This window comes from Gopherus evgoodei, chromosome 4 (assembly GCF_007399415.2).
Source record: "Gopherus evgoodei ecotype Sinaloan lineage chromosome 4, rGopEvg1_v1.p, whole genome shotgun sequence".
Lineage (NCBI taxonomy): Eukaryota > Metazoa > Chordata > Testudines > Testudinidae > Gopherus > Gopherus evgoodei.
This window is the reverse complement of record NC_044325.1, coordinates 12,122,615-12,410,972: the sequence shown is the minus strand read 5'-3', so window position 1 is coordinate 12,410,972 and position 288,358 is coordinate 12,122,615. Positions and strand designations below refer to the sequence as shown.

Below are 288,358 nucleotides of genomic sequence, written 5' to 3'. Positions count from 1 at the left end.
CTGATGCTACTCAGTGTTGCTAGTCCACTTTGGATCCTTTTTTCTATTCTTGCCAGATGTTTTGTCAACTTGCTCTTCCTGCCAGGTCTGTGGATGAGTCAGAATCCACCTGCTGGCCTTCCCAGCGTGTGAGGAGGGAGAAGACTTGCTCACCTTAGCCTCTAAGGGTATGTCTACACTACAGGTGTCAAGGTATGTTTCCCACTTTGAACTTTAGCGTCCAAAAAGTGGGGACCTGCATGTACCCTTCTAAGCTTAATTTCTAGCTTAGATCTGATAGCGCTGCCACCAACCAGAAATTCCAGTGTCTGGTACACTCCCTGTCCCCCCAAAACCTTCCCTGAGGGACCCAAGACCCAAACCCTTTGGGTCCTAAAACAAGGAGAAATAAACCATTTCCCCTCTTTTCCCCCTCCCAGACTTTCCCCTCCCTGGGTTACCCTGAGAGACTACTGTGACCCAAACTCCTTGGATCCTAAAACAGAGAGAAATTAACCTTCCCCCCACCTCCTTTCCCCCCACCAATCCCTAGTGAGTTCAGACCCAATCCCCTTGGGTCTTAAACAAGGGGGGAAAAAATCTATCAGGTTCTTAAAAAGAAAGCTTTTAATTAAAGAAAGGGAAAAAAAGTAAAAATTATCTCTGTAAAATCAAGATGGAAAATGTTTACAGGGTCTTCAGCTTATATAGGCTAGAGGGACTCCCTCCCCCCTAGCCTAAGATACAAGTTACAGCAAACAGAGGCAAAAATTCTTCCAGCAAAATACACATTTGCAAGGTAAGAAAACAAACATAAAACTAATCCGCCTTTTCTAGCTAGTACTTACTATTTTGAACATGAAAGACTGTTTCAGAAAGATTGGAGAAACCTGGTTGCACGTCTGGCCCCTCTTAGTCCCAAGAGCAAACAACGAACAAAAAAAAACAGCACAAAGACTTCCCTCCACCAAGATTTGAAAGTATCTTGTCCCCCCATTGGTCCTCTGGTCAGGTGTCAACCAGGTTCACTGAGCTTCTTAACCCTTTACAGGTAAAAGAGACATTAACCCTTAACTATCTGTTTATGACAATAGGATTATTCCAGTTTTACATAAACCGGTTTTGCAAAACAGATTGTATGAAGTCGAGTGCACGCAGCCACACAAAGCACAATAATTCGGCAGTGTGCATCCATGTACCGAGGCTAGCGTCAATTTCTGGAGCATTGCACTGTGGGTAGCTATCCCGTAGCTATCCCATAGTGCCCGCAGTCTCCCCCGCAAGTTGGAATTCTAGGATGAGATCCCAATGCATGATGGTGCAAAAACAGTGTTGCGGGTGATTCTGGGTAAATGTCATCACTCATTCCTTCCTCCGTGAAAGCAATGGCAGACAATCATTTCGCACCCTTTTTCCCTGGATTGCCCTGGCAGATGCCATAGCATGGCAACCGTGGAGCCCATTTAGCCTTTTGTCACTGTCACCGTACGTGTACTGGATGCTGCTGACAGACACAGTACTGCAGTGCTACACAGCAGCATTCATTTGCCTTTGCAAGGCAGCAGAGATGATTACCATCCCTCTGGCACCGTCTGCCATGCCATTGTAAATTGGCGATGAGATGACGGTTATCAGTCATTCTGTACCATCTGCTGCTGTCATGGGTGCTCCTGGCTGGCCTTCGCTGAGGTCAGCTGGGGGCGCAAAGACAAAAATGGGAATGACTCCCCGGATCATTACCTCCTTTATGTTTTATCTAAAAATAGAGTCAGTCCTGCCTAGAATATAGGGCAAGTGTACTAGAGAACCAGTGCGTCAGAGAACCAGAGAGCACAGCCACTCCATGTCAGATCCCGCAGAAATGATGAGCTGCATGCCATTCACAGGGGGGGTGCCCCTGCAACAACCCCACCCGTTGCTTCCTTCCTCCCCCAACCTTCCTGGGCTACCGTGGCAGTGTCCCCCATTTGTGGGATGAAGTAATAAAGAATGCAGGAATAAGAAACACTGAGTTTTTAGTGAGATAAAATGAGGGGGAGGCAGCCTCCAGCTGCTATGATAGCCAGGCAGGACATTAAACAGTGGGGGGAAGAGGAGCCCAGCCTCCCGCTGCTATGATAGTCCAGGCAGTACAGAATCTTTTCTTTAGACATGAAAGGGGGTGGGGGCTGATAGAACTCAGCCCCTAGTTGCTATGATGAGGATGGTTACCAGCGGTTCTGTACCATCTGCTGGGAATGACCGAGAGTCATTCCTATTTTTACCCAGGCATCCCGGGCCAACCTCACCTGAGGACAGCCAGGAGCACTCATGGGTTGATGACAAGGACGGTTATCAGTCCTTTTGTACTGCACCGTCTGCCACCCGGGAGGGGATAGGAGGGGAGGGGAGAGGATGCTGCAGTTCAGTGCCGCAGCACCGCGTCTACCAGCAGCATGCAGTAGACATAGGGTGACATTGAAAAAGGTCAAGAAACTATTTTTTTCCCTTTTCTTTCATGGGGGGGAGGAGGGGTAAATTGAGATATACCCTGAACCCCCCAGACAATGTGTTTGACCCTACAGGCATTGGGAGCTCAGCCAAGAATGCAAATACTTTTCGGGAACTGTGGGATAGCTGGAGTCCTCAGTCCCCCCTCCCTCCCTCCCTCCATGAGCGTCCATTTGATTCTTTGACTTTCTGTTATGCTTGTCACACAGCACTGTGCTGTGGACTCTGTATCATAGCCTGGAGATTTTTTTTAAATGCTTTGGCATTTCGTCTTCTGTAACAGAGCTCAGATAGAACAGATTTGTCTCCCCATACAGCGATCAGATCCAGTATCTCCCATATGGTCCATGCTGGAGCTCTTTTTGGATTTGGGATGCATCGCCATCTGTGCTGATCAGAGCTGCATGCTGGGCAAACAGGAAATGCAATTCAAAAGTTCGCAGGGCTTTTCCTGTCTACCTGGCCAGTGCATCCGAGTTCAGATTGCTTTCCAGAGTGGTCACAGTGTTGCTGTGTGGGATACCGCCCGGAGGCCAATACCGTCGATTTGCGGCCACACTAACCCTAATCCAACATGGCAATACTGATTTCAGCGCTACTCCTCTCGTCGGGGAGGAGTACAGAAACTGGTTTAAAGAGCCCTTTATATTGATATTAAGGGCCTCGTTGTGTGGATGGGTGCAGGGTTAAATTGGTTTAACGCTGCTAAATTCGGTTTAAACGCGTAGTGTAGACCAGGCCTAAGGATAGAACAAGAAGCAGAGGGCTTAAACTGTAGCAAGAGAAGTTTAGGTTGGACATTAGGAAAAAGTTCCTAACTGTCAGGGTGGTTAAACACTGGAATAAATTGCCTAGGGAGGTTGTGGAATCTCCATCTCTGGAGATATTTAAGAGTAGGTTAGATAATTGTCTATCAGGGATGGTCTAGACAGTATTTGGTCCTGCCGTGAGGGCAGGGGACTGGACTCGATGACCTCTCGAGGTCTCTTCCAGTCCTAGAATCTATGAATCTGTGGGCTTTTCCCATTTGTTTCTGATCTCTCTGGAAAACACAGCTGTGTGGCTTTGGTTTTGCAGAATCATCTTGAAAATGACATGTTAGGTCCAGGGTCTTTTTGGTGTCATACTGAAACATCAAAGTATGCTCTCTTTTTAGTGAGAAGGCAGAAGATAGAGAGGGTTCTGAAAACAGGAAGAGATAATTAGTTGTGTTAACGAAGGCAACTGAATTGAAAACACCCACTAAATTGATCACAAAGAGGAAGATGCCAAAGGGATTTCAACAGATGGCTCTGGAATTGACTAGATCTGTGGTTCTCAACCATTCCCAAACCGGGAACCCATTTTTCAATACTAGGGGTCCCCTCCTTCCTCAAGCCACCCTTGAATCTAAGCAAGACAACCCTCCTATTCAGCCCCAGGTGGATGTAGCCACCCTATTCAATGGGTGCGTTGTCCTAAACTGAGGGGCACCGACCAGCTGCAGCAGCACCCTCCACCCTGGCATTATAACTCTATGTCTGTCCTGGTGAGGAGGGGAGGCTTGGAGGAGATGGGGCTGGAGAGGAGGTCCTGGGGTCAGGGTGGCTGAAGGATGAGCCCATCCTGCACTCACGCTGCAGTGGCGACTCCTGTCCCACGGGGCTTGGCCTGATTCCAGGCTCTGTGCATTGTGACCTGTTGCATAGGGTCACACTACCACTCAGGTTTGGCCCAGCTACTCCTCAGGTTTGGCCTGGCTGCCCCTCCATCATGATGCACGTGTGGCCAGGCCAAACCTGAATGGTGCCGTGACCCTGTGTACCAGGTTACAACGCTTGGAGCAGCCTGGATGCAACTGAACCATGAGCAGGGATGAAAGTAACTTAAAGGCCTTACCGGTATGCCAGAGTCCTGAGCAGGGGGTAGGGTCTCATGTGGAAGAGGCATGGCCTCAACAGGAAGAGGCAGGGCCTTTAAATCCGCAGGACCTTTAAATCAAGATTTAAAGGGCTTGAGACTCTGGCTGTGGTAGCGGTGGCTGGAAGCCCGGGTCCTTTAAATCACCACTGGAACTACCAGCTGCAGAGGTGGCTAGGAGCCCCGGGACTTGGGAACGATTTAAAGGACCAAGGGCTCCAGCCACCACTACTGCTTGGGCCCTTTAAATCGCCACCTCCTGGCAGTGGGGCTCCAGCGATGATTTAAAGGGCCCCGGGCCCTTTAAATCGCCATCCGAGCCCCACTGCCAGAGCCCCCAAGGTAGCGGCAGCATCCAGGGCCCTGGCGGTGATTTAACCTGCTTTTAACATCTAGTGATCGTTTATTAACCTTTACAAACAATCTATAATTAGCTCCTTCATACAGAGAGTGACCAGTTTCCCAATGAAGTCAATTAGATTACTCACGTGCTGAAAGTTAGGCACATGTCTGGCTGATTCTGGGCCTAAGCATTACATTCTCTAGGGATTAAAACAATGAAAAACCAAGACTTTGTTTTCCCTCTGATGACAATAGATGATTGCTCTTCTTTGTGTGAGGCTTTACTGTATAAAGCCAAACTTCTTTCAGTGATCACCTCTTCAGCGCATCTTCTGACCCTCTCTGTGTTGTGCATAGTGTTTGCTGTTGTACTCTCCCTTCTGTGTGCACAGTTGTTGCTTATCAGTCATGAGAATTTACACACATTAAATTAGCTACAGGAGGGCTCTGATATTGTTCCCTGAATGCAAGAGAAGCCTATTGAATACTAAGGGGAAAGTTATTAATAAAAAATGAATGAGAAGAAGGTTAGAAAGTTCAAACAAAGTATGTTCTTTAGCTCATAAGATCTGCTTGCATGCAAAATTTCATGAAAATTACCCGTAATACGGTATATTATGTTTTCCTTCTTGAGCCAAAAGCTTCTCTGAAATATTTCCATGCAATGAGGGATATTTTTGGATGATAACGATAATTAATGTTACCCAGTTAACCTGGAAATGATAAAGGATAGGAAGAGTTTATTCTATAAATGTGACCTTCACCACAAGATTTGAATTTGCTACTTTCTACAATATGATGCAAAGACTTTACCCTTTAGGCTGCAGAATCTGTTCCTGAGCTGACATCGAGATCTGCTTGCTTGCAAAAAACTCATGAAAATTAGCCTTGCTGCTGTGTGTTTTGCTCCTGTGAATAAAGGGGAGAGAAGTAAGGAAAGTGTTTTCCTGAATTTAAGATATGAGGCCCAGATCCTTTAGGCTCCTAACTTGCATTGGGACAGAGTGGCTCTAGCATTAGGGCAAATATTCAACAATTTGTGATTTTCACGTGATTAGGTCGGTGCGGGAGAGGGGATAGAAAAATAAAGCTTCAGGACTCACTTTTCCATCCTGACAATGCCAGTACCTTGCAAAGGGGCTGTCGCGTCACAGAACTGCGCTATCTAAGTCTGATTCGCTAGTACTCCAGTTGTAGGTTTCTAGCTCAGACTTGTAAAAAAAAATAGGGCCTTCATTTTCAATACGTTAAAAATCTGGGGCTGCCGTTACTACGGTCACAGTGCTAGAGGGTGTGATTAACTTAATTCACAGCTTCCCAAGCAGGGCTCTGTTGACCCCAGCTGAATCATATGGAGGCGGGGGAGGGGGAGACTTTGGCATTTTAGGCTAGGAAATTAAATAAGGAAACCCAGAAAATATTAAAACTCTAAAAAGAGGTTGGCAGTCCAACCTTACATTAGGCTTTTAACATGCAGGACGGAGGAATAATATATATTTAAAAATAAAACCCTCTCTACTCTGCAGCCCATGTTTCGCTAGATTATACATTTGCTGCGTAACAAGTGAAAATAGTTATTATCCAGGGACCTCCATCTTATCTAGACTATTGAGCTGAGCACACACAATATGGAATCCTGTCCAGAACACTGGGTGAAATCCAAACAAAACTTTTGCAAATTAAAAACCGGTGCACAGGAGAAAGAGATTCAGACACCACAAAGAACCAGAAAGCCTGGTGCTCAATACAACCTGCTGTCTAACACTTCCTGTTTCGGGTTCCTAGAGAGACATTTTAATTGAAAACGAGGGCCTCTGTTGCAAAAGGTTAGCAAACTCTGCTCTAATTGACTCTTTCTGGGGATAACCATGCCAAAGAATGAGTGAGAACCTCGCACCAAGATTCAGCCCGCCCCCATCATTAATTGGGTATGTTCCTTAATCAGTGGCGCTTGGATCTATCAGCTACATCTTTGGCGTGTCGCCAGAACTGCCACTCTGACTAGATAAAATACAAGACGTGTAAGGGGAGGCCAAGCGTCCCTTGTTATTTCTTCACTCTCTGATGAGGAATTGGTTGTTTTTTTCTGCCTGGATGTTGTTCTTTAATAACCCTGCTTCTTTTTCATAGCAGCTCGCTGGTATTTTGGCTAATTTTAATCCAAAGGCAGCAACTCCTCGCCTCTATTTATTCATGAATGGATCTCTTTGGAAACTCATGTCCAGAAAGTCAGTTAACAACAAACCTTTAAGTAGTATCAGTAATCACAGGCAAATGTAGGAGAGAAGGTGGATAAGGTAACATCTTTTACTGGAGCAATTTCTGTTGGTGGAGGAGACAAGCTTTCAAGCTACACAGAGATCTTCTTCAGGGACAGATTCACCCCAAATGTAACTCTATTGGCTTCGGTGAATTAAACCTGGGACGAATCTGGGGTTAGTGCAGCATATGAAGTTTGGCCATGATTCTGGGATCAGTTCCATGGGAGCAGATCCCTGTGGTCATGGGAAGTTGATTGGGCTTAGCCAGGCACAGGGGTCAGCCCGTGGGCATTTAATTCTGTACAAATTATAAATCTGGAAACTGAGATGATCATTGGCACTGAAAGGGAAGGGCCGGTAGATTCTGGTGGCCCAGCCTGACATAGCAAATATCCTGCAGTTTGCAGGGGAATGAGGACAGACCACAGTGCCATATGAAATACTATTGCATGGAAGGGAGCTTGGTCGGTCAAATTTAGAGCAGAGTAGGAAACTGTTATCCCATCCTGTCAGAATTTTTGAGCTTTTGAAAATTTGTCATCCCGAATCAGGAAAGAAAGGGAGATAAAATATCTAATCTCCAAAATGTTCAAAAAAAGCTAATCCAATTAAAAAACTCCTTCTGATTGGATCAGCTGAAATGTTTTGTTTTCATAACTTCAAAACGTTTCATCTTGATTTCAACCTTTTAACATTTCTAAAAACATTTTTCTGTATAAATTAACTAAAATATCGAAAGGTGGTTTTGAAACCAAACTGACGATTTTCGGGTCCAACATCTCGAAATGGCCCATTTCTACATCTTCAAAACTTTTTTTTCCAAAATGGTTTCGAATTGCGGGATTCAGACTGTTTCAGTTGTGATGAATTGGTACACACTCACACACACACACACATTGGTGGAAAATTCCCGACTAGGTCTAGTTAAAGTAAGGCCTGCATCATTGTAAGCCATTTCCTGCTTACAATGTGGGCATTGTCCCTGGTTGTCCTCTTCCACAGAAACATCTTCAACAAGGGGTGCTGGTGAATACACTGGCTGCTAGGATCCCCTCAAAGGGATCCTCCCATGTTGTTCTGTCATCAGGTTTTCAATTCCATGGAAGAGGCCATGGGGCATGCCCTCAAATCATATGGGGCCTTAGGGATCTGCGCAGAGGTCCTACACCTCTGCACTGACTCTGGTCCCCAAGAGAATACAGCTGCCCACAGAACACAAGAGTTCTGTATGAAAGATAATATATCTCCATGCTGGAGACATCTCTTGGGTGGAAGAGGGAGTGATGCATGTCAACTTCAGCCCTTCCAGTGTGTGAGTCCAACCTGCCCCTCTCTTCGGTATTTCTGGGGATGGGATTCCTGCAAGGAGGATCCCCTCTGCGCACGGATGTGGGTGTGGTGATTGTCTGGACTGTGCACCCTCTTACTATAGCTCACTTGCCTCCTGAATCAGAGAAGCGGGCAGATTCAGACTCTGGAAGGAACGACACTGCTGCTGGCTCATGTAGAAAAGTTCAAGGACTCACTTTTAAGGGACAGAGGACGGAAAACAAGCCCCAGCGGTTCCAGCTTTTTTGATCGATTTGATTGTTTTGTCTCCGGGTGAGACCAGTCAGGGAGAGAGGCAGAGCAAAGCCAGAACAGTCATCACTCGTTTAGTGGAAGGAATTAATGTTTTTTCTTGGAAATTTCACCACGGACTTTAATAAAGTTCTTCCAAGACCAGTGAACTTACAGGGCATAGAGAGAGCATGAGTGTGCTGGGTGAGATTTTCTGAGCTCTCTCACATCTTATTAAAAGGAGATTGGCCCCCGGTAGTTACACAGATAGATCCTCCCACACTTTGGCTCTCTTGTTTATTTATTTTGTAAGCTCTTTGGGGCAAGAACTGTCTCTTGATACTTGTTTGTACAGAGCCTTCCACAATAGGGCCCCGATCACAGCTGGGGCCCTAGGTGCTACTGTAATAAATAATAATAATAGAAAACTACCTCAGATGTGTTGTTCCAGCAAAAAGTTATTTTTGGAATGAATCACTCACTACCTCTGTGAAGCGAAACGTTTTTTCTTTGTCGGCGCTGGGTTATGTTTTTTAATTAATCTATCCTGTTGCGAGTGCTCAATGAAACAGTCTTTAGACTTGGGGACCCAGAAAATGGACACAGTGTACTCTACAAATGTTCTTAGTAGCACATGTGAGTTTCTTTGCACTCAAATTAAGCAGGATTAAAGGAGCTAAACTGTTGTTGCTCCGTTCTCTTGGATCATGTGACAAAGGCTTGAATAGATTTTAGTTGCTGGCATAGGTCTAAGTCAGTCCCTTGATCTCCAAATTAATTTTTGAATTGAATGATTGTTGTGTAGGGTTTTTTTTTTTGTCCTAATTGAGTCTTCAAATGAAAAATGCTTCACAAACGGAGGGAAAACCGAGGACAAAAGACTATTATGAAATTTTAAAATATGGAGTTCAGTGAAACAGTTTGAAATCAGTACTTGGAGGTTCTCTTTATTTAGAATAAACTTCCAAATAGTAAACGATACATATAATTTATTTTATGTGGCTCAGTGACAGAGCTTGATATATGTGCATGGATCAATAGTTCTTTTCTTTCACAGGATTGTAACAGAGTCTCTGGGTAATTTTCTGCTTGCTCCTCTTTTGTTTCCTTGTGTTTGTGATATAGCAGAATTCACAGTTTTCAGTGGGGGGGTGGGTGGGGGGGCAGAGGGTGGAGTATCTAGTGATCACCGTATACAGCTCAGGTATATATATATTTTTTAGTGAGTATGACTCTGAAGGCACTGTAATTAGCAATGAGAAATTTACAGGCTGGTGTAAAGTTCCCTGCGAGCCCTTAGGATTTTTAAGTGTTTCTCTCTGTCTTGCTTTGCACATTTAGAGGGTTGAGCAATTTACTAGTCTGGTCTTCATTATTTGTTATGTATGACAGTAGCATCTAGAGGCTTCCTCTGAGGCCAGGACCCCATTGTGCAAGGCACTGTATTCACACATAGTAAGAGAGAGTTCTAACTACAAAGAGTGCAGATCCAGCTCTTCCAAGTCATTTAGGCTCCAACCTCCTACTGAAATCAGTGCAAATTAGGAGTCTAAATACTTTTAAGTATCTGGCCCTGACAGTCTAAATAAACAAACAATGGGTGGGAGAACAGGACTATTAGCCCCATTCTACAGATGGGAAACTGAGGTGTGGGGAGATTAAGAGACTTGCCCAGGGTGTCACAGGAAGGCTGTGTTAGAGTTGGGAACTAATCTATGGCATTTCAAAATCTTAGCTAGAGTGACAAGAAGAACTCTGCCAGACACCAAAAATCATGGACTTGATAGAGACTCTAGTTTTGTGTCTCATGACAACAATCTGTAACTCACTAACTCTCCTTTGGCCTATGACTCCTCTCTTCATTTTGAATGGTTTCTTGGTGCTTGAAGACTTGACTCTTTCCTCAACACAAGTAGGTACAATAAAATTTATTACCTGACCCAGCTGGTCTCTGTCATAACCTGGGACTAGCACAGCTACAAGAAAACTGCAAATAACCTTAACTGCAAGACCATTCTTCCTCTCAGCATGGAGGGATGGAAAATGAACTGTGTAGCATTTTCCTTCCATCATTCATATGAATTCTCCCCAGCAGAAGGTTGTTGATTGTTTTTTTTTAAAGACACCACAAGCAAAACTTTTACATAACACATTTTATATTTCTACAATGGTGTGTCATTTTTCATCTTTCAGCTAGGCTCCTTTGCAGGTGGCAGTATTGCTAACCCCAGGCACCTAAAAATTATATAGCCAGTTCCCAAAACATTATGAAATTGGCTAAAAAACTATTGTATTTTTTAAAAACGGGGTTCTTTTCATTTGCCTTCTGGTGTTTTTTGAGCCTTTTGTGGCCTCGTTCTCAAGTTTCTCTCTGCAACAATGAGGACTAGAATTTCTTTTCCCTTAAACGAAAGCCAAGATTCTCGCATAATCACATGACTCCAGGAGCTGGGGCTTGAAGGAAACCACAAAATACCATGAGACTCATGATAAGGCGCTTGGTAACTCAGACCATCCTCAACTAATTACTCTTTTCAGTGGGGAGGAGTGGTTGTTGTTAGAAAACTCTGATGGAGAGATGTCTGACATTTTGTCCTGAATGGAGTAAAATTCATGGTCAACCTAGTCTTTTGTGGATCCTTTGCCATCCCCTGAGGCTGTGAAGTTCCATAGCCCAGCCACCAAGAAAATTCTGTCCTCCTCTCCTATGAGTTTCACCAGTGTTACTGATAGTTTCTACTCTACGAAGAGTCTGGGGAGACAGAAGTGTTGCTCTCTGAAACAGCCCTGGCCTAACCCATTGAGTGCTTTGAAGCTCAAGAACGCCACCTTGTATTGGATCATGTATTCGTCGGAAAGCAGCGTGAGGAGGACGTGCTCATATCAGTTCTGCATTGCTTAGCAGGTGGGCTGCAGCATGTGAGAACAGCTGGAGCTTCTGCAAGGCATTCTCTTTCATTCCCAGGTACAGTCCTAATTAATATCCCTCTGTCATAACTTTAGTCCCAGATTTGGACCTTAGCGTCCAAAATATGGGGGTTAGCATGAAACCCTCCAAGCTTAGTTACCAGCTTGGACCTGGTACTTGCTGCCACCACCCAAAAAATTAGAGTGTTTTGGGGCACTCTGGTCTCCCTGAAAAACCTTCCCTGGGGACCCCAAGACCCAAATTCCTTGAGTCTCACAACAAAGGGAAATAATCCTTTTTCCCTTCCCCCCTCCAGGTGCTCCTGGAGAGATACACAGACACAAGCTCTGTGAATCCAAACAGAGTGACTCCCCCTCTCCGTTCCCAGTCCTGGAAACAAAAGCACTTTCCTCTTCACCCAGAGGGAATGCAAAATTAGGCTAGCAAATCCAACACACACAGATCTCCCCCTGATTTCTTCCTCCCACCAATTCCCTGGTGAGTACAGACTCAATTTCCTTGAAGTAAAGAAAACTCCAACAGGTCTTAAAAGAAAGCTTTATATAAAAAAGAAAGAAAAATACATACAAATGGTCTCTCTGTATTAAGGTGACAAAATACAGGGTTAATTGCTTAAAAGAAATATGAATAAACAGCCTTATTCAAAAAGAATACAAATCAAAGCACTCCAGCACTTATATTCATGCAAATACCAAAGAAAAGAAACCATATAACTTACTATCTGATCTCTTTGTCCTTACACTTAGAAACAGAAGATTAGAAAGCAGAAACTACTTCTCCAAAGCTCAGAGAAAGCAGGCAGACAAAAAACAAAGACTCAGACACAAAATTCCCTCCACCCAAAGTTGAAAAAATCCGGTTTCCTGATTGGTCCTCTGGTCAGGTGCTTCAGGTGAAAGAGACATTAACCCTTAGCTATCTGTTCATGACACTCTCATTGCTAATTAACATGAGTAAATGAGATTTGTCACTTAGAGTGACCAGACAGCAAATGTGAAAAATCCGGACAGGGGGTGGGGGGCAATAGGAGCCTATATAAGAAAAAGACCCCAAAATTGGAACTGTCCCTATAAAATCGGGACATCTGGTCCTCCTATTGTCACTAACTAGTATTGTCCAATTAAAAATGACGTTTAAAATGGGCTGGTGCTTAGCCATTTGCTTCCTACCTGCAAAAACTCTGTATGTAACTTCTTTATTTCCCTGTGACACATGCGCCTTCCTTAAAGTAGTGAGCAATTGTAGTATGGCGGGAGAACTATTGCAGCGACAGTGTTTGTACAGATTATTTTTAACAGTTTGGGTATTTTTGTTGGCTAGAGCGCTACCTCCCGTAGTCCTAGCAACTGAATATTTTAACTGCTATCCTGAGTTACAATCATTGCTTAATATTAAAAACAGTAATTAATTTTGTTCCATCATTATGAGAAGGCCATCTGCTCTGCTGCTCTGCAAAAGCAACCAACAAAAAGAAGCTAACAGTTGCTTTTTCTGAATCCTGGTTTCCACTGCTTGTGCGCCACTGCCAGTTTTTAGGTGAGTTTCTCGTTGTCTAGTCTGATGGCGTTAAGAAATTAATGGAAGATGAACATGGCGCTAGTCACTCTTAGATTCTTTAAGGGCCCTGTATGTGTTAGGCTGTGAAAGGCAACCACAGCATCCTTGGTTTTCACTGATCACAAACACGCGACAGAGAAGTTATTTCTCAAAAAGCTCCAGCTAATTGCCATAGTTTGTGGAAGAACAGGGCGGCAGAAAATAACGGCCTCGCCTTCTGCCAGAACCCACAGGGTGAAATTCACCCCTGTGCAGATAGGAGGCAGCACTCGGGGTCACAGAGCTTAGGCTGGGACTTTTGGTGTTAAGCTTTCATGCTGGCCATCAAGACAGTGGCAAAGGTCACCCAAACTCCATACCTGGCACCCAGTCCTACTCCTGTGGAAGCCTGTGGCTATTTTGGCATTGGCTCCAATGGAAGCAGGTTATGACTCTCAGTATTTATTCAGACAAAACTTGCACTGAGGACCCTGGGAGTTTTGACCAAACTAGGACTTTCGATGGGTTCCATTCTCTTTTCAAGATCTGGATCCTTCCACAGGATTTTACAGTGATCTAGGGCCTAATAGGTACTTATATGGCCCCATCACCATAACTATGCGGTGCACAGATAATATTAATGAACTGATCCTCACACCACTCCTGTGAGATAGGGAACTTTTTCTACCCAGAGATTGCAGATAGGGAATTGAGGGACTAAGAATACGTCTACACTGCATCCACCCCCCCGGCACTGAGTCTCAGCACTTGGGTCAGTTGACTCAGGCTTGCAGGGTAAATGTAGTAGTCTAGATGTTCCCATTTGAGCCGGAGCCTGGCTCCATGACACTCCCCCATTGCTGGGTTTCAAACCTGGGCTCCAGCCCGAATGGGAATCTCTAACGTGCTATTTTTAGCCCATGCCTCGTAAGCTCGGTTTAGTTGACCTGGGCTCTGAGACTTGGTGCTGAAAGTTTGTCTTTCCAGTGTAGACACACCCTCAGGGCTTTGCCTAAGGCAGTAGTTCTCACAAGCTTTCCCATACTGGAGCTCCGTCCCAGGGCCATCCTTAGGCAGACCCAGCATACGTGGTTGCGTAGGGCACCCAAAAATTCGGGGCACCACCAGGATCACAGATGCCGATTTCTCATCTTGCCAGAGGGTGCTTGATCCCCCCACTCTGCTCTAGGCCCCATACCCACTCCACCCCTTCCCCCAAACCCTCACCCCCACCTCTTTCCTGCCTCCTCCTCCGAGCGCACCTCATTCCCACGCCTGCCCCTCCCTCCTGGAGACTGAATGCCACGAATCAGCTGAAGCACTGGGAGGGAGTGGGAGAAGTTGGTAAGCACAGGCGGAGGGAAGTTGAGGAAGGGAGCTTGCCACCTGTGGGTGCTCCGCCTGTACCCACTATTTTTTCTCCCGGCATAGGGACCCCAGTTTAATAATACTGCATAGGGCCCCATAAATCCTAAGGACGGGCCTGCTCCCTCCCACCTAGCATCATGGGGAGGGGAGGGTAGTCATGACCCCCATGGTGAGCATTCATGGCAACACAGTTTAGAACCAAGATTTGAAGCCTGGCCTACAGACCCCAGAGCTTTAAGCACAAGCCTATCCTTCCTCTCAGCCTGGGGCTGTGCCTGTGCACCCTACAGGTCTGTAACTAAGAAAAGTCAGTTTACTGACAGGACAGTGTTTGTTTAATGAGTCTCATGAATGAAAAGCTTGTGAAGGTTTATTCTGCATTTTGCCTGAACTAACTGCATACAAATCACAGAGAAACAGGTCTAATCTTTCATTGGAATTCAGGCGCCACAAGTTGGGGGATTGTTTCTTGTCATCATAAAGTAAAACTCTTTCTTTTTTACTGAACATGATTTCTTTCTGCAGAACGCTTTCAATGCAGATAATGCACAAGAAGGTACAATATAGCTGGTTGTCTAAGAAAAGAAGCTGGTTTTCGTCTAGTGGGTGGTAGGTAAGAATTACTAATCCAATCTGTTTGAGTTAACTCAAAACAAGGATTAGGGTAAAGTTCCAGAATATGTTAATCTTCCTTTATAGAAGTAAACTTTAGCACTGCTATCAATCCCTTGGTTTATAGTTCATGGGAACAATGGACCAATTAAACTTGAAGGGGGAGGGGGAATCTTGCACAAGTTTGCAGGTTGTTACCTAATACTTTGAATTCTTTTGACTCTTAATTATTTGCCTCTGTGTTGTAGACACAGGAAATAAAACATTGTTCGTTAGAATGTTTCTAAATGGATCCATAATTAAACACCTCTTATTGTAGTTGGCCTTTTCATCTCCCACTTTATTAATGCATGCATTAAATGGCATGTCTGGGACTGGATCACAGCTGTAATTGTTTGCAACACTAACTGACAGTTTAATGGACTGACTGTGACTCTCTCTAATGAAACGGTTGTGACAGTACTACAGCTTGTATGAATAAACAGAACAGTTCGAAGTTTTCCATCGCTCCAAACCACTGCAAGTAGATGTTAGGAAAGAAAATTAATGTGGGTTTTTTAGTGGAACTCTGCTTATTAAATCTATGTTGTATTAATTAAAAAGAAACTTTCTCAGCTAGTTTATCTCGCTCAGAACTAATTGTCTATTATTAGTTAAACCAAACAAAAAATAGAAGCCTTGGCAATGTGAGTTTTTTTGCAAGCTGATCCTACTTCCACTGAACTCTTCCATGGCAAAACTCCCATTGACTTCAATAGAGCAGGATCAGGCACTTAAAGCCTATTCAGGAAATCACTTAAGCACATACTTAATTCCTGTTGATTTCAAAGCTATGCTAAGTTTCTATGGGCCAGATTCCGCCACTTATTCCTAGTGATTCACACCTTATTCCACAAGCCCTGGCTATTTAGAAGCAGAATTTTACTCTAAATATTTTTCTTTTTCCTTTTTATCACCCATAAGATTTATGAATTGAAGAATATACCATAAGGAAAACACTTGGAATTACAGTAGGAGATAGACAGGCTAAGGATTTGTGTTTAAAAGCTAAAGGGGTCTAGCCTCATGTCGATACCTGTGTGTGAATCTTAGACCTATCAATGAGTCAAAAACAGTCCTAAAGAAAAGACTATGCTATTGTATTGTAGCAACTTAAATCTCCGTGGGTCAGAAAAGCTAATGTAGTTTTAGAATAATAATGCAGATGGCAAGGAGCTTGCTTTGTGCCCCAAATAAGTGAAAAATGTTGCAGCCGTTCTGGATTGTATTTGCAGTATCAATATGCAAATATGGTTATTATAGACTGAATCTCATTGAAGTTAAAATGAAAAGGAAACACTTTCTTCAATATGGTTCGCTAACCCTGTTCACTTGGAGTTACTGATGCTCAGTAGCCGTTTGCCAATGCCAATTCTAGTCAACCCTTCATTATAGAGGATTTAATTCTAATTGAAAAGGGTGGGGAACCGCCACAAAATCTAATCCAAAAATAAATTTTGCGTAAAATTTCATAACAAGTTCAAATTCAGCATCAGCCAAAGAGAAATGATAGTAGTGGGAAGAAAAGTCCGGCGTGAGGCGCCATGAAGAGTTCATTCAAATTGCTTGTAGTCCAGTTTACTAAATTAAATTTTTAAAACAATGATATGGACCTTTATAGAATCGCAGGTTATAGACTGTAATAGAGTCTAGCCAGTTACTAGTTGCTTATAACTTGTAACCTCTGCTCCTGGTACATTCATAATCATCTGTAACATATGTACTCCCACCGGTAACATACTTATAACATCCACAAATCATTCACTGACCCTTCATAAGCTATTTATAAAAGTACCCTTAATATAAAGGGTGACCAAGTATATTGCATTGTTCCAGGTTCTATTACTGTGGAGATAATGACCGACATTATCTAAAGCACCAATCCAACATTGCTGTAAACACATTAGTGTTTCTTCTTTTGCCTTTTGTTTCATGCCATTTATTTCTGTTTTTCATCTCAGTCCCTTTCAGACCCATTCTCTCCTGCCTGTGATGATGAGCAATTGCCCCAGGTGATAACCCTGCTTGGGAATAGGTAAGTCTCCCTCTTCTTTATATGCCAACAAGAAAACCACAGGAAAAAGTAAATTAGGTTTCTTTTTATTTCCAAGACTAATGACAATACAGCAGCGTAATTTGACTGCCATAAGTGTCTATTCCTTGTATGTGCTACCAATGATTCTCAACCTTTCCTCCACGGCATTACCCCGCGTTACAACAGAAAAAAACAGCTTGGGAGCCCACTTCCCACCTGGCCTTAAAGAAAGAAAGGGGAGGGACTCACAAAACCTGTTCAAGACCCTTCCCCAGCTTAAGAACCCGTTTGTTGTACTATGTGAGCCTCTGAGCATGTCAGGGCACTGGACTGGAACATGCCATTTTAAGGTGAGTGCGCCCATGTCTGAGGTGGGCCAGATCGTCAGCTGGGGTAAAACAGCATTGACGTCAATGGAGCGAAGCTGAGTTACATCAGATGTGCAGCTGGCCCTAGAATCTCCATTTCTCTTCTTTGTGAGAAATATTCCGTGACTCCAAAAGGGCCCAGTTCTGTGAGGTGCTGAGCAGCCCCGAGTCCCACTGAAACCAATGGCAACACAGGGCTCTCAGCACCTTATAGGTTTGGGCCCAAAGCGAGGGCTTCCTTCCTGCCAAAACATCCAACATCTCGTTCTGGCTGCGGAACGCTGCGCTGGGGGTGAAAAGGGGGGAGAATGAACTGCAACAAGGAAGCCCGAGCGCACTGATTAAAAAGCGGGTGGCTCTCAGTCTTCTTGGCTCACTGTCCAAAGCAAATATTCCAAGTTTGAGCCCACGGACTTTTCAAGCTTGTCTCCCTGCTGGGCTATCAAACAGACGGACAACACATGCCTTTCTGGACCCTCCACTGGCTGCAACATTTGTTGGTGTCTGTGAATCTCATTCACGCTCCTTTGTGCAACACTAGTAAGAATGTAACTGTATTGTGGGGCTCGCTCACTTGAAAACATGACCTTTTAATTTAAACAAAAGCCTTGAAAAAATGAAAGTGGATCTTAAATGCAGTTTAATCAGTCAGGCGAAAGATGTCTAATGAAGCTGCCAGCCAGTTTTGTACTCAGACTGTCACTTTACCCATCATGTTTACAGCCTCCAGTGGTGAGCTTTGGGGCTGTGTGAAGGCACAAAGTCTGACAAAATTTCCCTGTGTCTGCTCCATCGCGACGGCTGTAAGTTTTGACAAATTAGTTTGTTATGTTGTCTCTAGATTCAGAAACCTAGTGTGGGGGTGTTCCCACCGTTGATGGGAGTTTGGAGCACATGGTATCAAGGCACAAAAGCTAGAATATTCCCAAATTGGGTACGTTCTTTTCAATTTTTTTGCTTTCATAGAATCATAAAATATCAGGGTTGGAAGGGACCTCAGGAGGTCATCTAGTCCAACCCACTGCTCAAAGCAGGACCAATTCCCAACTAAATCATCCCAGCTTTGTTTTAATAGGTCTTTTGATGGTTTGTGTTAAGAAAATAAGATTTTGAAATAAAAGCAGTTAGGAAGTTTAAAGGGCACGTTTATAGCTCCCAGATCCCCTGAGTAATGTGTGGTTAAACCAGTATGTTGTATCTATGGTCCACTTGAATTTCAGTTTGTTTTCTTGTGTTAAGCAGCTGGGACAATATAGGGTGACCAGACAGCAAATGTGAAAAATCCGACAGGGGGTTGAGGGTAATAGGATCCTATAAAGAAAAAGACCCAAAAATCAGGACTGTCCCTATAAAATCGGGGCATCTGGTCACCTTAGTTAAGTATAAGGCAATTGTAAAAGCTGCTATTCAGTTGCTCCTCTTTTGGGAGATAATTATACAGAGAAATGGCCAGTTTTAATGTGTAGAAATTAGAAATCTTCACCGCCCACCATGGTAAAAATTCCCTCTCATGTAAAGACACAAAAATCATCAATGCTAACATGGTTATCAGGCAAGTTTGGAAATGGCACACTCTGGGTGTATGCTATGCATTTATTTTGAGGGAATATGTACTGCTTAAGAAGTTTTACAGGGTTGCCTGTTGGGGAAACTAACCTTTCTGTTTATTCACAGGCTAAGTCTGGCTCAGACATTCATAATATGGGCTTCCCACACTGCCACGTCAGTGAACTCAGTCTTGGGAGGGAATTGCCTCTTTGAAAAATGACAGGGGATTCATTTTCTATGCTAGCTCATTCTGGGTTTTGGGGAGGGGAGGTTAGCAAGAAGAGAAAAGCACTTCCAGTTTTCTGTCTTTTCACTCCTTTTATTTTTTAAAGACCATTCAAGTTGCCACTTTCACACCACAATCCCACAAATCCTAATGTATTTCCCAGTCCTTTCACGATAAAAGCAGGAGTGTGCATGTCAGACAATTTTCACATTATGTAGGGTGCGTCACTGGAAGAGTGAAATAAAAAAATCTAAATTTGTAGCTTCTTAGGCCAGAACTGACCATTGTGATCACCTTCAACTGGTCTGTTGGATAGCACAGACCAGAGAACTCCCTCCAAGTAATGCCTCGAGCAGATCTTTTAGAGAAACATCCAATCTTGTTTAAACTCAAACTTTTCCCCCCTCTTGCAGATACTTTGAAGTCAATTATTCTTTAAAAAGTCAGTTGTGTGAAGCAACATCTAATTCTGCTTCAGTATAAAAAGTCAACTGGGTAAAAATGACTGTTCGAGGATTCCCCCACCCCCAAATATTTTCTCCAAGTTCCATGCTTAAGAGAACTCTCCTCTGTAATTGTCTTGTCATGATTATAGGGTTGTTTTTTTCCCCCATTCACTACCGTTTTACATGGAAGCCCCAGGAAAAGAATTCTTAAAAATTAAATTTCATGCTTGCATGTGTTTCTGTGATCTGCAGTGTGTATGATCTCTGAGTGGAAAACTTCTCTAAAAATAAATGGATTACCCTTTTTACTACACTGTCTGATGTCTCTTCAGTAGATATCACTGCTTCCCTGTGATCTCTAACCCACTGCAATTGAATTGACAGGCATTGAAATTAAAGCCTCTTGGTGGCGCCCTCTGCCTTTGTGCCCCTTTTTGCTGTGTGCTGGGTTAACACACCAGACCTACTTTTAGTCTGCATGCAAATACATCACTTGTTGGCAAAGGACAAATGTTTGACCTTTTATAAAACAGCATTGTAAATATCATCGTTGCTTGGTTCACTGGAAAGACCCACCTCATTCCACCAACAAAAATTGTCTTTCTAGGGTTGCTGCTGCCTGGAGCAATATTTTTATTGTGGCCTTTAGATATATTTTTAAATAAAGTTCAATATGTTTGATAAGTCCCGTTTACAACATTTTCATAGTGGTGAACCCATGAAATGGGGGAAATTTCAGTTCCTTTTTCATGAAGGGCCGATCATGCCATGTGCTTAGGGCTCCAAACCTTTTGGAGCCAAAGGAAAGACTCCCCTAAACTTCAATGGGTTTAGGATCAGACCCCTAGAGTATGTTTGCAGAGCAACCTCTCTCCCATCCCCAAACACCTGATTTAGTGAGTCTCAAAGCCCGGATCAGCTGACTCAGGCTCACACTGGAGGGCTGTGTAGATGTTCAGACTGGGACAGGAGCCAGGGCTTCCATCCTCTCTCCAGGTTTCACAGCCTGAGCTCCAGTCAGGGGTGAAAGTAAGCCGGTCCGGTCCTGTCTGGCAGACCGGCAAGAGCTGGTACGCTGTGCTGAACTGGACCAGCTTCTCCAGCGGTGATTGAAAGGGCCAAAGGCTCCAACCCCTGCGGGGACCCCCCAGCCCTTTAAAGCGCTGCCTGAGCCAGGGCCGGCTCCAGGGTTTTTGCCACCCCAGGCCCTTTAAATCACCTCCGGAGCCCTGTTGCCGCTACCCCAGCCATAGCCTGAGCCCTGCTGCCCTGGTGTAGCGGCGGCAGGGCGCCCACAGTGATTTAAAGAGCCCAGAGCTCCACGGGGCAAGCGCCCCGGGGCCTTTAGTTCACCCGAGTCCCGGGGCTCCGAGCAGCCTCTGTAGCTGGGAGCTCTGGGGTGATTTAAAGGCCCTGGGGCTCCCCACCACAGCCAGAGCCCCATGGCCTTTAAATTTTGAAAGGCCCTTCCTCTTCCAGTTGAGGCCACGCCTCTTCTGGTTGAGGCCACGCCCACCCACAACTCCGGTATACCGATAAGTCCTTTAAGTTACTTTCACCCCTGGTTCCAGCCCAAGTCTAAATGTCTACTCTACTATTTTTAGCCCCATGGCAGGAGCTACGTGAGCCCAAGTCACCTGCCCTGGCCTCTGAGACTCACTGATGCAGGTTATTTGTTGTTTTTTTTTGCTGTGCAGACGTACTCTCAGACTGTGTGCTCTTTGGAGCATGGATCTTTTTATTGTATGTGTGTACTGTGCCTAGCACAACAGGCCCCTGGTCCAAGTCTGGGGCCTCTAGGTGCTACTGCAGGATGAATAAGTAACTCAGACTTAATCTGTCACTTTTAAGATTTTTCTCAGGCCTCTGTCATGCGAACACTCCGACTGACCTCCTTAGGGTAAGGGCTGCAGAAGCAGGTTTGTGACTATGAACCACTTCCAGTTACGTTATGATGCTGATATTTTATTAAAGATTTTGAGATGGAGGAATAGAAAGGACTCTTCCAATGTTACCTAATTGGAATACCATCTACCGCTAGGGCATCAAACAAAGCCATCAGTATTCTCAGAAAACCGGTATATTTGCCCCTTTTTGGCAGGGCTGTACTAAGTCTCAACTCAACTAGTAACCATCCCAACAGAGCCACCTTGCAGGTTATTAGGTAGAAGTGGGTAAGAAAAACATTGAACAGATGATAGCAACAGCACATATCAGAGACAGGAAAGTGTGTCTCGAGAGTGTAGCACTGGACTGGCACTCAGGAGATATGGCTTCAATTCCCCATTATTCCACAGGCACTGGGCAAGTAATTTAATCTCCTTGTGTCTCAGTTCCCCAAATGAAGATAATGACAGTTCCTTTGTCTGTCTTGGCTATTTAGATTGTAAGTTTTTGGGGGCTGGAGCTGTCTCTTACTATATATAGGGGGTGCCATTGTGCTAGGTATTGTAATTTCTGTTGGCGCTTACTCAAATACAAATAGTAATTAACAATAACATCTGCCCCTTAATCATCAATGAAACAGAGCTAAAAGCTACAAAATGGGGGGGAAAATAAGTAATCAGGCTTTTAATTGAAATTATTGAACAAAGGCCACATGTACTATAATGGACATTGCTGGAAAACTTCCCTTAAGGAGATACTTAATATTAAAATGATGCTACCAATTTCTTATAAGGTGATTTTTATCAGTAGATCTCAAAGTGCTTCACAATCTTTAATGTATTTATCCTCACAACACCCCTGTGAGGAGAGCAGAGCTGTTACCCCCATTATATCTCATTGGTCACACCCTAGCCATCCTTCCATCATGGCTCTCTAGAAAACAAACACAACGTCTTCCAGCGACTATATTGGTAACTTCTGTAGTGGTAAGATCCATATTTGCGAATAGCTTGCCAAAACAGATAGAAGAGTGGAGAGGCCATACCTGGCCAAATTATGCATGTAGAGAGGTGTACCATGGGTCTGTAATGCTCCTCATATGCCTATTGTGCATTTCTGATGGATTCATGCAAGGCTAGAAAATCTTACCTTCAGAAAATGCAGCTCCTGTTCTCCTGAAGAGAACAAACCAGGAGTATCTTGGCTCTGTTGTCTAAATGGCACAGATTGAATTACCTTATGACACCAATCCCATCTGCCTACCCACATCCCCAATCACATTGTTGTGCCTAGGATACGTCTAGCAAGGAAATTGCCGAAAGAAACCACCTCTAGAACTGTAGCTGCTGTTGTCATTCTCTTAGCTGTCAGAATGCTATTTTGAAGACCGCTTAGTTCTCTCTTGTTTCCAGAGGGACGGAATTGGTGTCTATCCTGATTATACATCATGTCTCCTGGACTCTTCACAGAGGTTAAAAGGAAACTTCAGCAGGTAGGATTATCTCTGACAGTATTGTACCTGCCAAATTGTGTTTGGATTTTCCTAGACTTATTTACTTGTTCATGACACCCAGGGTAGCAGATTTTAAAAAATAATAATAATTTGGCTGCGTCTGAAGATCTGGAATGGTGTTTTCCAGATGAATCAGACAAGATTGATTCTGAGATTTGACATGAGATTGATTTAGTGACTAACCTCACTGGTCCGATTCCAATACCTGGCCACGCTGTGGCTATTGTGAAAAATACTGAGCTGTTAGAGGGCAGCTGTGATGCATTCTTATGGCATCTTTGGTTTATAACTTTTCTGTTGAACCTTTTTTGATTAAACAGTGTCACTGGGTGGCTGGGATAAAAGTAGGCCCTGCTCCCCTGTGCCAGAGCAGGTGCTCTGAGTCAGGCACTGATACTGTGGGTGTTCCGGGGCTCAAGCACCCACAGAAAAAAAGGGGGTGTTCAGCACTCAGACTGTGGCCCCGCACCTGTTTGGCCCTCTTCCCCCATGGCCCCACCCATGCTGCACTTCTTCCTGTCCCTGCTCTGCCCCTTCACTCGAGGCTTGCTCCTCTCTGCCCCCTTCCCCATCACTCCCCCTTAAGGCATGATGGGAAAGAAAGAAGCACGTGGTGGTCAGGAGGTGGTCAGGGGAGGAGCCAGAGAGGATCAAGTGGGGGGCAAGTGGGGGGCCTCATGGAAGGGGCAGAGCCGGGGGGGGGGGGAGAGGCGGATTTGGGGCATGGGCCTCGGGGGAAGAGGCCGACTGGGGGCAGGGTCTTGGGGTGGAGTGGGGGTGGAGCATCCATTTGCAAAAACAAAAGTCAGTGCCTGTGGGGTGAGGGCTGCACCTAGGCTATAAAGGGCCAGAGGGGGTTTCACTGAGGGTGAAGCTCGAAGCAGAAATGCAGAGTGAAGTTTCGAGGAGAGAGGGTCTCCTGCAGTGGTCCCCAAGGAGGGGAGCTGGGGCTGGGTAAGAAGACCAAGCTGAATTTTTTTTTTGTTTTTTTCATTGGGAGAAGGCAAAGAAAGCAGGCCAAGCCCTGCATCTTCTCCAGCTGCTCTGACAGCAGGAAGCGACAGTACCTCAGGAAGGAGGCTTGTGCCCAGGGTAAGGGTGAGTGGAAGATTTTTTTGTGTTTTTGTTTTTAGAATTTTGTGTTAATAAATTGTCACGCTCTCTGGAGTGGCCCACGAACATGCGTGCCATCCTCAGGGCAGCCTGTCAAGAAGCAGGGCACAAACCCCAAATGAGTTGCGTGTCATATAATTAGATTTCACCAACCGAGTATCAAGTTGGACCTCCTCGAGCACTGTGACAGCCTTGACACGGAGTCACAGACGGGCACTCCAGTCCATCTTGCCACCTAGGCAAGCCTGCCTTTGTGATAGATGGTCCCTTAAACCAAAAATCACTATAATATTCAGATAACTCCCAGCCCCAAAGGACCAGTCCCTTATCCCAGATCAATTGTACCTCAGATCCCACACCAAAGGCAAGGCTTGTAACCAACTGTATATTAAACTGACTACAGAAACAAATGAGTTACTGTCTTAGATTTCAAAAAGTAATAGAAACTGCTGTAGTGTGCAAGCTCTATCTGTTCTTTAGGGCTAACCCAAGCTAAGCAACTTGGGGATTCCTTGCTTATGCTTAGAAATATTTCTCTTTCTGAATTCCAAGCAGCACAGTGCTGATAATTTCTCCGTAACAGGGGTTTTTATTCCTTTCCCCCAGCATTCATGGAAGAGGGCTTGCACACCGTACCATTTTCAGGGGTGTGGGGGAAACAATCAACAAAAAAGTCTTTTGTCTACTGATGTGCCATGATGGTTTTTTCTGGTGTCTATAGGCTTCCTTTGTGGGGGAAGAGATGACCCCTCTTGTGGTAAATTAGTATTTCACACTTGGTAATGCTTCTCTCCTGATTGCGGGGGGCGGGGGTTACAATCTTAGCAAACATTTTTATAGTCACAGAGCAAACATTTAAATATTACCTTATGACATGGGATACAGATATTATAAATAAGATTAATACATGCAGCATCCTACAAGCATTTCATAAACTCTAAACCCACTGTTATGACGCCAACATCTATTTTAACAATGCTAACACACAGGTGAGCCAGACTGGTTTCCAGCAATGCTTTTATCAGTGTTCAGTGAGGCTGAGGGGCCTTGGCATGAGCTGGCACCTGGTCTGCCAGCCTCACATAAATAACAACGCCCCAAGAATGGCTGTGATTGGATGAGAGATTGTATGGCATTTAATGAGCCCGGAAGGAGGGGAAATCAGAGGCAGGGCACTGCACAGGCACCCTGAGTCATGAGGGGGTGCTAGGGTGGCAGCCACCGTGTTACAACTGGTGTAGTCGGCAGAATCTGCAACCCCATCCCACCAAGGAGGGATGATGGAGCAGAAGAATAGAAGCCTTTTGGGCAGGGAGGTCTTCACCGTTCCCAGTTGGGATCTGGAGGGGTGGCGGCAGCAGCCACAGGAGTCCCCAGTCCTGTTTCCGGAGGCAGCCACATATAGTGAACATCTGGCAGTGCAGCTAGATCTATGGTAGTGATTGGCCAGGCTTGAGGAGCAGCAGCAGTACCATGTGGGGCTTCTGCAGAAGGAGAGGGTCCGAAGTCCCAGATACAATGGAAGGTGGAGTTTGGAGGCCCAGTGAAGAGAGTGTTTTACCTGTGGGCAAGTGGGGGCAATTAAGGAGTGTTTATCCCCATCTGAACTGTGACATTAGGAGGCACTGTGCCTTTACTGGGCACAGAATAAACAAGATTCTGGGGAAAGGGAATGGGGCTACTCAAAGGTTGTGTGTTTTTGCTGTGAAGGAATAGAGCACATCACAAGGTATTGCCCTGTGAAGAGACTGTGGGAAACCAAGGGTTGGGGTGCCCCAGGTGGCAAGGTGATTTTTGGGAGGGACAGATGAAGAGATAAGAGATGGCCTGAGTGTTTCAGGTGTGGGAATGTTCTCAGTGTCTTTATTTTCTCTCATGGCTTCAACTTTTTCTCTTTGCTGAGGTACTTTGCTCCTGCTGAGCTTTCTCCTTTCTGTCCAGTCCTGCATCTCCCGCTGCCTCAGTGATATCTCTTGTCACATGATCAGCTGCTATCCAAAGCTGAGCTTTGCACTTTCCCTTCTAAACCCTCCGCTTCCATCTTTGACCTCCACTGAAAACTCCATTGCCCTTCCTGTCTCGCAGGCTTAGATCTCAGCAAAATCCTTAATTTTTTTCTCTTGAAAGGCCACTTTTTCCTCTTTAATACCTCCAAAATCCTCTTTCCTTTCTCTTCCCCACTACTAAAGTCCTTGACCACACTCATTGTTGTCCGTCACCTTTATTGTTGTAACCTTCTCCAGCCTGGCTTCACAACCTCTCTGTTCTTCTCCATCTGCTCAAAATGGCACTGCCAAAGTCATCTTCCTCCCCCAAAATGTGTTATCCCATCTACACATCCCTCCATTGCCTTCTTGTCTCTTACCATGTCAGAAAAGCTCCTTGTTTCCTCCATAATTATTCTCCTCCTTTCTGTACTCTTATTTTCTTCTATGTATCCTCCTGTTCTCTGATCTCATCTTTCATTAGCCTCCTTTTCCTATTCTCAACATCAGGCCTTCTACCATGCTATCCCATTGCCCAGTACAAGCTTTCTGCATTCTTCCACCAACTGCCTTCTCTTTCTTCCTTAAAACCCATCCCATCAGGCAATCCTCCCTTAGTAATAATACTCTTCATACTCACACCACTGAACTGTAGTCCTGTCTTATGTTTGTACCATTTACTGTAGAAATTGTCTTTAACAATAATAGTAATTTTTTGTAGTTGATATGGATGGCTGCTTTGTATATTTGTCTTTAAGATGTGATCTGCCTTGGGATCTTGCTGTTAGTGTGTCACAGCTTCATTGTTTGACTGCAATTGCCCCTTATGTATCAGGTGAGAGATTCTAGTTAAGACTAGACCCCCATGATCCACCAACTCCCTGACTAAGAGGGGAGACAGTGGTACACCATGGGAGATGTAGTCTGAGGAAGAAGGAAGGCTGAAAGTGGAGAATGGGAGTGTGTTACTCGAACTATCACTCCTATCAGGCACCATGCTGGGATCTCCAAATCAAATTATTAGCTTTCACCAAAAACAAAAAGGCTTTTGAACTTTTCAGGTATTTTTTTTAATGAAGAATTAAATTTCCACAAAAAAATTCAGAGTCTTGCTGAAACAGAGTCCAAATGAGGTGGCATCTGGGAGAGAGGTGTTTGTGAAGTATATTGGATACGTGGATAAGATTTCTATGTAAATAGTAAGATTCTGAAGGGGTACACAGATGTGAATTGCAGCAAAAGCTGCTTTCACTCCAGCTTCCTGAATACACAGTAGGGCTTTTGTTTTGTTTGTTTGGTTTTTTTGTTGGACTTGTTCCATTTCTCAATACTTATCTAAGACTTATTCCACTGAGGTGGAATATATTGAATGAGCATCACAAGAACCACTTTCCAAAACAAGACCCTGTTTTCATACGAAAAACAGAAACCTAGGAATTAGCAAGCCTGGTTGAGATTTTCTTTTTTTAATTTTGGTGAAAAAAAATGTAGACAAAATTTTGACCAAAAAAAAAAAAGACATTTGTTTTGCAACCTTTCCGATACTCTTCAACTCACTATACAGCCAGCCAAAGTTTTTCAAATTTCAATGAAATATCAAAATTTTGGAACGTCAATATTTTGACTTGAAAAGAAAAATGTTCCCAATCTCCCCTGATGATTTTCAACAAGTAGAAAGGGCCTATTATGTCATCTTGCCCATAGCTCCTGTTGCCAATGCAGGGATTTTCCCTGAGGTATATTTTGCTGTGTCTTGTCCAGTCTAGTTATAAATGATCCATCTCAAAGATGATGACTCTAATTATCAATGGATCTGCATACTTCAGGAATGTTTTCATTATTATTTCTTAGGGCTAGTCCATACTGCAAAGGCTTTGCCAATAAAGCTATACCAGTTTAGCTATACTGGAAGAACTCCATAATGGAGATGCAGCTTATACTGGCTAAAGTAATCCTTCTGCCTCTCTTGATCTCCACCTTCTGCCTCTCTTGATCTCTTACCTGACTCTTCCTCTGGGCCTCCCCCACAGGAGCCTAAACTGTTCTCTGCAGATCCTTGGCTTTTGTCTGCATAAGCCCTGTATCCAGGCTGATCCTCCTACCATGGGCCAGGCCAAGTCTTGCCTGGCCTTCGCAGGTTTCTCTCCACAAGAAATTCATGTCTCCTCTATAGTCAGTCCCCCTCAGAGTCAAGTTCCAAGGCCCAGGTGACTAATGATCCTTACTTAACTCTAGCCAGGAGGCAATCGATCCATCAATTACAGGTGCACTAACTGGCTCTTAACTCCTTGTCTAACAGGTGATGGAAGTAAGCCCCATCACAGTCATGGACTGGACCACATCAAATCTGTGGGGAATTTTTGCCATATTCCCCATCAGATTTTCCGGAACTTCCCCTCTGTCCCAGAGGGGTGAAGAGAAATCCTTCCTATCGCCTTAAAATCTTTCATTCCTGGCAGTAGCGGACATTATTACTATCATGAGGCCACCAAGTGATCTGATTGCTTTGGGACACCCTCTTAAGCCAAGCTCATTCGGGCTCTGATCCAGAGAGACTTAAGAATATTCTTAATGTTGTGTTTCTTGTGGAGTCCTGCAGGGATTGTTTCCTGGCCCTATGCTAGTTAACATTTTTATCAATGATCTGCAAGAAAACCTAAAATCATCCTTGATAAAGTTTGCAGATTAGACTAAAATTGGGGGTCTGGTAAATAATGAAGAGGACATATCACTGGTACACAGTGATCAGGATTACTTGGTAAACTGAGTGCGAGCAAACACAATGCCTTTTAATATGGACATATATAAATGTGTACATCTAGGAACAAAGAACATAGTACACCCTTAAAGGGTGGGGGACTCTAAACTGGGAAGCAGTGACTCTGAAAAGGACTTGGGGGTCATGGTGGATAGTCCACTGAACATGAGCTCCCAGTGTGACACCCCAAAAGGGCTAATGCAAACCTTGGATACATAAACAGGGGAATCTTGAGTAGGAGCAGAGAGGTTATTTCACCCCTGTATTTGGAACTGGTGTGACTGCTTCTGGAATACTGTGTCCAGTTCTCATGCCCACAGTTCAAAAAGGATGTTGAGAAATTGTAGACGGTTCAGAGAGGAGCCAGGAAAATGATTAAAGGCTTAGAAAACCTGTCTTCTAGTGATAGACTCAAATAGCTCAAGCTGTTTATCTTAACAAAGAAAAGATTAAGGGGTGACTTGATTACAATCTATACATATCTACATGGGGAACAAATGTTTAATAATGGACCCTACAAGCTAGCAGAGAAACACAGTCCATTAACTGCAAGTTGAAGTTAGATAAATTGAGACTGGAAATAAGATGTTAATTTTTAACAGGGTGACCAACCACTGGAATAATTTACCAAGGGCCATGGTGATTCTCCATCACTGGCAATTTTTAAATCAAGATGGGCTGTTTGTCTAAAAGACCTGCTCTAGGGATTATTTTGGGGAAGTTCTAAGGCCTGTGTTATGCAGGAGGTCAGATGCGGTGATCACAGTGGTCCCTTCTGGCATGGGAATCTATGAATTTATAGCATGTAAGTAATCCCATTGACTTCAGTAGAAGTACTCACATGTTTACAGTTAAGACTCCGCTTAAGTGCTTCAAAGTTGGGAATTTAGTCAAAGTTGGCACAGGGTAGGACTTTTGGCCTTGAGACAATAAGCTAAGGAGCAAAATTTCAAACCATTTCAAGTTATAAAATCATTTCTGTAAAATAATATTAAGATACAGGCAAATTCAGTAGATATGACCATATTTGAGAAATATTTAGGGAGGGGATTCTAAAAGGGAATCTGTGACAGTTCTACCCCAGACTCATCACAACTGATTTCTCCAATATATGTGTATCTTAATTTCTCAGGATGATTGTGGTCAAAGTTGAATGACAATGGGTGAAGGGGACAGGGAGCTGTTTGTTAGACAGTACATATGGAATTAAGACCCACTGGATGCAATGTCTAAGAGACAGGATGCCAGAAAATTCTTGTGTTATTAATCACACCACCGACTTGATATGCTAGTGCTTTTCACTGTGAAATCAAAAAGAGGACACATCTGAAAAACTAGATAGTCTAATGAGTAAGACATTTGGTAAATAAGACCAATTAAAAATCAAAAACAGTACACATCTGAAAAAGCAGATAATATAATGAGTAAGACATTTGGTAAATAAGGCCAAATAATGATGTTCTAAACCTCAACCTAATACATTCAGCCACGTTAACACTAATGCTATTACCAACTGCAATTCTATATCAACTGTTTATTAAAAATGTGGTTAGGATTTTTAATGGAAAAAGTATTTGAGTGTTTTCCACCCTTCACCCCATCCATCGTCATTGAAAATCACCTTTTGGATACAGACCCACTCATGAAGAACAGGAGCACTTGTGGTACCTTAGAGACTAACAAATTTATTTTAAGGTGCCACAAGTACTCCTGTTCTTTTTGCGGATACAGACTAACATGGCTGCTACTCCTGAGACCACTCATGGAAAATCCAAGCTTCCCCCCCCCCCCCGCCCCCATGAATGTTTTAGAAAGTTACAGACATGTGAAAACAAAGGGCTATAATGAAAATTCTTTTTCAGCCTTAATTGTGAGGAAGTTATCAGAGAGACAAGATGGGTGAGATAATGTCTGTTGGTGAACGAGACAAGCTTTCAAGCTCCAGAGAGCCTTCTTCAGCTATTTGTGGAGCTCAAAAGCTTGTCCCTTACACCAGTAAAATCTGGTCCAGTAATAGATATTACCTCATCTTCCTTGTCTCTTTCCTCTTGTGGGACCAACATGGCTACAACAACACTATGAATGTGGTGACATAGCTGGACCCAGAGCTTATTTCAGCACTAGAGTCAGACAGGACTTTTTTTAATGAAATGTTTTCTTGTCGGAAAATGCCAAGTTGTCAAAACTGAAACTTTTTGTGGGAAACGGTCAGTTTTGATAAAACTTTCATCAGGAAGGTTCCTCAGGTGCAGAGTAGAATTTCTGGAGGTGGATGAATGTCACCCTGGAATTGCCAATAGTCCGGTGATTAGGGCAATCTTATGGGATGTGAGAGATGCAGGTTCTGCTAGGTGGAGAGATGTTTTATCTGCTAGGTGGAGCAGGGAGTTGGACATGTGTCTTAACCCGGGGTCTCTCACATGCGAGATGAATGCCACAACCACCAGGCCTTGGGCACGGGGTGGGTCTCTCATTCTCTCCTGGTGGAGCTGTTCCATTTTGTATAAATAATTAAAATTCTTTAGCCCAGAGAGTTTGACTCTATAGCTATTAAGATGTCCCTAACTGAGCACCCAAACGTAGAGGAACCTATGATTACAAGCCATAGAATTATAGAAGTGTAGGACTGGATGGAGCTGTCATCTAATCCAGTTTCCTGTACTCAAAGCAGGACTAAGTAATAACCAGATCATCCCTGACAGGTGTTTGTGTAACCTGTTCTTAAAAATCTCCAATGATGCAGATTCCACAACTTCCCTAGGCAATTTGTTCCAGTGCTTAACCAACCTGACAGGAAGTTTTTTCCTAATGCCCAACCTAAACTTCCCTTGCTGCAAATTAAGCTCATTGCTTCTTGTCCGACCTTCAGAAATTAAGGAGGACAATTTTTCACCCTCCTTTTTGTAACAACCTTTTATGTATTTGAAAACTGTTATCATGTCCCCTCTTGGTCTTCTCTTCTCCAGACTAAACAAATGCATGTTTTTTCAAATTTTCATCATAAGTCGTTTTCTAGACCTTTAATCATTTTTGTTGTTTGCTTCTGGACTTCCTGCAATTTATTCACTTCTTTCCTGAAATGTGGTGCCCAGAACTGGACACAATACTCCAGTTGAGGTCTGATTAGCATAGAGTAGAGGGGAAGAATTACTTCTCGTGTCTTACAACACTTGTCCTAATACATCCAAGAATGATGTTCGCTTGTTTTTTTCAACAGTACTATGCTGTTGGCTCATATTTAGGTTGTGATCCACTATGACCCCAGAGCCCTTTCTGCACTACTCCTTCCTAGGCAGTCATCTCCCATTTTGTATGCGTGCAACTGATTGTTCCTTCCCAAGTGGAGTACTTTGCACTTGTCCTTATTGAATTTCATCCTATTTACTTCAGACCATTTCTCCAGTTTGTCAAGATCATTTTGAATTTTAATCTGATCCTCCAAAGCACCTGCAACCCCTCTCAGCTTGGCATCATCTGCAAACTTCATCCATGTACTCTCTATACCATTATCTAAATCATTGATAAAAATATTGAACAGAACCAGACCCAGAACTGATCCCTGCAGGACCCCACTTGATATACCCTTCCAGGTTGACTGTGAACCACTGAAAGGTACTCTCTGAGAATGGTTTTCCAACCAATTATGTACCCACCTTATAGTATCTCCATCTAGGTTGTATTTTCCTAGTTTGTTTATGAGAAGGTCATGCGAGACAGTATCAAAAGCCTTACTAAAGTCAAGATATATCACATCTACCACTTCCCCCCTATCCACAGGCTTGTTACCCTGTCAAAGAAAGCTATCAGGTTGGTTTGACACAATTTGTTCTTGGCAAATCCACATTGACAGTTATTTATCACCTTATTATCTTCTAATGTTTGCAAGTTGATTGCTTCATTACTTGCGCCGTTATTGTTCTGGGTACAGAAGTTAAGCTAACTGGTCTGTAATTCCCCAGGTTGTCCTTATTTCACTTTTTATAGATGGGCACTATAATTGCCCTCTTCCAGCCTTCTGGCATCTCTCCCACCTTTCATGAGTTTTTGAAGATAATCACTAATGGCTCATATCTCTGCAGTCATCAGCTCCTTGAGTATTCTAGGATGTATTTCATCAGGCCCTGCTGCTCTGAAGATATCTAACTTATCTAAGTAATTTTTAACTTCTCCTTTCACTATTTTTACCTGAGATCCTACCTCATTTTCACTGGCGTTCACTATGTTAGCCGTCAAATTGCTACTAAACTTGTTGGTGGAAACTGAAACAAAAATATAATTTAGTACCTCTGCCATTTCCACATTTTCTGTTTGCATCTGGGTCCCTGGGGTGAACCTGGGACTGTGAGACCACTGAGATCTCTAAATATACCAACATGGGCTGCCACTCACACAGTGACGCTCCTGTCAAGCTACAAGCCTCTGACAGGCACTGCATTTACACAGCCATCCGCAGGTACACACCCAACTAAATTACATCTCCCAGACACTCATAAACTATCAATAGAGATGTTCCAGACAATTGACCCCATCTCCTCCAGCCATGCACCCCAGAAATATACCATCTTGTACGGCTCAAGGTTCCTTTGGACTGTGCAAACTGATTAATAAATTCACCATGTCTTCATATGAAAGTGGACATGCACCAGCCTTTGTAACCTGAGCTGAGATTCTCCTAACACTTCAACCAAAAACAGCAGTTTTATATAAAATATATAAAGATTTATTAACTACAGAAAGATCGATTTTAAGTGATTGTAAGTAGCAGGCATCGAGATCAGAGTTTGTTACTTAAGAAACAAAAATAAATTTGCAATCTCAATTCTAACTGAAACAGACCAAGCAAGATTTGAATCAAGCGGTGCCTCACCCTAACAGATGGTACAAGCAGGTTACAGTTCCTCAATACACAGACTGAACCAGAGGCACCGACTTCCCCAGTTCCTGGGGAGTTCTGGACCCCGGCTCTGCCCCATGCCCTGCCCCCACTCCACCCTTTCCCCCAAGCCCTCTTCCTGCCCCATTCTGCTCCCTCCCTTGCCTCTTCCTGCCTCGGCTCCTGCCCGTGACTCCTGTGCATTGCTGCACAGCTGATTACTGCAGGTGGGAGGCACTGGGTGGGAGGGAGAAAAGCTGATTGGGGGGGCTGACAGTGGGTGCTGAGCACCCACTATTTTTTTTCTGTGGGTTCTCCAGCCCTGGAGCACCCATGGAGTTGGAGCCTATGGACTGGACCACCTTACAAACTTCCCCAGTTCAAAGTCTTTGTCTTCCAGATCTTCTTCCGGGTGTTGAGATGTAGGGAAGAGGGGAGAAGAAGGGAGAAAGAAGCCAAGTGATGACGTCACTGTCTTTCTTTTATTTCTTCTTCCAGCTGCTAGAAAGATCCTTGCTGTGATGTGGAGGTCAGTGAGGCTCCATTGGTCAAGCAGTCTCCATTGCATATGTGCCTTCTCTAGGGAGCCTCTGGGACAATGGATTGTTTTCTTGATAGGCCATCAATGCCCATCTGGCCAGTGACAGGTACTCCTTTGTCCTTCCTGAAAGTCCGGCTGTCTCCCAACCTCACAACATATTTCAGTAGCACATATATCAATACTTCCCAACTTCACATACAATTCAACATGATATTAATGTTCAACAAATCAAGACTTGTAAAATGATACCTACAAGCCATGAATTGTACCAACATATCATAATCATATCACAGTGGTGAATATGGGGGTTACAGGGTGCTACTTTGAGGGACAGTATCACACTGTTATTGTCTTTCCCCGCTCATTGAGTAGTGGGCCTATCCTGTCCTTGGTCTTCCTCTAGCTTCTAATGTATTTGTAGAATGTTTTCTTGTTACCCTTTATGTCTCTAGGTAGTCTAATCTCATTTTGTGACTTGGCCTTTCTAATTTTTTGTCCCTACATGCTTGTGGTGGTGTTGTTTTTTTCATCATCCTCTGTAATTTGACCTAGGTTCCACTTTTTGTAGAAATCTTTTTTTGAGTTACAGATAATTTAAGATCTCCTGGGTAAACCAGTGTGGTATCTTACTATACTTCCTGTCTTTCCTGTGCAGTGGGGATCTTACCTACCAACTCCCTGAGTTTGCTAAAGTCTGCCTTCTTGAAATCCATTATCTTTATTCTGCTCTTTTCTCTCCTACCGTTCCTTAGACTCATGAACTCGATCATTTCATGATCACTTTCGCCCAAACTGCCTTCCACTTTCAAACTCTCAACCAGTTCTTTCCTATTTGTCAAAATCAAATCTAGAACAACCTCTTCGCTAGCTGCTTTCTCCACCTTCTGAAATAGAAAAATTGTCTCCAATACATTCCAAGAACTTGTTAGATAATCTGTGACCTGCTGTATTATTTTCCCAACAGATGTCAAGAGTAGTTGAAGTCCACATCACCACTAAGTCCTGTGCTTTGGATGATTTTGTTAGTTGTTTTAAAAAAGCCTCATCCACCTTTGCTTCTGGGTTTAGTGGTCTATAGCAGACCAGTACCATGACATCACTCTTGTCACTTGTTATCATCTTAGCCTGACTTTCTTAGTACCAAGAGTCCTATAAGAAATGCTAGTAAACTTTCCAAATGTTGTAAAGTAGCTTTTCTATATATTAAAAAGTCCATTATAAAGTCGGATATTTTGGGGCCTTCCAAGATTAGAAGCAATTTTGTGTGCGCATACTATTGGAAGATAGGGAAATTTCCTTTTTGAAGCTCCCATTTCTGTTCCTTCAGGGTTATGAGATATTGCACCTTATATTGTCTCTGGTATAGGCTCAATATTTTGCAACCTGGGCATCAGAACAATTAAACTGGAAGTTCTACGTTTTGGGGAAAATAGGAAACATGGTGATCATAGGCTGTTCTTTTTAAAATGGCAGCTCTTTGACCTGTTTGGATAAGTCCCAAAGGAGATGGATCAGTTGGTAAAGGGCTAGTGAGCCAGTCAAGGGTGCATGATAAATCACTTTATCAGATAGATCATATAGTTACCAACTCTGCATGGCCTTGATCTGGCATTAAGGTGCTGGTCCCCTCTGGCCCCGATCTAGCCAAGCACTGGGTGGTCTTTGGGATGCCTCACATGCTGAAGTGCTTGCTGGATTGAGGCCAGACTGTTCAGCACTTTCCACACTCAGGCCCCACATGAGGCCTATATAAAAGTTTAGGGACTGATCCATCTCACACAGATTTTAATCGGCTTGGATCAGGCCCTTGAGAAGTAAAATAATCCACAGAGAATATTTTATTCAGCACATGTAGCCTCGTTTTCTGCTCATTCAATATCAGTAGCAGATAATGATTTCCTTAAATTAATTCAATCTTCAAAAGTATTAAGTCAATTTTTTAAATCGGGATTGATTCTGACCAGTTCTCCGTGACTATTCAACATTCTAGCTACTCTATGTTGGCTAGTTGTGAATGGTTCGATTAGTCGCATGGTGGTGTTTGTGTTCCCTGATGAGATAAATGCACATGCAATGCTGACATGAACACTTAGACGTATGATCTGAACGCTTCGTCTCCATGAATCATGCAGCTTTGAAATTTGCTTTCTAACATTCTGAAAATGCACAAATGAACTTCAAAGGAATGTGTATATAACCAAAGTAAAACTGAATTAAAAACTCAAGTGAATACTAATAGGGAAAATATAGGTGTGTGTGTATCTGTGTATAGTATATCTGAATGAATGAACATAGGAGTTGACATACTGCATCAGACTACTATATATAAGCTATAGATGCGTGTATACACATTATATATATGTGTGTGTGTGTGTGTATGTATATATATATATATATATATATATATATATATATATATATATATATATATATATATATAAACATGACAAATATGATGAAAGAAAAATAAAGCCTTGTGCAATAAAATAAGGAAGGAAGCAAGTCTGTGTGATAATGAAAGATGTGACCTGATCTAGCTGTCTTTGCTCCTTCAATAAGCGACACCAAAAATGAATTTAAATCTCATCAGTGGCAATACTGATGCACACCTGGGGCCTAAACATCTGGGAAGTGCTGTATTAGTATTGCCATCCCTTAGCTTACAGAGGAGGTCATGTGGATGAAAACCAAAAAGACACGCCACCTGGAATTTTAAATAGCTAATTTGGAAAGATGTGTTTGTGTCATCCAGTTTCAAAAGCAAAGTACAAGCTGTGTAGTCGTCATTACTGCTGTGAATCTAACATAGTCTCATCTCAATGTACAGGGATTTATGCACGTTCACTGACTCTCTGTCTTAAGATGAGGCACTACACCCCTCTGAATGCTTTTAATTCCTAGCCACTTGGGGTTATATTCCCCTCTTGATGTGCAAGGATTTATGGCTATAACTCCCTGAAATGCTCACGGGAACACATGCATGAATCACCACTCACTGAGGTGAGTCCTTATAATGCTTAGATTCTTGAGTTTTATGTTTCTTTTTCTGCTTCTGTTATTTATGAACAAACCCACAAACTGTTCAAGTTGTCTACCTTGTTCTTGTTGCTATTAATGCTGTTCTGAGGTCAACTAAATACCTACAGATTCCTCAAGAAAAAACTGGGTTCATGTGAGTTCAGGTTGTAGGCACATGTCTGTGTTTTCAGCCAATATTACCTTTCATGTTTGTTAAAGGGTAAATAAAAAAGTGGTCGCTGTGACCATCTTGTCTGTCTTCCTATATAACACAGGCTATAGAACTTCCCTGAATTAATTCTTCCCAAGAAATTCAGTGTTAAAGTGACACTTCCACAATAATCCATAGAGTCGTATTCAAATCACCACCACAACCTTAACTCTGCCCTAGATCAGAAAACAGAGCCAAAACGCACGCTTGGGAAGTGGGTTGCGGGAGGGAAAACTTCATTACATTGTAATAAAACATTGTCAGGAAGGGCAAGTTAAATGGCTGTAAGGGGGCAATCGGGACTGGACTGCTTGCAGAGTAGTTGGAATAGACTTAGTTCAAATGGCACTTCAGCACAGAGCCACTTTCCAGACACTTATACAAATCTTTACATTTGCACGTAGGGGCTTTCCCTGTGTGTGTAACCCACCGAGGAGTGTGGGTGACAGGTTCTCCTCTGTGCCTGATCCACAGAGGATACGAGTCCGTGAGAGCCCCTATCTATAGTGCTCAAGCAGCTCATGCTTTTAGCTCCGGAGGTCCCTAGTTTAGTCTGCCAGTTTGGTGGCCAAGATGGCACCATCACACACTCACTGAAGTCAATAACAGTACACTAGTGCCTGCAGGATTGAGCCATGGGGGTAAAGGTACTGAATCTTTAACCCAGACAGCCTTTCTCCCAAATGTTCATTAGACACCAGAGAAAAATAGGCATTTAAAGAAACAAACAAAAAAGTGCTTTTAACAATCTCTCTCAACATCCCTTTCACTTGCTTTGCTTTCAGAAACCAATTCTCAGTAGCACAAAGGTCCCTTTATGTTGGTCTGAGACTATGGAACTCACTGTCAGATGAAATAAGAATGACCATTATCTGCACTATATTCTGAGCTGGATGCACAACCAGCTTCTTTGCACAACAGTTCTGCAGCAAAATGACTGTCCTCTTAAGGGTAGTAAGGACAAGTGGCCAGTCAACATATTTTCCATGGTGTGTCCCTTTAAGATTCCTGGGACTTTTAGCTTGGATGAAGTTCTAAGGAAGGCCAGAAGCAGGTGTTGGGAGAGAGGAGAATTTTCCCGGGGAATAGTTAAGGCCTGGGGGAAACCCAGGCTACAGTTTATTTAAGGGCCATGGGAACAGGAGCCTTGTAGAGTGGGTGGGGCAAGTCTCACCTCTCTTTCAGCCAATCAGGACGTGATTTGGGAAGAAGGCTGTATATATTCTGTCTCTTCGCTCAGAACAGAGGAGACAGGAGCAGAGGAAAGACTGCTACCTGTGCACCTCCTTGAGCTAAGGGAAAGAATGACAGCGAGACCTGCTGAAGGGTTCCTGAAGGAAGGTGCTAAAAGTGATGCTGAGAGCCCAGAAACATGGATCCAAAGAAAAGAGGGTTGTGCATCCCTGAAACTGAAAGGAGAGACTACAGGCCAGGGAGATTTTATGTTGAGTTTATTTGGACTTAATAAAGTGAACCCCAGAAGGGGAATTCATTCTGATACCTTTTAATCTGTGTGGAGTTCTTAAGGAGCTCTGAGAAAGGGGGGAAACTGAGGCAGCTTGCCACAGAGCCATCCCAGGCCATGAAGCAGTGCTCAGGAGTGGTCAACCTTTTTACAAGTACCTTTCATTTTCATACTTATATGTACTGCCAATCAAAACCCAAGCCTGCTTCTTGTTATGGGGGAAGAGAGAAATACTGTAGTCACAATTTTACTGGTAGGAAGCACTCAGATACTAAGAACAAGAACATAAGAATGGCCACAGCGAGTCAGACCAATGGTCCATCTAGCCTAGTATCCTGTCTTCCAACAGTGGCCAATGCCAGGTGCTTCAGAGGGAATGAACAGAACAGAGTAATCATCAAGTGATCCATCCCCTAATGTCCATTCCCAGCTTCTGGCAAACAGAGGCTAGGGACACTTCAGAGCATAGTTTAGCATCCCTGCCCATCCTGGCTAATAGCCATCGATGGCCTTATCCTCCATGAACTTATAGACTCATAGACTTTAAGGTCAGAAGGGACCATTATGATCATCTAGTCTGACCTTCTGCACAATGCAGGCCACAGAATCTTACCCATCCACTTCTATAACAAAACCCTAACCTATGTCTGAGTTATTGAAGTCATCAGATTGTGGTTTGAAGACCTCAAGCTGCAGAGAATCCTCCAGCAAGTGACCCATGCCCCACGCTGGAGAGGAAGGCGAAAAACCTCCCGGGCCTCTGCCAATCTGCCCAGGAGGAAAATTCCTTCCCAACCCCAAATATGGCGATCAGTTAAACCTTGAGCATGTGGGCAAGACTCACCTGCCAGCACCTAGGAAAGAATTCTCTGCAGTAACTCAGATCCCACCCCATCAAACATCCCATCACAGACCACTGGGCATACTTACCTACTGATAATAAAAGATCAAATGCCAAAATTAATTGCCAAAATTAGGCTATCCCCTCATACCATCCCTTCCATAAACTTATCAAGCTTAGTCTTAAAGCCAGATATGTCTTTTGCCCCCACTACTCCCCCTGGAAGGCTGTTCCAGAACTTCACTCCTCTAATGGTTAGAAACCTTCATCTAATTTCATGTCTAAACTTCCTAGTGTCTAGTTTATACCCATTTGTTCTTGTGTCCACATTGGCACTAAGCTTGAATAATTCCTCTCCCTCCCTAATATTAATCCCTCTGATATATTTATAAAGAGCAATCATATCCCCTCTCAACCTTCTTTTGGTTAGGCTAAACAAGCCAAGCTCTTTGAGTCTCCTTTCATAAGACAGGTTTTCCACTCCTCGGATCATCCTAGTAGCCCGTCTCTGAACCTGTTCCAGTTTGAATTCATCCTTCTTAAACGTGGGAGACCAGAACTGCACACAGTATTCTAGATGAGGTCTCACCAGTGCCTTATATAATGGTATTAACACCTCCTTATCTTTGCTGGAAATACCTCGCCTGATGCATCCTAAAACTGCATTAGCTTTTTTAACGGCCATATCACATTGGTGGCTCATAATCATCCTGTGATCAACCAATACTCCAAGGTCTTTCTGCTCCTCTGTTACTTCCAACTGATGTGTCCCCAATTTATAACTAAAATTCTTATTATTAATCCCTAAATGCATGACCTTGCACTTTTCACTATTAAATTTCATCCTATTACTATTACTCCAGTTTATAAAGTCATCCAGATCTTTCTGTATGATATCCCAGTCCTTCTCTGTGTTAGCAATACCTCCCAACTTTGTGTCATCTGCAAACTTTATTAGCACATTCCCGCTTTTGGTGCCAAGGTCAGTAATAAAAAGGTTAAATAAGATTGGTCCCAAAACTGATCCCTGAGGAACTCCACTAGTAACCTCCTTCCAGCCTGACAGTTCACCCTTCAGTATGACCCGTTGTAGTCTCCCCTTTAACCAGTTCCTTATCCACCTTTCAGTTTTCATATTGATCTCCATCTTTTCCAATTTAACTAATAATTCCTCATGTGGAACCGTGTCAAATGCCTTACTGAAATTGAGGTAAATTAGATCTACTGCATTTCCTTTGTCTAAATAATCTGTCACCTTCTCAAAGAAGGAGATCAGGTTAGTTTGGCATGATCTACCTTTTGTAAAACCATGTTGTAATTTGTCCCAATTACCATTGACCTCAATGTCTTTAACTACTTTCTTCTTCAAAATTGTTTCCAAGACCTTACATACTACAGATGTCAAACTAACAGGCCTATAGTAACTCCGATCACCTTTTTCCCTTTCTTAAAAATAGGAATTATGTTAGCAATTCTCAAGTTGTACAGTACAACCCCTGAGTTTACTGATTCATTAAAAATTCTTGCTAATAGGCTTGCAATTTCATGCGCCAGTTCCTTTAATATTCTTGGATGAAGATTATCTGGGCCCTCCAATTTTGTCCCATTAAGCTGTTCAAGTTTGGCTTCTACCTCGGATGTGGTGATATCTACCTCCATATTCTCATTCTCATTTGTCATCCTTCCATTATCCCTAAGCTCCTCATTAGCCTTATTGATAATGGAAGGATGAGAAATGGGAATGAGGACATGGATGTAGAACCCTGTTATAATATTGTCTTTCAAAACCTCCTATGGCAAAGAGTTCCACAGGTAGATTGTGCATTGTGTGAAGAAATATTTTCTAGATAGTTAAGTCACACTGCAGTGCTCTTATATCCTGATGAAACGAGTGCTCGAGCACTTTCAGAGCTAGTAACTGTGTGCGCAAATCTAAAATTTGGTTTTTGCAAGTACATCTTTTTAGGTCCTTATATTGGCATGCATATCTAACTTTGAAATTTGCTCTGCCCCACTTCTTCGTCAGTGGGGTGAGGCTGCATGAATATGCCCAGAAATAGAATACAAAAGACTGCAACAAATTTGTTTAACAATTTGAGTGAACATTTAAATTTTGTCTTTGCGATATTAGAAGTTGCCTTTCTACAACTGCGCACTCTGATGCTGAGAGCATGTAAGTCACAAACCTGCAGGATTAACTGATCAGGTACCATTCCTTAAAAATTCAAATGATGCGCGTCCAAGTAGGGAACCAGTCATAGGTAAAAATTCTGGGAACTAACCAAACCATGTCCATTTACTTTGGCAGGGGATTCACTTACCTTTTTTTCTTGTTTCCCCCCTGATATTCAAAACAAACCCATCAGGGACGAGGCCAGGGAATTTGGAAATGACTGATCTTCAAAGGCCTTGTTTGAAATGGACCTATGCTAATGAGCAGTGTCTGTGTAAATTGGGACAGCATCCTGCATATTCCTAAGGAAACAGCTTTATCAGGAAAGGCTGCATCTCCCTGAAATGCCGATATAAATATTTCATTGGGCTTTACCTTTTTTGAGTATTGTCAAAATCTTCAAAGCGAATTTGGCTATAACTAAGCCAGTCTTTGGCCAGAGGAACACATTCTTCACAAGAGACTTATCCTCTGCGTGTGTGTGGTCTCTCAGTCATGATCTGAGAGGTTATGTTCATTACAAGGTAATTGCTACCTCCCTGACTCTCTCAAGTTTAATTGCTACCACCCTGACTCTCTTCACACAGGGATGTTATGTTTTTAAAAACTAAGGGCCTGATTTGCCACAATTACTACTCTAGATTTATGCTGGTGTAACTGCATTGTATTCAACAGAATTGTACTGGTGTAAAACTGGAGTCATGCTGTGATGAATTCGACACCTAACCTAGTTTTTACCTCTTGTCTGTTTTCTCCATGTATCCTAATGGGATACTGTAAACAAATGTGATACTGAAAACAACTTTCATTAAGAAATGACATGTGACTGTTACTACAGATGTGCAAAATAGTTGCGACGATATGTAAAATTAAAGGATTCTGTGACCCATTTGAAAATTCAGTTTTGCAGAAAATTGTCCTGAGGTACATTCATTGTTGAGACAAACCAGGCATTCTTTCCACTTTTTCAGAAGGGGGAATTGAAAACGACCTGTTTCTAACTGAAAGGAGGTAAAACAGGGCCTATTTTTTAAGGAAGGATGACTTTCTATGGAAGCAAAAATAGCCATTACTTTTAAAGCACCAATAATGTAAAATTTGTGGGATTGTAAAGTGGCAGGAAATGGAAAGTCACATATAAGTCCATCGCTCAAGCCTGGGGAATGCCACAGAGCTCTGAGGGCCCAATCCAAAACCCAGTGGAGGACTCCCTTTGATTTCAATAAGCTTTGAATCAGGACTTATACACTCTAGTTCTTTTATTTTGAGAAAAGGTCCCATCATTGTAGAGGCAATGTCAGCTGTATCATCTTCCTGGAGAGTGATGGTGCGTAGATACTATGGTGAAGGGTGCATGAAGGCCAAGCACTTATAGTTAGGCTTGACAGAATTCAATCACTGATTTAATGACAGTAGATGTTGAGTTAAAGCCCTATAAACATTAAAACACAAACTGTCCACATCACATGTCAAAATATACAAAGTAAATATCCTTAAATCAACAAATTGTAGTTGTTTTTACTATTCATTCACTAGTCTATTTGTAACAAGCCTAATTCAAAAATCTAAATCACTGGATTTGGACTCTAAGACGTTCTCAAGCAGCATTTTTCTTATTTGCCCATGTGTGATTATGATCGATGAAAATATTTTCTGTCGGTTTGTGTGTATGGGGATGTAGTGAGGGGGCCTGGCCCCCAGCTGCCCCAGAGAAGGAAGAGCCCAGCTGGAGGCCGGACTGGGAGGAGCTAAAGAGCTCTGAGCCCGCCCCACAAACAGTCAGGCTCCGACCTGGAACTATAAAGGTGGGCCCTCAGAGCTCAGTCAGAGGCCAGCAGCCGGAGCGAGCAGACGTCCCTCAGGGAGCTCGGGACTGGGACACTCCCGGGGCCCAGGGTGGCCGCCCAGAGTGGCCCGAGCTCTCCCGCGCCCACTACCTGGAGGAGCTGCCGGAGCTCCCCCATGCCTTCTATCTGGAGGAGCCGCCGGAGCTACTCTGGGCTGACTTCCTGGAGGAGTTGCCAGACTTACCATCCAGCCCCTGCCGTAATGAACCCATGCACCTGGACCCTGCAGAGGACGACCCCAGGATCCAGGTAGGCCCCGAGGGGTAGTGTGGAAGTAGCCCTGGGGCAGCCGATCCTAGTCTGGCTGCAGCACACCCAAAGCCAATGTCAGTGTGTTGCGGCCAGGATCCCCACTGACATAGCAGCAGCTTGCCTGCTGCTGTTAGGGCCCCGGGCTGGGACGCAGAGGAGTGGGCGGGCCTGCGTCCCCCGTGCCACTCCACTTACGGGTGGCAGTCTCCCCCTCGCCCGACGCTCAGGCCTAGGGCCTGGGCTTATATACTGAACTATTGGCTCAGCCCCGGCCTGAGGGTCTGAGCCCTGACTTGTTGTTTGCTGTCGCGCCCTGAGCTAGGGCCTGGGTTTATATACTGAGCAACGTGGCTCAGCCCCTGCCTGAGGGTCTGAACTCTGAACTGTTTGCTGCCCCGCCCTGACCTAGGGCCTGGGCTTACTAAACCGAACTGCTGGCTCAGCCCTGCCTGAGGGTCTGAGCCCCTGACCTGTCGTTTGTTGCCCCAAGTAGTGAGGCGGCCTGGCCCCCAGCTGCCCCAGAGAGGGGCGAACCCCAACAGAGCACGCTTACAGGGGAAATCTACATTTACTGGCATTTACCAATAAAAATCTAATCCTTATGAGCCTTCTTATGGACAGATAGATGTAAAATTGACATGAGTGACAGCTTTGTTGCTGGTCATGAGCCGTGGACTCAATTCAGATTAATTTCTACAAGGAGACATACTATTATGGCGGGGGCCACAGGTGGTGGAATAACATGCTAACTTCACAGTATACAGAAAGTGAATATAGCTCTGTGGCCAAGGTGTGTGCTTAACAGGGGAGCCCTTTGGCTTTGCACAAAACAAAACATACTCAAATAGGGAGTTGCTTTTCAGATTCATACCACTTAAAGTCTCTTTTGGTTCAGGGATGAGACATAACTTGCAGACCAGTCGGTAGAGCAGTCTGATGAAAAAGCAGAAACCAAAAATCTTTACCAAAAATGTTTTTTTAATATTTTCAGCTTTTGTTTTATTTTTATTTTTATTTTTTTTCAAAATTACTGATGAAAACTAACTGACATTGTTTGACCAGTTCCGATAACCAGGCCCATCCACTTTCTTTGGGCCACTCTTTCCTCATAAAGTCATTGGATTCACATTGGTCTCAGACTTAACAAAGAGGCAGTTCCTGGAGGAATCTGTTCAAAATGGCTGGTGGTAGCTCTTGACACCTCCCTCTTCTCAACCCTTCCCCCCGCTAGGTGGAACGAGAGAAAGCCAGGGTCCCTCTTAAAGGACCAGTAAGAACTTTCCAAGTGAAATGGAATGATCGTGTTGTGGGCCCTCGCTCTCCTGCTCGGATGGAGGCCACTCCTTTCGGTTGCCTTCAGGCTTGTCTGGCCAAGGCACAAAGCTGCAGAACAGTCTAGGGCTCTTGTCTCCACCCGAGGTGGAGCAAGGCCCCTCAGGTCCTCTAGTTCCCAGCCCCGCATAGGGCTGGGCACCAGACAGTCATGGGCAGGCTTTAGCCTGGGCTTTGGGGAGGCTCAAGCTGCCAGCAATTAAACACTGGCTACAGGGGGCTGGTTTCGGCCAGGGTGGGGCTCCAGCCACCAGCAAGGCAATCACAGTCTATGGAGCTGGTTCGGGCCTGGGCTTGAGAAGGCTCAGGCTGCCAGGAAGTAAACAGTCTCAAGGCTGGCGTTAGCTTGGGCAGGGCTCAGGCAGCCAGCAAAGCAACAGTCTATAAGGGAGCTGGTAAGGGAGGGTCCTTCTTCAGAGCAGGAGCTTCCCTGCACAGTGTAGGGAGTCAGCCACCCCAGGGTGGGATGGCAGGGGGACACAGGCCCACCCTACTCCACTGCATCCCAGCCCAGGGGCCTGGCAGGGGCAGGATTGGCTACCCCTGCGTCAGCAGGGATCCAGCCACAACATGCTGACTGAGCCACACCTGGCCCTGCAGCTGGCTGTTCCATGGCTACCCCTGGGCCACTTCCTGCCTCCCCGGGGTTTGGTACATCTCACTTCTGAGGCTCGTCGGGCTCCTCAGGTACATCGCAGCCGGTAGTCCGGGCCACTCCTTGTCGGGGTCTCCCACTACCATAGCTGTTGGACAGCCGGGAGTAGGTTATCCTCCTGGGCACAGCAGTATGGCTGGAGCATCCTTCTCCAGGGATTCCACCACAACTGGGCTGCAGGGCCTTCCTCTTATACTTCTGGCCCTGCCCTGACACTTCTGGTGAGGGGGCGGGGCAGGCTAAGCTCTGCCCACCAAGGGGAGTGTAGTGGACTCTCTCTCTCCCGCTCGGAGGGAGGCCACTCAGCCTCACGACAGATAGCAGGAAGAAAATAGGTAAGTCCTGCAAAAAGCCCATCGAGCATCTTTAGTGCATGCTCTGTTTTCACTGTGCAATGAGAAGCTTCTCTATAAGATGTGGTTTGTCTGATTAATGTGTGCCCAGCATAGACTCGCACCTAAATGCTACAAATGAACTTCAAAGAAAATGATTTTCTTTTTGATGAAGAGCAGTGCTGTTCTTTTAGCATTTGCACTATAACGAGCACCACAACCCTGGCTTGCTAAGCTAATTGGTCTTTGTTTCAGAACAGATCAAAACAAGACAAAACCAAAATTTCTGATACAGGTTAGAAAATATTTTGTGTCTTTTCTGTTGTTTGTCTTGTTTTCTTCAGTTTCTCACAAGCAAAAGCAATATCCTAACATGTGTAAAGTGGAATTTGCTCTACCAAAAACTTTCTGCTGTGGCAAATAAATGACCTTTTTAATGCTTATCAATTAACATCCTCAAATTACAATGTTTGCAATTACCTGGGGCCCAAATCAGCAACCCTTGTTCATGCCAAGAGACATTTTGAATCCACTGGTGAATAAGGGCATCACAGTATGGCCTGAGACAGATGATATTATTATTGATATTGTGGTATTTCCTAGGAGTCCGAGCCATAACTCAGGACCACATTGTGTTCGATGCTGTGTAAACACAGAACAAAAAGCCCCTGCCCCAAAGAACTTATAAACGAAGTATAAAATAAGACACTACAGGTGGATACTGTGAGGAGAAGGGATCACAAGGAAACAATGAGACGACATTGTCAGTATAATTGGCAGTGGTCTCAGTGCACCAGCAGCCTCACCCTTGTCAAGTGTTTGCATAGGATATGCACAGTCGCTGTTACCGTTCTAGAATCTGACAGTTCTGTAATTTCTAGGGGTGGAGGGAACAAGAAGCGTTTGAGAGCCTTTGTGACGTTTAACTCGAGGTCAAGGATTGAACAAGGTTGAAGACTGAACTATCCTCTTGAGCGTGGGGGATGCACCCCACCCTTCCCTGTGAGTTGGATCGTAGGAGACTCCTATGGAACACAGAATTAGGAGTGTGAAATCTTTGGGACAAGGACTGTCTGTTATGTTTGTACAGTGCCAGGTATAATGGGATCGGGGCCTCTGGACAGTATCTCCATGCAAATGAATGGCCACTGCTCGCCGAGGGCTCTGCCAGCCCCAGAGCCGGGTCCGCCAACCTACGTGGCTGTTACTGGCTGTGAACAGTTGAAGGGCGGTGGGGAGCAGAGGAGCAGCCACAGCCCAGGGCCCCAGGCACCAAGAGCAGCAGCAGGAAGAGGAGAGGAGAGAATGCAGCAGCCTCCTCCTACTGCCTGGCTCCAGCTTCTGGCCTCCGACCTGGACAGGGGGCGGAGCCTCATGGGGGAGAGGAGGAGGTGTGGCCAACACTTACCTGAGGAGGAGCAAGGACAGGGCTACAGAGAGGAGGATGCAGTCCCCCCCCCGTTTCTGTCTAGCCAACTTCAGTGCCTCCTCCCCCGCCGCTGGGAAGAGCCTGGCGCTGCCACTGTTGGTGAACGTGGATGGTGCTTGTGGTCTTGCAGGAGCAAGCCCTTAGCTGCAGAGAAGGCCTGTACTGCAAGTGTTAGAAGGAGCTAACTTCAGTTCTTCCTAATCTCTTGGAATCCACACAGTTATCTCCCTGCTTACTGGAATGAATGGGAAATTAGATAAAACTTTGCAGAGCAAATCTTTTAGCAAATGTGATACCCAAGTAAAAAATGGGCTGCAGACTCTACATTGTCGCAGCTGTGCCTTTGTTTTGCAGAAGTGTATTTTGAAGGTAAGTCCTGCTTACACTCCATCCCTAGTAATTCTACTGTACATATTAAATGTCCTCTTTTCAATGTGTAAAACCAGAAGGGAGACTAAAAACAAATAGCATGTGTTTAAAATGTTTTATAGGAGATGGCACCAATATTTTCGGAACAGCTGCCTGGTTTCAGGGTGCAGCTTTATAACGAAGGTGTTATTGTTCAGGGCCAAACCTGGAACCTAAAATCAGGCAGGAAATGATGGAAGAGAAGAAAAAGAAATATGCTATTTGGCCCTGCAAGAGTCAAGAGAAGAAAAATACAGACAAAATAAGGAAAATGGATTTCTGACTTATCTATAGGACCAGTTCCATCTGTGGCCACTGAAGGTCCCCAAATATCAACAACTGATGCATGGAACTCTTTTTTTTTTTTTTTTTTTAACCTTTATCATAATAGATGGGAGTTGTGCCACTGACTTCAGTGAAGCCAGAATTTCACCCAATAGATCTAAAACTGGCTAAATTTGCACTGTGGTCTATGGACCAAATATTTTCCAAGAGAGGTGGGTGCAACATCTGCCCACCTCTGTGCGCTACTATCTGCAGTAATGTTGGGTTTTGTGGGCCTAATGGGCCTGATCAGAGTTTACACGGATGCCCTTGGCACCCACATTTGAAAATTTGACCACATAAGTGTGGGACCCATAATGACAGAAAGCAACACTCAGGCTTCATCTACGAAGAGTCCTTCTCTAACAGTCTGCAAATGTGTCAATGTGCAATAGTGGTTCAACAGAGCAACGCTGAGGGCTCACTTTCTCCTCTTTCTCCTCCATGGAAGGGACTGATAAAAGGCAAAGGAAGTAGCTGTGAAAGGTCTAAACACTCATCCACTTCTTTTAGGATTCTTCCTAACAAGTCTAGGGTCTTTGGCCTACATTCTCCTTGCATTACAGCCACTCTGTGCTAAGCTACTGGAGCGAAGCAGTGCTAAAGCTGGCATATATGGCAATGGGAGACTTGTCCTGATGTAGAGGAACCTTCTGGTATCACAATGCCAGTGTAATGGCTCCAGTGCTGCCCTCTCCCTGCAGCCTGCAGAAGAGCTATGGCCAATGGAAAGGGGACACAGTCAGGGTGTCCACACACCCCACTGATCCCTGGCTGCTATAACTTCCCTTTGGGGCCATTAGTGCAATTTAAATCAGCTTTCAGGCTATTATATTCTACACTGGGAGAACCAACAGGTGCACACAAGGTCAGAGGAGTCCACCGAAAGCAGCACCATGAGTTTCCAGAATGCAGCTGAGGATCTGAGCCTTTTCATTATTCTTTATATCCCAAATATTGCTTATCATTAGCTGGAGGATACTGAATCTAGATAACAAGACTGTTATGGAAGGGAGGGAACCACTTAGTGGGAGGGAGTTTGAGGTAGCCAGCCAGTGAGTGACTGACTCAGCACAGGGATCAGGGGCCTCATAGGGTAATGAATGTGGGACTTCACATAGACTCAGGATGGCAAGAGAGAGCAGGCACTTACTCAAAATGGCTGCCACCGTAATCAAATTGCATTGGAGAAAGGGATTCACGCAAACACCAGCCTGCCGAATTCATGTACAGATCAGTTCCAAACTGGAGATGGGGCACCTCCCTCCTCCCTTTCTAATTACACCGCTGCCCTGTTCTGAGAACAGGTACCAACACTGGTAATCTGTAAAGAAAGTAATTGTCTGGGTTAACCACAGAACCTGTACTGCGAGAAGAGAGGACCCCTTGCTGCTCTGTGAAACACCAGTGCTGTAATTCAAGCTGGTTGAGAAATGACAATTGTTTTTCATAGAAGATTTTAGAAAATGTTTTTTTAAAAATTTCCCACAACTTATATTTTTTTTAAAAACTGAAACTGAAAAATGCTTTTCAAAAACTGATCTTGTTTCACTTTTAGTACTCATCTTCAGTTTTAGGAAGCCCCCAGCACAAATTTTTACCACAAAATTACTGATTTTCAAAAATCTGAAATATTTTAAGTTTTTGGTTTAGTGCTAGAAAATTTAAAAGGAAACATTTCCCCTCCCCCCCCAACAAAAAGACAATTTTTAATACAGTGTCAATGAAACATTTTCAGCCAGCTCTAGTTGTGATTGATTCCCAGCATTCTTCCCACGCATACCCAAAAAACCTGACAGCTTCCCAAATCTGGAGTGAAACACCATCATGTGTGTATAATGACTCCCTGCATGTGCTGCCAGTGAGGTTTTAACCTCTCCCTGTCTCTTATAAAAGCATGGGCATCTTCTAGAGCTAAAAAAGTAACTCCATGAACTGGTAGCTGTAGAAAGCTCTTAACATCTTGCATAGACCAGCCCGTAGAGGGAGACATTCAGCCAGTGGGAATTACATGTTGCACGTGTATCACTGCTGTTGCATTTGCATTAAGTACCAACTGTTTTTAGTGTGACTTAGTTCGGACTGGGCTGAGAAGAGGGATCCATTGGGGAGAAGCTAAGCCACCAGGCCATCCAGGAACTTTTTTTCACAGTGACTCACCTGTCTGTTTACAGCCCAAGCAACCCCCCTTCGCCATGGTGCCACCCACTCATTGCACGTTATATAGAATCCAATTGTGACATGGAGACAGGAGAAGTAACAGTAAGGTCTTAAGCACTGAACCTTTGAAGGGGGTTTTCACAGAGTCTAACAGCAGAGAGCCATCAGCAAAAGTGCTGACTAATCAAGGTGATCACTGCCGGGAGTAAGATTCAGTGTAATTGTTGCTATAAAGTGATTCTAAGCTTGTCTCAAGAATCACTTTTGTTTATCTGCTTTCAGATGTCACCAGCCTTGATCAGAAGAAGGAGGTGAAAGAAGAAGAAGAGAAGGAACTAGTGAGTAACGTCATCATCTGTGTTACCACACCCATCAGTCAATGACATGTCTGTTACCCCACGATGGCCAAGCTTCCATTCTGACCCATTTGTATGGCTCAGCTCCAGCAAATCTGCCAGAAGGAAACATTGCCTGATTCGTTTCTCAAAGGCAGAACTGAAGCTGTGTTTTCTCCTGTTGCAGATAGGGAGGCCATGCTCATAAACAAAGTGTTCCCAGCAATGTGATTTTCTTTCATATTCTCCTTCTCTCCAGCTCCCATGAGTAGGCCAAGAAAAAATTAAAGTGGCAACAAAAAGATATGGCAAGTCCTTTTGTTGAATTTGGGATGGAGGGCTTGGATATTAGAACAGCAGTTCCTGGCCAGTGGGAGCTGCGGAGCTGGCACTTGGGGTGGGGGCTCTGTGTGGAGCTAGGAGCTGAGGGAGGGACATGTTGCCACTTCTGGGGAGCTGTGAGGAGCTGAGTAGGGAGCCTGCCAGCCCCACCTGCCTCCCCTCCTGCACCAGTGGGGTTCCCGGGCTGCTCCCCACGAGCACCCATGGCACCCCCAGACTTCTCCCCAAGCACCAGCAGCACCCCCTGGGCCACTCTTCCCCCCCACTGAGCACCAGCAGCACCCTGCCCTCCCACAAGATTTAGTCTGGGGTGTATAGTACAAGTCATGGACAGGTCATAGGCCATGAATTTTTGTTTACTGCCCGTGATCCGTCCATGACTTATACTAAAAATACCAATGACTAAAAAGTATCAGAGGGGTAGCCGTGTTAGTCTGGATCTGTAAAAGCAGCAAAGAGTCCTGTGGCACCTTATAAACTAACAGATGTTTTGGAGCATGAGCTTTCATGGGTGAATACCCACTTCATCAGATGCATGTAGTGGAAATTTCCAGGGGCAGGTATATATATGCAGGCAAGCTAGAGATAATGAGGTAATTCAATCAGGGAGGATGAGGTCCTGTTCTAGCAGTTGAGGTATGAAAACCAAGGGAGGAGAAACTGGTTCTGTAATTGGCAAGCCATTCACAGTCTTTGTTTAATCCTGAGCTGATGGTGTCAAATTTGCAGATGAACTGAAGCTCAGGAGTTTCTCTTTGAAGTCTGGTCCTGAAGGTTTTTTGCTGCAGGATGGCCACCTTAAGGTCTGCTATAGTATGGCCAGGGAGGTTGAAGTGTTCTCCTACAGGTTTTTGTATATTGCTATTCCTAATATCTGATTTGTGTCTGTTTATCCTTTTCCGTAGCGACTGTCCAGTTTGGCTGATGTCCATAGCAGAGGGGCATTTTGCTGGCATATGATGGCGTATATTACATTGGTGGACGTGCAGGTGAATGAACCGGTGATGGTGTGGCTGATCTGGTTAGGTCCTGTGATGGTGTCGCTGGTGTAGATATGTGGGCAGAGTTGGCATCGAGGTTAGTTGCATGGATTGGTTCCTGAGCTAGAGTTACTATGATGCGGTGTGCAGTTACTGGTGAGAATGTGTTTCAGGTTGGCAGGTTGCTTGTGGGCGAGGACTGCCCTGCCACCCAAGGCCTGTGAAAGTGTGGGATCATTGTCCAGGATGGGTTGTAGGTCCCTGATGATGCGTTGGAGAGGTTTTAGCTGGGGACTGTATGTGATGGCCAGTGGAGTCCTGTTGGTTTCTTTCTTGGGTTTATCTTGCAGTAGGAGGCTTCTGGATACACGTCTGGCTCTGTTGATCTGTTTCCTTATTTCCTCATGCGGGTATTGTAGTTTTGAGAATGCTTGGTGGAGATTTTGTAGGTGTCGGTCTCTGTCTGAGGGGTTAGAGCAGATGCGGTTGTACCTCAGTGCTTGGCTGTAGACAATGGATCGTGTGATGTGCCCGGGATGGAAGCTGGAGGCATGAAGGTAGGCATAGTGGTCGGTAGGTTTTCAGTATAGGGTGGTGGTAATGTGACCATCACTTATTTGCACCGTGGTGTCTAGGAAGTGGACCTCCTGTGTAGATTGGTCCAGGCTGAGGTTGATGGTGGGGTGGAAGCTGTTGAAATCGTGGTGGAATTTTTCCAGAGACTCCTTCTCATGGGTCCAGATGATGAAGATGTCATCAATGTAGCGTAGGTAGAGAAGGGGCATGAGTGGACGAGAGCTGAGGAAGAGTTGTTCCAGGTTGGCCATACAAATATTGGCATATTGTAGGGCCATGCGGGTGCCCATAGCAGTGCCACTGATCTGGAGATATATATTGTCATCAAATTTGAAATAGTTGTGTGTAAGTATAAAGGCACAGAGCTCAGCAGCCAGTTGTGCTGTAGCATCATCAGGGATACTATTCCTGACAGCTTGTATTCCATCTGTGTGTGGGATGTTCGTGTAGAGAGCCTCTACATCCATGGTGGCTAGGATGGTGTTTTCTGGAAGGTCACCAATGAATTGTAGTTTCCTCAGGAAATCAGTGGTGTCACGGAGATAGCTGGGAGTGCTGGTGGCATAGGGTCTGAGTAGAGAGTCCACATTTCCAGACAGTCCTTCAGTGAGAGTGCCAATCCCCGAGATGATAGGATGTCCAGGATTTCTGGGTTTATGGATCTTGGGTAGTAGATAGAATAACCCTGATCGGGGCTCTAAGGGTATGTTGATTTGTTCCGGTGTTAGTGTAGGGAGTGTCCTGAGTAGATGTTGCAGTTTCTTAGTGTATTCCTCAGTGGGATCTGAGGGAAGTGGCCTGTAGAATTTGGTGTTGGAGAGTTGTCTGGTAGCCTCCTTTTGGTAGTCAGACCTGTTCATGATGACAACAGCACCTCCTTTATCAACCTCTTTGATGATAATGTCTGGCTGGTTTCTGAGGCTGTGGATGGCATTGCGTTCTGCACGACTTAGGTTATGAGGCAAGCAATGTTGTTTTCCCACAATTTCTGCCTGTGCACGTTGGCGGAAGCATTCAATGTAGAGGTCCAGACTGTCATTTCGACCCTCAGGAGGAGTCCATGTGGAATTCTTCTTCTTGTGCTGTTGGTGGGAGGGTACCTGTGTATCAGTGCGCTGTTCAGTGTTGTCCTGAAAGTATTCTTTGAGTCAGAGATGGCGGAAGTAGGCTTTCAGATCGCCCAGAACTGTATCATGTTGGTGGGGGTGGCAGGGCAGAAAGAGAGTCCTTGAGATAGGACAGACTTTTCTTCTGGGCTGAGTGTGTAGTTGGATAGATTGACGATATTGCTGGGTGGGTTGGGGGTACCACGGTTGTGGCCCAATGAGGCAGGTAGGAGTTTAGACAGCTTACAGTCCTTTTTCCTTTGTAGAGAGGTGAAGTGAGTAATGTAGATCTCCTGTCTTATTTTAGTGAAGTCTGTTTGTATGGAAGTTTGGTTATTAATGAGAGTCTCCAGGTTGGAGAGCTCTTTTTTGATGTTTTCCTGTTTGCTGTATAGGATGCTGATCAGGTGGTTCCTCAGCTTCTTTGATAGAGTATGGCATAATCTCTCACTTCCTAGACACCACGGTGCAAATAAGTGATGGTCACATTACCACCACCCTATACCGAAAACCTACCGACCACTGTGCCTACCTTCATGCCTCCAGCTTCCATCCCGGGCACATCACACGATCCATTGTCTACAGCCAAGCACTGAGGTACAACTGCATCTGCTCTAACCCCTCAGACAGAGACCAACACCTACAAAATCTCCACCAAGCATTCTCAAAACTACAGTACCCGCATGAGGAAATAAGGAAACAGATCAACAGAGCCAGACGTGTATCCAGAAGCCTCCTACTGCAAGATAAACCCAAGAAAGAAACCAACAGGACTCCACTGGCCATCACATACAGTCCCCAGCTAAAACCTCTCCAACGCATCATCAGGGACCTACAACCCATCCTGGACAATGATCCCACACTTTCACAGGCCTTGGGTGGCAGGGCAGTCCTCGCCCACAAGCAACCTGCCAACCTGAAACACATTCTCACCAGTAACTGCACACTGCACCATAGTAACTCTAGCTCAGGAACCAATCCATTCAACAAACCTCGATGCCAACTACACCAACTACACCATCACAGGACCTAACCAGATCTGCCACACCATCACCGGCTCATTCACCTGCACGTCCACCAATGTAATATACGCCATCATATGCCAGCAAAATGCCCCTCTGCTATGTACATTGGCCAAACTGGACAGTCGCTACGGAAAAGGATAAACAGACACAAATCAGGTATTAGGAATGGCAATATACAAAAACCTGTAGGAGAACACTTCAACCTCCCTGGCCACACTATAGCAGATCTTAAGGTGGCCATCCTGCAGCAAAAAACCTTCAGGACCAGACTTCAAAGAGAAACTCCTGAGCTTCAGTTCATCTGCAAATTTGACACCATCAGCTCAGGATTAAACAAAGACTGTGAATGGCTTGCCAATTACAGAACCAGTTTCTCCTCCCTTGGTTTTCACACCTCAACTGCTAGAACAGGGCCTCATCCTCCCTGATTGAACTACCTCATTATCTCTAGCTTGCCTGCATATATATACCTGCTCCTGGAAATTTCCACTACATGCATCTGACGAAGTGGGTATTCACCCACGAAAGCTCATGCTCCAAAACATCTGTTAGTCTATAAGGTGCCACAGGACTCTTTGCTGCTTTTAATGACTAAAAAGTAGCCTTAATTATGGGGCACAGAGAGATGTGTTAATTGATTGTTGGTGGGGAAGCAGCACCAGTGTTAACTGTTGGGGAGATAGTCTGGGGGCTAGTCTAGTGCTATGAATTGTGTGCGACACAGGCAGTTTGTGGGGAGTGGGGTGGAGAGCATGAATTGTATGTTTGGCTTCACCAATTGCAGGGAGGCCAGCATAGACTGAATGTGGGGACTGTCTGGGCAGAGAGCACCCTACCCTTAAACCTGCCTCCCTTGGGCACCTCATGAGAAGACAGAGTGGAGCTCTGCGTCAGGCCCCCAAGTTGGCACTCCTATGTTCAGTTGTATGTCACACTGTACTGTGGGCAATAGACTGTAATGTTACTTTCAGTATGAAGCCTGTTCTTCAGACTGTTTTCTTGGTATGTGTGTGAATCACATGAACCAGTTTTACAGTATGTAACAGCATAGCCACCCCAATGAATGTGTCTCACATTGCCAAGGCCGTTCATTTGAGTCACATAATGCGAAAACATCCTTAAAAACAGATTTGATGCTTCAAAAAAATCCCCCCACCTTTACTATCCATTCCTTATGGCACGATGCACAACAAAATGGAAGTAGCCCACATTCTGGCCATTTTCAAACAGTTCAGTGGCCTGTGTTGCCAGTTTTGAAGGTTGAGAGTTATGTCAGGGCATCGATGAGGCATTTCTCTCTCACTCTCCTCATCCCTCCTGCTGAATACCCCAGATTCCTTTTCTGAACATGTGCTGCCCACAACAGGACTGGCAGCCTATTCGCAGCTTGGCGCTTTCTCCCGTGCCTGACAAAGGTCTCTTTCAGGGCTGTAGATGCCATTGGTGGCCATCGATTAAAATGAGCGACCCCATCTCCATCTGCATTATCCCAGACTTCACGCCTTACCTTGGAGACAGGTAAAGGAGGAGCCGCGCAAATCCTCCAGTGACCTGCAAACCCCCAGGGGAGTTGGAAAATTTCTTTTCCAGAAGAAATCCTAGCGTCGCTGGGATACAATGTGTGCGGTGAGCAACCAGGCATTAAGAGTGACATGAGAGCCTAATAAGTGCGAAGAGACTTGGAGAGAACCAACTGCAACACTGCAACGGAAAAGGAGGAAGGTGGTGAGAACTAGTGGAGAGGGGCCTGGTAGAAGCTACTTATTCCGGTCTCATTAGCCGGCCCCCTAATAAGAGACCAAAGGGAATACTTGAATGGCAGTACATTTAGAACCAATAAAAGAAAATACTGCTTTAAGCAGCGCAGGGAATCGCTGCGTTAATTGCTGCTGTCGGGCTATCAAAAAGACCCGGTCTGTTTCATTAACACTAAGGCTACGATTATGTCATGGAGGTCATGGAAGTCATGGAATCCGTAACTTCCATTGACCTTCATGGCATTTTCTGTCCCAGGGCTTGAGCTCCCAGCCAGCCCTGCCCCTGTAGCTCCCAGCCCCTGCCCTAGTCGGGGGACCCCACATCTGCCAGCCACGGCAGGTGGCAGGGGGCTGGCCGACCCCACAGCTGCCAAGCCATAGTGGGGGGAAACCCTGCAGCTGCCCAGATGTGGCAAGCAGTGAGGACTCCTGGCAGCTGGCCAGCCACTGTGGGGAAACCCTGCAGCTGCAGTTGCCCCATGGGCAGGAGGACCTCAGAGCTCCCATGCATCGCAGTGATGGGGGACCTGGGCACCTCAGCAACAGTGGGTTCTGAATCCACCTTTCCCTTTTGTCAGGGGTATTTTGAGTGAAAGTCAGGGACAGGTCATGGGGCTTCTGTGAATTTTTGCTTATTGTCTGTGATCTGTCCATGACTTTCACTAACAATATCTGTGACCAAAACTTATCCTTAATTAACACTAATAAAGTTTGTGGCTATGTGGGGTGAAGGTACCACAACGATAACCAGAGGGTAAGTTTCAGGGCATAAAGAGTTTTCTGCAAAGATCAGGAAGGAATCCTGAGGGCCTGATTCACAGTCCCTTGAAGTCAATGGGAACCTTCCTACTGGTTTCCGTGGACTTTGGCTTGATCCCTTAATTAACTGCAATGCCACTTAAAATGATCACATGGCCCCATTTGACTGGATAGTCCATATGATATCCCAGGGCCGGGCCCTAAGAATGGCTTTCCAGACACCTTAAAATGTTCCAGTTTTTTATGTCCTCAGTCAAAACTTTCTGATATGTGAACAAACGGCTTGCCAACTACAGAACCAGTTTCTCCTCCCTTGGTTTTCACAACTCAACTGCTAGAACAGGGCCTCATCCTCCCTGATTGAACTAATCTCATATATATGCATACCTCCTCCTGGAAATTTCCACTACATGCATCTGACGAAGTGGGTATTCACCCACGAAAGCTCATGCTCCAAAATGTCTGTTAGTCTATAAAGTGGCAGAGGATTCTTTGCTGCTTTTACAAACATTTTGTACTTACTGGTGCACAAAGTAGAGTTTGCTCAGTGTATGGCGGTGGAACGAGCGTTCAGTGTAATGAACAGTGCTTGGAGTGACGAGGGAAGCTGAACGAGCATAGACCCACTCAAAGCCGCTCGCTTGCTCAGAGTGCATGTTAATGACACTCACTCTGTGTTTCACAATAAATACGTTCAGAATATTCATATGCTGGGACGAAGCCTCCCGTTTGACTTGAGAAAGGTGCATTCATTGCTACTGAGTCAGAAGCCAGCAAGAGTGATGCCAGCTTGCCTCGTTAAAAGTACATACATTTTTCTTTTGATCCAGTATTTCACAACCTTGAAAATAAAGCATTCCAAAAGTTTATGTTGTTGAAAATAGAGTGAGCTTCATTGGGGAGGCAGTGTGTCCAAGTGGTTAGAGCACTGTGCTAGGATGCAGGAAACCTGCATTCCATTCCTGATTTGGCCTAAGTAAGTCAGTTCACTACCTGTGCCTCAGTTTATCCCTCTGTAAAATGGGAATAATGACAGTTATATTGTAAAGCACTTTGAGATCTAGTAAGGAAAACCACAATAGAGGAACTAGGTAGTATTATTTATTCCTGTGTGTTTTCACCGTCCTCATCTGAACATCTGCTCCTATTTGTGCTTCCAGGATTATGGCTTTTCTGTGGGGTTGGAGTGAAATCCTTCATATCCCTTGGGGAACTCTGAGGATCTTCCCCATTTCCATCCACTCCCACCCTCCTGCCTATTATTATGGCCTTTGGCCCCATGTGACAGCCACCGGCTTGACAAATGGAGACTGGACAGCACTGACTGGCACTGGGCCACAGTTGAACATGCCTTCTACCTCAGCACTTGAGCCCCCGGTGTTCAGTGCTCCTACTTACTGACAGTTCAGGAAGGAAGAAGTCAGACTGGAATTTGAGTCCAGCTGTCCCTGAGCCAGCCTGTGTGCCTTGTACATTGAGAGAGAGAAGATAACCTGCTGGTGGCATTTTGGCAGACCAAAATGCCTTTTTTTTTTTTTTAAAGTAAGTACTTTGCTTCCTTGGAAATAATTCTGGGAACCTCCCACAAATTCTGCTTCTGCCCCTTTAGAAGCACTGCAGCGTGGGGGCAGGAGGCAAAGGGAATTGCTGCATTTTGCCGACCATGAATACCTCTGCCCAGTTCTGCGAAGCGATTCTGGGTGATCTCCCCCCCAAAAAAATCATTCTGTCAGATGGCTAATTAGTTAATTTGAACAGAAACCTGAGTGCCAGTGATGCACAGCTGTGTGTGTGCATGCCACGCCTAATCCATCTGCAGAAAACACCACATGCTAGGTGGTTTGACTTTAGGGTAAGTTGGAATGGGAGGAGGCCCCATTAAGAAGAGAGAGTCCATCCTTACCTAGAAAGTCTGGCTTTTTCTTCTTTCTCTCCTCATCTCTTCTTATCATTCACACAGCTTCACTTATTTTCATAGAATCATAGAATATCAGGGTTGGAAGGGACCTCAGGAGATCATCTAGTCCAACCCCCTGCTCAAAGCAGGACCCATCCCCAATTTTCTCCTCCTTTATGGCATGGTGATGGTGCTTAATGATGATGCGACATTGGTTTGGTCCAGTTGTTTGTTTTCCCTGCTATGATCAGGGCATCATTTTGAAGGGTGACGATGATGCAAGATGGGTGTTTTGGTGGCACATGTGGCCAAGTATGTATCATCGTCACAGTTTGTCTCTGCTTTTGTCCGCATTGGGCAAGTCACTTAATTTCACCTCCGTTTCTCCCCTCTGTAAAATAGAGACAATAATACACACACCCCTGAGGCCTGGGAAGGATTAGTGGGTGCATGTTGATAAGATGGCAAAACACTTTATAAAAGTGTTCAGTGCTATTATTTCATGTCTTGTTCCTTTCATTGCCACAAAGGACCGATTTCTGCATTGTATTGGGCTGGTTCTAATCTTTGTCTTGTGATTTTTGGCATCTGAATTCACAATAACACTTTGATATTATTCTCTACCATTTGTTGAGTTAAGGGCTAGGTCATTCCTCCCTGGTTGCTGTAAGGCAGCCTGATCACAAATGAGATAGGAGTAAGGAGCCAATCAAAAAACTAGCTGGTGAAAAAAGGAGTGGGAGGGTGAATAAGGTAGTAACATATACAGCTATATTTACTGAATGAATGGGACATTCCGATGTGAATACTTCCCTCTTATGGCAAAGCACTGGGAATGTTCAAATGTAACCTTTCTTCATTACAGCCTAAGAAGGTAATCTTATGTCTCTCCTCAGATGGCGCACCAGGGTTCATTAATGCAAGTGGTGCCTGGGAAATCTCGTGATCACCCTCAACCTTTGGACAAAACTTTTGGTGTTATATCACAGGACCCGGTAATCTCTTGCATCCTGTGACTCTAAGACAGAGAAAGAACCTCCTCATAATATTTTACATATTCCTAACCTCATTAAAACACACACACAGAGCAGTGAGTTTAACAGAGTGGGAACTGCTGACTGACAAAGTGTGCAGTGCAGTACAGAATTCTTTCTGGCATTCTAATTATCCTTTCCTTCTCTACTCCAGTATCACATGTAGCCATGTGTAGAATCATAAAATAATTATGCAGTGTACAAGCTTTCTGGGAGCATGTACCACTGTTTTCCTAATTCTTTATCGCTCCCATTGATCGTGGCGTGTGTGCATTGATCCAAGTCGGCCATCTGGTTGGGCAAGATAAGCATGCGAGTGTCTTTGCATTGCACTGTCACTCAGGGAGGTGGTACATTTTGGCTGTAGGGAATTACAGGGGTAGGATTAGCCCTCTTCCTATGAGTAAACTGAATTTTAAATGCAATGTTGCAGCTGCAAGGACCATGTTGCTAACTTCTGGTTTTGCCCATGGACTGGGTAGATTCCCCCCCCCCTTCCTGTTCAGATTCTATTCAAAGATAGAGAGGTGGCTTGCATTAAATGGAGCAGGGGGGCCCGAAATGTCCTTTTTAGCACATACTAGATTTGTGTATTATGGGATTTCTAAATGGCAAAACCAGTTTAAACGCACACAAGATCCTGCTGGACTGAATGCATTTTGAAATAAGAATCATTGATCCAAAAAAATGAAGTTATCAGCCTATGACAGGAAATAAATATTGGCTATTAAGTGAAACTTTTAATTTTGTTTAAGCAAAAAAACACACATTTATCATTGTGAGGGTGTGCGTACTGCCTTATCACAGCAATATAATTTTTTTTTTTTTGCTTGCCAGATTTAAATTTGCAGTGTTGTGTAGCTGTGTTGGTCCCAGGATATTAGAGAGAGCAGGCGGGTGAGGGAATATCTTTTATTGGACTAACTTCTGTTGGTGAAAGGGACCAGCTCTGGAGCTACACAAAGCTCTTCTTCAGCTTTTAATGTCGCCATTTCCAGCGTTAGCAATCATTTGAACTTAAGCGTCATATTTTCTCTTTTTTTTGTGGGGCGAGGGGCCCCACTGGTCATCTCCTTGTAAAATTTGATCACATCCATTGTTGGCTCATATTCTGCAAATGTATGGAGGGGTGACTCTAAAGCCTTTCCTCCAAAATTGAACAATTCTGTCAAAAAAGATTAGTTCTATTTTGTCTGCCGCTTGCTGACTATTCATGAATGTAAAAAGAGAGGGCTGGGGTAAGTTGCTAAGGTGGCTGCATTTCAGCTATTGACTTGAGGATACCAAACGAGAGCCTACAAAAGAGCAGCCAGAAGGAGAGGAGAGAAATGGTCTGCCATGTGTTTCAGCTCTACCTTCTTGAGCGGCCTATTTATTTCTTTTGTCGCCACAACTTTTATTGTCATACAGTTGAAAAAAATGTTAGACACAGGCTTCAGGCAGCACCAAGCAGAAAAAAGGATTAGCGTATCACTGGGATCATCTTACACTGAACCAAATTCTTTTCAGGATCTATAATTAGTGAATACAGTTCTTTTTGGAGCCTATAGACAGAGAAAATTAGCTTAGATCTCGGGGTAGGATATTCAAAGAAAGGACAGAGAAAGCTGACCAGTTTGGAGGTGTTATTTTTAGCTATTTGCATTGCATAATATTATATTTATGTCTATAATTTAGTGCATTGCAAGCTGATGCCACATTCGTGAAATGGCAGGATCTGTCTGCTAGCGAAAACCATTCTAACATGTTTATAACATTTATATACACAATCAGCCTTCAACTTTGGCTCCAGAAAAAAACTCACCCTGACTGAATAGAAGCTAGACGGAGGTGAATTTTTTTTTTTTTTATTTTATTTTATTTTTTTAGAGCTGGACTCGTGACCTGAGCAGCTACGGATACGAACTGTTCCTTTGTCCGTCACCTCTGATAAGTGTAATATGTGGCACTGAGCAGTGTAGGGCATTTGTTTGTCTTCATTTGCTAGGAATAATGTGCAGTGCACAAGTGCAACTTCCCTCTGCCAGTCATGAGTTGAATGGTCACACTTGATTTTATTAAAATAAAAATGGATTTTGTTGTCCATTGTCGTGTATTCTGTCTCCAGCTATATAATGTAGCTATAAAAATGTGGATACTATTACACTGCTACTGGTAACTACCTAATTATTTAAAAAAACAGGAAGATAACATTTTGATTTTGAAATGAAGGGACGTTTTGAAAGGATTTAGCCTGGTTTTCAATCATTACCAAATCGAGACTAAAAAGAGTATAGCTATACACTGTGTATTTTTGTACATTATATGCATCTGTATATAAGTGGTGGAGAGCACAGATGTCTAGGTTGTAGATTTAGCCTTTAAAATTTCCCTGTGCTGTTCCAACTACTGAATATTTGACTAAAATCCGTTATTTAAACCAAATATGTGCCACAATATGCTTGCAATATCTGCAGATGAATTATTTTGAGTAGAAAGTGCAGTTTTGTATGAACATTAGAATAAAGAGGAGCTGTTTGGCCTGCATGTTGGTTTGAAATGCACGGACATCAAGATATCCATAAATCCAAGTCCAAAAGTCTGTAGCGTCATTGAACTGATATATCTGAGCCCACAGTAAGAGGATATTTGAACTTAGTATTCTCTGCTCAGTTCTGAGCAAATCTGAAAACAAAAATATATAGGGGGGAAACGCTGCTGCTTTTGCTAATCACAGATTATGATTTCATTGAATTTATTGTCTAGGCACATTTTACATTGTTCTCTTTTCAAATTGTTTGCGTTGATTATTCAGTTGAACTATCAGCTGAATGTACATGTTCAGAACCCTTGTTGCTTAGCTGAAATTGATCAGATAAATCACATGGTATTGTTCCCATTCTCTGATTGGAAGAGAAATATTCTAGCATGGATCCTTAAATGCCCAAATGTAAAATCTGATTTTACTGAAAATATTTTCATCAGTGAAATTCAGTCACTTGAATGTTTATGGTAGGAAAACACAAGAGAAGCATAAGAGAAGTAAAGTCAATTAAAAACGTGAAGACATTTCACAGAAAAATGTTGCTTTATTAACCCAGCTCAATTCTTGCTGTCTGATCAAGGTGGCTTGATTATGCTGGCATAAAAAGAGGCCACTGGCCACCTTTCTTTTGGTTCTCTGTAACACGATGCAATAGTCGTCAGCTGAAAGAGAAAAGTTATGGGCTCAGATCCCAACGCTGCAACTGGATTTGCATAGGTTTCGGATCTCCATTGACCTTATAGGGGCCCTGCACCAGCAGAGGGGTCTAGTTGCAGGATCGGGCTTAAGAGGGAAGGAATAATGAGTGAATCAAACAAATGATCTCTCTTTTAGGTATTTATTACTCAATTGGTGCCTTATATAGCACTGGTTAAAAACAAAATGCTTGAAATCTAAGAAGTGTTGAGGGCGGGTGTGTGTGGGGGGAATGTTGAAATTATTCTTGGATCATCTGCATTTGATAACATTATCCAAATAATTTTATGACCAGTATGTAGCAAATGTAAGTCCCTGTTTTGCACCTTTTCTATATGCAAATCTGCTCTTTGACAGCAAGGAGAGTTTTGCCAGGGAATGTCTGCAGAATGGGGTCCTTAATTTAAAGCAGGTGTGCTGGGCTCCCTAGCATCATTTCCTTTTTTTCTAATGTTCTTACGCTTGGTACAGCTTGTGAAATTAGTAACGTGTGTACTATTTAGAACAGGTAGAAAATGTACTGCTTATTTAGAGTACAAAATAAAGAGCTTAATTTTATGCTCCTAACTCAGGAAAAATTCCCATTGAAATAAATTTTTAGTAGGAACTGAAAGATAACCTGGAAAGTGCTGGGGAATCTACATATGTTGTCTTGAGGACAGATACCGGATGTTGGCAAGCTTGGATAGTTCACTGTCACAAAATAAGAAGTACTGTAATGAATTAACTGCATTGGGTCTTGCTGCTGTTTTGCATATGTGCCAAAATATATGAAGTAAAAACATCTGGATGATTGTAGTCTCTCTTCTATTAACTAGGCACTCAGATTTTTTAAAAATACATAATTACTTGTAAACTACATATTTTAGTAATATACAGCATAGGATCCTTTGTATGCGATAATACAAGCAAGGTTATATTGATCACTTTGAAGTTTAGTTGTAACTTGTAACAGTGTGTGTACAAACGTGTCTCAGTGCTGGATCAGCTTGTATATATGCCCCTCAGATGCTCTGAGGATATATTTTCTGTAAATAAATGCTGTTTAATAAGTATTCTGAGTGCATTTTGCCATGCAGCCCAAACCTGGTTTATAAATCTCTTAAAATGTTTGACCTTGTTTAAATAAAAACCTCAAGGTTAATTACAACAAGCATCCTATATACGCCCTCTCTATTTTAATCCTTATAATGATTTGTGTAAGGGAAAGTATAACAAATTATCATCTTTTTAAAATGACTTTGGTGTGAAAGAGTAAGAGTTTGGGGATTTTCTCTTTTTCTTAATTTCCTCTACTTGGTCTATGTGATGTGTCGGGCAATGACCTCTCTTTTGGTAGATATAGTTGAAAATTCTATATTTTTGCTTTAACTACAGTAAGAAGTATTTGAGAATTGGAAAGTAGGCTGTTGGGAATGAAGAGTTCTATCTTTGCGCCCGGATAGGATGTCTCCATAATGAAATAAACAATGGGTTTTTTTTTATTATTATTATATTCAAAACAAATTTCACAAAAATAAAAACCTATTTAAGTTTCTTATAAAAGAACTGGGAAATATTAAGGAAAATTAATTGAAGCACATTTAAATTACAATAAACACACAAGGGCACCATTATCTTCTTTTGACTAGTGTGTGGCTTAGGGATGTTTTTATCTTTTGTTTATTGCACTATTAAAAATAAGGAGCTGCACCCAGAAAGGGTAGATAGCCACCATATGGAATTACATATTTTGCCTATTTGTATTTAAATAACTATCCATGCAAAAATATGCACACATCATGTTATAATTCCCAACTGAAATTACTGTTTAGAAAATAAAAATTCTGAGACCCAATATTCTTTTCATATTAAATTGCCCATTTTCCGTACATCATATACCTTTGCACAATACAAAAGAAAAATGTTGCATTACAGCCCAGTACAATTTGTTCACAATGCTAATGAAGATGGATAGAGGACATTGCTTAAACGTTATTATCATGTATTAAATTGTGGGAAAACAAGACAAACGGGCTCAGAAATCTGGAGCATATTTTTTGTTTTCATTTTCAGAATGAATAATGATAATTTTAATAACCTGCTGGTTTGACAGATTTAATGATGATGATTAACTTGTACTCCTCAATTCACGCCACTTACACATTTGGAGTGAATATTTGTGCTTGCAAAGTTTGAGTGGCTGGTGTTAAGCGAAAGGAGGATACTCCTATATCCCACCAAGAACTAGGCAAACCTGAAAATCTTTCATTTGTGATTTCATCCCTGCCTAGGAAGAAGTATATTTAGGGCCCTCTTCTATCCTCACAACTGAGCCTTTAGGGATGGCTGAATATAGCATCTGCCCACATGTAAACTCCTGGCCCTTTCAGAAGCACAAACGGCAGATCAGTTTGCAGGCAGAATTAATACTTGATTTCTTTTATTTGAATTTCCGACTAATCTTGACTAAGCTCTGCACACCAAGATCATGTTCACTTATGACAAAATAGACCAGACAAAGCTTCCCTGAGACCAAAAGATGGAGTATTTTTTCCACAAAACTTCCAGTCTCCAATTCATGCCACTGTTGAAAGTGAGAGCTGTGAAACCTTTCAGATTTCGAAAATGGGAGTGAAAAATATCTCCTAAGTAAGCTAAATTGATGGAGTTACCTTTTAGAGCCCGTTTCAGATGCTTGAGACGGGTAAAGCTTTTTGCCTATGTAGCTGACGTACGATTTGAAGTTTTATAATTCATTAAACACTTATCCAAATCCTTACATTAACAGGTTTTAACTGGGTTCCTTTGAGGTTTGGAAATCAAGGGGTTAGGAAGGTGAAGATAGAGAGAGAAAGAAAGCCACACACCATAATGAGCAATTCCTACCATTAATGTGCAAAATGGCTAGCCTTTGGTTTAAAGAAAAGGAAACCGTTCCAAAGGAAGTCGCTGTAGGCCTGGAGATGTTAATGCATGAAGCTCTGTGGGCCTAGGAAACACTAATGCATGAAGATCTGTGGTATATGCTTTTCTCATGGTATTCAAGACAAATATTGCACGTACCTAATTAAAGCCACTGATCTGGCCAATACAAGTATGGTGCTGATCCAAAGCCCATTGAAGTCAATAGAAAGATTCCTGTTGACCTCAGTGGGCTCTGGATTGGGGCTCACATGCATGACTTTACTCATGTGAGTAGTCTCACAGGCTTCCATGAAACTGTGCATAGGGTTACACTTTTATGCATATGTTTACAGGGTTGGGCCCTTAGATCCTGATTCTACAAGGGGCCCTCAACTCCTGCTGTAGTCAATGAGAATGAAAGATGCTAAGCATCTTGTTGGACTTGGCCCTTACCAGGCTTATTTGTTTTGTACATATTTCAGTTCAATGGTTTCATGAAACAGGGAAGCACGGACCCAGAACGCTTAGCACTTTGATTGCGGTTAAAGACAACATCCACACAAACACCACCAGCAACTTATCCCTGCCAGCAAGGTTCAAGTTTTCCAACCGGCAAACTAAAAAATACCCCACCCTCTGCACTAACAACAACCCTCCTTGTGCTCTGGCTTTTTCTCCCAAGAGCACACGAAGACAGATTGGCTTTGCAACATGCCTTTTAGTCATCAACAGCCCAAGGGTTGATTTCCATTGCCATTCCATTCTAAATGGAAGAGGCTCTAGCCTGAATGCCTTCCAAGCCTGATGCAAAACCTGCTGAAGTCAATGGGATTCTTTCTGTTTCCACTGATGGCATTATTGCCTAGGGAGAGACGTGCTCGCTCACATTGGTAGGTCATGGGCCATTTAGAGCTTGATAGTAGGTCCTGATTCTACAAGGGGCCCTATTAAAAAGGAATGTCACTCTGGGATATACAATATCAGTAATCTTGTACACATTTCTCAATTAGATTTCATCCCCCCACCCCCTGGGGCTTGGGGTATATTTTTCTTTTAAAGGAAACTCTTTTAATAAATATTCAGATCTGTTGTAAATAGGTAAACTTCAATGGCCCAGAGTTGTCTTGGGTTTTATAGCTCACTTGAAGTCTTTCTTGTATATTTATTTAACTCTGTCCCTCAGTAAGTTTTTTTGTAAAAGATGAAATAGTACATGGTGGAAAATTTCATTTAGCTGATTACTGTGTCTTTTTCAACCCAGTATTCTTGGTACACTCTACAGTCCTCAGTGCAGTAGCACAGAAGTCTTGGTACAGTCATTTACAGAGCACTAATCCAGCGGCTTTTTTACCATTCTTCTCAGTATTCTAATTGGTACAATTTAAGGTGTTTGGTTCAGCAGCACTGATGTTGTTGCACAATCATTTTGTTGCACTGTAGTTTTCTATTCAGTAGCACCAGTGGTCTTGACACAGTAGATATTTTTCTGTGCTATCTGTTTGCTGCTATCTGGAGAATAAAACAAAACTGGTTCTGGTACTTGTTCACATAATATAATTCCAGCTGTAACTAATGTAATTAAAAGTCAGATTCTCCATTCACATACACTGGTGTAAATCTTCAGTGAAGAAAAATGATGATCATTGTTAGGAGCTGTTGTATACAGCTGCACTCAAGAAGGGATTTGCTGTGCATAGCTAGTTATATCCTACAAAACCCAGAAACTATGCTATATATTCTGGAGTGCCATCTACTGGCACCTTAATCTAATAATAATCTATTGACATATATGCAGATTCAACGCACTCTTATAACAACAATACTGAGATCCTTGAATGGATGGTGCCATAGAAGTGCAAAATGTTTTGCCAGCTTTAATTAGGAAAATATTCTTATCCTGCACCAGTATCATTCCACTGGCCGCCTTCAAGTTGCTCCTGATTAACATCCTTGTATGTCTCTCAATCCCCCTTTCCTTCTGCACATACATCAGTATGGTTTTGCAGATGAGGTAACTGAGGCAGTACGGATAAGGTCACCCAGGGAAAACCTGAGATACAGCCCTGATCTTCTGGGTCCCAATCCTGTTCTTTAAATCTAATGCAAGAGTATTTTGCATTTGATTTGTGTGTGTGTTAGGATAAAAGTACTGATGACAAATATATAGACCTCCCCCCCAAAAAAGGCTGGAGTATTTTAAAAGGGCTGTTGTGCTGCTGGCTGGGTCTTTGTGTGTGTGGAACATCCACAGACAGCCACTAGAGGGCATGGCTCTTTCCAGAAGGGAAGGGCCCAGGAAGTAACCCTGAGAGGAAGGGCAGGGACATGGCTCCTTCCTATCTGGGGAAAGTAAAAGTGTTTTGGAGTCAGAAGCAGGAGAGGAGCTGCCTCTGTCCTCTTTTCCAGTAACAAATACATGTTCTGTTGTTCCTGCATCATCATTCCAGGGACCCTGCTTGCTTGTGCTAACCCAGGAGTCCGCGTGGTCCCATGTGTGTACTCGTGTGTGATGTAGTTCATCAATTAGCAACTGATACGAGATTGAGTAATACAACCCAAAAGACTGATCTTTACAAAACAAAACAGCAACCCGTTTCATTTAAAATGTGGCTGATTTCATGGAGATGAGAGAATGAGAGTCCATCAGGAGCTATTGTGTAGCCTTTTCGGCTGAGTGGTGCTGCACCAGAACGAACATATTTGAAATAGCTACTCAGGCAACCAGCTTCTCTTGACATTTGGATTCCTATTGATTTTAACTAGAGCAGAAGTGCAGAGAGGGCCCAAGTTGCTGCCCAGCCCCACTCCAGTCAACAAACTTTGGTGTTTTTTCTGGTGGGACGTCCATTTCTACTGGCCCAGCACAGGTTTCATTAAAAATTAAAGTTATCAAAGGAAAAGCTGAAGAACTCAAAATTCAACCCAGTCAGGAAAAAATTTAAAAAGTTTGACTGAAAACATTTTGGTTGATGGTATTTCAAGGTCAAACTGAAATTTTCCATGGGAAGCAGCCACTTTCCGTGAGAATTTTCAATTTATTGCAACCACAATTTTCCATCAAGGAAACCTTTTATATGGAATTTTTTGACCAGCTCTACTCCAAAGTTAGGGGCAAAATTCTCCAGGCCACCATTCCCTGATGGATCGTTTATCCACCAAACAGATGTAGGTCACGGTCCAAAATCTTTCCATGTATGCATCTGGTGGTGACACCGATTGAAGTTCTGTGTGCAGTAGGAGTGCAGAATGCACAAGAAAGATCTGTGTCATGGATAAAAGATCTACCATGGAGACAAGTTGAAATTTGTGCCCAATTTTGCACTCCTGGCAGAGGCAACAATCTTTTCCCCCCATTGATGTTAATGGGGATGTTGCCTTTGCTCATATTGAAGGATTCAGCTCCATTTGGAAGCAAACGTGAATGAGTCAAAGTATAGAACATCTTCGTATAAAATAGGACATTTGATCACTCCCTCTGCTTGTTGCTTTTCTCTTTTCTTCATCTCTCAGTTTCTGTAATGTTTTCTGAAGGAGAAAGAAGTGAAAGAGTGGTTAGAGGTGGTACACAGGCATCTGTTACCCTTTCCCAGACACAGGGACACTTCATGAAAAAACCTCCTTGCCTTTTAAGGGCTGGATCCTCAGAATGTATAAATTGGTACAGCTCCTTTGACTTCAATAGACCTTGGATCAGGCCTAAAAGAGCTTGTTTTAAGGATCATTTCCTGCTTGCCTCAGCTTTCCCCTTCACAGCCTTTCGGATTCACACCAGTCCACCCTTCTGTAGCTGGAAAACACAACTCTACCATGCGTTCACACTGAGATTATGGGCTGGTCTACACTGCCACAGCAAGTTGACCCAAGTTATGCTACGTCAGTTACGTGAATAACGTAACTGAAAGTGATGTAGCTTAGGTCAACTTACCATGGTGTCTACGCTGCGCGCAATGTGAGACACTCTCCCACCAACTTCCCTTACTCTTCTTGGGAGGTGAAGTACCTGAGTTCACTGGAAAGTGCTCTGTGATCGATTTAGCAGGTTTTCAACAGACCCACTAAATCCACACCGCTGCACCTATCTCAGCAGTGCCTATCTATCAGTAAGTGTAGACATGGCCTCAGATGCAATGTTTTATCTCTTATTCCTCTTGATGAAAAGGAGAAGGGAGGGGTGGGGTGTGACAGCTGGTTGCCCATGTATTGCAAGCTACATGGGCATGTCGAACCTCAAATTAAGAAATGAGCCTATCAGGCAAATGCAGTGAGCCCATGAAATTTGAACAACTTATTCTCCAAAGGTCACAAATCCGGGTAAACAGCTGGCTGCAGTCTCCTTTTGATTGGGGTCAACCTCACTCACAGTAGGGTTACCAGATAGCAACTTTGAAAAAATGAGACAAGGGGTGGGAGGTTCTAGGTGCCTATATAAGAAAAAGTCCCCAAAAATGGGACTGTCTCTTTAAAAATGGGACGGATGGTCACCCTAACTCATAGAATCATAGAGTTATAGAGTTTAAGGCCAGAAGGGCCCAACAGATCAGCCACTCTGACCTCCTGCATGTCACAGGCCACCAACACTGCCCACACTAAACCCAACAACCCAAATTAGACCATTACAACTCTTTACTATTCATTCTCCACAGCAGTGCACTTCACTATTTTTGAAGTGGGGGCCACCTTGGCAAAAAACCTTCAGTGTGAGAGCCACATCAAACCGACACACGATTGAACACTCTGAGTTCTTTGTTGGCTGATAGGGTAATATTACCATTATTGGTAATATTGCTTGGGGTGCAGGAGGGGGTTATGCGGGGCTGGCTCTGAGAGGGGTCTCAGGGCTGGGGCAGGGGCTTGAATTGCAGAAGGGGTGAGGGGTGCAAGCTCTGGGAGTTTGGGGGCAGGAGGGCACTCCAGGCTTGGGTAGTGTGTTCGGGTGCAGGAGGAGGTATGGGGCGCAGGAGGGGGTATGGGGTTGTGGGCTCTGGAAGGGGGCTCAGGGCTGGGGCAGGGGCTTGGGGTGCAGGAGAGGGTATTGGGGGTTGACCTCGGAAGGCTGAAGGTTGGATGGTGGAAGAGCTATTCAGAACCTGCCCATTAAAGGGGGCGGCACTTACTTTGGGCCCCAGCCCCACACCACTCTTGGAAGAGGCCAAGGTGTCCCTGAGGCCCCCCAGGGGGCACGTCGCTCTACGCGCTTCCCATCTCTGCAGGCACTGCCCCCACAACTCCCATTGGCCACAGTTCCCCATTCCTGGCCAATGGGAGCTGTGTGGGCGGTGCTTGCAGACAGGAGCAGTGTTCAGAGACCTCTGCCCCCCCACCCCGGTTACCCATCTGGGTCGCGGGGGCGTGCTGGCTGCCTCTGGGAACAGCATGGGGCCAGGGCAGGCACGGAGCCTGCCTTAGCTGCAGCCCCACTGTGCCGCCAGAGAGTGCGGTCAACAGGAAGCTGCACTCAGGGTCCATGGGAGCCGCCACTGGCTCGCAGGCCTTGAGGTGAAGAACAGTGCTCCACTGGATGACAAAAATTCTGGCTGTAAACTCCCACAAGCAACAGGAGCAGACTATGCTAAAGGAAAATGCTTGCTTTATTAGCACCTGACAAAAGCAAGGCACTGAAAAGCACCCACTGCATGGTTTTCACTTGATAATTGCCATTTATTTCTATACAAAAAAATAGTTTCTTGGGTCTGCTACATTTGTCTGTTGCATTATTTGATGCAGGAATCACTGGGTGAGATGTTCTGGCCTGTGTAATATAGGTCAGGTTAGATGATCATAATGGTCCCATCTGGCCTTAAATGTAGAATCTGCAGGGACTGTCTTTTGTTTGTTTGTTAGTCCAGTGCCAAGCAGGGTGGAACCTTGGCCTCTAGGTGCTACGGCAGTGTAAATAATATTAGTCATTTGCTGGATCCACACCTGCATAACTAAGCAGACTGCTGTAGAGTTGGAAAGACAAATAAACCACCTGTAATGCAACCCTTTGAGGGTGGAGGGGGAGAGAGCCCTGTGCTTTGAATTGCAGTAAGCAGAGGAAGAAAATCATTGGCCTATACACATTTCCCCACATCTAATGACAAAATGGTTTGTGGCTTAGCCATTGTTTAAAGGCCATTCCTCAAATTCCTTGTTTACTGTCAGCAGTGTGAGTTGTGGACTCTGTGACTTTAGCTGTTAATGGGCCTAAACACTTATGCCAACAGATTAAGCTTTGCTGAAACATTAAGAAAATTGGTCCAAACAGAGATAGGGAGGATCCTTGTTTAGCTGTCGTTGCCTTTGCATGGGGATCATTGTCTCAAGACAATGGCTTTGAGATATCTCCAAAACTGAGGCAATTGGGCGAAACTCATTCTGTTTCTGTTAAATGATAGAAATTGTTGTTTTGTGTTTTTTTTTTAAAAAGAGACAGAAAATGCTCATTTGAACAGGCAGGGCAGCATCCGAATTGACATTAAAACCAATAAATACTCCAGTGCAGGTATTAGACCAATCCTTAATGAGTCACCCTGATGCTGAAAGAAAATACTAATATTAAAAATCATGACCAGTCTTACAAATAATGGGTTTCAGGTTAGGAAATAGTACACAGCTTGGAATGATCTAGGAATGCAGAAAGCAAGTTTCTTTAAAAAGAAACAACTTTTAGCTATAATTTTAGATCTTAGCGTTTCGGAAACTTGTCCGTTTGTTGTTTCAGTGTAAAATTATGCAATAACAGCTGTTTCAGTAGACTGAATATTGCATAGGTTCAGTATTCAGTAGACTATTAGTCTGATGCTAAGCCCACACATTCGCTTTCCATTTCTTTATCAGTTATTGAAGATAATGGCCCTGATCGCACAATAATTATTTGAATTACAGTAGCACCTAGAATCTCCAGCCCCAAATAGCCAAAGGGTTTGAGGGGAACTGAGTCACAGAAAGGTGAAATGACTTGATCAAGGCCATGCAACAGTGGCAGAGCCAGAAAAAGCTGGCTGGTTTCTTAAATCCAGGTCCATGCTGCAAACATCTCTGCATCGGGGGACCCCAGGTGAAATCAGTATGGCTCTGTAGCGTAGTCCACAAGGGGTCACCTGGGTGGGTCTGACTGCAAAATCAAGGCCAATGTTTATAGTTGTATTGCACTGGTGGCAAGGAGATAATGTGCTTATTGAATATAATAAAAAGAAATGACACTATCTCTTGTCCCTGGTCCTCATTACTGATTTACATGACCAGATTTACTTACAGCACTGTTCACCATCACAGTATTACTAAGTTACCGCCTTTGTTTATTTTGTTGTAGTGCGTCTAATAATTCTGGGCACCTCTGCTGCTGCTGGCGGCTACCTGTGGCTGTGCTAAATGCTAAGATGTTTACATCGCTACAATTACATTGTCTTTGAACGTTCTAAACTTGACTTTGATTAACCACACTAATAACAAGAGAGGTTCCTTTTTTTTATTATTAATGTCACTTGCTCAAGTTGAAAAGACATGCTCTTAATACTTGCTTTTCATCTGAATCAAGAAAGCAACACTAAGGAAAAAAGTATTTAACTGTAGCATATAGGATTGTAAAGATGGTAATCAGGGACACTGGTAATTGAAGCTTTTGGGGGAGAACCTTTCTTCTGAATCCTTCAGTCTGTTTAATAGGATAAAATTAGCTTGAGTGGCTTGGTGTTTGAAGAGGTTATGATATAATTGGAACTGCCTCCTGGGTTTGCTGCTGGACAAGGCAATCAGGTGGAGACATGGGAGGGCATGGGAACCTCTGAAGTACAAGGCTCAGCTTCCGCCATACTAATTAGGCTAAATTAGCTATGCCAGTTTTATGCTTGCTTTTGAATTTCCCTGATAATGCTTTTATCGGGCGTGTAAGAAAAGAAATACGAAATGCGCGCAAAGTTCACCGTATAATGGCAAGAATGGTGGGGACCGTAAATTTTAAGTACCAGGGCTTATTGCTACAAGCTTCAGAAATGATTGAATAGCATTAGGAAATAACAAATGGTATCAAGTGCAACCCCATGGGATTTCAAAGTACTGTAGCTTGTTCTCTCTAACAAGAAAGTTTACAAAGCTTCTGGAAGAAATTGATTATCTTGAGGATTATATACATAGCACTTTGAGACCAAACCCACAGCACTGCTATTGACTGTTTAACCCAAGGTAAACTAGACAGGTCCTCCTCCAGACAGGGCAAAGCTTGTCCTCCTTAGATTGCACAGTGTCGTCCTAAAGGCCCAGGAGAGGCTATTTTTTGTAAGCTACTGTCATTTTTTAATTTTCACTTCCGACCCCAAATAATCAACTTTAATCGTGCAAAGAGATTTGCAGTGCATTCAACATAGCTTGCACAGATCTATTTTAATTGAAAATGTGTCTGGGCAAACAAAAATAAAAGAGATTTCAACCTGGAAGCATCAGGCTTTTTGGTTGCCAGGAAATGAGAGAAAACAGCATGGAAAATATTTAGGAAATGGTTTTGTTACAAGCCCTTGCTCAGTCTGTAGCCAGGGTGGCAGTGCCCTTTGTAGAGATTTCTTGCAATCTGCTCTTGCTTCCTTCTTCCTCACTGCTCTGTGACGGACTTTGAGTCTGTGGGCATAATACTGACTTCCCACCAGGAGTATCGCTGGTGAAACCAGTAGCTCCTCCATTAGAGTGACATCCATTAAGCAGAATGAGCCCTTCTCCCTCCCCCGTTTCTATTTTTTTGTATATATTGCAGCTCAGTCTGCTAACACTAAACCACAACAAACAACACACATGTAGAGAAGTGAGAACCTTTGTATTTCCCAGTAAGGGAAACTGTCTCTGCTACCTGGCTTCAGCAATCTACTGGTATGGATATTCATAGTCAATGTGTTTCCCATTCCTTTCCAGCAACAGGATGGTCCATTGGCCTGTAGTATAATGCACAGAGCGATATTGGATATTGATTTAGTTGGAGATTGGTCCTGCTTTGAGCAGGGGGTTGGACTAGATGACCTCCTTAGGTTCCTTCCAACCCTAATATTCTATGATTCTATGGTTCAAGATCTCCAAGGCTGAATTTTTTATGCTTCCTGCAAGAAACTATTACACCCACCTTTCTTCACATCTCAATACGTGATTCGTACTGAGTGTATTTACAAAAAGGAAAGCTAGTTTCGCAGATGATGCTGACACAATCCTAAGAGTAAGCGTGCAAGGGAAATTTCAAATATTTGCACAAGGGGACAAGGCCAGCTTTGAATTTGAGTCTTCCACACAAGAACCAAGTCTAATGCAAAAGAGCTGCAGGTGTTCAACGTAGACCAATTCCTGCTGGCCTCATTCACATGAGAACAGCCACTGATGTGGTTTCTGGCATCAGTAAGGCCAGCAGAACTTGGTTTCCTAAGAGTTAACAGTGAGAAAGTTGCAGTAGAGGTGATAGTGCAGCATGCCGCACTTCTACCTCTTCCACGAACACAGACAACTCTGAGAACGTCTTGCTTGTAAAGACCACCGTGTAGTTTATGTACAGTGTTTTAATCCCTCTGCCAATACATATCCATGTCTCCATACCTTTACACAGCATTTGAACTTTCTAATCCCTTCTCCAAAAAGTGGGGGAGGGAAGGTAAGTGTGTCTACTCAGCGAACTGCCTTTGTCAGGCTCTCTAGCTTTCTGCTTCACTCCTTCTCTTTCCCCACTTCTTCTCAAGCACTTTCTTCTGGGCTCCTTTTAAACTACTGGCCTGTTAATAAGCTAATTAATTCATTAATTTCCTAGCCCCCATTTGGCCTAGTAATCAGGTCTGCCCCTACCAACTGGGCCTTCTCCAGAGGAACCTGCTAATAGTGGCCAGATTCCATCTCTCAGCACTTCGTCACATACCTCCCCCCTTTTCTAACAGATGGGTGGTTCTTCCCCCTTGCTCTCTCTCCTTTTTGGGAGGTTTTATTAGGGAAATGTCTTGCCTTGCTCTCAGGCTGGTCATCTTGGATCCCCCCAGAAGCTCCATCCATTCCTCGCCTGCACAAATCACATTTTGTGGATGTCCCCATAGTTCTGTCTCCGCCCACAGGTCCTCACACCAAGGGCAGCTTATTGAGTTGTTCTCCCTGCTTCTGTTCTCTTTATTTGGTGTCATGGTTTGCTCTTGTCCTTTGGGCTCCCGGGTACCCTGGATCTCTGTTTTGCTCAACCATCCAAAGTGCTCCAGGGGTGCATCCTTCCACCATTCTAGAGGTCAGGGCTCCATTAACTGCTTGACCTCATTAACACCTGTACACTATAAACATTTAAATACTGGCACATGGGCTTTGTATAAGTCTAGTGCCTACATACATGCAAGTGTTAGACTTTACAGCTGCAAAACCCATTACCCTCACCCTGCACCCCATGCATGTTTGTCAGAGGTTTACCTACTTGTTTACTGAATATATAGAATTATTTGATCTGACAAACACACCCGTGAGTAACTTTACTCACATGAGTCACCCCAGGGGCACCTGTTCGAGTGGGCCCCTTGGTTGATATTGATCACTTCTGTATGTTTACATTTAGATGCTTTTCTTTTATATGGATTATTGATTGTGTTAATTATAAAATCAATAACCTTAATTAAAATCCAAACCAAGTTAACCCATGAAATGCAGGCTCTAGGCAGAATTATTTATGCTAACAAAATGCTCCCGCATAGTTTTAAGCACCCTGTCTTCTTATCCGCCTTGCGGAGTTTGGGTCTTTGGCCCAAATTTGGACTTTGCATTTAAAACAATTCCCCTCCCAAAAACTGAAGTCAGGAACTTTTGTTTTTCATCAGGTTTCTCCTTCTTTGGAGCTGTACATTGGCTGTGTCTCTGGGGAGTCCTGGCTAGCAATCATCATCAGGTTAGCTCCAGCTACTTAAGAATGGCAACAGAAGAAAGGATCTAACACAGCTCCCCTTGAAATCAACTTTCACGGGTGCAAGACTGGGCCCCAAATACTTATAGTCCACAATGGGTCTAGTTTACTGTAAGAAAATGAAATTCTGACTCTGATAAGAAGCAGCAGCAGGGAACACAAAGTTTTATACGTTACGAGCTGGATCTAACAATTGCAGTCAAGAAGAAATGTTTTGTTGCCTTCAGTGGCACGTGCATCGGCCACTAAATCCCCACTGTATTCCTTACAATATCCTACCACTTTTGCTCCCTCTGAAGCAGAGATGAACCCAAGCTTCAAAATTCAGATCTGGATTTTGAACACCCCAAAGTTTGGGGTAGGCAGATCCAGAGTTTTAGTTTAAGCCTCACTAACGGCAGCTACCATTTTGAGAATCTAGGTGAAGGTCTGGGTTTGGAATTCCACCGCCACTCCTCCAACATTAGGAACAAGATATTTTAGCTCAGACTCTGACATGTATAGTTCAGTGCTGCCTTACTCTCTGCTCGGGCAAAGCTGCCAGGGAAGTCACAAGCAGCAGGATTTGAACCAGATTTACCAAAGTGCTCGGCCCCTGTTTAGGCATCTGTGGGACTGGGAAGGCACTTCTGTTGTGATTAAAAGCTGCACTTCTTGATTTCTCTTGTGAAGAGGCCACACCTTTTGTAAATCAAAGTACTGCCTCTGTTCAGAAAACAAGAAATATTACATGGGCTGTAAAAGCAGCAAAGAGTCCTGTGGCACGTTATAGACTAACAGACATATTGGAGCATGAGCTTTCGTGGGTGAATACCCACTTTGAAAGCTCGTACTCCAAAACATCAGTTAGTCTATAAGGTCCCACAGGACTCTTTGCTGCTTTGACAGATCCAGACTAACACGGCTACCCCTCTGATACTTGGCTACATGGGCTGTGATGACATTAATCCAGTACAGCTATCTCCCATTAAATAACTTGTTGAAGAGAGAACTTTTCTTGCCTTTTAGTCAGTAGTTTGGTTTTTACAGTACACTCACTGGAAGGGAAAACATGCACCTAAAGCATATTCTGTTTTAAAGTCTTAGAGTTTATGGCTAAAAGGGACCACCAGGTCCTTTAGTCTGACCTCCTGCATATCCAAGGCCTCCAACACTGCCCAGTGCCTGCTCATTAAACTTAAGGCCCAACTCTCCATACTATGGAGCTACAATGAACAGCAAAGTAGCTTTGTAGTAATAGATCCACCTGCCCTGCCATGAACATCTTTGGGGAAAGGCCCTACACAATCTGGCTTCCACTACGTGCAAGGGTTGCATACATCCCATGCTGTCTCTCCCACCCAGACCCATGCAGAAGAACTGGACCTAATTCATTGCCGAAAGGGCTTTTCCTGGAGTGGAGGAGGAGGCAAGTATTTTTTTAATATATATTACTTATTGCTTGGCATTTTAGGACAAAAAGATTGCAGCCTCTTGATGAAAAACCCACTGAAGTAAATGGAAAGCCTGGTCTCGGCTTTTCTGGGTTTGGGATCAGCATCTATGTGCATATAAGGAGAAGTAGCTGGAATGGTACCTAGATAACTTGCTGTTTTCTGGAGACTTTCAGCTCAGCTGTAGCAACAGGAAGGGCAATTTCAAAAAGCACCAATGCTGAGGAGCTTCTCTGTGGATTCATCAGACAATATCAGAAACATGTCTGTTGGGAGAGGAAAAAAATCTATTTTAAAACTCTCCATCTTTTCTTGGTGGGTGCTTATCTTTGGTCACTGCTGTTAAATATGTAGGGACGTCTCAGTGGCATGCATTTTTGAGAGGGAAGGCTATCTAAAATTAGATGCCAGTTTAAAATAAGAGATTATATGATTCTGCACAGAAGAGCATTCATTCTCAGAAGGAAACTGTTAAGGATTGTTCCGGATTATTCTCCAGCTGTTCAGAACTGATGCATCTTTTTAAAATTATAACTTCGGTATGTCTCAGTTAATATTTAATGACAATGTCTTATTTCTTTCCTATGAAAAAACAGAAAAAAGAAAAAACAAAATCACCAACAAAACAATATCCACAAACAGATACATGCCGGATTTCAGAAACCAGATAACCGTAGTAAGTTACTGTGGTATAGTAATTGCTGGCTTTCGTTTTCCAGCAGGCCTCTGAAATCAAGAAGCAGCATGTTATCTTTTCCAGGTTGTTGCTCAAAAGAATGTGTCACAGTATGTCCAATGACAAAGGATATGATGGATTCTTCAGCACTTGGAGTGTTTACATGAAGACAGAGTCTCTTTCTAAATGGTATGTCTAGCTCCTTAATGGTATATCTAGCTCCTATTTGATGCAGGAATTACTGAGTGAAATTCTATGGCCTTTGTTGTGCAGGTCTGACTATATGATCATAATAGCCATTTCTGACCTTAAAAGCTAAAATTATACTAATAGCATCAAGTAAGCCCACAGAATGCAGAGTTTACAGAGGGGGCTTTTCCACTTCCCAAATAGTATGTGATTCAAATACACCTATAGGAGTTTAAATGTACCTATTTTTGTAGCCAGGCAATGGAGTGGAAGATGGCAGCCTTCACAGGGCCCACTCTGTTAAGTGAGACTTCACAAAGAATGCCATCAACTCAGTGACCGAACGACGCTCAGCAATCTTCCAGTCATCAGAGCAGCAACTCAACAAATCCTAAAATTCCTCCTCAGGGCCATACAATGTGCCAAATAGACCCTGGAATAAGAATCCTGCAACTGAATGTTGAAAGACTCTCATGGGCAAAATGCAAGTACCTTGGAAACTTGCTGAAGGCTTAACATCATCAATATCCTCATGTTGAAAGAGACACTGTTGGCAATGACCAACAGATTAGGCACTACCGTATCTATAGATACAACCTAACAACTAACCATTATCATCCTAAATATGGCTTGGCAATATATATCAAGGACACAATCTCAGGTTTTAATGTTATTCCATCAGCCAAAGAGGAGACCACAACTATCAGTGAAGGGGAGCTTCACATTACCAACGTCTCAGGCACACACAACTTGTGGATACCCAGCTGAATACTGTGATGTGTTGCATCATCGGAACCCTTAAGTCAACTCCAGCACTATGGCTACCTGTCCTGTGTAACATCACTCCCCCCTGATATGCCGAACTGCTGCAACATTCCGTGAAGCTCAGCAAATCCAGGAAAACAGATGCCTTCCTATTCACCAGGACCTTGTCAATGCCTCTCCCCAGCCCCCCTAAAGTCTTAAGTCCCACAAGTCTTTCTGGGAACATTCGTTTAGCCTCATGCAATCAGGCTATCATCAAGAGGAGGCTTGGAAAGCAGACTGGACTAAAGACTTAAAAAATATGCACCTTGTGCGAGATCCCATGCAGAAGGTTCCTGGGTTTGACCTACCATGGTTATCTTGGTTAACTCTGAACCAAATTCAAACCAACCATGGTAGATGTGGATATCTAATGCATAAATGGAAAATCAAGGATTCCCCAGTGTGCGAGTGTGGTTCCCCATGGCAGACCATTGAACATATCACTCTACTGCCCAATTTATAAATATGAAGGAGGCAATATGTTTTGCTACTCCTGATGTTGCCATTTGGTGCGATCAACTTCCGGTGAAATTGTAATTGCTGCTCTACACCAGCCATATGATAGAGGAAGAAGAGCCAGGCGGTATTGCAGGCTATTAATATGACTGAACTTAAAAGTTAAGCACAACATAAATAAGCAAATGTGTCTCACACTTTAATGCTCAGATTTCATTTGGTGCAGTTCATTTTGCAGTCTGAGTATTAAAAACCTCACCTAGTATGTTTTACATTCCCTTGCAATAGGAAATTATTTTGATAACACCTTACAAATGATCCATGTTGATATTAACTTTTTTTTTTCTGGTAAACTTAATTTGAATTTAGAAAGTCTCTAAATGATAATTGAATCACAAGTCTGGATTAGAATTCTAGCAGCAATACTTGACTTGGTCAAAATCACTGTTATGTAGAGATACAATTTTTACACAGTACTTCACATTGATTAAGTAATGTGCGAAAATGGAAAAAAAAGTATTTGAATCTTAATCATAGTAATTTGCATGAAATAAAAGTCTCTGTCAGGGGAATGCACATTATAATAACTCCTGGGTGTTTTGGTTGCATCAGTGAGCAAAGAAGTTGTACGCACTTTTTGTCCTGATAGATGAGGCTTTCTCTATTTTTAGCATATCTGTGATCGTACAAGAATTTAGCAATGTCGAGTTTTAGTTAGGGAGAGATTGCAACTGATTAGCGATTTCAACAAAGGCTGAAGTTGAGACAGGTGACTGATAAAGTATTTGAACAAAACTTGAAAACATTAAAGAAAAAATATTTAAAAAATGGGAATTTAGTATGAACCAAATACCGACTCATCCAGTTCTGACTTGCATCAAAAGATACCATTAAACGAGATCTCTGGATAAATTTACCAAACTAAGAGCCTGATCTGAACCCCACTGAAGTCAATGGGAAGACTCAATGGGCTGTGCAATGGGCCCTAAAAACTTTTCCCTTTAATTATACAACCATGTGTTTGTCAGGTGTCCTTCCAGATCCATTGCATTTGCCAACACCAGCACAATTCAGTCTCGCTAAACACTGTGACAGTGTCAATGTTATCAGCTACTAAACCTGACATGAGAGTTCAGGCATGTCTCCTTGGGCCACAGTGCATCCTACTCTTATTTTTAAAGAGCTAGTGTTTCAAAAATCAATGTCATCAACTGTTAATTACAGAAAATCTATGACTTGTCCCTTTAGCAGGTTTTCCATTTTTCCCCCTTGTATTTATTATTGTGGAGCCATGCTGCTGAATCCATAGGTAATGTTGTAATTCACGTCCATTACAAGCACTTTCTGAGCTCCCTCTTCTTCAAAATCAACCATTCCATCTGGAGTTCCTCCTAGGTGGTCTCAAGGAGATTTCTCCCCCTCAAGTTTGAGGTGGACTGGACACAGGATTTCTCTGAAGCATGAGCATTTGAAAAATGAGCCATTTCTTTCATGTTTTGAAAACTCTTCTAACATATAGAAGCTCCTGGTTTGTCTTATTCATTTGGCCTCAGTGGGTATGTCAACGCAGCAAAAATTCTACAGGACTAAAGGAAGCTACTGGAACCAAGAAGAATTATTTTGGGGAAGTTCTATGGCCTGTGTTATGCCAGTGGTCAGACAAGATTGGTCCCTTCTCTCCTTAAAAGCTCTGGATCTTTGACTGTTTGATGCTGCAGAGCTTTGTAGCTCCACAGACTTCCTGGCTCTGAGGCTCCCTCTGGTCCTGCCAAATATTTCAGATTTGCAGTTCCCAACTGAGCTGCTGGAGCTGGGGAACATGTGAAGCTTCAGCTCTGCAGGATCCAAGACTATCACTAGTCCTGGAGTCTGTGGAGTTATAAGCTCCACAGGATCAGAGAGAAACATCAGGGCCAGGACTCGGAGGCCTTTTGAATTTATATGCTTCACAAAGTACTAGAGAGAATGACCGGGACAGATTCTCCTACAAGGTTTATAAGCTCCCCAGGAGAAGGTTGCATTTGGAGCTTTTGATGATGGCTTCTTATGATCTGTGGCTAGGAGCTGGGCTTTCTGAGCAGGGTTTTTTGTTACTCTCTGGCTCTTTCATCACTCCAGTATAAGCTTGTAACAGAGTAGCAGGCTCCAGGATCTTGCAGTGGGATGAAGGAAAGCCTTAGGAACAGCCAGGCTTGAAAGAAAACCTAGGCAGCAATTTATCTTGTGGTGTTGAAGTTGCTAGCAAAGCCAGGCCACAGAAAGGGATACAGACAGTTAGACTAATACAGCCGCAGAGTATACTGTCTTCAGTGTGAGACAGGAACAATACTTGTTTACTATCCTTGCTTTATATGCAGGGCAGGGCATTGTTACATCAAAATAAAGGTGTGGACAAGGCTCCACTTATGAGGGAGTCAGCATAGCCACAGGCATAGAGGGTAATAAGGCTTCTATTCTTTTAGAAAATGACCTATGCAGTGAAATGCAAACTCAAGGACAGTATCGGTTACCGAAACGACCTTTATTTTGGAAGGGCTGGGTTAGAATGATGGTAGGATGAAGAGATTCCAAGGCTTGAGTGAGAGTTTAGGGTACTGAGCACCTCTGAGTTTTGGGCCATAACTGTTTGTCGCACTTGACGTTTCCCCACACAAAGTCCTGGGTTTGATGAAGCCATATTTGTCAGCGGGGAAAACCTTCCCACACACATAGTTCTTCCTTCCAGTGCTAATACATGTACCCTTTCCACACTTTCCCTAGGGGTGCTCAACCCCCGCTTAGCCCCAAACCCCACCCTCACTCCACCTCTTCCCCCAAGCCCCTACCCCTTCCCTGTCTCTTCCCGCCCTGTCCCGCTCCCTCCCCTGAGCACACCCCATCCCCACTCCTCCTCTCCCTCCCAGCACCTCCTGCATGCCAAGGAACAGCTGATCATGGTGGGCGGGAGGCGCTGGGAGGGAGAGAAGGAATTGATCGATGGGGCCACCAGTGGGCAGGAGGTGCTATGGGGCACGGAGGAACTGGTGCTGGTGGGTGCTAAGGACCTGTTAATTTTTTTACCTGGGTGCTCCAGCCCTGGTGCCTATATGTGGATGGCTAGCTATATGTAAACCACATGGCATCTCGTGGAAGGGAAGTAAAGCACACAACCTTTATACGATATATCATCATTGGCCTGCTAAACCCAGGGTTGTGAGTTCAATCCTTGAGGGGGCCAACTAGGGATCTGGGGCAAAATCAGTACTTGGTCCTGCTAGTGAAGGCAGGGGGCTGGACTTGATGGCCTTACAAGGTCCCTTCCAGGTCTAGGAGATTGGTATATCTCCAATTATTACCTAAAATAGAACAAGGAATTTAGAGGAAATAATCCTATTAATTACTGTCCAAATCCTGGTCCCTGTGCAGAGTCTGAGTAAACTGGCTGTGCATGGGGACTTTGACATAGACCAGGCAGGGGAGGGGTAGGTTCTGGCAGCTATTGATGTCTCGTAGTACAGTCGCATCCATAGTTACTGCACTGCCCTCCCAGAACTGGCCACAGTCCTGTCTTCCCCCACAATCCTACTGTGTATCAACAAAGATGGAGTGCCACAGCCCCCAGACTCCTTGTAGCCTGTATCCCATTCTGCACAGTAGAACCTCCCCAGTTCCACTAGCAAGTGGGCCCTTCTGCCTTTTGTCTAAGCAACTTAGCAATGAAGGCGGTGGAAGTTTAGGAAGAGTGCCACCCTCATGTGCTATTCGCAAAGCTGCTTGAAATATCTAGGACAAAACTTGAGAGCAATGAAAAACTGATATGGGTTTGGTACAAACGGAAAGCGGGTCCATCAGAACGTCTGTTGCGTTTCGAGAAAGGCAGACATCTTATCTATTAAGTACAGTCTCTGGTAATCTAATGGCAAAGCACCGGGGGATAGGAGAGAGATTCTGGAGCAAACTCTGCACTCCTGAGATTGTTAAGCACGTTGTAAAGGAGAAATACTGTGTTTGTTTCCTAGGGAATAGCTGAGTTACGGAGCAGCTTTGGGCCACACCCATAGGGTTGCTCAGTGTCCGTTTTTGACTGGAAAGTCCAGTCGAAAAGGGGACCTGGCAGATATACTGACTGGACACCAAATGTCCGGTTACCGTGGGTGGGTGGGGAAGTGCCGGATCATCAATCTGCTGTTGAAAACATTAAAGAAAAAATATTTAAAAAATGGGAATTTAGTATGAACCAAATACCGACTCATCCAACTGGCAACCCTGCTCAGTTGGGGCTGCCTCCTACCTGCATCACGTGGACAGACAGGCAGCAAGCTCTGTGTCAGGCTGCAGCCCCAGAGCAGAGGGAGTCTTTCTGGGCAGGGAAGGAGGGGAGGGGATGGAGCGACAAGGAAGGAGGAGCAGGGAGAGAGGCAAGCAGGGTCAGGGCCTCGGGGGAAAAGGTGAAGTCGGGGGTATCCAGTTTTCAGAAAGTTGGCAACCCTACCTCCTGGTCAAAGATTACATGATCTCATGGGTGGCCCATATTTACATGATCCAGAGGTCACTGCTAGAAAGACAAGTTACTGGACTTGCAACATTTGTTCTGCAGCAGCCAGTCACATGTCGTGACTTCCAAACTTTAGGAACATATATACTCAGCCCTAAGAACAGAGATAACCAAGCAAGAGGTAAGTTCTTGGTCAATAACATAATTGCATAATGTGCATGCTCCATTTTCCTTTCTAAACCCTTTTACCACTTAGAAAAGATTCTGACTGCTGGATGCAAAAGTGAACTTCTCCCCTTCACTGATGCCTGCTCTAGTAGAGAGGTAGTGATGGATAAGCAAGATGTGTGTCACAGGATGGCATGGTGAAGAAATTCTACCCAATGTGCATGGTTCACCGTGTGTCTATTTTTCATGTAAACAGGCTGGCTGAAAATTTTTCAGCAGCATTTTTGTTTTGGATGAAAAAATGGCTTTGAGGAACGTTTACATGGAAAAAAATTTGTCGCTAGAACTTTGATGAAACGATTTGAAAAAAAGTTTCACTTGATATCAATTTGGAATGGAAAAATTGTGCTTTAATTCTAACAGTCTAAAATGAAAGATGTGAGGTCTTCACTTTTCGGGGAGCTTTTCCCACATTCTCCCCCTTTTTGGGGGTGTAAAAAGTACTGGATCCATGATGCATTGTCTCTTTCCATCTACCTCTGGGGAGGGGAGACAAGTGACTAAATATGAGGAAAGGATTTTGAATTCCTTATTCCACCCCTAAAACTTGACAGCAACTAGCTGCAACCCAGTCCCATCCCAATCCACTACCATTGGGCAGCACATTCACTGTGGAGAGTCCTTGGCTCTGGAACTCAAGTCCTCCTCTGGCCCATCAGAGCCCATGTCTGGCCACAATTTATGCGATGATACAAGATGCATCTTTTTTGGTTTGCCTTCTCCTTAATGTGGGGTTTTCCCCCTATAGGTCCTGTTGGTTGGCAGGTTGGCTGATATAAAGCAGAATCACTTCATTGCCTGTTTATAGTTAATGGGAAGTGTGTGGGGTTTTTTTTTAATTACTTAGTTTTGTAATGCTGCCCAGGCACCACAGTGAGGGGCAGTTAAGCTAGCTACATAATGAACATCTAAATCAATTCACCAGGAACTTAAAGAACCTGGCAGTTTGTGATGGAGTGAGGAGACCCCATCCAGTGCAGGGTGAGTACACCCCATCCTTTGAAATGCCCTCCATCTCTAGGACGCAAGACTTAAGGGCTTAATGTAAATGAGGGGGTTAGGTTCCAGGGAAATTTTTTTCACCAGACAAAAGACCATATTATATATGTAAATGTACACACACAGTATAAGTTTTAAACAAACAATTTAAAACTGGTACACAGTGATGATGATTGTGAAGCTTGGTTGAGGTGGAGGAGTCAGAGGGTGGGATATTTCCCTTACTGCTAAATGATGAGCTAGCAATTGGCTGAGCCCTCAAGGGTTAACTCTCTCACTGAGCAAGGCAGCAGGAATGGAGGGAGATATGCACATTTCCCTTAAGTACACTGCCTTGTTAATTAGATCAGCTTGCTGAAACCTCAGATGCTGCAACAACCCTTTGTCCTGAGCCCTGGCGTGTCCCCCTTGCTCTATGGAAGATGGGATAAGTGGGGTGTGGGAGCAGGGGGGATGGGGACACCCTGACATTGTTTTTACCATCATGTCATGCAAACCTATTTGAGTTGCTTCTGTTTTAGATAATGCACCTCCCAGTCTTTAGATATTCCGAAGCATCGTTAGCTCCATGTATGGAGTCTTTAGATGTACTGAAGCAGGCCAAACATCTGGAATGAACAGGTGGAATTCAGCTACAATTACGGTACATTTCTATTTTTAATGGTGTTTGGTTTCTCTTTAATTGCACACTGATTTTTCCTGGAGACCCAAATGTCACTCCGTGCATGTAGGAATTTAATTTCATTGGTAATCAGTTAAAACTGATTGTTTCAGAAGATTTTTTGATGTTAACTAATGAGGCATTGCATTCCCTATATATTCTTTTCCTTCTTCCTTTTTTTTCTTTTCTGCATCTTTTAAAGTGGTGAAAGCCTCATGCCCTCCTAAAGCACTTGGGCTTTGTCTGAATTGTAAACCCGGGTCTATGGGACCTGGGATTGTGGAGCTGCTGTTTCTAAGCCCACTCTTGAACGTCCACAGGGCATTGTAAACCTGGGCTTAAAATTGCTGGACCCGGGTCTCACACTGTGCCACCAGGTCCATGTTGTACTATGCTGACTTTCTGACGGAACTGTAGCTTGAGCGGCGTCCACGCTGCAAAGTGACAGGGCTTGGACATGAGTCACAGCATTCCCTTTGCATCATCCTGACACACAGGTCCTGAGTGCTTGCTGGCCCTTGGCAGACTGATTTGTGTGCAAATGGAAGGAGGGCTTGGGCTCATGCTCGAGTCAGAGCCCAGGATCAGGGTGCGGCATACACAGCCCGCAGCAGCAAGCTTCTGAGCCCAGGCTGACAGACCCCTACTAAAAACAGCTGTGAAGACAGAGCTCTTAAGTTGTGGCTCGGGCTGGATCTCAGGCTCTGAAGCCTCACGAGGGGAATGGGCTTCAGAGCCCAGGTTCCAGCCCAAGTTGCTACCCGGCTATTTGTAGGGCCAGCTGAGATCAGGAACTCATTGTGCTAGGTGCTGTACAAACACATACTAAGAGACAGTTCCTGCCACAAAAAAAAACCCTTGTGAATCAGCTGGCCACCCCTTTGAGTGCCTTCATGACCGGGATTCCTCCGCATTGCCCTGCTCTTTATTTTCCCTCCTCCAGGCCCTTTTACGCAGAACCCACATGTTTGCTTATCTAATCACCACCCTTACTGGGGCTGGGTTTATTCAGATGCAATCAACTCAGAAGTGAAACACCAATGTTCCAGGGCATGGCTCTTACCTCAGCACCTGGGTGGGCGAAAGGTTCCTTCCCAGGGTCCTTTTCTCAGTCCTTAGGGAGTGATCCCTTCCGGGGATCAGCTTGCAGCTGCCCTGCTCCTCATGATGCCCTTACAGCCTTCCCAGAGTCAGCCTCCCTTCAGCTATAAGCAACCAGCTGCTTGAGGGGCCCTTCTCCGCCAGGTGTCTCTGGCTGGCTCATTTAGCGAGCCTAGGCCTCTGGCAGGCAGTTCCCTCTGCTCTCTCACAACCCTACAATCCAAAGAGACAAAGGGTAGGAGAAAGGGAATCGAATTATCCCCCTCTTACAGCCGGGAGGCCAAGGCACAGGGAGAGTCAATGACTTGCTCAGTGTCACACAGGAAGACTGTGGTAGAGCCAAGAACTGAGGCCTGTCCTCCGACAGGACGGCATTGCAGATTTTTCAAATGCTCCTGCTACAGTCACTTGCACTGCCTCTGGTCCCCTTCTGAGGCAGAGGCAGAGCTACCTTATGGGCTGTGTCAACGCCAGACAGCTCATCTGAGAGGGCAAAGGCTGCATCCGGATTCCAATGTGAGAGGAACATGGCAGCTGCTCTCCCTGACGGACGTATGACGGGGTGCTCTGAGAGCCATAGCCGGATCTATGCATTATCTACTAGTTATATTGGTTGTCTAAGAATTTCCAGTTATCACTGTGAGGGTTGACAGTTTCTTGTCACAATATCAGGCCCAGTATTATTAAATTACTACATAGTTGGGAACCCCGATGTGCACAGTTGCAACACTCACACGGTAGGAACTCTTCTATGTTTACAATAATTTATTAATACATTTATCAAAGTCATAAACACTCCAGCTCTGTAAGATAGGTAGAGAGACTACAGAGAGTACATCTGCACATCCATGCTCTCACCATCCCTTGCAGAACAACCTGAAATGTTCCTCATCACCATCACCTGCCTCCTCATCACTAAAGGCCATCACCAATAGCTTTCAACTACCTGAAAGGGGATTCCAAAGAGGATGGACCTAGGCTGTTCTCAATGGCAGCAGATGACAGAACAAGGAGTAATGGTCTCTAGTTGCAGTAGGGGAGGTTTAGGTTGGATATTAGGAAAAACTTTTTCACTAGGATGATGGTGAAGCACTGGAATGGGTTACCTAGGTAGGTGATGGAATCTCCTTCCTTAGAGGTTTTTAAGGTCAGGCTTGAGAAAGCCCTGGCTGGGATGATTTAGTTGGGGATTGGTCCTGCTTTGAGCAGGGGGTTGGACTAGATGACCTCCTGAGGTCCCTTCCAACCCTGATATTCTATGATTCTGTGATCATTCTGGCATCTCTCTCTCCTACTGGCTGGGATACAGCTTTTTATCACGTTACGCCGATACCACCATGTCTAATGCATATTCAGTAGGGGTTTCTCTCCTCTTCTTTATTTGAATTTCCTCACCCTACCAATGTTGAGGTGCTCTTTACCTATAGGTGAATATATTAATGATACCGACTTGTTATCATATACCTCGATTCATTGCCATGGTACTCTTGTGGTGAGATGTTCTTTCCAAAAGTTCCCAAAAGCTCGTGTTAGCTCATGTTTCTGAGGTTGGCTGGTGTCAATATGGACAAAATTTCCCCTTCCTCTCTATTTCCAGTTCTCCAAAACTTAGGGGTGACTGCTGGGCTAAAGTTTACAGGCCTCAAGCCTTATGCTAACTGCTGAAGCCAATGTCTTACAGGATACAGGCCTGGAGGTACCTTGCATTACTGCTGTATATAATAAAGGCAGAATATAAAGTAGGCAAGGCCATGAGTACAATAAATGCAAGCTAGCCCTATGGGCTACAGGGCCTCTGCGTGTGGCTGAGAGTTGGTGCAGCCCCACGCTGTCCCCAGGCTGGTGCCTTAAAGGCACTCGGAAGCCCTGTGTAAGTATCAGACACAATCAGACTGACTGATTGATACCAAACCTGTGTTAAATTAGTGCTGACATCCTATCAGGCAATAGAAGTTTTATACATGAGAGTACGTGACTCTCTGGCCTCTTCCGCTCCAGAGCAGCACCTTTCTCTGTAACAAACCTGGAGGATAGGTCCATCAATGGCTGTTAGCCAAGATGGTCAGGGTCACCTACGCTCCGGATGTTCCTAGCCTCTGTTTGCCAGAAGCTGGGAATGGGTGACAGGAAATGGAGCACTCAATGATTGTCCTGTTCTGTTCATTACCTCTGAAGCACCTGCTATTAGCCACTGTCAGAAGAGAGGGTACTGGGCTAGATGGACCATTGACCCGACCCAGTATGGTCGTTCTTACGTTCTTAAACTCTGTGCCATATGCTCCCTAGATCAGCATGTGATACTCCCATTCATGTCAATGAAGACTTTGCACATAGGTCAAGGTCCTGTGTCATCCGTGTGAGAGTCAGCAGGAAAACATTTACAGTTATGATCTATTAGCACAGTGACAGGGATTCCTTGGTGAAAGTTCTTAAACAATTATTTATTATTAATCACATGCAAAATAATATTAATATCTAGTTCTTATCATGCAGAGATCTCAAAGTGCTTTATAAAGGAAGTAAGTCATTAACCTCATTTCACCAATGGGGAAACTGAGGCACAGCGCACTGCAGGGACTTGCCCAAGATCACCCAGCAGACCAGTGGCAGAGCCTGGAATAGCAGTCGGGGCTCCTGAATCCCAGTCCAGTACTCTAGCCACTAAATCACACTGCTAAGGTGCTTTGAAAAACATAGAGTAAGCAACATTCCCCACTCGGAATAACTTACAGCCTACATGTGTGTACACATACACAAATGCTCTCTCTCTCTTACTCTTCTGACTGTCGCCCAGTGGGAGTCACTGAAGATGTATTTGCCCCAGGGGGAATTTACAATGGGACTGAGCAACAATGGGACTTGCATTATCTTTCTGCACATTTTTGGTTGACTTGGTGAGCTGTAAAAACGGGTGATCCTGCACCGAGGTGTGTACTGGACCTAGCACAGTCAGGGCCCAATCTTTGAGCGAGGCCTGTAGATGCTACCGCAGGACAAATTATGAGTGATAATGGAAGTGCTGCCATTGACTGTAGTGGGTACAGATTTGGCCTCCCCCAGTTTTCTTTCAATATATCAGTTTACACTCTAGTTCACTCAGGGATATAGCGCATCAGTTCTTCATCTAAGGCTCCTCCCATGCTCCTGAGGCAGCTTTTTCAGTAAGCACTTTGGTCAATATGACATGCAGGAAAGTAATTTTTACAGGTAAGAGTAGGAATACTCCTCCCCACCACTTACTCCTTTTGTCATTGCTGTGGTTACGGAAATAGCCATTCAGAAGAGAGAAGCAGAGAGAATTCTTCAAACCCATTGATGCAGGTCATTTGTTTGCATTTGCACTTTGGGCACTGAGGCACCTACTCTTTGCCCTAAAGCTGACAGAAACCTAGAAGGAAGAAGTGTGTGTGTGTGTGTGTGTGTGTGTGTGTGTGTGCGTGTGTGTGTGTGTGTACACACATATATGCCCATCTTCAGAATAATAATACTTAGCTCTTATATAGTGCTTTTCATCAGTAGATTTCAAAGTGCTGCACAATTTTTAATGTATCGCTTTACATTCTGCATATTCATTTGCTTTATATTAATCCAAATTGTTTTGATGGTGTGTTTTGTTTCTCATTTTAACTATTAAAATTGTTGCAAAAAAGGAGAGCTGGAGGCAAGCAGCTGCAGATTCAGGAGGAGGCAGGAGGGTGAGGGAGTGCATATGTGAATGTTTTGTTACTTTTCTCTTGCAGAGAGCAAAATTGCTGTTACTGACATTCATAGGTATGATCTAGCAGTTACGGCAGGTGACTGGGAAGCCAGTATTCTATTCCTATCCCTGCCACCATGTTGCTGTCTGACCTTAGGAAAGTCACTTAATGGCTCTGTACCTGGCTTTTCCTTTCTGCAAAATATGCATGCTAATATCTACCTCACCAAGGGTGTTGTAATGCTTAATTAATTCACATTTGTCAATTACCTTAAGATCTCCAGATGAATGTTGCATGAAACATAAAGTATTAATTGCTGATGTGATCATAGAACAAGTTCAGGTATAGGGTAAAAGAGTGTTTCTCTGCACCTGTTAGTTTAGTTGGATTTCGCACCAAAATGGGCTGGAGAGAGTACAACGGTTTCTCTTTGCAAATAATCAATTTTAGTTGTGCACAACATTCAGAAAGAATAGATACTTTGCATGAACGAGGTGGCTGTTTGTTATTATTATTTATTAAATTTGTCCCATTTAAAGTGTATCGATAAAATAAAAAAGTGGGTATATTCATTTTCTGATCCCACATCCGTAAAACAGTTGGGAAACATATTTCCTTCCACCACAATTGTTCCCCAACACTCCACCCCCAGTTCTCTATTAGCATTTGCATTGAGGTAGCACCAAGGATCCTGAGGCATGGACCCGGACCTCATTGTGCAAGGTGCTGTACAAACAGGGAACAAAGAGATAGTCCCTGCCCCAAAGAGCTTAGAATCTAAGTTCTCTAAGTGACTATGCTTAGCGGACTAGCATTATAAACCCAATATCACCTATAGACATCCTTGGGGATATGCATTTTAATATTCTATCTTCATTGTGTTCTCCCTTCAGGACACTTTTACTAGCATTCTCACCTGCTATGATTCAGCAACGTGGGCATGGAAGTATTTTTGTGTTTGCCCAAGAAGATGAACAATCACCAGTACGCACCCCTACCTAGAAGTGCTCATGCCTCTAAGGTGGCAAAAGCTCCCAAGTGCCAGATTCCCAAGATCACTGTTGCACAGAAGAATGACCTGAAGTTTCACCATACTGCCACCCTTCACTTTCATTTACCTGTCAGTGGAGCTAGCCTGTTCTATACGTAATGAAGGATCTGCCCTATTATTCACACAATTGTTATCTTGTTTCTGAAGAACATCTCTATTTAGAAAGCTACCAAGTACTGGGGCTTTTTGTGTCGTTTCATTGTGCTGGGTTCCTTCTGGTTTTGTATCCATCTTGGGCTAAAGCAAACGGGACAACTTTGCTAGCAATAGGGAGTGGAATCTGGTTTTCCATCTCTCTGAACCCAGTAGTGCTGCTGCTTGAAGACTCAGCTGGTTGGAAACACGTCTAGTCGAAACATTTACATTCAGCATGTCTAGAACAGCAGCCACATCTGGGACTTAAACCCACAGCATCGGTGATGCACAGAGCTAGATATTTAGTCACATCAAAGCTATTTGCTAATTGCAGATACTTCATTCTTGTCTAATGTTTCATGCATAAGATTAGTTGGTTGATTTAATTGGTTCAGAAAAACTTATGTGTAAAGGCAAAGCATTAGTTAACTCAGGAATTATTCCCTTATGGAAAAATCCTATAAAATTGAATACATATAAACCCAATTGTGTACTACTGAAATTACTCTAAAAGCATTTCGAATTTAAAAGAAAATGATATTTGTTCTACAAGAATTTTTTTAACTGCCTTTGGAATTTTATAGCTAGTATATTAAAGGTATTAAATCCTATAGGATTTCTATAGGGTCAATAAACCAGTAAATAAACCAGTACAAAAGATATTATTTTCTCTTATATTCTATCAGAGTCTTCCATTAGGGTTTGCAAGTGAAATTAGTGCAGAACATAAAACAACAATAAGCGATGAATGTAATACTGAATTATGAGGTGAAATGGATATATTTTGTGTCTGTCTAGTGTGTACATGTCTGTGTGTGATAGGGTGACCAAATATCCTGATTTTATAGGGACAGTCACGATTTTGGGGTCTTTTTCTTATATAGGCTCCTATTACCCCCCATCCCCGGCTTGATTTTTCACATTTGCTGTCTGGTCACCCTAGTGTATGATATGTGATAAATATATATATAGACACACACACATAGTGTATCTGTTGTATATATATATAGTACTGTGTATATATATGTGTATGTGTAACATTGCAATAATTTGTAGTGTGTGGGTGTGTGTGTGTGTGAGAGAGGGAGAGAGAGAATGTCTGTAGACCATTTAAACTGCTGTAACTATCTGGAACCCAGAGAAGTTAAAATACTCAGCTTTTTTGGGTGTGTATGTATATTTACTGAAGTCTAGAGTTCATGGACCACGAAAAAATTGTTTAGCTTGACGTTGGGATTTATTTTGCTTACAGTATATTCTCTTGATATTTGGCTCATCTCTTTGTACTGTTTTTATCTTAATTGCTTTTCAAACTATAATTATAACGCCACTATTCACACCACTATAACACTACTATAGTTAAAGCCGACAGTGTTTCTATTATAACTTCTATTTTTAGTTGTTGTTTTTAAATTCATCAGATGTACATACTGCAGGCCTGTAATTTAGCAAACAAAATCTAAGCCTGGAAGAAAAATCCTTTTTTTTTTTTACAATATCTGAGAAAATCAAATGATGGGCTGCATATTAAATTACAGGTGAAAAATAATTTAATTAGTCATCTCAAATTCTGCAATTGCTAAAGAAGAAAAATGCTCAATTTAAATATTCATCTGAAATTTTGCATGCCAATAACCCATAAATACAGACTAGTGCATTTGGGTATTTTAATGTGCATATGCTAAAGACATATTGACACAGCAGACTATAATTACTCCTTAGGGAAATGCTATAGGTTTTAGTCTCTTATGTAAGTGAGCTATGAATTTTGAATGTTTTCACTGAATTGGCTTTAATAATGTATTGGTCAGCTATTCTTATTTTACCACTTTGCTAAATATCTATTTGGAGAATAAACTATGCCAATCCACTAAGCCAGTAACACAGTCAAATTTTTAAAAAGTCTATATAGAGCTGTTAACACTGTGTCCTATCATCTCTAATCCATCTCTCTGAGGGAATATTTGTTCTTTTTCTTTTTATCTGAAACTAACATACGAGGAAAAAGAGGATACAAGCAACTGTTTCATAGCACCCCCTTGCCCTGTGCAAACATATGTAACATAAGAATTGGGACTCAAAGTGATGAAAGAAGGAAATTCCAAATTTCACCTAGCACTCCATTCTGCAGAATTCATCCAGTGGCTATGCCCCTCAGGAGATAACATGCAATTTCCACTGATGTCTTGAGGTAACCTGTGGATCCACCTTGAGGCACATCTCTAGCCCTGGGTTATCTCATGTCACTGCTGTATGGTTGGGACATCAGTGCATAATGTGACCCACAAAGCAGTATATGTTGTAGTACCGAGCTTCAAGAGGACGACTTAAAGACAGTTAGTCTTAATGTTGAATTTCCTTGGGTGAGTGTGCTTGTGTCACAACCTTAAAGAACAAGAAAGGATTGTGGTGCTAATGCTGTCAGGATACTTTGATAAGGGTCAGTCTTGGAACAGTCAAAAGCCATTTTTATGCCTTTCACATCACTATTTGTAAGCAGCCTCTTTCAGGTTCAGAAGGTAAAACTGAAGACCTATTTCTTGGTAGGCCATATTTCATCAAAAAGCAAATAATAAGGGTGCTAATGCTGCCGACCATAAAAGAGAATGACAAAACCACGAATACACAGATTGCAATAGGAACAAAACCACTGTGTCTTTTCTCCATCAGAAATGACTCTGAGCTTCCACTCACCCTCCTAGCGACACTTACTGTGGCCTGTGTGTTTTTGTGTCTCTAATGTGACTTTCTGAAGGGGAGGCCTGGAGCACACAACCTTGCTGAACACCCAGCAGCTGCTCTTACACCACCTCACCGAAGACACTTCTTCCAGTTGTGCTCATGGCCGGAATGGCAGATTATGAAGATCTGACACGTCGACGATAAAATATTTTTTGAAAGGACTGTAGCTTCACCACTCTCCCAGCCATTTCCAGCTCCACGATATTCCCCCCTCCCACTTCCTTTGTGTTCCATTCAAGGTTTTCTGAAGTGAGGCAATCTTTTACATTTTTTTCTTCTTGTCTGCATCAAAGTTAGGACTTTGTTAGGGATGCTTGCTATTGGCATCTGTTACCTCTTTTTCTCAGGGGCTAAGGAGGAGGCTGCTGTATGGCTGAAAAAGACTCTCATTCAGTTTGGAATTGCTTCTCTTTGCTTTCCTGTCACACTGTCAAGCTCAATCAGAACGCAATGAAAGTGATACAGAAGCAAAGCTTTGCTGGCTAGTCTTAGAACAAAGAGCGCTCCATAGTCTAGTACAGATTTCACATCCAATTTAACTCTTTGGAAAAGGATTTCAGGAAATACATAGTCAAGAGTTGAAAAAATGGAGTTGGGTCTACTATAAAGGCTAAAAGTATTATCCTGGCTTAGATAAGCTACAAAGATAGGTTGATACTATTTTCTAGCATAAACCACATTAGCTGGCATTACACATTGAGCTTTCTTTACTCGTTAAGTTGCAAGGAGATTTGAGAGGAATTTAGCAGCTACATAAAATGACTCTTTCATGATTCTAGCTTTAACAGTCATTTTAGTTGTACAAGGTGCATGAATAGCGAGGACCTAAATCATGTTGTTTAACAAATCTGGTATTAGAGGGTTAGTCTCAGTTTACTTATTAAGAATTTAGTTGAGTAAAGGATTTTAGGACTCAGTTCTTTGTGTAGATAACAATGAAACAGGCCAATACTGGTATTTTGGGGAACATAAATCAGCTACACATGTTTGAACTATGCTCTTGGGCCCATAACTAATGTTTTGCATTGAGTGTATTTTTCTGTTTGGGCTCACAGTAAAATAAGGAACATTGGGAAAGACAGCGACCGATGGTTATTTCACTGAGGTGCTCCTCAGCAATATTTCTCAGATTTACTATAAGCTTAACGTGCTTCTGCTTCACTTTGCATAAGTCTTAGTGTTACAACCATAAACTTTTTTGATACTGATCCCATTGGGAAAAGGGATGAAAAAAATTAGATCAACGCATCTTTTTTTCCCCATCATTAAAATCACTCTTTCTTTATACATATAAGGTCCATTCTAAATACTGAATTGCACCAATTTAATCAATGGCAATTCTTTATCATACAACTCAGATCGATAGATTAGATCATAAACATTGATAGTGACACAGCCCCGTAGAACTTTAAATTAACGTATAGTTTTAAAACTTCCCCAACTAACGACATATTTTCTTTGCAAAAAGGAGGAAAAAATCCAGTGTTTATATTTCAGTATTAAAATGGGGTTTGGGTTTTGCAGATTTGCAAAAAGTCAAATATTTTTAAGGCTGTTGGCATTTTATAGACGCTCTCTGTATGATTGAGATGGGTTTCATATTGAGAGAAACACCTCTTAAATAGCTTATAAAAGTCATCTTGCTCATAGAGAACATCTCTCTTTAGAAATTCCCCACGAACAAGAGATGATTACAAGGAAGCAATATGACAGACACCAACATTTCATCTCTGCATACAATTATGGTTCAAATTAGAAATGCTATTATATTAGTGCTCCATAATTAAGTAAGTAATTAAAAACAAAAACAGTTCATTAACAAATTGTCATAGCTATGCAGACAAGTGACCAGCAAGGTCATGGGAGGAAATTGCATGAGACAACTGAATATTTGGAGTAGCAGAAAACCAAACAGAATAATACGCTTGTGGTTTATAATTTGTATATTTTGCCAACAATTATTTTGAAGGAAAGACATAGATGGATGGATAGATAGATAGATCCAAGTGGGATTTGATTTTTAAAAATAATCTTTCAGAAAATTAGTAGAGTAGCTGGCAACCAAACAAGGATTTGGGTCATCCATGGAGAGGGGAAAAAATCTTTCATAAATATAAGTCAGTTCCTTGTGTATCTTCTTTTAGTTATTTTGATGACTGAATAAGTTTGTCTGTTTCACTTTATTAAAACACACACTAAATGAAACATTAAATTCAGACTCTGACTGAGCGTTGTTGATGGGCTGCAGGCTCTAAATGTTTATTGACTGTCTCTTCAATGATGTCAGTGTGACATTTCCTCTCCTCGGCATCAGATTTGTTCCCAAATATTTTTCAAAATATTTTTAGCCATATCAGCAAAGAGACTAAAAGAGCCCTATCTCTGTTAAACAGATTTGATAAATAAGGACAACGAAACAGTGAAACAGTTAATCGCCATGCTAATGATTTGTCCTATTTTTGTTAATACAAATTAAATGTTTCACTTGGTTAATGACAAGTTTGATCAAACAGTTTCATAAACTGATGGATTGACTTTGAAATGAATTCACGGGGAAAAAAATGACATGATGCAGATTTGGCAGAGGGCTGTCTCTAGTGGGAACAGATGCCCAACAAATTTGGCGTCTAGTTTTGTTCTCTTCTATCTGTTGCAGTTCACAGTCCTAATGAATGTTATGTTTAAATAACATGAATAAAGATAAAGTGAAAATGAATTCAACTCCAGTTTGAGCAGCAGAATAGAAATGAGCAAACTGTATTATCTTCTGCCACCTAATCTGGGTTGAATTTCCTCTGTATCTTTTTTTGTTTGTTGAAGAATCCTTTTCTTGAGTCTCCTTGGCCATTGACAAGGTCTTTTGAGATGAATATGAAAAGATAGATTTAAAGGTTAAGGCCAGGGTCAGATGGTTGCAGATGTTTTGTGAGAGATTGTTTGGTTCAGTTGTGGTACTTCTTCTGACTAAGGTATTTCAAACAGGCAGAGTCATGGCCAGCAACTATCAATGAATTGTGTTTGTCGCACAACTGATCTATGCAAACACAAACACAGATGAGATGAAGTGTTTGTCTAGGTTTTGTTTCTGGGAAGAAGGGGAGGGGCAAGTCCTGGTCCATACATGCACATCTGTGAAGATGTGTTTAAAATATGATGCTGGCTGCATGAGTAAAAGTTTGCAGGGTTAGGTGGCCCAATATGTCTGATTTGATATGAACCCTGTTCTGGGAACCATATGCTGGGATGTTGGAACCAATTCACCACTGTGGAGAATCAGGCCCATTGGGTCAGGATCTTCCCCTCATAGACATTAGAAAGAGAGAGGATCCAAGGAGAAACATGGATTTCTACTGTTAACCCTGCACAAAGAAAAACGCCTGTAAATGACTTCATTCTATAAACTTTGGCAGATAGTTTCATAGTAGGCCAGACCCTGCAGTCCTGACTAGAACCCCAAAACAACCTATAAAATGAAGAACTCACCCAACAGTGGCAGCTCCTGAGGCTCCTGTCCTACAGGGTTGTGTCTGGCTTATGTTGCAGGTGTTGCGGCCTGCTGCATGGGCCTCTCAGGTTTGGGCCAGGCACCCCTTTGTTATAACCATATCCCCCTCCTCCAGGACCTCCCATCCCCCGCAGGGGGCAGGACCTGACACTCCTTCCAGGGCTTCCCACGAGAAAATGAAATAAAACAAAATCCACCCCCCCAAATAAAATGAAACATTATTTAAAAAAAAAAAAAAAGCTTTTCACAGGGCGCTAGTCCTTGCTCTGTCAAATCTCCCATTGACATTAAGGGAGCTGTGCTGGGGAGGTCCAGATCCAGTCTCAGAATGTTCAAATATCACAGAAATAGGTGCATTTTCCCAACTTGCTACCTCACAGTCTGCCCGAGATCTATGCAAGGGCTTTGGTTTTTAAAGTATGAGTTGGAAAAATCATATGTAGGATCTTGCATAATACTTAAAAATCTAGCAATCCCCCAGGCAAAATCTAGATAGTAAACCTCTAGCGTTCAAACTTCACTCCTCAAAGTTTAGCAACAGTCACTCTTTACTTCACATTCTTCTGAATTTTACCCTGCCTAACGTTATCAGCATGACTTGGTTAATCTGACATGATTCTTTGTAAAATGGGGGCATTATGAAAAAAAAAATCTAAAATGCTTGCCCACTCAAAGTTCTTCTAGAGGGACAAAGCTAGTGGTCCATTTTCCTACCAAAGGCAAAATTATGGTTTTTTGTTTTAATCAGTTCTCTGACACACAGAAGAAAACCAAGTGATATTGCCAATGAATAGCAACTTTCATTCTTGATTCTTATTGTATCTCTGATTGCTTTTAAGCACAAAATGCTGAATGTTTTGCTTGCACTCATCAGAGAAGCTAGGATACCCCTTGAAAACATGTGTCAATATATCAGACAGCTATTATGGTTTTTGATGTAATGCTATGAAAGCTTGAATGGGTAGAAAAATATTTAAGTTGTTCTCAATACGTTTTGTGTTGGACGCCCATACCATCTACCCGCTCTATGTATATACATAGTCAGGAAAATGTATTTCTAACATAATTCCTGCTAATGGGATCCAGGAAATATTTCTAGTTTTGCAGATTGTCCATTGGGATGATGTCTGTTCTACATAACATTTCCCTTTTCATTCAGACATAGCCCCACCTGGGATATTGGAACCTCAGGATTTCAGCTTGGGATTTTGGTTGATTAAATACTATTACCATAGCTTCTGTGTGCCCGAGGAATGTCATTTGAAGTAGTGATGATCACTTGTTTTTTTTTCTTTGCTATCCTACATATATAAAATGTACTTTTTTTTTTAAATCTATAGCTCAAGCAGTCAACTGCTTGAAAAAATGTAACTGACAGTTGTGGGTTTTATGCAAGTGCTGGCATTAAACAGCATTATTTAAATTTGCTTCTAAATACTTGTTTGATAAGTAGGGATATGTATGATTTATTCATATCACAATTTACTAAAGGATGTTAGCTAGTTCTTTTCTAATTCATACCCTACTGTCACTCTGTTTTTATATATGTTCGTTTTAAAAGATTTGCGCAACGTAAATAAGAATAATTACAGAATTACAGAGCAGGATTACTTCTGAGAGAGAAAAAAACCCCTGAGTTGTATTCTCAGTGGCTATTCTATTTGACTTCATCATTAAAGAAAGTATTCAGAATGTCTAAAGGGTGAAGAGTGGAGGAGTGTGTTTTCTTTTCGATATGATAGCTGCATTCAATTTATTCTTTCCTATACAATAGATTTTACCTAGCTTTATCTTCATAGGAAGCTGCTTTCAGTTGAAAGGCAGGAGTGAATAGGAGTGTCATGACATCGGATTAACAGTACAACTGGATAGTAAATCAAATGTTTGAGATGAAAAAATGTAGAATGTGACATGCATCAGTAGAATGAACTGGCAGCATTTCCTGGAGACAAGTGAAAAGATAATATAGAATTATCTGTTCAGGTTCTTGAGACCTGTACTTTAATTCAACTTTCAGAAACACATGGTCTATGTTAACCAGTCAATCTCTGTAATTAATCTAATCACAATGTAAAACATTCCTCAGGACTGTGGGCCTTATTGCGTGCTAATTATATATGAAACTGGCCCAAGCCTTCATAAAAAAAAGAAATCCAGTGTTTCAGATGGACCCTGAAATTCCATTTCAGGGCAAATAATGCAAATGAAGGGAATGGCCAACAAGTGCCAAAAACAAAGAGTGAACAAAATGCAGATATAAAGTCTTAGATATTTTGTTACCATGCAAGAAAATGCTTTAGTCTTACAACAAATTGCATGTATGGGACAGAAATGACAGCCTTGTTATTATTCATATTAGGAAATACTCTGTTCTCATCAGATTTTTTTTAATGCTTGGCACTATTATCACATTAAAATGAAACACTGAAGATAATTTCATTCTGGATTTTGAATTTTGCTGTATGATTTTAATGCATTTACTGTTCTATAGTTATGATTTAAAATATATTGCAGAGAGCAACTTGCAATACTTTTAACTAGGTATAATCTGTCTGATTTTAGTCTGAGACGGCGAGACATTTCATATGATCAGCAATGGATTTATGTGGCCTGTTTGGAAAATAGAAATGGATTTCCATTAGCTTTAAATTTATCACTGTCTTGTCTTTATAAGGAACATTAGTTTGCACAGGAAAGGGGGTTAAAAGAAGGTTTGAATTCTGTCTCTAATATTTCCTAAAAACTTTGTACAAAAATATTCTATGCCACAAAAGCCCATTAAATATTCAAACTTTAATATATGTTCCTCAGTAACAAATGTACAGTTAGATAACACATAAAGAATTATGAATGACTAATTATATTTTGCATATTTACAGCAAAGACAATTAGCAAATAGCTTTTATATGCAAAATAAATGAAAAAGTAATTAAGATGCACTAACTAGAGCAGCAATATCAAGTCTGTTGTCTTGCGATTCATTCCTAACAAACATAATAATTATGCATTCATTGTCATATAATTAAAACAGCTCTGTCCTTTAGAAAACTGGTTATTTACTGTATAATAACCTGAAGAGTGGCAGAAGTTCCTCATAATGGTGAGAAGGATGATTAAATATTTCTTCTTGGAGTCTGCTCACCCAGTTCAGTTTATTATCTGAAACTTGTACAAGAAAACATTTTGTCTGGATTTCCAAAACATCTTCCTAGTCCTTCTGTTCAATAGTGTGAAAGTTCTGCCTTTCTGTCTTTATATTGCATGAAATAACGATGCCTTTGGCCACTGCTCACCTCTTCCAGACCATCCAGCTGACCAAACCATTCACCAAGAAGCTATTCAAATCCAAATAGCAATGAAAAATTGCCCTGTACTTAACATTCTAGAGTCTAGAAGCAGGATGGCCTTGTGGTTAAGGCACAGAACAGAGGAGATCTAGGTTCAACTCCTACCTTGCCATGGGCTCCCTGTGTGACCTTCGGTAAATCACTTAGGCCCCAATCTTCTGAAGACATGCTGGATCCATGAAAGAGAGCACTTGCTCTGGTTCCAGCTGCCTCCATTGCTCACCTACATGCTGGCAAATGCCAACCCTTTTGGGGTAAGAAAAAGTAGCGCCCTGGTGCTCACTGGGTTCCCCAAATAACTGCTCTGCCTGTACTCCTTTCCCTCCAATATGCACCTGAAAGTGGTTTCCAGGCAGCTAGATGTGGTACTACATCTTCTATCCAGCTTCTCATTGGAGCCAGATGTACAACAGATAAAGCAGTTCCAAATATGCATTTCATGGGTCAGGGAAAGGCAGGATTTGCTGTGACATGGAGGGACCTACACAAGGAGGACCCAGCTTATCCCCAAGGTAGGATTACCTGGGGGAGAGATGCAGGGGAATCCACTGCACAGGTCCATCTCTGTGTCACAGATGGGATTTCTGCAAAGGCCAGTGTGTGTAGATGGACATAGGGTATCACTATCGGGGTTTACTGGACTTGTGCAAGTAGCACAAAGGGCTGCAGCTTCTATTGCAGATCATAGGCTAGAGAAACAGCCTCAGAGGCCATCTCCATTCTTTGAGGCCAGGGTGTAGGGTAGATTTCATTGTCTTCAGACCCAATTCTCTGCATCTGCAAAGAACCCTATTACTAGGGCTGTAGGTTGGGGATCTGAACTTCACCCAGAAAGAATGAATAAACCAGACCTTTCTAACAACTCTGGTAAGTGATCAGTTCTTGTAAATAAAATTGGCTAATTCTGCAAGTATGCGAGGGAAAGCCAACTCAGACCCTATCACAGATTTCATAGATTCCAAGGCCAGAAGAGACCACTGTGATCATCTAGTCTGGCCTCTTGCATAACATGGGCCAGGGAACTTCACCAGAATAATTCCTAAAGCAGATCTTTTACAAAAACAGCCCATCTTGATTTGAAAAATATCAGTGATGGAAAATCCACCACAACCCTGGGTAAGTTGTTCCAATGACTTATCTCACTCCCTGTTAAACATGTGCACCTTATTTCCAGTCTGAATTAGTCTACCTTCGACTTCCAGCTAGTCGATCTTGCTATATCTGTGTCTGCTAGATTAATAAATGTCCGCTATGCATGTAGGTATTTTTAGACTGTAATCAAGTCACCCCTTAACCTTCTCTTTGTTAAGCTGAGCAGATTGAGAAAGATTCATGTGCAACATCTCAGTGGATAAGGAAATTCTGCGGTGAAAAGGGGGGAGTAACTTTACGGTCTGGACTAAATAATTTATTCAGGCTAACATTGCAAGTACGATCTAAGGGCCAGATTCACCACTGCATTATTCCAGCCACGGAACATTTCGACTCTCTATCCATCGTCTATATAGCAAGATCCTTATATTGACAAGCACCACCGTAGTACATAGGCATTTAATGGGCCTGATCCTGTGCATACTGAAGTCAGTGGGACAATCCTTTATAAAAGACGGTTACTCACCTTTGTAACTGTTGTTCTTCGAGATGTGTTGCTCATATCCATTCCAGTTAGGTGTACGCGCCGCGCGTGCACATTCGTCGGAAAACTTTTACCCTAGCAACTCAGTGGGCCGGCAGGTCGCCCCCTAGAGTGGCGCCACCATGGCGCTCCATATATACTCCTGCCGGCCCACCCGCTCCTCAGTTCCTTCTTGCCGGCTACTCCGACAGTGGGGAAGGAGGGCGGGTGCGGAATGGATATGAGCAACACATCTCGAAGAACAACAGTTACAAAGGTGAGTAACCGTCTTTTCTTCTTCGAGTGATTGCTCATATCCATTCCAGTTAGGTGAATCCCAAGCCTTACAAAGGCGGTGGGGTCGGAGTGAAATGTGGCAGAATAAAACTGCCGAGCCAGAGGCTACAGCCTCTCTTGACTGCTGAACCAGGGCATACTGCGAAGCAAAGGTAAGGACCGAGGACCAATGGAGCTTCGCGACAGGTCTCGTGGGTAGAAACACGAGCCAGCAAGGCGGCAGATGAAGCCTGAGCCCTGGTAGAATGCACGGTGATGTGGCTTGGGGAACTATGAGCCAAATCATAACAAGTGGGGATGTCCGCCATCACCCAAGATGAGATCCTCTGAGAGGAAAACAAGCAAGCCCTCCCTTTGGCCCGCTACCGGGGCAGAGCTGGGGCGCCTTAGGCAATGATTCTGTCAGCACAATATAATGCGAGCACTCCACAGATGTCCAAGGAGTGCAACGGTTATGCCCATTGCGTTGAGCTGTGGGTAACATGAAAGGCCAAAACACTTTAGGGAGGAAAGCCGGGTGCGGTCATAACTGCACCTTGTCTTTGTGGAACCTTCGTAAGAGCTCTGATCTCAGAGACCCGTCTGGCCAAGACTAGGTTGAGGTCCCAGGGCGGGGCTGGGCGGCGCACCCGAGGGTGCAAGCGCTCCAAGCCCTTGAGGGACCTCGAACCCATAGAGCGTGGGACACTGAACGTCCATCTTAGCCTGCTGGAAGGTAGGGATGGCTGCTGAGAGTATCCTCAGCGATGATACCGCCAGATCCTGCCGCTGAAGGCCAGAGGCAGGCCAAATAGAGGGGATCGAGACCTCAGCAGGAGCAAGATCGAGCGTACTGCAGCTGTAAAGGAAACGCTTCCACCTGGCTCGGTACGTTGACCAGGTGGAAGGCTGCCTGTCACCCCGACTCAGGTACGCAGGAGCCACCGTGAGGCGAAGAGGCTGCAGGTCCGAGTGACGAAGCCTGTCATTGCCCTGAGTGATGAGGTCTGGGCTGACAGGCCGAGCAACGTGGTATGTCAGTGCTGCCTGGACCACTCTGGAGTGATCATGATGATGCACGCTCTGCCCCTGCGGAGTTTGAGCAGGACGTAACGAACCAGTGGGAACAGTGGGAAGGCATAATGCAGTTGGCCGTTCCACGGCATCAGGAATGCGTCCAAGATCGATTCCGAGGAGAGACCTTGGAAGGAGCAGAACACCTGGCATTTCCTGCTCTCGCGGTGAGCGAACAGGTCTGTGTGAGGAACCATCTCCACTTCCGGAAAGCGGGACGCCTCACATGGGGCAGAGTGATCACTCGTAAGACAGGAAAAACCTGCTGAGTCAAAGAGTTAAGACGTTCCGAACGCCTGGGAGAAAGGACGTCGCCAGCTCCATCGAGTGGGCCATGCAAAAGACCCGGAAATGGATGGCCTCCTGACAAAAAAGGGGGGAGGACTATGTCCCCCCTGAATACTTATGAAGCACCTGGCCATTGTGTTGGCTGTAAACACCGAGATACAACGGCCTCGCAGCTGCCGCTGGAACCCCTGGCATGCCAGGCGGACTACTCTCATTTTTGGGGCATTAATGAGGAATGCCAGCTCCCTAGAAGACCGAAGGCCTTAAGCTCGGAGGTGACCATGAGCACTCGAGCAGAGAGATGATGCGTCCGCCGTCAGGGGCAGTGAGGGCTGGGGCGGATGAAACCGCATCCCTGTCCACACCAAGGAGGGAGTTAGCCACCACTCTAGGGAGCCTAAGGCGTTCGAGGGAACGGTGACTACCATGACCACTGGCTCCCTGTCCAAGCGGTACGCCGAGGTGGGCCGGACTTGGAGAGGACGGAGGCGGAGCTTGGCGTGTTTGGTTACAAACTTGCAGGCAACCATGGACCCAGGAGACTGAGACAAGAACGAGCTGAGGTTGTTGGGAAAGCCTTCAGACCTCAGATGATTGTTGCCATCGCCTAAAACCGCAGTTGTGATAAGCAGGCTCCGGCTAGGTAGGAGACCAAGATCACCCCTAGGAAGCCCAACCTCTGCGTGGGAACCAGAGTGGATTGCTCTATAGTAATCATCAGGCCTTGAGCTGTGAATAAGACCGTGACGATGCCCACGGGCTGAGTGGTTTGTGTCTCAGAGTCTCCTCGGATAAGCGAATCATCCCAATACGGAAAAACGCATATCCGACATAGCTACGGTAGGCGGCGACTATGGCCGTAAACCGGGAGTATTCACCGCTGGCTATAAAGCGGAGGCATCTCCCGTGCAGAGGGAAGATGGCATTGCGAAAGTACGCGTCCTTCCTATCCAGGGCGGCATAGTAGCCCCCAGGAGGCAAGGATGGAATAATGGTTCCCAGGGATACCATGCAGAACTTCAACCTTATCCCAAACCGGTTGAGTCCATGCAGGACCAGGGAGATCTGAGACCTGTGTTCGAGTGGGGGACTAGGGCATAACGGGAGGAAAACCCCTAGCCCCTTTCGTCCGCTGAAGGGGGACAGGGCTGGAGCAATTTAAAGGTGGTACCTATGCTCCATCGTGCGCAGGACCCAGCGATCTGAAAGTAACTGGGGCCATGCCAGGAGAAAGCGGGATCAGGATCCCGTCCTGCGACTGGTACACCGCCCTCCGGCGAACCTTGGAAGGTCCGTCTTTTGTCCCAGTGGTAATTGCGAGGGACCTTGACTTTGGCTTTTTAGGGGGCCTGACTTTTGTCTGCGACCACCTTGGCCTTGCCGTTCTCCAGAGTTCTGCCTCTGGCTAGGCACAGAGTATGGCGGCTGGGGCCATAAAGGCCTGCGTTTGGTCGCTGGCGTATACATGCTGAGACGCATTAGGACCCTATTGTCCAGCAGGCTTCGCAGTCTGGGGCTGTCTCTGCCGCGAAGATGCCTTTACCAACAAAGGGTAAATTCTTTCCCCCGTCCTCCAAGACGGCAGCGAACTCCAGGTGGGAGGTTCGAGGGAGAAACTCCTCCACCCAGGTGCTATAATTATCGCAGCTAAGCAAGGCTTGTTGCTTTGCTACCCAGAGGTGCAGGGCCCCTGCAGAGTACACCTTGCATTCGCCAAGGCTCTTTCTGCTTCGGGGCTGGCGCCCGCTGGCCATCATATCAGGATCGTGGTCCTGAGCATAAAATCTGCGCATATGAGATGACACGGATGCGTGTCCGGACGGCCATGGAGGTACGAAAGAAGGCACGGGCCGAGTCTCTGACTCACTCGGACCTTGCCCAACTCGGCACCGGGGACCGGCATCGGGAGGCGTATCGGTACCTGGAACGAGATCCAGACCCGCAACCAGAACGGTGTCGGGATGTCGACCGAGATCTCGAGGCTCGGAGAAGAGCTACAGGAGTCAAGGTACCTGCCCCGGTGCCAGATGTCGGAACGGTGCCGATAGCGGGTCGGCGAACGGGATACCGACCGGTGCAGCGAGTGTGACCAGTACCGAGGAAAACAGCACCGGGACTGCCAGTGGTGTCCGGCGTGCCGACAGGACTTGGAGTGTCTGCGGGACCGTGATCATGAACGGTGCCGCTCTGCTGTACTGACAGGGGACAGTCCCTTGAAGAGACTGTATTACCCGTACCGGCGGTGCCCGGGTCAGGCAGCACTGACTCTGTCATGGCACTGAGAGCCCTCGCCGTTGGTAACATCTCCGGCGTGCAGGGAACAGCAGGCTCAACCACAGAGCGTACTGGGGAGCTGTCAGGCACCGGATTCGACGGCCCTCGTGGGGCCGGGATCCACGGTACCGAGGTCATCAGAGCTTCGGTAGGTGCCGGTGCCGGGCGAACCGAGCTAGATAAGCTGTCTGGCTGCGGTGCCGTCAGCACTGAAGCAGCGGGAGTAATACGCTCAACCACGGCGCGTGCCGGGGAGCCGTCGGGCACCGGATTCGATAGCCCTTGTGGGACTGGAATCGACGGTGCCGATGTTGTCGGTGCCTCAGAGGCTTCGGTTGGCATGGAAGCAGCCGGAGCAGGAGCTCAACCACGGCGCGTGCCGGGGAGCCGTCAGGCACCGGATTCTACGGCCCTTGCGGGACCGGGATCGACGGTGCCGACGTCATCGGTGCCGCAGCAGGTGTCGGTGCCGGGCGATCCGACTTAGACCAGCCCTCTGGCCGCGGTGCCGTTGGCACGGAAGCAGCCGGAGCATTAGCTCGACCACGGCGCGTGCCGGGGAGCCGTCAGGCACCGGATACTACGGCCCTTGTGGGACCGGGATCGACGGTGCCGACGTCATCGGTGCCGCAGCAGGTGTCGGTGCCGGGCGATCCGACGTAGACGAGCTCTCTGGCTGCGGTGCCGTTGGCACGGAAGCAGCAGGAGCAATACGCTCAACCACGGCGCGTGCCGGGGAGCCGTCAGGCACCGGATTCTACGGCCCTTGTGGGACCGGGATCGACGGTGCCGACGCCATCGGTGCCGCAGCAGGTGTCGGTGCCGGGTGATCCGACGTAGACGAGGCCTCTGGCTGCGGTGCCGCTGGCACGGAGCAGCAGGAGCAATACGCTCAACCACGGCGCGTGCCGGGGAGCCGTCAGGCACCGGATTCTACGGCCCTTGTGGGACCGGGATCGACGGTGCCGACGACATCGGTGCCGCAGCAGGTGTCGGTGCCGGGCGATCCGACGTAGACGAGCCCTCTGGCTGCGGTGCCGCTGGCACGGAAGCAGCAGGAGCAATACGCTCAACCACGGCGCGTGCCGGGGAGCCGTCAGGCACCGGATTCTACGGCCCTTGTGGGACCGGGATCAACGGTGACGACGTCATCGGTGCCGTAGCAGGTGTCGGCGCCGGGCGATCCGACTTAGACGAGCTCTCTGGCTGCGGTGCCGCTGGCACGGAAGCAGCAGGAGCAATACGCTCAACCACGGCGCGTGCCGGGGAGCCGTCAGGCACCGGATTCTACGGCCCTCGTGGGACCGGGATCGACGGTGCCGACGTCGTCGGTGCCGGGCGAGCCATCTTAGACGAGCTGTCTAGCTGTGGTGCAGCTGGCACAGAAGCAGCAGGAGCAGTAAGCTCTACCACGGCGCGAGCCGGGGAGCTGCCAGGCACCGGATTCCATGGTCCTGGGGGACTGGAATCGACGGAGCCGAAGTCATCGGTGCCTCTGCAGGTGACGGTGCCGGATAATGCAACTTAGGCGAGCTCTCTGGCTGCGATGCAGGTGGCACGGAAGCAGCGGGAGCAGGGGGCTCAACCACGGCGCGTGCCGGGGAGCCGCCAGGCACCAGCAGGAATCGTAGACTCTCTCGACCTCGGAAGAAGGGAGCGGTGCCGAGTCGACATCGGTGCCGGCGACGGTCGGTGCCGAAAGGCCTTGGTGGTACCGGCGGGGTCCGGTGCCGAGGAGGCGCTTCTGCCCGCCGCTTGAACATCGCTCGGCGCCCAAGGTGGAGGGGTAAGTGAAAGTCCCGCACCTTTTGTTCTCGGCTTAAAAGCCTTGCAAATGGGGCACTTATCTGTCAAGTGTGATTCCCTGAGGCACTTCAAACAGGAGTCATGTAGATCTCTCTTCGGCCGCGGCTTCTGGCAAGCCGGGCCCCTTTTAAAACCCGGTGAGCCATGCATGGCTCCGGCACTGGGCTCATGGAAGGGGCTACTTCCTGAACCCCGCTAACTAAACTAACCATGTTAGCAAAGAAAACACATATAACCATACAAATATATATATAAAAGTGTTATAACTGCATAATTATATACGAGAAAACGAGTAGCTAGGGAAGTGGAGGTCAGCTAAGCCGCGCTCCACTGTTCCAACGACCGACACGGGCGGTAAGAAGGAACTGAGGAGCGGGTGGGCCGGCAGGAGTATATATGGAGCGCCATGGTGGCGCCACTCTAGGGGGCGACCTGCCGGCCCACTGAGTTGCTAGGGTAAAAGTTTTCCGACGAATGTGCACGCGCGGCGCGTACACCTAACTGGAATGGATATGAGCAATCACTCGAAGAAGAAACAATGTTTCACTAACACCTCAGGACCAAATTCTGCCATTGGATGGGGGAAGGCAACCCCCTTTGAGGCAAATGGGCCCAAGCATGCAGAGGTGTGAGCTGCTGCAACTGCAGTGAGTCCGCCTGCTAGCCCTGTAGTGAGATTGACCCACTGGGAGTCAAGTGGTGCAATCTGAGAGCAGACGTTGGTCCTGTGTGGACAGCATTATTACCGTCTCAGAAAACGTCATGCAGACTGTTACTTTCTCCTTCTGAAGTAACAGACAATGTGGAGCCTTTTTCTGGTCAGTAAGATTTGTTGGTTTTACCCAGATTCTGTGTTGTCTGCATCAAAGAGTTGATGGCTACAGTTTGTTTTGGCATGGCTGTTTCAGTGTCAAATCGTACAGATTAGATGGGTAAGAAATGTAGAGTTCATCCCCGCAATGCTCCCACTCAGGGGGCGTGGTGCCATTGAAATCACAGGGCCTGCTTGCGTGAGCAAGGGTTTGCAGGGCTGCAGACGTGGTTTGCGGCCTGCTCAAAGCATGGGCTCGGTCCTGCTCCCGTTGAAGCAATGGCCAATCTCATTGATTTCAGCGGAAGTGGATTATCTCTGTCTGTCTCGGTAGGTCCTGAGCTCTTTGTTTTCTAAATAGCTTTGAATAAAAAACGAGAGAGAATCGATTCTTTATTCCCCTCTTGCTATCCCGTCACAGAACTCGGAGGGCCCAGTCGGCCTTCTGCAATGCTCCGCACTCCACTGGGATCCAGGCCTGGGTATAACTGGGCTCAGGCTTTGACTCACTCTGTGGGGAGACCTGCTCGCCAACCATTTTTGCTTAATGCGTTTCAATGGCTCAGGCCAGAGAGTGGCGTGTTCCTGTTTAGGCGAGGAAGCAGGGAGACTACCAGAAGCCTCTTCCCCGTTCCCTGCAGTCACTCTGTTCTGCTGCTGAGGGCGAGGCTGTGTCCGGCTGGCTCCACTCGCAGTCCTAGCCGCTCCACAGAGGACACTGTCCATGCTGACACGCTAGAGAGCAGTTCTATGCTCTAACTCCGAGTGCTCCCTCCCAGCCTGCCGCAGTGGCCACACTCTCTCAGAGAGCAGAGGGTGGGTACACCGCAGTGGGTCGGTTCTCTCTGCCAAACAAACTCTAGGGGTTGGATGCTTATCAAAGTATTCTGAACTTATCCAGGCTGATGTCATTCCCATTCCCTCCACTCCTCTCCCCCTTCACTGTCTCCCATCTTTTCCTCTTCCAGTAGAGTTACCAGACAGCAACTGTGAAAAAACGGGACGGGGGGGGGGAGTAATAAGCACCTATATAAGAAAAAGTTACCACAAGCGGGACTGTCCCTTTAAAAACGGGACATCTGGTCACCCTATCTTCCACCATCCAACCTAGTTCAACCAGATACTTCCCCCTCTCTGCCCCCAATCTAATTTCCTGCCTTCTTCCCAGCACAATCCGCTCTCTGGGTGGTACACCCAGGTTAGACCCAGTGACTCCCTTCTTTATTCTCTCCCTCAGGGTTCTTTTTCCTTCCTCACTTGCTGCCTCACCTCCTAATTTTGCTGCTGTTTCCAAGAAGAGATATGAGCCTGCTTGGTAGCCTCTGCTAAACCCCCACTGGGCGCTTTCTTAAGACCTTATGATCTCTTACCCCCGCCAGGCCAAATGTTAATGAAGGTGGGGTGCAGTTCAAGCTTTGGGTTAGTCCTCCAAACTGTTGTTTTCTTTATCCAGGGCCCAAAGCTCCCTTCCCATGTAAAACAGACCAAATGGGAAATGATGCATTTCAGAGAGACCCTCTGTGAGCTGCAGTTCCAACATCTTATCCCCTCCATTCGGGCAAGTCAACAGCAGCATGTAAGTAACATGATCTGCAAGTACAGCACAGACCCAGGATCTGCAGGAATGGCCTGGGAATACCCTTGGGCAGGGTCCCCCATTGGAGCCATGCTGTGCCTTCCTCCCTGTTTCCCACAGCACTGGCATGTCTTATAACAGTGGCATGCTGCATTGACTGGCCTACCACCAGCCCATGCTCAGACTACTTCCATGGTCTGCCAGAGCACTGGGAGGGATGAGTGAGATGCCGGGCAGCAGTAATATACTATGCATATTCCAGCCATCATTATTTATCCTGCTCTGATGGGATATGCTCCACAGAGTGGCTCTTTTCCCCACACCTCCCACTTCTGGTGGCCATATTGAGGCAATACCATGGCACACCCTCTTCCTCCTCTCCTGCCCCTCCAAAGCATTGAGGACCCTCCTGCTCCTCTTCATGCTGTGAAAGCAATGGGGGAGCAGTGAGCCCTTATAGTGCAGTCTAGTGGTTAGAGCATGAAATTTGGAAGCAGGATCCCTGGGTTCCAGTTCCAGTTCTGCAGGTCACTGTCTGTCCTTAGGTAAGCGTCCTGACTTCTCTCTGCCCCAGGTTACCCAAACAGGGATAGTGAGAAGTGGAATTAGTATTTGTAAAGTGCTTTGAGATCCTGATATAATAGGCACTATGTGAGGTACTAAAATTATTATGACACCCATCATAGGAGAATTTTATTATCTAATTAGACTATATTCATTTCAACGCAGCAGACAGAAGTGCCCAATTTCCATTTTAACTTCTTACTTTACTTGCATACAGAAAATAAAAGTTTCTTAAAATAAAACCAGGTCAGAAAGAACAACACCCCCAACCTCTGTTGAATATTGAATCGTTAACTGTTACTTTATACATAGTCTTGCAGGGATTCGATTTTTATCAGTAAATGTTGATTTCACCATACGCCCACAACCTGACAAAAGATACTTCCATCAATAATAATCGAAATTTATACGGAAGCAAAGAAAGAAAAATGCGGCTTGAGAACTTATTAGAGTTTGACTTAAGGCTATTTACTGTGTAGATTTTGACATGTGATGTTGACAATTTGCGCATTCGCAGTTCCAAAGTTTTAACTTTCTGAATCGCAACATCGACGGTCATTAAGTCATTATTGTTTGACCCCACCCCATTCTCTGACCTTGCCCCAAATTTAAATAGATAAAAGTAGAGGGGGAATGCGTAAAAATAAACATTGATATTATCTGCTGAAATTGTTAAAAAAAAAAATTTCTGCCAACCCGATTTACACAAAATTAGTCGTCAGTAGGAACTTTGAATGCATGCAATGAAAAACAAGCAATAAGTATATGATAAGACACACTAAACACAGCATGCAATTGCAGCAACAAATAATGCATACATTCCTTTCTGGCTAGTTATCCTGGTCTTTTTGAAAAGCTGATTTTGATTTCCAACATATCTGTTTTCTGTGTCCTTATGAAATACCCAGGATCTCAGTTCGGCATACAATTAGAGGAGTAAAGACTTGTGTAGGAAGTTTGATATTTGACCATACAAGTGCTGACTGTTTAAGTGAAAATAGGAGTTTCTCTTTGATCTCAGATGAAATCAGTGGGAAAATGTGTCTCCCTAGAAGTTGCAACACATTTTAAAAATGGGGAAAGCAGAATACTGGGTAAAATATACACAGAACAGGCTATGTCAGGGTTGTTATTTAAGAAGAATAGCTCAGACTAGACCTGGGAGTGAGTTACCATTAATTTAACACTGCAGTAAAATCTAGAGGCAGCAGTAAGTATTAAGAAGGGTAGCCTCCCTTTTACGCTTGCAAAATGAATTGTGGATGCCGAACTGAGGGCTTCTGCCTCTGTCACCTGATTCTGGCCCTGATTCAGGAAGGCAATTAACCGTATATAACTTTAAGCATGTGGGTAGTCTCACTGAAGTCTCTGTACATAAGAACGGCCATACTGGGTCAGGACGATGGTCCATCTAAGCCAATATCCTGACTTTTGATACTGGCCAATGCCAGATGCTTCAGAGGGAATGAGCAGAACAGGGCAATTGTGAATGATCAATCCCCTGTCATCCAGTCCCAGCTTCTGGCATTTGGAGGTTTAGGGATACCTGGAGCATGAGGTTGTGTCCCTGAGCATCTTGGCTAATAGCAGTGCAGTTCATAGTTAGAGGCATATATACTCAGATTTTCCTTCCCGAGCTGAGCCTCAACCCTCCTGAAAATGTCCATTAAAATTAAGATGATGATTTTGTTTTGGCTGCCATTCTCTTTGGAACCATAGAGTTTGTAAAGAGTGTGCAGCAAGGCCAGCTCCATAAACTGGTCTTTTCTTTACTTTGGAGTTTAAAGGCAAAAGACCAATGATTTCCTTTCCCTTTCCAGGGCGCAGTTCCCATGCAGTTTCTCTTTCTGTCGCGGAAATGGTCTACTGTTGCATTTCCCCTAAGCACAGTGGTCAGAACACTGCACTAGGCCAGCAACTGGGGTTCCATAAAGCAACGTTCAAAGAGTCGCGGAAAGGTGCAGTTATGTTATGGGAAAGAATGTGCTTGGTCAGGGATAAGAGGCCTTTAAAAAAATCTCTCTATCTATAAAAAAGAGCCCTGAAAGTAGAGAAAATAAAATTCTACTCTCTACAAGCCAGCCACATTCTCCTGTAATAATCCAGAAATGAACGTTGATTCTGAAGAAGTCGTTTCTTCAAACTTTAATGCAACAATTAAGTATTCCATTGTCATTGCTCAATTAAATGGTATGGCCTGAGAAAATTGGGGATTGTAAAGTGAGGATGGAATGTGCTTTGATCCTCTTTCCAGGGTTATTGTTTCATTAATAAATGAACATGTCATTTGTCTCACCAGAGGGAGCTCATGCCCTCCAGGCTTTTTCCCCTTTTTGTTCAGGTTTTATAAAGATGAATTTCCAGTGCTCTGAAATACCATGGATTAGTAGTTAAGCCTGACAGCACTTCGGGGAGTAGTGGGCTTAAAGTGCCTCACACAGGTCTCCAAAGCACTTGTTTACTAATAGACGAAATCAGCGACCGTCTGCAGCTGCTGATATCGCATTACCATTTGGAAAGACAGTAGCTGAGATAACAAATCACACAGTTTTAATAATTACTCCTGCATTCCAGTTTTTTGTTTCCTGCATAACTGCAAAGGCTGGATTTCTTCCAAATAAACAGATAAAAACAGTATGGAACTTTTATCTTTTAATGATAATGACAACACATCATGTTTCACTAAAAGTTTCCTGCTGAATTTTTTTCTGATTTCCAGAGTTTCAATAAAATGTAATTATACTTTATAATTCAACTCTTTTAATCTTCACTTCAAAAACTATTCACAGTTAGCAAGTTTGCTAGGCATGGAGGGTGGGTGACAACGGCAATGGACTTCCCCCATATTGGGCTCTTCATAAATTCTGTCTTGGGGTAAACCTGTCATTGAAACTATATACACAAACTGAGCTACTTTGCATTCAAATTAATACCTCGTTTAATTTGAATGTAAAATAGCTCCATTGATGCGGTTATTAAAAAAAAACAACTAAGGCATCTGGCAATCAATGGATGTTTAAGATATGATACATTTTACAACGTATTTCTTATTTTTAATCCCAGATTGAACCTACATGAAAAGAACCTTATAAAATCTGGGTGGTTCATATGTGTTCTGGGAATCAAAATACGCCCATTATACAAATACTGGATTTGACTTCATGTGGTTTGTTCAAACAACTCTACACGTTGTTTTAGTATAGAAGAAGAAGGGCAACTTTATTTGCTGAATTATTACAGAGACTTGTTTTAGGAGGATGGATGGAGACAAGAGAAGATACCTAAATGGTATCTTTCTCTCTCACCCTGAAATGTACAAACTCGAAGGTAACCAAAACTTTTCTCATAGCTTTTAGTTTGCTTACGATCAACCCATGTTCCACTGGGTGATTAAAGAAAGCTTTTTTTAAAGCGTTACTTCAGAATGATCTTAATTGGTGCAAGGTTGAGCCCTTTCTAGGAGGGGAGGGAAAAGGTTGAATAGCCTTTTCAAGTCACATGAAAGTTTCTAGGATGAATGTACAATAATTAGATTAATAAGTAGCTTAATTTATCACAGCTGAGGATTTCAACAGCCACACATTAGAGCAAGAAAAAAAAAGATTAGTGTGATTCCAGTTTGTAAAAAATTGTACTGAAACTTGATTAACCTTAAACACAAAGTGCCTTTCTTTTTGTGTGTAAATTTGGTGGTTAGAGAAAAAAGCACTAAAATAATCAGGAAAGTCCTGTTCTGTTTCTTTGTGTTTGCCACTAATGAGAGGTATCAGGATTGTTCACAACAACTTTTCCCTATGACATTATTCTTCCTAACGTGTTGGATTTTAATTGAAATCTGCAGTATTGGATTTTTCAGTTCTCAAGGATGTTCTTCTGATGTGGTGTCTGTTCTAGTTATAAACAGCTCTGGTCTTAGCCATTTGAATAAGAATTTAATGAAAGTATCAGGAGGAAAAAAGGCCCTATAGATATATAATATTGTAATGCTAAATGTAAACACCTTTATGCCACTGACAAAACAGTGGGGGTAAAATGAGTACTGCATGCTATTCAGATATGGAAAACGACTTGAACTGAAGACAATGCAGGTTGTTCAATTATTGACACTGATCAGCTATGAGATATCATTTAGTGCAATGTACAATTTGTAAAACAAGGATTCTTTTTATAGCAGAGGAATTACTCTGTTGACCTGAAATCTCTTTGAAACCAAATGTAGCAAGTCTAAAAGCAGGCCAACAATTCCACTTAAACAATAGAATTGAGTAAAATCATTCTAGAACTTCTAACCATTCCTGAGTCTCCTTCTCTTTTTTCCTTACAGAACAATCCCTTCACAGAAAGACTGTGCTTTTTGATGGTCCCATCCACGCTGAGGTAGCTGTGTGTGTTATCATTATTTACCAGCGCTCATGTCAGATTGCATTAATCTAACTCCCTAAACTCTTGCAGTGTTATAAACAAAATTTCCCAGTGCTTTGATTAAGCCTGTTGGGACCAGAGTTAGCAACACCCACTGAAGACTCTGGAGTACAGTGATAAGGTACCTGTCAACACTCAACAGCCATCATCATGTTGAGAAGACCTAGTGCAAACCCTGCAGTGCACAGATGTGTTTCTCCTGGGTGTGTGATTCCCTGAACAAACCACCTCTTTGAAACAGGATAATAGGGGAAGGTTTGTTAATACTCTTCGACTACTGCAACCAGGTACTCGCAGCCTAAAAATATAATACTTTAATGAAATAAAAATAAAAGGCTGTTTCTTTTAATTTTATCTGGCACTTAAGAGATGACTAGGAGGGCTAATGAAAGGGAAAGAGTTGAGAGTGTAATTATAGCCTAGAGGGCATACTGCAAATTCTGTAATGTCTGAAAGGTTAACACAGGCAAAGAGAGATCATACAAATGAAAGTGGTTAAGGGCACTCATGCATTGGCCCATTTGATAAGATTGATAACTGTAACCGCTAGCTTAGGAGAATCGATTTCCACTGTAGGAGCGCTCTCTGGATGCTCACATCTTTTCTTCTGTTTATATGAAAGTGAAGCTTTAAAGATGTTTTATCATCTAATGGCAAATATGACACACAGTTACAAACAGAATCTTTTTTTAATCTTGGAAAGAAAAATTTAAGCAGGCCAGTGGTTTGCTTTAATTATGTATATTGAACAAATTTAAAGAGATGAGAAGAAAGTTGTTTTTCAGCCCACTGAACCCAAGTGCTTGCCGGTAATCTAAAATGGGTATCTAATTATTGTTTAACATTATTTATTTAGGAGGAGTTACGACCTCTAATTTGCCTTTAAATGATTAATTTAGTGTTTAAATAAAGCTCCTTTTATTTAATAATGTTTTCTTTAACCAATCTTCACTAATGTCAATAAACTCTTTGTTTAACCTTCTTAAAGGAAACATTTTCTCAGCTCTGAGACAATTATGAATTACCAAACCCATATAGAAAAATGAGCTAAGTAATTATCTAATTTTATTGCAATGTGGTTAAGAATAGAATATTTCAAATCAGTAACATAAAGTAGGAAACAGGAAACGATTTCCTTAATACAGTGCATTTTAAACCACATGCAATCTCTTTTGAGATGGTAATGCAATGCAGGAGTACTGCAAAATAATTAATAATAATAATGAACAGACCTACTTTTATTATAATTCTGAAGTGGTGCTCAGATTAGAATTTTCAGACACAAATTGAGCAGCAGTAATTTACGTCTACAGATGTGGATGGATGGTTAGATTCGGAACAGTGGCCTAGCTCTCAGGTCCAGTCAAACTGTGATAAACACAAGACCCAAAGTGAAGGCAAAGGTGGCTTTATGCCCCTTCTTTGGTTCCTCAGGGTACGTCTACACTACCTGCCAGATCGGTAGATAGTGATCAATCCCCGATCACTCTGCTGTCGACTCCAGAACTTCACCATGGTGAGAGGCAGAAGTGGACTCGACAGGGGAGCGGCAGTGGTCAACTTGTCACTGTCCTCAGGGCCAGGTAAATCAACCTAAGATACGCCAGCTTCAGCTACGCTATATGCTGTTCACTATTTGCATAGCTGAAGTTGCATATCATAGGTCGACCCCCGTAGTGTAGACCTAGCCTCAGTCTGGAGCCAGAATGGTGCTGTTTCAGATACTGGTGCTAGTTAAAGCAGTCCAGTATCTCTAGCCTGAACTGGGTAGCTTTCAGATTATACCTGATAAAGTATTTGTGTGTACGCATGCACACTCCTATATATATATATATATTGGCCAACATATTCAAAAGTGGGTGCTTAAAGTTTGCCACTCTACACTCACTTAGGGTGACCAGATAGCAAGTGTGAAAAATCAGGAGGGGGCTGGGAGGTGGGGGTTATAGGGGCCTATATAAGACAAAACCCCTAATATTGGATGGTCCCAATAATATCTGGATGTCTGCTCACTCTAATACACTTATTTAGGCTCTAAATATGGATTTATGTGCCTATCATTAGGAACTTACTTTTGAATATGGTTGGCATAATGGATATAGTATTATATATGCTTCATTTATCTTATGTATATGCTCTACATTGTGCCACGTTCCCTGGCCTGAGAAGCCTACAAGATGCAATTAGATGAAACAAAGGAAGACAAGATCCATTGCCGGGCAGGAAACTTCAGGAAAGAGAAGTTGTGGTAAGTTACCCAGTGGCGCCGAGAAACCAAGTCAGGCTTCTTTTAATAAGGGGAGGTGGAGGAGGAGAGAAAGAGGTTGCTTCGCTCCAGGGGAGGCCTAGAAGAACAGCAGCAGGACTCAACCCGCAAAGTCAAGCGTGGGAGAAAGTGATGAAGAGAACAGCAAGGAGAGAGGATTGGAAAGCCTGTGAAGAAAGAGAGGAGGAAATGAGAGCAGAGTCTCAAATGTGAGGATGAGGAGCTTGAGGGTAAAGTGCACTGAGAGGCTGGAAGCCAATGAAAGGGTGCTGTGGCTGGAGCAGCAGGAGCTGTCTTAGCAGCTGCCCTTTGAATAGCCTGGAGGAAGGAGAGAAAGTAATCAGTATGCATCACACCCTTGGATTGCCAGGTTCAATCCAGTTGGCTCAGACATGATCATGTGACTTAACATGAACATGAACTATTTCCCTTTTGGGTGGCTGGTGAGTAGACTTCTGAACGACTGATGGGCTCCCCTTGGTTGAGACAGGTCAGATGACCATGGGAGGGAAAACAGAGAAACCTCTGCCCCAGGTGACTGCTGCTGCTGCAGAGGAGAGGGCAAAACCACCCTGAGCTGCTTGAGACATTAAAACGTAGCCCATGCTAAGTGCAGCAGCTGAGGCTAAAGTACATTTCTTTGTCCTCTCTTATCCTTAGGCTTGTCACCTGCATTGTAGTGGACAGGGTCTAGTTACATGCTGTTTGTGAGAGCCTAGGCGAGGCCAGTGCAACCCAGTGTGCTGGAGGAGGTGCTGTTATAGCAGCACGAAATCCTGAATCCTTTAGGGATGGGTGGGAGAAGGTCAGCTGCTTACCCGTTGCCCCAGGGAGTTCCCTCTAAAGGGGGTTAATCACCCTAGAGGGCACTTTTTGATCTCCCCTGGCTGCAGCAGAGAGTGTGGGAGAGAGGAGAGAAACAGGGCCTGTGAGGGAGGAGAGGTGGGCCATGAGTTCTGGTGGAGGGCACCTCCTATTGCCCCACCCTGCACCCAAAGGTCAGGGAGCATCTTGAAAATCAAGAACCAGGGCAGTCTCAGCCTCTGGATTCATGTAGCCCAGGAGTAGGGACAGAGACAGAGGGAGGAATGCAGAGGAATCTCATTGAGTTTCCTTACCTCAAATAATTAATCCTGTAGCTCAAGTGGCAGAGGTCTGGGCTGGGGACCTGAAGGTGCATAGTTCAGAAAACGTGCTGACTGATAACATGTGGTGTCTTTATTACAGGCAGGACTGGCAGCTCCCCCTGTCATTAAGTATTTAGGCACCCGAATCCCTGGGCGTTAAGTATCTAACTATCTTTGTGAAGCATCTTGGTGATGAGGGCCATATGAGTAACTAGATAGATGTAGATATTTCACAACCAGACTACTTGGGTAAAATTCCCATAGAAATCAATGGGCTACACCTGAGGAGCTGCCTTGGATTTGGTGGGCATTGCAGATACCCAGGTACCTCTCAGCATTTAGCCCAAAAGAGTTTTGCTTGAGTGAATGCTTTAGGATTTGGCTCAGTTTCCAGTAATTCAGTTATTAATTGTCCTTCCTCTGAGGATCCAACAAGGGTCCAATCCATGCAGGTGCTGAGCACATCCAGTCAGGTGCTGAGCTCCATCCACACCCATTGAAGTGGTAGAATACCCTGAGACTTTAAAAAATAGTAATCAGTGGGCTCTTTTTATTTACCCTCTGGTTTCTGAGCCTTTAAGGTGCACTCAGGTCATGGTTTTAAGCTTTTCCTCACAACCTCAATGAAAGCTGAGATTCTCACATATTCACATGACTTCAGGAGCCAGGATTTGAAGAAATACATCAAATATCATGAAAAAAGTTGAGCAAAGAGCTGAGCCTCTAGTCCAAAGCCAGCAACAAAGTTGGGGATGGAAGCTAGAGATTGGGCCCAGCAGAGGAGACTGGAACCAGGTACCTTCCCATTAGGCGATACCACATGACATTTTTCACCATTGGTGGGGACCATTTGTGTGGCAGGAGCCTGCCAAGACAGAGCTGCCTGAAAGCACTTGTGTACACAATATGGAAGTTCCATCTTCTCCATAGGAAGCACTTCCTTGCCCTGCAGTTTGGATTTTAATCGCATCCATAGTTGGGTGAGATACAGGAAAATGTGTGTTCTGTGGAGAGCAGTTTGTTTAATGGTACCTGTGCTGCTGTTGCATTGGGTGTCAATGCAAGGTAAGTGGGAAATCATCATCAAGCAGGGATCAGTTCCTGGCCCTACACTTTTTAGCTTTTTTATCAATGACCCGGAAGAAAACATAAAATCATCACTGGTAAAGTTCCATGGCCTGTGTTCTACAGGAAGTCAGACTAGATGATCGCAATGGACCTTTCTGGCCTTTGAATCTATGCCTGAGCACTCTGTATCGCTGAGGGCCACCTGTCCCCTTTTGCAGCTGGCCCAAATAAGCCACAGCACCAATGCACATAATTAAAGACCTTTGGCCACCACTTTATCAGCAGATTGAATTTAACTGGAAAGTAGGATGTTGCTCAGCAGCATCCCAGGTCATAGAATCAAAGAATATCAGGGTTGGAAGGGACCTCAGGAGGTCATCTAGTCCCACCCCCAGCTCAAAGCAGGACCAATCCCCAACTAAATCATACCAGACAGGGCTTTGTCAAGCCTAACCTTAAAAACCTCTAAGGAAGGAGATTCGACCACCTCCCTAGGTAACCCATTCCAGTGTTTCACCACCCTCCAGGTAAAATAGTTTTTCCTAATATCCAACCTAGACTTCCCCATTGCAGCTTGAGACCATTACTTCCTGTTCTGTCCAAGTGGTCCTATGAACCCCACATAGACTCCAACTGCCATGGGGCACAACTATACCCTACTTTTCAGAAGTGGACAATGGCAAGACAACCCCACTCTTCATCCCTTCCCTGTGGAAGGAAGTAGGCCCTTTGCCATGCCTGTACTGGGTATTAAGCCATGTCCCCATCACCAGAGTCACCGACAGCAGCTCTAGCCAGTCCGAACCTGCATTTGGTGTACTAGAGAGGCCAATTAGCCAGGGATTCTACAACAAGAACATCAGTGTTGAACATGTTCATTCCCCATTACCTAATACTAATATTTGTAATATTCCATCCTCACCTAGCTCTTTATGGGAGTATTTGAAACCACACAAAACAGGGTCTGGATAATGCCGTCTTGACAACCAGATGTCCCTTTTAACCCTAACCCGCAAACTAACCTCTTTGTAAGTAATGCAATCGTTGTCCACAAAGTGAATGATAAGATCCTGTGGTGCCCAGAAGTCCCTTCCAAGGCTAGTGATGATGGGATGAGCAGCTTCCATAGCAACCCTTGATGCTTTACCAGTACATCAGGAACTTAGAGGCTCTGAATCCAGCTGTGTGCCTTGCCCCAGGCTCCCTGTGTGCTTCTGTTCCCAATGAAATGCAGCTGTGCCCACTGATCCAGATGTTCACAGAGGAATCCAACTTTCACAGTCCCTAGGTAAAAGGAGAATAAAAAGCTATAAGCAATCACCTGACACAAAACCCCTAGGCTGTCACCTCTACTCAACCCTTTGGCTCCTGGCATATGATGAGAAGCGATCCAAGCACCATCTCAGCTGTGTCTGGAGGCCTGATGCATATAGCCAATGGTGGCAATAGCCCTGGCTGCCACTGGGCAGCTTGAGTGTGCACCATACTGCTCTCGACATAACCATCGCAGGCTATCCCTTTGTTAAAATGCCTATAAACCAGCAGGCAACCATCCCTGGGCATGACCAATTGCCCTTTGCCCACTATGTGTAGAGAGAGGTGCCAGGATAAATTGCCCTGCCCCATCTGTCATGCAGCAAGAGCTATTCCTCTGAACTCACTTGATAGGTCTATGGGAAACAGGGCTGACCCGTATTTTTCCCATTCCCCCACTGGGGGTTGCTTAATTGCAATCTATCCTTGGAGATGCATGGGAAGAGCTTCCCCAAGCAAAACACCCCCAAAATCATCACCCGGAAGACTGTCCTAAATAGGACGTAATGCTGTTTGTTCTCCTATATGGTCCCAGGTACCTTGCAGCACTTGGGTAACAAGGATCCTCTGATCAGCACTCTTCCTTATTCTCATCACATGGATTCCCCAATTCCCCTGCAAAGACCAAGAATTCCAGCTAGCCAAGAACAGAATGTTATGTCTCAAAGGCATATTGCAAGGGTGGATGGGGATATAGCTGTTGCCTGACCAGCAAGACCACAAACTGAGCAATCTAGACTTCTGACAAGATCATCAATAGCCCTTGTTCCTATGAGAAAGAAAAGGAACTGAAGAAACTGCCCCAATAACTTCTCCCGACTCTCTGGGGCCACTGATTTTTCTAGCGAGCCACGCAAGAGCTGAGTTGTCAAGAGTCCAAGGGACTTTAAGAATTTGGAGACAGCCCTTGTGACTTGTTTATATAGAAACAAGATAAAGGCATTCTCTATGCTGGCTTCTCATTCCTATGGAGTACATTGTGATAAAATAGGAAGAGAACCAGGGTCACCACAGGGCAGAAAGTAATATTATGGGAGCTGGCAGGAAAATGCCGTTTGACCTCACGTAGGCCACCTGCAGACCTGTCACTAGGTCAAAATAATATTGAATACTAATGAACTAGGCAACAGGGTATAGCTATTTTAGGTCACACGATGCTCAGATACCATAGTGATGGGTGCATAGAAAAACTAGACAGAACAGTTAGAGATAGATGATCCTATCACAGCCCTTCTGATTGTGCATTGCCCTCACAGAAAATAAAGGGAAAGCAAGCTGGAAACTTTGTTCTTGTTTGTTTACTAGAACAACTTGGAAATGATGTGTTGTAAATTCTCCCCTTCCCTGCCCTCCCATGCTGAAATGATCGTTTCAGCCGTAAAATGCAGTGAAATTTCATTTGCAGCATACAGCATTGGGGAAGTATATTTTCTTATGCAAGGGAAGAGAATTAAAGTTGGCTAGTCTCTAATACAGTCTAGTTGCAATTACATAGAACACAGAAGTTAGTTACCATCAAAGATTTTAATGCCAGAAGGGACCATTATGATAATCTATTCTCACCTACACCATAGACTCTTGCCCAGCGATTCCTGCATCAAGCCTATCGCTTGTGGTTAAACTATAGCGTGTCTTTTAGAAAGACATCCCATCCTGATTTAACTACTCCAAGTGATGGAGAATCCCCCTGCCCCTTGGGGGGTACGTTTGTTAAAGTAGATTTGGGTTCTCCCAATGTGTCATATATTTTAATTTCATCAGTAAGCTGTAGTTAGTATCTGAATGAGTGTGATCTTATCCCTTTGCAAGAAATTAATCATATGGTTTGGAAGGAACTCTGAGTGAGTTTAGCACATTCAGACGTATAAAGTGGAGGGAGAGTGCCAAATGTGAGACCCTTTTCATAAACATTGACCTTTGAGGGGGTGTTGGCTAGTATATGCTGGCAAGCATCTATCTAGCCATCTCATATCAATAATATAGATGATCATCTATCTATCTATCTATCCTAATAATCTGTGTGCATTAAGCACCAATAATATTAAGCACAAATATTGTAACACTGATATAGGCTAAAATGGCCTAAACCATAATCCTGTTCACTTATGTTAAGCATCCCATAACTCCTTGCTTTTGCTGAAGTAAGTATTTGATATAAGCAGATAGGAAAATTGTCAAAATCAAGAAGCATTCGTTCTGTCTTAGTACAAGCTAGGGAGGTACCTTCATGGACCAGTACCTGGAATGCTAGTATCCAAAACAAAGATATGGAAGGAACAGAACAAGAAGTTATAGAAATGGGACAAACCAATGGGTTGGATTTTAGTGACATGTACCGAGATGTATAACTTGTAAAATCATCATATAAATAACATCAGGTGAAATGTGTATCTTGGGGAGCACACCTTCTGCATAACAGGAATGTTGCATCTGAGGAAGTGGGTATTCACCCACGAAAGCTCATGCTCCAAAACATCTGTTAGTCTATAAGGTGCCACAGGATTCTTTGCTGCTTTTACAGGAATGTAACATCGCTTCCCAGAGACTGGATTTGTATTGAACATTTTTCCTGTACTGTATCATTATTGGCTCATAGCAGTAAACCTGACTGACATTGGTTATTTGATCTCATGGGCATACTTCATAACAAACCAAAGTGTGATCAAGCATTTGACCATACCATTTTATCTACGGCAGCCTCATTATTCCAACATATTCTGGGCTGTTCCAGAGTTTGGCCATTAAGTTCCCTGCATCAGACTGAGATAAGAATAAAGCAAAATACATGGATGCCTTGTAGTGCAAGGCATCTATTTATACAAGACCCACATAACTCCTTTAACTGGATCATATTTTACAAATCTTATACTTCATGCTGGTTTAAAAGGTGTTATACTTTAAAAATTCAGGTAGGAATGATAATAATAATAACAAAGCACTTTACAAGGGGGGGTGCAGTTTCATTAAACCCATTTTACAGATGGGAAAACAGAGCCACACAACAGTGAAGTAGCTCCCCTAAAGTCATCCTGCCTGCTACTGGTAGAGGTAAGAATAGAACCCCAGTCTTTTGAGTCCCCATCTAATGCTTTATCTACTAGGCCACACAGCCTCTGCATAGCCCTTCTTTAATGTCTTACATCATCCTACATTGCTTTTTCATTTCTGTGTTTTAACTTAGGATATGTCTACATAAAACTGTAAATCAACCTATATTCCCAGCCACTCCTGCCACAAAATTGACAAGACAGCCAGCAGCTGATGTTAGAGACACAGTGTCTATACAGACTCTGCATCGCCCTAACCACAGAGACAGAAGCCCTATGCCTCTCCTGGAGGTGGAGTTATGATGTTGCTGTAGCAGGGCACTTACGTCGATGGGAGGAAGACTGTAGTGTAGACACTTTAGGTTGGCATAAGTTGCCTTACATTGACCTAACTGTGTAGTGTAGACCAGCCCTTAGCCTTGCAAAATCCTACTGCCTTGCTTGAATGGGGGCAAGCAATATTGATTGATGAATGAATAAAATATCATTTTTCCTATGACCATTTTTCTATTAGTAAAGGGTTGGTGTGTGGATTTTGTGGCTGGGCTGTTACATTTTCATTTTAATAATAATTATTATATATATCACACTAGTGCCTAAGAGCCCAGTCATGGACCAGGACCTGACTGTGCTGTGTGAACACAGGAAAAAAAGGCAATCTTTGCCCCAAGACCTTATGGTATTGCAAGGCTGTTTTAAGTAAGTTTTTTCCCCCCCTATCTTCAGATAGTTAATTAATGTTTTGAAAGTAGAAACTGCATGACAGGAATTAGTTTGGTTTTCCATTTTTCTTATACATTTATTAAAAATAATATTTTTTTCAGTGTTTGCTTTAAGACTAGGATTTCATTTAAGAACATGGTACAGTTCCCAGCATTTATTTTATCTCAAAATATATGGATGGCTGTTCTAAGAGAGAAAACCAGGAACAATCCCCTTTCTGTGCAGAGGGACTGTCTCCCCAGCTGGTAGAATCTTTCCAAACTGCAGACCCTCTAAAAGTGCAACCACTGTACCTCTTGGTAAGTAAGACTCATTTGTTCCATACCCCATTCATGTTCTCATTTTACAATGGATGTAGATTATTTCAGATTATTACTCTTCTCATGGCTGACGTGGACAAAAAGCTTGAAGGTGGTGCATACCCTACATGATCCTGTTTTGGTTTTGCTCTAATGTTTATTTTCATCCTGAAATTAATTGCCCCATAATGTCTGATTGGCTTTCTCAATTAGCATTTGCTGTAGGGAAATACGCTAGTGCCTAATAAAGCATAATGATTTTTTTTCTTATTTGCCAAGGGGGTTATTAATAAACATCCCCACTGGGGTTAGAATGTGCTCTGGTGTTTGCTTTAGGGGAAACAAGGGATAGTAGGAAAATCCTAACCAAACTGAGCTATAATTAGAAAGAAAGTGTTAGCAATTAGAACTATATGTTAGGCTTCACCCACTGTAGTCAACGGCTTCCCTTTGACTTCAGTGGTAACATGACCAGACTTTGTTTTCCACCCCAGAAGGTCCTAGAGTGCTGGGTTTTCTTTGATTTTTAGCTATAATGAGAAATATTGCTTTGTTTGGCCTTGCCCATATCAGAGCATGAAAGCATTTGCACACCGAGTAAAATCCTGAGTGGGGAGTCCGAATCACGGGGTCAAGGAGCCAGGGCCCTCCCACTTTTGAAAGTGGATGGGCTTGGCCCACCCACTTTTCACCATGAGCCCCTCCCCCTGCTCTTCCTTTTCCCCCTGAGTCCCCACCCCCAGCCAGGCTGGAAGCTGGAGCCCAGCCCAGACAGCTGTGGGGAGCCACCACGGACCCTCCACCTACCCTGGGCAGGAGGTCTGCGGGGGTGAGGACACAGGCCAGGGGCTGCTCTCGGACCCCCCTACCCCAGGCAGGTGGAGAGGCCCAGGCTCCCTAGGCCAGGTCTGGCTTCCAGCTTGGCCGGGGGCTGGGCCACAGGGAAGAGGCAGGGCAGGGGCAGGGCCACAGCAGGGGGTGGGGCCTCGTGTCTCCCCACTTTTAGGAAGAATCCATCATCCCGATCCTGACACCATTGATGTCAATGGCAAAATTCCTGTTGACTTCAGTGGATCCAGAACTTGACCCTGTTCTCTCTTTTCACACCATTGCTTCATGTCAAACCCTTTTCATTATCACTCGTGGGCCCGCTCATCATCCGCTGATGGAAGAGCCCTTAGAAATGGTGCACACTCAGGGTGGTAGACTTCTGAGGATGTCCCTGATTTCCTATCAAAACTCTTCTCTTATGCTGCAAATGTTCTAAGTCCGACCCTGAAATATGAGGTGCTTCCGTTGTGGAGCCTTCCAAAGTCTTCCATGCATGCCCAGCCCTGCCCCCAATCCAGGTGTGGGTAAAACAGTCTCAGCCTGGCAGGATCCAAGGGTGGAGGGGCTTAGTATGGGGGGATCCACGTGTGGGGTGAGAAGGTTCTATGTGGGGCAAGCTGGGTGGCTTGGTGGGGGGGTCCGAGTGTGTGTGGGATCTGGATGCACAGGGGCTCATTGAGGGGTTCTGGGTGCAGGAGCAATGGGAGTCTGCAGGGGGATTCAGGTGAAGGTGGTTGGGACACAGCAGGGGAGGGCTGAGTGTGAGGGGTGGGGCTCACCAGGGTGATCTGGATGTAGAAGATTCAGCGGGGGAGTCTGGGCACTGGGGGAATGTGGCTTGGGGGGTGGAGGTTCGAGTTGGGGGGGGTTCAGTGGGGGAAGTCTGGGTACAGGAGGCCCAGATGCAGGCAGTAGGGCTCAGTGAAGGGGATGTGGGTGTTGGGGAGTCCAGTCCCCTACACATGTGGCAGAACTGATTATCTAGACAGGTGTTTGTCTAACCTGCTCTTAAAAATCTCCAATGATGGAGATTCCACAACCTCCCTAGGCAATTTGTGCCAGTGCTTAACCACCCTGACAGTAAGGAATTTTTCCTAAAGTCCAAACTAAACTTTCCTTCATACAATTTAAGCCCATTGCTTCTTGTCCTGTCCTCAGAGGTTAAGAATTTTTTTTTCCTTTCTCCTCCTTGTAACAACCTTTTAAATACTTGAAAACTGTTATCATGTCCCCTCCCAGTCTTCTCTTCTCCAGACTAAAGAAACCCAATTTTGTCAATTTTCCCTCAGAGGCCATATTTTCTAGACCTTTAATCATTTTTGTTGCTCTTCGCTGGACTTTCTGCCATTTGTCCACATCTTTTCTGAAATGTGGCACCCAGAACTGGACCCAATACTCCAGCTGAGGCTATATTAGTGCGGAATAGAGCGGAAGAATTACTTCTCATGTCTTGCTTACAATACTCTTGCTCATACGGCCCTGAATGAGATTTGCTTTTTTTACAACAGTGTTACATCGTTGACTCATATTTAGCTTGTGATCCACTATGAACCTCCCCAAACTGGAGCCAGTTGTTATGGCTCATGCTACAATTTGTGGCAGCCTTGGGGTTGGCCTTTTCTCTCCTGTCTTTGTTTCAATTTTTGGTGGTTTAGGCTCCCTTGTGGCAAGATCCTTTCTCCTTCACATCTATGTCCCCTCCTCCGTAAGGCTCCGATGTAGATTTCTTGCCCTATGGAGAATGAGAAGCAGTAGAAACTAATGTTGACTTCTCAGACTGGGAGAATCCCAGGCTACTATCAGAGACTGGTTTACTTGCAGTAGACGGGTTTAATATCTGACCAGCTATCTTTGTGGAGGTGGGGTGTCTTGGGTCATATTCACTGGATTTGATTGTAGAAAAAAAAAAAGAGCAGCCGTCACATTGGCTTTTCTATTTAGCCTTTGGATTCAAATGCCCCAAAGCGGGGAAATGAAGCAGTTAATAGAGTCTCATAGCAATGCTAACTCCTCCCCATAGCTTGTGCTTGGGTTGATTGTGCCTGATGTGAAGTTCTGTGGCCTGTGTTATGCAGGAGGTCAGACGAAACGACGAGTCCTATTTATCAGGTGGGCAATACACTTGCCCATAAAGACATTAATATCTTAAGGGCACATTTGGAATAGAAAAGACACCGTATGTGCAATGCAGCTAAATCGATATTATTGCAAAAATCTCAAACGTCTCATTTCCTAGCTTCTGAGCGCTAAAATTGTGACCTTTCATCTAACCCTTTGTCTCTCCATGTTTTTTTCATAGAAAAAACAAACAAACAATGATGCTGGGCTATTCGGCTTAAGGAGATTACAAGTGCTTGAACTTGCAGGGTTTACAAGCGCAGTTGATTGCACCTGTGCAGTTTGTAAGCAGCAGAATTTATTCTTGAGGGGCTTGGCCATGCCTAGTAGGCAGAGGCCTGTACTGGGGGCAGTGAAGAGCTAGGAGGTTGCTTTGCCCCAGCTCTTAGGCATGCCAGGGCAGCAAGCTGACTACACAATGCTTTATGGCAGGGGTGGCCAACCTATGGCTGCGGAACCACACGCAGCTCTTCAAAAGTTACTATGAGGCTCTTGTACAGGCACCAACTCTGGGGCTGGAGCTACAGGCGTCAACTTTCCAATGTACCGAGGGGGGGTGCTCACTGCTCAGCCCCTGGCTCTGCCACAGGCCCTGCCCCCACTGCACCCCTTCCCACCCTCTCCCCTGAGCCTGTAGTGCCCTCGCTCCTCCCCACCTCCCTGCACGTCATGGAACAGCTGATCGGGAGGTGCTGATTGGTGGGGCTGCCATGGCGGGAGGTGCTGGGAGCGGGGGGTGGGGAGCTGATGGGGGGACTGGGGATGTATTGCTGTGGCTCTTTGGCAATGTACGTTGGTAAATTCTGGCTCCTTCTCAGCCTCAGGTTGGCCACCCCGGCTTTACGGGTTCAGCTTCCTGCCCTACATGGAGCTGGCCAACTCTGCAAGGGGCAGCAGAGCCCTTGGCCTTGGCTGCTCCCAGATATCTCCATGACCCTAAGGGCATCATGTACCCATGCCAGTGACAAATTACTGCACAGACCGACAGGGTTCACACCCAGGGTCCCCAGCCAATTTGGGGCCCACAGAAAAATCTCCCCTCACATGGCCCCAAGGCTGGAGAAGCAGGGGCACAGAAATTCTCCAGTCTGGGTGCTGCAGGGGATGAGGGGGTGGAGCAAAAAGGAGCAGGCAGGACCCCAGGGGAAGGGGCAGAATGGGAAGGAGCTGTGGGTGGAATTGAGAGCAGGGCTATGGGGGAAGGGACGGAATGGGGCAGGGCTGTGGGAAGAACGAGGGTGGAGCCACAGGGAAGGGGCAGAATGGGTGGACCATAGTCAGGGTCAAAAGGGGAAGGGGCATAATGGGGACAGGGGCACAGGTGAAAGAGGTGGGACAGGTGGCCCCAGGAGACCTTGACCTGCCTTTGACCCACACAGAAATAGAGCACAGCATTGTGTGCTCCCCAGAATGCAAAGACTGCAGTTCTGCTTGGCCATTGCAGGAAGGGGACTATTGGCACACTCCGCCTCCACAGGTCTCCCATAAGGATGAGGCAGAATTTAGCTCACAGTGGTCTTGGATCCACAAGAAAGTAGGGCCCAGCCAAACACAGGAGCTCCAAAGGGGGGTAAGCTCTCTCCTGTGGAGCAGATGGGCTCCACAACCACAGGGGCCTGTTCCGCAGCCCAAAGCAGTTGCTGGAAAGACTCCCATTGACTTGAATGGGCTTTGGATCCAGCCCCAAATGCATACAAATGTCAGTGCATAACTGTTCAAATCAGCCTTTGCGGGAAGTTACGTGCTTAGCAATGATACAACATTAGTGCTGCAGGGATAGGACCTGATTCATCTCGGCAGTACTCCAGCGCTGCTGGCTCAGGTACTCATCCACAGAGCTACTCCGAGATGGGGCAGGAAGAAGCCATGATCCCCCAAACTGCCAATGCCTGGAGATAACAGCCTGCAAGCAGCAGAAGAAACAGCGGCCAGAATGTAGCTCCAAGTCTTGCAACAAAAAGCTTCCTTTGTCTGCAGAGGTCGAGTGGTCCATCTGAGGAGGAAATGGCTCCTTAACAGCATTCCCCATGATCTCCCCATACTTCAGCTTCCTCTCCCTGTGGAAATTCCAGTTGAAATTTTTCAGCTGGTTCCCTGTGGCACTATGTTTTGTACAGAGCAGCAAGTCTGGTTCTTGGGGTTATTGGTTTTCCAACGGAAATAAAGGGTACCAATAGAAACCAGATGAAGGGCATGATTATTATTGTATTTCAGGAACACATGAGGGCCCCAACATGCTGGTCAGTGCACGTACTCCTAGTGGGAGACGGCTCCTGCTTGCACTCTTAACAGACTGGAAGTAGAATCTTCTAGTTCTGAACTCCAAACCATACACCTCATTTGGCACCGGAAGTATGCAATCAGATGTACACAGCAAAGACCAAAAAAACCCCAAAGCAAATACAATACAGTGCTGTATTAAACACAAACTACTATTAAAAACAAGGAAAGCAGTATTTTAGTTATGCATAGTCAAGTTTCAAAGCTGTATTAAGTCAATGTTCAGTGGCAGACTTTCGAAAGAGCATCGCAACGTTTTGTTCAGAGTTACAAACATTTCAGAGTTACAAACAACCTCCAGAGCTGAGGTGGTCATAACTCTGAGGTTCTACTGTATTACTATTGCCATTTTAGGGGTGGGGGTGGGGAATGGAAGTGCGAAGAGATCATCTGATTGATTTAATCTAAAACTTTTTGTGATCTGGCATTATTTGACTAAGCAGGGCCGGCTCCAGGCACCAACAAAGGAAGCAGGTGCTTGGGGCGGCCAATAGAAAGGGGTGGCACATCCGGGTCTTCAGAGGCAATTCAGCAGCAGGTCCCCTAGTCCCTCTCTGAGCGAAGGACCTGTAGCCGAATTGCCACCAAAGAATGAAGTGGTGCGGTAGAGCGGCTGATGAAGTGCCGCTGATCGCGGCTTTATCCTTTTTTTGTTTGTTTTCTCGCTTCGCCATTGGGGCGGCAAAAAAGCTGGAGCCAGCCCTGTGCCTAAGGTCACAAAAGAAGTCTGTAGCAAAGCCAAGAATTGAACCCATATTGCCTAAATCTCACAAGACCATCCTTCTTTGGGAAATGAAATCCTGACTCCATAGAAGTTAATGGCAAAACTCCCACTGACTTCAGTGGAGCCAAGATTTCACTCTTGATGTCCACTAGAACTTCTTCCAGGGGTCTTGGGCCAAAACTAGACATTGCAGTTGCATTTTAGAGTCTTAACCTCTGAAAAGCTTTGATTATAGAGACAGGTGAAGGTTTGGCTTGATCTGATTTCTTCATCCCTAGTTTGGTATGCACATGGATTTGTCACCTCTAGACAGATACCTCTTCAGTGGCGCACTCTAGGTATTTTTAATTTGTTTAACTGTCACAAATAGTTATACATTAAAACAATCGGATGATTTAAATTTACAAGCATTTTTGAAACCTAGAAACATGTGGTTGAAAAAAGAGCTCATGGCTGAATTTCCCTCACTCCAGCTAATGTATAAAAATAACACCAAGCTTTTCAGCTACCAACGTTTTCTTAACAACAACAAAAAATAGTACAACTCGTTTTAGATGCTTCGACATAGACGTTAATTTTCACTCACCACTGTGGCAATTAGAAAGTGTACTTAATGGAGTGTCATGTTAATTGTGGCAGGATTAACCAATTTCTCCATTTAATTGTCAATTGATTAACCTATTGAAATGTTAAGTGACTCAGTTTCCTTCCAGAGCAAACAGTAGCAACATATTGTAGCTTCATCAGCTGGAGGGAATACTCATTTGCCCAGACTCAATGTGCTGGTATTTTTCTACACCTCCCCGAGCTTTTAATTAGATGAGCCAATTTTACATGTATTTGTCTGCTGGAAAGGTTATCAGTGCTTTAGCTGACCTGCAGAGACAAGGTTGAGCCTAGCAGCCTTAATAGAAAAGGTTTTCAGCTATGACTGTTGTACTTGATGCATTGTAATGGTAATTAACTGGAGACTTTGCCTTCCTCGCTGTTTTTTTGTAGTTCTAACTATGCAATGAGATGTTTCCTCTGTCATATATATGCACTTATTAAGCACTCACTGGATTCTAATATGCATGCAAATAGTCAAGAGTTTCTTAAGGCTAATACTATACTATGTAGATTGTGGTGCCATTAAGTCACTGCAAATATAGTAGCCTGCAGCACATTTGTAAGGTGGCTGGGTTTTTTTCTTTCAAGTGGGGTGAGAACTTCTTTATTTTCATGATGTCTTATTGCCCAGAGGACCCACAAACTATAAAATTCATATTGACAGATTTACATTAAAGTAAGAGCCTGAAGGTGGTTTAGTTTTTTGGTTTGGTTTTTTTTTTTTTTTTTTAGGTAAAGATTCAGATTTTTGGTGCAGTTTTCTACATTCCTGTGGAATTTATTTTCGTTTCCCCACATTTCTATTGCTTTAAAGCCCTCGGCATCGCCTGTGTTTCTGCATGTTCTTTTTACAGTACAGCACTGTCATTTAATTACAAGACAATCTGCCACAACTGAGCAAGCATGATCATCCTTGATAATGTTGATAGCAAGCAACTGAGACAAAATGATTACAAACCTATGTTGTGCTCAATAGTCCTTTAGATGATTTCTCTCTTAATAGTTCTGGCTATTCATGTTTGGTTCAGTACGTTTGTTCTTTAAAAAAAGGCGTAGATTAGAAGAGTTTCAGGGTAGGTTAATAACTCAACTGAAAATGGCTGCTTGCATTGTCAAAGCATGTTCCTGGGTGCTTTCTTCAGTTCTGCCTCTCTGCAGCTTTGGCCCAGTTGGTAAACAGCTTAAGTCCAGACATCTTTTCATTCTCTGCGCAGCGAATTGAAATAAAAATGCATATAAGTGGCGACTGACTGGCGCTAGGCTAACAATAGCCTGTAACATTATGCATGGGTATTTACATAGGAATAAGGCCTCAGTAAAGAAGATAGGGGCAATTAATGACTAGGGCCACACATATAAGGAAAGTTTGTCCAATCCTTTCTTCAATAAAGATCTTTTGTAAAGTGCTATGGAAACTCATGGAGGCCCCCAAACAGATTAAGAGTGGGACTTTTGTGGTGGTGGTTGTTTTTTTAACTTTAAGTTAAAGGGGCCAAATTTTTGAAGCTAAAATTTAGCTCTTCTAGGGTTAGGGTGTGTGATTGTTTTTTAATCTGTTTTGTGCATCTTTTTTAGGTAACAGAGAGTGTTTAATGAAGGACTAAATCTAGCAGCGTGTCTGGCTTAGCAGGGCAGTGGAATTGAAAGAAGCTAGGCAAAGCAGTTGCAAGACCCTGGCTAGTCTCATTACTATATGTTTGAAATTTACGCTGATTTGGAAGTATTTAGGACCTGATTCTGATTTTGCTTATACCAGGGAAACTACCCCCTCTTTACACCAATGTTATAAGATAAAGAGACAATTCTTTAGGATTTTTATCTCTCTTTTTTTCCTTTTAAATGTACTTGGCAATTAAATAACACTTTTAAAAAGAGACAGACAGAGAAAAAAATCCTAATGACTTGGATCTTGATCTTGGTTATACCACTGTGAGTGTGGGATGACTTCAAGAGGAACTGCTGCATGTACATAGCTGAGGGCAGAATTTAGCCCCCAAATCCAATCCAGTTCCCACGGGGCTAGTGAGGGCAGATTCGGCCCAAAGGGATTTAATATCAGGTGTCACAGCTATGAATAAGAGATGGGCCCTGGCTTTACATGGGGGGATTTTTGCACCAGTGCAAACCCCCAACACAGATATGCTGCACTCCTGGAAAAGAGTGAGCTTCCACGAGTGACTTATCCTGCTTTGCACCTGTGCAGTGTGTCTATAGTAGGGTTTGTGTAAAGCTGGTGCAAATTTCCCTGGTCTACACAGGTCCATAGTCACGGAGGCACATCAGCACCCAAAGATTCACAAGTGATTCTACTACTATTATTAGTGGTATTTATTATGGTAGTGTCTAAGGACCACCCCAGAACCAGGCCCCATTATGCAGACACAGACAAGTAGACTGTCCCTGCCCCAAAGAGCTTACAATGTAGGCAGACAAGGCAGAAACAGAGCAGGGTGAGGGGCTGTAACACAAGCAGAGTGGCAATGTAATGGCAGCAATCGTCACGTTATTTCCACTGTTATAAATAAACGAAGAAAAGTAGCAATAGGAGAATTAGGGATAGGATTGTCCCACTTGCCTACGTGGTTTAGGAACACAAAACTGACTGCCTTTCAAGGGAACGTGCGCACTTTGGAAAATCCATCCTTGGGATTTGGGTAGATTTCATGTGGCTTATCTAAGGGTCAAGCTGTGAGCTCTTTACTCACTTCCATGAGTCCTTATTCCCATTGCCTGCCATGGGGCTGCTTGTGTGAGAAACTGATCATCAAGATGAGTAAATCCTAATCTGACCCTAACCTTATGGCTACGCTAGAGAGAGAAGCTATGACATGGAGTTGCTTTGGCAATGGAAGGAGAACTCGTGGAGAAGCTCACAGGAACCATTTAATTAGCCCCATAGCAACCTTCTCTGAGTCTGTATCCAGATGGCAAATCTGTAGATGGTTTAACTCTTATTATGGTACTGTTACAACTACTGTAGTTTGAATATACCATGCCAATTGTTCTTGTATTCTCATAATTACCTGCTTCTTTCCACAGTCTCTGTGCTGCTCTGACAGGCTATGGCTTTGGCTGATACAGCAACTTTTTCAACCATTTATCAAAAGAGCTATAGCTCTGAGTGAATAAATATCTTATTGGTATGGCAGTGGGGCACCTATGATCTATTCAGAGGACCACATCTTCCGCTGTGTAAATTGGTGCTGTTTTATTAACTTCCTTTACACCAGGTTCTGGTCCCAGGATCTCTTTCCTAACTTACGTTCAGAAAGATTTTTTATGGCAGAATATAACTCTGAAAGCTAGCCCCTGTCATGTTCCTTGTTGTCTAGAAATAATTTTAAAGCTACTCCCTGGTGGAAATTAATTCCTAAAATGCCAAGTGGACATTGATGGGGGGAAAATATATGTTAATAACTCAAATGTGTGGTTCTCATGAAAGACACGTGCGTGTAGCAGAGAATGCCACTCTGCTTCAGCCCTGAAAAGCTACAGAAATCAATGCCTCATTCAGGGCTATTGATCAGCACTAAATTAATTAGACTTCAAGGCTTATGGCAGTTGATAAGACAACTTGTTAATTTAGTCAATGATAGTGTTTTCCCTAAAGCAGCAAATACCCTCTTGCTCAGCAAAGACATCACAAACACTAGCAAGAAGAGTGTGTTTGGTTGGTTCTGCTTCTGTTAAAAACTCATGTGTCCATCTAAACGAAGACAAGAAGGGTAGGAGAAGATATTTTTATTTACTCCTGTTTGCGTTCTCTAGCTCGGATATGGTGTCGCTAACATCCAATGTGATTTAATCGGGCTACAGCATACATTTAGCATCTGCGACCCCAATCCTGTTATTCCATTGACTGTGCTGTTCATTTGGAAGGGGGAACACTCTCTAAATGTGCAGGGTGGTGGTTTTTTTTTTTTTTTAAATGGCAAGTATGCTTCTCATTTAAACCTGTAACAGTGATGTTCATAGTCACTGACAAAGACATTGGCCCCGTTGGCTATGCAAACTGTGAATGGAATGAAGGTATCCCAGAATGCTCTAAACATGGGGCAGTACTTCCTGCTGGCTGGGAAGAACAAAAGGACAAAGCACGAGGAGTGTAGGGGTCCCACCAACAGCTCTTGGAGGCAACAGTCTGTTATCAGCAGCACTCCAACCCTGTGAGAATGCTAATAAGCCAGTGAAGAGCCCAGCTTTCCTGCCATAATTCTATAGTGCAGTTGAGGACCCCATAGTGTTCACTAAATAAAGACAACTAATTGAGAATTTTTTGCACATTTTGCTCAGTGGACTTGTTGTTCACTAGATTCATTGGGGAGAATGTCCCCCTCCTGACAACAGGGGTTGATTGTTTTGGCAGCCTCCATGTTACTGCTATTTCCTGGGTCCAGGGCTGACTTTCAAAGTATGACAAAAATGTTTAATTTTGATTTTTTTTAATTATGTCGCTGGGAATTATTTTGGCGTCTCAGCGAATAGGCCATCCAGTGTTCGTGCAAAAAAAATTGCTGGCAGAGTTTCTTGGAATTAAACCCTCGGTCTTTCTCTCTCTCTCTCTCTTTTACTGTATTTTCTGTGGCGAGGCCTACATTTTTGTGTCTGCAGGTGACACTTTGATTGAAACTAAAATTAATAAATCAGCTGAAAAGCTCACACCTACAGCTCACAGCAGGGCCTTGAAAACACGGTTATAAAGGGAGCTTTATGCCCTTGTATAAAGAAGGAATAAATTACAGAAGCACTTGTTGCCCTTGGACTCAATTTTGCTTTGCAGTCTGGTATCTTATTTTTGGAGGCTTATTGTTAATCAACAGGTTCCTGGTAGCTTTAGCAGGTGACTTTGCTATTAATCTCCTATTTGACCACTATAGCATATTAATGAGGTAGGCTCCTAGACGTGCCTCTATCTCCAGAACAAGGTATTAGTTTAAAAGGTGCACTTTTGACTCAATTGCGTGCAGTTAGCAATGCTGCAGGCCAAATGCAAAGTCGCATTTTCTCCAGCTTGTGTAGCATTAAGAGTGTTTTACTAACATTATGTTTCTTACTGTGCTTTTCTTCGGCCGTGTACTTATTTCTTCTCCATGGAGGGCCATTATCAGGCTTACTGGTCCTTCTTTCTCTTTCTCTTATTTTATATTTTTTAACCAAATAAATAAATTATATACAAATAACAAAATGATATCCTTTCTTATTAGCATGCACCTTGGTTTTAATTAAACAATTTCAGGGCTGTCGGGTTTAAATGGAATGCCAGAGATTGTTCTCCCCAGAACTGGCTTTAATAATTGTCATTATAAAGTGCAGGAATTCAACCAGCCCCGTTTCACCTTCTATTTTGGGTATGATTTAAGCTGGAAGTGAAGATACCTATGGGGTAGTTTAAGAACATAAAGAAAAGCTGAGGATTTACGACTTAAATTTGTAATTACAAGGATCTGCTGAAATACATAATATTATGAACCAGGCTACAAAACACCCCCGTGGAAAGAACAGCTTTGGTGTAATATAGTAATTTACACATGCCAAAGAATGTCACTGCCATGGATTGTCACTAGTGGTGTCTCTTTTCATAACTTGGAGGCAGACGTGTTGTCTCCATTGCAAACGGATATATTTCCCTATTTAAATTAGTAATAAATGTCAAGCTTATGTATGCATATTTTCAACATTTTTTAATAAGGTCTCTCATAAGCAAAGGCATATTTTTGTCAGGGTAACTGTCAGCCTGCAGTTTTAGCCTGAACTGCAAAGTATCTGTCTTTTGTGGATTAAGGTCAGAGCTATCATGTTACTTTAGCCCTGTATTTTGTGAGACGCTTTCTTTTCTGTATGATATTTTAAAAAGAGAGGAGGAGAGAAATCTGCCAGTGAGCTGTTTGAGAGTGGACACAATAGATATTAATAACTCCTTCATAGCTGATGTGCTTCATTAGGGCGTCATCCTGGCCCCTTTCAAGTCAGTAACAAAACTCCCATTGACTTCAATGGAAGCAGGCCCAAAATGCGTATTTAAGGTTACTGAAAAATATAAGCCTAAATGTGCAAAAGTGACTGGTGATTTTGAATGCTTCATCAATGATTTAGATAATGGCATAGAGAAGACACTTATAAAGTTTGCAGACGATACCACGCTGGGAGGGGTTGCAAGTGCTTTGGAGGATAGGATTAAAATTCAAAATGATCTGGACAAACTGGAGAAATGGTCTGAAGTAAAGAGGATGAAATTCAATAAGGACACATGCAAAGTACTGCACTTAGGAAGGCACAATCAGTTGCACATGTAGAAAATGGGGACTGACTGCCTAGGAAGGTGTTCTGCAGAAAGGGATCTGGGATTCATAGTGGATCACAAGCTAAACATGAGTCAACAGCGTAACACTGTTGCAAAGAAAGCGAACATCGTTCTGGAATGTATTAGTAGGAGTGTTGTAAGCAAGACACGAGAAGTAATTCTTCTGCTCTATTCCGCACTAATATAGCCTCAGCTGGAGTATTGGTTCCAGTACTGGGAACCACATTTCAGGAAAGATGTGGACAAATTGCAGAAAGTCCAGAGAAGAGCAACAAAAATGATTAAAGGTCTAGAAAACTTGACCTATGAGGGAAGACTGAAAAAATTGGGTTTGTTTAATCTGGAAAAGAGAAGACTGGGAGGGGACATGATAACAGTTTTCAAGTATTTAAAAGGTTATTACAAAGAAGAGGAAGGAAAATAAAATTCTTAACCTCTGAGGACAGGACAAGAAGCAATGGGCTTAAATTGCATGAAGGGAAGTTTAGTTTGGACATTAGGAAAAACTTCCTCACTGTCAGGGTGGTTAAGCGCTGGAATAAATCACCTAGCGAGGTTGTGGAATCTCCATCATTGGAGATTTTTAAGAGCAGGTTAGACAAACATCTGTCAGATAATTAGTTCTGCCACATGTGTAAGGGACTGGACTAGATGACCTCTCGAGGTCCCTTCCTGTTCATGATTCTATGATTCAGTTTCTGGGTGCCCTAGAGATGGATAAAGGTCTTTATTTTCAGAAGTGTCAGACAACCCACCCGCTGAATATCAGGCCATATATAAGGTGTCACAAGATGGACAACCCAGATCACCAGTCACTCTTCTGAAATGTAGGCCGTGCGTTATTAGTTTAGCAAGCAAAAGACTTCCATGAACCCTTATGCTCTAGACAGTAATACCAGTCTGCACTGTGGCGCTGTCGCAGAAGAATACACGCATGCACACATGCACAGACACAAAGAAAGTTTCAATCCAATCCCAGTGAATGATTCTAACCCATCCCTAGTTAAGGTGAATTTAGCTCCTGATGGCAAATTAAACTGGCTGATTTTCAAATGTGAACAACTCTGCCAGCTAACGTTTAAACCCCAGAAGAGATAACTGGCTAATAATTGCCAAACTTAGTTAGAAAACAAACATTTTTGGGCTGCCATCCTGCACGTAATTAGCATCAACTTTATTTTTCTTCATTCTTAGACTTTTTTTTTAAATGCAGCCACCAGCTAAGATGATTTTTTTTTTCCAGTGAAGGTTTGAGTTGAGGTCGTGTATGTCAAGGATCAATGGAGAATGAAATTTTATAGCTGAGGCACAAACCCCTGTACAACAGAGTTCATCATTAAAACACTGACAGACTCTTCACTGAAGTGGTGCTAGCCAAGGCTGCTCTAATGCGTATTTATAAGTAGGAATAGTTAGTACAACACTGTCGGAGAGACCTTCCCTGCCTCCCGCCCAATCTCCCCCGAAATCCTTACAGCCAAGGAAGGTTTCAGCTCATTTTGTCTTTTCACAACTTAGCAAGATCAGACACATTTCTGCAATGCATATGCAGATTTTACCTCTTGTTACTTTCTCTAATGAGCTTTCACTTAATCAATTTGACAGTAGCCTTTATTCCTTTTTGCCTCCCATCCACTAGGAAAGTATTCAGGGGAAAGTGTTAACAGTTTCAAGGGGTATTAGCAAAATGAAATGGTGGCATAGCCAAATTTCAGGAGATTGCAAAGTGCTTTAGGGAAGGGGACTGGGGGGAGTTAGAATCGTGAGTGTAGATTTAACAAGAAAGTATGTCTAGTAAATGAAAAAAAGTACACATGGATTTACACCTTATATAATCAAAAACAAGCTGTTGTTAACAAGTAAAGAAATCCTGCTTTCGCGTGACTATCTAGATTATACTACCACTCTCTCAATTTAATATCAAGCTCTCTTTTAAAACACTCCCTTTGTAATGGGCTGCTAAACTTTGGCTCCAGCTATGTCAAATCATTCAGTTCCTTCATTGCATTTATTACACTGTATTATGTTGTATTAAGGTAGTGCCCACAGACCTTCCCTGAGATTGAGAACATGCCAATTGTAATGGTTTGGGACCTGGTTACCTGAGAGATCACCTCTCTCTCTATAATATACTGTGACAGCTGGGATCAGCAGAGGAGTTGGAACTGGTGCTCTCTATTTATAAATGAGAGGGAGTGTTGGCAGGACCATCTCTTGGCCTGCCAAGACCCAGATCTGTTAACTTTCCAGGCACGCTGCAATACCTATCTTCCCCCTCTCACTGCTTCTTTAAGGCTGTTGAGGAAGGGGACGGGCTTAGCTGGAGTTATTTATGGGCATCCTTTATTTATGTTCACACTCTGCTTTCTACTTTATGGGATAGGCACCCAGAGCATTGGACAGGCTACGATAGATACATCTGAAAAATGTGAATAAATAAATAGACATTAATAGCTAGTTCCTGCTCTGAAGAACTCACCATCACAATAGACAATACAGACAAAGGGTGGGAGAAAGAAAGTGCTGTTATTCCCATTTTAGAGAGGGGGAACTGAGGCACAGGGAGCCTATGGCTGAGCCAGGAACGGACCCCAAATATCCTGAATCCTAGTCCAGTGCCTTAACCATAAGACACCTCCTTTGACTATTGAAAATACTTGTTTTCTGTATAAAATTATAGGCCAGACTCACCCACGGTCTATGCTGGGTGCTGCGGGCATGGAACTTGGCCCAAAGAAAAATGTACTGGCAGGGAGAGGTGCCAGCTATATAAAGTAGTTACAACATCCTCCTCCCCCCCCCAAGGAGGTTCTTAGGAGCCTGGCACAGCCAGAAAGTGGCCAGCACTAGCTGAGAGAGAGCATGGCCACCATGGATGGCACAAAAACCAGCTCTTCCCTTCAGCAGGTGATCTTGTCAAGCAAAGCTGTGAGCCCCCATGGAAATCCCAAGGGAAAGGATAGCACAAACACTTCCTGGCTCCTTCTGCGCTATGGTGCTAAAAACAGCAGCGTCGAAATTCGGCCTCAGGCTCTGAAGCCCAGAGGGGGTGGTTGGTTTTAAAGAGTGAGTTTCAGCCCAAGCTACAACATCTACACTGCTGTTTTTCGTGCAATAATTCCATGAGCCTGCATCTGTGGACCAGAGCTCTGAGACTTGCTGCCATGGGGCTTAAAATGTGGCATAGACATCCCCTCGGAGGTGAGTCCGTCCTCAGAGCAAGGTGTCTGGCAGGAGTGGAGAGGTGGTATGAAATCTCTCTGCACCAGCTTGTGTCATTTTTAAAAAGCTTAGCCTATAGGTATACAAACCCTTCTGCTTATGGGCTAAGCAGACTGTTAACCTACAGGTTTGGGAAGGAACTTCCCCTATGGGCAAGTCATTCCTTACTGTGGTTATGAGAGGAAGTTGTTTTCTTTTGGGAAAGATTGCTGGCTCCAGCTATACTCTTCATTTTAGGCATAGGATCTGATTTTGCAAGATTTTGAGCACCTCCTGAGAAGAGTTAATCCCATGACCTCAACTTCAGCAGGAGCCAAGCATGCACAACACATCACAGGAGGCAGCAACCCTTGCAGGCCTGGGCCTATAAATGCATTTTCCCAAACAGGGGTCATTGTTCTGCATCATAGAAATAAGTACAACACAGGGAAGCCAACCGCCAAACTCTACCTCACCTTGAGTCATCATTAACAAATCAAATAACTTGTCTGAGTTATGTCATCTGTGATGAATAAGAACATAAGAGCTTCCATACTGGGTCAGATCAATGGTCCAACTAGTCCACTGTCCTGTTTCCAACAGTGACTGGTACCAGAGCTTCAGGAAGATTGTACAAAACAGGGCAATTTTGGAGTGATCTGCCTCTGTCCTCCACTTCTGGCTTCTGGCAGTGAGATGTTTAGGGTCACCTCAAGCACATGAATGCATGCATCTAGTCATTCGTTCATTATAAGATCGTTAAGAGTACAGATGAGACTAAATAATGCCATGTCCTTAGTCGCCCACTCTGACATAACATGGCAAGGTTCTGGCTAAGTATTTCAGGAGGGCTGTAGGTGCCTTCAAATGCAGTGAAATGGTTTGGATGGAAGGAAAGTGTTCATGGCCAAGGTCCTAGTGATTTTGGGTGTCTCCGTTCTGGAAAGCCCAACTTGAGAGATCTTAAAGTAGGCTGATAATCACAAAGTGCAGAGTACTCATCTTTTGATAATCAGGCCCTTCACGATAGGCACTCTGAATCACAGTCACTTTTTAAAATTTTGGACCGTATGGTCATAGAAATATTCAAAACATTGAAACTCTTTGTTGGATAGAAATTAGATGCAGTAAGCAGGACTTTCCCCTGGTAAAATTTATGCTTTCTTTTTACTTGAGTCATGCCATTATGAAATGGAAGATTCACTCTTTAGTATAATATGTACTTACAGCAGTATAACCACCTTAAATGGTCTATGGTGATAAAATGACTCAGGACTGCATGACAGATACGTCATACCATTTCCTCCTGATAAGGGTGAGGCCCTGTGGTGGGACTGTGTCTGTGAAATGGAGAATGAAATGTGGAATGGCATCAGATGGTGAAAAGTTTCCTTTGAACTGAAAATAAAATTTACATTTGGTTTGGATTAATCTTACCTAGCAATTGTTGCTTTTCATGGGGCAATGGCCAGAGAATACAGATTGTCATCATATAAAAGGAGAAGACGTGGCTAGGGCACAGGCCCAGGACACCTAGGTTCATGTCTCTGCATCACCACAGTCTTCCTATCTGTCAGGGACCCACAATTGAACCTAGACGCAGTTCATTTGCCCTCTGATTCAGCTAACGAACCTGGAGCCCTGGTTGGCTGAAGACTCCAGTTGGCACATTCTTGAACTCTGAAGCAAGTCTGGGTCCCTGGCTGCTCGATAGTGTTCCATGCTTGCAGCTGTGTTTGGTTCACTTCCTTTTACTGCTCCTGCCCCTGACTCCAGCTTCTTATTCCTGCTCCAGGTCTTCCATTCCTTGCTCCTGGATCTTGGTTCCTGCCCCTGCTCTGGATGATACTCTGGTTCCAACCTCCAACTTCTGTTTCCTGGCTCTTGGCTCTGGCTCGCAACCAGGACTTAGTAATTTGACTCCTAATTTGGGCTCTGGCCACTAAACCTGATCACCCCTGTTCTAACCATTAGGCCTGCTCCCCGCCCATTAGGCAAGGCCACCCATGACTGGTCAATAACACTTCCTGTGTAACCTTGGGTAAGTTACTGATCCTCTCTTTATAGCACTGTCCTAGCTCACAAGGGTGTGAGAATAAATCCATTAAAGATAGTCACGTCCTTGGCTATTATCATGATGTGGGGGCATATAAATACTTAAGATAGATAAGCTGAAAGGTCCCAAAATGGAGCTTCAGTTTGTCTGGCTTGCCTCCATTTCTGAAAAGGTTTGGGGTTCTAGGAAAGGAAAATACATGTATCGTCTTCATTTCAGCAACTCCCATCCCTTTTGGCTAATATTCTGCCTCCTTCACAAGATGAACTCCTTCCTTCTCCCCATACCCAGCAGAAGTGGAAAGACCACCTCCTCCCTCTCAACCCCCAACCCCCCCCCCGCATGCCTGTGCTTATTGAAATTGGTGGAATATGAACTTTTTCACTAAGATCTGTTAAACCCCTCCCTCTTGTGTGAAAATTCCATGAAAACCTGAATCTTGTCTGTTGAAGCTGAAGCTAGTTTTCAAAATTGAGCTTGAAAATTGCCTGCAAATCAATGTATTGTGAAAGGTTATGTAGCAGTAAAACCGTATCCTGAACGTCTATCTAAACAGATGAGGTGTTGTACAGTGCTTTGTATAAATACCCAGAAGATGGATGCCGCTTTCCCTAGTTAAAACTTCCGAGTGACTTTCAATGGCCTTGGTGTATTCAGATTATTCATGCTCATAATGAGGAACAATAATGCTGTGGTGGAGCTGAAAGTTGCAGGTTTGCAGCACAAGAGAGACTCAGACGAGCCAAACAGGGTTTAGTTGGGTGGGGGGCGGGGGTTGTTTGTTTTCTGAGGCCATATTTCCTTACTGAAATGGAGAACTTGTTCCGGTGTTGAGTCAGAATCGATGCACTGATGTAACACTCCCAGAAACGGTATTTACAAACATTTTAACATTCTCTCCGTTTTAAGCTGCGGGCCAAGACATTGATATTGCTGTTTTTGTAACTGTCCGCAATATTTTAGCTATTTTAAGAATGTAGGACAGGGTTAAGGATTAGGGCTAGCGTTCCCTTTTCTGGGTATCAGAGCTGCTTAGCAGTAATTAATCAGGACATTGGGTTTTGTACTCTTGGTTCAGGTCATTTGCCTATGAGCAGCTCAAGCCTTTTACAAAGGCATACTGCTTATGTTTCTGGGTACCTTTTGGAGAAAAGATTTAAATTGGCCAGATGAATAATACTTTGCCACAAGTGTTTTGCCCCAAGCAAAAAAAGGTTTTCTTCATATTACCATTGCCTGAAGCTGCAATCCTCAAGCTGGATGTGACTGGTCTTATACTGTCACATGGCAATGATGTAAGAACAGGAGCTCTCTGTGTCAGACAAATCTGGATTTAGGGGAATTATAGCAGATGTTGCAAAATGGCAACAGTTTAGCAAGTCCCTTTCATCCCACAGTTGGGAGGCAGGTCCACAAAGTGTACCAGACAGAAAAGAATGTTATCTTCGATCCTTTACACTCTAGGGTAGAGGGACCTCACCCATTAGGCTACGTTGTGAGGAGTGAAATAGTCTAGATGTACAGTAACTGATCGTTTCACTCTAAGAAAATTAGGTATTTGTGGGGAGGGTTCCCAAAGACACAAAGATTTTATCAGTAGCTGTGTTCATTCTAATCTGTTTACAGGGCACAGCATTCAGTATTAAGACTAATGACATGGAAAAAACACTTGAAAATTTGCATGTAGTTAGAATACAAAAAAGACTTGGATTTCCTCCCATCCCCTACCACACAAAACCACCCCCCCCCCATGTAGTGTTCAGTTGCATGCTAGGGAAATAAGAAAGGAAACTTATAATTGCTAAATATCATTAAACCAGAAGCAATAAGTTATATGCAGGGCTATTTTCTGCAACAGTTTACACACCATTTAAGATTCCGTATTGTGAATTTATAAATGTGAGTTCTGAGATGTTACTCTTCATCTGTTCATTCCTCTTTTGTGCAAATAACTAATTTACACAATGAGACGGAGCCTCTTTCAGAAAGGAAAGGCTGGCCCCTGACTGCAGTGAGTGAAGTCCACATGTTTAAAGCAAGCATCTTTTCCTGCAAAAGTTTGTTTTGTCTGGGTGTAAATCTGACCTGAGCTTGAACAAACTTTGCAGGATTTCTCTAAACTGTCTGCCAGTCCATTTAAAAACAAAAATCAGTTTGATGACAGACACAGAATGCTGCCTTTGTCCACCTTGAAAAAACAACAACAAAAACCCAGGGCAACATGCATGCAGCAGTGCATAATAAATTTTGCCAATATTCTCATTGGATATAACCATAAAATACTGCAAAACAAGTGCACAGAACTGGCTGCCAAGCTAGCCTTTTCTTCAGTTTCCACTTTTGCATTATATAATGAAACACAGTTGCCCAATCTTCTTCAGTTATTCAGGTCAAATTCAGATCTCTGGCCCCAATCCAGCAAAGCACTGTACTAGTCCCATTGAGATGCGACTACTCACTTAAAATTAAGTATATGTTTAAGGGCTTTTGGCTGGATCAGGGCCTCATTTCCCTGAGTGCCATTCAGTTATTTTAATATATAGTTGAGAGCTGAATTAGACCCTGATTCGGCAAGTTGCTTACACATATTCTTAACTTTAAGTATTGGACCTGTCTGAAGTCAATGGGGCTACTTACAAACTTAAAGTTATGCTTGTGCTTCCATACTTGTCTGTATCAGCGACTAGAGCTGTCTGGGAGTCTTGTCTATGAATTGTTTTTCTGTGATAAATGCTGGAAATCAAGGACATCTTAATCCAATATGATAGGATCTTACTGGTTGCCGATCCTTGTCGTTGCGAGTCCAAGAAGTTTGGTGGACCTGGTGCCAGTTCACGCTACCAGAAGTCTTAGCATTAAAGTTGTTCTTTACCCTTGTATCTTGCAATAAATATGAGGAAAAGTTAATAAATATTTCAAGTTTCTAAATAATAATAATAATAATAATAATTAATAATAAATGCTGATTGGTTGAAACCTAAACTGTTCACGAAACAGTGTTGGGATCGATGAAACACCCAACTTGAAAAGTTTTAGTACAAAAAGATTGTCAGACTAGAAAGTTTGTGTCTTTCCTGTTAAAATTACATTGTTTCAAAATTGTAGTAAATTTCCACGACAAAAGGTCAAAATTAAAACAAAGCTTTTTGAAACTAGCTAACAGAATATTCTGTGTGACCTGAAACACTGTTCTAAATATTTGGTTCATGACATTTTTTTGGCGATTCTAACTTCTGTCCTGATTCAAAATGAGAAACATTTTCAAAATGGCAAATTCTCATAGGATGGAAAATTCATTTCCTGCCCAGCCCTATCAAACCACAGACTGAGAGAACGGCAGAGTCATTCTCCAACATGCGATTTCCACACTTGCATACAGTTAGTTTTGGAGCAGTTAACTAAATAACTACCAAATTTGTCTCACAAACAGTCTAACAGTGGTGCCTGTGTGCTGTGGGGCTCTGTAAATACATAGGGGCCGAATTGTGCCATTCAGGCATTGTGAGGTATAGGGGTTTGCAACGTTCTTCCCTGAACACCCCTCTGTGCAGAGGTAGTGCCAATGCTGCGGTCCCTTTCCACCTCCTCTGGTGTATTATACACCAAAGACATGATGCAAAACTGCAGGTTCCTGTACTTCCCCAGAAATTGCAATCTGCCATCCGCTCACACATGCAAGGGTCTGGCACAATCCAGCTCCCACGATGTGACATTAGCAAGGTAAGAATGTAACCATCATAACTGCAAATGAAAAATAGAATTCCATCAAGGCTAGGCTGCTTTATTCTCATTCAGACATAGAGAGGTTGAAGTACTTTTTCCTCTTGATGAGCTGTATCATTTAAGCGTATAGAGAGCAGCACCGTTCTCTGGAACCAACTATTCTGTTATAGAACCCAAAATATTCCTGGCATTGAAATGATTGCCATGGGAGTTTTCCTTAGCACAATGGGGCCCAACCTAGTTGTGGACTTTAATGGCTACCACAATATAACTGTTAATTATAATGATGATAGCAAAAAGCTTCGTTCAGTGTGGTACAATCATAGCACAGCTTCCATTTAACGGGGAAGGTTGGTCAGGGTGGGAGTGATAGCTTAGTGGTTTGAGCATTGACTTGCTCATTGTAGCATTGTAAGTTCAATCCTTGAGGGGGCCACTGAGGGATCTGGGGCAAAATCTGTACTTGGTCCTACTAGTGAAGGCAGGGGGGTGGATTCAATGTCCCTTCCAGTTCTATGAGATAGGTGTATACATTTATGGCATCAGAAAAGTACATGCTCAGTGAATGAAGAATGAAAATGTTTCTTCAGTCTTCTCTAAACACACAGGGGAACCAGCTGAACTAAAGTTGGCTTTAAATTGATTTAAGTGGACCAGTGCAAAGCCTTTTGAAGGCACTCTTAAATGGGTTTTAAAATGGCTTATATCAATTTAGTTTGGCAGTTGGTAACTGAAGTAAGCTAATCAGTATAAGCCAGGTTTAAATCAATTTATCTGGGTCTACAAATGCTTTGGCGCTTGTTTAACTAAATCACTTTAAAAACTGCACCTTTATTTCAGCAGTCACAAGTTAGAGCTTTTTTAAGGGATTTTTAACCTCTTGAGGCATTTTTTTTTTCAAAATTACTCATGTCCCATTTTCAAAAGGGGCTTAGGCCCTGAAGAGGCAAAGTCTCATTGAAAGTCAATGAGTCAAACTTTACCCCTAGAGTAAAGATGACAAAAGACCACCAAATTCTCAGCTGATAGAAATTGGGGAGCTATCCCCCGTTTAAACCAGCTGAGGATCTGGGCCAAACTGTTCCTTAAAACTTTAAAGGAAAAGCCACTGAGCTAGGTTCTAACAGAGGCTGGTGCTAAATGTTGTTCTGGATATAATCTACAAAAATGTGTGGAGTTTTTTAGGGGAGGAGAGTTCTCTTCACACTGAAATGTCCTCTCCACAGGTATACTAGATACCAGAAAATACGCATGTAGTCAAACAAACACAGTGCCATTCACAGCATCCCTCGATCCTACCCTAGTTCCCACACTTACATGGTTGTGTATAACCACAGTCTGGAAGATATCACAATCCTAGCAGCAGCATCTGTTGTTTTCTTGCGTAATGACTTGTACTTAGCCAAAATAATAGAATGCAGACAATCTTCTTTACTTTTGGCATGCCTGACATTGGTCTTTTTGAGTCAAAATGTTTGTTCTGTGGTGTTCCCGCTTAGCTCTGACAGCTCATGTGTCTATATGTATTTGCGTGTTTTGCTTGACTCGGCACAAATCCTGCTCTGAACTGGAAATATCACAAGTGTAAATAATTTGGAGAGCTAAGTATCTGAGCGAAACTGGTGCAAAGGCTATTTGTCATATGGATTTTGATCTCAAAAGATTTAAATATGAGCAAACTTTTCATTACGGGTTTTGCCATTTGTTTGAATACTCTTGTAGTAATTGGAAATGCAACAATTGTTTAAAAGTGGCATTGTCTATGAAAAGATTTAGTGAGGGATGAAGAAATTTCTTGAACCTAAAGACATAATCTGGTGATCCAATTCTCCCCACTGTGTCCATTCCCGTGAAACTCCATTTACTTTCTCCGTTCCGTCACCAGCTCCCCCGCATCCCACCTAGCCAATCCTCTAGGTTTCCCACATTGTTTCCCCTTTTGTCTGTTCAGTCGAAACAGAAGAACAACAGACAGGGTTCTGAAGGGCAGGGAGCATCAGGAGCTGGAAGAGAATGGCTAAGATGAGGGTCAGAGTCCTGCCCTCACTGCCAACAGTTACTAGGGTTTGTGCTGCCTGGCTGGGCAGTGTTCAAAGCCTTTGCTGGGCTTTGTTGCACTGTGTAGGGATTAGGCCTGAGGTCTGAGAATTTGCCTTCTAATTAAAAAGGATAAAAGCTAGAAGTAGCATTAGACTAAAACATAGCAGTGATACTTCACAGGCATTTTTTTTAATAGTCACAAGACAACGCAAAAAGTTGTCAGGTTGCTTTATTTATTTTGTTTTCTGCTTAATTTTTTTTTAAATGGGGGGTGGGAGGGATGTTTTTGAAACTCTTCCCAGCTGTTCGATATTGCGGGAGGACACCTTATTACATGTGAAACTTCTGTGAAGTACGGTGTCACAATTTTACTAGCTGACCACTGCTTTTATTAATGAGGATTACTCGGGTATCCATTTCCTACTGGGTTGTCTACTGATATACCACAAGGTGAGGGATTTCCCCCTCCCCACTCAGTGCCCCCCCCAAAAAAAACCTGATCATCCCTTGTCAAGATCTTTCAGGAAACCTGCATTTATTTTTGTTTGACTCGGCCATTTTTTTGTTTTTGGCATTTATCTGTTATTAGGTGCATTCTATATAAACAGGTGCAGTCGCTCATTAAAAATGACTCAGGCATGCTGTTTTATGCATGCAATATTAAAAATGCTAAAGTGATTTGATCAAATTAGTCCTATGTTATCATTATCACTAAGTGTGAAACCTCTTCATTTTCGGAAAGAAAATTTAAGGCCAAATCCTGCAACTACTTATTCATATATTTCTATCTCATGCAATAATCCATCTTGGGACTACAGAGGTAATTAAAAACTACTGATGACAGTAAGGATTTGCAGGATTGGGCCCCTTATCTATAAATCCTAAAAAAATAGTTGTGTCAGCCAGCGTAACAATGGACTATCTCAAGAAACCCTACAGCACCACTACAAATATTAAGAAACCCTTTTCAGTTATAACATTCTGCCCAGCTGGCTTGTATATAAACAGCTGTATGTTTAGAAAAGATGTGCAATTGGCACTTGGTGATTTAAGGGAAGGGGACCAAGTGTTTTCTCCATTGTACTTCAGAGGCTGGTTCAGCCAATTTTATCATAAGAAAGAATTTTGAGGTGGGTGTTTGCGTAAGCCATTGGTGAGATTATATAAATTACTTTTTAGAAGACGAGGCGGTAGGAGTTTCGTGGAAGACTTCAGTAGCTTTCAAAGCAACAGAGCTCAGATTGCATACAAGTATAAAGGAATGTCCTTTTGTTCCCACACATCTCATGTTACGTCATGAAGTAGGGGGGCCGAATTTCTTATTTCCTTTTCTCCCTGTGTTTGGTTGGTTGAATCTGCATGTAGTAAATAACTTAAGAAGAAAGACGCACAAGACAAGGTGAAAATTATTTACAGTGTTCTGAGCAGATAGCATTTTCCCTGTATAAGATTATAAGGAAAAAGTACTTTTTAATATAAAAATGTTGTTTCAGTCACTAAATTTTTGTGCAAACATTTTGTCCTTTGGGTTAATCATCATATTTGTCATGTCCAGTAACACGAGAATGATGGAGAGAACATAGAACTAATTCTTTATTGAGTGTGGTGGTGGTTTGTGTGACAAAAACTAAGTACTGTTTTTCTGGTATATAATGAATTGGCTATAAAGTAATAGTAATGGGATAAGTGGTGCCACTGGGTTTTTTCAGAGGGATTCTTCATTGAGCTATATCATACTATCTGTTTTTAAACAAAATCAGTATGTCCAAATCAGCACATCAGTAAAAGTTTAGTGATGGCCTTAATTTTACCTATTTCCTCAGAGCCCCAAGGATACGGAGTATTTGCTAAGTCATACATACCATTTGCTGGATATAGAGATTTGAAAAGAGGATTGATCTTCTTTTATGGCTTTAAAAAAAATCAGTTTTCCCATAGGACACTAGCATTCCCCACCCCATCTTGCAATTGGCTCATTTTGGGCTGGCCCCTTCTCCCACATGGAGCTAAGTGCAACATCAGGGTCTAATTTTGGTGTTACAGACGATTCCGTATTGAGCTAGGTGATCACAGCACCTTTTTTAAAGACACAAACATGAAGAAAAAGGTCCCACACACCCATTTTGAATTCCAGAAGAGCAAAGATCATTTATGGGAAATTTCCAGAGTATTCTGTTATTTAGATCATTTTGAATAGAACTTTCCCCCGGCGGGCTCCCCAAACATAACAAAGCTGTATCTGCTCGTTTCACTGTAACGAAAACAAGAGTGACATTGAAAATCAGTCTGACTGATGTGGGCAGTTAGATATACTCAAATCTTCCCCTAGCCCCCACCCCAGCCTGGTTACTCTTTAACGTTTAAAATGTGTCAGCAGCTACTACAAAACAAATCCAGTGTAAGGAAGGAGAGAATTCACAATATCGTATGTTTCTATTTTTTCCATCAGTGACAGAAGAATATATGGTGCATAAAAAGAAATCTTTGTATTTTTCATAATACACATGAAAGCTTAGTGAGAAGTAGAATGAAAAATGTGTTCGCACTACGTATGGAGAGCACTTAACATGTTACTGCGTCTTCAGTGCTTTGTATTTATAGGAGGAGGTTTATGGGAGATGAGTAGTTTTACTCTACTACTCTTTTGTCGCTCAGTTAAGGGAAGATATGATCTGGGAATTTTAAAAGTGAGGAGAAGGGATAGCCCAGTGGTTTGAGCATTGGCCTGCTGAAGCCAGCGTTGTAAGTTCAATCCTTCAGGGGGCCATCTGGGGCAGAAATCAGCACTTAGTCCTGCTAGTGAAGCTAAGGGGCTGGGCTTAATGACCTTTCAAGGTCCCTTCCAGTTCTAGGAGATTGGTATATCTCCTATTATTTATTTACAGTTTAAAAAGTGCCTGATATTTGTGCTGTTAAAAAAAGTTTTTTTAAATGTCCAGTGAGAATTAGACAAGGTGGGTGAGGTAACATATTTTACTGGACTACACCTGTTGGTGGGAGAAAGCTTTCAAACTTACACAGAGCTCTACTGCAGGTCTTCAGAGCTTTGTGCACATAGGGGCTGGGACTAGGGCTGCAGGGGGTGTTGCCATACCCCCTGGCTTGAAGTAGTAATAACAACCCAAATACATGGTTTCTGCCTTCTGCACCTCCGCAACAAAAAATGATTCCAGCACCTCTGTCTGCGTAAACTCAAAAGCTGGTCTCTCTCACCAATAAAAGCTATTACCTCACCCACATGTCTCTCCAATATCCTGGAATCCACACGGCTGCAACACCACTACATTCAACAAATAAATATTTGTTCATTTGCTTAGTCTAATGACCCATTGTATTTTCACACCCATCTAATCTTCCCTTGGCACATGTGTGGTAGGCCCATTAAGAGTAATATAAGTTTCACATGCACAGAGTGAAGGTTAGACCCAGCCTCCTGCGAGCAATATATGCTTCCTCTGATTCAAACTCAGAACCTTCACCAATATCAAGTGCCACATGTAAAAAAAACCGGTCTGATCCTGTGAGGTGCTGGCCAGCTCTGGTTGAAGGGAATGGAAGCTGGGGTCATACGGCACCTATCAGAGGGTATTCGTGATCTCCCAGGATGGGGCCCTCTGTGTAGCATCTTATTCTTAACTTTCCATAGTGGTATTATAAGTGTATATATTTGCCTGTGAGGGGTGATTTACTGTCTCACTGTGTGCTAGGTGTAAGTAGCACCGCATCAAATAGGCAGTATGGAAAATTCATCCGAGCCATCTGTCGCTATTTTTAAACATTGCTGTCTCGACATTAAACATGACAACACGCTCATACACAATATCCAGAAGGTTTCCAAACTGGGGTATGATCCAAAGCCCACTGAAAGTCAACAGAACTAGGGCTCCTACTGACTTTGGATCAGGCTCCGTCAATTTGGAGAGTGCCTTTGTTGTCAGCCAGGCTCCCAATCCTGCAAACATTTAGGCCTGGTCTACACTGGTGGCAGGAGGGCGGGGATCAATCTAAGTTACACAACTTCAGCTATGTGAATAACGTAGCTGAAGTCGATGTACTTAGACCAATTTACCATGGTGTCTTCACCACGGTGAGTCAACTGCTGCCGCTCCCCTGTCGACTCCACCTGCACCTCTCCTGGCGGTGGAGTAGAGGAGTCAATGGGAGAGCTCTCGGGGGTCGATTTATCGTGTCTAGACTAGTCGCGATAAATCCATCCCCTCTGGATCGATCGTTGCCCGTCGATCCGGCAAGCAGTGTAGACATACCCTTAGATCTGTGAGTAATTCTGAACCTCAAAGTAGTCCTCATGCATAAAGCTACTTACAGTGCTGAGGCCTGACAGTCATGAGCTAGAAAAAATGTCTGATCTTGCAAGGTATTGAGCATTCCCTGAAATTCCCTTTGATAATCTGATGTGATTGGTTTATTTACATGGATCTACCTGTAGATGTGTTGATGCTATTTATTGTATCCATACCTGTATTTTTTAAAGTACATATACATATTACATTGAAACAATAGGCTAAATTCTTCTCTGGTGTAACTCCCTCAAGTTCAATGTCACACAGCACTTCTACATAGCCTTTTCCTGTGAAGAGGGGAGGGCACATTTAGCCTGGTATTTTGTGAGACACATTCTTTTCTGTCTTTTCTATATGATATTTAAAAAAGAGAGTAGCAGAGAAATCTGCCAGTGAACTGTTTGAGAATGGACAAAATAGATATTAATAACTCCTTCATAGCTGATGTGCTTCATTAGAGCGTCATCCTGGCCCCTTTCAAGTCGGTAACAAAACACCCATTGATTTCAATGGAAGCAGGCCCAAAACGCATATATAAGGTTATTGAAAAATATAAGCCTAAATGTGCAAAAGTGACTGGTGATTTTGAATGCTTCATCAATGATTTAGATAATGGCATAGAGAAGACACTTATAAAGTTTGCAGACAATACCACGCTGGGAGGGGTTGCAAGTGCTTTGGAGGATAGGATTAAAATTCAAAATGATCTGGACAAACTGGAGAAATGGTCTGAAGTAAAGAGGATGAAATTCAATAAGGACAAATGCAAAGTACTCCACTTAGGAAGGCACAATCAGTTGCACACATACAGAATGGGAAATGACTGCCTAGGAAGGAGTACTGCGGAAAGGAATCTGGGGGTCATAGTGTATCACAAGCTAAATATGAGTCAACAGTGTGATGCTGTTGCAAAAAAAGCAAACACCATTCTGAAATGTATTAGCAAGAGTATTGTAAGCTAGACACGAGAAGTAATTCTTCTGCTCTACTTCATGCTGATTAGGCCTCAACTGGAGTATTGTATCCAGTTCTGGGAGCCACATTTCTGGAAAGATGTGGACAAATTGGAGAAAGTCTAGAGAAGAGCGACAAAAATTATTAAAGGTCTAGAAAACATAAGCTATGAGGGAAGACTGAAAAAACTGGGTTTGTTTAGTCTGGAAAAGAGAAGGCTGAGAGAGGACATGATAACAGTGTTCAAGTACATAAAAGGTTATTACAAGGAAGAGGGAGAAAAATTGTTCTTCTTAACTTCTGAGGATAGGACAAGAAGCAATGGGTTTGAATTGCAGCAAGGGAGGTTTAGTTTAGACATTGGGAAAAACTTCCTCACTATCAGAGTGGTTTAGCACTGGAACAAATTGCCTAGGGAAGTTGTGGAATCTCCATCATTGGGGATTTTTAAGAGCAGGTTGGACAAACACCTGTCAGAGATGGTCTAGATAATACTTAATCCTGCCTTGAGTGCAGGGGACTGGACTACATGACCTCTCGAGGTCCCTTCCAGTTCTATGATTCTATGTACATAAGGCATCTTGTGGCCCAGTCCTGCAAATATTCACAGACTTGTTTAAATGTAAGCATGTGCCTAATCTCATTCCCTTCAGTGGAATTTCTTATGTGCTTAAAATTCAACATGGGAATAAACAACCAATATATATTGAACCATCTTTTGGCAACATCACTATTAGGAATTCTTGAGAAGAGTTAAAACTTGTATCTGTTTGCTTAAACCTGTAATATGGCCAGGCCAGTGATTTACAAGATGGCTTTTAAAAAAGGAAGTAACCTTTATAATTTTAGCTATTTCAATAGTCGTGTAAAATGTGTTTTGATCTCTCTGAGGTCATCACCCTGGTTCTGCGAGCCTGAATCCTTAAAAAGCTCATGCTGTGATTTGCTTTTTCTTTTCTTTTTTGGCTTAAGAAACAGGCTTGAAAGTAGCAGCTCTGCAAACAGATTTCTTTATCCATACGCCAGTTTGGAGAGTATCCACAGGCTCTTATTCTGAGGCTCCTAGGCCCAGTTTCGAAGACTGCCATCTCTAGGATGGTCTGTGAGATGTAATTTAGTCAGAGTTAGTTTAGCTGAGGGTCTCTTCTGAACAGAGAATGCCAGTCTTGCCAAATTGCGTTTAAACTAGGGATGGCGCTTTTGTGATACGGTCAACTGTCTAGGAACGATTGAGCTGAGACCACCAAACTACTTTTAAATGAAAGGCTCCATTTGGACGGGAACCAGGTCTCAAGGTAAATAGCCAGTGCTTTATCCTTTCTGCCAAGCCCTTGGTAGAGGGGGCTGCTTTGATGTTGAGACTGATAGTCGGCAGTTTCTGAACTAATGTCCAAGACAGTGATGTATAATACATTTGCTTCCATTTTACATCTGCTGGTCTGAGTGATGGTTAGTTTCAATATTATTTAGGGACAAAAGAGCATTTTAGCAAATCCTAGTCTAAAAAAATGGACACCTCCCCCCCACCACCACCATCATCGCCACGTCCTCAACACACTCATGTCTTTTAAATAGAAGCCACGCCTTTGAACATTAGCTTGCTTTGGGTCTGATCCTGCTCCCATTGAAGTCAATGACTTCAGTCAGACAGACGCTTGGAACTCACACCCTTAGGGCTGCAGGCATTCCAGATGTTCAGAGGAGAGTGAGCTTCCATTTTCTGTGAAAACTACTGCACTGAATGGCATCACTGATTGATATCTAGGGCGCTGGAGTGTACATATAGCCTTCATCTAGGGCTTCTGGTTTTGGGGCTTCGTTCATTTCGGTTTTGGAGTCTAGTTTTAGCATTTATTTTTTCTTAGTTCTGTGTAGATGTCCAAAACATTGGGTTTCTCGGGGCTGTCTCTTCGTTCCCTAGTGCACTGTAATGCAGCACTGATTCAAAAACAACTATGTTAAAGCGCACTAAGGATCCTCCAGTGTACACCAGCAGGGTCTACATGGACCAATTAATGGGCAACACATTAGCACACTTTAGAGAATGCACCACGGTAGTCTACATTTCCCTATGGGTTTGTCTACGCTGCATCTCGGTGTGAGCCTCCCAGCCCAGGTTCACACACTTGTGTGTCTCATGATAGGGCACTAATAATAGCTGTGTACATGTTGTGGCTTGCGCTCTGAAGTCTGAAGAGTTGGGTGGAGCTCCTGCCAGAGCCACAAAGTCAAAGCAACGACTATGCAGATAGTTTTAGCACGTTAGCAAACACAAGTCTGTGGACCAGGGCTGGGAGGCTTGCTCCTCGATGCAGTGTAGACATGCCCTTAGAGGTCAGGGAGGACGGGCATCGCCTGTGAAAACAGCACTGGAAGAGGGGTGAAGTCAGCCCAAATTGAGCATTCATTTCTGAGGTGTGTTTGGACAAACATTGATTTCATTTATTTGGTTTTTTTAAATAGAGGGTGTTTTATTGGTTAGAAGCCCAATCTACACCCTTTATTATGGTGCTCCTGAAGCTAGCCTATCAGGAGCAAGGGAGGGCTGCTAAACCAGCATCTCCGACCTGCAGAACACAGCGGAGGATGGACAGAAAGGCTAGCGGGAATGAAGTAGGGCCTGGGGAGAGGACAGAAGGCCAGTAGCGGTAGAAACAGACATGAAAATGGGGGGTGAGGCAATGACAAGCCAGAAGTGGCTGAGTGAAGTGCTGTTATCCTGAAGGAGCACTGTATATGTACAGACAGGACATCAGATAGCAATGGGCAGCAGTACTCTGGCAGAGGGGACAGCCCGCATATGTAGAACATAGTGGCATCATGGACCACTGCTATAGAGCGACTCTTTCGTAATCCACTCACAGTGTTGGCAGCAGCTAGACTGCTGTGGTATATTAGCATCTATCACAGGGGTTGGCAACTGGCGGCATGAGTGCCAAAGGTGGCATGCAAGCCGATTTTTAATGGCACTCTGCTGCCAGCTGGTTCCTGGCCTCTGGCCCTGCTGAGCCCGCTGCCTGCCTGGGTAAATGGAACCCTCGGCGGTCAGCGGGCTGAGCGGGGCCGGCGGTCGGGACACAGGCTGGCAGGAGCCAGCGGACAGAACTCCAAACTGGCAGCGGGCTGAGCGTCTCAGCCTGCTGCCAGTCTGGGGTTCTGTCCGCCAGCCTTGCGCAGCCCACTGATGCTCTGGGGTTCCTACCACCGGCCCCCTATCTCCCGGGGTCCTGGCCACCAACCTCACTCAGCCCGCAGCCAGTCTAGGGTTCCAGCAACTGGCCCCATGCCAGCCGGGGTCCTGACCACCAACCCCACTCAGTCCGCAGCCGGTCTGGGATTCTGGCTACCGGCCCCACTCACCTCGCTGCACTATTATTTACTTTACATACACCAATAGTTTAGTTTTATAATATAGACTTATAGAAAGAGGCCTAAAAATGTTAAAATGTATTACTGACACACGAAACCTTCAATTACAGTGAATAAATGGAGCCTCTGCACACCACTTCTGAAAGGTTGCCGACCCCTGATCTATCAGCTTTAACGCTGTTTCTTAGCTCTAGAGTCACAGAAAGTCACTGTACCTCTCTTCAGAGCAGGATCAGGGCCTTCGTTTCTCAAATCTCTGCCATATCCCTTATAAACACATTTCAATACAGGGAAAGCTGGGGAAGGGTGGGTAGTTACAGTAAGTAACAGGTTTACGACAGGATGCAATGAAGCCAGGAAATTATAAATGAAGGCAGATATATCCTTCCCAGATACCCGTAGCCAGCTCATCACGTTGCACCATCTTCCGAGGCAGGAAGTACTGCACTATCTAGGCACAATGGCATGAGTTTGCAAGGACGTATTCACCTCACCCTTTAATTTCTTGGCTATTGTCATCGCCACAATATCCATTTAAAAGATGGCTGTCTCCATTTGGCTTGGCACAGCAGTCTGAAAGCACACATGAAGAGAAACACTTGTCACGATGTCTAAACCGTGAAATGCATGCGAGACTAAAAGCTTTAATAAAATGCTCATTTCTGAGCATCCAGCTCAGGGTGCCTTTTCTGCAAAAGGCTCTCCTCTCTGATCCGAACGCTATAGGAGACTATTGCAAGAGATTGCAAACTAGTTTTCTACCTATGTACATCCTGGTTAAACATAAAAGTAAAACAGTACAGTGCAAGAACTGCATTTCTTATTGTTTCTAAGCTGTGTTACAGTAGCACCAAGGTGACCTGGCCAAAGTCAAGTCCAACCCCACTTCGCTAGGAGCTGTGCAAATGAGGCCATGTCTACATCTAAAATTTTGCAGCGCTGGTTGTTACAGCTGTATTAGTACAGCTGTATAGGGCCAGCGCTGCAGAGTGGCCACACTTACAGCAACCAGCGCTGCAAGTGGTGTTAGATGTGGCCACACTGCAGCGCTGTTGGGCGGCTTCAAGGGGGGCTCGGGGAACGCGAGAGCAAACCGGGAAAGGAGACCAGCTTCGCCGCGGTTTGCTCTCGCGTTCCCCGAACCACCCTGCAAACCGCAGGGAAGGAGACCTGCTTGCTCGGGGTTCCGGGAACGCGAGAGCAAGCCGGGGAAGGAGACCAGCTTGATTACCAGAGGCTTCCTCCTTCCACGGAGGTCAAGAAAAGCGCTGGTAAGTGTCTACATTGGATTACCAGCGCTGGATCACCAGCGCTGGATCCTCTACACCCGAGACAAAACGGGAGTACGGCCAGCGCTGCAAACAGGGAGTTGCAGCGCTGGTGGTGCCCTGCAGATGTGTACACCTTCAAAGTTGCAGCGCTGTAACTCCCTCACCAGCGCTGCAACTTTCTGATGTAGACAAGCCCTGAGTAGTAAGAAACACTCCCTGCTGTGAAGAATAGACAAGTCAGGGAAAGAATAGGAGGAAGGAAGTAGTATTAACCCCATTTTACAGATGGGGAATTGAGGAGCAAAGTGATATGGGCCGGATTCTAAGCCAATTGAAGTCAATGGCAGTTATTCTATTAACTTTGAATCAGGGCCTCAGTTGCACAGGAAATCTATGGGAGAACAGGGAATTAAAGCCAGAGAAAGGATGATCCAATATTTGGGGCATGAGCCTAGGATGTGGGAGGCCTAGCTTCAAGTTTCTGCCCCAGCACAGACTTCCTGTGTCTTTGGCCAAATTACTTAATGTCTCTGTGGCAAAGTTCCCCATCTATAAAATGGAAATAAGAGAAGCTGGGACAGGGGTGGCCAACCTGTGGCTCCGGAGCCACATGTGGCTCTTTAGAAGTTAATATGCGGCTCCTTGTACAGGCACCGACTCCGGGGCTGGAGCTACAGGTGCCAACTTTCCAATGTACCGGGGGATGCTCACTGCTCAGCCCCCGGCTCTGCCATAGGTCCTGCTCCTTCTCCACCCCTTCCCGCCTCCTCCCCTGAGCCTACAGTGCCCTCACTCCCCCCTGCACCCAGAGCCTCCTGCACACCACGAAACAGCTGATCGGGAGGTGCGAGGAGGAAGAGGGAGGTGCTGATCGGCGGGGCTGCCGGTGGATGGGAGGCACTGGGAGCGGGGGGTGGGGAGCTGATGGGGGGACTGCGGACGTATTACTGTGGCTCTTTGGCAATGTACATTGGTAAATTCTGGCTCCTTCTCAGGCTCAGGTTGGCCACCCCAGTCCCAGGGGAATTGTGAAGGTAAATACATTCTGGATCATGAAATGCTCCGATACGACAGTGATGGTGGCCATAGAGGTACCTTAACTAGCTGCCCTAGGACACTACCTTAGCCACAAGGCCATCCTTTCTCTTGAGGTGTGTTGCCTTTGTGAGGTGGGTCAGAAGAAAGACTAAGGCTAAATCAGGAGAGGGAGACTAAAATTCCCTTTCCCACTTTGCGACCATGCCTCGGAGATTGAGTCACATTTCCTGGAAGCTGGCACTTCTATTAGATCTATTTGGTGGCTACAGAGAGGGTCCTCAGTCATCTTCGCTGTCAGTTTGGTGCCTTCCATGGGCACTAAATGTACATGTCCCAGTACAATAAATCTGTTAGGAATGAGCCGAGAGATAGCCCATCCCGTGAGCAGACTCGATCGCATGGTGTTTTCAGTTATTTATATAAATAAAATCAGGATTTTTTTAAAAAGCTCCCCACACTTTCAAGCCTAGAGAGGGCTGAATGAAAGTCAGACAGAACATTCAGACAGCAGAAACTGTAAAATGGAGGGTTGACATCAGTCCAGAGCAGAAGAGGCTTGGTGCCAGTCCTTGAGTCAAACGATGAGATGCCAATAGCCAGATTCTCCCCTCTGATGTAGCAGCTCAAAGGGACCAGGAAGTTGCCAGATCTACCCAGCTGCTATTGAGGTGGTGTGGCTGGCTCCTACATCACCCTATCCCCAGAAGCCCTTGGCATAGGAGGTGTTGTAGGATGCACATTCCTCAACCCCTGGCTGGCAGATGGCTCTTCGGTGTATCTCAGAGCAGCCCCACCCTAAGTACGCACATTGCTGTGCCAGCAGCTTAGCAGTGAGTCTTGGAGCTGAGCACTCATTTAGGAACTTACATAAGGGCTAGATTTTTCCTACCCCTTATTTTGATGCCTAACAAGGAGATGAGCTGTACTGGAAAATCCACCCCCAATTGGGAGTGCTAGAAAACTCTGGCCATAGAGAATTTTTAGGCATTGTCTCTAGCAACTGGCTGCAGTGTCTGATATGTTTTCTCCCTTCCAGCAGTATGGCGCCTTTCCACCATCCCTGCTATCCAGCCAGAATCCCTATCAGCATGGACTGGGCACACAGCAGTTGTGCAGATCTTTGGGGTGAGACATTCTACCTTGGCAATTTCTTCACTGACAACATCTCTGGCCTCCTAAAATCCAAGGCAAGAATATCAGATCTTATAGACAAGACATTTCTAAGCCATTTATCCCAAACTGGCAGTACACTGGCTCCATTGTTAGTGATAATAATAAAACAAGGGGGACACTCATGGGTGATAAGAGACATTCAGTATTTTAAGCCAAATCTTGTCCCCAGCATGGGACCTCCATAGGGATCTATGGACTCCTTTCTTCATCAATCTCCCCGGCTGCAGAAGAGCTACCCTCCAGCCTTAGCTGCAGTTGTCTGGCTACACTTCTGTTCCATGGTACATATGCACAGCCACAGATCTACTGGTCCCACCCCTTCTCCAAACATCGCTTTATGCTCAGTTCCTGGAAGCCCCCAGATAGCTGGGTTCTGCAGGGCTCAGAGAGTGTCGACTCACTGCATGGGGTACCAGAATCCTGCCTCTCCCCCCACACAGTACAACCACGCTAGGTCGAGTGCAGGCAGAGCCCTGTAGTCTATACACTTGGTAGCAGATTGGCTGTTGTATGCAATCTTTGTCTAAATCTGGGACTGCACGGAGCAGCCTGTCTCCTAAAGAGAGAACTTATGTTGGAATGACATCCAATGAGGGAGGCCACTCTCATCATCCAGTGGTTGTCCATGTAACTGTCACCGCGTGAATGAGTTTACACATTGTCTTCTGGCATAGGGTCTGGTCCAAAGCTCATTGGAATCAACAGGAGGCTTTCCATTGGCTTTGAATCAGGCCCTTAACTTGCAATGTTAATTACACCTGGGTTATAATGAAATATGTTTGTGAGCCTGGCACCATAGTCAGGAGTCATTTTAATGCCCAGTTTTACGTTAAAGAATACAAATGTGCTCCCCTTACCACATACAGGCTAAGACATACCCTAAAGAATCCATGGGTTCCTCTGTGTTGACTCTACGGTGCATGGTTCTTTCTGCCCACAGGGGTGCAGATCAGGAAGGGAGCAGGGTCAGAAGGACTAGCTGAGGCCACAAATTCATGGGATTACCCAGAAAAAAACAAAATAGCTCCTCAAGAAAGTCTATCACTTTGACACAATCGAATCTCCACGTGCAGAATTTATATTGGAATAAACGTGCTATCTCAAGGTGAACTTAATAAAACCATCAGAGCGGTCATTGCGACTAGGACCAGTGGCCTGCTACTCCAGCTGCTGCTCGCAGACGCTTGAGAGGGAAGCGCTAGAAACCCTGTAATTGTCAATTAGGAAATAACCTACCATAGGAGAAGTTGTTTCCTAACCCGGTCTGTTAATGGGTGACTTCTGCCCTTCAGAGTGAGAGTTTATATGACTCACATTTTTATCCCATCTAATGTAAATGTGGATGATCTCACTACCCTTATAAAGGCCATATCCCTTTTTTTTTTTTTTTTTTGGACTTGATGTCTTATGGCAGTGAATTCCCTAGGTTAATTGTACCTTGTTAAACGATGTTTCCTTGGACCAGTTTTAAATTTTTTACTTTGGTTCCGCACCCCACACCCTTTTGTTCCCGTTTTCCTTTTACCATGAGTGGTAAATCTGATGCTTTTATTTATCGCCTCATGGTCTTGCTTAACTTCTCTCTAAACTGAACAGCCCCTCCTCCTCCCCTCCAGTCATTTTCATTGCCTGGGTCTTTCTGCTGTGCCTTTTTGAGATAAGGACACAGCACCTGAGCGCACTATTCCAGGTGCCACTTGATTTATTTCTTGTTTGGCTGCAGCCGCACACTGAGCAGTAGATTTCATTGGGGTGCATAGGTTGCTGTGGAGCTCCAGTACCCCATAGTATTTCATTCCCTGTACCCAGGCCCCTGGTTTGGAAGTGGATTTTACCTCTCCTGCCTCTGTAATTAAATGCATTTGGTCATACCAGCCAGATCTTCGCTGTATGTAAATCGGTGCAATTCCACTGACGTCAAGCCGCTATATCAGTTGACGCAATCAGAGGATCTGGCCTGAAGTTTTAGTAGAGAAGGTGCTTGTAGCGGAGTGGTCACCTGCTCCAGCTTGGAAAGGGTTAAAGCCAGCCCTGGGAGAGGGCTGGGACTGCGAGCTACAGGCTCCCTGATTGAGGAAGCAGCCACAACTGGGCCATGCCCCAGTCAGTCCACAGCTGGTCTTATATAAGGCCAGTGAGCCAGGCGCTGATAGTCTCTCTGTCTGGCAGTGGAGACAGACGGGCCTGGCTTTTTGGGAGCAGACCAAAGTACCAAGAGTGGAGCAGGGCTGGGGGAAGGCTAGAGGAGCTGGGGGAGCTCCAGTCTGGAAAACCCCCAGGCTGAAGGCCTTTGATGAAAGGCCAGGAAGGGTACTGGGGTTGCAGAGGTGCAGCCCAGGGTAGGCCAAGGCAGCAGGTCCAAACCCCTCTTGCCAGTGATGAGTGGCCTTTACAGACTGCAGTCTGCCCCAGGCTAGATGGTGACTGGCAGTAGTCACTGAGGCGAGGTGGAGATTGGGGCTTCCCTGGGGAGGGGAGACCCAGATCTGTGAGGTTACTGCCAGGAGGCAGCACTCAACCTAAAGGGGCACTGGGGTCCGGGAGGGACATGAGGGTCAGCGGAAAGCGGGACATCGGCCAGCAAAGAGTGCTCCGGAACTGGAAAAGCTAATTCCTAGGACAACCATCAGGAGGCGCCCCACCGGTGAGTCGTTGCCCCGCTACAGGGCGGAACCAAAAATGTCACATCCAAACACACCTGAACTTTGGTGTATGGATTGAGATTCTAATCCAAACTTTGTGCCTGGCCCCTTTCTCAGTAACATGCTGAACAAACCCCCCTGGCTCTTATCACGGCAGACCTTGAAGAAGTTCAGCTCCAAGTTCTAACTCTGAAGCTTGGGCCCGACGCTGGGTCATACTCGTGATCAACGTCATCTTGTCTGAAACAATCCCAGACATTGAGAAATACGTAGGCTGCCCATCTGCCACAAAAACTCTTTCCGGGACAACAGTCAAGTGTCCTCCTGACACTGATAAAAAAACAGATTCTTAAAAGTAACTTGGGGGATGGTGTAGCGTTATAAGACATGAAAGAAATCTGGGGCCATGCAGTGCATATAGAAAATAACCCTGGTGGAATTAGTGCAGGGTTTTGTTTTTTCATTGCTCCAACCATGCATATTCTCTGCTCTGTTACTTTAGCCATACCCTTCTCTGCTCCTTCAATCCCCCCTCCCTGATATTCCCCCCATGCACCAAAAAGAAATCTGGGAAATCCCATTCAAATTTAGATCCTTCTGAAGTTGCATTATGAGTTCTGTAGCATTTTAATTGCTCTTTAGACCCCCATACTGGAAGCCATGGGAATTGCTCTGAAAACTCAGCAGCGCTAGTACAGACCATTTCCTCACTGCCATGCAAAGATACTGTACAATTCAGGTAAATCTAGGGAGCACAGAGGAGATTGCTCGTTAGAGTATGAATTTCTGTAAACCAGCTCCTTGCATCTCTAATATAGATTTAAATTTGTAACACCGCTTTGTGAGAGGGACGGCCATTTTTGCTATCCAGAATTTTCTTGTGCCATTCCAGCTCTTTAAGACCCTAAGACCTTTAAATTCCATCTAGTGTCTATCACATGCCACTGAATTGGCATGTTTGCAAATTGCATGCAGTGAGATCCTTCCATACCAGCAGCTCTGTCTCAGATTCCTCACCATCCCTGCCAAAGTAGTATTGCCTGCACATTTTTTTCATCTTTTCATTGAGTTCTGTGTGTCAGCCAGCGCATTCTTTAGCATAGGCTTCAGTAGGCATGGTAACTGGTTCCTGATTGCAAGCTGCCTTAAATGTTTGCTCCTATTTCTTTCTGGATTTTTTTTTTCTTCTTCTTAGGTGATGACTTAAATGTGCTTAGTGTTATCAGTCCCATCTGTTGTGTTGGTGATAAATTGCCTAGATATAATAAAAAACCCTAATTGAGGTAGTGATTCATTGAATAGCAAAGCTTGTTCATCAGGACTGTGAATCTGGACTGTTGATAGCTGCAGGTATCTCAGGGCTGCCCAGAATGATTGCTATGTTGACTTTGTCTAATTGCAGGGGAGGGGCTAGGAAAGCAGTGATGGGCAGTGTAACACACAGTAGGGTGGTTGAAAAATACCAGCATAACCATGCAGAGCTAAACAAACAGACTGACAAAGCTCTTGGCACATTATTAAAAAATCTGGCAAAATGCTCATCTCTTGACAAAAACATAGAAAGACTAGTAATCCATAACTTTATCCCATGTTGGATTTTAAAGGGGCTAATGCCAAATTGTCTGTCAAAATTAATAGGGCACTGCTGCTTCTTATAGAACAGGAAAAAAGATTCCTTGTGCATCATTTTTGTTAGCAATGAATAAAATATATCTGCTAAAAATTATTTAGAGAGAGCTTTGGTAGATGCTAGTTTTGGTTTGGAAAGAGCAGCACTTTAACAATGATGTTGCCCCGTACAAACTTGTGCTAAAGCATAAAACCTCCTATTGATATCAGAAATCTCAAACTATAGTACAAGTAAGTTTAAATTCCGATACGTTACATTACTGATTGACACTTTTGTCCAGATTTGGGGGTTTCCTCCCAATAATGTTCATTACATCTAACAACTTCCTTTTAATGTATTTAATTTGCAGTGTTGTGCTGATAATGAGGATCTTCACAGGCGCTGATCAATAAATAGACTTGTTGATAATCATAGTGGGCAGTATCTACCCTCTTTTTGCTATGGTGAAAGAATTGACCCTGTTAGTTAAACCATTGCTACTTTACTTGAATTTCGGGAATGTGGCTCTTAAAAATATATTCCACATCATTCAGCTCTTTATGGAACAATCCTGCAGGGGCTTTCTGACAGCTGTGACTTCAGTGGGAATTGAAGGTGCTCCACCACACAGGATTGAACCCTTAAAACTTTTCTTCATTGGTCAAAAGTGTGGGGGAGGCAGGGTTATTTGTTTTTTGCTCTAAAGGAGTTTTCAGATTATAATCTGAATGATCATTCGCGGGAACTGAAAACTCATGAAGGTGTTAGGCCTGAATAAAGATATAGCAGACAAAACCAGGTATGCCAACCTGACCAAAGTCAGGCTAACAGAGGTTTGTGGGTAATCCCTGAGTGAAAAACACTGAGAAGCAGCAGCATGTCTCACAAGCGCTGGGAAAAAGTGAGATAAGAGAGAAGCTGCATTCCTGGCATAGTACCAGATGTGCTGTGTTCGGGCAGCTCCTTCGAAGAAGTGATAAGAGTCCTAGTTTCGCAGCCTCCTTGTTTTCACTCCCTGGTTTTGTTCTTTGTTTGTTTTTAACTCCCCTACATTTCTAACTTTAGGCATGCCTGTATACTAAAGGTGTCTAGTTTCTAGTTGTTAGAAGAAGGGGGTGGGTTGCTCCAGTGAATAATTTATGACGCGACGGAACTGTCTATATAGGCTTATACTAAGATGTAAGAGGGGGCTGGTTCTCTCTGGAGACGAGCTGCTCTCTATTGATGCGTGCACTTGTCAATAAAGAGCTTTTGATCGGACCTTGCTGGTGTTGCCTGTCTCTCTCGCGGTCAGACAACGAACTTTGCCGTCGGGGTTAGAGTCCCTGACATCTTTGGCGACTCCGCCGGGACCCGTCTGACTCTCCGGCGGGGGATCGGACCCTGAGGCAACGCAGCGCGCATCCTCCAGTTTAGAGGAGCCTTGCCTGGTGATCTGATCTCTGCGTTGGCGATAAGGCGTGTTCTGTGAACCAGCTGAAGCTCGTAGAAATCCAGCAACGTCCACCTACCCTTTGAGTAGGGTCCAGGTTGTCGGGGTTAGAGTCCCTGACAACTTAGGTCTGGGTTAGAGTCCCAGTCCGGGTCTGGGTTAGAGTCCCAGTCCAGGTTTGCGCAGGATCCAAGTTGTCTGGGTTTGAGTCCCAGTCCAGGTGTTCAAGTCCCTGGAGAGGTAAGCGAGCGCTCAACACGGGAAGGTGGGGGTTAGAGTCCCTTTACCTCGACCTGGGGAAGAGGGGTTAGAGTCCCTTCATTAAAATGGGACAAGTTGGCAATAAGTGCCCGGGGGACGCCCCGTTGTCTCTGATACTTAGAGATTGGAAAGAGATTTCTGAGACAGCTGGCCTAATTAAATTTAAGATGAGAAATCTGTGTTGGATCCAATGGCCATCATTTACCTTTCATTTGTCCCTGACTAGAGACTGGCCGGAGGGTGAAACCTTTTCCACAGATAGGATGAACTCCTTAAGGGATATTTTGGTTGATCTTAGGCTGGGACAAATGGATTACTTGTTTGTATGGTATATTTATGAACCCATGGAGGGATGGATAGCTTTTGAAGCTGTTTGTATGGAGAGCTCTTGTAAAAAAAAATCCCCCACCATATGCCCCAGAGCCGCACCGGGAGGAGGACAATTTTGTTCCTGTTTTTCCCCGCCTAATGGAGTGCAAAGATTCAAAAGCAGGTTAGGGACAGTTCAGGGACAGAGGAGAATCAAGGGGGAGCTCAGAGTGATGGTCCCTCATCTTCAAAAGAATCAGGCAGCCTCACCCCCTCTGTGCAGCCTCCAGCCAGCCTTTTGCAAACTTGGTCAGGGACTGCTTTTCAAACACCCCCAATATTACAGCAGCCCTCGTCCTTGCCCTTGTGGACCCCCACTAGGTTACTTAACTCCATGAGGGAGAATGTTTCTGAGACACCCCCTGATATGACAAGCCTCGCTGAGAACTTATCTAGTTCTACTGGTTGCTGGGGAACATGAGATGGTTTTACCCGTACCCTGTTTGCAACTTCAAATTTGTTTAACTGGCAGTGCACTATGCCTCACTTATGAGACAATCCTGAGGCAGTGGAAAGAATGTTCTGCACAATCTTTTTCACTCATGTGCCCACTTGGGCAAATGTAAATCAGTTATTAGATACTCTCATGACAAAAGATGAAAGACAAAAAGTAAAAAAAAAATCTGCAGCTCATTTGAATGCACCTTGGCTAATTACTAACCCTAGCTGGAATTCCAATAATCCAGCTCAAAAGACAAAGTTGGATGGATTTTTAAAAGCTGTTTTGAATGGTATTAGAGATGCAGGGGAGGCTACTCCAAATTGGAGCAAGGTGACTGCTTGTGTTCAGCATCCAGATAAGCACCTCTCTGACTTTTGTGCTCGACTAATTTGTGAAGTTAAAAAGCATGGGAATTTAAATCCTGAAACTAATCATGGAAAGGAGATGGTTAAAATGGTTTTCATGTCACAATGTGCAAAGGATATTGCAAAGAGATTTAGAGAGCATCCAGATGGTACGCAAGGAAAAAGTTTGTCTAAAGTAGTTAGCATTGCTACTAAAATGTTTAATGGGAAAGAGAAAAAAAAAAAAAAAGACATAAGGAACGGGTTAATTTAAAAATCATCTTGGTCCCGGGATGGAAGGAGGGGGTTGCTCTGCGTTCAGGGTCAGGAATCGGCGCGGACTGTGCTTGGTGAAGGGAGAGGCTGCTTTCGGCCCCAGCTGGCTGTGAAGGAAAAAATATAGACAGAGGCAAAGCAAAGGAAATACAAGTTACAGAACTAAAATTACATTTGCAAAGCTTAACTGTCCAGTAAGATCCAACAGAGTGCCTTTGTGACCCTGGAGTCGGTGTGGCTTGGTGACACCAAAGAAGCCACAGGCAGCCGACCTGGACTGGAATCTCTGAAAAAGACGTCGCAGGAGATTCCAGGGTGTAAAAGAACAGCCCTCCCAAGAGCAGAAGCATATTGGAAATTCTGGACAAGCTGTAAACAGGATAATCTCCTATCCACCTCTCCCCCCTCTCTGAACATTATACACAGAAGTGGCCAGTCTGAACGTACGTGTGTGAGTATGAAAGGAGCTTCGGGCTTGGGGCATTAATATTTTCCTGAGTGATGTGGGAGCGTTCCCAACACTCTCCGTTGTTGTTTTATTATTTTATTAATGAAGCTTTAAAATTCAGTTATATGGTGTGTTTTCTTTATCTTCCCCCAACGATCCTGTAGTGTCAGCCTGATCACCTGACACGAGGGATAGATTGGTAACAGAAATTTGTCACAGTTTGGTGAGCAGTTAAGAAGAGGGGAGCCCTGCAGAATTTACACCATCTATTTGTTTTACCCTTGTTATTTTGTGTTTGCTTTGCTTGGTACTGTTGGTGTTATATGCTGAGAACTGCATGAGTAAAAGTGAGTCCTAATAGGATAAGGAAACACTATCTGGTTCTGGTTCTGTTCTATCTAACCAGTTACTGTTGTTTTTTTTTGCTCTGTTCATTTGGGATTGTTAGGAGTGTGGGTGGAACTGAACCTCTCGTTCATAATTCCTCGGAGTGGAAGCCATGTGTGCAAAAGAGCTCTGAGGTGGAATTGAGATCCTTCTGTCCTGTCCCCTGTAGCGGTCAGTGTATAGAAGTGGGAAAGTCTGGCTTAGACTGTAATTCCCTCTGCTCTCTGTGTAATTCTCTTTTCTGTTTAAGTGTCAAACAGATGAATAAGTCTCTGGGTAAACCCTCTAAAAATAGTCCTTTAACTTATATGTTAAGTAAATGGCCTTTGCCCAATGGGCCATGTGTCTTCGTCCAGGTGGCAAGCCTCATAAAGGAGGACTCGGGTAGTTTTGTAAGTAAGAATGTCTAAGGCAAGAGACCAGGAGGGGTGGGGGCTAGTTGAAAAGCCCACCCTCCTAGCTAAACTGGTAGTGGAACAAGTTGGTGCCCATGGAAGGGACAGTTCAGTGAGAAAAGCAAGATCGGGCCCAGGCGGGCAGGCAACAGACAGAGAGATTGGAAAACAGGTTGGAAAACTTTAAGGGTGTAGTGAAAGGAAGAAGTAAGTAAGTGTAAGCATGGGGATTTCAAATACCCAGGACTTACTTGGAATGGTGATTTAAGTTGATAAAAGTGGCTGTTGGGAAACAAGCAAGTAATTTAAGGGAGAGTGAGAAGTTAACTCTGTAGTTGCTGAAGAAAACAGCAGTTAAACTTTGTAAAAATGCTAAAAAGGAAAGTTCTTGGTGTCTTTAAAATGTTTGTAAATAAATTGAGGCAAAAAAATTGTTAATTGCAATCATTTAAAATTTAGTTAAATTAGCTGAAGAATGTATATAGTGCTATGTAATTGAAATTTTATTAGGCTGTAAGGGCACTATAAGTGGTGATGTTTTCTTTCAGCGTTTAAAAGCAACAGTTAAAAGTAAAAAGCAAGCCAGAAAGCATCTGTATTAATGCAAATTATCTAACTGATAAGGTAGGAGCCACTGAAACCTGGGCTGCCTATGAAACACATAAAATATGGGATAAATCCTCTGTTTTTCCTGAAATCAACCAGGGTATTTGTCTATTTTAAGCAATGATTGACTGCCCAGAAGGGGTAGACCTCTGTTTTTTTTTGTCTTTCAGATAATCAGAGAAAACTGATGCCAGCTGAACAGCATTCAACGTACCATGCATTTACTGGCACAATAGGAATTATGTTTTGTGTTCTATGTTCTGTCTTGTGGTGTTTGTCTTGTGGCCGAAATTGTTGTGTTTAGTGTTTTCATGGGATGGTCTGGTTTGGAATCAGGCAAAAAAGGTTAAATTAAAATGCACATACTTGTTTTGTTCAACTTGGAATACAAAGTGTTTAAATAAATCAGGACAATGTGATATATTAAAGTCTAATGCATTTCCTTAAGTAAGAAAAAGAAACTTCATTGGCCAAATTGTTAATTGCAAAAATTGTCGTTAAAATTTGCATACCAACAGTCTTTGAAAGCAAAGACATGAAAAGTTAACCCACTCCCCATATTGTACATGGGATCCTTCTGGCTACCTCAGATTTCTAGCCAAAGAGCTGGGGATGGTGGGAAGCTATTGGACTAGAGGTTGTATTAAGTGAACTCCTCAAAGTGGGTGTGCTTGTCCTGGCCTGTTGCTCCAAAGTTCTGTAATAAAGTTATTTTAGTAAAAGGGTATATGTGGCATACATTAAATAATAAGACTAATGTACTGTATAATAACAGTGTGTAGGTATTCATTGTTGGGAAAAATGTGTATAAGTAAAAAGTGAAAGTTTCCTTTGCAGGTTAAAAGAAGCCAAAAAGGAAAGAAGGACAAAAAACAGAATAAATTAACTAAAAAAATAAAATAAAATAAAATAGCAAGCTCAGGCTATAGATAAGACACTGACTCCATTCAAGGACACTGCTCACAGTTAAAACTTGGTTAACAACCAGGAAAAGGAGAGCTTGAATTTGCCCATGCAGCTATAAGATCTAAAAAACACTGCCAGGCACTAATAAAATGTGTTAAGTTTCTTTTCTCACAGGTAAGGAATCACTACCCAAAGACCCTAGCAGCCCTGCCACTCCTTACAACCAGGAGACGGGATTGATGTAAAGGTCCACCAACGAAAGACTGCCTTGGCTCCATGCTGGAAAGGCCCTTAAGTCCTGATGACTACCAACACCGCTGTGAAGTGCCAAAGACTGACTGTTTGGACCCATGATTCTCACTGCAAAAAGACCCCTCCAACTCGGAAGAATTCTCCTACTAATGATTAGCCTATTTCTCCTTCTAGCTCCACTGTGTCTTCTGGACAGTAGGGAAAAAGTACAAAGTGACGTGCTAGTAACCTCACCTTGTCCACCGACAGATCTATTGTGCCTTTGAATTTTTCTACAAAAAGCAAAGCCATTACAGGGTTATGTGCTAGTAACCTCTGCCCTATATGATGCTGCACCACGACGGTTTTGGGAAAGAAGAAGAAACACTCACTCCACTAAAATTGCCAAAGTCCAGGAATTCCTGACTAGAAAGAACATTAAGAACTGACCCTGGTGAAGAAACAAAGAATTGTACACTGGCAGAAAAAATTTGTGGAACCCATGCTTGGGAATGTGGTATTGATTGAATTTTGGGGTTTATTCTACAGGCTGTGCCCTCTGTTCTGGATAAATTCTTCAGCATGTATTGGATTTTAAATAACAAGTACCCAAAAAGTTTGTTCTGCCACTGGAAATTTTACCTGTATTGAAACCATTCCAGTGACTAATAATGTAACCCCCTCCTATGCTATTAATGTCAATGCCTTTTAAAAGTACCTAAAATAGTTAAATAACAAATGTAATATAGTACTACACCAAGGAAAAATGGTATTAAATATCACTGAGGCTGGGAAGGCATTGCAGTGGGATCTAGTATGTTTGGAGATTCAGAATTTCCTGAATGACCAGCTAATGGCCATTCGAAGTAATCTTAAGTACCAAACTTGGCCCACTGCCCTTACAAAAACATCAAAAGTACCATCTAATCTGTGGTCATAAAGATATACTAAAGACTTTCTGGGTGGAAGTGTAAACATTTACAGTGCTCCTTCCAAGCATTTGGACCGGGGGGTGTGGGCTTCCACATACCGAATCCTGACGGGTCCATGGGGAGGATGCACATGAAACTGGATTATTCACCGAAACATCTGGGAAATTAGACCACTTGGTATACCTAACTGATTTATAGTCAGTGCCCCAATCCCTTAGTTGTCAGACAAACAGAATTCCGCTCTTTTGTCCGTGCACTCATTCCTGGATTGTGGGTGGCTAAGCTCAAAAGAGCAGTTGTAAATATTTCTGCAGAGCTTAAAAAAACAGCTAATGCATTAATAAACGCTTTCCAAAAGTTGCAATAAAAAACTGATGAAGTAGCAAAAGTAACTTTGCAAAATAAACGTGTGCTAAATGCTATGAATGCTAAATTAGGGAAAAGCTTGTGCTCGCATCGGGGAAAAATGTTGCTTTTCTGTTAATCACTCTGGCTTAATTAACAAGGATTTACAAGCTATTAAGAATGTTCTGTTGTTTTCCATGCTATATCTCTTAATCACACTTTTAGTTTTAAGGACCTCCACTCAGACCTTGTGTCATGGTTTACTAGCCTCCCCCGTACAATTGTTAAATGGATATGTGTCCCAAGAGTCCCATTATGGTCCTCTAGGGACAAAGGGGGGATTGTTAGGCCTGAATAAAGATATAGCAGACAAAACCAGGTATGCCAACCTGACCAAAGTCAGGCTAACAGAGGTTTGTGGGTAATCCCTGAGTGAAAAACACTGAGAAGCAGCAGCATGTCTCACAAGCGCTGGGAAAAAGTGAGATAAGAGAGAAGCTGCATTCCTGGCATAGTACCAGATGTGCTGTGTTCGGGCAGCTCCTTCGAAGAAGTGATAAGAGTCCTAGTTTCGCAGCCTCCTTGTTTTCACTCCCTGGTTTTGTTCTTTGTTTGTTTTTAACTCCCCTACATTTCTAACTTTAGGCATGCCTGTATACTAAAGGTGTCTAGTTTCTAGTTGTTAGAAGAAGGGGGTGGGTTGCTCCAGTAAATAATTTATGACGCGACGAAACTGTCTATATAGGCTTATACTAAGATGTAAGAGGGGGCTGGTTCTCTCTGGAGACGAGCTGCTCTCTATTGATGCGTGCACTTGTCAATAAAGAGCTTTTGATCGGACCTTGCTGGTGTTGCCTGTCTCTCTCGCGGTCAGACAACGAACTTTGCCGTCGGGGTTAGAGTCCCTGACAAAGGGAACCCCATTCTTTACATAACACTCTGGAAAAAATACCATCAGGTGTGCACTAGTTAAAACTGGCCTGTCCTCACCCCGGAGCTCCTGAGTGTAAAGGACAGTATAAAAACGGAGAGTTACAGGAAGAATCTTTGCAATTTAAAATGATGTAACGGCTGACTTGGATCAGATGTGCTTCCCTAGTGTTTAAATTCAATACAGACGCTGCCATTGCTATTTACTGTTTGAGTTCTGGGCATACCAACAGGCCCTAAACAAAGAAGCAAACCCCATTGTTTTAGGCATATTATGCGCCCACAGTGAGCAGACAGTCCCTGCCCCAAAGAGTTACAATCTTAAATAATGTTGAATTTATGTCTGAAAAACTGTTTTTTCTGACAAATACTGTTACTAGTTATTACATTTCCATGGCCTGTTAAGGCCCAAGGACCTAATCTTGGAACCCCTTGTGCACAGGATCAACCGCAGCGACTTTATGGAATAAGTTGCATGAGTAAGGATGGCTCAGACACATGATGTGGATGTAGCGTACATTTGAAAACAAAACATAGTTATATAGATTGGGGCAAAAGTCCTGCTTGTCAGATTCCCACTGAAGTCAATGACAATTTGGGGCACAGAAAGAATGCAGGGTCAGGCCCAAATGCCGGTTAAAGTGCTCATGCTGCTCATAATGGAGAGGCTCTGACTTTGCTGTTACCTGAAATAAACGACGGTGGTTCAGCATTTTTACCACAGATGTAAAAAGTGGAACTGGTGAGTACAGTTCTGACACGAGTGTCAGATCCGGGTGTCTCGGAGGCTAGCACCAACAGCACATGTTAGCACGGAGGCAGGAGTGTGAGTAAACTCTGATTCTTGACTACAAGAGGATCGTGCAAATGTTCTTCAAATACTGACGGAATAAACATGTACATAGGAGATGGGCTGATTTCCTGCTCTTCATGTTTGCTCACTGTGAACATTTGGTTCACTTGGCTTGCCTCATTATTTCAGCTGGGGAAAATCACTATATGAATTAATAGCAGATTTCCTTGCTGAAAATAAATGTTTACCAGTTTTATTTTTTTTTTCCTTTTGGCAGAGACCTGGCTTTTTGTCTGACTGCCTCCTTTTTTGGCCTGCACATCCCCAAGGTGTGTAATTAAAGTGAGGGAATTTGCACATAGTGCTTTAGGGGCTTAATGAATAGAAAACACAGGATATTTCATTGATTTGGTGCATACGATATAGTCAGTGTGCATTTCCTTTGTACATTTCAAAAAGAGGCCCGTAATAACATATGTGCATTCAATCCAGTACAATAAAAGGGGGGGGGGGAAACGGCATTTGTTTCCAAATTCTAATATAAACACACTGAAAAGAGCAATTTAGATTAAATCAAAAAGGGTTGCAACTTCAACATGGTTCAGAATTAACAATCAAGCTATATTTTGCCACAGATGTAATTTCACTTAGTGTATATATGGAAATATTTGGAAAACACTATTATATATTGCAACATGTGAATATCTGATTCTGTTAGCTTAAAAACTCAAAACACCTCTTAAAAAGATGTGTGTACAGCATAGGATACATATACGTCACTTAATATTGTATAATTTGTGTACATAGTACAATTTATAATTGGTATGGGTATTTTTTGTGTAATGTGTTTATATGATGTTATAAATATATATAATTATTGGAGGGGGTGGGGAGTGTGTGCCACAAAATCAATTCTTCTTTGCAGGAAGGCTCCCAGCATGAGTCTTCAACCTGTCAGCAACTCAGATTTGTGGACTTCCGAACAAGAAGTTTAGAAATACATTTTCTCATTATACTGAGTAGCATAGTAACCTCTATTTTGGCCCAAATTCTGGACCCACTTAAACAGGTACATGGTTTTGTATGTACTTGTGCAGACCAAAGGCAAGGGGGGGCCTTGAGTTTGACTGGTGTCTCTGGGCCACTGGTGTCTTTGGATCTGCTGTACCAGGGAATTTGCATCTTCTCTGCTCCATCAAGAAAATCTCTGCAGGGGGCTCCCTGGTTCAGCACAGAAACTGGAATGTGGCTGGCGGGTGGGGGCTAGCCCATGGGTCTGTGCATAGTATAAAAAAAGCAAATTTGGGGAGAAAATCAGCCCAAATCCACTATTCCATCCTCCTGTAGTGGCCTCCTGGAGCTGAGGATTCTCGCTCCCTCCAAATCCTGCATAATTCCTATGGACAATCCCCTTTGCTTGCAGCAGCAGGAAATGACCCTTGATTCCGTCTTACACATTAATGTTCTCAGTCTGCTTCTATAGGAGAAGACAATTGTCTGGAATCTCACCATTTACTTTACACACACCTCTGCTCCTCTGGCTATGCTTTAAAAGCAGCAGAGAGTCATGTGGCACCTTATAGACTAACAGACGTTTTGGAGCATGAGCTTTCGTGGGTGAATACCCACTTCGTCACATGCATCTGACGAAGTGGGTATTCACCCACGAAAGCTCATGCTCCAAAATGTCTGTTAGTCTATAAGGTGCCACAGGACTCTCTGCTGCCTTTACAGATCCAGACTAACACGGCTACCCCTCTGATACTTGGCTATGCTTTGTCTCTTTTCAGAGACAGGCCTCAAATGCCCCTGGCTGAGTCATAGAATCAGAGAATATCAGGGTTGGAAGGGACCTCAGGATGTATTTAGTGCAACTTCCTGCTCAAAGCAGGACCAACCCCAACTAAATCATCCCAGCCAGAGCTTTGTCAAGCTGGGCCTTAAAAACCTCTAAGGAATGAGAGTCCACCACCTCCCTAGGTAACCCATTCCAGGGCTTCACCACCGTCCCAATGAAAAAGTTTTTCTTAATATCCAACCTAAACTTCCCCCACTGCAACTTGAGACCATTGCTCCTTGTTCTGTCATCTGCTACCACTGAGAACAGTCTAGATCCATCCTCTTTGGAACCCCCTTTCAGATAGTTGAAAGCAGTTATCAAATTGCCCCTCATTCTTCTCTTCTGCAGACTAAACAATCCCATTTCCCTCAGCCTCTTCTCATAAGTCATGTGCTCCAGCCCCCAATCATTTTTGTTGCCCTCCACTGGATTCTTTCCAATTTTTCCACATCCTTCTTCTAGTGTGGGGCCCAAAACTGTATACAGTACTCCAGATGAGGCCTTACCAATGTCGAATAGAGGGGAGCGATCATGTCCCTCAATCTGCTGGCAATGCCCCTACTTATACAGTCCAAAATGCCATTAGCCTTCTTGGCAACAAGGGCACACTGTCGACTGATATCCAGCTTCTCATCCACTGTACCCCCTAGGTCCTTTTCTGCAGAACTGCTGCCTAGCCATTCAGTCTCTAGTCTGTAGCAGTGCATGGGATTTTTCTGTCCTAAGTGCTGGACTCTGCACTTGTCCTTGTTGAACCTCATCAGGTTTCTTTTGGCCCAATCCTAAGTCAAGTCACCTCCTCTCCCAAAATGGGTGCCTCTCAATCATCACTCTCCCCAAGAAGCCAAATGTTTCCCTGTTCACGGTGCTACTGTTAACTCAAGGGGCCCATGACCAGGCTCAGGATCTGAACTTGGTTCCACAATGGGACAGTCCACTGGGAAAGTTCACTGAGCCATCCCTAATCACCCTTGTTTTAAATGGAGTATTAAAGTGTTTGGGCTTCCAGGAAAGACCAACCCTAGGAACTTCTGCCAGGTTAAATCTGAGTATGGAGGAAAGAGAGTTTAAGGGTGTGTGGAATTCAGAGGGGAAGGAGAATCTAGAATCTCCATACAACTTAATTCTGTCTTTACAATGAAGACAGGTAAAAGCTTATTTATATCCAAATAAGGTGAACAAAATAGTTTTTCTCTCTTCCCTTTGACCCTTTTGCTATGATCTGTTTTTCACAGTGGAAGATTAAGTTTGATTGAAAGAATCCATTGGATAAGATGTGCGTATTGAGTTGAAAAAGGCATTGAATCATTAGAAGACAACACTGCAGGGCATGCGATGGGTCACAAATGGAGAGAAGCTGTTTCCAAGAATGTCCAGCCTAACTGGAAGCCGGAAGAACTGTTGGAAAGCTTAGCCTTCCATTGCGGTTGTGGTCAGAGGCCTCTGTCAGGACTGAAAAGTATCTGAACTTCAGGGGATTTATCCTAGCTGGAAATGATCCTCCAAACTTTTTGAGATTCACTCCTCTCTAATGACAAGATTATTCATTTGTGTACTGGACTTCATCATTTAGTGCCTGGTCATGCACCACTGGAGGATCACTTAGAAACCCGCTAAAGAGCTGGAATAGTAAATTGGTACAGTAACCTCTCATCAGTTGAATCCTCAAATCTGGTAAGTGAATAGAACTTGATATCTTCCTGGTCCACAGTGAACATTTATTCACATCTCACAGTAAACACAATGCTGAACAAGTCAGCGTGGTTTTCGATCTCTGTCAAATGGGAAGGATGTTCAGGTCAGGATTAAGGTAAAGCTAGGCGGAGAATCTTGCTGAGTTCTGGCTACTGCCATGTTCATCAGTTCCAACACTAGGATATATCCAGGACAAAAAGGGAGAGGAAAAAGCAGTTCAGCGTATGGATCCATATCAGTATGCTCTAGCTGTTAGTTGGCTTCATTTGTTTTTGAATAAAACGAAGAAAACCAGCACAAATACTCTTCAAATGCAGCACAGCATCATGTTGGTTTTTCATCAGATTCTCGCAGGCCATTGCATGCGTACACTTTATAGCAGGGAAAGAGGAACATGTATGTCTCCACACTTATTTTCTCCAGCTGCAAGGGCTCCTATTGGCTGTTGAATTGTTGGTAGGGTGTGAGAACCTCTTAGAGAAGCTAAACTCTCCTGGTACCCTAAGGACCCATGATGTGATGCTCTTAAACAGCCAAGGCACTCGGAAATGTGGCTATTTATATATAATGGTTATGTGCTATTCCCCGATCTTGAAATAACCAAGTGTTTTAATCACAGACAGTTTGCCCTTTTGGTCAAGTGGAACATTTGTTATTTAATGGCTTTACTTTTCAGACCACTCATTAAATATTCTCCTTAAACTAACTAGGGGGAAAGGCTTGTGTGCCGAGGAAGCATGATTAAGGTACAAAAGAGGGGCTTGCGAGATCTGGATTCATTTCTTGGCTCTGTTACAACCTTCCTGTGTGACCTAGGGCTAATCCATTTAATCAGTCCGTTCCCCATCTGTAACATAGGGATAATAATCCTTCCTCTCTCCCACCCTTTGTGTCTAGACTGCTACATGGCAAGCTATTTGGCACAATGGCTGTCTCCCTTACTAGGTGTACTCCAGGGACCTGATGTTTGGTGGGATCTCTAGGCACTACTGTGATGATGCCATTTTTAATGACAACGATGGATGCATCAGTTCCAGTTAAAAAAGTGGACCCACAATCAAACCAAACCTTTTTTCAGAAAAAAATTTAACTTCACCTGAACTGATCAAAATGAGACAAGAGAGAAAATTTGCTGGTATCAATAGCAGAAGTTGGACCAAGAAACAGAAATCTCATGAGAACCTGTTTGGGAAGACTTGCAACCCAGTCTTGCAAACTCAGAGGGTTCAGGTAGTTAGGATAGACCTTGGATAAGCATCCAAATTTAGGATATTTATCCAACCCTAACCTGTATTATGAACCTCTTCAGGTTCATCTACTCTTAAAAGTAGTGTGCACAACAGCTCCTCCACAAAACCTATGCACACATGCATGCGAACACACAAGAAACTTCTGTTAAATTGGTTGAACTTCTTTAGACAACATATTCCTCTATTTGCCTATCAAGCAAAAATGGAGTAACTTCTATTTTTTCCTCTGTTGTCCCCTGATAGAGTTGATGTGTTGTGTAATAAATCCAGCCATTGCAGACAACAGCCAGAATGACTAGATAAATCACCCCCAGCCTTGCCTTTGCAGGAGTAGAATTCTAGTCCTTCAGCTTCAGCACCATAGGCCTCGCTAACATAAGCTAAAGGCGATATCCTTTAGGCTGGACTGCTAATAGGTTATTTAACCTCTCTGAGTGCTTGCTACATCAAACGTGCACCACTATCCCAGCCTGATTTCACCAGGAGGGGAATGTTCATAAGCAGAAGCCAGTTTTTAACAGTTAATTTGGAGGTCAGTCTTCCCAAAATGAGCCGCGGTGGCAGCTGCCCTACAGATGAACTTGGGGCCTCTTGTGCTTTGCAACTATGGGAGCTGATCATGAACCGTCCATGGAACCCTGGGTCCTTTGTGGTAGTCACGGAATTTCAGATTATGGATTATTCCATGGCACCCCCTTCCTCCATGATATCGGATTCTTTAGCATGATATTAGCCTCCTCATGTAAGGTTTTGGATGTTCCTTTTGGATGGATCAGGTGTCCCAGGTGCAGAGAGCACTAAAAGGCCCCTGGCTGTTGAACTCTTCAGTAGGTGAAAGATCCTCTCTTAAAGATGCCAAGACAGAGCACTTTATGCCAACGGCGTTACAGCAAATGACTAGAATAAGGAATCCTGTTTGTCTAGAATGAGAGCTAGACCTGTCCCCAAGAGTGGCACTAATGGAACTAGATGTGCACATAATATATTCATCCTCTCACTTTCTGAGCCCTTTCCGAAAGTTATGTTGTTGATTTTTAACTTTTGTAACACTGGAACATAGCCCCCCACCCCCATCCCATCAGTCCTGGTTATGCAGCAGAGTTAATGGGTCCTGGAACTGAAGGGCTTTCCATTTTCTATGCAGCCAAAAAGGGGGATTTGAAAGGAAGGGGGATCAGGAGCTGTGAACAACGGAGTCTGCTCCTCAGCATTCAGCCACTCACTCCTCCCCAACCCTCACCCCCTTGGGCTTCCCTTGCAAGCTGATCATTTTCTTGAATACCATAGATCATTGTCTTCCCACAGCCTCAGGATCTGCAACCTGCTGGGGCCTGCAATGCCAGAAGGCAGCTATTTCCCCATGGAGCTGGGACTCCCAGTTGCTTACAGTTTATTTTTAAATGTTTTCAAAAGGCCTGGGGTTCACACCATTCACTGATGTCACACACATTTTCCTCTGAACATGTTAAGCTGTTTGCTTTTAGTCATACAAATGCCAAACAGACTTAAATCTCATCCGCCTCTGTCTTCCCCACTCCTGGCTTTGAGCAGCCGCTCAAAAGGAATTGCAGAGTGTTTTGCCATTAAGTTGGGAAAAACTAACTCGTAAGCTGAGATCTTGAGCCTGGCAAATTTCAGCAAATGCCTTCGAAATAGAGAGCATGGCCATGTGGCTGTGATGGTGGGTACTTCAGGAACGCAACAGAGGGCTAGGTGGAATCAGGCTACTACAAATGAAAGGTGAATGGGAAAACTTATTCTTAGATTGGAGCTTAGGCCTAGATTTACCTTATTTGAACACAGATGGCCGCTGCTGTATTATAATCAGCTCCTGCAGTCCCGACATAGGTAACACTACCACATGCTTGAAGGGCAGTTTTGCCTGAGTCCTGACTGCAGGACGTGCTCCTATGTTTACATAATAGGCACAAAAAAATTCATAGTAGTAAAAAAAAAATCATAAAAGCGGGAAAGGGATTTCATGAAGCAGAACAACTCTTCAGAATGGATATGGGGCATGTGCTGCGGTTTGGTCCCTACTCTGTGTGCAGACACGGCCTTTTTACTCCTCCGATCTGCTCCCGGTATGTACACAGCGTCACACCCAGGTCTCCGACACTCGTATCGTGCCTGCTGTACCTCTTTTATTCTGAGTGGCACCATGCCTAGTGGGACCCTCTAACAGAAGTAATCGCCTGTTCAAGTGGAAATGGTTCATCCTGCCTCAGTAGTAAGAGATCAAAGTATTCCACACGATTGTGAACAACGGCTGTGAACTCAACCTCCTCATCTCTAGGGCTCAAACAATGGGATGCCCAGAGATGCATAATCATTTTTTGTTGTTCCCTCTTCTCCCTGCCCACCCCAGCTGCCCCCTCCCAAAAAAATCAACCACCACTAAGTCAGGTCAGTATAAAATGGGACTTCAACAAACAATGCATCTATGAACAGGGATGGCGTGAGAATATTTGGACACTGGGGACATTTACAAGTCTTGATTTCCCCTTATTCAGTTTGGTCTTGAACCAACCAGGGGGTGCATACTCTGTCCTAGACCCAGCAAAGCACTTAAGCACCTACTTAATTTAAGGTTTCAGAGTAGCAGCTGTGTTAGTCTGTATCTGCAAAAAGAACAGGATACTTGTGGCACCTTAGAGACTAACAAATTTATTGGAGCATAAGCTTTCATGGGCTACAGCCCACTTCATCAGATGCATAGAGTGGGAATGGTTGGGCCATTACACTAACTGAATCTATTTCCCCATGTTAAGTATCCTCACACCTTCTATGGGTCATCTCGATGATCACTTCAAAAGGTTTTTTTTTCCCTTTCTGATGATAGCTCATCGCAACTGATTGGCCTCTTATAGTTGGTATGGGTGCGTCTACCTTTTCATATTCTCTGTATGTATAAATATCTTCAGTCTGTGTGTTCCAGTCTATGCATCTGATGAAGTGAGCTGTAGCCCACAAAAGCTCATGCTGAAATAAATTTGTTAGTCTCTAAGGTGCCACAAGTACTCCTTTTCTTTTTACTTAAATTTAAGCATGTGATTAGTCTCATATGCAGGCTACCCACATCAGACGCAGCACCTAGCCGCATCAGCTCCTTCATTTCACCCATAAAGGTGTAAACTTAAGTGAACCCTTAGCTGGAGACAATGTGGCAGCAGGAATACAAGCTGCAGGGCAACACCAGGGTTTCCAATAAAATCCCAGGGCTAAACTGTGCTAAATAAAAACCCAAAAGATGTATGTCAGAGCGAAGAAACTCGACTGGGAAGAGTTTGTGTGTCCATAGTTCAGTTATCCCACAGTGCACTGGTAAATGTATGTTGTGAATATATTCTATGAAGTCTTATCGTAAAAGCTGTGTTATCCAGCACGTTGGAAAGCTCTATTAACCAGCATTCCTGATACCTCCCAGTACAAATCTTCAGTCTAGTAACCAGAACTAATACACTGCCCAGGAGGTTACACAATTGCACATTTTGCACTCTACTTTTATGAAAAAGAGGCAGAAGATAAGTAAGGAAGCTGATATCAGGGATTTATTCAAAAAAGCAGCTTCCAGGGTGTGTCACAAGGTCATTACAGATTCAGCCCAATCTCCTACACCTTTGACATCTACAATGATAATTGATGTTGATAATGCCTGAGGCACTGCAAGATCCTGAATTGCCTTCTGAATCACCAAAGAGAGATTAAATCATGTTCAGTACAGTTTTAGTGTTAAGTGTATTTTTAGTGATCTGGGTGTACACCATGCGCTGCTCATAGTGATATGAAGTGTCATAAGGTAACCTACTGTATAGAAAACTTTACCTGTATACACCGAAGTGCTTCAAGAAACGAACCACTCTGCAGTGCAGTACGACTACTGGATTGGTGAGTAGCTGTAAACTATTTTCTACTTTATTCATTTTATTGTATTCTAATTCTTTGAAAATTGGGATTCCATTGGTAAGTGTAACTCTCTGTTAACTGGAATATTTGATTAACTGACACCCCCCAGCTCCCCAACATGCTGGATAATGAAGCTTTTACTGTATTTAGATTTTCTTTTCTTTCAGAGCAATAGTTTTAAAGAGACGTAGGCCAGCAACTCTAACTAAATGAATATAAGAAACACATAAGTGGGAGGAAAAGAGAATGAGTATAAAGTAACAATCAAGCCTGGGAAAATGTTCATTACTTCTACCTTCCCTCCCCATCCTCAGAGGTTACCCTGCGATCTCGAACGAGTGTTTAATGCAGTGCTGGAAGAAGACTACATAATATCATAAATCGTGGTTCTGCTCTGGAAAGTCACTCTGTTAAAACGAGGCCTTTTTACTTCTCAGATCTGTCCCCAGTAGGTATTCAAAGTCACATCCTATATTCTGTGGTTCCACCACGGCAGAATTTTTCGTGGAATCTGCTCCTTGCTGCAGACTTGTGCTCAGCGTTTAAGCTGTTGTTCATTAGAACAGATTATTTTTCCAGCGCTCCTGGTTGTTAAAATGCCCCTGAAAACGTGAACCAAGTGCAAGCCAACGTAGTGTAGTCTTCCTGAGTCTGCAGAGAGCCTGCGCTTAGTACATTTGGGATGCAGTTGGTAATAAATAATACTTACAGTGCCAGCCATTTATTTACACCTGTTCATAGGGGTTCCTGAGGGCATAGTGTGGTATGCAAAAATGAGAGAGCTCAGCATGACTCAGATCCCAGGTTCAGTTTACAGGGCTGCCAGTTAGAAAAAATATCTTTTTACTTGCAGTAATAATTGTGAGAGGGATGAACTGTCCTGTTCGTTTCTGTGGTGTGTTGACTCTGAAACCTAATGTAGAAACTAATGTGTTTACCCCAGCATCTTGAATTGCCTTCCTAGGTGCCCAAAAACCCAACTGTTCCTCACCCAGCTCCATAACCTGCATGGGGGAGCTGAAGGTTTATGTCTGACCAAAGGAGACCAGATACATCACATACATAGTCTTCTCCAGCCTTGGTCATGAGATGTCAAAGCTTGTCTTCCTCCTGACAGTTTAATTCTCTGTCCCCACATTGCCAGGCAATTGTTGCAAGTGTCCTAGCTACTATAAAAGCCATGCACACGTCTTCTACCAGCATGTAGTCGTGTCTTCTGTCAGTGTATTACTTAGTACTCAACATTCCTATTATCTTCAAACTGACTCTGGATTTGTTCCAAAGAATGCAACGAAAAATTGGCTGGACTGTATTTGTGCCTGTCCCAGCACTATGCTGACATAATTCTCATTTTTTTTCCTGCCTTCCGACCTTCCTCCTACCACCAAAAGTTTTATTTTAGCCCTGCTACATGAAATGAATGTATAATCAAATAGGAAGAATTTAAATGACTGGTATTTAGGAAGAACGGATTTCACTTTCCCACTAAGGAATGATTGGAGATAACTCCTGGGAGTATGAAGCTCCATCTCCCTTTTGATTACTTCACAAATTTAGCACCATCTCTGCTTTGTCCAAAACAAAGACAGAGCAGCACCAGCCTCAGAGACGAGCTTTTAGCAGAGACTTCTTCAAGGATCATTTTTAATAGCTACTTTGGCTATTCTCTTTTGTCTACCAGATTCCTGTTGCTACCTATTTGCTACCCTCACTGGACTGTGCTTGCATGCAGAACATAAAAATGGACGAATACCAGCATTATTCGCGCATATTAGCAAAGTTGTAGTCAAGAAAACCTTGTGGGGTGGCTGATGCTAAGGCTTGTTTTCCCCGATTAAAACTCCATTTCCTTTATTTGCTGGATACACTACAAATAAGCAGTTAAATATATTATTTTATAAAAGTTTATTTCTGTTACTTATTATATTTGCTCTCTTGCATGGCCTCATGACCTGCATATTTGGCATGCACAATGGTTTGAGGCCCAGCACGCAGACAATCTGCCACCAGCCCACCCTGCAATCATCTTGCTGTACAATCTGAGTCAAATTTTCAAAGGTTAGAGCCTCTGTTGCTCGTACAAAAAAAGTGCCTACACCATCCTCTCACTTGCATACAAAGATCATCATTTCATTACCTAGCTAATCACTTGTGCTCACATATGCCCATTTTTTGTGTGCAGATATGGTTGCAAGCACAGTGCAGTTGCAAATTTGCATATGCATTAGGGTGACCAGATGTCTCAATTTTATAGGGACAGTCCAGATTTTTGGGTCTTTTTCTTATATAGTTTTCTATTATGCCCCACCTTCTGTCCCAATTTTTCACATGTACTGCCTGGTCATCCTAATACGCATTGACACTGGGCATTTAGAATGACAATTCTTTATACGCTGCCCAGACTTCTCAAGATAAGAGCTCTGCAGGGCTCGATCCGCACAGGCACAGAGCCTTGCACCTATGAGCACCAGGTAAAAGTGTTAACTAGTGCAGGGAATGCAACTGAACCCAACCCCATTAGTGAGCATGCTGCTGTCAAGTAACTGCTCCCTCACAGCACAGGGAAGGACAAAGAGGGGACTGAAACCCTGTGTAGGTGCCTCATTTTCAGGGTGAGAATTGCTCTTGAACCCATAGCTCTCCAGCCACACCCTTTCTTTACTCAAGCGCCAATCCCCTTGTCCCTGGGCCCTTGACAGGGAAGGGGAAGGGTGAACAGTGGATTTGAGCCTTGTTTCTCTTTGGTGCAGACTACGTTCCGATATTTGAGTGCTTGCAACCATACAGAGCCCACACTCACACTGGAGCTCCCAGTTGCAAACAGTGCAAGGCCATGCCCGACTGAGGCCCAAACATTTCAAAAACTAGATCTGATACTGGCACCTGTTTTAAGGGAACAGGTAGCTTGTCTCAAGCCATTTGGAGGAATGGGGGGATGAGAGGGGATGGAGCATTCGATGATTCCCTGTTCTGTTCATTCCCTCTGAAGCACCTGGCATTGGCCACTGTCAGAAGCCAGGATACTGGGCTAGATGGACCATTGGTCTGACCCAGTAAGGCCGTTCCTATGAGCTTCAACCCTGAGTGAATGCAACTCATAAACAGTTTGGGCTGTAGGCACTCTACAGTGAATAGAGGAGGTCTGATATAGAGGGGGAGGGATAGCTCAGTGGTTGAGTATTGGCCTGCTAAGTCCAGGGTTGTGAGTTCAATCCTTGAGGGGGCCATTTAGAGAACTGGGGTAAAAATCTGCCTGGAGACTGGTCCTGCTTAGAGTATGGGGCTAGATTAGATGACCTCCTGAAGTCCCTTCCAACCCTGATATTCTATGATTCCTGGCTGTACAGGCCATGTTGATGGGCACTATGTAAAAACATGAGCTAGATGGACTGCACTGCATATAAATTACCCTAGTGGCAAGCCATGAGTTCCTTTCCATAGTGTGATAAGACCAAAGTTGCTGCCTTTGCTTGAAAAGGTGGGAGTCAAATGGTTGTGATTCTGTATCCAGTTCCCTCAATGCCTGTACCATATTCATTTCAAGGTGGACTTAAAGGGGGTCCTTTTATGACTAGTTCCAAAATATTGTATGATTAGTATTAGTATTACAGTCATTCGCAGAGGACCCAGCTGAGATCAGGGCCCTGTTGTACAAACACATACCTAGAGCCAGGCCCTGCCTTGAAGAGCTTGCGGTCTAGATGGACAAAGGGAAATAGACATGATCACCTAGCAGAGCCCAGGATAGAATCCAGGTCTCTGGTGCTCCAGTTTGCCAGGCCACTCATGCACTACGGAGAAAGAGAAAGTGAAAAGTCACCAAAAGGAAGTGATGGGGAAACCTGTTCTATGTAGTTTCTTACAGCCTGCCCACCACTGCAGCATCTGAGCATCTATCAAAGATACTGGACCATACTTAAAAGTGGTTAACAGTGTAAGGTAAAGTATGTTAATTGGATTGTGGGCCTTATTAGAGACACTGATTCTCAGAGCATTTGCTTTCCAATCAAGAGGGCCCCAGACCAGAAAAACCTGACTCCAAACCCCCATAAACTTCAGGACTGAAGAGGGCTGGAATCTGGATCAAAATTTCCTGGCTGCCTGCTACCTCAAAAATCAGATCTGGATTCTAACTGTGCAATTTATGCTTGTCATCTCTTCTTTCTCAGAATGATACTATGAGGGAGAAGTGATGTATTTAATGAAGCAGTTCTGCAGTTTACTGATCATGATTATTCAAGAAAAATGCTTTGAAGTAACTGCTTAGTGCACAGCTACTGTAAATAAGATATAGAGATATACCTAGATAGGAAGAAAAATAAATGCCCATTAAAATTGATATTCTGTGTGCAAAATACCAGTTAGACCTCAATTTCTGATAATAGCACTTTGCATTTATACAACATCTTTCATGCAAGACTCTCCAGATGCATTTGCAAACAGTGATTAAGAATCACGACACCCCTGTAAGGGATGCAAACACTATTACAGTCATTTTAAAGATGGGGAAACTGAAACACAGAGAGGTTAAGTGACTCGCCCATGATCACATGGGCAAGCAAGAGCAGAACCAGGAACAGAAAATTGAAAACAAAATTAATAGCTTCTTTATTCATAGATGAGAAGAGGCCACTGTGATCATCTAAGATGACCTCCTATATAATATGGACTGGAGGACTTTCCTGAAATAATTCCTATTTGAACTACTAGACCTGATCTTTTAGAAAAATAATCAATCTTGATTAAAAATTGCCCTGATGGGGAAGCCACCACAGCCCTTGATAACTTCTTTCAATAGTTGATTACCCTGTTAAAATTTTGTACTTTATTTCCCATCTGAATTTGTCTGGCTTCAACTTCTAGTCAAAATGATTTTTCCCAATTATTCTGAACGGCCAGCAAACAGAAAAATCCATTATTCACACAGCACTAGTTATGGGACATACATGAAGAGAGCGGGGTTGCCCGAGACTGATGATCTAATTTGACGTGTGGGACCTTTCTCAGTGGTGAGGATGTGTGAGAAGGACAGAATTCTGCTTAACTCTGAGATTCTAGAGGGATGTCATGGGACTGGCTTCTAGAAAAACCTTCATTCTTTTTCACTTCTAAACTGAGCACCATTTGGACAGTAACCATTAAGGTGATAAATTTAATTTTCTCTTCTTTGGTCTCTTTTGGTTCCTGTCAGGTTTTTTTGGCTGTAGACCAGCTTCTCATTAGTTATCTATGGCCATAGTCATGGCAATGATGGTTGTCCTCCATGATGATTTTAATGCTGAATTCCACAGCTCTCCAAGCTCTCACGAGGTAGGTCATAAAGGGGCAAATCCTCTGCCGGATTTGACTTCAATGGAGCTCTGACACTGTACACTAACTCAGGGTCTGACCCAACAAGTCTCTACAAAAACTGAGCCTCAAACACTGAAGTAAACAGCTGGCACTATAGTGAGTCTCATTAGCTACTATGTTAATTGTTCCACCATATTGTTGCACACAACACCATTGCCACATCAGATTCCTGCATCTATTTAACCCATTGAGGGTAAATAAATTCCCTTTTAACTGACAAAACCGCTTCTCCTGAAAATGGAAAATGAACTACCAGATAATAAGGACAGTATCCAGCAAACCAACTTCCTATCTACTGGAGTTCTAACAAGTCTTCTAGGATGATCGCTTTGGTTTTCACCCTCACCTAGCCCACTGCACATGCACATTATGATTCAGTACTAAAACTAACCTTGGTGTTAACCTTTGAAGACTGCAGACTTGTATTTCCTCCCAAGCATTCATTCACCTGGGAGGCTGTAAAATGCCAACATTCTGAGGGGCAAACTAAGGAATTATGATTAATCATAAATACTGTACACTGAGCATGGCTCTCTGGTTTTCCCTTTGTTCCAACCTAATTCTACTTTTTACTAAAATTATGAAAACTAATTGCATTATTTAATCCCCATCACATTCAATTCTCCAGTGTTTCATTAATCAATGTAATCAAGCCAATCAGAAGAGATAAAGGAGATCTTTTAGCAGGCTTTGATGAGATTTTATCAAAAACTCAGTGCATATTGTAAAGCCTTAGCACCCTCAGAAGCAAACTAAGTATAGAATAGAGAGGCTTTATCGAGCAAGCACTAATATAACAACTGATGTCGGGACCAGTTTAAGAGGCTCTCCCTACTATACAACTGACTGGGGAGGGAGTGTGCGTGTGTATTTTATATATATATATAGAAAGATGCTATAAAGCATCCACGACCAATTTTTAAAACCATGGAAGAAAAATAAGGAAGAAAACATCTGCTAATTAACAAGCCATAAAGCCAGAGTATAGTAAGTAAAATGCAGTGGCTAATGCCTAGGTTATGTAAAAGTAATTGTAAATCAAGACCTTTATTAAAAAATTAAATGACTCCTCCTGGGCATAGTAATCTTAGTCTATATCCATCTCCTTGAATTAACATGAAACAATGTTTAGAATATTGTCCATGTGCTTCTCCCCCTTTTTTAATGTCAGAAACCAGATCTTTCAGACTCGCGATTGATTAAAGAGGGATATGTGCATTATGCTTATCTACTCAGAGTCAATGACAGCAAAAGTAGGTAGCCTACAACTACCCAGATTTATAAAAGGAATATATACAAGACAGTTATTGTTAATCACCTGTTGTAACTCCTGGTCGATATAACTGGTTAAAATACTTAAATTATAACCCTATTTCTAGGTAAATATATATCAAAAGTATCATTTTACCAGGGTAATTAATAAATCAAAGTCTGTAAGTAGAAAAGTGTCTTCGGTAAATGAAAGCAAAGCAGACATTTTTAGCTGTGAGCTATGAAGAAGGCTCTCTTTCATTTGTATAGCATGTGTCAACAGAAAGGATCCCAGATTGCTGGATTTAATTCACTTCTGATGATCCAGACCAACAAATTGCTGGCAGGGGCTCCTGTACCTGGAGAACCATCCCTCCCACCAGAGAGATAATGGTGTTCAAAGCGCCACCCTCCTTGGGGCTTCTGCTGCACTCAGAGTTCTACAGGCGCTCTTCAGGGAAATTGCTGAATTACTGTACGCCGTGCTCACCTACCAGTGTTGCCCCGTTTTGTGTGCAGTACTTACTGCAGTACCACGGATAGAGTGGGAACAGTGGGGTGCTTTGCACCTCCCCATCTCCCCAGAAGGCAGACTCGTCACTCCTAGAGGCCCTACACCCTGGAAAACTTCAGCAAATTACTCACCTGGCCCAACCCTACTTCGCTTGTGAAAGCAGAGAAGCTCACAGGCCAAGGAGCAGATCATAACAACCCTCCACATTACCCTGATCTTTAATGTGCAATCGGATTGCTTACAAAACAAACACGAAAGAAAGATGAACACCGCCTTCACTTTCAGCCATATCCATTGCTAGTTCTGCTTTAACGGTAGGTTGTTTGCGTCTCCCTTTTCCAGGAGGACTCTGGGCCAGATCCTGTCCTGTGGATTCTGAGGAGCTGTCCCTTTATTTATACCACATATGAGCAACAGACGGAACCCGGCACTGGCCATTTTGGCAATGACTTTCGCAGGAACAAACTCCAGTGAAAATAATGATGGAGGAGGATCTTTTTTTTTTATTTCAAAACAGGCAACATGGCAACACTTGATTCCTTAGAAAGCTGTTGCACTGAGTGTGTAGGCTGTAGCCCAATAGCAGAAAAGTCTATTGAATGCTATCATTTTGCCTTATGTTGCGCTTTCATTTCAATTCTACCTTGCAGATGCTTTTACATTGAATTAGTTTTGGTCTCACTAAAAAAAGGAAGCTTTTTCCCCCTCTCTCATTGCTTTTTGTCCTGCATTTACCCTAGAAATGTTGGTACCCGATATGTACAGCACAGTTCAACTGGAGTATTGTGTCCAGTTCTGGGCACTGCATTTCAAGAAAGATGTGGAGAAATTGGAGAGGGTCCAGAGAAGAGCAACGAGAATGATTAAAGGTCTTGAGAACATGACCTATGAAGGAAGGCGGAAGGAATTGGGTTTGTTTAGTTTGGAAAAGAGAAGACTGAGGGGGGACATGATAGCAGTTTTCAGGTATCTAAAAGGGTGTCATCAGGAGGAGGGAGGAAACTTGTTCACCTTAGCCTCCAATGATAAAACAAGAAGCAATGGGTTTAAACTGCAGCAAGGGAGATTTAGGTTGGACATTAGGAAAAAGTTCCTAACTGTCAGGGTAGTTAAACACTGGAATAAATTGCCTAGGGAGGTTGTGGAATCTCCATCTCTGGAGATATTTAAGAGTAGGTTAGATAAATGTCTATTAGGGATGGTCTAGACAGTATTTGGTCTTGCCATGAGGGCAGGGGACTGGACTCGATGATCTCTCAAGGTCCCTTCCAGTCCTAGAGTCTATGAGTCTATGAGTTTAAAAAGAAAACCAGGGTTGAGGAAAGAAAAATAGGCTTGCTAGAGTCTCAGCACAGTCTACAAAAAAACAGGAGAGCTGGGTCTCTAAATACCCTGGCCCTCAGGAGCCCAATTCTGCTCCATTGGACGGCCGCAGCAAAACGCTCATTGGCTTCACTGTTTTGAAGCGTAATACAAACACTTTGTGGCGTAATACAAACACTGTTTCATGTGTTTGTATTACGCCACATAGAAAGGGACCGGACTAGTTTGAACCTACAAGCCCCAAACTGCCAATGCAGAGGTTCTCGCTCTACTGTGCTTTGTGTATTCAAAGTAAAAGACAATGGGCTGGCTCCTCTTTAGCTGAGGTAAATCTGTATAGCTCCACTGAAGTCAAAAGCATTTCACTGTGAATCTGGCCTGACCTGCTTAAATCGATCCTTTTAAAATGAAGAGCTGTTTTGTGTTTTTGAATGGAAAGAGTAACATATATAATCTTTACTCCTATCCTCGGCTTCATGGAACTAGGCTTCAGCCATATAGAACCAGCATCGCCAAATAATATTTTGACTTACTCTCATGACTGAAAGTCAGGTTGCTTCACTTTCCTTGAGATCAGAACAATCCAGATAGGGACACTGTGATAGACCCAGGCCAGTTGGGTACAGCAGAATAGCAGAAGGCAGATATACTGACCACTGGATTAACAGTTTTTCTGTTCCCTGACTGACCTGAGCAGGGGGTGCTCCAGACTAATGAGAACACCTGACTCTAATTAACCTGCAAAGAGTCAGGTGAGGCCATTAAGCTAATGTGATCACCTGACTCTAATTAAGGCCCTGCTGATACTATAAAAAGGGCTCACTCCAGTCAGGCAGAAGAGAGCCAGGGAGCCAGAGGAGGGGAAGTGAGGCTGAAGGGCTGGTTACTGAAGAGACCCTCAGACCATCGTTAAAGGAGTCCTAATGTAAGGGTGAAGAAGGGAGAAGCAGGAGAGCTGTGGGGAAGTGTCCCAGGGAAATGTAGCAACTCTGGCAGTGAATGGTTGGCTGCCAACAGCTGCTACCATTAGGGTCCCTGGGCCGGAACCCGGAGTAGAGGGCGAGCCCGGGTTCCCCCCAACCCAACACTACAGGAACATCTCCTGGGAGGGGAAGTCAGGCCCTGTCAGGACAGGAGGCTAAGCTATTCTGAAATAAGCCCCCAGGGACAACAGAGACTGTGGGAGTTCTCTCACCAACCTCCTTGCTGGCCTGTGTTGAAAGGGGCTCAGTAGACTGTAACCCTGGCCCTAGAGAGATAAGGGCTACGTGAAGGGTCACAGTGAGCCACTGAGGCTAGCATAAACCGCCTAGAAGCACAGGACCCACAGGGGCAAGGTCAGAGCTCTGCCACAACACATAGGGCCAAATCCTCAGCTGGTGTAAACCAGCATAGCTCCACTGAAGTCAATGGAGCTAGACCAAGTTACATTAGCCAAGGATCTTGCCCATACGCAGAAATATGGATGCAACCATCACAATTCAGAGCATCAGTTGGTCTCTCTCAGATAACAAATATAGTTAGTTATGCCTCACTACTGTTGATTGTAAGGTTAAAGTTGGTCGTGTTAGTATCCTGACCTTAGTGGAATGGATGCAAACTTAGTTTTAATTAATGTTTTTCCCTCGTTTCACATTTTTCTTCACTCCAGTGGAAATGTGCTTTATGTAGTTTATATAGCAATCAAAAACAGTAAGCAACTTTTAAAAAATCTTTAATCTAAAATAACATTATAAAGTGTGTGTGGGGGTGGATATTGTAGTGGGGTGCTGCCATTCCATTCATCCCAGCATGCCACACCACTGCTCTTTGGGCAGCAATCACAAGACCTAGACATCAAGCTGTGGAAGAGATGCTTCCAAGCTGCAGCGGCTGGCTCTTTGGCAAATGGCACAGGCGGTTGTACTGGTGGCTTTGACATTGCCTCTGGGTCTGTCACGTGGTTAGGCTGCTGATGGACTGTCTGGGTTGTCTTGTCCTTCTTTTTAAAAATTGAATTTCCTTTTCATGCACCTTTGAGTGTGAAAAATCCATATGTCTCTACCCACAAATATAGGCCTCATATTGTTCATGCCTCTGCACAAACCCTATTAGGGTAAAACAAGTTTATTTGTCATTGCCCAAACTCTGTATATATCTGAAATAAATCAAGCAGCATTCTGGGACCACATCTCTCCCCTACCCAGAGAATCACGAATAAAATGTGACCTTGGACTTGTCTAGTTTAAGCCTGACTCCTTCTTTTAAGATGCTGTATTGCAATAGATTTCTTTGAAATTTGAATATAATTAGCTCTTAAGAATAGCTGCCTAATGTAGAGGGTCCCTTGTTTTTTGCCATTCTCAAAGGCTTTTCCTGCATTCATTTTTCTTTTGGAAGGGGGAGCGAGGGTAATGCCCCATCATTGCCCTACCACTGATGGAGCTTTATTGATGGTAGCAACTGCAGGAGCTCTGGTGTCAAGAGGGCATGTCCACTTCTAGCCCCATGATGTCTAGGACCTGCTCTGAGAGGATACAATGGAATGAACACCTGTTCCATGTCTACTCTAGCTCTCCCACTGTTGAAACCACTGCAGTGGGTGGGGGGCTGCCTCTGGGATGGTGCAACAATGGGAGTTTCCCCTCCCCCGTGAAACAAAACCTAGCACAGATACAACCAAAACCTGCACGCTTGGAGACAAGAGACGTAAGGTCTGCATGGAGATGCGGGACCACTCTGCTGACTCATTTGGCAGACGGACAAGGAGGGTCTCATTAGCTCCAACTCAAGAGGATAAAAGGTGGAGCGTCTCAATGTCAAGAGAGGGGCTATTGAGTCTTGTACAGTAAACCCTAAAACCAGGCAGCTTGGGAGGAAGCTTGGGCTGAGGTTTGTGTCTTTGGGACACTAATGCAGGCTGGGAACTCTGTCCAGTCCCAGGCGGCTTAAGAACACCAAGGATTTAGCATGCTGAGTTTGCACCATTTAAACAGCACAGATGGAGACCTTGGAGCAATGATTTTAAATACTAGGAGGGAAGTGAGGGAAGGGGAGCAGGATGAGTTCTGCTAGAACCTGAAGAGTGAAGAAAAATCTAAAAATAGAATTTAGAAAGCAAAATCTGGTGGATTTGGAGATTTTCTTCAATGACAAATACTTGGTGGATGATTTGGCAAACAAATAATTACTAAAGTCTTGATCCAAAGCCCACTGAAGTCAATAAGAATATTTTCATTGATTTCAGGGGCCTTTGGATCTGGCCCCAACATCTGTACTCCCTGCTTTCTCCCTTTATTCACAAAACAAGCATGTGACCTAAAATGAAGGCAGCCATAATGCCATAGCAAAAAATTGCATCCTCTGGTTCTACTGGGATGACCACCATCAGGTTCTCAATGGCCTTCACCCTGGACAAATTGGTGGTGGTACATGGAAGGAAGCAAGGAAGGAAATCTATCAGGAAAAGATGCAATCCAAAGGAAAAAAGTGCAACTGTGACTTTCAAATCTGTTAGGGGTAATTTTCAAGGGCTGTGGAGCAAGGTCATGGCCTGTCTTGTGTGCTGGTGCAAGGGAGCAGAGAGGGCATGAGACATCCTATTACTCCCTTGCCCCAGTACCTGGTCTTCACCGCTTCCTGCAAGAGGGTGAAATCAGGTTCTGCAGAGCAGCTGTGTCCCTCTGTTGCCCAGGAAAGTGGTGCATGAACAGAGCTTCCTGGCTTGCCTAATGTTTGATCCACCACTGTTCTTCCATTCTCTGAAAAGTGAGGACTTCCTGGTCCACGTATTTGCAATGGCTGCTCTCCAAACAGCGGGGTTGGCTAAAAGTGAGTGGTTTTAGCAAAAGCACATAGGTCAGTTGTGTGCCTCCATCTGAAACACTGGGTTAATGACTCAGATTATGCCCACACAGGGTATGTCTAAACTGCATACTAACCCTGGGCTCTGACTCAGGTTTGAACTCAAGTTCCCCACTCCCTTCCATCCACACACAAATCAGTCTGACTCAGGTCAGAAAGCACTCAGGACCTGGGTCCTAGGACCCTACTAATGGGCTAAGTCAGAGCCCAAGTCCCACTGTGACTCAGGTTTAAGCCCTGTCACTTTGCCGTGTAGACATAGCTCAAACCACAGACCTGAGTCAGAAGATTGGCGTAGCGCAGTACAGACACATTAGTGTGAGAACTTGGTCCAGGGATTGTAAATCCAGGTGTACAGTGCACTGGGGATGCTCCTGGTCAGGTTTGGAAATGTTGCATCAACAAGCTCGGGTCTCAGGCTGACAATGTAGTGTAGACATACCCATGATGCCCTTGTCCTAGGTGCAGCACTCCAATTGAAGTCAGTAGTCACTGTAATAAGTGGAATGAGTGCAAAAATAGTGCTCGATGAGTGTTTGTTGCAATTGACTTTGGAATGAATAATTTACACTCCTGAACTACCTCCGATGTGTAGCCACATGAGTTTTTACACTTCTTTCAGCTAAATCGGAGAAAAATGTAGCACTCTGGAACATCATGTGGAGCTGTCTATTTGCCCATTTCTCCCTGGGTCCACAAACCAAGTAAGTGGTGTTGAGTCTTTCGCATATGTACGGTCATTGTTATGCACGCAAAATTCCGTCTCTGGAATGAGCTGGTGTGAATAGTGTTCCCCTTGGGATGAAAATGCAGACACGAGGGAGCCTGGAGGAAGGAGGGTCTTGTGTTTAAGGCAGTGGACTGGGTGTCAGGAGGTCTGGATTCAATTCCTGGCTAACCCACAGGCTTCCTGTGTGACCCTGAACAACACCTCTACTCTTCATTTCTAAAATGGGGATAATGCATCCCTAGATCACAGGAGTACTGTGAGGATTCATTCATTAGCATTTGTGACATGTAAGATACTACAGGGATGCAGGCCAGAGAAATAACTAGATAGGTAGCTCACTCACCCATAATGAAGCCCACGCCCTATTACCAAATCACTGCCAGATATTTTGATTCTGGCTTAGTCTCCTTCCAAAGCAGAGCAGTCCTTAACTTCACTTTTATAAGGTCCCTTTTCTACCTTGAGTGTAGAGATGTGTGAAAATGTCATCATTCAGAATTTTGCATTCATGCATTTGCCATTTCCTTTTGTGCAGGCTTTTGCACCTCCTCGCTTTTGGCAGCATTTGAAACGAGGCATATTAGCCTCAGAAACATGCAAACTTGGCAATGATCTTGTTTCAGGGTGAACGCAGTCTTTTCTTGAGATAAATGAGGCTAGTTTTGCTCAGAAATATTTCTGCTCCAAACCAAGCCCATTTTCATTGGGATATTGCCCATCTTGCTAAGAAAAAATTGCACACCTTTTCCAGAAAATGGGCTTGTTTGTGAGCTCATAATGCAATGCACATTTTTTTTGAATGTTAAGTAGCTTTGTGTTTTATCACTATTCATTTGTACATCTCAAACTGAAAGACTCCCATAAATAATAAAGGCAGGGCAATGTATGGCTAACGGTATGGATAATACTCTCCATTTTCTTCATGAGCAATAATCTTCATATAATAATTAACCTAATGATAGGAGTTACATATAGAAGTTTAAACAGTCTTCTTTTTATTGAACTATTTCCCAGCAAGTGTGAGGGGGCACAACAGAATGGAAATTGTTTATATAAAATGTGTTGCAGTGTAACACATACTGGACATGTTGTATTGCTGGGCAACGTTTATTTTGTGATTGTAACCATCCTAACTAGGATATAGCAGTGGGGGCTTTGCATCTAGTCAATATTTTGCATTTCTTGACAATGAATATGTTGAATAAACTGTTTGAACCCTGCTGTTACAGTAAAACATTGTGAGTACCCTCTCTGTGAAAGTCAGTATTGTGTGCAGTAAAGAAATGACCAGGAAATGAATTCTGGTTTGCTCATAGCAGATGCAGAAACATAGACACAGATATAGTATGTGCATATTGTATGTAATGGTGGCATGCAGTAAAAGTGCAGATATGGAAACCTTATCGAAGCCCAAACCCCAAGCTCAGGTGTGTATAAATCAAAGAACAGAGGCTAGGTCATGAGCTCGACTGCTCTATCATGGACAGTTATGTTGAGGTTAAATGCATGGATCTTACAAAGGACCACAGTTTCTGCTTTCCTATGTGTTTTATCAAAGTGATGGTACTGACTGAGATGGTGTCAGGGCATATTACATTTCACATTTCTTCTTTCTCTAAAGCAGTAATAGGGAAAGCTGCATGACATAGGCAAGTTGAGACATTGTGAGAAGCCAGAATTGAGAATCCCAGAGGATATATTATTGTTCTGCCCTATGCACTCAGCCTGGGACACTGAAAAGCTATATGGGGACAGTCGCATATGGCCAAGGTTGTCAAAAGTGACTAGTGATATTGGGAACCGGCTTTTGGATGCTCAGATTGAGAAACCTTAAAGGGAGCCTGAATTTCAGAAGTTGGGTTCTCTGCAATTTCTGGACTTCAGGCCCCTTTACATCATCTCAGGTGGGGTGCCCATCACCAGAGGCAGCCAAAATCACTAATCACTTTAGAAAATCTTGGCCGCGGGCACCAAGAAATGGTCACAACGAAGTGTTAGAGGAACAGAGGTGTTTGGAATTTTCTGCTACATAAGGACAATTATATTTCCGCTCTGGAAGGAGAAATCTTTTCAGAGGGTTCTGTCTTGCACCAAGCAATAGAGCCAGGAGTGAGTGGTAGTCGTTAAAACAGGTCGGACTATGCCCTCCACCTTATGTGGGGACTTCATTGTCTTGTGGTGACAGGACACAGCCAAGAAAAGAAAATGGGAACAAGACAAGCTTCTTCCCAGTGTCTATTGATAATGCTGAAATTCATCCTAGGCTCTTGATATAAAACCAGCTAACAGTAGAAATGCAAGGAACCTTCCAGAGAAAGTTTGAAATGCCTGGTGCAATTTCCTGCAATTTTAGGTGTCAGGACATTTCAGAAGATAGTGATTTTTCATGAAATCCAGACCCTCCTTTAGAGAAGAGCCCATAGACAGGGGACTCCTAGCAAAGATCTCTCTCGCCCTACTGGCAGAGAGCTGGACACCCCAGAAACTCTTCAACTGCACAATGGCTCCCACTTCAAATTGTGCTACCTGGTGGTAAAGCCTCACCTCACCAGCCAAGGAAGAGGGGGAGCAGCACTCCCCCAAGCTGAGATGAGGGAGAGGAGGAGAAGTTGTCCCTCAGGCTGTAGCAGGGAGTTACACTCTCCCATACTTGACTTCCACAGGCATTGATCACAGGGCAGATCAGCTGGGGAACGAGGAGTGTGCCAGTGATAGGCAGAGAAAGGGATCTGAAGGAAACAAGGTGCTTTGGGTAGGAATATGCTGCTGCAGGAGAGTGAAGAGGGAGGAAAAACCTGCAAGCCAACAGGCCAGAGCTTGTCTGTCTGTCCATCTGGGGCAGAGAACCAGCTGGCACTTTGTAATCACTATTTAACATTCTTATTGTGTGAGCACCTCAAGGCGCACCCAGGTTCGACCCTATTTTCTTCTGTCTGTCCATTGGAGGGCAGGGAACACTCTTCTGTCTATCTGGGAAAGAGCATTAGAGGGTCACATCCCTGTCTGTCTCTGGAAGAGAAATGGTGGGACATGGTTCCCTGTGTGGAAGGAACTTCCCTGCCTATCTGAGAACTGGTGGGAGCTAGCTGGGCACGTACGTGTCTGTCTGAGGATGGCAGCTGGCTGGGCTCTGTCTGAGGACAGGAGCTGGTGGAGCACTCTGTGTCCGTCTGAGAACAGGAACTGGTGGGGCAGTCTGTGGCTGCTGTCTGAGGAGAGGAGCTGGTGGGGCACTCTGTGTCTGTCTGAAGCCAGGAGCTGGGGCGGGGGGCACTCTGTGTCTGTCTGTCTGTCCGAGGACAGGAGCTGGCGGGGCAGTCTGTGTCTGTCTGTCTTGTCTGAGGACAGGAGCTGGCGGGGCAGTCTGTGTCTGTCTGTCTGTCCGAGGACAGGAGCTGGCGGGGCAGTCTGTGTCCGTCTGTCTGTCCGAGGACAGGAGCTGGCGGGGCAGTCTGTGTCTGTCTGTCTGTCTGTCCAAGGACAGGAGCTTGCGGGGCAGTCTGTCTGTCTGTCTGTCCGAGGACAGGAGCTGGCGGGGCAGTCTGTGTCTGTCTGTCTGTCTGAGGACAGGAGCTGGCGGGGCAGTCTGTGTCTGTCTGTCTGTCTGTCCGAGGACAGGAGCTGGCGGGGCAGAATGTGTCTGTCTGTCCGAGGACAGGAGCTGGCGGGGCAGTCTGTGTCTGTCTGTCTGTCCGAGGACAGGAGCTGGCGGGGCAGTCTGTGTCTGTCTGTCTGTCTGTCTGTCCTTGGACAGGAGCTGGCGGGGCTGTCAGTATCTCTGTCTGAGGGCGGGAGCTGGCGGGGCAGTCTGTGTCTGTCTGTCTGTCTGTCCGAGGACAGGAGCTGGCGGGGCAGTCTGTGTCTGTCTGTCTGTCCAAGGACAGGAGCTGGCGGGGCTGTCTGTGTCTGTCTGTCTGTCCGAGGACAGGAGCTGGCGGGGCACTCTGTGTCTGTCTGTCTGTCTGTCCGAGGACAGGAGCTGGCGGGGCACTCTGTGTCTGTCTGTCTGTCTGAGGACAGGAGCTGGCAGGACACTCTGTGTCTGTCTGTCTGTCCGAGGACAGGAGCTGGCGGGACACTCTGTGTCTGTCTGTCTGTCTGTCTGAGGACAGGAGCTGGCGGGACACTCTGTGTCTGTCTGTCTGTCCGAGGACAGGAGCTGGCGGGGCAGTCTGTGTCTGTCTGTCTGTCCGAGGACAGGAGCTGGCGGGGCAGTCTGTGTCTGTCTGTCTGTCTGTCTGTCTGTCCGAGGACAGGAGCTGGCGGGGCAGTCTGTGTCTGTCTGTCTGTCCGAGGACAGGAGCTGGCGGGACAGTCTGTGTCTGTCTGTCTGTCCGAGGACAGGAGCTGGCGGGACAGTCTGTGTCTGTCTGTCTGTCCGAGGACAGTAGCTGGCGGGGCAGTCTGTGTCTGTCTGTCTGTCTGTCTGTCTGTCCGAGGACAGGAGCTGGCGGGGCAGTCTGTGTCTGTCTGTCTGTCTGTCTGTCTGTCTGTCCGAGGACAGGAGCTGGCGGGACAGTCTGTGTCTGTCTGTCTGTCCGAGGACAGGAGCTGGCGGGGCAGTCTGTGTCTGTCTGTCTGTCTGTCTGTCCGAGGACAGGAGCTGGCGGGACAGTCTGTGTCTGTCTGTCTGTCCGAGGACAGGAGCTGGCGGGGCAGTCTGTGTCTGTCTGTCTGTCTGTCCGAGGACAGTAGCTGGCGGGGCAGTCTGTGTCTGTCTGTCTGTCTGTCTGTCTGTCTGTCCGAGGACAGGAGCTGGCGGGGCAGTCTGTGTCTGTCTGTCTGTCTGTCCGAGGACAGGAGCTGGCGGGGCAGTCTGTGTCTGTCTGTCTGTCCGAGGACAGGAGCTGGCGGGGCAGTCTGTGTCTGTCTGTCTGTCTGTCCGAGGACAGGAGCTGGCGGGGCAGTCTGTGTCTGTCTGTCTGTCCGAGGACAGGAGCTGGCGGGGCACTCTGTGTCTGTCTGTCTGTCTGTCCGAGGACAGGAGCTGGCGGGGCAGTCTGTGTCTGTCTGTCTGTCTGTCTGTCTGTCTGTCCGAGGACAGGAGCTGGCGGGGCACTCTGTGTCTGTCTGTCTGTCTGTCCGAGGACAGGAGCTGGCGGGGCAGTCTGTGTCTGTCTGTCTGAGGACAGGAGCTGGCGGGGCACTCTGTGTCTGTCTGTCTGTCTGTCTGTCCGAGGACAGGAGCTGGCGGGGCAGTCTGTGTCTGTCTGTCTGTCTGTCCGAGGACAGGAGCTGGCGGGGCACTCTGTGTCTGTCTGTCTGTCCGAGGACAGGAGCTGGCGGGGCAGTCTGTGTCTGTCTGTCTGTCTGTCCGAGGACAGGAGCTGGCGGGGCAGTCTGTGTCTGTCTGTCTGTCTGTCCGAGGACAGGAGCTGGCGGGGCAGTCTGTGTCTGTCTGTCTGTCTGTCCTCGGACAGGAGCTGGCGGGGCAGTCTGTGTCTGTCTGTCTGTCCGAGGACAGGAGCTGGCGGGGCAGTCTGTGTCTGTCTGTCTGTCTGTCTGTCCTCGGACAGGAGCTGGCGGGGCAGTCTGTGTCTGTCTGTCTGTCCGAGGACAGGAGCTGGCGGGGCAGTCTGTGTCTGTCTGTCTGTCTGTCCGAGGACAGGAGCTGGCGGGGCAGTCTGTGTCTGTCTGTCTGTCCGAGGACAGGAGCTGGCGGGGCAGTCTGTGTCTGTCTGTCTGTCTGTCCGAGGACAGGAGCTGGCGGGGCAGTCTGTGTCTGTCTGTCTGTCTGTCTGTCTGTCTGTCTGTCTGTCCGAGGACAGGAGCTGGCGGGGCACTCTGTGTCTGTCTGTCTGTCTGTCCGAGGACAGGAGCTGGCGGGGCACTCTGTGTCTGTCTGTCTGTCCGAGGACAGGAGCTGGCGGGGCAGTCTGTGTCTGTCTGTCTGTCCTCGGACAGTAGCTGGCGGGGCAGTCTGTGTCTGTCTGTCTGTCTGTCTGTCCTCGGACAGGAGCTGGCGGGGCAGTCTGTGTCTGTCTGTCTGTCCGAGGACAGGAGCTGGCGGGGCAGTCTGTGTCTGTCTGTCTGTCTGTCTGTCTGTCCTCGGACAGGAGCTGGCGGGGCAGTCTGTGTCTGTCTGTCTGTCCGAGGACAGGAGCTGGCGGGGCAGTCTGTGTCTGTCTGTCTGTCCGAGGACAGGAGCTGGCGGGGCAGTCTGTGTCTGTCTGTCTGTCCGAGGACAGGAGCTGGCGGGGCAGTCTGTGTCTGTCTGTCCGAGGACAGGAGCTGGCGGGACTGCCGGTATCTCTGTCTGAGGGCGGGAGCTGTCCAGGCGCTGGCTGGTCCCTTCCCCTCTCTCCTCGGGCCAAGCAGCCAGCGGACCCGGGCTGGAGCCGGCCTGGCAGCTGTCCCCGGCGGGGGCTCGCCAGGCGGGCTGAGACTGCAGCTGGTTGCCCGCAGGCTGGGCACAGGTCCGGGGGAGCAGAACAGCTCCAGGGAAGCTGGAGTGAGGCCGGGGAAGAGCCGGGAGCTGCCAGCAGCGTGGGCCGGGTCTCGGGGTCCTGGCCCAGAGCCCTGCGCCTAGGGGCTGGCAGAGCCGGGCCCCCCCTCTACAACCAGCCCCGTAGGGGGAGCCCCCCCAAAGCCGGTGAGCGCGGGGGCTAAAGCTCCCAGGGTTATTTTGGGGGGTGAATCCTATTCGGGGAGCTGCAATCCTGGCCCATGTCCCAGCCCCTCCTCTCTTCCCTCTCCTCAATCCCCTGCAAATTAGAGCGAGCGATTGATTGCGGCAAGGGAGGGGTGGGGGGGAGACATGTAGATCATCCAACAGGCCCGTTGGAAACCTCCTTCCCCAGCTTTGCAGCCAGTGATCGCCACCAGCAGCCCCTGCAATGGAGAGGCGGGGGGGGGGCAGAAGGGAGAAAGGTCAGGGGTGACCCCCCCGTCGGGTTAAAGGACCCGCCTGCGATAATACTTGCAGGTGGGGAGGGGCCACGGCCATTGGGGAGACGGGACTGGATCATGGGCTACAAAACTCTCGGGGTAAAGCTTTGCCCTTATCTTACCAGTCACCCCCATTGCCCCGAGCTCAGGGGGCACCGGGGCGGGGCACGGGTGGTGCGGAGCCGGGCTGGACGTGATCACGGGCCCGTGGGCCAGATACACTGTTTAAACCTCACTCCGCTCGGTGCCGTTGGCAAAGAAGCGGGCACAACTGAGGAGCGTAGCAGCAGTGACATGAAATCGGTTTCCATAGCCAGAGACAGGCTGTGTCTCCCCCTCCACCCCCACCCCAGCTTTTGTCTTGCCCGTGACTGAGACCCACAGAAAACTTCTGCGCAGATCGGCTTCAGTGAGGAGGGGCCGTGGCGGGAAGGAAATAGTTAAAATGTAGGAGAGACGCTCGAAATTCAGCCCTAAGAAGTGTGGTTGTGGTACCTCGGCGGGTGTGTCGTGGGGGAGGGGAACTGACACCTGCTAGCTTATGTCTTTTATTTTTTAATTCATAAATCAGCTTCGCTGCCAACAGAGGGGCTTGGAGCGGTATTGATCTGGACTTTGTTTCATTTAGGGGAAGCCAGCTCCTCCCGGTGTATCTTTCAATCTCTCTCTAGCCAGACATTTCGCACTGGAGTCACCCGAAAAGAAAAGCTGGGTTTGGGAAAACAAAACAAACAAACAAACCCTACGATCTGCATTAATGTAGCTTTCCGCAAAACTCTGGAATGAAAGCTGATTTTAAAAAAAAAATAAATAACCCAAACAAATGCATTAAACTCCGGCGTGGTTTAGATTAGACGAAAGATCATCTTTAGCCAGGGACGGGAGAAACGATTTATCTGGGGCTTTGGGACGCAGATTCGTTTGCGACCGGCCGATGAAACGCTAACCCCGCTCTGCATTGTTCTGGCCGGAGGGAGGCAGGTCCCTCAATTAAAGCCCCCTTAAAAATGCGCCAGGAGACGAGTTGGATGTGTCCAACTGGCTGCTTTCTCCGGCCATTAAAAAACCAGCCCGAAATCGGTGGCATCAGGGCCTCGTTTCTGCTCTTTATCAGTTGATCACTGGACCCAAAGTAACGTGGCCTCACCCCCTGTTACAGGGTGAAATTAACACCCGGCGAGTGGACCGGGGCTGCATTTCACGGTACGTCTCAGGTACCGGCACTTCCTCTGACATTGATGCAGCTACATTAGAGTTAATGGCAGCAGCCTGCTCCTCGTTGTTAATTGTCTTTGTGTTTGGACAAAGTGTGTAATCTTCTCCTCGCCCACACCAGTAAAACAGGTTCCCTTCTCAATTAAGAACTGTCTCGAGCACAGCAGTCAATTTTCCTAATGAAGATGCATTATATTTTCACTGTTTTTTCTCTCTAAATAATGGGGAAATCCCACTTTTTCATTAGACATGATTACGGAGAAAGTACAACCCGGGGGGTGGGGGGAGGGGGGAAAGCTGCCTAAACTAAATGTGCCAGGCTTTTAAATAAATTGAAATTTTATACCGCTAAGACGCCAGCTTGGGGTTCAAATTTGGCCAGGCAGGCTCGCTTCCTTCAGATTAAAAAAAAATTTAAAAAGCCGAGTCCATTCTTTAAAACGCACTTATCAGATGGGAAATAGTGATTAAACCAACCATAGTTGCAATTACGCGGGTAAACTTTTAACTCGGGCCAGTTCGCTTCCATTAAACCCGAGGCGGAGGCTTCTAAATGGACTTGCCCTTGGAGATAATATGCAGCTTTTGGGGGACAAATCTCACCCTTTAATCAGGCAGGGGAGCCGGACCGGACTGACAAGGAATTTCAAAAAACAGAACATGAAGCTGGTGGGCTGTTTAAAACGCTGCTTTCCCCCTGTCCCCTCGGAGCAGAATACCCAGCGCTATTTTGGGAGGACTAAAGACTGGTTTTTGAAAATAAATATTTCCTGAACTGAAAGAAGTGAGTTAAATTGTACATCATTTAACCCAAACAAACACAGACCGGGTTTAAAAAGTGGGATGGTCCTTCCTGAATCTTTGGCAAATTACAGGATTTCGTTTACTAGATTTCCTGACCCTGCTAACAACACATACAAATCCGCCCCTTTCTTTTGCAGGTAAAATCATATTTCCAACGCGCCATTTAAAACTAGGGATATATTTGTCAAGGGTCTGCTCAGAGATGAATGTACGAAACCCATCAAGCGATAGATGGAAATGAGGGACAGAAAGGAGATAACACGAGGGTTCATTTCTTAGTCACAGGGTAACAACAGTTGGTTTCTGATCTTTTGCAAGTTTTCTGCATTTTGTGTGTTTGCGGGGACGGGGGCGGGGTGTGTGTGTGTGTAAATGAACATTTGTTTCTCCACCAGCCAGGGGCTAAAGAAGATCTGCAGAGAATGGCAAAGAAGATTTTCGATTAAAACCTTATTCCAGCTCCACGGATTTACTTTATATCGATTCTTATATAGATGGCTGCAACTGATGGGCTCTGATGAAACGTCCAAAGGAAACCATAGGAATGGAAAAGTTCTTCGCAGGTCTCGCTAAACAAAGTTGTTTTGTTTTGTTTTGTTTTCCCATGTGCGGGGAATAAAGGCTGTGAAAGGCTAGGAAGGAAAGACTCGTTTCAAGCTTCGCTGAGGGTTTATTTGCTTCTTTCTTACAACCCCTGGTTTCCCTCCCCTCCAAGCCGGCTCTGAAGTTTGCCTGCCCGCCAGATACTCGTGATTTTAATCTCAGGACTGCAAGCTGGACCCTGGTTGCTACACAGAGCTGCTCATCCAGGCAGCTCAGGCTAGGGGAGGAAAATGACGGGAACTGATAGTTAACGCAAGTGAACAAACACACACACACATACACACCTCACCCGCCGGCTCCCACGGGTCCCCCGGAGATGCACAGAACATTTCCACACTAGCCCGCACCTGACCCACACCCATCTCTCTTTTCGCCTCTTGGCCCAAAGACACTCATCCAGCACAACCCCCAGCCAGCTCTCTCCGGGAACACACAAGATCTTCTTTTTGTGACGTTCACATTCGCGCTGAGAATTTATTTCTTGATTTCAGGGAGACTTTTCTGGCTTGGGCAAGGGTTCGTGTTCAGTCCTTCCTCGGGCGTAGTTCCCTCTTCTCTCCCTCCCGCTCACTGCATCGTGTTTAGGAAATAGATGGCAGTAAAACTGGCAGCTTCCAGATTGCCAGGTTTCTTCCCCCATCTCCTCCCCTCCCCCCCATACAAATTATGAAAGTTAATTTAATCGAGTTGGGATGGAAACTAATAAAACTAAACCCAAAGGAGTGTCTGGAGCTCTGAGACCAAATGAAAAGGGAGCTCTTTTGACCATGGCAGGGACTGGTAACATTTTTGAAAAGTACCTCTTGGTGTTTGTGAATGGCTGTTTAAATCGCGTCCTTCTCCCTCCCCTCAGAAAAATAAGTTTTTTTAGCAGGGTCAGGAGAAGTGTTGGAACCCGCAGCTGAATTGCAGATAAGCTGCGAAGGAAGTGCGGAATATTTTAGCTAGACACAAATCCGCTGAGGGAGAAGCGAAGCGAGTGGCATGCATTCCTCCCCGGATCCGACCAGCGATAGAGAGGTGGCAAATCATAAATCGGTGCGTTTTAAGGGGGCTTGCTTAAGTCTCCGATAATAAACGCTTGCTTTTTGTCATCAGACACAAACCGAGCAGTTCAGCGCTATCCGCCGGCGGGGAAACAAATACAAATAGCAATAAACGCTTGCAAAACAGACAACTGAGTAGGATTTGCAAAATAATGCCAAAGAAATCAGAAATAAATACGTAGAGAGCGAAAAAGAGAGAATGGCTGATACATCTATGCAAAGAGATAGAGGAAATGCATGGCCATATAACGCAATTGGTATTGGAAGTCGAAGAACTTACTGAAACTTCAGAAGTGAGGGCGCTTTTCATCCCAGAAGTAGATTTTTGGTTCTCAGAGGACAAAAGTTCTTATCGTTCAACACGCAGCGTCCACTGACTATCAATTTATCCCGAGCTAGCCTGGGGTTCTGGGGCGGCCCCTGATCTGAAATGGTTTCCAGATTGAAAAGAACAGATTGGAAAGTTAAAAAAAAAATGAAACCGCAAGTTCTTAGAGATGGGGAACCAGGTTTTGCAACTTTCCCGTTAGCTGCAGGAAAACTGAAGCCAGGAGCTGCTGCAAAGTCGGTGCAGAATTCCTCCAGAAAGAAGGTTTCCCCCTTCTAGATCCAATCTTTGCAAGAGCCATTCCAGCACATTGCTAAGCTAAAGGGAAATTCTCTTTGATAAAGCGGTGTTCCCGGCTTCTGGGTTTTAAAACCTAAATCTATATTCAAATCTGGCTGAAGGTGTGTTCTGGGATTTATGAAAGCCTCTTAAAGGGGTAAATTTACCAAACCGTGACAAAATCATCACAATCTTACTTTAGACATCTGAAGTGGATGAGAATTTTAAAGAGACCCTTGTTTATTTAAGTAACACCGTCCATTTCTGCCACTTTTATTGGCCGCGCGTTTATTCCAAAGTTATTAGACTAGAGGGCACAGGAAAGGCTGAGAGCTCGCCTCGTGCAGTCCCCTGGCTACGGGAATGGGAGCTCACTCCTCCACTCTGCCCCACAAGATCTAAGCATGGTCAGTTTCAGGAGCTTTTGCTAGGTTGGATATTTACTACAAGCCCTGGGGCTTGGAATGTAACGTAGTTCCAGATCTTCTATCCTAGCTTTCAACTAGTTTCTGGGGCGTCGTGTTTCATTTAACTGAATCTCCAAGGCCTCCCCACTTCACCCCCACTTACGTACCCCATTACCCTTTTCCTGCCCTCCCCCCTTTTAAAACTTGATTTCGACCCAGAAAAAAAAATTCCTTCTGCCCCAGGATACACGGGAAAGAATTATCTTTAGATTTCTTCCAAGGTTATGAAATAGTGTGGGGACGAATGTGCGTGTGTGTGTGTGGAGGGGGGGGTTGATTTTCTATATTTATTATTGCTGCTCTGCTAAATGAAATTTTGAGGGGTGGGGTGGCGGTTCCTACCCCGGGATATTTACACCATTTCAGAGTTAAGTATTGTATGCACAGATCTGCAGCTAGTAACTGGGGGGAGACGTTACAAAGAACCAGGACTCACCCCCCCCCAAAAGATAAATGTGTCAGGGCTCCTGAAAAGAGGGGTGGTGGATCTATGCTTTAATTCTCAGGGGCAAGCAGGGAATTGGACACTGCTGGGTCCCCAGCAAGGAGCTGCAACTTCAGTTCCGGGTTCCCTGGGCTGCGTCCCAGTCCGCAGAACTTCCAGGAAAGCAGCCCTGGAAGGGGGAGAAAAGCAGAGCAAAGGACAGGGGCGGGCGATTGTTGTTATTTTACTTTGGTTTTTGTTTTCTTTAAAACCCCCCCCCCCCCAAAAAAAAAAAAAAAAGCTCCAGAAGCTGTGCTGCAAATTGCTGACTCGGCTGCAGTGAAATAATTCGTGAATTGTTGTCCGTCCCAAGGACACCACGTCCGATTCCCCACATACCACCTAAGAAAGCGCCGCAAAGAGACGCATTAATTCCTCCAACTTCATTACCGCAGGTCGCCCCATTCAAAGGCTCGAGCTGGGTTTATGTTATTTCCCCCCTGGTGCCGGGAGAGGAAGGGGCGCCGCTTTCTCGGTTGCTTGCTGTCCCTTGATGGCCGCGAGGTTTTTAAAAAGCCTGGTTTAAACGTGTGAATTTGGCTGCTCTCCGCGCTGTGGGGGAAAAGTTAGGCAGCGATCGCCGTCCGATTGGACTTGAAGTCGCTGCAACCGGCTGCTGCCAGGAGATCCCTGACATTTCGGAATTTCTCCGGATTTCGTTCGCCGCTAGGAACCGTACTACAAACACCCCGCTCCCCTGCCGCATGCCCCTTAGTTGTATTAAAATATTTGCATGTCCTACAGGGACAGTAAATTCATCCCAGCTCTCCCCAGTCCCCCAATCTGACTGCATAGGTCAGATCTATATGCTACACACACCCCGGGGTGGCTGAGGGCTCCTTTGCGCTGGCTATCCCATGCCCCCTGGATGATTTATTCTTGCAGCAATCCATTGGATCCTAAACTGGAAATCTAGCGGAGGGGCAGTGGGAGCCCGTTTTCTGTCTGCCCCTGTCCTAGCTCAGATCGCTAAACATTGGTGTGTCTGGTAAGGCAGGTGGAGCGGGGGAGATAGCCCCCTGAAATAGTTTGTGCAGGCGCTTTCTCTGGCTCAGTTTCACTTTCTTTGAGACCGCTGCGTCTTCTTCTTGGACAGGCGGTTTGCTTTTCATCCAAGAGATTCTTGGCAGCTTGTGCTTTGTATCCCTCTGTATTTACCCATTTTTCCCCCTTTCTCATAACGTTTACTCTTATATTTTAATATTCTCATTTCTCTGTGTGTGTGTGTGCGCGCTCGTGTGTTGTGTGTGTGTGTGAATGTGTTGTGTGTGTATGTGTTATATCTTCCTCCTCTCCCCAGCAATAGAGTAACCTGATCTTTGCTGTCCATCAGGTTAATTGTACAATCAGTTCATATGCCCCAGCCCGGGATGTATATTTTTAAAGCGAGCATCGTTTCTTTTATGTATATTCTGGGGTCATTTTTGGTCGCTGTTATTTGTTGCCTGATTGTCCCCCCGGTGCAGCAGTGGCCTGTTTTCCTCCCCCTGTTGTGTGTTTTTATTATTTCCCCCCTGGCTTAGATGTGTCAATCATTCTCTGCCTGCCATTGGTTGGAGAGTTTGCGTCAAAAAGTTGCCAGAGCGGCGCTTTCTCAGCAAATCTCCCTGAGAGAGGTAGAGACCTCAGCTCCAACTCACTCACCACCGTTATTAAAAAGCAAATCTCTTGGCCAGATCCTGCGAGGGCCGATTTTGTAGGTATCGAATCCACACCCCGTCCCCTCTCTCGCCCCTTTTTCGTTGACTTCTTGGGCCAGGTGGAGCCCGAATGCAAGAATGCTAACCCACTGCTTTGTGATTTCTTTTGTAGGCGAACTCTTGGGTTTGAATTGGGCCAGGATCATTTGCTCCGTTTTTTGCCCTGCCCCGGGCACACGCCTCCCTGGACGCTTCAAGGTAAGTGAAAAGGGTTTTGCTTTTTTTAAAGAATTGGGTTTTTTCGGCGCATGTAGATGTGACTCTGCTGTACCCTCCGGATCTCGCCTGTAAACCTGAGCTGCTGTATCCGGAGAGTTGACAATAAAATGCCGGCTTGCTTTTGGGGGGAACGGGTGAGGGCGGATTTCTCTTTGCACCGGGCGGTCACCCAAAGCATCACGACTCTCCTTAGATAGCATTTTGGGAAGGAAACGTGTCCCATTGTTGTTTTGATTTAGCCCGGTCATCTTTTCGCTGCCCGGGGGGGTCGGGGAGAGGAGCGTGTTTAGAAACTGGCTCGCCCCAATTGAATTCATTTTCCTTTCCCCGAAAGGTCGAGTCTTTCCTATGAATGAAAATGCAGGGACCAGATCAGCTAATGGAGGAGGCGGGTAGATACAGCCCCTCGACTTTCCCCCTTCCCTTCCTTGATGCTCTTGTCTGTGGGACTCTCCTCCACCAGATCGAGCTTTTCCATGGGGTGGGAGGGAAACCAAACAACCCTTATTGTTGTGGTTATTGGCCTGATCCTCTTGACTCGAGCAGCTCTCTGGCGGCACATAGACTTTTAAAATAAAAAAAAATAATAATTGGAATTAAATCCCCTCGCCTCGGCGGTTATTGACAAACAGATTTCCGCCTAAGACTCCCGATCGATGGAAAAGTCATTTTGCAAACATGGCTTTGACCAGAAAGGACTCGAGGCAACAAGAAAAGGGGTTAGATTAAAAAAAAAAGTGGATGGGGGGGCGACTCTTTAAAGCATCTTGGGGTGGGGAGAATAAATAAATAGCAAGTTGCTTCTATCTGCTGTTTAAATGAATGGCAGGAATTGGATCGATTTCTAAAAGGGAGACGAATGGTTCGCAGCTTCCTTGGGAAGGTGCTTTAAGAGGAGCCGTTTGCTTTATACACAAGACTCTGGCGTGTTTAGGTGGCAGACACTTTCCTTCTTCGAAAGCACTTTTATTCGCTAAACTGGAGCTAATATACATACATCGCTTTAAACTTCTTCCCCTGTAGTGGAAGAAGAGACGCCCAGCGCAAGTCTCTCCCCAGTGATAATCTCTTCCTTCGTCAGGCATTTGGGTCGACGTGTGTGTACATTCATGGCGACCTTAAGGTGCAAATCAAATCAAATGTTTTTAAAAAGCCTGAGCCTGGCAGGATTTTTTTTGGGGGGGGGGTGGGGGTTAATATAATACGGTTGGTCAGTCAGTTCCTGGGTTGATCTCTGGTTTTAACCTTGCCTGTGGCTTTATTATATAGCAATGAAGGGCTGGATTTTTTAAACTTATTTTATTTTTTTAAGGAGAATTTTGAGGATTTGGGATGATTTTAGCTATCCTGGTCAGGTCGAATGAAGAGCACAATTTGATCAGCCTTCTTAACCCACTGCTAACTTTGGAATACAAAAAAGTTTCCTTCCTGTTAAAAGGGAGGGAGAGAGATTGTCACAAAAAAAAATATTAAAAACCAAAAAGTGACTACGCGCCAAAAAGGGGGTTCTCTCGGTTTTCATTCTTTAAATGATCCCCTCAAGTTCAGCCAAAGCCTAGTGGATTCCCCGAGGCCTAAAACTTTCCCTGCAGTTCTTAAAAGGCCAAACACCGGGCTTCTTGTTTTGATAAACAGTGTGTCAGTCTATATACGTTTTGTTTCATTGCCATCAGGCAGAAAATTAATCAGCGCACATGATCTGCAGAGCTGGGGCTGGCGGCCCGTAATTACGGACCGTGTGCCACTCGGATTATCTCGTTAGTTTATCAAGAAAACATTTATTATAATTAATTCTTGGACGGGGTAATTATTATTGAGCGAGGGCAGAGCAACTGGTGGATTGGATCTTTGGGAGAGAGAAAAAGGTGACAGATTGCGCAAAATAGCCGTTAGATATAAAACTGCTAGCCTGCTACGAAGCAGGTCAGATCAGCCAACCCGTCTGCAAAGGGCTTCGCTACTGAGCAGGTAGGACGTAAACCAAAGTTTTCATTGTATTTCCGGGTTTGCAGGCAAGTGTGTTTTGTAAGAGCCTCGGGGTTATGGTGTATCCCTCCACTTTCAAAGTGATGCAGTTTTTCCTGCACTTAAAAAAAAAAAAAGATAGAAAATCTCTCCCACAAAGGCTAAAACGAATTCACTTGAAAAAAGTTTGACACCGATGATGGAAGCTTTTAATCCTATTTCAGTAGGAAACTGGGCCTGGGGATGGCCCCTCTAAAAGTTGCATGTGGGCAAACATCAAAACAATACAAATAAGAGGGAATTTTTTTTTGTTCTGAGAATTTTAAAAATTTAAACTTAAATTCTTTCATAAGGATTTTTGTGAAGCAGATGCGTGAATGAACAATGTGTGTGCATTAGACATGAATATTGTGTGTGCATATTTGTGTGTGTGTGTGACATATACTTTTGAAAACAAATACCTTCTTATCCTATTTTTCTCCCTAATAGAAGAAGGATTTGCAAATTATTTATAATTAGGTTCAAGAAGAAATACAATAAGAAGTATCTGAATGTATTAATTAATTCATGCAATTCAGGAAAGTTAAAAAAAAAGTAAAATACTAATTAAAAACCTTCCTTAGCCTGGGGTTTGCAGTAACACAGGAATTGAAATAGAGGCAGATGGCTTTGTTTATAACTTGCCTGAGATGTATTTATTTAATGAAATAGCTACCTTTGAATATTGGGGGGGGGGGGAACCTGAAATGTCTCAACCGTTCACTTTTTGTTTGTTGTGCATTAACTTTGAATTAAAGGAGACATGTTTTTGTTACGCGAAAAATAAATTAACTCCCCTATTAAGGAGTTCATTAAAATAGCTGGTTGTGCGGGAAGCTAGCCAGGCTAAATATCACTATCCAAATCTTCTAGAGACTAGTACACTTGGAAATCCCTTACCCCTTGTCCGCCATTTTGAGGGAAAAAATGAAGCTTTCTCAAAGTTGCAAAGTCCTTAGCCCTGTCCAAGAGCAGGGCAAGCTTTTATTAAAGAAATGCGGCTGGTTTAATCTGTCAGGATGTGTTAATGTCACACTTTGGAATCCCGAAGCAGGGTGAAAAAGTAAATAGTTTTTGGGGGGAAGGCGGCTGCCATTCCAAAAAGGTATCAGAAGGGCTAGGGACACAACACCCAAAGGCAATTTGTGGCTGGCAAGTTAAAGGCTGATCCTGCTTCTAGCATCACCTCTCTGTTTCTTAAGCCCACGAAGCTGCATAGAGGCCAAATGCAAGAGTGGATTGCATGGCAACGTGCAGCTTCCTGTAAACAGTCTTGCAACGGAAAGAAAATGCTGCTGATGGTCAATGTTACTCTTTTACTACCAGGGGCAATTTGGAAGCAAGTTTAGCCAGGTGATGGTTTCTGTTTGCAAGTTAAATGCTTGTTTGTTTAGCGTTAGCGCCATAAGCAAGAGTTTCTGAAAGCCTAATAAATCTCTTACTTACCTCTAAATCTAATTACCCGAAGTACTAATTAGGTGAAAAATGGCTGACAGAAATCACTTCAAACGTGGAATGATGGTGGTGGGACAGAAAAGTTTGCCTCTTTCCCAGGTAGCATCTCAGATCTTAAATGCACCAGCATTTTGGGGTTCGTAGCAGTTGAATGTGGGGTAATTAAAAAGCCCTGCACCAGACCGAGGGAGAGATGGGTTTCTTGAATTGTTTCTTTGTTTCTCGCCAATGGGCTTTGTTATCAGCATTATTTATTTAGCCAGGGAGGTCTTTGTGTCTGCAAATGGCCCCAATCAAGTTTTGTTTGAGACAATTAGCTAGTGCCAGCCGACGAATCCTATGCAGATGCCCGAGGTAGCAATACAATGTATGCATTTGAAGGCATTGGAGGAGGGCGGGGGCTCCTGCGAGGCGGGTTGTAATTACTGGACGAGGTGTCACTTTTTTTTTAAAATGCGTTTATCTAGTCGGTATCCTCCGGTCCAAACTGCAGCCGGGGGGGCTCGGTGTCTCAGAGCCGAGGGATTGCCTGTGGAGAGTCACACTCAAAGAAACCAGCGGAGATAAAAGATCGACTCCAGACAGCTCGGTTAACCAACCCCTCCGTGTTTTTAATTTCACTTTGTAGCCACCTGATTTCAGCCAGCCCGCCGGGACCCCGAATCTCTGCGCCCGAGGGAATCGCGACCTTCCGGGCCTTTCCCCCTTCCCCGGATTTTGGGCCAACCCCCCTCCCAGCACAACTTTAGCATGATGTCTTATCTCAAGCAACCACCTTACGCAGTCAACGGGCTGAGTCTGACAACCTCGGGCATGGATTTGCTCCATCCTTCCGTGGGATACCCGGGTAAGCGGCGTGCCCCGGCCTCTGCTGCCGAGAGAATAAAGGACTCCGCTGCGCTGGGGACTGCCTCAGGCCCCTGGAGAGCAGGGCTCGCCTCGGCCCCCGGCCGTGGGTACACTCCATGGCCCCAGCCTGAGGCTCTGGGCCCGGGTCAGGGCAGCCGAGAACTCCCTGCCTCCTGCCCGGAGAGGGCTGGGAAGGGGGAGGTGGGTAGCTTGAGGCAGGGGCGCAGGGCGCTCTGGCTCCGTCCCTGGGAAATGCGCCCCTGCGCCTTCCCCCGTCGCGTTAACTTTCCCAGCTGGTGCTTGGGGCTGGGCGGGGGTCCCTGCCTTGAGGGGCTCGGGGCGCTGCTGCCGCCGGGGGGGGGGGGTGCTGTCCCCGGGGGCGCTGCGCGGGGTATTGCTGGGAGGGGTCTGCGCGGTGCCCGGCTGGGCTGAGGGGCTGCTGCTGAATGCCACTAAGGGCCTCTGGCTGCTCTTCGCAGCGACCCCTCGGAAGCAGCGGCGGGAGCGCACCACCTTCACCCGGGCGCAGCTGGACGTGCTGGAAGCGCTGTTCGCCAAGACCCGCTACCCGGACATCTTCATGCGCGAGGAAGTAGCTCTGAAAATCAACCTGCCCGAGTCCAGGGTGCAGGTAGGGACCCATCCCCCCTGGCCAGGTACCCGCAGCGCTGGGAGTTTCCCGGACCTGGCTCCCCAAGACACCCTCCATCAGCAGCCGCCTTCCTCCCGGTAGCGCCCCCCCCCCCCGGCCGTCCTGCCTCCCACCCCCACCCAGCCTGCCCCAGCCCCAGCCCTCCATCCCCTGGAATCCAAAGCCGACTCTCCCCCGCAGCCCGCCCCATGGATCACAATTGCCAGAGGCAGGTTTTCTGGCCAGGAGCCGTCGCTGGGCTGGGAGAGTTCAGTTCCTTTGCCGCTGTCTGTAAAGCTGGGGCAGCTCGGGGACAAACGCCCTAGAGGCCCAGCCAACCCCTGCTCCCCTGGGAGCTGCTGAAGGGACCCGATCCTTGCTCCCACTGAACTGCGATGAGAACCAGGGCAGGCCCCAGGGAACGTGCATTGGAAGCTCGGGGAGGAAACCCGGCCGGGGCGTACTCCCGCCAAGCGCAGGTCAGTGGCTTTAGCGGGGAGTCTGATTTCCCCCTTTTCGCCCTTCCTGAGCGGTGTCACAAACAGACTCAAACTCCGGCCCAGCTTCTGCTCCCTGGGCCTCTCTGCCGCTTGGAAACAGCTCCCAGAGCCACTGACGGAGGCTACAGAGACTCCACAGGCAAGGGGGACAGCTGCAAGGTCTTTCCTCCGCCTGCCCCGCCAACTAATTGGAGAGCAAGTGTCTGGGAGGCCATTAGACTCCAGACAAGGGACCCCTCCTGCACCCATTCAAAGCCAGAGGTGTTTTGACGTCAGTGGATGAAGGCTACAGTGGGGGGGTGGACTGTAGCGGTGTTTCCAACTGAGCCAAGGGGCAGCAGAAAGCTGGGGCTCACACCCATTGGGGGACTGGAGCGATGGTTAGGGAAGAGACTGGGGGAGGGGGATCTAGTCTTGTCGTCCTTACTCAGGCACAAATCCTGATTAAGGACTGAGCTCCGACCGTTTGTTTGGTGCAAACCACTTTCAGGGTGTTTCATTAGCCCAGTCTTCTGGTGTCTCCCTCCCGCTCCCCATCTTGGTTTTAGGGTTTTTATTGGAGCGCAGCAGAGCCAGGTGTTTGAAACTTAACCAGGGTCCCACTCCCACTGCTCCTGTTTTGCCACTGACTCCACCGGTCCAGGAGCGATCCGCTGCAGGCTTGGGACCTAAACCTGAGTGAAAGGGTCTAAGCTGCCATCTCCGTGTCACTGGTCCCAGGGCACCTATAGGGCCAAAAGCCCCATTGCAGTAAAGGGCAACACATCCTTAAATAGCCAACAACTGATCTTGGGACTGCAACCCCCGGTGCAGTCAAGTCTATTCGGGCAACACAAGCAACTAGCGACAGCGAAGGTGCCATCTGCAAAACCAGCAGCGCTACCGTGTTAAAGGCCCCGTTTCTCCTTCGTCTTCTCCCCTCTCCCAGTAAACTGTCCGCACAACAGGGCCAAGCCCCTAACTGGCAGCGAGCTGTGCCTGGGGGCCTGGCCGCGCCTCCCTTAGCGCGAAGGGCCGAGGCGAGAGGGCACGAGTGGCGGTGGATTGGTGGGCTCAGGGGGCAGCAGCCCCCGGTTCCCCGCGGCGCGAATAATCCCCAAATCAAACCCCTGCTTTGCATGTCACTGCCGCGCCACCGGGGGGCCGGGCAGCTGGGCCGCGGGCGGAATCCCGGGAGCGGAGAATGCGCCGCCTGCCTCTGGGACACGCAGCGCCCCTGCGAACACGCCTCCCCACCTTTGTCTCCCTGTTTGGACCCAGTGTAAGGCTCCTTTGTTTCCAGTTAACTGGCGGCCCTGGGGGGCCCAAGCCTGGCAGGCGGAGCAGATTGAGAGGGTTATTCCCCCGTCCCCCAGCTCTTATTAAACGGCTTGATTTGCTCATTTCTACTTCTTCTGCCGCCAGATCCCAGAGCTTGGGACCCCTTTCAGCCCAGCCGCCGCTGGAATAACCCCCTGGCCAGGGTGATTAGCGCCACTAACCCGCGGCTTCTCTCTCGCCTCCTCTCCCAGGTGTGGTTCAAAAACCGCCGGGCCAAGTGCCGCCAGCAGCAGCAGCAGCAGCAGAACGGGGGCCAGAGCAAAGTCAGGCCGGCCAAGAAGAAGAGCTCCCCGGCCCGCGAAGTAAGTTCGGAGAGCGGCACCAACGGGCAGTTCACACCCCCCTCCAGCACCTCCGTGCCAGCCATTTCCAGCAGCAGTGCCCCGGTGTCCATCTGGAGCCCAGCTTCCATCTCTCCCCTCTCAGACCCCCTGTCCACATCCTCTTCTTGCATGCAGCGGTCCTACCCCATGACCTACACCCAGGCTTCAGGCTACAGCCAAGGATACGCTGGCTCAACCTCTTACTTCGGGGGGATGGACTGTGGATCTTATTTGACCCCGATGCACCACCAGCTTCCTGGACCAGGGGCCACACTCAGCCCTATGGGCACCAATGCAGTCACCAGCCACCTCAACCAGTCCCCAGCTTCCCTCTCCACCCAGGGTTATGGAGCATCGAGCTTGGGCTTTAACTCAACCACCGATTGCTTGGATTATAAGGACCAAACCGCCTCCTGGAAGCTAAACTTCAATGCTGACTGCTTGGATTATAAAGACCAGACATCCTCGTGGAAGTTCCAGGTTTTGTGAAGGCCTGTAGGACCCCTTTGTGCTAAGAATGAATATTCATAATAAATAAATAATATTAAACATGCTGGGCTGAACATTCCAGTTTTAGTCAGGTCTTGGTTAAATTAAAGAGAAAAAAAACGAAAAAAAAAAAAGAATAATAAAAAAAGAGACAGTTGGTGTGATCATACCTAGATTCACCTCCTGCCCAAAAGCTCTGGAAAGGAAGAAAGAAGAAATGAAGGAAGCAGGCCTTAAAAGGACAGATCATCTACTGAGCAGAAGCAGACAGACCTACCTGTGTTCTTTATAGTTTTAGCCAACTGTTGGGTTTCTTTGTTTGAAAGGAATGGCAGATCATTCCACCTATGGGCCAGTTTTAAAAAGAAAGTCTAGGTTTGATTGCGTTTATTTTTCTTCTCCTTTCTTTTGTGTGTGTGTGTGGAAAGATCCTTCGCGCAGAGGTTTCCAGCGTGCTAGCCAACCCTTGGTTAAAAATCTTTGGAATGGACAGCGTCTCTTTCTCTCTCTCAAGCTCATTCAACTGTTTCATGCCCGACTTGCTAGTTGGCAATGACAGACCTTGGTTCAGGCTTGTGTGGGTTGTGTGACTGATTGTCCTAGCTGCACTATTTTATTTAAAGAAGAAGAAGAAGAAGACATGTTCATAAGGAGTCAATATGTAGTTTTTAAGAGACAATCAGTGTGTGTGTTATATAAATGGTACATCTGTGGTTTTTAATCTGTGCTAGACTTCAAAACTGTGATCTCCTGTATTGTATGCAGCTGTGAACTCCTCCCCAGCAGGGGTTCTGCTGTGATTTAAATAGGTTATAATTACAAGTGAAATTCAGAGCAACTGACTTACCTAGTATCATCTATTTTTTTTTTAAACAACAACAAATAACTAAACTGATCGCCTTTCACCACAGGTGAACTGTACTGAAACTTTTTACAACAAACTGTCTCTGAATGAAAGCGAAAGAAGAAAACCACGCGAGGATACTAAACTCATCTGTAGTAACTTACTGCTGGCCAAGCCGGCAGTAGAAATAAAACAGGACCTTGGTCAATTGCTCTGACCCGGAAGAATTTACACGGAGAAATTCATTGTCGTTTATGCTTGCAGATGTTCATTGAGAAAAAAGATATATATGCATAAACCTTTCCCCCCCCCTGGATTTGGCAGATATGTACAATTATATTAAAATGGTTCTAGCACAATTTATGGTTGTCTTCCATTTTAATTGTACAAGGTGAGTTAGGGAAAGTGGGAAAGTACCTGAAGACATCATACTTCAAAGGACTTCAGAAATAAAGGGGCTAGGGGTTACAAGGGAAATGCAAATATTACTCTGCTATACAGAACAGAGAGTGCCTCTTTGCTCTGGTTTCAGGGTGGTAGCCCGGTTAGTCTGTAGCAGCAGAAACAACGAGGAGTCCTTGTGGCACCTTTGGAGACTAACACATTTTTTGGGCATAAGCTTTCCTGGGCTAAAACCCACTTCATCAAACGCATGGAGTGGAAAATCTCTCTGCGTTTAAGTCCCCCACAGGCTGATGTTTTTTTCCTTTGGTACAAGTAGAAAATACAAGGGCTGATTTTGTGTTAAAAATGTTCAGTGGGCCACGTCAAGATTGGCTCAGCTAAAATTAAAAAAAAATCGGCTATTTTCAGAGAGTGGAAAAGGGTTTTGTAAGCAGGGCCCATATTCCTAGGGGGGAAATGCAGAGAGGGAGCGAGAAATGGCCTGTTGGGTTAAAGGGCTATTTCTCCTGCTACTATGAACTTTCTGAGGTAAACAGGGGAGGGAACCTGAGAGCAATTGAGGCAGAAGTGATATCTGAACAAAGGAGTTTGGGAAAAATTTTAGAGCTATAATTTCCAAAGCTGAGTACAAAGAGCCCTGGTCAGTTTTGCTTCTTTCTTGAAACTGCTGGGGAAAACTGGTCCCTTTAAAAAAAAAGGGTACTTGCAGAGGCCCAACGCTAGCCACAAACATAGCTGGATTTAAAATGATATTCTGTTTGGTAGCCACGGTTCAACAAATGGAAGCCGAGTCAGTTTCATATTTTTATTATGCATCTACTTCAAAGCTTAGCCTGTTATGTGTTTTCTCAGATTGGGTGAAGCCTGTGCTCAAATATTTCTAATAAAACAGTTTGGGGGCTTTTCAAAAAAGTCTGTTGAAGGAAACCCCTCAGAAGTCTCTTGATCGACAGATTTACAGGACCTGATGATATTTGCACTTGATTCTCGTTTATCATAGTTAAGAAAAGAGAGTCTTCTCTGGGAATTCTCCATATATTATCCTGTTGCTTCACCTAATCTCTTACATTTCATCAGCCTTCCCCCTCCTCCCAGTCTAACTTGATGGTATAAATTATACAGATTTTATGCATGTAAAATGACTCACTTCTGATTCATGTATTTATTTCTCTGTCAGTGTGCCCTAGAACGGGAAGGCAAGCTTATCCTTTCACAATAAACAAGCAAATATTCAGCAAATCAGTCAGCATCAAATGAATGGAAGTTTTCATTCCGGTTTTTGCTATTTTTCTGTTTTGCAATCCATAGAGAAAGAATGAATGGTTATCAATTGAAATGAAGTTCAGGGAGAACTAGTGCTTAATAATCCTTATAGTGTTTCCCCAACAAGTGTATCAGACTAAAAAGCAGACCACTTTAAAGACAATCTATCAGTAAGTCCATGTCCCTTGTAGGAAAATACAGAAATGGTTGTAGACTCGTTCCTCCTCGCTAACCGTGTAAATACGGTAAATGCTTCAAGTTTCTCTCCATTGATCTGGTTTAAACCAGCAATGGCAAAAACGGATTTAAGGGAAATATTATCTGAAAATGATTTTCCTTGCAGGGAAGTATAAGGCTCTCAAACGAGATTTTTTTAAAAGAACGCCGTTTCTTTACCGTGTTTTGCTTTCCCCATGGACAACACTTTTTTCTTTTCTTGTTATTTTTTTTTATTTTGGTAGCAACCCCCAGTTTTCAATTGATAAAATAATTTAGCGATCGTTTTTCCTAAGCAGAAAAGCTAAGCAGTTTCAGGGCTTTCATTTTGTTTAGGGATAGCTCCCAATTTAAACAACTCCGCCTACTTATTCATTCTGTTTTAAAGCAGGTTTAGGTGAAAAGTCGTTTGATTCTGTACTGGCAAACTGCAAACTCGAGGCGTTGAGGGGAAAAGAAAGGAAAAAAAATTCAAAACACATTTTAACTGCTTTTGCCGATCGACATTCAAGTTCGATTCGTTTCCTGCAGACTGCATTTTGGAAAGGAAATTCGGAACAAAATAATTGGACGTAGTGAACCGAATCTAAACCAAAGGGTGAGGTTTGAGGTTCAGGTATCCAGGAAGATGTTTTTTTCTGAGAGGAAATGTAAGCTCTGTGATTTGGAATGGAAAATGTTAAAACCTGAGAGGACAGGACGGGTCTTTTTTAAAAATCGACCTCCTGCATTTCACTCCAATGGCTCTGCTGCACCTTCACTCATTATATAGGACGATTCTCTCCACAGGGCGACAGTCAGAGCTGCAAACTCCGCGAGCAATTGCACTTTCAGTCCGTCTGAAAGGGCTTTTCTCGGGGCAGTTCCCAGCAATGTCTGTTGATTTGAAGTTTCCACATTCACAAAGGCTTTTCCTTCATCTTCACCACCCCTCTGCATTAGCCCTTGGCCCCCTCTCCAATCTGTGCCCCCTCCAGTGGCTTAATATCGTTTGTTTTTATTTGAAACAAAAGACGACAGCCCCCCTCCCAACTGCGGAGGCGCATTGTCAGTTTCCAAGGCTACGTGGGGGGACAGTTATTTAGAAAAGTCGGTGTTATTTACTCATGGCTGTAGCCCTGTAGCCCGCTTGTCTGTGTCCTTCTGAGAAGACGCACGAGCATCCCCGTCTGGGCTGGAAAATAAAACCGCTTGCAGCTCCCCCAAAAGCAGCGTTGCTCTTTCTGACTCAGCTCCCCAAAGTTTTTGGTTCCCTGACAAGATAAGGAATTTGAAGCCCGATGAATGGGGAAAACTCCCTTGGTGCGGCCTGGTTCTGGGCCGGGCAGGCTCCCCACCAAACAGCTGCCTCCGAACCCCAAACCTGCGCCAAAAGGCAGGCGCCACCCCGAAGACTCAAGGAGGGGCGAATGGGGGTGGGGTGGGGGTTGTATGGGGGGCTTGCAGAGACTGTGATTGTGTTACTGATGGGCATTTGGAAAGAGTTGTGGGCCCCATCCTCCTCCCCCACTGAAGTCAGTGGGGATTTTGCCACCAGCTTCCCTGGGAGCAGGGCGAGGCCCGTTCTTCCTCCCTGTCTACACACAGAGGTATCTTGTGGAAAGAGGAGTGAATCCCAGAGCGTTTCGTCACAGTTGCAAAGACCCAAGCTATCAACCGTCCTTTTCGCAAACTCCTCCCGCCCCACTCCCCGCGTGCTGGGGCCAGCCAGATACGCAAAAGAAACCGCTTCCTCCAGCTGCGCAGACATTGCCTCCCGGCTTCCCACCTAGCTCGGGTTAAGCCCAAAGCCCTGCCCCGAGCGCCTTGTTTGGAGTTGAGGCTGTATGAAAATGGGAGTCCGGCACCAGCTCCCCTCTCCTCTTGCCCTCCCTAGCGGGCTTGTTTCCGGCGCTGCTGCCCCGGTGTCACGCCTCGCCCACCCCACCGGCCATGCTTTGAGGGGTGTGGAGGAGGAGGGGCAGTTGACCATTAAAGGAGCGCAGTGCTTGCGCGGCGGCGCTCTCAATATTCATCCCCTGCCCTGGAAACCCGGGAGCCACTGACAGTCACCGCAGTGCAAGAGCAGGGCGGGAGTCGTTTTCCCCCCTTGAACAGCGCTGCCGGAAAGGATCTAGGAAGCCTTGACTTTGCGCAGCTAGATGGTGGTTGTCCTGGCCTCTGCGCGCACACCCAGCGATTCAAATAAAGGCGCAGGCGGTAAACCCCACAGGATACACCCACACCATCGAACTGCTCTGGCGGGCACTCATGTTCCAGGCCGCGCCCTCCTGCGCGCTGCACAGTCTAGAGTTACCCAAAGGGGCCAAGCTCGCCCTTGATGGCCCAGAACTAATCACGGGCTGTTGCAGCGGACACCACCCCAGCCATGTTCAGGCGGCAAAGGGAGCGTCACACTTTGCTTTTGGAACCAGTTTTAGAAACACCCTTTTAAAAATGTCGAAGTCTTTCCTGTTTTACTCGCTGATCTGCTCTATTTCCACAGCCTCTCTGCAGAGACGGTGGCCAGCTTTTAAAGCACATGATATTTACGTGCGCGCGCGCAGTTGTACTCTGATTACACCCCCCACACACACACGAGATATACGCAGATCACACACACAACAGTGTCTTCAAGTAGCATTACCTGTGTACCTTCTCCCTCCCCGCAAGCCCACACACATCTAGAGTTCACCATCCGAGCTTTCAAAACACTATATCTGAAATAGATGGACAATCATGTCTCCACCAACCCCCTCTCTGAGAATCGTCCCCCACCCCACAACTAACATTACCAGGTCTCTCCATTTCAGGCTGTAAAAAATGGTCCCTCCTGCCACCCCTGTTGAAGTCAAAGCGTTTTGCCTGAGCCAGATCAAGGACCGTCAGCTGGAATGGTGTGAACGCGTGGGTTGGATTGGTCTTTGAGACACCAAAGACGCTCCAGAATTAGGGCTAGAACAGAAAATTGTAACAAGACTCCGGTGTTTTGAGGCATATTGCGGTGCATCGCCTCCAACAAGCACGGCCCATGACTAGGCTTTTGTATAGACACACACTAGAGAAGGGGCAGCTCCGGAGTTACCGAGGAGCGAACCGAACCGGGATGGCTAACCCTGCATTTCAGTCCAGACGTGACTGAAAAGCACAGAGGAAACCCAGAGCCGCCCGGGTGGCATCAGGTCCTCAGCTGCTCCCGAGGATAGCGTGCATATCGAGTATACAAACACCCTACAGCTGCAAAGGTGAGTGGGACAAACCGACCCTTCTACATTCAGGACTGCAGGGCCGGCCCCTTCCCGGCCGCACCTTGACTGCGTTTTAAAACAGGTGATTCCCACCCTCCAAGCAAATCTAGCCGGCCAATAATTAGCTCAGCGTTTCTGAAGCTCCGAAGCCCCTTGCTTGTGTCGTTGAATAACTATCAATCGAGATCAATACGGCGTTTAGCTCACCGGGGATTTTAACCCTTTCATTCCTAGCCAGCTTTAGTTTATTATTTTTTTTAACGCGGCAACATAATTTTTAGAAAGTTATTGTAACAAACAACAAGAGCCGCCCGCAGGGAAGTCAGTCACCCAATTGGTGCTAACGTCTCCTGACCGTTTTAAATCAAAGGGAACAAACTCGGGCAAACTCTAGGCTGCGTGTGAATTTGACAATTATTTTTCACGCTGCACCGTGTCAGGCTGGGGCTCGTGTTGATTTCACACTTCACTCTGGCGAGGGGACCTTTAACAAACGGGGAGGCGTTTCCAGCTGAGATCAGCGGGCAACGACCCACTCCAACCCGGGGAGCGATATTTTATTGGGCGATAGTAGTTTGCTATTGATAATGCCGGTCTAACAAGAAAAAAAAAGGTTTAAACAGCGAAAGGTCTACAGGGAGTTCTCAAAAATGTCCTAGGAAATATGTCAATCCGACACCAGATAACAGCACTGTTAGTCTCGCCCCTTCCTGATCTGATTAACGTTTCTTAGATCGCTTAAGTTGAGGGAAGTAAAAAAAGGAGAATAAATAATACCACAAACTGTTAAAATCTGCTCCGAGAGTCAATTTTGACTTTTAGGCTCATGAACCATTAATAAAAAATCTCCTTACATTCAAATGGCTCTGAAATGCCTCGATAGCGGATTACCAGCTCCTAATGGAGGTCCTGGCTGATCAAATATTCTCTAAGCAGCAAGGTCTAAAGTATTGGGGATGGTCACCGCTACCTGATTATCAGCTTATCACCAAATACTTCTTAGTGGGCGATGCTCCTAAACAAACATTCTTCCCAGAAGCCGATCCGGAGAGGACTTTCCTGTTCTTCATTTAAACAGATTGGAAAACAACATCATATGGTTTGCGAGAAGAAAATAAATCTTAATCGTACCATTTACTGAGGCTGGAGATTCGGTTTTAGATCTGCTCCATATGGTGTGGGTAAAACATTTAAAAAACACCCCACCAAATGCTAAACCTCTCCCACCCCAAGCCCAGTACTAAACAAACCACTGTTACAGTCGAGTCCAAACAGAACCAGGTCAGTACTATGCCGTGCCAATGTATGACCTTTGCTGGATGGGAGACATCTATTCTTACTAAATCGACACAACTAATTCCATGCAAAAAATGGGTTTTGTTGTTGTTGTTTTGTTTTGGTGCTCCTGAAATTCACTTTCTTCTTAAAAAAACCAACCAACCTGTTGACTCGAAAGCAATCCAACGACTGCCAGTATTGATGGGGTTTAAATCGGTCAACGCAGCTGCTGAATAAAGGCTCCCCCCCACCCCCTTTCCTCAAGGCTGGGTTCTTTCGCAAAACAGGGAAATTCCACTGTTTCGAGCGGTCCTTTCATTAGAGAAAAAAAACCGCTCGAAATACAGCACCTTCGCTATGGATTTGGGGGTAGGAGGCTGGGGCGCTGTTTGGCTGGGAGAACGTCCGGGCATTTCTTTTCTCCCCAAGACAGACCCACAAAGAGAAGGGTTTTTAGATGGCTGCAGGTGTGGTTCTGTAGGTGCCTAGCGAGCGTGCAGGTCCCCAAGCGCTGCGCCTGGCTGATGCCAGCCGGCCATTAGCAGCACTCGAGTCACTCTCGACCCGCAGCTCCCCAGGAGTGCGGGGCGAGCGGCTCCCGCCCGGTGCAGGCTGCGGGTGCCCCGGCCGTGCCAGCCCGCACCCAGGGGCCTTTCTCTTCAGCTCCTCCGCATTGCAGATCCTGGCCTGCCCCTTCAGCCACCCGGCGCCAGCCTGGCACCCCTGCGTGCTAGCCACGCCCTGCACCGGCAGGTCCAGCGAACAGCTCCTGCCCCCTAGCCATGGCTTGCACGGGCTGCAGAGAGTCGCTGAGGTCAGCTGGGAACTTGCAAAGGGCTTATTGTGTAAGAGAAGCAAAAAGATGTAACCCCCTGTCTATATGCACACTGTACATAAACTGCACACACACACACACACACACAGTATATGTAACCCACACACCTCTTGGGTGGGGTGTTCTGTCCCCACTAGTGGCATCAAGACCACATAGAGATTAGTGGGTCTGCTACAGCCTTAGTTAAGAGCCAGGTGATTTTTAGCTTATGCAATAGAGGCTCATGCATTTAGCTGTTGGTGTTACATAGATACACACGCTATGTATACACACATACTAAACACACTATGTATATTCACAGCACACACGTATATCTAAACACATAGTAGGTATACACTCATACTAAACATACTATGTACACACACACCCATGGATCGAAACATATATGCACACAATGCATATGCATTATAGACACACACGTACAGAAACATACAATACACTTTCATGCCCACATATGCGCGTCTACACACACTCAGACAGATGGGAAGCTTCTCTCTGTAGCAGCCCTGAGCGTGCCCCTTATTGGCCTCACCCATCAGTTGCAGTCCCCAGGGATGTGGTGGTGGTGGTGGTGGGTTTCCAGCCCAGGTAGTAATCACCCTCCCAGCTGAAATGAAGCCAGGGCATGTGTGTGTCAGGCTCCACAGTTGCGGAAGATGCAAGTATAGGACCAGGGCACTATTCTTAGCATGGTGCAGCCAGCAGAACCCCAGAGCTTGCCCGGTTTCTTCAGGCAATTGAGAGCAGCAGAAGCAGCACGTTTGGGAAGCAGGGGTGACCTGCAGCCAAACAGCTTTACTGTCCCATGGCCTCCATTCCACCCAGCCAACGCATGCGCTATAGAGCCATTTGTGGGGGTTACCTCCACCCTTGGCTTTGCTCCTGTTCTCCAGCAGCAGACACCCTCCCTGCAGGAGAGCCAGGTGAGGAGCAGTCCCACAAGCCGAGGCTGCTTTTCCAAAGAGATGTGCCCACAGAAAAGAAGCACATGTGAAGGCTTCTGGCTTCCTTGCTTTAACGTCTCTCTCCAGGAACACACCCCTCTCACACCATGCAGCCGGGGAGCCTGGTTGTGCCCATGCACACTGGTGTAAAACAGGAGTCATTCCATGGAAGTTAGTGGAGTTGCACCAAGGACACGTGAGAGGAGAATCTGACACCATTTATCATTTTTGCCAACTTTCAGTTGGCCTCGGAGTGCTCATTCATTAGAACAGTCTGCAACTGTGTTCTGTCCTACTGCCAGCTGAGTCAAGTTTTGCCATTGACTTCAATGAGAGGAGAATCACCCACTCTGTCCCCTTTATGCCCTTCCAGTGGATGGAAAGGCAGCTCATGAAGTTCAGGGGCTTAGGGGAACCAGCCTTATAAAGCCAGCCTAGTGCAACCTGCTGCCAGTCCTTCCTCTCACCCCGCATAAGGTGCCTGTCAGATGCATGGCTGGAGTGCATTGCACTCTAGTTACCCTGGGCTGGTGGAAGGACCCCTCAGCTCACCCTGGGTTTGAGGGACAGAAAGGGAATAGAAGGACATTGCCCCCATCCTCTGCTGCTGCTGCTGAAGGGTTAAGGGATATTGTGGAACTGGAAAAGATCCAGAAAGGGCAACGAAGTCGATCAAGGATATGGAACAGCTTCCATAGAAGGCGTAATTAAAAAGATTAGGGCTGTTCAGCTTAGAAAATAGGCAATTAAGGGCAGATATGCTAGAGGTCTACACAACCATGAATGGGGTGGGCAAAGTGAATAAAGACGTGTTATTTACTCTTTCTCACAATACGAAAACCAGGGGTCGCCTGATGACATTAACAGGCAGCAGGTTTAATTCAAACAGGAGGCAGTACTTCTTCACACCACGCACAATTTATCTTTGGAACTCATGGCTGTGGGATGTGGTGATGGTCAAAATATAACTGGATTCAAAGGAGAACGAGATAAATTCATGAAGGAGAGGTTCATCAATGGCTATTAGCAAACATGGCCAGGGATGTAACCATATGCTCAGGGTGAACCTAAATCCCTCTCTGCCAGAAGCTGGGAGGGGAATACAGGTGTGAATCACTCCAGCGTCCGTGTTCTGTATACTCCCCCTGAAGCTCTGGTTCTGACCACAGGCAGAGACAGGATACTGACTGAGATGGACCATTGGTCTGACCCAGTTTGGCATTTATGCTCTTAAATAGTGAACCATACCAATGTTAAGTGCACCAATCACAGGCAAACCATAACATCAACACAGCAGAATATCAATGGGCAGTGGCGAAGATTTCCAATGTCAAGTCCCCATCACTGGAAACCTACTGTCAACTCCCGGGAGATATTATCCTGCCACAATACAGAGAAGATGAGTAAAAATAAAGAAATGCAACAAAACGAAACAACTCTAATGATGCTGTGCACTATTAGTGACCTACAGGGTTCTTCCATTTGAGTCTACGATGCCATCGCACACCATTTTAGAAAGCATGCCGATCTAAGCACTTTATTGGTATTAGGTGGAAAACCATGGTGCACAGTGTTCTAAATAACTCCCATTCAGTGTCTCAGCACTTAGTGTAAATATGTGTTCATTGGTCTCAAATACCATTCAATGATACTAAGCACTTGCCGGGATGAAGTCATTGTATGTGATGTATAATTACTCGGCAATTAAACAATTTGGAAGCCATGAGGTAGGATCATTACAGGGGGAATGAGAGGAAAGAGGTTGTTTTTGTGAAAACAGAGACCTTCTTACCATGATTCCCATTGAGCTGCCTGGAGAAAAAATTGACTTTATTTTCTATTTTGAGGAAGGGGTGGGAAGTCCCTCACCACACACACACAATTTGGAGGCCTGATTTCCATTCAGATTTGGATGGAGATTACAAAAGACTCAAAATGCCTAGCAAAACCTCAGAAAATACAATGTCTTACTGTCCACACAAGCTGGTAAATTTGGCTTTCACATCAGTTTGACTTATTTGCCCTAACAATGGCTGGTCAGCAGAACCCTATTACTTCTAAAGGATCGGGTGACGGAAGAGAGGAGACAGATGTGAGTGGAGGGGAAAGAGAACAGATGACAAAATTCATGTAAGTAAATCTCTTCACCCTTTTTGGTTCAGCACTTGATAGAGGGCCCTGAAAAGACTGCAAATGCAACATTAAGAAAAACAAGTTCTTCCTTGGGGCAGGGATTGGATCTTTGCATGTGCTTACAGGCCCCTGCATGAGGGATCTCTGTTACAGAGTTCCTGGAAACTACTGTACTATCATTACCCTTTAGCCTTGAGATGCCTTCACTTATGTCCAACATGCACATTACTGATGGCATACAAAGCTCACATCAGTAGAACTTGGGGCAGGAGATGGTTTTTCTGTCCCACAAATTTTTTTGAGATTTTGAAATATTTTCCCATCCCAAAAGTTGAATTTTTGAAATTTTTCATGAAATGAAAAAAACAAACCAACCAAAAATGTTGGTCAGGTAAATCAAAATATTCAGTTTTCATGATTTAAAAATGCTTTGCTTCAATTTTGATTTTTTAAAAACTTTATTTTTTACTGAAATTAACAAATTTCAAAACAAAAAGTCATTTCAACTCAAAAAACGCTCAGACTTTTTTTATTTCTAAAATGTCAAAACGGGACATTTTGACAAATTTGGAACTTTTTTCAATTTTTTTTTCAAAAATGAGCAATTGATCAACAGCGATCTTTTCCTGTGGACACTTTTAATTTCAGCAAACTGGAATTTTTGAATGAAAAAGGTTTATTGAAAAATACCTGACCTGCTCTGCCAATGAAATACAATGGCTCTTTTGTACTTCCTATCATCTTGCTAGAGGGAATTTTCCTCCATTTGATGGAGGACAGTGTGCACCGATCAACATTTAGGGGTGGTTCAAAAAGGTATAAGCAGGAGTAACGGCATAACAATCAGAAATAAATCCTATGGGAGAGATTGAAGGATTCGACTGTGCAATAGTGCTTAAGGCTTTAAGACTTTTATAACTGGACCTGACCACTGAAGAACAATATGTCATTGACAGATGAATGGACTAGATAATCTAATAGGTCTTTTCTGTCTCTAATTTCTATATTATATGATATTAAACACTGGCCTTGTTCAGAAGTTTCTAGATAGTTTTAGAGTTGAGCAGTGTCTAACAATACACTTATCCAATTGTCATAACATTTTTTCCCAGATCTGGACCTTAGCGTCCAAAATATGGGTGTTAGCATGAAAACCTCCAAGCTTAGTTACCAGCTTGGACGTGATAATGCTGCCACCAGCCAGGGATTTATACAGTGCCTAGCTCACTGTGGTCTCCCCAAAACCTTCCCTGGGGGACCCCCAGACTCAGATGCCTTGAGTCCTACAACAAAGGGAAATAACCCCCACCCCTTGTTTCCTTGGTACTTCCTCCAAGGCTCCCCTCCCTGGACGACCGTAGGAGATTCCCTGCTTCCAGTCCTGGAAACACAAGTACCGAGAGAGCTAATCTCTCTCCCACCCTCACCCAGAGGGTATGCAAAGTCAGGCTTATTAAATCTAACACAAAGAGATTTTCCCCCTGACTTCTTCCTCCCACCAATTCCCTGGTGAGCTGCAGACTCAATTCCCTGGAGTCCCCACTAAAGAAAAACTCCATCAGGTCTTAAAAAGAAAGCTTTATATAAAAAAGGAAGGAGACATTAAAAATAGTCTCTGTATAACAATGACAATATACAGGGTCAATTGCTTAAGAAAAAAAATGAATAAACAGCCTTATCCAAAAAGAATACAATTCAAAACACTCCAGCAACTACACACATGTAAATACAAAAAAACCCCAATATAAACCTATTGTCTTACTATCTTTGTACTTACAACTTGGAAACAGAAGATTAGAAAGCCAGGAGATAGAAAAATCACTCTCAGAGCCGAGAGGGCACAGACACAAGACAAAGAACAAAGAACTCACACCCCAAAACTTCCCTCCACCCAGATTTGAAAAAGTCTTGTTTCCTGATTGGTCCTCTGGTCAGGTGTTTCAGGTTACTCCTTTCCAGGTGAAAGAGACATTAACCCTTAGCTATCGGTTTATGACACCAATATATGGCATCTAACATTAAGATATGACATCATAATTGATTTTATTTGTGAACACAAAGTTCCTGAATAGAACACTAGGTGAACTGATTTGCCTATTTCAGTGCCAGCAATATGCAGATGACACATAGCTCTACCTATCCTTCACCACACATAACCATACCACTACACCAAGTTGGGCCAGTGCCCAAGATCAGCTCATGGCTGGTTGAAGCTGAACCCAAGCAAGACAAAGGTGATGCTGGTGGGCAGAGGAAAGCACTTTGAAGCGTTTGCAGCCCCAGTGAAGCCCCATTGGATTGAAGGTACAAACCCACAACGGGTCAGTTCAGTTCCTCATTTAGAAGTACTCTTGGATTCCTTGCTGAAGTTGAGCTCTCATATAGCTGCATCTATGAGTTGTTTTTTCTACCATCTACAGCTGGCGAGGAGACTCCATCCCATCCTAGAGGATGATATTCTGGTTTCAGTAGTAAATAATTTTTGTCACTTTCTGTCCGGACTACAGCAATGCAATATACTTGGGCACAAAGGCATCAGCCCGTAGGCAACTCCAGCTAGGAAGAACACTGAAGTGCACCTCCTCAACAAGATGGGCTACCGCAAGCACATCAGACCAGTCCTTTGTTCTCAAATCTGGCTTCCTATAGGATATCAAATCAAGGGCAAGGGCTTGGACCTTGTTTTCCAAGCACTCAATGGCTTGGTCCTAGCATATCTATCTAAAAGAACTCAAAGTTCCATGACAAAGACCTTGGTCAAGAACTCCCCTCTTCTGGCACAATGGAACTTTCTACCATAAGAGTAAAGCTCACCTATGCAAGGGACAGCGCCTTTTCAGGAGCCAGCCCCTAAATGTTGAACAAACTCCCATAGGACCTAAAGACCATCATAAACCTCTCCACTTTCTGCTCCCAACGCAGAGCAAGGGGTACATTTATCAAAACCAAACAAACCCCACCAAAACACTCCACTGAGCACACAATTCTCCCTTTGGGGAGAGAATGAATGGCGTGTGACGGATGTTAGTCACATTGCTCAATGCATGACTAGAAGATGCTCAGATACTATGCTGATGAGGGCCATATAAGAACCTATTTAGAATTGAAGAGAACAGAACCAGATTCAGGTTGGAAGGTCTGACAGTCAATAATTTCCATAAGGACAGGATACAGCTTCCAATAGAAAGGGTCCCATGAACTTTAACCGGTGTTGGATCTGGTTTTTCAACAACTGGGGTAGGCAAACTTTTTGGCCCAAGGGCCACATTGGGGTTGCAAAACTGTATGGAGGGCCAAGTAGGGAAGGCTGTGCCTCCGCAAACAGCCTGGCCCCCACCCCCTATCTGCCTCCTCCCACTTCCCACCCCCTGACTGCCCCCCTCAGAACTCCCAACCCATCCAACCCCCACTGCTCCTTGTCCCCTGACCGCCCCCTCCCAGGACTCCACCCCCCTATCCAACCCACCCTGCTTCCTGTCCCCTGACTGCCCCCTGAACCCTATCCACACCCCCACCCAGTGACAGGCCCCCGGGGACTCCCACGCCTATCCAATCCACCATGTTCCCCACCCCCAACAGGCCCCCTGGGACTCCACACCTATTCAATCCCCCCGTTCCCCATCCTCTGACCATCCCCCTGCCTGGAGAACCTCCGCCCCATCCAACCGCCCCCTGCTTCCTGTTCCCGACCCCCTTACCGTGCCACTTGGAGCAGCATGTCTGGCAGCAGCGCCGCCTGGATGGAGCCAGCTGAGCTCCCCACATGGCGGTGTGGCTGCGGGGGAGGGAGGACAATAGAGGAGGGGCTGGAGGATAGCCTCCCTGGCTGGGAGCTCAAGGGCCAGGCAGGATGGTCCTACAGGCCGAATATGGCCCACAGGCTGTAGTTTGCTCACCTCTGTACTAGAAGTACAGCACAGTGCATGCACTTCTACAAACATATATCACATATTGCTGGGTCAGGACCTGGAAGCATTCATGTGTATAAGCAGATTGATTACAATGCAGCGTATGCTCTAGCTGTAGCTCTGACCATTTTATTTCTGCTACAGCAAAGAGGCAGGGCAGTTTTTGCAGCCACACTTACAGGCCAGAGTGATGAGAGGCTTGGCTCGTAACTGATTAAAACGTATTCATTTTGAACTACCTTCAAGTGCAACACACCAAAAATCACTGACTCGGTTAAGCCAGGCTCTAAGCTGCTGCTGCATCGCCATGAAATAGCCATCAGAGAGCAAGAGATCCAAATGGTTACTAACTGCCTGATTATTATTAGTATGAAGGTAGGCCTAGAGACTACCATCAACAATGGGACTCTTCTGTACTAGGCATTGTATAAACATATGTAGGAGACAGTCCCTGCCTCATAGAACTTACCCAGTTAATAGACAAAGGAAGGAGGCAGTATCAGAGTCACAGTGAGGGAAAGTGACTTGCCCAAGGTCACACAGCCAGTTAGTGGCAGAGCTGGGAATAGATCTTAGGTCTCCTGAATCCCAAACACATAGAGTGAACTATTGAACTCACTGAGACCGGGGCTGACTGAACTTCTGTTGAAGTCAATGGAAGGTCTGCCATAGGCTTCAGCTGGCTAAGGATCAGGCTGAAACAGAGCAATGTGACTATTTAGTCCCTGTAGCAGGGTGGACCACTGCTTCTGCCCTGAAAGGGTTAAAACAGCCCTGGATAAGGGCTGGGGCTGGAGAAAGCAGCCGTTTAGACTGGGCTGATTGGCGGAAGTGGCGGCAGCTGGGGCCACACCCCAAACTGAGCAACAGGCCCTTATATAAGGCAGAGAAGCCAGGAGCACAGACAGTCTCCCTCTGCCTGTAGAGGGAGAAGGGCCTGGCTGCAGGGAGCTAGTACTGGGGGTTGCAAGGTGCAGCCCAGGGGTAGGCCAAGGGAGCAGGTCCAAACCCTCCTTTGTCAGTGATGAGTTGGCTGATACTACAGTCTGCCCCAGGGCGTGGGGCTAGACAATGACTGACAGAAGCCATACACTGAGGCAAGGTGGGAATAGAGGGTGGGGGTTCCCTAGGGAGGGGAGACCCTGAGAACAAGGGGTCACTGCCAGGGGGCAGCACCCTATGTAAAAGGGCACTGGGTCCAGGGAGGGACTTGGGGCCAGTAGCTGGAAAGGCGGATCACCGGCTTGCAGAGGGCGCTCTGGACACTGGACTGAGCTAATTCCTGAGGACGACTAGTAGGAGGCTCTGCGGGGGTGAGGCCACCCAGTTACAATCCCAAATCTGCAGCATAACCCCTCTGAAGAAGGAAATTCTGTGACAAGAAGCCACAGAGGATCTGAAATATGGACAGAATAGTTGGGCACTAGCCAAGAAGAAATGCCGCAGATTGTTTAACATCTCAGCCCTTTCCCGACATATGGAATAAGGCATGTATTCTCTGGAGCTCAAGAAGGGAGTTCTCACACTGACATTGCTACCATCTCACTGGGTATTTACCCCTGTGGTGAAATGTGATCTTGGAAAATGTCTTAAAAGAATTTCTTGAAATATTTGTTTCATCCCTCTCTTCCTCCTCCTCTTCCCCTTCTGCTTCTCAGTTCTGTTCTTGTATGGAGTTGTCTTTCTATACCCCCGCCCTGAAAATGACATTGTAAAGCTGACCCGGCCAGGTGTGCAAACTTCCCGCCTCCTCTGACACTTCTTTGGCAGAAAGCGCAGGGAACTCAGCAGGTAATGTCAGGGTCAAGTTAAAAAATAACAAAAGCTGCCAATGTGGATTTCCTTCTGCTGGTGCCTATCGTGAATGGGGTAAGTCCCGTATACATTCAGTGTTGCATGAGTATTTCCTTTTTCTTACAGCTAGCTCTGAATTAACCTCTATTGTTCAGCTTAACTCTCTACTTTTGTTCTGGGGATGCTATAAGGGTCCAGATGGGGGCCAACATTTTAACTGATCATCCAGACTCATTGCAAACGGCTGTTACATCACAATTTTGGCCTCATTTGCTGATGGACTGATGCAAAAAACAGTCAATTATGACCAAATACTAAAGAATTCATTCAGGGTCCAATTTTTTTCTCAGTTGTAGCTGTGTGAATCCAGAAAAATGCCACTGAAGCCTGTGGAGTTACTCTGGATTTATCCCAGCATAAATGAAAGCAGAATTGGAATCTCACTGTACTCATTTTAAATCAAGTGTCAATTCCATTCCAAATGATAATTTCTCCACACTTTGCTTGAATAAAATTCCAGGGGAAAGATCCACTCAGTTCACACCCTGCTTTTGATGGCATTGCCACCCACCAGTAGATGTGCCAGCAGATTCCATCTATTTGGATTTCATTATTTGATTCCATCTGTTTGGATTCTTATATGGAGCCTATCACCATAGTATCTAAGATGCCAGAACTGAATGCAGAATTCAAGGCTAATATACCATCAAACAGCATCACTGATTCATTAGCAAAGGCAAAGAGCCAGATGCCTCTCATGGCAGAGTTTCACTAACACACATGTTATCTATGGGTAAAAACTAGTTTTGTTTACAAGGCTCTGGGTGCTCATGTCTTCAAATCCCCACAGAGGCATTGCCCATAGGTGGGCCTGTCTGGAGCGACACCCACTACTGAAAGAAGTTCTGGGATTTCTGCATTATTTTCCTATGTGCCAAGCATTCTGTAACAGACACTGGTAAGCTTCCAAATGCTGTATTGTGATGGTCAACAGTGACATTCAATTTGGGGCCCTGTGCCTATATAAACACGCCCCATTCTCGCTATTCCATACAAAACAGGCCACTAAAAGCCATTAGCATTGCAGAGCAAAGTGCTCAAGAGTCAGGAAATGGCAAAGTTGAGGATGTGCATGTGACATGAACTCGGCTCTCTTCTGCATGTGTATTATGATTAAATGTTTCATCACATGGTCAAAAGCAATTTCTTAGATAATAAAATACAATATCATGCAAAAAAACCTTAAGAGATATTTGTAGTAGCTTGTAATAACTTGCATAGGACGCATGGTCTCATAATACTTCCCATATTATCCGGAGAGCTGCAAACTCCTTGGGACAACAAGATTCTCCCAGTTAGTGTCTCAGCACTTCGTGTAACATTGTGTAGCTGTATTTTATAAATATCTGTACCCGATCAATTATATCCAATGGAGAATCCATTGGTGTGTGTAAACCTCTACTGGGAAAATATAAATGACGTGCAACATAAATTTCCTCTTTGTTAGTATCATCTATATCATTTCTGCTCTAACTCCTCTATGAGACAACAATTATATATAAACCAGAGTCAAACTGCCAGCAGATACCATGAACAATACACATATTTTACCCGCAGAGATCATGAACAATGTACGTATTTTTCATGCGTTTTGAATCAGAGAAAACAGCAAGTACTGTTAGATCCTTTCAGGTCCAGATACACCAATACAGTTTCAATGGCTCAAAATAAGCTGCTCGTCAATTTCTGAAGGTTTATTTAAGAAAAACAACAACAAAAGGACAAATGCATAAGTGGAGTTTCAACCTGGCATTAGGACCTCTATCAAGGTCCTTACTGAAAAGAATACAGTGGAGTCAACTTACATAGCACCTGACCAATCCTCTATCATATGAGTATTCCCACGTTCTAAAGAGACATGGTTCTCCTGATAGATCTAATTTCCCACCTGTTTACTGGCTGTCATTTGCATAATGAATACAGTACAAACAGTTATTAACATGTGCTAACATCGATTCTTGATTATGTTACAATGCAAACAACATATGCAATAGGGTTCTAATGCAAGGCAAGTAATTTCTTTATGATTACATTGGCATGGAAATAACCAAAGTGTTGGATAAAGTGGATCTCTGAAATGTTAGAGGTTAACGTAACCTTTCTCGAAATTTCATTAGGAGAGAACTACTTCTGAAGATACATGGGCTGTTTGTACTGAAAACTGTTGTAGGAAGCCAGGGGTCTAGGAAATATTCTAGGCAGAAGCTCTGTAGTGAAACAGAGAGAAAGCAGCTTTAGGGATAATATTTTAACCTCATTCCAATAAAAGTTTCTTATTCAGTGTTGAAAGAAAGTGTCTCTTTTGATCATGCTGTGTCATTGGCATAGGAAATGGTGTCAGAAGTTGACTTATTTTGATCCGGCATAAATAAGAGGAAAAGCGAATGTCAAAGTCAATTCCTTGTATGATTTGCAGTTTGATAAGCCCGCAGAGTGGCCCAAGCAGGATTCCGCTTCACCAGATTCTGACCCACAACAAACCTGAACACAGAGACTGACATGGTGAAGTACAGCTATTAATGTATGCAACGGGGAAGGACACTGAAATTATTTATAAATCACTTGCCTTTAATGAGGAAGGAAACAAGAATAAATGTGTCATTGCTCTTAAAGAGATTGATGTGCAGTTAATTACAAAAATGGAATGCAATACAGAAATGAGGATGCAAAAGTCCAGAGAAATCTTGCAAGCCTTAGTGATCAGTAAGAAGAAGATGGCTTTTGAGACCATTTAGAAGTTGATGGTTTTAAACTAGGAATTTTGTGAAAAGATACAGTTGTTGTCTACGCTACCTCTGGAACAGGTGATGCGACCAGCACAGGAAACTGAGCTAATAAAAATGTCAAGTCACTCAGCAAGAAAATAGCTGGAGCAGGGTGCAAGAAATTGCAAAGAAAAAATCACAAAGGAAAAAATAGGAAGCATCATTAAAATATGCCTCTTAGGAGCACTGAAGTGCCCAGGCAGAAATGTGGCAGGCAAAGAACATCACAGGACAAATGAAGTCTGCCCAGCCAGTGGGAACACATGCAGGAAATATAAGGGGAAAAAAAGATAATGGGACCAGGTCTGTCAAAGCAAAGGAATGAATGGTCTGCTTACAGGGGAACCGACGTGGGTTATTTCCGAAAGGTGATGAGCAGAAATCACTGTTCTGCCACAACTTTAGCATGAAGGTAACAAAGTGAGTAGCAAAGTAGCCTGCTTGGTTTGTTTTTTTTACTAGGGAGCTGTTACATTCTCATAAAAATTGAGAACATTTTTGAGTCAATCTCAGAAAACGTTTCTTTTTCTCACAAAATGCCCAACTTGATAATTCCCTGGTTGTGCTGGGATTAGGCACTTTGGACCACACTGTGGATTTCTTATCTGTAATGTGGTTCTCTACTACATCTCCCACACTTAATCCCCTCACAAAACTCCTTTTGATTCCAGTGACAGTCCCTCACAGAGATCAAATGCAGCACACTGCTCTGTCAGGTAGAGCTGAGTGAATAATTTGTAACAAATAATTTGCCCAACGAATTTCGCCTTGTACTCTGTTCACAAATCGTCCACCCCACAGATCACAATTTTAATATGTTTCTTATTGAATGAACTCTTCTTGGTCTATAACTTTCTCCTGAGAAATGTGTGGAGGCTTTTTGACATTCAGCCATCAAGATGGTTTGACGGCACACATATGTGCCTCTGATCTTCAGTCGTGCTAAGCATCTCTCAACCACAAGCACAGGTCCATGCTGCATATAAAGGTGTGATTGTAGTGCAAGTAGGCATACCCATGCCTGCTTCAATCTAATTAGTACAGGTAATAATAGTAGTGAAAACATGGCAGCATGGGCAGGCATGCCCCAGGGTCCCACCCTGGGTATCTGCTTGTGTGCACAATCATAACTTAATTTACAGTGTAGACATACCCCAAGTGAAATCAATACACACTGCATATGCTCAGCACCTCTGAAAATCAGTCCCATAGCTTACATGGTATATTTCCTGTACTCGATTAGAAAGGCGTGACTTGCAAAATCAAGAGTTGCAGAGCAAATACACCTCTACCTCGATATAACGCCACCTGATATAACACGAATTTGGATATAACGCGGTAAAGCAGTGCTCTAGGGGGTGGGGCTGCATGCTCTGGCAGATCAAAGCAAGTTCGATATAACACGGTTTCACCTATAACACGGTAAGATTTTTTTGGCTCCCGAGGACAGTGTTATATCGAGGTAGAGGTGTACTCTGTTCTCTAATGCCATTTCAAAAGGCTTTGGATAGAATATTCTGTGACTTGTGCCCACCCCTTCAACAAAGCTTATTGAACACACAAGGGTGTGTGTGGGTGTGTGTATGTGTATATATACACAGCTGAAGTGAACTGATTTAAACATTGGAATGACTGTTCATGGAATTTTTTTTTGCACTATTTGCGCAACTTTAATCAACCTGTTTTAGCTGGGGGAAGAGAAATAAGAAGAAAAGGCAGAATTGTATTTTGCATTTGACTATCAGAAAGGCCTGTAACATAGCAATCTGAACTCATTTATTAATTACATAATGCTCTGAATTTACAAAATCATTTGCAGTGAGACTCTTGAAACTTGCAGCCAATGTTAACCTTTTTTTAAAAAAATCTGTACTGGCAGAAAAGCGTAAAGGTGGCAACTTTAAGCTCCTCCATCTATTTTCCAAACAGTGCTGGTAAAGTCTACAGAGAGCAGGGAAGTGTGCTGCTTTAGCAAGGCCCACAGAGACGCTTCATTAACCCAATTAAGCAGGTGGATGGAGTGGGTCTCTCTGATAATTTACACCTTGCTAATGAAGTGTGTGACTCTTAATCTCCTCCAAACAAGATACACTCATGAAACACTGGTGCAGGGAAAAGGGAAATTAATTAGTTGAAAAAAACATAAGATTATAGCAGAGGGATTCCAACGAGGCAACTGTAACCTGGCTGGTTATTCATTTGTGCCTTTCTTAAACTAATGGCTGAACTGTCAAGTAAATAAGACCTGGCACTATGTTGGCTTAAAAGAAGTTTTCAGCATGGCCTATCACTATGCACCCGATTGTACTGTGCATCATTCCATTTCCTACGCAACCCCTAACTGAGGGACCAGTCGGATGAAGAAGACTGATCTTAGCCTGAGTTACTTCTTAGGGCTGGTCTACACTGGGGGTGGGGGTGGGGGATCTTAGTATCTTAGTTTGACTTACCTGGCCGTCCTCACGGCAGCAAGTTGACAGCTGCGGCTCCCCCATGGACGCTGCTTACTCCTCCTGCCGAGGTGGAATACAGGCATCAATTCGCAGATCGATTTATTGCGTCTAGATGAAAGGCAATAAATCGATCCCTGATAGATTGATTACTACCCGCCAATCCGGCGGGTAGTACAGACGTACCCGAAATTAAAATGCATGCAGAGGCTATTCATTTATATATGGCTGTTTTCAAAATTGGGGATAGTTTATGTCATAAATATTGTCCATCCAACTTTGGATACAAGGAAAAACCAATCACGCCATTTGCTATTGTCCTTAAAATGGAGCTCAAAGCGGAGCTACTTATCGTATTGTGTTGTTCCTTATTTGGCAAGTGCTGACAATGAGTCCTGTGCTGTACAAAACAAGATAAGCAAGTCCTCGTGGGATATAATAGGATTTTATGGGCTTACTGTGAGAAAAATGGACTTTCCAGCAGTAGCAATGGCCATTCTTCCTGAAAACTAATACTTTTGCTTCTGGGAAGAGACGAACCGTGCCTGTCGATAGCAGGGGGGCGGGGGCAGAGTGAGGGCAGCAGCGTTACTGAGCATGCTCAGTCCATGTGAGCAGGCTCAGTGGAAGACAAGCAGCAAACCTAGGGGGGACATGTGATCCCTCAGACCTCCCCCACACACATGCATTGCCTGTGCTTCTGGGTGCCATCCAGGTGTTGATATCTGGCTGGAGAGTTGAGGTAGCACCATTCATTCTTAGTTGTAGGATGGCAATGAAAATCAGCTGGGCCATTTCAGCTGTTGGTTCGCCAGCACCAGACTGGAACAGCCTTCCAGGCGCAGCCATTGAGAATTTTCCAGTAGTGGGTGGAAAGTGCTGCCAGGCAGCAAGGGACTCATATAAGATTGTCTGGCACCGTGCATCAGAATTACAACTGTAGGGCTCCGCTCTGGAAAATGCTTATGCACATGTGTAACTTGAAGCATGAGTAGTTGCACTGACTTAAATGGAACAACTCAGACACTTAAAATTAAGCCTGGGTGCGCCTGTATGATTGGGATCTGAGCTACTCAGGTGCTATGCTAATGGCTATCAAGTATGTAAAGTTATGTAAATAAAAACACACACAAGTAAAACAAAAATCTAGTTGGGGTTTTCAAAACAGACTCGAGGATTTGGGCACATATCTTCCATTCATTTAAATCCCCCTGTTCCAACTAGGTATAATAGTCTTCATTATTTCCCTTCGGATTTAAATGAATGGAAGATACCTATCAAAATCCCCTAGACTGCTTTGAAATCCTCAAGCTCATCCTATTATCTATCCAGACAATAGCAGCAGCACCACATGTCTGTGCCCTACTAGCCAGCTTCCCCTTCATTTCAATAGAGTATCAGTTAGGGCCTGGAAGCTAACTTTATATAGTGTATTACAGTGCCACTAAAAAAATAGTTCAGGGACATGCCTGAGGATCACCATTTATGATATAGGGCAGAAGGTCTCAAATTATGGTTCATGAACCACTAATGGTCTGTGGAACACTTGAATGGAGAGCTGCCTGGGCACATGGTACCGGCTCTTCCTTATTTCCAGTGTATTGGGTATTGTGTTGGAATTGTAAGCTATCACTTTAACAACTGGGGGGTTGGGAGGGAGGGTGGCATTCCTGAACCTGTTTGCAGGCCAAGAGGCTCTGTAGCAAAGCGTGTGAGATGTGCCCTGCTGCCTTAAGGAGCAGTCTGTTTTCTCTCTTTCTGTGGTTTTGGGTTCTTGTGTGTTAGCATTCTGAATTCCAAGAAATAAAGTAGTGTTATGTTGTAACCTTCCAGCAAGATTATGTATACTTTTAATCTAATATCTCTGTGTGTAGGTTGTAAAAATTACACCAGTAACACATTAAATATGTTCTAAATGCTCCTATTCCAGGTAAACGATTGCTGTAATTACCACAGGGATTTTGTGCGATAATGACTGAAAAGGGAGGTGGACTGCACCATTATGAAAAAAGAGGGGGGAGTTGTTCACAAGACAGTCCCTCTGTGAAGCAGTGGTTCACCGTATGAAGTTTGTGAACATCGTATACAGGGAAATGGTGCCTTCAGAGCTACAATGCTGGCATTCTTACTCCAGAAACCATCTCCACAGCAGTGTATCGTTTAAATGGAACCTACTGCAACCCAGAAAAGAGTGCTGGGGCAACAGGTCTGTACAGGTTTCACATTAGTAACAATGCTTTGTCCTAATAGAGTATCGTGTACCCAAAGTTTTTGAAGCACTTTGCACACATGAATTAAATAAGCAATGAATTAAGCCCTGCAGCACATTTGTTTGGTAGGTAAGAGATATAGAACGATCGCCCATTATTGCCCACTCCAAACGTTCAAAATCATTAGATCAGCCTCCCAAAATGATGAGATTGGCTTAAAAATAATGATATTTTTAAACTAATACATTTGAGGTTCTTTTAATTTGCCTTCTGGTTTTTGAGCTGTTAAGATACACATTCTTCATGTTTCCAAGCTTTTCTCTGCAACCACAAGGGCTAACAAGTTACCTTTTATTGAATGAAAATTGAGATTCTCAGGCAATATAATGATTCCAGCAGCTGGGGCTTTAAAAGAAAACACTAAAAATCTCAAGTCTCATGGTACACTCATCAGCGTTGGCACCATCGATGAAATGTATTCAGCTCTGGAGGTGAAACACAACTGCTATTTATCAATGGATAGCAACACTGGATAAACATTTTTAGAAGGGATGTAATGAAGAATATCACCTTTAATTTGAACTGCAGGAGAAGTTAGGTAGGTGGGATATAATTACCTATGCAGAATGTCACGTAACCCCTGTTGGAATTCTGCCAGGGCACTAGGGTAAACACTTCAGCTCTTATGAAAACACTTTGAGGATTGTTAATTGCCATAAGCAGTCATGTCTGTAGCTTGGTGTCTCACATGCAGCACCTCCAGCGGTAGAATGCCCTCAGACACCATGTGGGGCAATGGATTAGTATCCAATCACTGGAAAGCGTAGTACCTACAGAATCACAACCACTATTTTTGCAGAATCTGAGGCACGCTGGCTTTCTTTGGAAGTGTGCCATGCAAGTACTGATCCAGTCTGATCCTGCTTAGCTTTTGAGGTCTGACCATATTACAACACCAGGTGGCAGGGCTGCAGGCCATACTTTTGTTAACTTACCATACTACGAGAGCAGAAAATGATCAGGACAGAAAGAGGATGTCCAAGAGCTAGAACTGATTTGTGAAATAATTTTTCAAAGATTGTGAAATTCTGAAGTTCTTTCCCTTTGGGAGCTTCTAGCAAGGAGGCGTGGCCTCCCTCAGAGAGTGACAGGGAGGGACAGCCACTCAGCCTACAGACCTGTTTTCCATTTCCCCCCTGCAAACTTTTTCAACATTTTCCATTTCCTGAAAACATGTTTTTCAGCAAATTAAAATTTTTGATAAAACAATTCATTTTAAAATAGTGGAGGAAATTTCATAAGAAAGGAGCCTTTTGATCAATGGTGACAATTTTTGTGAAAAGTTTGGGTTTGAAAAAAGGGCCATTCATCACTGAAAAAACCCAGTGTTTCAGGTTAGTGTAGTGTGTAACAACTAGTGTTCTAAGGAAAAAATCCTACCTTCCATATACGGTATTTAAATTCCATGAATTTCAGTGGCAGTTTAGCTTGAGTAAGGCTGTACTTAGAACAAAGTCTTGGTCCTTGCACGTAGCCTATTTACTGGGGTGCAGGGGTTGTCTGTATGTCTGTGAAATTATCTTTGTCCAGAGAATACAGAGACGCACCTGCTGCACGTTGCACTATGGTCTCTCTCTCTCTAGTCTTCTCCTCTGCTAATTCAGAGGAAGTTCCCACCAAGCACAGTTCCGTAGCTCATAATCCAGCATCACAATGGCTTTCTGCAAACTATACTTGAGTTGGGAGATTTGGGTCTAAGTGAACAATGCAAATTCAGTTACCTGAGACTAGTTATCTATTCTCATTGCTCTCCAGCTGGAAGGAATGATGCTGGGGTCAGCAGAAACTGTCTATAAAAGATCCATTGACCTAGGGTTTTCCACACAGACATTTTCAGTCTGCTCTCTATTTTTCATATGTCACTTTTGAAGTAGTGTTTCCCCGCTGACCTGAGAACTTTCATGGGTCACGTTAAAAAAGTATTCAATGCTCAGGAAAGAAAAGAATTCATAAATGCAAAGTGCTTTTGGCTTCTTCTTAGCTATGACACATTGGCCTAACAATTGAACCAAGTCCATTACGAAACAACTCTTTTCAAAGGGCTGCAATACAGGTCACGTGTAGGTTACATATGGTAACGCTCTAACCACTGAGGAGCTGTTTTATCCTATGTACAAACCTGGTTTATGAAGCTTATAAAGAAGAGAGGCTTGGTACTGCAGTCTAGCACCCATAATTAATCCTGGAGACAGTGCGGCTTTAGGATCACTGGGGCTAACTACAAATTAAAAAGTCACTATTAGCTGTGAAAGAGACACCATATATTAAGTATAAACCCTCTGAAAGTTGCAGAATATATATTTATGTTTCAGTATTTCTATTTATAGATAAAATTAGGTATAAAGGTATCTCTGTCAATACATATCCTTATTTAGTGATCTACATCTATTATTGTATAAATAACTCTCACTACATAGATAGATCTATGCCTATATAGTTATCTATCTCTACATATTTGTGTATATATATCTATACATCTATATACACACACCTCTATGTTATATTTATGTATGAATAAATAGATCTTTATCTATATGTAGACAGAGAAATGTCTATATTTTGATATCTATATCTTATTTGTATTTTTATATACACACAGAGAGATAGACGGATCCATGCCAAATCAAGATAGCTGTATATTTATATCTATATCCATAAATGTAGATATACAACCTGTAGACAGAGATACTCCCTGACTATCTGGCAGCACTTTGTAAAATACCGTTGTTCGAAGGGTTAATACAATTGTCTCAGTCTCTTCAGTCATCTGACATCTGAGTCTAAAATTCTTGTACAATCTTTCACTGTCAACATAAAGTACAACAGGAAACCAACTTTAGTCAAATCTGTCGATCTGATCCTATTGCAAAATGAAGCTTTTTCATTTTTTCCCTACCATGAGTAATTTGTGGTTTCCCAAGGCGTTTTAGAATGTCAGGCCCATCAATTATAACAGGGAGAGAAGAAAGACACAAAGGGATTGCCAAAAATAAAACAAGAAAATAACTTCTTTTCCCCCCCAGGGAAGTGGAGAGGACAAGTTTCCCTACATGCTCAAAATGGCAATGATTACCTTACTTAAGAGAGATTCTGGATCTGATTCGCCACTGCCCTGCCCCTTGGGGAGTCAATTACAGCGGTGCAGAGTCACCAGTACCATGTCAGAATGACAGCATTTCACGCTCACTTTGCAGGCTGAAATTGCACAAGGGACAAGGCTATGGAGAATCAGGCCCTTTCTGGTTTTCACACTGGGGAAGAAGACAGTGTTGCACAGCCAATCTGAAAATGTGCAATTTCTCTCTCTTTGTTTTTCCTTCCTCCAACTCCCTTCTTCCACTCACCGAACCATGCAAATAAACAGAACAGCAGTCACCTTTCTTCCCAGATACTTAAGCTGGGGAGGACATTACTGCATGCTGCACTCTACTGCAGATTTGTCTTAAGGTAATTATTTCTAATAGCTGTTATTGTTTTTCCTGCAGAAACTGTATTATAACCCCTTTTGTATCGTTGGCTGAAGCCTGTTGTTTCTGTAGCAAAAACAATAGGCTTGCAGATTAGGACTGCATATTATGGACCCAGTAGCACAGCAGGCTTTCGGTATTTGTACCAATCCTATCAATTCCTGCCATCATTCCCTCTTTACTCCTGGTAATTAATCATGAACGCTGTCACATTTAGAGCCATTTCATTAAGTTTCTGGTTGCTACATTTTATGTAACTCACTGCATCTCTCATCTGCTCCATCAGCTGGATAGAAGCACAGAGCGGTCATGCCGCAGGGATGGGTTTGCTTTCCTTCTGCTGGGTTTTTCTCTCCACGGCACATGCGTTCAAATAAATTGAACTATATGACAATCACAGACAAGAAACTACATGTAAAGAACCTTAAGGTGGCAAAGTCAAGCACTGCCAAGTTAGAGCACGTCAAAATTAAGGTAGCCCTGGAGACCTTAACTCAGTCCCCGTTGTGCATTATGATATAGCTTTGTCCAGAGTCAAAGAGGAAAACAAGTCTCTTGGGACACACTGCAGTGCCCTTAGCCACAGGACAAATCCTGGCTTTTCTTACAGCTCTGGGCCTCTTTCACTGTCCATACTGTGCACTGAATGAGGAAATGGTCCTGTAGAACAATTAGCATGTGATCATTAATGGGGAATGATACTCACTTGCCTTGCAAGGTCAGATTATTAGGCCTGGCTCAATAACAAGGGTTGTGAAATCCACGGAATCATTAACACCAGGCAGTGGAAAAGCAGAGACTAAAACTCATGGTCGCCTCCTGGCTCCCAGCCCAGCACTCCTTCCCATAGGCCAAAGTAGTGGAACAGCACGTCCTGGGGGTGTCCCATCTGAAGCACAAGCTCAGTGGGGGCCCAAAGTGTGTTCAGTGCAGACTGAGTTTTCAGAGATTTTACAGCATCGTGTCTAGAAAGCTCTACTGAGCATGTGCAACTGGCAAGTTCTGCAAGATTGTAATTTGGCCAAATCTAGGAGGATTTTTCACAGGGGCAGAAAAAAGCACCTCTCTGACTCCACTATCCCTCTGCCAAATTTCATGCTCCTTCTCCAAATCATGGAGACATAATAGCTCTTCCTAAAGCCAGTTGGAAACAATTTTTAGCATTTGAAAAACTCCCTATTGTCCTCTAGACTCAGAAATGGTTGAGCCATTTTTGATAAAACATTATAAACAAATTCTGCCAGAGGCAGAGGATGAATAAGGAAAATGCCAGTTCAAGGTTGGAAAAGTTATAAGCAACTGAAAACAGGGGCTTATAATGGAAAGTGTTAGAAAACCTTAACTATAGGCATTGCTGCCAGCTCTGCCTCTAACTAGGGACAATGGTTTTGTTTTAATAGCTCTTCTTTCTTTATAGGTATATCTTGTCTGGGAGGTGTCTGCCTGAGTGATCTCAGGTTTTGCTTCTGTTACAATCAGAATGGGTCTGTAGGAATCCTATCAAGGTAAGACTTTAGTTTGGGTGGTGTTACACCTGGCTCCTCTTCTCGGATGTTTCCTGACTATAGTCAAGTCACAGCGCTCACAGTCCTTTCTCAGGGCAAAATCCTCCAGCAGAGCACACAGCCCCAGCAGATGAGTTTGTAGGGAGGAGGAACAGAATTCTCGCTCCCAATCTGAAGGAGGCAGTGCAGAATCACTCCCCCCAAATCCACACCTCTGGTCCTGCACAGACAGTGGCCATGGCGTTTAGCTGCTTGCCATGCAGTTTCTCTGTTTCATGATCCCACCATGCAGTGCCATTGCAGCATTTCCAATGGGTTTGAGGCCTCGCAGCCAGGTGCAGGGGGCAGTGGAATTTGGCATTCGATTGTCACCCAGGCAAAACTCCCATTGGCATTGCTGGGGGCTTTGCTGGTAAAAGGACTGCCAGGCAAGGTGTAAATATAGTCAAAGACTTTTCGGAATGAACTGTTTCTGTAATGACGCTTCTTTTCTGACACTGCATTCTGAAGCAGAAATCCTGCCCTCTTTCCATTATCTGTATCGCCTTTTCATCAAGGTATGGTATAGTGAGTGGATTTTTTTTTTATGGCCCACTGACCCTATTGCAATAGAGGAGGTAAAATATTTTCATTACCCTCTCCCCAGAATGTAGAAATCTTCAAAGAGGATGTGGGAAGGAGATTACTTCCTTAACCCTAATTTCCCTACCACTGGCTTTGCTTGGCTGCTCATCACAAAATTAGTCCACACGCTTCCATGCATTGGGGCACTGGGATTGTTGTAGGTTTGGCTTTTTTAAAACAAGAAATCATTTCATATTGTAAACCCCGCGATTATTTCATGCTGTTTAAACTATATTTGTAGTCTTTGATCATACATAAGCAGACTGAAGTGAACTGCTGATAGAGGGAGGATATTGTTCTCAACATTTCTCTTTGTTCACTGCATTGTGCCTATAAGCTTGCAAAAAATTTTCACCATGACAATGTGCCTTTGTTATTAGTTCTTTCAGTACTACGTATAGTGAAGCAACATAACACATTCCCAGGTTTGGTGGTTATGTAGTTTGTGTAAGCATGGGGGGGGGTATAGTTATCTATCTATATAGACACACACATAATATCCATCCTCACACTTACATATCTAAATATATAATCAACTGCTCCCACTGAAGGCATCTCTGAACATCAATTAATTAGCCCCCAATTTAGCAAGGTACTTAAGCCCATGCCTAACTTTAAGCAAGTGAGCATCCCTGGTCCTGCAGAAGTTTAAAGTAAGGCACGTGCATTAGGTACCTTGTTGAATGAAGGCTTTAGATACGAAGGACCTGGGCACCTTGGGCAGACAGCAACTATAACATAACATATATAAAGCATTTTCCAGCCGAGTGTTGCAAACAACAGCCCGTTAAGGCTCACAAGACCCCCGTATGGCAGGTCACTATCGTTATCCTCATTTGCAGATAAAGATGATGAGGTTCAGACAAGGTAAGTGGATACCACATAACAAGTCAATAGCAGCTGGGAGGAGAACCTAGACTGAGCAGTTCTTAGTCCGGTTCCGTTCTCTTTCTTTTACAGATTACAAGTAATTGTAATTAGGTCACATGAAGTACTCACTGACTTATTTCTCTTTCAACAAGAGCCTAAGGACTGGGCTTTCACTGGGAGTTGCACGTTTCAGTCTCAAGACTGCAAATCCCAGCCCAGAGCATCCAAAAAATACATTCAAAGATTAAGTATTCCAAAAGCAGGACATGACAAGGCGGCTTGTGCAGCCTTTACTCTGCCCTGTGCGTACGTGCATTGCGTGTATTTAATTGCATTAGCACCTGCTATTTCTCCAACAGTTCAATAGATCACCAGCAGACATTATTTTTTTTCTACAACCAGAGTTTGTTTTTGTTTTTAAGAAAACAAGAGACAAGAAAGAATGTTTGGACTATATTTAGATGGTGGAATGATTTGTGACCAGAATGGCCAATCACATATGGTGTAGAAAGGAGCCGCTTTGGCACTCACAAAAGGAAACCCCTTTCCTTCCATTCCTACAAACCATGCTGCCTTTATGTTACAAGATACCCACAAATGGCCACTGTGTTTGTGTCCTTGTCTGTGCCTCATCCACAGAGGGTGTGAGTCTGCTACCCCCATCAACTAAAGAAGGTGGCTCTTTAGCTCAACTGCAAAGTCTCATGCTTTTTAGCTCAGGATGTCCCTGGTTCAATCCCCTATGGCAGCCCAAATGGCACTTATCACAAATGTGTCAATGCCGTCTGTGGGGCCCCTGTCTCATTCATTCCCTCTATATATGGGTTTATCGCATTTTTCTCTCTGGAGATAAGTTAGCCCCATGCAAACATAGGCACCGACTCCATGGGTGCTCTGCACCCACTGGCAGCTCCCCACCCCGCCCCACCGTCCCAGCTCACCTCTGCCTCCTCCCCTGAGCGCACTGCGCCCCCGTTTCTCCCCCTCACTCCCAGCGCTTGCCACCCTGAAACAGCTATTTTGTGGTGGCAAGTACCAGGAGGGAGGGAGGAGGAGAAGGAACATGGCACTCTTGGGGAAGAGGTGGGGCTGGGGCGGGGATTTGGGTAAGGGGTCCAATAGGGGTAGGGAATGGGAGGAGTTGGGGCGGGGACTTTGGGGAAGGGGTTGGAATGGGGGCTGGGCAGGGGAGGAGTCGGGGCAGGGCTGGGGATAAAGGAGAGGGGTTGAGCACCCACAGGTGCTGGGAGAAGTTGGCACCTATGCATGCAAATGCACCCCACTTTGCGACAGAATGCCGAAAGAAGTGCAGGCATGAAAGTCTCCATGCTCACTCAAATCAAACCAATTCCATGCTCAATTTTATGCCAGACATTTCCATCAATTTTAAGGCCAGAAAGGATAACTGATTATCTAGTCTAATTTGCATTACCCAGGCTGTGGAAATTCGCCCAGTAATTTCTGCATCGAGCCAATAGTATGTGACTGAACTTTTTGTAAAGAAGGCCAATCTTGACTTAAAGACTCCAAACAACAGAGAATCCACCTAATCTCTGGCTAGGTTGTTCCACTGGTTAATTATTAGAGCTGGTCAGAAAATGCATTTTCCATCCCCTGAAAAATTGTGAGATTTCAAATTTTTTTCCTCCCAAAATGGGACAAAAAGCCAAAATTCTTCTATATTTTTTTTTTTGCAAAACAAAAGTCCAAATAAATAAAATAAATAAAAGATTTTCAATTTAGATCAGTTGAAATGATTCATTTCAATAAAAGTGAAATATTTTGTTTCAGTTTTGACTCTTGTAATTGTTTTTATATAAAACCAATAAAGTAACTTTTTAACCACAAAGCGATTTTGTAATGAAAAATTGAAACTTTTCATTCTGAAGATGCCAAAATGGGACATTTTCAAAACAGTTCTTTTCAATTTTTTCTAAACAAAAGTTTGTCAAAAATTGAGACAATGTCACAAAAAATTCACTTTAGATAAAACTACATTTTCTGTCTGAAAACTGTTTTGATGAAAATTTTCTGACCGACTCTATTAGTTACCATCTCTGTGCATCTAATTTCCAACTTGACTGTGTCTAACTTCAGCTTTAGTTACTGGGTGTTGTGGCTTTAGCTACTAGGTTAAAGAGCTACACTCATCCTCATACTCAGATATGCCTCAAACATTTTGCTTATGCTTTCAAAAAAAATTTGCTTCAGGCAGTGCCCAAGCTTAGAAAATTTCAGCTGAAAATAGGGAGTTAGACTGGAGATGCTTAGGGAACATTTTCTATACTGGCTGTTACTGCTCTCACTGTAACATAGATACTAAACAAGGGTCTGGTCCAATGCCCATTTAAGAGAATGGAAAGATGCCCCTATAGAAGTGATCTCCATATGACAAAGTGCAGGCCCCTATGATAAAAAGCATTCATCATACACTTTGTCTTCTTCACTTGCACTCTGCCCATCTCGACTGGCACTACTTAGAGTATTCCAAACTTCTGAGCAATTTTCAAACAAATCCCACACAGGATTTGAACTCTGTGCCTGGAGAACGTAAAGCAATAGAATCACACTAACTGATTGCTCCTGGGTGTATCATTTGCAAAGCATGATGCTGAATGCAAGTTAAACCAAACAAGGGGAACTGTATTAAACCCTGTTCTGTCCACACGGCTGAGTTGCTTCCAGCCTACCTCCCCACACACCCTGTATAACAGATATTGCAGTCACACACACAATATCTATGGAGACCATTTTGTGTGACGGAAGTGAATGATTTATGTAACACTGTGAGCCAGGGACTGTATGTAACTTCAAGTGGGTGCTTGGCCAGGAACTAAAACACCAGTGAGGGGTGATTAAGGTGAATCACAAGTTCTAAACACCACCAGAGAGGTACTATCCTTCTCCAGAAACAAACAGACAAAGAAAAGACGTTTGATAAAGAAAAAAGGCTGGGTTTAAACTGACTCGGGCCTTCTCTCTGACCCAGCAAATGGACCAGCCCTGCTGTTTGAGAGGAGCCCAAACTCTTGTGGGAGGGTTAGAAAGACTTTGGCCTACTAGGGCTCCGTCAGGCTGAGGGTGACCTCTGGTAAGTTGTTAGCATGCATACAGGAACTTTTATTGTTTTATATGTTTTCTCTGTAATGTTCTACCTTAAGAATCAGTGTGCTTGCTGAGAAAGAGCTGTGTGGTAACGTGTACCTGCTGGCAACACACTGCTCATTGCCTTTGGAGACAAGCAAAGTGCAGCAGCTGGCCTTTAGGCCAGCTACTTTGTTGGAGATTGACTGTATGAGGCCGGAAGACATGCAGCCTTAAAACCCCCATCAGGGGACAGAGAGGGAGAGAGACCCAGGTCTCCACCAAGAGAGTTGATGGCTGAGAGCTGGGATGCCCTTGAAGAACCATGGAGGGGGGAACTGAAACTGTGACTCCCTGTTCCATCGGTATTCCATCAGTAACAGTTCTTCCTGGGCGTAGGGGCCATCTGACTCCAGTTCCACTGATCATGGTAAGTCCTCCCTATCTGACAAACATTTTAGTAGACACACAACACACAAATAATTAATGCCAGATGGCCACACCACGTTCCTTCAGCCAGAGGTTGCTAACACACCTCTGAGTTGGGCCTTGTCTTTACCACAGGCCTAACTGATTACATAGTCTTTGAAATAGTTTGGTCTCCTCAATAAATGACAACACGGGGAGTGACCTTCTCTTTGTTTCCCTGTCACCAAGTCTAGCAAACTCACTCTCTCTCCATAGTCTCCTCCCTCTCAGAGGGACTAGACTCTGAGTGGTTCTGTCTGTCTGTCCTGTGATGGTCTCTGTCTTTCTGTAGGCTGTCTCTGGTTGTTGTGTCTGATGGTTCGTAAGTTTCTCCTGTTTCTTTGGATGACTTGTCCCTCTTGCGTAGACACCTCATAGGACCTAGTGCCACTGCATCCCACACCATGCCTTTAGTTCCCTCCTTCTGGTGTATCTCTAATTGGCTGGATCCTCACAGATTGTCTGCCTCCAGGGCCAATATACACTTGATAGACCTGTCGTATTCTAGTGCCTGCTTTCTCCGATTGTCGGCCATCTCCTCTCAGTGTTATCTACATCTTCTGGCCACAACAGATTTCCCCTCATTGGTAACAGGGTTTTGGTCCTTTGTCCTATCAGTGCTTCTGATAGACTGTTTTGGCACCCTTGTGATGTGGTAGTCCTGTATTTCTTAGCTGTTTTCACAGCTGATGCCCCCTTACCATTACTTTGTGGGTATGCTGGGAATGAGGCATGCTGGTCAAACTCCAATTTGTGTGTAAATTGCTTGAGTTGTTCCCAGGCAAATTGGGATCCATGATCAGTGAGTACAGTGTCCAGAATGCCATATCTTGCAAAGTGGCCCTTCAGTTTAAGAACATGAGAATGGCCATATGGGTCAGACCAATGGCACATTTAGGTCAGCGTCCTGTCTTTCAGTAGTGTCTGGTGCCAGATGCTTCAGAGGGAATGAACAGAACAGGGCAATTTATCAAGTGATCCATCCGCTATTTTCCAGTGTTAGCTTCTGGAAGTCAGAGATTTAGGGACACCCTGGGCATGCGGTTGCACTTCCAACCATCTTAGCTAATAGCCTTTGATGGACCTATCCTCCATGAAATTATCTAGTTCTTTTTTCAACCCAGTTATACTTTCGGCTGTCACAATATCCCCTGGCAATGAGTTCCACAGGTTGATTATGTGTTGTGTGAAGTAGTACTTCCTTTTGTTTGTTTTAAATCTGCTGCCTATTAATTTCATTGGATGACCCCAGTTCTTGTGTTATTTTAAGGGGTAAATATTACTTCTTTATGCACTTTCTCCACACCATTCATGATTTTATAGACCTCTATCATATCCCCTCTTAGTCATCTCTTTTCTAAGATGAACAGTCCCAGTCTTTTTAATCTCTCCCCATATGGAATCTGTTCCATATCCCTAACAATTTTTGTTGCCCTTCTCTGTACTTTTTCCAATTCTTATATATATATTTTTGAGATGGGGCGACAAGAACTGCACACAGTATTCAAGGTGTGGATGTATGGATTTATATAGTGGCATTATGATATTTTCTGTCTTATTATCTATTCCTTTCCTAATGACTCCTAACATTCTGTTAGTTTTTTTGACTGCCACTGCACATTGCCAATCACTGACCTACTTCTTGTATCAGGCAGGGCACTGACCTTCCAAAATTTGAATAGTAGTCCACTGTAATCAAGTACTGCTTTTCCTTGGAGGTAAATAAGTCCACTCCCACCTTTTCCCATTGTCAGAGGGGAAGTTCTCGTGATAACAGAGTTACTTTCTGCTGGTGGTTATCACATGAGCAGCAGGTGTCACACCCCTTTAGCATGGAGCAGAGGTATGTATTCATTCCCAGCCAGTAAACACACTCTTTAGCCTGTCTAAGACAGCTGTCAATACCCAGGTGAGAGTCAGGTATATTTTCCATAACTTCCATACCTAATGAGATGGGGACAACAACTCTCTGTCCTAAAATGTGATTCCATCCTGCTCACTCAGCTCATCTTTAATTTGAAAATATGGTTCTGCTCCTAACAGCACCTGGCTTTTGTCTTCTGGCCACCCAACTAGGGCTACTTTCTTGAGTGCCTGTAGTTGGATGTCCTTTTCCATTGTTTCTTTGATTTCCACCAGCTTTGCCATTGAAACTGAGAGACTGAATCCGTTAACGTCCTGCACTACGTCCATATCTCATTCCCCCAACTTACTGATACTGGGTATATATGTTCAGCTCAGGGTGTCAGCTAACACCAGCAATTGGCCAGGACAATATCTGATCGCTACCTGGTAGTGCTGGAGGTGCAGCAACATGTGCTGCAATCTCTTTGGAGCCCTGAAAAGGGGCTTTGCCATGATCATCTGTAGGGGTTTGTGGTCTTATTGCACTGTTATTGGCTGGCCATAGATGTACTGATGGAATCGCTCCACTCCAAATACCACAGCCAGAAGCACTTTTTCTATTTGGATGTACCCATGTTCAGTCTCAGATAGGAGTTTGCTGGCATAGGTGATTGGCTGCTCCTGCAAAAAAGCTACACTCAATCCTTTGGCCAATGCCTCATGCAGGAGTCTCGGTGGCTCTCCTGGCTCATAGTACTTCAGGACAGAAGCATCCGTTGTCATTTGTTTCAGCATGTCAAATACTTGCTGTTGGGAACCTGCCCAGTCCTACTCAACATCCTGGCTTGGGAGCTGACATGTGGGTACCACTACAGCCAGGTGTGGGCAGAACTTGGACAGAAAATATGTTATTCCTATGAAGCATTGTACCCCTTTCATACCCACTGGAGCTGGCATACCCCTGACTGCCTTGATCTTGTTGGGATCTGCTTTCTGTCCCTCTGCTGTGAACAGATGTCCAATGTATGTCGCCTCACGCTGTTTGAGTTACATTTTTCCTGGGTTGAATTTTACATTCTTGTCCCTGCATCACTATAGAAAAGCTTGTACTTTTCTGTCATGATCTCGTTCTGCTTCTATACAATTGCTCCCCTCACATACAGTGAGGATATCATTTGCAGTCCTTGCAGCACTTGGCTATGTGTTGTCTCCAGAACACCTCTGGTGCTGGGCTTATGTCCATCGGCATGTACACCCATCTCCAGCATCCACATGGTGGTGCAAGGGTTGTCAGCATGCTGGACTCTCTCTCCACGCTTATGTGCCAAAACCCATTTTTCACATCACAGGCCATAAAGATTCTGGCTTTGGAAACTGCTGGCAAGATGTCATCAGCAATGGGCAGTGGATAGTGGCATCTTTTCAATGTTCAGTTCAGTGGCTTTGGCTCTGTGCAGATGTGTAATTTGCCTTTTTTTTTTATTATCACCACCATGCTACTTACCCAGGCTGTTCTGGTTTCTATAGGTGCTATAATACTCCTACTGTGCAGGCTTTTAGCTCCTTGTCTGTCAGATTACAGAACATCGCTAGAATTTTCCTTCATGATAAGTACAGAGGTTCCACTGTGGAGTCTACTGCTAGCTGCAGCTTTCCTTCAAGGCACCTGTCACCTTTGAAAACATCCCCATATGCTTCTAAAATAGTCTCCATTGTCCATAGGACCTCCTCCCGGCTTTTGCTTCTTGCGTTGCAGCTATAAAATTCTGACTCTACACCCTAATCAGTTCTGTGGCTTGTATGGATGTATTCCCTAAGAGGGGTTTGTGGATCTTACCATCCACCCCCAAAACTTCAGTTGGTACCATCTGTTATTTTTCAGGTTAGTTAACCATGAGGTCATATTTTCTGACACTCTGCACTATGCTCTCATTGTATATAATTGCATCGTGCCTGCTTTTTGTAATGGGTGTGTCTGAGTGCAATGCACACAAAAGAATTACATTGCAAGAGGACCCAATATGCAGCTAAAATTGCACCAGGCACTTCCCTAGTAACACTGTTGCATGCACTGAGGTTTATATTGTCCCCTGTTGCTTTCCTGTCCCAACAGCCTGAACCTGATATGCTCTTGAACTTAAGGAGAGTGTCAAGGTAATCACTGCTGCCTGATGTGCCATCCCCCTCTTGTACAAGTCAGACTGCAGAAAGGTCTCTGCTCTTGCATACACTGCTAAAATGTTCAACTTGCCATATTCCTTTCAATACAGTCCTAGTGCGGGACACTCATGCTGTCTTCCACAGTAACAACATTTCACTATGAGTATGGAGCACTGGCCACCTGCTCTCCCTTTGTGATTGCCCCACTGCATGTACTTTGGGGGTGTTGCTTCCCCTAGGACTTTCATTCTCCTTTGAGATTTCCACTGCACATCCCAAGTCTAAGCATCTGTCTCATGAGAGATCACCTCTTGGAGCAACTGAAAATAGAGCATTTAAGATAGGGTGACCAGATGAGAGGGAGAAAATATCGGGACACATGGGGGAGGAGGGTCCACCGGAGGAGCGAAAAAAAAAAAAGGCGAGTGCTGCCGGTGGAGCGAAATATCAGCACAAATTGCGTCCTGACCAAATATCGTTTGGGACACGGGACAGGTGCTGATCCCAAGTGCTGCAGGCTACCTTGACCTGAACCAGGGAGCCAGTCAAGCCCCCAAAATTGCATGCAGTAGCCAGTGCGTATAAGGCTGTGACATATCGGTCTATGCCTTTCCCTGCAGACTGGTCTCTAGTAAGCAAGCTGTGTTACTCCACAGTTTCATTTTGCTTTGGGTAGCGATAGTTCCCCAGGACTCCTAGGGCTGCTCTGAAGCTTGAGACAGTGGGTGAGCTTCAGAACAGTGCGGCTCACTCTACCTTGTTCCCCAACAAGGTAAAATAATAGTTTTACTTTCCTTCTGTTGTCATCCTCCTGAATGACAAGCTCTGTGTGCCGCTCAAACGCCTCCTTCTACCAGCGTAGCCCATAGGGCTAGCTTGCCTTGACTACATTCACTGCCTTGCCTTCCTTCTATTTAGCTGCTTTGCATTATATTCAGCAGTAATGCAAGGAACCTACAGGCCTGTATCCTGTTAGACATTAGCTTCAGCAAGTTGGCATAATGCTTGAGGTCTATGAACTTTGAACAGAGAAATGGCCTAATGGAAAACCCCAAGTATTGGGGAACTGAAAATAGAGCATTTAAGAGGAAATTTTGACATAGGTACATGACCCAACCACAAGAGTGTCATGGCAACGAACCGACGTACATAACAGGTACTTGAGCTACATCCGCAGATACCCAACCACAAGAGGGCCACAGTAATGAATTGACATATTTGATCATAATTTGAAATAATTAATATACTAACCTATAGGAGAAAGACACTCCAAAATTAGTAAGATGAGGATATACAGATATGGAAATGAGGAAATACCCCTGCTGAACATGCATCCAACATAATGATGTCAGCGTATCATATTACAAAAGTTGCTTCTCAGCCTAGGGGCAGCAGAAGAAAGGGATGTAGTCCTTGGGTGGTGCCAGAGAGATGGCCACTGGTGATGAGGTGGAAGGTGATGGCTCATATTTCAGGTTGTCCTACAAGGACTGGTCTGAGTATATGGATGTGCAGATGTACATGCTGTAGTCTCTCTACCTACCTTATTGAGTTAGAGTGTTTGTGACTGTGGTAAATGTATTAATAAACTATATTTATAAATACAGAAGAGTTCCTACAGTGTGAATGTTGCAACTGTGCACATCGGGGTTCACAACTATATAATAATTTGAATAATACTGGGCCTGATCTTGGGACAAGGACCTGTCAACCCTCTAAGGAATCCTTAGAGGTTTTTAAGGTCCAGCTTAACAAAGCCTTTACTGGGATGATTTAGTTGGTTTTGGTCCTGCTTTGACCAGGGGGATAGACTAGATGACATCCTGAGGTCTCTCCCAACCCCAATATTCTATGATTCTATGAAAGTGATACCTGGGGATTCTTAAATAATCTGTATCTATCTATCTATCTACAGATGGAGCTACACCAGGCCCTCCACTGGGCTAGGTTTGTGTTCCCTTCATGTCCCATCACCAACAGACCCTCCAGTACTGTTTAGTTTTTTAAACTAGAAACAAGTAAGAACATAACCCTCCAATAACTACTTAGAAACAGCATCTTTCCATGCTGAGAAATTACTGCAACAATATATCAAGCAATGGATTATTTCCCATTCATCAGAGACAGGCAAGAGAAGTGTGGCCCAATTTCTGGATGTCTTGTGTTCTATTCCCATCTCTGACACTGAACTCCTTTGGTCACCTTAGATAAGTCACCTAACTGCTTTCTGCCTTGGTTTCCCCATCTGCAAAATGGGGACAATCATACTTATCTACCTCACAGGGAGTTTCTGAAGCTTAGATGATGTTTGTAAAGTGTTTTAACTGTGAAAAATGTTAAACATTATCAACCAGATCACTGACCATTCCAGCTAAGTAAAGGCAAGATGTGTATCTTTCAGTAGAAGTGAAATGCAACAGAAAAACTGACTTTTGGAATTATACAGATGGATCATTTCAATAAACCATAAAGCTTACTTTTTCAAAGGCACACTTGAAACATAGGCGCAAAACTGCCTTTGACTTTCAATGGGAGTCGGATGACTAACTGATCATCATGCCTTTGAAAATCTCCCCCTAATTAACCTGACCCACAGTGGAAACTGGAATAGTTCTGGGTCTTCTCTCTTTTCAGGGTATATCTGCTATTGTGCTCATTACAGTTTACTGGGGTAAGCTTCATCTCTTAATATGCTTCTTCATAACTCTTTGGAGTCTTTCCTCCTGAGAATGTCCAGAAGATACAGCTCTTTCTCCCTTCTTCTCTTTCATATGGCAATAGCTGAACATTGAAAGCAAGGGCATGACTACAGTTGGATCTTAAAGTCTCTTATCAAGTCCAGAGGGAGTGAGTAGCCATGTGAATGGCTGTGACACTTCTAGGATAAGCATGGATTGGGCAAAAAGAACAGGAGTACTTGTGGCACCTTAGACACTAATAAATTTATTTGAGCATAAACTTTTGTGGGCTACAGCCCACTTCATCAGATGCATAGACTGGAACATATAGTAACATATATATATATAGAGAGAGAGAGCGAAAACATGAAACATCAACTCCATGGATTGGGCCATCATCTGTGATGTGTTTGATAGTTTGCACGACAGCAGAGTCGCAGTTCAGCCATTCCCTCACTTTCCGTATATGGAGTAAGTATGTGTATCTTCCATATTGGGTGTGGATACAGTTTCAAACTGTCCCTGTGCCCTGTGGGGAGGAGAAGCCCAGAACTTGCACAGTGGGATCGTCAATTAGATTTTTTTTTTTTTGGTAGGTTGGCAGCTTCCCAGGCTTCAGGCCATCTTATGTGATTATCGTTACCTTCCGTTCTTCCTCCCTCTCTCTCTCTGTTCTGCAGTGTTCTTCTGAAATGCACATTTATGCAGCCGCACTTGCTGAGAGATGTCACATTACAAAAGGTGAAAATTCCCCCTTTTGCCACAACGGGGTTGTGTCTGTATATAATTGGGAACCTATTTTCATCAGCAAAAACAATGAGGAGTCCTTGTGGCACCTTAGAGACTAACACATTTATTTGGGCATAAGCTTTCGTGGACTAAAACCCACTTCACCAGATGCATGGAGTGAAAAATACAGTAAGCAGAATATATATTATAGCACATGAAAAGATGGGAGTTGCCTTACCAAGTACGCTATCATGTGCCAGCAATGCCCCTCTACCATGTACATTGGCCAAACCGGACAGTTTCTGTGCAAAAGGATAAATGGACACAAATCAGACATCAAGCACTGTAACCAGTAGGAGAACACTTCAGTCTCCATGGACACTCAATAACAGACTTAAAAGTAGCAATTCTTCAACAAGAAAAATTCAAAAACAGACTCCAGCGAGAATCTGCAAACTGGATACCATCAAATTAGACCTGAATAAAGACTGGGAGTGGATTGGTCACTACAAAAAGTGATTTTCCCTATTCTGATACTCACATCTTCTTGTCAGGTTGGAAATGGACCACCTTGATTACATTGGCCTCGTTAGCACTACAAAAGTAATTTTCCCTCCCTTGGTATTCACCCCTTCTTGTCAACTATTGAGAATAGGCCCTTCCACCTTAACTGAATTGGCTCGTTAGCACTGTCCCCCCACTTGGTAAGGCACCTCGCATCTTTTCATGTGCTATAATATATATTCTGCTTACTGTATTTTTCACTCCATGCATCCAGCAAAGTGGGTTTTAGCCCACAAAAGCTTATGCCCAAATAAATTTGGTAGTCTCTAAGGTGCCACCAGGGCTGGCTCTAGGTTTTTTGCCACCCCAAGCAAAAAAAATTTTGGCTGTCCCCACCCCAGCCCTGGGCTCCCCCCAACATCTCCCTGTTGCCCCAGCCTTGGGCTGTCCCCCGCCACCTGACCCCCCTGCCGCCCCAGCCCTGGGCTTTCCCCCCAAACCCGCATCCCCCTGCCATCCCAGCCCTGGGCTCTGCCCCCCACCCGCATCCCCCCTGCCACCCCAGCCCTGGGCTCCCCCACACACACCCTGTGCTGTCGCAGCTCTGGGCTCTCCTTTCCCCCCTACCCACACACTCCCTGCTGCCCCAACCCTGGGCTCTGCCTCCTCCACCCGCACCCCCTGTCGCCCCAGCCCTGGGCTCTCCCCGTCCCCCCACCTGCACCCTCCTTCCTCCCCAGCCCTGGGTCACTGGTAACTTGCTCCCAGGGCGGGTCATTCAGCAGGAATTTTGGATGTGCACAGAACACAGACAGGATTGGTTCCCATATGGTTACAGAGCTGCAGTAAAGTGGAACAATTTTCAGCTTGTGTGATTGGAGGATATCTGGTTGCATATTATAAGACTGTCCTCCATAAATGAGGAAAAGTTGAGGTGCCTTTATTATTCTTTTGTTCCACTCTTTCTTTCTCTGGGGAATTTGCCAATGCAATACCACTGTCTTCCTTTTAAACAAATAAAAGTAAAGGTAATGGCTGTTGAAAATATCCGTTCCAGTCCTAAAAACCACTGGGAAGCATTTCTTGCTCAATTTTATCCTACTTTTTCTACAGCAAGTTACAGTGGATCAGTATAATTGATTTGGGAGAAATGAAGTAACAGCTGCCCAAATTGAGCTTGAGCACTCTTGAATTTTGAGGTGTTCAAATCTGGAAGGCAGGTGCTAGATTCCCTTTCTGAATATTAGCTAAATCTAGAAAGGAAAAGTCAATTTCTGCTTCCATGGTTCAGAAGTGGAAATCCTCCTACCCGCCTGGTACTGCATCTAAAGCTGCCAAATCCCCTAGCAGAGCCTTGCCTCCCTTACTTTTCATTTTAGATTCTAGTGGGATCCACATACCTCCCTTATAGACTCATAGATTCATAGACTCTAGGACTGGAAGGGACCTCGAGAGGTCATTGAGTCCAGTCCCCTGCCCTCATGGCAGGACCAAATACTGTCTAGACCATCCCTAATAGACATTTATCTAACCTACTCTTAAATATCTCCAGAGATGGAGATTCCACAACTTCCCTAGGCAATCTATTCCAGTGTTTAACTACCCCGACAGTTAGGATCTTTTTCCTAATGTCCAACCTAAATCTCCCTTGCTGCAGTTTAAGCCCATTGCTTCTTGTTCTATCATTGGAGGCTAAGGTGAACAAGTTTTCTCCCTCCTCCTGATGACACACTTTTAGATACCTGAAAACTGCTATCAGGTCCCCTCTCAGTCTTCTCTTTTCCAAACTAAACAAACCCAATTCCTTCAGCCTTCCTTCATAGGTCATGTTCTCAAGACCTTTCATCATTCTTGTTGCTCTTCTCTGGACCCTCTCCAATTTCTCCACATCTTTCTTGAAATGCGGTGCCCAGAACTGGACACAATACTCCAGTTGAGGCCTAACCAGCGCAGAGTAAAGCGGAAGAATGACTTCTCGTGTCTTGTTTACAACACACCTGTTAATGCATCCCAGAATCACATTTGCTTTTTTTGCAACAGTATCACACTGTTGACTCATATTAAGCTTGTGGTCCACTATGACCCCCAGATCTCTTTCTGCCATACTCCTTCCTAGACAGTCTCCTCCCATTCTGTATGTGTGAAACTGATTGTTCCTTCCTAAGTGGAGCACTTTGCATTTATCTTTATTGAACTTCATCCTGTTTACCTCAGACCATTTCTCCAATTTGTCCAGATTGTTTTGAATTTTGACCCTGTCCTCCAAAGCAGTTGCAATGCCTCCCAGTTTGGTATCGTCCGCAAACTTAATAAGCATACTTTCTATGCCAACATCTAAATCGTTGATGAAGATATTGAACAGAGCCGGTCCCAAAACAGACCCCTGCGGAACCCCACTTGTTATACCTTTCCAGCAGGATTGGGAGCCATTAATAACTACTCTCTGAGTACGGTTATCCAGCCAGTTATGCACCCACCTTATAGTACCCCATCTAAATTGTACTTTCCTAGTTTATCTATAAGAATATCATGAGAGACCGTATCAAATGCCTTACTAAATTCTAGGTATATCACATCCACCGCTTCTCCCTTATCCACAAGGCTCGTTATCCTATCGAAGAATGCTATCAGATTAGTTTGACATGATTTGTTCTTTACAAATCCATGCTGGCTATTCCCTATCACCTTACCACCTTCCAAGTGTTTGCAGATGATTTCTTTAATTATCTGCTCCATTATCTTCCCTGGCACAGAAGTTAAACTAACTGGTCTGTAGTTTCCTGGGTTGTTTTTATTTCCCCTTTTATAGCCTAGCCTTGCTAGGCTTCAGATAAAGAGGGGCACTGTCCATTTAGTCCACCCAATTCCTTCTTTGGGGGCTGCAAGGTGAGGTCATACTAGTATCCCTAATCCAGTCTGAGGATGTCTTCTGAAGGGGATATCTGGGCCAAAGCCTTTTACTCCTTGGGCACACTTGTTGCCCATTCACAGTGCCACCCTGCTCTAGCAGTGAGCTCTCCAATCACAGCAAGCTGCAGCATGAGGTTTCAGCTATCTCACTCCCTCCCACTCCCTTTCCTGTTGATAGCGGCCAAGGGAATGCTGGGAAATGTAATTCTTTCCCTGCTCCATGGCTGGCTCTATAGGCAGGGAGCTAACCAAGGAACTACAGCTCCCAGGGCCCCTGTTGGTTCTCGGCTCCCAGGCTGGATCCCTGTGGGATGCCGCCCCTGCAAATGGGCTGCCCCAAGCACCTGCTTGCTTTGCTGGTGCCTAGAGCCGCCCCGGGTGCCACAAGGACTCCTTGTTATTTTTGCTGTTACACACTAACCTGGCTACCACTCTGAAACCTATTTTAATCAGCAGTGTCTAAATCTGCACAGATGGGAATAAACACATACAATTTCATCTCTTTAATTGTGCATTGCCAGACGTGGCTCCTGGGAACAAAACTGCCTCTCTCAATAATGCTGAAGTTCTGTAGAGAAGTGCCACAATCTCAGATGGAACGTACAGTCACACAGATCTAAGTGTCCACACCAGTACTGGGCCCCTTCTCCTCGCCCTTCACAAGAAACCCAAATCTCCCATTTAAATCAACAGGAGGCATTAGTATTTATATGGAGCAGGGAGTGAATAGGATGCTGGTTTTTAAAACAAAGTTGCTCATCAGTACAAAATCAAACACATCTTAAAAAAAATAGTGCACTCAGAAACCAGTGCTTTGGTGATGTTTCAAAACACCCTTGGCCAGAATCTCGGTGACCATCGGCCTCTTTGCACCATGCAGATGAAAGTGTAGGGGTCAGCTCAAAAAAAAAAGAGGTGTGTCGGGGGCAGGGAGAAGGAAAGGGCAGAGCTTCACTATGCTGGGCTCATTCTCAGATGTCATATGGTTGCTTAGCTCAGGGTGAGGACAAGCATGGGAAGGATGAGGGTTACAGTTAGAACTGGCTGACTAGCAAGAAAAACAGCAGTGAATATTTATATGGTGGAAAAAATACTTCCATTTGCAACAAATATTTATATGATTTATCTGATTGACTCTAGTAAAAGACTATGATGTCTTTGGGGGAGGACCTGCCTTTCCTTACACATTCTTTTAAACAAGAAAGCATGCCTCGGAGCCAGGGGCGGCTCTAGGCATTTTGTCTCCCCAAGCGTGGCAGGCAGGCTACCTTCGGCGGCTTGCCTGCGGAGGGTCCATGGGTCCCGCGGCCCTTGCGGCGACCGGCAGAGCATCCCCAGTGGCTTGCCGCCCCAAGCACGGACTTGGTGTGCTGGGGCCTGGAGCCGTCCCTGCTCGGAGCATAGAAATAAAATACCACAATAATGATTTTATTAGTAGTGGCAGCAGTATTTAGTGCCTAGGATCCCTATTGTACCCAGTGTGGAATAAACCAAAAGAAAAACTAGTCCCTGCCCCAAAAAATTTATAATTTATGTGTTTAGTACATACTCATTATGTTAACTGCTTTGTGTGTGGATATAATTTTTATATTATATATTATAAATGAACATACTGTAAGCAAAGCCCTGATCCACCAAACCACTTAACCACGTATTTAACTTTAAGTGCATGAATAGTTTCGTTGATTTCCACAGTACCAGGTTCCCCGCTATCTTTACCTCAACCAATTTAATGAATGTTAGAGATGGGGTATCTTGTCTGCATTAGACTTTTCAAGTGTGTTAGTGAGAACCTGCTACTTAACATATGCTAACATCACACCTTTAAATCCTGGTCTAGACAAGGCCTAAGACACCATGAGTAAAATCCTGCTCTGTTATTCCAAATAAAGAGCAACTGAAGTCAGTGAGGTCACTTTGGATTTACACTGATGTAAATGACAACAAAATTTGACTCCAAGGAACTTTTCATTTAAATGTGGCCTTAGAAATTCACGTTCTGTAGGCAAGGCCACCTCAGGGGAGGATCCTGATTCCTTTGGCCTGATGGCATTAGTTTAGTGGTAACATAGATGAGTAGTGAAGTAGGAGGAGAGCTTTGGAAAGGGAGAGGAAGGTAGTAAGGAGGCAAAAGGACGGGCAGGGATGGAGAATGAGGTGAAATGAGAGCAGAGGTATTGGTGAGGGTAAAATAGCCTCTGAGGTGAGAGTCATGAGTTCAAATTTGATGCAGTGAGAGAAGGGGAACCAATGGAGAGATTAGAGGAGGAGAGTACCAGAGCTGAAGCAGAAGCAAGGGCATTTTGTACTGACCAACGTGGGGAGAGAAGAAAGGCAAAGATGCTGGAGAAGGTCACAGTTCTCAAGAGAGAAGACCAGTCCCTGGCGCTAGCAGTTGGCACAATGCTGAGCAGAGGTTGGAGCTGTGTGTAGGATTTTAGCAGTGAGAACAGGGATGAAGGGGTGGATTTTTGTGATATTAAAGAGAAAGAAGCATGAGGATTTAGACAGTCTGGGCATGGTGAGGGAAGGAAAGAGGAGCTCACCAAGGCTTCAGGCCTGAGAGACAAGGAGAGTAGAATTGTCAGTGGAGATGGAGAAAGGAAAGAATGATCAGGAGGGAAGAGTTTCTGATGGTGGCCGGCCAGCCAAGAGAGCCGGAGGACCCGCTAGAAACATGAGATGGCCTAGGGTGGCCCAGAGGATTCAGGGAGCCTAGGGTCTTTGGTGGTGGTGGGCCCTTGCTGCTGAAGACTCAGCACTTTGGTGGTGGGTCCCAGAGCAGAAGGACACCCCCGCCATCGAATTGCTGCCAAAGACCTGGAGTGGAAGAAGCTACGGGGGCCTGGGCCACGCGAGAGTTTTCTGGGGCCCCCAGAGCGAGTGAAGGATCCCGCTCCAGGGGCCCCGAAAAACTCTCGTGGGGGCCCCTGCAGGTCCCGGGGCAAATTGCCCTACTCCCCTCCCCCCCGGGTGACCCTGGACTGGCCTGGATGAGGAGAGGTTGAGGGGACAGAGGATAGTTCAAAATGGAGAGCTTCCAATTTTGGATTATTTCACTTTTAATTAGGTTTTTAACAATGCAAAGAAAAATCACAAGCTTAAAACCAAATAACAAATAAATACAGGGGATGTAGCTTCCCAGTATGAGTCTGGTTCCAGGCAGAGCTTAGGAAGGGAAGGGGCAGGACTAGCTGGCACATTACAAACCTAAGAAGGGAATCTTGCACTGCTACAAGATAGCGAATCGAGCTGGCTTGTATATAAACTGCCTATTATTGTTCCCCTTGTCCTAATCTGCCTACTTAGCTGCCTGCCCTTAGAACATGAGCTCCTTGGAGCATTATTTCTTGAGTGTGTCTGGAAAACACTCAGCACATGCTACTATGAACAAATAAATAAAAGCACATTAAACGAAATAATAAAGAATAATAAACAACTGCACTTAGTTCCATTACATACCGGTGCATCTAGCCATAAACACCTGTGCCCACGTGCTGCAAATACTTAAGCAACTGCTTAACTTTAAGCAGGTGAGTATTCCCATTGACTTGAGTGGGATTACGCATGTGAGTAAAGTTAAGTATTTATTTCTGGGAGAAAAAAATTGAATTTCCAAAATTTTCTGTGGAAAAAAAGGGAAAAAATATTAACTTTTCCACGAAAAAAGTGTCTTTTTTTAACACCAACTCTATTAAGCAAATGCGTAAGTGTCAGCAGGACTGGGGCCATTCCTTGTAGTGAGGGTGTGGGGGAGAATGTCCTCTAGCAATATTCATTCTCCATGTATTTCAAGAAAAGGGGCCAAAGGAACACAATCATTTGTAGAATGAATTACCTGTCCTGGACATAAGTTTTGCCATTGTGAGACTATCCCACACCTTCACAAAAAAATCATATTTCTTTATTTGCCACTGGAAGAAAACTACACCTGTTTTTTTCCTCCTTCCTGCGCTCTGCAAGATGCAGATAGATCTGATTTAATTTAATTTATTTATTTATTGGTTGTTTGGCATTATAGCAACCTGCGCAAATTTCAGTCAAGGCACCAGAACGTGTCTAATGACTTTGCTGTGTTTTCATCAACTGACAGGTGCTGAGTGGTGGAAAAGAATCAAACCAGATATGTTAGCAATCTATAGGGAAACCTTCAGAAAATGATTTCAGATCCTGTTTTTTACTTCCACCAATGTAAATCAAGGGTAACTCCTCTGAAGTCGGGAGGTTACACTGGTGTAAAAGTAGTAGTGGTGAAATCCGGATCAGCCACCCCGCCCAAGCTTTAAAGCTACATCTTTTAGGACTGTGGGGCTAATGTCAAGAGTCGAATGGTTGCGTCTCTTTCTTTCAGATCCACAAACATATAAAATAGTAACAAGATTAACAGATTAAAGAGCCAAAGCACAGCGAGTTTATTATACTCTTGTGTCTAAAACATTCAAATCCTTTGGGCTTCCTTTCCATACTATTTTTTAAAAAAAACACAATCTGTTTTAATTATATATAAAATGAAAACATATAATTAAATTATGGGCTCTGCTGGGTTGCCTACAAAGCTCTCTTACCATTGCATCATTCAGAAGAGAAAAAAAAAATCATTGCATTCTTTCTGTCACTTGCCATGAAGAAATGTCAGGAAAAGAGAAGAAAAGGCTATAGCTGTTTTAAAGCTAAATGTGTGTAAATGCTGCATTCCTTCTGAGGGAAAAAAAAACAACCAACACACCACCTACTTTGCACTGGTCTGAATGATTGAAATCAGAGATGGTTTATGTTAAGGGTCTTGAACAGATTGCATAACTGTTGCACAACTAATGTGTACAAGTGTGTCACTAATTTAATTTTAATTTTACTGTATGAGTTTGTATAAGATCCCCCAGCTGTCATGTGCTCATCATCTGTCACAGAACTATCACTAAGCCATGCTGGGCTAAGAGAGGATTATAAACGATGAACTGCCATGTGCTCTAAATCTTCTTATTTGCCTAGCCTGGAAGGTATGCCCTGTAAAATTTGATTGGCAGCATGCTCCAGTCTGTCAATTGACTTTGAAGGCCTTTTCTATTGGTTCTTTCAGCGGATCTCAGTAGCTGTATTGACTGTCACCTGCTGATTCCAGCACGTGCCTGACCTTCAACCCCGCTTCTCGTCTCTTTCCCACTTGTACTGTGACTCGCTCAGGATCTGCATTGCAGGCCATGTCACTCTGGTGGCACGTGCAGCATCTAGGGCATATGGCTGACTAGTTGTATGCAGAATAGGATAACGGAAGCCAAGCAGCCTTGCACTGTTATTACAGCAGATGGGGGAAGCGTGGCATTCAATATTTAGACAGATGCCACCTCCTTATTCCACCTGTCTGGAACTTGGACATTGTACAGAATGAACTGTCTGCCTAATAATTAAGGAAACAAAGACTGCATTGATGAAGCACACCAGAGCATCGACTCTGCAAAGCATGCACAGATATAATTGTTGACTATAACAATAAAGAAATGTAGACTACTGCTCGTCAGATGCTTAGATACATATATGCTATTACAGTAGGAAATTGTACTGTTCCCAGCTGCTTTTGTAGTCTTTGATTTAGGCTGGTTGTGTATTAAATTAAACGGGAGGAAAGATTTGGCTGCCTTTATTACTATTATAAATAACGTTTTTAAATCACAGTGAAGTTTCTTAAATAACAAAGCCCCACCATTCCATCTAACAATCACCACTGTTATTGTATTATGCCCTTTCTTGCAAATTTGCTCTTTACCTCGCAGTAGTCAACTGTTTTTGTAACAGCCAGACAGAAGAAAAACATTCTTTTCAGGACTACAATTATTTTCACATATTTTTACACAACAATTTACCCCCTTTCTTTTGCTTTGTTAAAAAAAAAGATAACTGTTAAAAAAACAAAACAAACAAAAAAGAAGGAACGGAGCATGGATGCTTGTGGTGTATTACAATATTAGTTATTTATTGCTGCTTCATTTTGTACCCATTCTTTTTAAATCTGCCAAGAGTCTTACAACTGGAAGAATACTGTGTGATGGGCCCCAATCCTGCTTCCACTGATCAGTGGGAATTTTGCCACTCCTTTCAGTGGGAGCGGGAGCAGGCTGATGATACGGTTTAATACAGATTGCGGCCCCAATTCTGTATTCCTCTTATTGAAATCAATGGCAGTTTAGGGCTGAATTCTGCCACCATTATGCATGCTGACTAGCACTTTACTATGGGCCTGATTCTGATCCCTCTATGCACCAAATAACATTTTACTCCACACATGGTCCAACTGGCTATTCAATCGAAGTAGGGGTATCAAACTCTGGCCCTATTAGAGTAACCCAGTGACTTCAGTAGGACAGCCTGCATAGCTAGGTATTACTCCAGGCCAGTAAAGGTGGCAAAATCAGACTCTGAGGCTCCAATCCTGCAAACCTTTACAGGGTTGGGTAACCTTTTGCACCTGAGCAGTTGCAGTGGCTTCAGTGGAACTACTTAGGTGTTTAGGGTTAAGTGTGTGCATAAAATTCAGTGTGTTCACTGGATCAAGGCCTCAGTTGCACAAGGAATACAGGATTAATAATAATAATATTGTGCAGTTAGAACAATATAAAATCAACATGGCACACAATAGATTAAAAGTTGAGACCTATCAGTTAGCAAGCATGTAATTGTAAATGGGGAATCATCACTGAGCAGGCGTGTTTTCAGTGAGGTTCTGAAGGGATAGGTTCTTGGCCCTACTCTATTTAACATTTTTATCAGTGAGCTGGAAGAAAACATAAAATCATCACGGATAAAATTTGCAAATGACACAAAAATTGGTGGAGTGGTAAATAATGATGAGGACAGATCACTAATTCAGAGTGATCTGGGTCGCTTGGTAAACGGCACAAGCAAACAATATGCGGCTTAATACAGCTAAATGTAAATGTATACATCTAGGAACAAAGAATGTAGGCCATGCTTACAGGAAGGGGGACTGTATCTTGGGAAGCAGTGACTCTGACAAAGATTTGGGGGTCGGGGTGAAAAATGGGCTGAACATCAGCTCCCAGTGCAATGCCATGGCCAAAAGGGCTAATGTGATGCTTGGCTGTATGAACAGGGGAATCTTGAGTAGGAGAAGGGAGGTTATTTTACCTCTGTATTTGGCACAGGTGGTACCACTGCTGGAATACTGTGTCCAGGTCTCATGCCCATAATTCAAGAAGGATTGTGAAACTGAGGCACAGAGCAGGGCTGTGTATTGCCTAAGGTCACCCAACAACCAATAGCCAAGCCAGGAATGGCCTGATCTCAGGTGGCCTGATCCCTGTCCAGTGCTCTATCCTATAACCGAGAACCTAGAAATATTCCAGTAGATATTTTTATTTATATAAAATAAAACTGGTAATGCAGATGTGATCTGTTCTGTCCTTGAATGTTTCTAACCAATTGGTTTTATTCCCTTTCAAATGAATACAATTAATAGCTTTTAAAAACTGTATCTGTGTTTCTGTTCTGTAATTTATTGGTAAACAGCAACTGGTAATAAATATGAATAAGTTGCAAATTGATTATGACATTGTTACAAAATAGCAGATAATATAAAAACAGGATGAAGAGTTAAGAGTGTGGTGCATGTGCTGTGTATGTATGTACTACATATGCTACACACACACACACACACACACTCTGAGAATATTTTTTCAGTGTGTCATGAACTATTGTATCATATATGTATGTGGGTTTATGTATATGTGTGTATTCATATATTTTTTATATGTGTATATATATATACACAAACACACACATATCTTTTATGTGTGTGTGTGTGTGTGTATATATATATACACATATATATATATATATATATACACACACATATATATATAAAACCTCTACCAGCAAAACAGATGAACTGGGTTCTCAAAAGCACAAAAATCACACACAGAAAGCTGCAACGAGTAATCAAAATATTTGAACTTCATATACACCGAAAGAGAAAAAGTGAATATTTTTGCAGTATATAATGGATTATTAGATCTCATATGTTTGTGTATGTATGTGGCTATATTTACATATAGACACACATACATTTGGCATACTGTAAACACATTCATAGACTGCTCCATACTAATTTATTGCAGATGCATGTAAATTAGAGAAACCTTCCCCAGAAAAAAAGACTGTCAGATTACTTGGATTCTCAAAAGCACGGAAATCACTTGCAACGAATTGCAAAAAGTAATCAAAGCTTGGATTTTTTTTTTTTTTAAGGAGGAAAGATGGCATTTAAAAAGGCACAGCCACGTCTTACAAGATGAGGATCAGTTTGAAAAGATTCCACAATATCTGTTACCAAAAGCTTTGTTAATCTTTAAAAACCCAGAATGATTATTTATAGGGAAGCTGTGACTTAACTATGCTTTAATAAAGAGCTCCCAGGCACATGCCTGAAGATTGTGCTTTTGGTTTTTGTAACTATTGTTTTTTTAAAAAAAGAAGCTATTGTTGGTTCAGTTTTCTGTAACAATTATTTCACATTAAAAACCCATCCGACGAAAGGCATATGGATGGGGGGGGGGATTCCTAATTGAACAGCCCAGGACTCGTGAGGATAATTACAGATATTAACGCGGCTGTTCTTCAGCTTCTTGCCCTCGTGAAGGCTCTAGCTTCCAAATGACCTGGCTCCAACAATAAGACTCTCTTTAGCCCATTAACTAATTGATAAAAATGTGAGTGTTTAGAATGAGTCTAATTAAATCACCAAGCCTTACAATTACAAGTCCATTTGGTAGCTGTAGGGAGATGGGTAACCTCAGCTGGCATTGTAGGCGAATAAAAGATAAAAAATAAAAGGGAGCTTAACCAAAGTTCATTTTGAAAGCTGTTCATTTGAAGACAAAGTACACATTTGCCTGAAATGTATACATACACCACTTCAGGCTAGTGCAGGATCTTGAAAAGAAATTGAGCATTCAGCAATGATATTCCCCTCCCGCCCCCAAGGTATGCATGAAATTCTCTGTGGTCTGAGTGACGGAATGAACTGAATTTTTAAACTGTTTTATTGTCACAATAATGATATAGATCCCTTGAGAGCTGCAGAATGACTGGTACTTGGTATCTAGGGGCATAAAGATTTTATTCAGTGATCTTCCGTAACCATGAACACACTGGACACTGCACTTGTCTCCACGGGTTTGGTTATACCTGCTGTTTTGTGGATGTTCCACTGTCCATGAAGACTACACTTGAGTCATTGTGCTGAATTTGTGTAGCAGTGCTGCTTGAAGAGAATAGATTTGGTGGGTTAGACCCATCCATGTGAGTAGCATGGGATGGCAAGCTACATCATGGGCGAAGACTCAACTGAGCATAACTAAAGGGAATGGTTCTGCAGTGCTGATTGATGGTACCCTAGTCACTGGTAGAGATTAGAAGAAGGTTACAATGCCTTCCATTCATTCTTGATAGGCCTTATCCAAAGCCCTTGAAGTCAGTGGGAATCCTTACATTGTCTTCAATGCATCTTAGCTGTAGTCTCCCTAGCAGTCAAAGAACTGGGCATTTAGGAAAAGGAACAACGGCAAAGACCTCTGATTAGCTACCCCTTACTCCTCAATTAATCCAACCTTGGCAGGCAAGCTTTGACTTCTCTGAAATAAGGTTAGGGAAGGCTGGGTATGGAGTGAGATTTAGTCCTATCAGGTCTCAACTCTTTGTTGTCTCTCTGGGTATGTCTACACTGCAATGAAAAATGCATAGTTCTGAGTGGCAGAGCATGGGTCAGCTGACTCAGGCTTGCTAGGCTTGGGCTGTGGGACTGAAAATAGCAATGTAGATATTCGGGCTCGGGCTGGAGGCTGGGCTTTGAGACCATTCCTCCTCGCGGGGATCAGAGTCCAGGTTCTACCCCAAGCTGGAATGTCAACAGTGCAATCTTAGAAACCTGTGAGCCCAAATCATATGCTCAAGAGTTCACATCCTTTCCTTTTAGATGTGGACCATGACATGGTTATCTTTGTCTTTACCACCTCAAAGCTAATCTAGTGAAACAGGTTGTACCTTGGGCTACCCTTGAAGGCCATTTTGAAGTTTAATCTAGTGCAACACATAGCGGGCCATCTTCTGAGCAAGACAAACTGGCAAGAGCTTATCACACCTGTGCTCCATGCTCTGAACTGGCTGCCAAGTCAGTTGTAGATGAAATTGAAGACACTGGTTACAAATGTATAAAGCCCTAAATGAAGTAGGCACTGGTTATCTCAGCGTCTGCCTTTCTACCTACGCATGGTCATAACACCTGAAATATGTCTGAGGCTAATTATTTGTGTAGGGTGTATCACTCAGTTCAGGCTTTCTGCTAACAACCCCCTGCCAGTTGGGGCCTGATCCAAAGCCCATTGAGGTCAGTGGCTGTCTTTCAGTGGAAAGGCAAGGTTGGGAGCATTGGCAGAGATGACTGGATGGGGGGAAACCTTGACAAGAAAGGATGAGTTAGGAAGAGTAGAGTTAGGTAGAACTTTGAAGATGGTGACAAGAAGCTTTGGTGGGATAACGGATGGGACACATGAAATGGAGTGGAAGGTTTCAAAGATGAGGGTAACATGGTCAAATAGATGGACAAGGAAGATGACTTATTCTACATCAGTCCTAGGACAGAATTATCCCGACCATTCATACAAAATATTTACAATGGAAAGCCTGATAGTGTTGTGACTTATACAGTGTGTTTATTATACTACTTCTAATAGGGAGCACTGTTTATAGCCCTCTATATGATCAAAGTGCTGTGCAAGTAATAACTAAATCAATCCTCATAACTCCCCTTAAGAAATGTAACTAAGTACTTTAACTTTCTGGAAAAATTATGTGCTGTTCTATAATGCAAGACTGCTTAGTTTTTGGCATGATAAAAGTAAGGGGTTTTTTTTTGGTTTTTTTTTAAGGTTTCCTTCATGAGAAATTATCTGAAGAATTCTAGTAGTAGGAATGAGCAAAGAGTCACTAATCCAGTTCCCACCCCTTGTTAGATGAGAGATTTAAACTCAGTAAGTCTGTGCAAAACCATATTCTGATTGTCTGTAGGTGCTTGCCATAGAGGGAATGCCTACAATGTGATAAAAAGGAGGCACAGAGCTGAGTTTCTTCGGCACACGTTAAAGATACCCAATTCAGCCTTACTGCCTCCTTTCAGTGACTTCACACAGATTTTGAACGACGTACATGATAAGAATGAACTTGGTGGGAGAAAACAACTGGGGAAGGAAGAGAAGTTTCCAACACAGCCCTTTGGGATCTCTCTGACAGAAAAGAGGGGTTACCCTTCCATCTACCCTAGACACTGACTCATATTTATTTATATGTTCTCAGAAAAAAAAATCTACATTAAACTGGAGTTAAGATTGACACAGATCAGTAATTTAAAGGTTACAAAGAAAAAGAGCTGGTTGAAATTTTCTAGATTTCAAGCCCTCACCAAAATTTTCCATCAAAAATTCAATTTTCAATAAAAGAAGAGAAAAAAACTGCCTAAAAATTTTCCGTGAACGTTGTTATAGATAAAAAAAAACAACCCAAAATCTAAAATTACCACCTACAGAGTTAGTCACAATTTTTCAACAAACAAAAAATTTCCTCAAAATTTTGACTTTTTTTAAAATTAAAAAACTTTTTGAAAAAATTTCCATCTTTGTTATTGTTTTTTCAACCAGATCTATTCAAAACCTAACAAGAAGGTTGTAGATACATTAAAAAGGACACTAGAAACCCAGGACATTCAAAGTTAAGGATAAACTGACCAGAACTTGAACTCTGAACTTTCGGAAATACCCAAGTAACCTGTGTTCAGTAGCAATGCTCTGACCTCTCATCCACTAAATTAGTACTGAGGTGCACAAAAAAATCACATCTCTGGTCACTAGGAATCTGGAATGGTGCAAGAAAATGAAATGTGTGTTATGGCATCTCAGCTCATGATTAATGCAAGGTCAGTGCCAATGTGTTTGTTTACAGGTGTAGGAGATCAGCATTAATGGCCTGGGATCAAATGTAACATTATACCACAGGTATGAATAGGAATGTATTAAAACATATAAAGAAATGTAGTGCCAGCTTAACCACAGATCCAGATACACCAAGATGGCACCTTTTACATGGTTGAAAGCATGTTACCTTCAATACTAATCAAACAAGTACAAATGTATAAGTTTCTGCCCGTATAAGGGAATTGCTATAGTATGAAAGACCAAAAGAATGTGCAAAGACCATTTAGAAATAGTTGTGGTGTTATCTGAAATGAAGTGTTACCAAGAAACATGTAAACTACTTGCTTCTGAAATATAAAGTGTCAGCTCCAGGGATATATGGCATAACTGCTGTGTAATAAGGAAATGGCCCATTAAGGAATGAAATGTACGTTTGGCCACTACCATGCCTGCTTTATCTCAGGATTTATCCCAATAATTGCTTGGTAACATACTAAAAATAGTAATAGATTCTACCCCAGGCCACAAAGAATTAAAAACATGTTACAATTTAGAATTTAAAGGACATCTTTTTAAGAACAGCCCACAGTTTTGCTATGGGCAGTGGCTGTGAACAGAGATAATGACTTTTAGACCTTTAAATACAAGATTTACAGGCACAAATCAAGTAGTTACACATTTAAATACTATCATTTCCACAGCCAATTATTCACCTCTGCAATAATTTGTGCCAGAACTGATTGAAATGAAAAATTCTGAATGAAAAGTTGGAGATTGGGTTAAGGCACCTTTAAAAATGTAGTCCTAAATTTTCTAATCTACTAATTTTTGGTCATGCTCCAAAGAACCATGAACACTGAAAATGTAGGTTGGGATTTTCAAAGGTTCTCAACATTGCCCTAATTCTGCTCCCATTAAAGTCAATGTGAGTTTAATAATTGATGTCAATGAGTGCAAAGCTAGGCCTACATCGAGAGCTTTTGAAAATCCTACCCATTTTATTTCTCACTACCTCCAAAAGATCTACTCCTATCCATTGTCACAAGATCCACCCTTTCCATCAACAACCACAAAGATCCCCTATAGACCTCTGCCAAGGCCCTGAGAAATTAAGTCCCTTAGTTTTATCTCTTCCTATGTACAAGGAAAACCCACCTCGATAAAAATGTTTGCTGTGTAATGTTTACAAGCCAGTACTTCCCTCCAGGCAGTATCATCTGCCTCCAAAAATCTATAGTAGAACACAAATGTATTTTTAACACATTGGTAAAATCATATACTTAAAACTGTTTCATTCTTCCTGGAGGAATTTTCAATTAAACAAACACAGGATTATTGTTTCCTTTAATTACTCTTCTCCACTTACCTAGAGCAACAGGGCCACCCAGAGGATTCAGGGGGTCTGGCGTCTTCAGCAGCGGGTCCTGGGGTGGAAGGAACCCTGGCTGCTGAATTGCCACCGAAGACCCGGAGTGGAAGAAGCTCTGGGGGCCCGGGCTCTATGACAGTTTTCCGGGGCCCTCGGAGAGAGTGAAGGACCCCACTCAGGGGCCCCTAAAAACGTTCATGCGGGCCCTTGTGGGGCCTGGGACCTGGGGCAAATTGCCCCACTTGCCCCCTCCCCGGGCAGCCCTATAGAGCAAAGGCATCTCTGCCCTATTATAAATCAGAGAGTTGTCAAATTTATTAATATGTGTTTGTTTTTATTTTCAAAACATACCTACATAATAGTTTGATCCATCAACGCTGACGTCAACAGGAGTTTTCCTATGGACTTCAGTGGGCATCGTAACAGTCCCCATGCCATTGTCTGAGAGCCTCTTCTGGTGTTTAAAACAACACAGTAAACAGCAGTTGCATTAAACCACTAATACCCACTGATAATCACAATCATAATTCTTTCCCAAACAACTACTTCATTGTATCATGGCCAACAAATACCCCCAACCTACCCTCATTCCACCTTCTTGTCTGGAAGGTTGACAGATCTGGGGCTAGGGCAGACAGGGGTAGGAGCGGGTTCTAGAGTTCAGGAACCCTCACAACAAAAGTCCTGATGGTAGTTGTCTATCACCTATCTCCAGCTCAGTACTTCTGCTGATCCCAGCTGTAGCAGTGCAGAGGGAGGAGGTCTCTAGGGTAACCTGGACCCAAACCACGTAGGGATTCAAAGGTCCAATCCAGCACCGGAATTCCACCCATAAGCCCACAGTCAGCCAGTGTAGATTGCAGGGCTATCCCTGGAAAGTTCTGCTTAAAAAAGGGGTTGATGAATAGTGTGATGTCATACAGTAGCCTAACCTTGGGATGACAAAGGCATGGATTAGTTTAGTAAGGGCCATATCAGAAAGAAAAGGTCCCACTGGTCTTCATAGCTGGCAGTGGAAAATATATGCTCTTCACCGCAGCTGCAGCATGAACAGCTGACAGCCACCCCAGGTCTAATAAGACCCCTACATTTTGAACTTGATGTAAAAATAATGATCAACACCAACACTTTATTACATTTGAATGCCACTAGCCAAAATTCCAGCAAAGACAATACTGAGTTTGTCCTTTGGAGTCATTTCCCTGAACCGGTGGATGCAAAAAACTCCATCTGGATCTGAGTGATTTTATCTGCATAGTAAACAAATTCCTCGCAGGAACCATACTCTCTTCCTAAGAACCATTAACGTGTACATCTCTGTACAATGTCCCTGTATCCCTGATGTCAGTGTTGTTTCTCTAGTTCTTTATCTACCTACCACAATTATTCGCTTCATTTGCTAGATTTCTAATGACTGTAGCTATTTATGGCTGGATGCATATAGGCTTCATGGGTATTAAGCAAAGAAAACAGAATTGCAAACATATGCACATGTGCTATCATAGAAAGTACCCGAGACCTGTATCTCCAAAAATTCCCTGAAGCATAAAGGGATCCAGCTAGTTTTAAATCTGAGTTCCATGTATGTAGCCACATGTAATACTGTTTCTTGCACAAAAGATTTTAAGTGTCCCAAAGATTTCCCAGGTCTCCTTATGTCCTATGTTTGTCTCCTTTCTCCCTAAAGTACTCCACACCCTCTTCATGACCAATTCAGCACTCAAATATTTCCTTCACACACCACTCCTTATAAAAGTTAGGTCATCCAATGAGGGAACAGAAACTACACCGTGTGACTTAGGGCTTGTCTACATCACAAAGTTGCAGCGCTGGTGCGGGGGTTACAGCGCTGCAACTTAGGAGGTGTACACATCTGCAGGGCATCACCAGCGCTGCAACTCCCTGTTTGCAGCGCTGGCCGTACTCCCGTTTTGTCTCGGGTGTAGAGGATCCAGCGCTGGTAATCAAGTGTAGACACTTACCAGCGCTTTTCTTGACCTCCGTGGAATAAGCAGGTATCCCAGCATACCTGAGGAATCCTCTCTGGTAATCAAGCAGGTATCCTTCCCCGGCTTGCTCTCGCGTTCCCCGAACCCCCGAGCAAGCAGGTCTCCTTCCCTGCGGTTTGCAGGGGGGTTCGGGGAAAAGTGAGAGCAAACCGCAGGGAAGCAGGTCTCCTTCCCCGGTTTGCTCTCGCGTTCTCCGAACCCCCGTGCAAGTAGGTCTCCTTCCCCGCACCCCCGAGCAAGCAGGTCTCCTTCCCCGCCGTTTGCAGGGGGGTTCGGGGAACGCGAGAACAAACCGCGGGGAAGGAGATCTGCTTGCTCGGGGGTTCGGGGAACGCGAGAGCAAACCGCTGGGAAGGAGACCTGCTTGCACGGGGGTTCGGGGAACACTGGAGCAAAACCGGGGAAGGAGACCTGCTTTCCCGCGGTTTGCTCTCGCGTTCCCCGAACCCCCCTTGAAGCCGCTTAACAGCGCTGCAGTGTGGCCACATCTAACACCACTTGCAGCGCTGGTTGCTGTAAGTGTGGCCACTCTGCAGCGCTGGCCCTATACAGCTGTACTAATACAGCTGTAACAACCAGCGCTACAAAATTGTAGATGTAGACATACCCCCAGATGACAAATCAGACAAACTAGAAGAAAAGTTCAGATATGGGCTATTCAAATAAGCATTTGCTATGAATGGCTTGTCAGAATCCAGCCCCAACAACATTTGAAAAAAGGTCTTGAACAATCACAAAGAACCAACGAATGTGTAAAAACCCAACCAGTTTGCTGAAAATTTGCCAATGCAGGAAAGGCCCACGTCCTACAAATGAATTGTTTGCAAAATAGTCTGACAAAGCTGTGCTTGCAGCCATCAGTGGAAGACAAATGAGACAAGAGCTTTCATAGAAATCGGTCTCCCAGTCAAACTTCCAATGAGAGACTCTGGTGGGCGGTAATTCTTGCAAAAATCTATGAGAATCAAATGCCGGAGAAGGAAAACAAAATAATGGAACATTCTGGAGCAACCAACAATTGGATTGTGGGTGTTAAAAGGGAACAAATTGTACCAAAGTGGAATAAATTCTCAACAACTAAAACACCTCCTCTACCAAGAATGAAAAATGCCAGAGAAGACAGTAAGTCTCTGATTCTGCAAATTTATGCCCAAATACATTTGTTAGTCTCTAAGGTGCCACAAGGCCTCCTCATTTTTTTTATTTAAACTTGAATAACTTTACTTTGAAATCACTGCGATTGCTCACAGGTGTAAACTACTAGTGTGTTTGCAGGATCAGGGCTTATGGCAGCAAGCAAGAAGGAAAGTATCTGGAGGTAATTATTCAAATAAGCCTACAGTAAATGTTTGTGGGCCAAGCAGCACCATATGTACAGTATACTGATTTGGTAGTAAAAGGGATTACACAAGTGGTTGTGTCTATTTTGTATATTATTCAGATACAACAGATGGGAAATTGGCATACCATGTAACGTAAAAGATTCAATATTCACCCAAGTGGGCTGGTAAATTAGCATAAACCATTTATGAATATCCCTCAACCATGAAGCTTAATAATAAATAAAATTAAAAAGGGGAACTCTCAGCCCAAATCTATCAAATGGCTGGTATGGAGAAAGGCTTTGAAATTAGGAGCCTGAGTCTGCTCTCCTATCTCAGACCTTGCTCTGTGAATGTTCCTACTGACATCAACCAGACTATTCAGAGAGGCCTCAGAATCTGGTGCTATCCACAGGGCCTCAGAATCTGGTGGCAGGAAACAGAGGTATTAAAAACTGGAGGGGTTAATGCAAACTGGGAAGTTTTAAAATAAAGGAGTCCAAGGAAATATTTGATTTTTAAAATGTATTTTCATTGGTTATAAAGTGTAATGTGTGAAAAACTGCAGAATTGGGAGTTCAATTCACTCATCTCAGTAAGAGAAAAGGGATAAATTAGTGCTAGAAGAAAAACAACACATGATGATTGATATCATGACTGTAGTTTCTATGCAAAGTGTTTCACTGAAACCAACCAGTATCCCTCCCTGCTAAAAGAACTAACAAAATATATTTTGAAAACAAATTCTAACAGTCCCTAATGGATCTACGGTGCTATCTTACCCTCAGCCTTCTTTGCAAGCAGAGGCCCTATTCTGTATTGGATATTAGTTGAATAATGAGAGACACCTAGGGTGCCACGCTGTCGGACACATTCTAAAGTGACAGCCAGATTAGAAATGGATCACCAGCTCTCAGTGAATTAACAGGCCTGGCATTTAACTCTTTAGGTTCATCAGGATCAGGATTGTACAATATCATTGGGTCACTGGAGCCCTGCTCCTTTCCAGTTTTGCAAAATGCCCCTTGTGGAAAGGGATAAACCACGTAACAGATACATTTGGCTTGCAGAGGTTACAGATCTTTGATACCCTCCCCAAAGATGGCCAATAGGGGCTCCTTATGAATTTGGCAATCCAGCTGAAATAAGATATGCTATAAGTAACTCAGAATGCTAGACCCCAAATTATTTGTGACTGGACAAAGCACCCTCAAGAAACCAATGGTTTCTTCATTGGTGATAACACAGTGAATCTAATTTAAGGTTCATTCTAATCACCTGAATGGTGCAAAATGAAACAGATGATGCTCCATTATAAATTTATTTATTATTATTTGTGTTACCGTAGCACCTAGTGGTCCACGCCAGAGACCAGGATCCCATTGTGCTAGGCACTGTACTAACACAGAACAAAATGATGGTCCCTGCCCCCAGGGGCTTACAATCTAAATATAAGACAAGAGACAACAGGTGGCTATAGACCGATGGGGGCATACAAGGAGACAATGAGACATGAGCATGGTAGATAGTGGTCTCTGCACACCAGCAGCCTAACTGTTGTCAAATTTTGATGAGGGGTTTGAAGGTGGATAATGAGTTAGTTTTGTAGATATTTATATTTATGGGGAGAGCCTCCCAAACCTGTGGGGCAAGAAGGGAGAAAGCACAAACGTGTTTGTTTGAAAATTTAACAGGTGGGTTGAACCGAGATGAGCATCAACAACCTGACAGTGAATGAGCTATAATAGGTAGGGAGGACACAGATTTCAAAGGGCCTTGAAAGCATATACAAGCATCTTATGTTTGATGTACTAGAGAAGGGGAAGCCAGTAAGGGGATGCAAAGAGAAGGGTGATATGGTCAAAGGGATGGGCTAAGAAAACGAGCTTTGCAGCAGCATTCTGCCTGGGTTTGAGCAGGGCGAGATCGCATTTGTCAAGGCCAGAGAGAAGAATGTGGCAGGAATCGAGACACGAGATGACAAGACCCTGGACGGGGGCTCTAGCTGGGTAGGAAAGGCCGTATCTTAGAATGTTCTGCAGAAAGAATCAGCAAGATTCAGGCCTAGTCTGGAGATGAGGAACTAGAGAGAGGTCTGAGTGGAAGACAATCCCTGGGCTAAGAACCTGAGTGACTGGCAGGATGGCGGTGTTGTCCACAGTGATCAAGAAAGGAGGTTGTCGGGAGCGCTTCGAGGGGGAGGTTAGGAGCTCTGTTTTAGCCATGTTTACCTTGAGCTCGGGGGATAAACTTCCACATCCCTTAGACAAGCTCAATGTGACAAACAAGGCAGTGCATCCAAGCAGGAGCCCTGTTCTGCAATAAATACAACGACCTCTATATTCAATGTTCAATTTCTGCAAAGAAATCCCCACGCAAAGGCAGAAATCTATTGCAGACTGCTACAAACTCCAGCTAGTTTGGATTATTAGCACAGTTAATAAAATTCCAAGACAACAGAAACAGGGTGAGGGATAGCTCAGTGGTTTGAGCATTAACCTGCTAAACCCCAGCCTATGAGTTCAATCCTTAAGGGGATCACTTAGGGATCTGGGGCAAAATCAGTACTTGGTCCTGCTAGTAAAAGCAGGGGGCTGGACTCAATGACCTTTTGGGGTCCCTTCCAGGTCTATAAGATAGGTATATCTCCATATATTATTTATTATTTAACTTCCATGAGTCCAAATCCAAACAACAGAGTTTGGTTCTCACTGGAGAGCCCCTTTGCTTTGACCCGATGTTGACAAGGAGTTTCCAGTGACTGACCAGAAGCATAGTCTTTCAACGTGGAGACACAGGAGGAGAGGGAGGTTTTTTGGGCTGTAATGACTTATCCCCAGGAATTAGATTGATTCATAACAAAGGTCATAAAAGGCAATAAGAGTATAAATACAGTAGGAGCAAGAGAAAGATGGAGGACAAAGTAGGTCAACCACTTAGCAGAGAACAGAGCTAAAAACTGATGCCATCAGGAAAGCTGAGGGTGTTTAATGCCTATTTTGCTTCAATCTTGGTGACCCTATTCTCAACACGACTGATATTAACAACAAGGTGGAAGAAACAAGCAAAAGTAGGGAAAGAACAGGTGAAAGACGGCAATCTCAAAACCATTAGCAATTATCTTCAAGAACTCTTGGAGGATGGACGAGGACCCAAAGCACTGAAGAAGGGAAAACATAAAACCTATTTTTAAAAGGGGAACAAAGTGAACTCAGGGAATTATAGACCAGTCAGCCTAACTTCAATACCTGGAAAGATATTGGAACAAATTATTAAACTATCAATTTGTAAGCACCTAGAGAATAATAGGGTCATAAGTAATAGCTATCATGGATTTGTCAAGAATAAATCAGGCCACATTAACCTAATTTCCTTCTTTGATAGGGTTACCGGCCCAGTGGATGGAGGGGGAGCAGTAGCCAAGATATTTCTTAATTTAAGTATGGTTTTTGACACAGTCCCATGTGACATTCTCATAGACAAACTATGGAACTGAGCTCTAGATGAAATTACTATAAGGTGGGTGCACAACTGGTTGAAAGACTATACTCAAAGAGTAGTTATCAATGGGTCACTGACAAATTGGGAAAGTGTATTTAGCGGGGTTCCACAGGAGTCAGTCCTGCGTCCAATACTATTCAAAATGACCTTGACAAATTGGAGAATTGGTCTGAAATGAACAAGATGAAATTCAATAAAGACAAATGCAAAGTCCTAGACTTAGGAAGGAAAAATCAAATGCACAACTACAAAATGGGGACTACTAGGCTAGGTGATCATACTGCTGAAAAGGATCTGGGGGTTACAGTGCATCATAAATTGAGTATGAGTCAACAACTTGATGCAGTTATGAAAAAGGCTAATATCATTCTGGGGTGTATTAGCAGGAGAGTCATATGTAAGACACGGGATGTACTTGTCCCACTCTATTTAGCACTGGTGAGGCCACAGCTGGAGCACTGTGTCCAACTCCAATTCTGGGTACCACACTTCAGGAAAGATGAGGACAAATTAGAGCAGGAGATCTACAAAAATTATAAAAAGTTTAGAAAATCTGACCTATGAAGACAGGTTTAAAAGCCTGGGCATGTTTAGTCTTGAAAAAAGATCACTGAGGAGGGTCCTGACAGTCTGAAAATATGTTAAGGACTTAAAAAAAGGAAGGTGATCAATTGTTCTCCATGCCCACTGAAGGTAGGACAAGAAGAGAACAGCTTAATTTGCATCAAGGGAGACTTAGGTTAGATGTTTGGAAAAACTTTCTAATGATCATGGCAGCTAAGGTCTGGAATAGACTTCCAAGGGAGGCTATGGAATCCCCGTCATTGGAGGTTTTAAAAAACAAGTTAGACAAACAGTTGTCAGGGATGGTCTAGGTCTACTTGATACCTCCTCAGTGCAGGTTCCTTACGGCCCCACATTTCTATAATTCTATAGACTGAAGTAAATCTGTTTCTCGCATTTAGGGCTAAGGAGGAGATATGATTTCTGTCCCAGATGCACATGTTTAATAAAGTCCAAATTGAGAGCACATAGCAGGGACCAAGCCCTTACAGGAACAAATCACGTTGCACAAGTTTCTAAGAGATGTTGCACAGAGTTCTCTCTATTTGAAACCACACTCAACTTCTAGTTGGATCTGCCCAAAGTTTAAAGGGTCTTAGCTGGGCAGCTGAATTGAGAAGTGAAAATTAGGCAGGATTGAACCTTCCCTTCTGTTTTTCAGACGTCTGCTAGATTCTTCTGTCTAGACGGGGTTGCTTTAGGCTCCTATTAAACATAGCTAATAAGCTGTTAAGAGTATTGAAGGCAAATTGCCCAACATGGCACCATCTGGAGCAGATCTAGCATTTGTATAAGCACATTCATCATGACCACGAGTAGCAAATCTACCCATTTAAAGAGTGGAGGAGAATGGACAGAACTACCAGTTGTGTAGATTTGGGCAACAATGGGACTTGTGGTACAGAAACAACTCCCAAATAAGGAAATTTTAGCCAATGAAAAAATATTGGAAGTAAAATGAATATATATATCACATTCTGTTCTTCCCAAAGCCAGCAGCAGCTCCAGGCACCAGCACTCCAAGCATGTGCCTGGAGCAGCAAGCCGTGGGGGGTACCCTGCCAGTCCCTGTGAGGGCGGCAGTCAGGCAGCCTTCAGCGGTTTGCCTGAGGGAGGTCTGCCAGTCCTGCAGATTTGGTGGCAATTCAGTGGCGGGTACGCCAAAGCTGCAGGACTAGAGACCTCCTGCAGGCAAGTCGCCAAAGGCTGCCTGACTGCCATGCTTGGGGCAGCAAAAAAGCTAGAGCCCCCCCTGCCCAAAGTCATGAGGTCCCAGAGTCTTACCCTCAGTAAAACACCCCTAATCCTTAACTTCCCTCTCTCTCCTTTGGAGCGAAGCCACTCAGCATTGACACTGTACACTACATTTGACCCATTTCTTCAGGTCAATTATTTTTATTCTAGCCCCCCCATTATAATGCTATTATTGTTTATTATTTGTATTACAGTAGCAACTTAATGTTCCAACCGAGATCGGGGCCCCATAGCGTTAGGTGCTGTACAAACACATAATAAGAGCCAGCCCCTGGTCTGAACTGCTTACTGCCTAAATAGACAAGACCAACAAAACATGGGAGGGGAAATAGAGGGAGAGACTTCCACAAGATCACACAACAGGTCAGTGGTAGAACTGAGAATAGACTCCAGGTCTCCTGGCTACCAGTCCAGAGCCTGGCCTATAATCCCCTAAAGCTTGGCATTGGAAACATAACCAGACTGTCTCCTAGAGAGGTTTATGATGATTAATGGGCTACCCAAATTAATGTATGATTCACAGCATATTTTCAAAGGGGAATCAGTTTCCAATGGCAGTGTCAGTTTAAATAAATAATAAAGCTACACACAGACAATTGGAAGACTAGGTAGATTTCTAAAGATCGGAACCAATATTTTTTTAAAAATTAGTGTATGACATTAGGCTTCTAAATGCATATCTAGGTGCTTAAATAGGTGGCCTTATTTTCAAAGGCGCCTAGAAAGTCTATGGAAGCTGCTAGTTGCCCAGGAATTTTTAAAACAAGGGCATTTACTTAGATGCCTTTAGGTTCAAGAACCTAAGTGTAAGTACTTATTTGTGAAAATCTTGGCCTAGAATAAAAGCAGCCGTCTTAAGTTTTTTCTAAAGCGTCCTTTAGCTTTA

The 288,358-nt window shown here is 44.3% G+C and overlaps 1 protein-coding gene and 1 long non-coding RNA gene across 5 annotated transcripts; one reads left to right on the top strand and one right to left on the bottom strand.

Annotated features, from left to right (window-relative positions):
- Nucleotides 1–69,745: 69,745 nt before the first annotated feature.
- Nucleotides 69,746–209,822, bottom strand: LOC115651748. Its single transcript, XR_004000423.1, has 3 exons — nt 209,475–209,822; nt 123,237–123,498; nt 69,746–70,197 (listed from the first exon to the last, which is right to left on the bottom strand). It is a non-coding gene; the product is annotated as an uncharacterized LOC115651748 (long non-coding RNA).
- Nucleotides 208,029–221,800, top strand: OTX2 (orthodenticle homeobox 2). 4 transcript variants are annotated; one of them, XM_030562998.1, is made up of 5 exons: nt 208,029–208,108; nt 212,565–212,650; nt 216,759–216,977; nt 217,459–217,610; nt 219,622–221,800. In XM_030562998.1, the coding sequence occupies exons 3-5, from the start codon at nt 216,881–216,883 to the stop codon at nt 220,240–220,242; spliced, it is 870 nt and encodes a 289-aa protein (XP_030418858.1). In that variant the 5' UTR covers nt 208,029–208,108; nt 212,565–212,650; nt 216,759–216,880; the 3' UTR covers nt 220,243–221,800. The 4 variants fall into 4 exon arrangements, with proteins under 4 accessions (XP_030418858.1, XP_030418859.1, XP_030418856.1 ...); XM_030562999.1 differs by lacking the exon at nt 208,029–208,108 and adding an exon at nt 209,106–209,186; XM_030562996.1 differs by lacking the exon at nt 208,029–208,108 and adding an exon at nt 212,357–212,448.
- The last annotated feature ends 66,558 nt before the right edge of the window (nt 221,801–288,358 follow it).

Excerpts from the sequence above, each read along its gene's own strand:
- OTX2 (XM_030562998.1), top strand. The coding sequence starts at position 216,881 with ATGATGTCTTATCTCAAGCAACCACCTTACGCAGTCAACGGGCTGAGT. Across the intron at positions 216,978-217,458 it reads TCCTTCCGTGGGATACCCGG|CGACCCCTCGGAAGCAGCGG; the intron begins GTAAGCGGCGTG and ends TGCTCTTCGCAG. Across the intron at positions 217,611-219,621 it reads TGCCCGAGTCCAGGGTGCAG|GTGTGGTTCAAAAACCGCCG; the intron begins GTAGGGACCCAT and ends CTCCTCTCCCAG.